The sequence below is a fragment of the Phyllostomus hastatus genome, unplaced genomic scaffold (genome assembly GCF_019186645.2).
Source record: "Phyllostomus hastatus isolate PE091 unplaced genomic scaffold, TTU_PhHast_1.1 phas_contig_58, whole genome shotgun sequence".
In the NCBI taxonomy this organism is placed as follows: domain Eukaryota; kingdom Metazoa; phylum Chordata; class Mammalia; order Chiroptera; family Phyllostomidae; genus Phyllostomus; species Phyllostomus hastatus.
This window is the reverse complement of record NW_025333916.1, coordinates 52,532,137-52,820,494: the sequence shown is the minus strand read 5'-3', so window position 1 is coordinate 52,820,494 and position 288,358 is coordinate 52,532,137. Positions and strand designations below refer to the sequence as shown.

The following is a 288,358-nucleotide window of genomic DNA, read 5'->3' as shown; positions in this document are numbered from 1 at the left end:
GCATATTCACAGGAATAAGGAGGTCTGGATGTGAGTCAAAATGCATAAAAGTTACATTGCTGTCAGGAAGGTGTTTTGAACCGATGGCTCGGTATATAAAAGGCAGAACCTGGAAAAGACGTAGGCGCGTGTTCAGAACTGGCACTGAAGCCATGAGCTTACACTTAAGCGCAGACTGAAAAACAATGCTAAATGCGATTGCACGTAATCTGAAGCACACGAAACTATTAACTAGCGGGTAAATATATGTAGGGAAGAGTGTTCATTGGCGATCATTCAGATAATGTCCTCAAGCTTTATTTTTTCCCTCAGAACTTCCAACTTGCACCTCCAAAGGCTTTAACCAGCATCTTTTGCTGCCACAATGGACTCACAAAATGTGAGGAAACAGACAAGGACTGAAAAAACCTGCCAGTTAATACACACACTAACTTGTGTTCAAGCTACCCTGGGTCTTCTGGCCCTTTCCATACTATAGGAAGGGCCTATAGGTGCTATAGGAAGGTGTGGTTGGGCTAGGAGGTCTGTAGGGCTTTGTCCTGTTACAGCTCTATAGTTCTAGGTTTAATACTGAAATTGATTAAGCAAAGAAAAAAAAAAAACCTCACAGACACATACAAGGGTATGGTGATTACCAGAGGGAAAGGGGGTTGGAGGAAGGTAGAAGACAGTGAAGAGAGGATTAGTGATGACGGAAGAAGACTTGACTTGGGGTGGTTAACATACAATACAATATGCAGATGATGTATTATAGAGATGCACACCTGGAACCTATATAATTTTATTAACCAGTGTCACCCGAATAAAGTCAATAAAAAACACAATGAGTTGTCAAAAAAAAGACTGACTTTGAAAGCACAGTCTAATCCACACTCACTCCTTCTCTCATGCTGATACACACTATGTCTCGGTCTGCAGAAGCCCAACTTCCTTCCTCTCAACTGTCTCCTTCCATAAACCTGGAATCACTCTTTTCCTCTTTCCTATCCGGAGAACTCCCAAGGTGCATTAGTGCTACTTAAAAAACAAAAAAACAAAAACAAAACGGTATCCGATCCATGGCTCTGCCTTGTAGACTTCCAGAAGTCTGCATTCAGGCCTTCTTTTCGCTACTCTAACATAGCACTGCCATAAAAATAGCAAATATCTTTAGCGTCTAGAAACGCGGGGCGCCGTATTTAAAAAAACCTATGTGCACAATATCCACACAATAATACTAATGGCCCTAAAATTGTCTCTATGTCAAATATGACAATCCGCATTTTTTTTCTTTTTTGGACAATCCACATTCTTAACCAAGTATCCCACCTACACAGCAGGCCTGTGCTGGAGATGCCGGAGAGGGCAGGAAGCCTGAACTAAGGTGCAGGTTAAGGATTCGGGGATCTGCAGTCAGATTGCGCACTGGCCGGAAGCAGAGTAAGCGCCCCATAAACGCCAGTGCCTATTCTTCCAAGTTCGCTTCCAACGTAGTGTTGGTGTTTCCCCCCATTCAATGCAACTCGCGCAAGTAAGCAATTTTGGTTCTCTCTGGCCTCCCAGGCCGAGGCTCCACCGCTGCCCGCTCACCTCCTGATGATCCTCCACCACCCACACCGGGAGCTCGGGGTAGCGCCGGAGGCGAGCGCGTTCTCCTGCGGAGTCGCTCATGCTGCGGAGCTCCGCCGTCTCTCAGTGAGCCAGAGACACTGGACGAAGACCCGCTAAGGACGGAGCACAGTCCCACCACCCGCCCCGAGTAGAACCGCGCGCTCACCCGGTTGCGGTTCCGGATTGGAGGACAAAGAGGGCAGGGGGCGGACTTCGGAGGGCCTAGTGAGGGTGATTGGCTTAAATGTCCATCGCTTTTGCTGACGCACCAATCACCGTACACAAGGAGCTGCAGCGAGTCCAGCAGCATCTCTCCCGGGGTCCTGTTCTTTCTCAGGTTTGCTTTTTAATTCCCTTCGTTTCCTGTTCCGGAGGCGCGGGAGGTGCTCCGGTTTTAGCGAGTGCAGAATAAGCCTGGCTTTGCTCCGACGTTGACCTCGCGGCCCGGGAGACTTTTTGTAGGTAAAAGGGCCACCTTGTGGGCGATCGAAGAGGGAGCATTTGTGAGTGTCTGGATTTAAACGGGGCTGGTGTCCGGGGTCGCGGCGATCTGGATGTTGGGCGCAGACAGCCCCTCCTGAAATCTGCAGCTAAGGGCAAAAAAAAAAGCGACCCTAGGCCCGGATCCCGTGAATTCTTAGACGTGACAAATGAAGACCTCTCATTCATTTGTGGAGCGCATGCGCTGATCCTGGCCTGGGGTCGCCTGCTTCTCCGAGGGGAGGTAGACCGTGAGCCCAGCGCTTGCCTGGTTGGGGCTCCCTGTGTGGCGGGAGATGCAAACAGGGGAACGCGCAGTTCAGCCCTAGAAAGCTTGATGGGCCTGCAGATTCCACTGGAGGGAAAGAGGATAGTCTTAAGAAAAGCGTGGTTATACTTTGCAACTCTTTCTACATAGACTGATGTTCCTGGACGTGTTTACTATTCCAAATAGTTTCCTCATTTTCCTTGCTTACACCAGCCTAGGAGTAGGCAGACGTGGAAAATGATTACTTTTCCAATTGCAGCGAATTCCTTGACTTTTGAATTAAAGTTTGCATTCACAACACAGCCTGACTATGCCTTTAGTAGGTCAGTTTCATAATCAGTGTCTTCAGATATTCTCTCTATAGACACATTCTTGAGGATCTCATAGTGAATGTTCGACTGGTACACAGTGAATGAGAGTGTTAGTGATTTCCAGCACATTCCTTTGTGTTACCCTAGACTCTGTGCATACCTCTTTTCTTGAGTTTATTGCCTTATATTATTTTTTGAAACATGTATTTGTGTGTAGGTTCTGAGCTCCTTGAGTCCTGCAGGCTATGTGTCTTACTCATCTTTGAGGCTGCAGGGCCTGTGACAGTGCCCCACATGTACTGGCTCCTTAAATGTTGTGTGAATCAGTGGAAAGTTCTTTTTGTCTGGTTTTGATAATGCAGATGTGTCGTGGGTATATGTGAAAGGGAAATGTACCGTAGCAGCACAGAAACATATACTGTTGGTGAGATAGTAAACATTTATTGATCACCTACTGTGTGCAGGATGCTCTGCCAGGGGCTGTGAAGGATTCAGAAATGACTATGGATCAACCCATGTCATCAAGGAGCTAATAATCTAGTGGAGGAGTTAGACATGTGAACACATGACTATATATGAGGCAGTCTTTGGTAAGTGCTGTGAAAGAAGTAAGTACAGACTAAGAGGGAAGTCTAGAGGGAATGGGATTGCTTCTAGTAAGGCTTCACAGAAGAGGTGGCGTTTGACGTAGTTGGATGGGTAAAAGTCAGTGGGAAAAGTCATAGGGCAGGAGATTTCAGAAGAGTGAGAGCACAGAACAAGCTGGGTGATAGTATTTGGCATAATAGGCAGCTGGGAAGATCGGGGGTGATAGGTGCTTTGTGGGGGAGATAATGGAAAGTAAGCCTGGAAGCAGCTGGGTTCAGATTGTAGAGACCCTGGATAACAAGCATGGAGTTTGAATTTGATTCTCTTGTCAGGGAGTGTGAGGTTAACCGTTTAGGCCTTAGATTTATCTTGAGGGCCTTGGACTGAAAAATAACCATTACTCAGATATAATTTGGTACCTGATATATATTAACCCCAGTGACTGATACAGCTAAATAACCTGAAATGATTTTCATGAGTCATTTGAAAACCTACTTTAAGCTTATTGATAAACTTTAGTTAGAAGGATATTAGGGAGATGCTTCTGCATGGAAGCTTTTTGCATTTAATAGTTATTTGCATTTTAAAAACGTGTTTCTATAGTTTAAGTATTTGGAAAGTCATGTTCACAATGTCCTTCTATGGGAAAAGTGGAGAATGAAAACCAAGGGTAAGTGTATATCTCTACAAGGGTACAGTTATGTTTGAATTTGAATGCCGGTCTCTGTGAAGGAGACTAGGGTATGGAGAGGGAGAGGAGAAGTGCTTATTTCCCCCCAGTCTTTTAGCAAATTAGAGATGGAATATGCTCAAATTTTCAGTCTTTTTAGCTGCTGATTGTTTAGAGTCGTCAAGACAAGTATTAAGGACATCTTGAAAGTTAGTTGTAAACTTTAATTCGGTTCAACGTTCTCTGAATTTTGTTATGCTAAATGCCTTGGAGAATGCAACATTAGTGTTAAGATAACTGCAGAAATATTTTCTAGCACTATCAGTTTAGGAAACATTTTTATGTGCATTTTATTTTTTCGGTCCTCTAGAGCTTATGTTCCCTGTGGAAGATGTGACATTGACCCAGGCGGCACGTCACGATGCAAGGCAATGCGTGGTGAGTGGCGTGGTAGTGATGGCAGGAGTTTTGGGAGGACAGAGAGAGAGGAGCAAACACTGGCACTGGGTTATGGGCTGCGGGAAGGCCTTAGATATGTGAAGAGAGGGGAAAATGTGTTCATTTGGATCAGTACATGGCTAGCAACTCAGACCAGAGCAGTGAATGAGACAACCCAGATCCCTGCTATGATGGAATTTGCAGTTCAGAGGTGCAGGCAGACATTAAAGGTGAAATTAGGTAAATAGTTGGTGAATTGGAATTCTTGTAGGAGCTGCCAAGAAGAAGCAGAGTGTGAGAACAGGAGACCTAAGGGGCTTGGGGGGGGGGCGGGTGTTGATAGTGATTGTAGCAAGACCCACGGGGTTTTATTGTGGGAGCCAGGCCAGAGGTGATGGTGTGGAGTGGGTGAACCCGAGTACTTATGAACCAAAAAACGATAGAAATTGCTCCAGGCGGGTATGGCTGTTGGTTGGAGGGTGGTCCTGGACACGGATAGGTCGTGGATTTGATTCCAGGTCGGGGCACATTCATAGGTTGAGGCTTTGCTCGTGGCACCTAGGAGAGGCAACCAGTCAGTGTTTCTCTCTCACACGGATGTCTCTCTCACTCTTTCTCTCCCTTCCCCTTTTTCTTAAAATCGTTAAGCATGTCCTCAGATGAGGATAAAAAAAATGACATGAGTTTTAAAATAAACTTTTAGTTAAAGTGGATAAAGAAGGAAAACCTTTTGCCCTGGCTGGAGTAGCTCAGTGGCGCGGGCTGCGAACCAAAGCATCACAGGTTTGATTCCCTGACAGGGCACAGGCCTGGGTTGCAGGCCACGGCCCCAGCAACCGCACATTGATGTTTCTCTCTCTCTCTCTCTCTCCCTCCTTTCCCTCTCTAAAAATAAATAAAATCTTTAAAAAAAATAAAAAAAAGAAGGAAAACCTTTTAGGTAATGCCCTGGTGTGTGACTTGAGGACCAATATGTGTCTGGTATTTTCGCCACGAGCATCTTCACTGTAGACATCTTGGCTGCAAGCATTTTTGTGGCGTAGCTAATTGGCCATAAGGCAATTTTGCTGTAAAAATAGATAAAGACAAATAAAAGAGGGCATTAAAAGGATATAAGGAAACACGATAAAATGAATAACAAAATTAAAACGACTTTATTGCAAAATACAAAATATTTGTATACATTGAAAATGTGTATAGATTCATGGAGGAAATACTATGCAAATGACTGATTTTATTTTGTGGATTGTAGCTAAGCCCTTGTCCTCATTCTGTGGGAAATGCAGGGCCCTCAGCCTCTCTTTCTCTTCCCATTGTTTCTGTCTCAAAGTGAGAAACCGCCTCTCGCCTCTCGGGCAAATCATTGTCATGTGGAAGAAATGCTAACTGTTTTAAGACCACCACCATCAGGTGTTGTGTATTGGTTTGTCATAATTTCAAATCCACTTGCTTATGGCCTAGTAAAGTTGTTTTGGTCTGAAGGTGAATTTGCTTCCATTGAGGAAGCTGTGCTAGGATGTTATTAAACTCTGCTGTTGTCCACAAGCACTTAGCTACCTACTGACAGGCGGTGCTGGGGACTTACCGGTGCGAACTTATGGAGGAGCGACCCTCACACAGAGGTGAACCCACATTTCTCATGGATCGAAGACAAGTGCTTGGTTAGGCACAATCTGCACGGTTGAAAGAGCTTCCTGAAGACCTTGAGGCGCTTGCTCCTGCCGTGGTCAGGTCTGCCTGACCCGCTTTGGACTGGCAGTGGTGTGACACTGTGCAGCGGTCCCAGGAAGAGAGGGGACATCTGTTCCTGCCTTGGGGAGGTCACTCCTCATGGGCAGCTGTGTGTAACGGCCACCTTGCCTGCCACTTACACACACCGGCAGCGAGGGACCTAAGGCAGCAGTTGATATGCAGCTTGTAGTTGGAAGGCCTGACTCTCCGGAGGACCAACTTGTAGAGAGGCACGCCTCTGCTAAATTAGGATTCCATTTATCGTTTTGATGGGAAAGTTGCCTTGAGGCCCATTAGTTGTGCAGTGAAACTGTTTGTGGCAAAGATGATAAAGGTGAAAGTACATAGACCCTAAATGGTATCCGTTGAAATCAGAAGTAAATAAAAAGGAGCAAATGCTATCATCTTGGAGGAGAAGACCATCAGTTCCTTCCTGGGCACATCAGGTTGGGTTTGCAGCCTGTGCTGAGTGGGAGAGAAGGTGGGACAGGAGGCGGCTGGTACAGCTGGAGAAACCTGGGGTGTGCGGACGGGTCGGCGTGGTGAGGTCAGGGTTTTGGGGAAGCTTAACGAGGACAGCAAATGGTTGAACAGTGGGGTGCTGAAGTCATCATTCTGGAGGGGGAGTGGCCTTAGGGAGTGACAGGGTCCACATGGTGACCATGGCAGTGGTTGGGTGGCTGAGACAGGGGGAGAGGAGTTTACTAGGTGAGGAGTGTCTGATATTACAGAGAATGCAGTGTCGGAGTGATGGGATATTCCAGTGGCCTAAAGGGTCTGCCAGTTGCTCTTGAAGCTACTCCGGCATGTGTGGACTCCTGTTTCCATAGTTCTCTTTTCTCTTTTTTTTCTCCAACAAAGTCATAGAATGTCGTTCCACCCAGGACGAGGGTGCCCTCGAGGGCGGGGAGGACACGGAGCCAGACCTTCAGCACCAACCTTCCGGCCCCAGAATCTGAGGCTGCTCCACCCCCAGCAGCCTCCTGTGCAGTATCAATACGAACCTCCGAGTGCTCCTTCCACCACGTTCTCGAACTCTCCAGCCCCCAATTTTCTGCCTCCGCGACCAGACTTTGTACCCTTCCCTCCCCCCATGCCCCCGTCAGCACAGGGGCCCCTGCCCCCCTGCCCAATCCGGCCCCCCTTCCCCAATCACCAGATGAGGCCGCCCTTCCCGGTACCTCCGTGTTTCCCTCCCATGCCGCCTCCGATGCCCTGTCCTAATAACCCTCCGGTCCCTGGAGCCCCTCCAGGACAAGGCACTTTCCCCTTCATGGTGCCCCCGCCTTCCATGCCCCACCCCCCGCCCCCTCCGGTCATGCCACAGCAGGTCAATTATCAGTACCCTCCCGGGTATTCGCACCACAACTTCCCACCCCCTAATTTCAACAGCTTCCAGAACAGCCCCAGCTCTTACCCGCCCAGCGCCAATAACAGCAGCAGTCCTCATTTTAGGCACCTCCCTCCATACCCGCTCCCGAAGGCTCCCAGTGAGAGAAGGTCCCCTGAAAGGCTGAAGCACTATGATGACCACAGGCATCGGGACCACAGTCACGGACACGGCGAGAGGCATCGGTCCCTGGATCGGCGGGAGCGAGGCCGCAGCCCCGACAGGAGGAGGCCCGACAGCCGCTACAGGTCGGATTACGACCGAGGGAGAACGCCGTCTCGCCACCGGAGCTACGAGCGGAGCAGGTAAAGCACGTGCATTTTTATAGGGAACTGCAGAGGCCCATACCCAGGCCGTCTCCGTTGGTCAGCAAACCAGACCAAACAGGCCCAGCAGTGCATTTCGGCTTATAAAGGGAGAGAACGCTTCTTTTGGGCTGTTGGAAAGAGGAAGAGCCAACTGACAAGTAAAGAAATTGATGTCAGAAAAAGCCACTTTTGAAAAGCATTCCAAAATTATCCATGTAGATTCATTTCAGTGGATGTAAGCTGATTACTCTGCATAATACAGTTGACCTTTTAATGACGATCCAATAACAGATCTTACATTTTTTTTTTTTTTTGCTTTATATGTATTTACGTTCAGTATCAGGTTACACAGCACTTGAATTCTTTGGGAATTGATGATTTGCGTATGCTGTCAATTAAGAATCAAAATAGTTAAGCAGAACTTGCTTTCTGATTTTTAGGATAAATGAAGTGTATTGTATATTGTTGCCTTCTTGCTCTGTTTGCTTGTAAAATAAAGTAGTATTAGTTACCCATTATCAAAATTATAGTTATCAAAGTAGCTTTAACCTGCTTTTGTTACACTAAAATAAATTCAAACTGAAGAAAATGGCATTTAAAACATACTGTTCCACTCGAGATTACATTTCTTTTTTTTTTTTTCCAAAAGACCAAATATCTGTATACACAAGAGACTAAGGTTTCAGCAGGTGTTCCTAAACTGGGATGCACAGATGGGCTCCTAGAAATGTTCTGGAGTTATACTCAAGACTTTCTGTGTATGTGTGTTTTTCTATAAGTAAATAGGGATCCTACATCAAATTTTCAAGAGGTGCTGTGAGTCTCTTGCCCCCAAAGTCTAAGAACCATTGGTTTAGGTGGAGAACTAAAAATGCAGGGGGAATGATCGTGCTAATGTTTACCTGTACCTTCAGTGAACTCTTCGTGTCCGTGCAGGTGTGAGGTTTTCCACTTGGCCAGCTGCCAGCAAGCAGTGCTTCCCTTTCTGCCCCCAAGGTGTTCCCTTCGTGGTCTGGTGGAAGTTCTGTGCTGCGAGGGCCTGAGCTCCGCCACCAGCTCACGCCATCGTGTGGGTTTGCGGAGAGCGGCTGTGGCTCCTGCAACAGTCCCTCCGTGGTCTCCAGGTTTTCCTCCTGGCTGTCTGTTCCATCCTGGTTGGACGTTCTGCCCGTGAATGGCGATGGCCATTCTCAGCCCCGAGGAGAGTATCGAGTGCTCAGGTGTGGAAGGAAACTGAGGTGTCGCTTCTCCCTGATGCCAGAGGGAGGCGGAAGGACACGTGTTTCCCGTGGAGATGACCGATTCCAGAGTCGTGGTCTTGAAAGTCTTTTCAGCACGAGTTCCTGTTCCTGGCCAATTTTGTCCTTAATTCTTCAGTGGTGGGCTAGTTAGCAGAGGTCTGGGATAGTGTGTTTCGTAGTTTTATGATAAAAATCTAAACTGGAAAGAGTTTGTTTCAGACCTGAGAGCGATTGTCAGTGCTGTCTCTCTGGGGAAACGTTTTGCTGCAAACTTCACTCTTCTAGATTGCATTTGTTTTTCTGCTTCGGGGGCTTAAGTTAGAGCTGAGTCATTAGGACTGTGCTCCAAAATCCCGAATTTTTCCATCCAGGCTTAACCTTGGAGTTAGGTGCTTATTTGGAGAAACTGAAATGTCTTATAAACTGAGGGTGTCCATAAGTGAGGGAATCGAGTGCCCGGAGAATTGCTGTTAATCCCCGTCACCCGAAACCGCAGCTGGGCTGCCAGGGAGGACCTGCGCGGGCAGCTGCTCCCCTTGCTAAACGGCCTTTATTTACGCTGGACATGTTTTCCTGATGTTGTGCTTGGGCCGTTTGCCCTGCGTCCGCCTCAGTGTCGCAGCCATGCTGTAATTGGCTCCTTTGGGTCTTAGGCAGGTGTCAGTCACCTGTCTTATGTGGATTGCTTCTGTGAAAGAAACGTGGGGCATGTGGAGGCCTAGTGTAACTTCTGGAAGTGTATTCGAGAAACCCAGAACTTCACACATGTATGCATTAGACTGTGTTGTCGATGCAAATTCTATAGCCTGTCCTCTGGCCACTTCTCCCCTTGCTTCTTGGGGTACGGGAGTCTGTCCTTTTTCGGCTTTCATTTTCCTTCTATTTCTTCCCCTTCAAAATGTGGTTGAATAATAATTACAAGATTGTGTTAGGGCAGACTGTTTCTAGAGGAAGTTTGTGAGGAACTGGATATAGGTTTTTGTTACCATGCACGAGGAAGGTTACTCTGGGAGGCGGGAGAAGAAACAGAACCGTGCTCCGCCCCCACCCTGGGTGGCGTGGTACAGAGCGGGGAGGGCCTCTCTTCCGTCACTGTCACCGTGTGGTGTGACGGCACCGCACGGCACGGGGGCGGGGGGAAGGGGGGGAATCCCGAGCCTGTCCTGTGGAGCTCAACACGCAGCCACGGGGGAGCTAGTATTTGGTACCGGAGGAAGATCTTAGTGCTCGCACACAAGGATTAGTCTTGGGAAAAGTAACCTAAACACTGTTTCTCTTGCTTTAAAGGGGCTGCTCATAATTGTGTTTCTAAGGTCATTTATGTCCAAATTGGTCTTTCAATTCATCCCCACTCAGAGCTGCTCTTGAATGCAAATTCTATTGCCTAGATGTTAAAAAATAAAAGTGAGGAATAGCCATTAACTAGAGTTTTTATGTGAAAACATAGGCAATTTAATTATTCTTTGTAGCAGTCCTGCCACTACGGATTACATCTTTATCATGTGGTACTACTCCCCAGTTGGGATGTATCTCTGAAAAGTAAACTAGTTTTAGATGTGAATCAGACAAACTCTGTAGACTCCCAGCCTCCGGCTGCTTTCTTCGGGACAGCTGTGTGCCTGCGGCTTCCATGAGTGTCGAAGTGTGTTGTTTAAAGGAGTCTTCCTTGAGGGGAGGGGGTGACTTTTATGTGTAAAACAATTTTTGCTTTTTATATCTAAGCAGTGATGAATCTCTATCAGTTTTGTCAGTTCTGATTTCAGTGTATTTACCTTTCTTCTATAGGTTTGGCTATAGGTTGGGGGATATTTTTGAGTCCAGACATTTTTATAGTCTTGCTGGACTTAGGCTAATGTAGCATTTTTTTTTTTTTCATTCTGAAATCAGGTGGTTATTTCCCTTAGATTTAGTTGTGATTCAAACACACTATAGAGTTCTGATTTTTGTTCCAGATATCATTGTGCTTATTAAATAAACTAAAATTATTATTATTGTTTTATTATTAAACTTTCCTGGTTTAATATTGGGAGGTTTTAAAATTCCTCATTCTACTTCTATACTAAATAAACTCAGGGTCTCCATGTAGAGTTCATTTCCAATGAAAGTAGCATTGACAGGTAAAATGACTTCCGGTCTCGTGGCAATTAGTGATGGCCAGAACTATAGCTCAGGCCCATATCCTGGAGGTTTAGAACTCTTTCATTATAGAACCTTGTTCTAATAGTTACTACTAAAGCTTTTATTTACCTTTATTTCATGGGTGAAGTTGAGAGTTTCCTAGAAATTAACAGGCAATAGAATACTTTAAAGTTTCCCCTGTAGGTTAAATAACCCAAGATGGGCTGGTTGGAAGGTCTCTGCAGAAGATGACGATACAATTCCCTGTGTTGCTTAGCATCAGGTGTGACTTCGTTCTTTACAGAAAAGAGCAAAAAATGTCTTAAGTTAGTGAACTTTTGTAAAAGAAAACTCCTTTATTCTCTAATAAGTGCAGGGTGAATAAAAACGTCCCATAGGTAGTAGTACCTGAAAAATCCTTAGGTAAGGCCGCTGTAGTTAGAAGATGAATTCAGTGAAGAGAGATGGTGTTTTTGAGTCTTTCTGTTGAAAACAGCTCTGTGTATTAATTCCTTTAAGAGAGCGGGAACGGGAGAGACACAGGCACCGGGACAGCCGAAGATCACCATCTCTGGAAAGGTCCTACACAAAAGAGTATAAGAGATCTGGAAGGTAAGCAAGGAGTTCACACGGAAAGCAGTCATAGGATTATCTCCCTGAACTCAGATTTTGTGCTTATGCAAAGTATCAGCCACGTCTTCAGAATACTTAAGAGTCTTCCAAAATGCCCTGTGACAAGCTAAAGCAGCCGCTCAGTTTTAAGTCTCTACTTTCAAGATGTATTGATTATGCACAAGGAAAATCTTGATAAATTTCCAGAAATTAGAAATTACATGGGCCACTTTTTCTGACGTCAATTGCTAATAATTCAAGGTTTTTTTTAAAAAAAAAAACCTTGGAAACTCATAATTATGATTTTAAATATACTTGTTTCAGAAAGAAAGTAAAACTACAGTCACACTGTATTTAGAAAGATGACATTGAAATTGTTATAAACCAAAACTTACAGAATGTAATCAATTCTGTGTTCTTATATAATGGTAATTAAGAACAGCATTTGGGGGTTGACAGATTTGGGGTCAATTCTTAGTTCTCTCAACGTTGTTATTGTATAAAGTTATCTAACCTTTTTAAGCTTCAGTATCTGTCTAAAATAAGGACACTTATAAACGCATTTAGTGGTGAGGGTTCATTGAAATAATACATGCAAAACACTAGGACTGGGTCTAAAGTGAATGCCAAATAAATGGTACACACACACACACACACACACATACACACACACACACTACCTGATTGTTTGGCTCTGGAAATTGGTAAAGGAAAGCAGAAAAAAGAATTTAAAGATAAAAGAGATCAATGAAATAGAAAACAGAACTATAGCACTGTAACAATATTTGTGAATAAATGCAAAACTTCTTTGAAAGGTCATACAACTTAAAAAGTGGCAAATCAAGAAAAGGAAAACACATTTTGTTAGGTAGGAGAAAGAATGTATCATAGTAGTGAAGGAGATTTAAAATTGACAGCACAGTGGCATAAGTATAGGTGTTTTCTTTAAGAAATTTAGAACCTTGGGCCCTGGCTGGTGTAGCTCAGTGGACTGAGTGTGGGCTGTGAACCAAAGGGTCGCTAGTTTGATTCCCAGTCGGGGCACATGCCTGGGTTGTGGGCCAGGTCCCTAGTGGAGGCTGCGTGAGAGGCAACCACACATTGATGTTTCTCTCCCTCTCTTTCTCCCTCCCTTCTCCTCTCTCTAAAAATAATAAGCCCTTAAAAAAATTTTTAAAAATTTAGAAACTTGGAAGTGAAAATAAAAATTATAGATTTCATATTAGAAGTAGAAAATTTTAATGGACCAATAACCATGGAAAGAAATGGAAGAAGTTGGATTTGTACCACCTCCTAAAAAGTTTTACACTCGTCCAGAACACTGGAGAAGATGGAGGGGAAGCTCAGCTCCTGCTGCGGTGTCAGGAAAACCCAGGGGCAAACCTGACCAATGAAAGAAGACTAAAAAACAGTCTCTGATGAATATGGATATGGAAATCTGAGTAGCAGAGGAGAAAGTTTCTATGTTAAAATAACAATTTATTCTGAGTTTGCATGGATAGATAGGTTAGTATTAAGAAATGTATAACTAATTTTTTATGTCAGAACTGATAGGATTTTCTCAGTTCCTGCCCATTAGCTATTTCATATAAAACCAGCATCAATTTATGAGTAGGAACTTCGGTAAACTAAGAATATAAGCAGATTCTTTAACATGATGGAGAACATTGTCTCATGAGGAACATGGTTGTCACCATCTCAAAACAACCAAATTGACTGTCGGAACCTTACAGGCTTTCCCATACAAGTTAGGAAAAAGGTGAGGCTCCTTTGCTTATCCTTGTCACCTAACATCGCATAACTTAATCAGCAAGCAAACGAAATACATTACATTGCAATACGGGCGTCCCAGGTATTGTGCTGGTGCAGGAGATACAGTTGTTAACAACGGCCCCCACTTTACAGGCATAAGAGAGTTAAGTGCTACGAGAAGTGCTTTTGCTGGAACAATTACATGTTGCTCTAGGAACACAGCAGTGAAAAAGGCAGCTGGGGAAGTTGTGGATAAATGGACATTTCATTGATACCCAGAGTGGGCACAGTTCGGGGGTGCATTAGGGAAGGAGGGAGGGAGGGGAAGAGAAAGGAGCATGTGTGGGGGAATGCTCTGTGAAGGTCAAGTCTGGAGGAAATGAGTGTAGAAAGCATTTGCAGTAATTTAGAAGGGAATGAGTGTGCCTAGACTGGGGCAGTGGCGGCAGGAACGGGAGTGGTGGAGGTGATGGAGACGTACTTGTGAGACAGAGTCAGCAGAGTCTTGGTGACGGGTCACGAAGGAAGGCAACGCAGCAGTTGCTCCCTGAGACCTGGTGGTCCCCATCGCACTGGGAAGGGCCAGAGGATGAGTTCAGACCGGGGCGTGTGGGGGTGCGACTCGGTGAGACAACCAGGTGGAACTGCAGGGTAGCACACTGGACACACAGGTGTAAAGGTCAGACCAGAGATCCCAGACGGCAAACCTGGACGCTGTGGTTAGGTGAGATGAACCGGGGAGAGTTTGTCCAGCGAGGAAGGACTCGCCGAGGAGGTGGTGAAGAGGGACGTACAGACGGAGAAAGCCGAGTCGCTGAGTTGGCGGAAGCCACTGAGGACCCACTGGGGGTCGACGGCTTTTAACGTGGAGTGTCGGGCGTCTCCTGGGTCTGGCGGTTCCTCGCCCAGTGCCCTGCAGCTGGTGGAGAGGGCCGACGTGGGCTCTGTGAGTGTAACCCAGCGGACGGGGAAAAAACATCCGAGGTGTAGGCACGGTGAAGGGGGACAGGTTATCACAGTTTCTAATGCAGCGTGTGGTCGAGAAACAGCCTCGGGTTTGGAGTTTGGACGTTGGAGTGTCTGAGACACCTGAGAAGAAGAGTCGCCCCGTCTTGAAAGGCCCCTCTCGGAGTGCGGGAGACAGGAACGCTGGCTGATGCGCCCGGCCCAGCGGTGGGCCCCGGGCTTCCGTCTTTCAGGGTGCCCGCCTGAAGGGGGAGTGAGGCTGCCTTCTGCCTGCGTTTCTTGGTGAAAATAAACACTTGGGGGGATTTTCACTACGTGTCAAAATGTCTGTGTCAACCGCATTAGTACCTCCCACTTACTAGCTTTGCGGTCTTGGATGAGTGACATGATTTCTAATTCTGTTCCCTCTGTAGGGGATCGCTCACGTCTGCCACAGCACAGGCTTGTAAGGAGTGCACACGAGTGTCAGGAAGGTGCTCAGCAGAGCACCAGGCTCATAGCACCGAAAACAGACCGAACCCCACCACTGGGAGCTCAGTTGCTGTTAGGAGCTAATGGTGCTGTCAGAACAGTTCAAGTGGGTCAGCTCAGGGACAGTGAGAATCGACCCACTGACGTGGACAGTTACAAGACAAACCCACTGGAATTAGTAGCCTTCCTCAATAAATCAGGAATACCTACTTAGAAAATGTAATGAAGAACAATGTAGGTTTACTATAGAAAATTTATATTGATTAAAATTAAATGTCTTAATAAGACTTAAAAGCTATACGGGTCCACGGGAAGAAAATACCAATGTCGCTGATGACAAAGAAGGTGATGGAGGGTGTGCCCCAGCCCCGTGGTGGGGGTGGGTGACAGTGTCGGACGAATACCAGCTTTCTTCAAGATCGTCTATGACTGCAATACAACCAGTTGAAGTGTAGGTTTTAGAACTTGTTGAGTCAAATTGTTTGGAGTAGAAGTGAGAAGAAGGAAGAAAAATGAAAGTGTAGCCTTAGGAGTTTTGAAATGTTCCGTGAACGCACAAGAAGTACGACAACCTGACGTGGGTGTAAGTAGATCCGCGGAGCAGAGCCCGAGCCACATTGAGGACACGTGACCCTCCCATGTGCTGTTGAGTCGTCTTCTCAGGTCAGAGGAGAAGCCGACGAGGGGGCAGTCGGCGGGCCATGTGGAAACAAACCCCGGAATTTCTGCCTTCTGTCTTGGAGAGAGAGGGAGAGAGATTTAGGGTTATAAGTAACTGAAGAAAATATAAAATATTTATTTGACCTTCACATGGGAAGGATTGTAAGCATAATGCTAAGGAGGAAACATGCATTTAAAAATATCTAGATTCTGCCACACAAAAGTCATGTGTCGCAATAAGCAGATAGAATTTAAATGGAAAACAAAGCTGAAAAAGGTTACGTTACATGTGACAGAAGAAGGGTGATTGTCAATAAAAAAAGTCTTTCACTCAATAAAAAGGACCGCAATCCTCATTTCACAAATACTGGCATACCACATGCCTGGGGGGTTCATAGAAGAAGTGAATGTGACGTGTAGTTTCAGTAGTGATAAAAATGGGCACGTTACCTTTGATTAGATCCTTTTCTCATCAGAATGGAGAGGCTGAAGGAGAGTCACGGCGACAGGGCGTGTGGAAATGGGAATCCGATAAGGCTTTGGTGGTGGTCTAACCTGACCCTGCCCATGTGTAGAGAAGCCTTGAGAAAAAGGACTCACACACCCTTTGTGTTTAATAGTCTGACAGGTGTGCAAAGAGCACAAGTTGTGTTCATGGCAGCATTGCTTACATTGGTAAAACAGTGGTGACAACCTCCATTTGATCAGATTTGTTAAACGATGGTGTGCGTGTGAAAGGGTGATGCGCATGTATTGAAGGGTCCAGGTTCGGGTGTACTGAAATAGAACGGTTTTCCTCATTTACCGTGAGTGAGGACAGCCGACAGAGTTTTGTTGGTTAAAGCTTGTGTGTATTTATGTGTATTCCTATATCTCCACGTTTTAATGCATTTGTGAAACACAGCGCTTACCTGTTTGTGGTGGCACAGGTGACTTTTGTGTTAATTTTGTCAATGCTTAATTTTTTTCGTACAGTGAATGAATATACATTTTACTTGGCAGTGATTTTTTTTCTTCTGGTAACAGTGATGCACATTGTAATATTTAGAAATAATGTCAATATATATACCCTTTCTAATCACCCATTCCTTCCCTCGATGCACACACGCCTACGCACTTACACCATCATAACACTGGAAGTTAGTGGTAGGGTTGGTGGAAAGAGTTAACTTGGGGCTCCGATCCAGACGTAAGCTCTCTCGGCTAACCATAGCAGTGTCAGTGGAGCTGCCGAGGCTGCCAGCCTAACTCGGGGAGAGCAGTCACTCTCCTGGGCTGGGTTCTCGAGGTCTCTACGGTCCCACCCAGATTTCTGGGGCTTAAATTAGTTAAAATCTACCCTGTAGGTTTCCCCTCCGAGCACATCCATAGGATGGGCCTTGGCAAATTTCAAACCTCAGAAATTCAAGGCGACGGAGTTGCTTTTATCCTTTTTAACCCAGTTAACACTAGTGTCTGTGGGGATCAGACTTACGCGAAGCAGGAGTGATGCCCACGCGTGGGGCTCCAGAGAGACGGTCAGGGGTGACCGTCTCACCCCTGCGACCGGCTCACTTTCAGGTTACGGTCCTCAGACTCAATTTATGTCCAAGCTGAGACCGTGTTTCGTGAAACCTTTTTTTTCCTGGCAGAGGAGGATACGCAGGACTCAAAACTAGTGTTCTCCCCGCGGAACTGTCTGTACATAGAGATTTCCAGGTGTTTTCCAAGTATGTTTCTCTTCTAGGAGTTACGGTTTGCCAGTTGTTCCCGAACCTGCTGGATGCGCACCAGAATTACCTGGGGAGAGTATTAAAAATACAGATTCTTGGGCCCCACCCCCGGAGACTGTGAATCAGTAAGTAGATCTGGGGTAGGGCCTGGGAATTTGTATTTTTAAACCAGTAACTTCAGGTGATTCTGATGCCACCAGACTGGTATTCAGGACTTGCTGGTGTACCAAAAGTAAATGTAGTTTGGCATGGCATTTTTATCTTAGGTGAAAAGTGAATGAGACAGGTGAAATAGCATAGTTTTACAAGAAAAGAACTTCTTTAATAATTAGCCTCCTTCGCCCCCTTTTGAAGTCGCTCCCCAAGCAGGGAGAAGAAGAGAGCTCGTTGGGAAGAAGACAAAGACAGGTGGAGCGACAGCCAGGGCTCTGGCAAGGAGAAGAGCTACACCTCCATCAAGGAGAAGGAGCTGGAGGAGGCGCTGCCCGACAGAAATGAGGAGGAGGAGGAGGAGCTGCTGAAGCCCGTGTGGATCCGCTGCACCCACTCGGAGAACTACTACTCCAGCGACCCCATGGATCAGGTGGTAGGTCCGCAGGGGATGCGCCGCAGGCCCGGCTTCCGAGCGTCGGCGCTCTTGGCGCTCTTGACGTGCTGTGCTGGTGACTCCCCGTGGTGGGGCCTGCCCGCTCTGCACTCGATGCCAGCAGAGCCCCTGCCCGGTGGTGACACCCAGAGCTGTCTGTGGACATGGTCAGTGTCTCCTGGGGGGGCCTCCCACCCGCATGAGAACTGCCGCTGTGGATGACAGCTGTTTCATGGGGGCGAGAGTGCAGTAGGTGAAACAAAGGGTCCTCCTCCTGCATTTCTGTGGCACTGCTTGACTCAATGCTGGGGGCTTCTCACTCGTAGAGAGCTGCTCCACGCAGTCTGTGGCGTGTGTGTGCACGTGTGCGTACGGGTGTGTGGGTGACCGGACGTAACCATGGGAAGTTTCCCGTGCCTGTTGGCTGGCTTGTGGAACGGCAGGTATGGTCACTCTTTATGGGCTCCTGAGAGATGCGGTGCACGTGCCGTGCAAGGTGGGCTCGGCCACCAGACCGCGCTGCCGTGGGGGGCTCCACGGCCTCCTCCGTGTGCTCACCTCCCTTTTCCTCTCTTCCATCTCCACTTGGTTTTCTGTCTCTTTTTTCTCTCTCTTCTCCCGAAGGTGTGATGCCTTCATTCCATTGTTTATCCGTGGAGGACAGACACACAGTAATGTTCATTGATTCAGTGGAAGAGTACAGGAGTGAATCCTGCAGACTCAGGACCCGGGAGGTGGCCGACCTTAGATTCAGTGCGTGGGGTCAGAGGAGAGAGCATGCTGTTGGTTGGAATTCTGTGGAAGTGGCTTTGTCTGGGACCGAACCCTTGCTTGTGGGGACTCCCTTGTCTTTGGAAAAAAGGGCTTGAGAACTCTCTCATGGTGGGGTGGTATTTTACTTGGTACATTAGAGCAGGGTTTTAAGTCATAGCCAGTGCGATACAGGGAAGGGAGAGCTCACATACCGAGCACTTTCACGGTGCCAGAACTTTACTCCATGCTTCTCATATTATCTGATTCAGTCCTCAGAGCATCCTGGGAGGGAAAGTATTTGTCACTGAGGAACGTTGCTGTAAACACAGTCATGCGCCACATAACGGCGTTCTGGTCAGTGACGGGCCGCAGGACGACGGTGGTCCCATATGGAGCTGCAGACTTTGTCATCTAGTGATTGTGTAGCCGTTGCGATGCCACAGCACCACGTGTCACTCTCGTGTTTGTGGTGGTGCCAGTGGTGTCAAGGGGTCGCCCTACAATTACGTACAGCAGGTGATGCTTGGTGATGGTAATAAAGGCCGTGTTTGTGGTTCGTGTGGCTACAACACGGTACACTGTATTATTGTTCTAGAGTACACCCTTTCTCTTTGCATGAAAAAGTGCTGCACAACAGTGTGCGGCTCACCCTGGCAGCCGCCTCCTGTGTCTCTAGTGCGTCATTTTCTCTCGTGCCTGACTGCGTGCTGCATCGTTTTGTAGATGACATGCCGTACGGGCGTGTTGCCCAGGGGCAGCGGGCTCTCCCGTGTAGCTGGGGCGGGTGATAGGCTGTGCCGTCCAGGTTTGTGCAAGTGTGTGCGACGATGTTCACACATAGCAAAGTTGTGCAACGCTGCATTTCTCCAGACAGCTGCCCATTGTCATCGTGCGGGGCATGACTGGAACAACCCTCGACTAGTCACGACTCCAGAGAGCCCGGTTTGGTTTTCTGAGCGAGGTGTCCAGAGGGAGGCCGTGGCACGTGCTCGTTTCGTGGTCAGTGGAGACAGGGCTCCGGTTTGGTGTCGGCTATCCCTGGAGCACCCACTGTGGTTGCAGGATGACCACTGCAGCCCCAGGCGTCCCGTCCGGACACACCGGATGCAGGGTGCAGAGGGCACTGTTGGGCGGGGCCTTCCTCTAGAACTTGGTCCCGAGGTCCCACAGGTCTTTCTTTCATCCCTTCTCCAGAACCGTGACTTCTCTCTTCTTCAGGGGTTCATCTTCTGTGGCTGCCGTAACAGATTTCCACAAACTGTGGCTTAAAACGACACACATTTATTACCTCACACTCGTGGAGGTCAGAAGTCACCCTTGGGTCTCATCGGCTATGTAAAGGTGTCAGCAGGGCTGTGTTCCTTTCGGGAGAGAATCTGTTTTCTTGCTCTTTCATGTTGTGGCAGAGTTCAGATTCTGGTGGCTGTAGGTTTGAAGTGCGTGTTCCCTTGCGGGCTGGCAGGGGAGGGCTGTTTCCAGCTTCTGGAGGCCGTGGACATCCGGGGACCCCTTCCTTCATCTCCCAGACCAGCAGCGGGGGTGGAGTTCTCCTTGTGCTTTGAGTATCTCGGCCTCCCCTTCTCTGGCGCCTCTGACTCCCCTTGGGAAGGTCTCGGCTATGAGAGGCTCGTTGTGTGTTGGGCCTACCCAGATTATCCAGAATAATCTCCCTGTCTCCAATTTTGTAACGTTGATCACGTGTGCAAACCCTTTTCGGCCATGCAAGGTGACATGTCCAGTTTCCGGGGACTGGAACGGGCAGCTGCTGGGGGTGGGGAGAGTGTGGCTCAGCCCACCTACCCTGAGGTCGGGACTTCTCTGCCCCCCGTCTGAAGAACGTCATGGTCCTATTAGCAGGGAAGAGGACAATGGCTGCCGTTGGTGTTATTCCTAAAACAAAACAACACAGTTGAAGATAGTGAGGCTCCAGAACTTTTATTTTTTTCTTAATTTTTGTGGGTGTGTTCCAGTTCCAACACAGAGGGAAGGCTGACGCCCCGGCAGCCCAGCCTTGGGCAGTGAGGGTTAGGAAGGCCAGTGCGGTCCTAGCACCTCTGGTGCAGCGGAGACGTGGGGCTGAGGGGAACCATGGTCCTCTCGGGCTGTACTGCGCATTTCACGGTTTAATGTTCTTATGTCCAACAGTGTGGACATTCAAGATGATTTTCAGCCTGGGAAGAGAGTAGGAGCGCATTGCAGAGCCCCATGTTTGTGGGTTATGGAGTGTGTGTGTGTGTGTGTGTACCCCTGTGTTTATGGGTGTGTGTGTATGTGTGTGTGTGTGTGTAGGGACATGTGGGTTATTTCTCTTCGACCCTTGGACTAGTGTGAAAGACAGACTGCTGGAGACTTTCAGTCGTGGGGAGTCTGTGCTTTCCAGGAGCACGTCGGGTGTTATGGGTTCTCAGTGGGTCTTGATGGTTGTTTGTCATATCAGAAAGGCCAGAGATAAACAGTTTTAATGGTTTTTGAATGTTGGCGAAGTGTACCTTCCTGAGGAAGGCATAGATTTGTGTTTGATTTAGAGCGTAATTACCAGCATTGGGCATTTTGTGTTTATGCGTTTGTTAAATCGAGGGTTGAAAATGACCCCTTGCTGTTACAAATCTTTGATTACTTCTGAGGTCCTATGTGTCTTCAGAAAGACTATTTTTAATGCAGTTTCTAATACTGACCCTTGACTTTTCAAAGGGAGATTCTACTGTGGTTGGCACCAGCAGGCTCCGCGACCTGTACGACAAGTTCGAGGAAGAGTTGGGGAGCCGGCAAGAGAAGGCCAAAGCCGCTAGACCGCCGTGGGAGCCGCCCAAGACGAAGCTGGATGAGGACTTAGGTGAGTCCGAAGTTACCAGAGCAAGACTCTGTGCTTTTACCATGGCTCGGTCCCGGGCTCTTGGGATGTGTCCTTGGGAGTCCCAAGTTGAGATTCCCATTTTCATTTTCTTTTCCTTAATTACGGTCTGCAGAATACATAATGATGGAACATTCTTCTTTTCGATGGTGATTTTTCTCAGTCGCGTTCGGCAGAATACAGAGGAAATCTTGTTTGCAAGGTGCACTGACCAGCAATTGTGTCCCTTGCAGAGTCATCCAGTCACAGAGGCAGAGGGACTGTACTGCAGCCTCCCGCCAAAAGTGGGCCCTGGTGCCCGTTGCTCGTGCCTCTGACGGGCAGGCGGCCACGGTCAGGGTGCCCCTGGGCTGATGAGGGAGTGCGGCTCCGTGTGAACGGTTCTGTCCGCTCACACAGACAGTTTCTGTAACTTTCTCCTGTTTTTCACGTGTCTGGGGTTTCGAGTAGATGCTGAGCTCTTTGGGGACGGACACGCCGTTCACCACTTTGTGTCCTTGGCCCCTAGCAGAGTGCTATGCAGAGAGGACACATTCCTTACACGTCTTCCTTTGTGTGCCGTGGCTCTCCTCTGCCCGCCTTCACCGAGTGTCTCACGCCGAGACGCAGTTAATCCATGGTGGGTAAAAACACCAACTGAACCAGTGGGCCTGGGTTCAAATCCCTGCTCCCCCACTTGAAATGTGACCTTGAGCAAGTGATTTACTCTCTCTGTGCCTCACTTTTGTCATCTGTAACAGAGGGAGACGGTGGTATCTGTCCCATACAGTACACTCGAGAATACAGCTGTGTAAGTGTGCAGTTTTGTTACTGTGCTATACGGCACTCATCTCTTGTAGGATTAATCTAAGTTCTAGGCCTGTTTTTTTTTTTTTTAAATTGTGCTAAAATACACACAACACAACATCATTTTTAAGTTTACAGCTCAGTAGTGTTAGGTACATTCACACTGTTGTATAATCTCCAGACTCTCTTTGTCCGGCTAACCTGAAACTCTGTTCCCATCCAACAGCAATCCCCACCCTTCCCTGCCCCCGCCCCTTGCCGCCAGTGCCGGGGTGGGGGGGGGGGGGGCTCACCGTCCGCTCGCTCTCTGTCCCTGCGAACCTGACCCCGGGATGTGCCACATGTCCGTGCAGTCACACGGCGTTTGTGTTTTTGGGCTGGCTCGCTCCCCGTAGCATCATTCTCGGTCTGTTTTTATCTGGTTACTTCCAAGTTGGAAAAAAAGATTTCCAACAGAAGTCTTTTATTGCTGCTGTTGAGAAAATAAATTTAAACCGAGTCATGCCGTCACCACCCTCCAGCCCCTTACTACCTGGCCTCGGCTCCAGCGCCCTGGGTTCCACTCCTCTCACCTTCTCCTCCCCCTTCTCCTCCTGAGCCCGGCCAACCACCACCCTGCCCGGCTCACCCTGGCCAGGGACTCATCGAGGACCTTTCTAGATAGGGCTGGGGGAGACATGGGACTTGCTCTTCGCTGCACCTTTTGAAATGTGAAATCCGGTACTACCGTGGTTTGCATTTTCACTGATATCATCATAAAGTCTTTCTCTGTAAAAATATTTTTTTTTTTAATTTATTTATTTTTAGAGAGGGGAGGGAGGGAGAAAGAGAGAGAGAAACATCAATGTGCAGTTGCTGGGGGCCATGGTCTGCAACCCAGGCATGTGCCCTGACTGGGAATTGAACCTGTGATGCTTTGGTTTGCAACCCGCGCTCAATCCACTGAGCTACACCAGCCAGGGCTGTAAAAATCTTTGTTTGCTTTGCCCGCTAGGTCGTGACTTAGCACCATGGGCCGCACTAGTTGTCATGGTATCGTGGAGCAGAGCGCTTGGGGCAGAGCAGGCACTCAAGTATCTGCTGAAAAAATAAACAATTGTCCTTCCGTGAGGAGGTGTGGGTCGTTTGGAAGTCGCTACATGTCAACATCTTGCGAATTTCTTCAACCTCTCTGAATTCATGTCTTTCTCTCACCTCTGCCAGAAAGTTCCAGCGAATCCGAGTGTGAGTCCGATGAGGACAGCACCTGTTCGAGCAGCTCAGACTCGGAGGTTTTCGACGTCATTGCAGAAATCAAGCGCAAGAAGGCCCACCCTGACCGACTGCACGACGAGCTGTGGTACAATGACCCGGGCCAGGTGCGTGTGTGTTCCGTGTCCTTGCTGTGACGGCTGCCAACCCACACGTCGCCTTCCCGCCTGCAGGCTCAGAGGGTGCTTTCGGCTGGCCCTGACCCTGAGTTGTACTCTCAGGGCCGTGCATCATTCCTCAGAGCCCATTTCTTTTCAGCTTCAGAGTTCAGCTCCGGAGTGTCAGCACCGGGGCAGCTGCCCCTTGAATCACTTTTGACGACGCCGGTAAATCCTGTGCTAGGGAACGGGATAATGGCCCTGCCCCATTAAACGTGCAGCCAGTGGAAGGAGACAGATGGCAGGGTGAGGGAGAGAGGGCTCACGGGCCTTTTTAAAACACCTCGTCTGGAAGGTGTCTCGTAGCAATGTGATAAACAATGTCTTCAGTCCTGGAAGACTTCCTGTTTATCAGTTGGTAATAGTCACAATTCCATGCAAGTTCTCTTCCTTGTTAGGCGTGTTTGAGCTCATGATGTCATAGCTGGACATATTTTTATTTCTACTTACTGTTTGGTTATGAAGCACTACATAATACAAAATAGTATCTTTATAAGAGATTGGTATTTTACCAATGTACAAAACAAACAATGATAGTGTCTAGTGCATATGAAGTTATTAAGCACAATCAAACATGCTCCTATAAAAAGATAACTTAAAATTTATATTTTGCAAATAGACTTACACCGTCCTATACTAATTTGAATGCTCTCCTCTGGCTCTTGTGAGGTGGCAGCTCCTAAATTTTCTCCTCCGTAGCATTAGTAAAGTTAGAATGCCTGACACAAATGTACTTTGTAGTCCCTTTTGCCCCTTGGATGTGAGCAGAAACGTTTGCAAATATCACTGCATTTTGAAACTCACTTTGATATTTCAATCATATAAATGATCTTTTAAACAGCTTTAGTGAGTTCTAATTCACATACCACGTATAGTTTACGCAGTAACTGTTAAAGTGTACGGTTCAGTGTTTTTTAGAACACTCGCAGGACTGTACCACCGCCATCACAATCTGACCGGAGCGTTCTTGTCCGTCCCGTGTCCACTCGTGCTCACCCCCTCACCCCCCAGCGTGGGCTCTGTCACCGACTGTCCTGCCTGTCCCTTGGTCTCTGTGGGCCCTCAGTCCTGTCTGAGCACTCCGTGGGGCCCCACCGCCGTGTTTCACTGCGTCTGCTTTCGTGTCCTCGGGACAGCTGGGCCCCGTGAAGGGCTGGTCTGCACGAGGGCCCAGACCCTGGTCACGGGCGGGAGTGGAGGGTGTCTGTCTGTCTGCCCGCCTGGAGGTCAGTGAGCACGGGGCGACCTTTCCACACTGTTCATCCCAGGCCGTGACCATCATGAGGAGTGTGCTGTGTCATGTCTCCGTTTGCCACCTGTTACTTTGGACAAAATCTTAAGCTGGTATTTTCTTTTAAGGCAGCCATGTTATTTCTCCGCTGTACCACCTGCAGCTTTAGATTTTCCCGAAAGGATAAAGAAAGTTACAGTTTTTCACTTCAACATTTCTTTTCAGAGTTTTATTGAGATGCTTTCATTGGACGCAATGAGTTACCCGTCTCTAGAACTTTAAAGAAATGTGTGTGTTTGTGTAAATATATGTTATGTTATAGGTATATGTATATAATATGTATACTTTGTTAATACAAAGAAAGTGAGAAATGGAATTCCATTTCCTCTCTCTCCAAACTGATGCTCCCGTCTCCTTTTTGATTCCGTACTGCCATTTATGTTGAATAAGGCCGTGAAACTGGCTTTAAGGCCCTTGAGGACTTTGGCTGCAGCTCTGCCTGCGTGGTCTAACTGCTCACACCCGTGGCGCACCCTCCTAGACGGCTCTGGTGTCCCTGGAGCTCGTCACGCAGAATCTCTTCCTTCTCGTTCTTGCCTCTGCTGGCGGCTCATGGAAAATAGCCGCCTTCTCTGCCTGTCCTTTTTGGCCGTTCAGGTATTTCCTCTCTTTGAAGCCAGTGGTATCTCCACCTGGGCTGACATTTTCCCATTTTCTGTGAAATCACTAAGCATGTTAGTTGTATGTTATTTCTCCTATCTAGAATAAATATTCCTTGAGTACATGCACCCTGAGCTATTTAAGATTCCCCTCCACGACCTGCCCCGCGCCACGCTTAGCAGTCATCTTTCCACCCAAGCGGCATTTAGGAATCACGCACTCATGGGATCATGTGGGCGGAGGTCAGGGCAGCACAATGGATTCGGGTCAAAAACCCGACACAGGCTTACCCGATTAGTGCTGGAAGTTTTTCTGGCTCTAGTGGGCGTTTTCTTCTTTCTGCTTCAGATACCTTCCGGTGTCTCTTTCGAAGACATGTAATCTGCCGATTACTTCCACAGCATTTTATGGGTTCACTCAGTATATAAAATACGCTTTTCTTTTGTGCAAGCATCGTTCTTCCCGAAGTAAGAAAGGGGAGAAATATACCGAACAGGGGCAGGAGAGGATGGCGGCAGAAGTGCGCCGACACCGACCTCTCCTGCTCGGCTGCACAAGCTGCCTGGGGATCTGGCGGGCTCACACCGCTTGCTTTTACTGGACAGTGTGGACAGTTGGCAGCTCTGTTGGTGTGGGGACATCCGTCTAATCTTCTGATGGCGATAGCATCTTCAGAGCTTCCGTACTCGTGACGTTAAAACCCACACAGTTTCCGGAGCATCGTTGAGCATGGCGTGGACTTGCCCCCCAATGAACTTGAATTCCCTTCTGTTTCTGACAGATGAACGACGGACCACTCTGCAAGTGCAGCGCAAAGGCCAGGCGCACAGGAATTAGACACAGCATTTACCCCGGAGAAGAGGTAACTGGTTTGGCTTATTGTGTTTGTAAGCTCTGAGCAGTCAGAAGTAGACAGATGCCGTTGCTATTCCCTCCTCCCCATGAAGTAATACCATTCAGAGAGTCATTTCCTGTTTCCTAGTAGTCCCCGTTACTGATCATTGGAGAAGGAAAGTGCTTGGGTTTGGATTTGGAGTGGGGGATGTTGTCAGGAAACCATACAAAATTCTGGGAGTTTCCTTATTTAAAGGAGGCATGGTGTCTTTGAGTTAGTTTTAGTTATGTTAAAACCATGTGTACTGTAATATTTTTTGTGTGTTTCTGTCGCAATTGGTTATGAACTAGCCCGGAGAAGTGATCTCAGCAGCCGCTGTGAGGTGCGTGTCCTCTCTCCCCCGGGGGACACGTGCTCTGCCGTCGTCTCTGCTGGTCTCGGTCAGTCCCTGGTCCCCACCGCGCGGAGTCTCACGTGGACGTGCCAGCTTGGCCCGGTCCTGCGTCGTCAGGACGCTCCGGTGTGTGTGACTGGTCCAGTCGAGTGTTTTTACGTGTTCGAGTTGTATATAACTACGCCCTTTCAGCTATTTCCTTTCATTTCCCCCCATTACCTTCTATTTCTACAAATTATCCTCATTGATCCCAGGATTGCCACTTTATGATTCGGCATTATATGTTTAAACATGGTGTATGTAAATGCTTAATTTCTATTCAAAACCTGTTTGAGGTCATTACAACGACTGGACTATAAAGACCGTGAGACAACGATGGACACTTTAAACTGCTTGCCTCGCTCTCACCTCGTTTGTCTTGGAAAGGTGGCAAGTGTGGCAAGGAACTGTGGGACAAGGCCTGCACCTCGTGGGTATCTGCACATGGGCCTCAGGCCGGGGTCTCTGAAAGCAGGTGCCGCAGTGCAGTTTGGGGTGTGGGGTGTTTAAGGGGCATCAGGCAGGAGTGTGGAGGCAGGACTGCACAGAACGAGCGGCTCCCCTGTGACGGGCCCATGAAGCCTGGCTTGTCAGAATTGCCTGCATTGAGCTGCGATGTCCTTCACACCCCCATTCCCCTCTGTCCCTAGAGGAGGCAGCCCCACGAGGGGCACGCTTTGCGGGAGGGGGCTCTGCAGCAGAGCCCGACCCTGAAGGAGCCGGTGGCTGCAGGCTCTCTGCTCACTGCCACCCCCACAGCTGGGCAGCGGGCTCTGAGAAGGGAGATCTGGGAGGACGGTGGTGCTGGCTGCGGACCTGCGGGCAGACCCATATGCACAGGGTGTGTTTACTCCTGTGAGAGTGAACTTGGGCCCTTGCGAGGTGGACGGGGCCTGTGTGGTCCCCTTCCTACGGGGCGGCAGGTCGGTCTCCTCAGGGAGTGAGTGTGCCACGTTGGGGGCCCGCACTGGTCGTGTAGGCGGCTGGGTGGACGTTCCGCGGTGGCGGTTAGCTAGCCTGGCCTTGTGAGTGTGTCCATGCCGTTGGGCTTATGTGAAGACCCCCGTCTGTGCCACTGTGGCCCCTTCGTTCCCGTGCCCATCCCGTCAACTCCGGTGGCTGATGACCGAGGCCGGCTGACGCCATCTGGTCGACTCGGTGGTTTGGAACCTCTTCTGTGGTGGGTGCTCTCCAGTGGACACCCACGTGTCCTGTAGAGGCGTGCTCACTCCCGTGTGTCCACTTGCGGGCCTCTGGCCCACGACCTTCTTATCCCTGATCTTCCCATCTTTTTCCTTTTAGGCCTCTGACCAGCTGGCATGGCCACGTGCTTCTGCCACGAGCCCATCTATATTCTAACCTCAGGCTACTTCTCTTTCCACACAAAGTGGATGACCAGGTACACCGCCTGACACTGCCCGTTGGGAGGATTGGCCCTCACCACCGTCCTCCAGAGCCGTCCGTGAATGAGGCTGCGGCACAGCCTGGTTTCAGCTTGCACCCCTTCCTGACGGAGCCGTTTGCAATCCAAGCCTGGGCTTTCCCTCCGCTTCAGTCCTCCCGCCCTGAGTCATCAGCGGGGGGAGGGGTGCTGGTGCGACAGCGGTGGCCCACCTGCTTGTGCAGCTTGGTTGTGCCCGCTGCTCCTGCGTGTGCTCGACTCTGGGTGTAGCACCTCCCATGCCATGATGGGTCATTTCCGGTCCCACCCAAACTTGTGCCTGGGTGGGGCTGACAGCCCAACTTGTGATGGGCAGTCCCAGCCGCATGTCTGTTTGCTGTCCCCAGGCCTGCCTGCCTTGTCCACCAGGGCCCAGTAGCACACCAGGGCTTGTTTGTCAGAGGCATGGAATTCCTCACTCTGGACGGCATGGCTTTGCTCCAGAACCCTGGAGGCCAGGATTGTGAGTCTCCCAGTGTGGCCACAGACTTCTCTCAGCATCTTGCCCATCAAACAGTTCACTGAACTGTGCGGCCCCCACGGCAGGGCTGCTGGCGTCACGGCTGAGAACCGCCGAGGCCTTCCTTGCCTGAGCCAGGCTCCAAGGTGGCAGCCCCTTGCACCTCTCTGTAAGTGGGCCAGAGCCGTATTCCCAGGTGGGGGTTATGCTGCCTCCCAAACCTGAAGAGTCCCGTTTGATGGAGGATGAATTAGTTTGTCTTTTCCTTTGGATGGTCTTCTTGGCACTCCCTAGACGGCTGACGCCTAACAATGGTGTGGCTGTGCCAGGCCCCTGACTCTCTGTATGGTTTACCTCGCCTTGCGGAGTGTGTGTTTGCCTAGGCTTTTAGCTTGATCACAGAAACGTCAGAGGTGCGGTGGAGCAGTATCATGTTCTGCAGTGTGTCCGGAAGGTCGAGAGCTTTTCAATGTGTTCTGACAGCAAGTGGGAGAGTTAATGGAAGCCGGTGGCAAAGCCACAGATGCCTGCTCCATGTGTACGAGAATCATTTCTGGTCCTTACTCTGACTGGGGAGGAAATGAATGCAGTCAGCAAATCAGATGTCGTGTATTTTGCACCTGTAAACTGCTCTAACTAAGCTAAAACACCTGGCATAGCAGGTGTCGTCGGAGCTTGTGGTAGTTTGTAGTCATCTTCCAGGGTCCATGTAGTTTCTTTAGAAGCCAGATTGGTGGATTAGACAGAGATGTGATGGGGACCATTACCACACGTGGTTCAGATCCTGAAGGGTGGCACTGACCATCCCTCCCTCCGTCCCTCCCCAGAACGATACTGCCTTTGATGCCCAAGTTGGGGCGGGGGCTGGTCATTTCTGTGGCTTCTGCTTGACCTTTCGCATTGTGATGGCTCTCAACCCACAGATCAGTGACCCAGGTTGGGATGGTACCACCAGCCAATTTCATTATTCCAATGATACATTTGGGGACCAGGGAAATGACTGCTTAGGTGGATTTGTGGACTGAGTGGACGTACTATGAGCCAGATCTTGATGAAGGTTTTGTTCACCACCATGGCCTCATGGTTTCCACTCTATACCAGAGGCACCAGGACGATGCATCCAGGCCCTGAGAATCAGCGTTGATTCAGATGCTGTGTGCGGCACTCCTTGCCTGTCTGGACTTCCTCTTCCCCGGCGTACTGTTACCTCGGGAGAGAGCCATGGGCCCCGGGGGAAGGACAGGGTTGTCACGAGCATTTTTGCTTGTAGTGGTGTTGCAAGGCTTCCTGGGAGCTGGCTACCTCTTCAGACAAGGAATCCCGACTTTTTGGAGCAACCTACCTCCAGCCACTTGGCTGTCACTCTTGATTTCTTCTGTTGGTACAAACTAAGTAGTAGTCGTTCAGCTGCCCGTTTATTTTGTGCCCAAGGACACCGCGTTCTGTTGACACACCCAGGACTCTGTGTGTCAGACTTCCCAGGGTGCCACTTATTCATTCATTCATTTATCTATTTACTTATTTACTTTTATTGCTATTGTTGTTCAAGCACAGTTTTCTGCCTTTCCCCCCCACCCAGCCCAACCCTCCCAGCTCTCCCCACCTCCCTCCCATTTCCACCCCCACACCCTGTTGTTGTCCATGTGTCCTTTACACTTGTTCCTGCGAACCCTTCACCCCTTTCCCCTGAAATTCCCTCCCTTCTCCCCTCTGGCCACTTTGATCTTGCTGGTTGTAAAGATTGTGTGACCTGGCTTCTAACGGCCCCATCATCTCTGGCCTCTCTGGGCTCAGAGTCCTGTCATACCGGCTGCTGTCAGCAAGCTGTGCTCTGTGACAGCCTGTCTCCCAGCCAGCCCTGGCTGCAGAGAAAGCCGCTGGTCTTCCTAGCGATGCTGGTGGCCCTGCGCCTGCACATGCCTTTTCGTCCTGGTAACTGCCCTGTCCTCTGGGCCTTCCCCTGGAGTTCGATTATTGGGTATATTTTTCAGTCACATATTACTGCCATTCCAATAATACACCCACTTCTTGAGTCTTAGAATTCCTTCCTCCTCTGTCTGTCATGACAATTTGGGTATTTTCACTTTACTCTGTGTGGGCCTTCCCATTTTCATGCTTTTAGCAGACATCCTAGCAGGGAGTTTCTGGCATTTCCTGGCATCCTCGACTCCTGAATGCTCCCAAGTCAGTCTCCCAGGTCTTCCTTAACCAACTTTATGTCCTGCCCCTTTTGGTCAAGCACTCTCAGCACCCGGTCCTGTGCAGACTCCTGCTGGTGGCACGTACTGGCTAGTTCTTACAGCTCCTTTGGGGTGTAAGCTCTTCTCCCAGCATCTCCCCAATGGGGTTATGCTGTGAGATGGCCCTAATTAAGGTCTGTTGGCGAGGAGGGGAGACTGACTGGGAATTGGGGTGGGGGTGAGGGATGTGGATGTTTTCAGCTGTCAGGCCTTGGCATGACAGACCTGCCTCTAAGGACCAGCCACTCCGAGGTAGATGAGCCCTGGGCTCGATCCTGTTCTGCGCTGACCTCTCACCGCCAAGGACAAGAGCTTCTCTGTGTGCCTCCAGCAGCCCCCTCTGGCTTTCACGTCTGGCTTTCAGTTGCCTTTCTCCTCCGCTGTTCATTCCGTAGAGCCTCACCTGGGGACTTGTTAGATTCCCGGTCTGTGCCGGCTGCTGATACAAACTCTGGAGGGGGGCATCGAGCCGTGTGGGATTTAGCCAGCCCTTCAGGTGATGGGAAGGCACACTAAGGTTTGGGGAACATGGTGGAGTGCAGGCAGTGCTTAGCCGTCGCCGTCCACTACTTATTAGCCCATCGTCCTTACCACCGCCACCACTCTCTCACGGTCTTACACGCCTGCCCCCACTGGTGGAGCCTCCCGGTTCACCGTCTTTAAAGTTTCAGTGGGTGTGCCAGCTGGTGCCAAGGGCTGTGTGCCTCACTTACCCCCACGATGGGGTCCTTACTGCCAGTCGGGTGGTACGTGATGTATCTCCAAACTTCCCTCCCCCTTCTCCTGCTTTCTTGGATCGCTGTTGGTACCAACAGTCCCACGTTGGATGTTCCAGAAGCAGATGCTAAGATGGAGTTTGGGGCACGTGTTTCTTTAGCATCTTCACCTGTGAAAGGAAGAGGGTGGAAGCAGGATTGGATGAAGGGATTGATCGAACTACGAGTCAGCCCCAACAAAGCCCCAGCAACCGAGGGATGAGCAGTGCCCCTTGAATGAATGGGGTGCAGTGGCCGGGCCTTCCCACCTCTGCCCGCCCGGAGACTCAGCTGTCCGCCGTCTCCTCAGTGGGCGGCAAGGCCCCCTTGCCAGCGGCGGACACGTGCCTCTGTCTGTCCCAGCGTGCCCGTGATTCCACCGGCGCTTCCTTCGCTCCCGCTCCGTTTTCCTGACTCAAGTGCCATGCTGATTCCCTTCCACCGCCTCTCCTGCTTCCTTCTCTTTTTACTCCTGTCCCTTCTCTTTTTACTCGGCACGTTCAGTCTTTTCACTGTTCCTCCCACCCCCATTGAAACCCGCTGCTCATCCTTCTGAACTGATTTTTCCTGCCTTTTTTTTTTTCAGTGTGTTGGGATTTTAGCCAAAGCTTAATTATTGTGTTATTTTACAAAAAAAAAAAAGGAAGATAGGCATATAATTTTAGACTTAGGAAGGTTTTTATGTTGTCCAAACCTATTGCACACAAAGAAATGAATTCAATACTGGGGACCAGCCAGCCCTTTTTATTTATCTGGTTAGTAGTAAAGTGAACGCTGTTCTTTCCTACCAGCCTGTGCAGGAACACCCAGAGATCTCTGTTGCCAGATGTGGAGCTAGGAAACACAGTCTATTTTTAAATAAAAACACTTTGCTGATTTACTTCTGATCGCACTTGTGTTTCCCCCCCAGGCCATCAAGCCCTGCCGCCCCATGACCAACAACGCGGGCAGGCTCTTCCACTACCGGATCACCGTCTCCCCGCCCACCAACTTCTTAGTGAGTCCTGGTTCCTGACAAAATTTCATGTGTTTTAAAATGTACATAGACTGAGTGTGTGAGAATAGGTTAAAATATAAATGGACTAAGTAGTGATTCCGTTCTTAAGTGTTCTTTCTTCTAAATATCCTGTTTCATGTCGATAAAGTTGGCCTTTATCACAATGACCTTTGCTTTCTTTCTGTACCACTTTTGCTGCCTTTTTCATTCAGTTTGTTGGTACCACATAAGAGCCAGAATTGTGGAGCTGTGGAGTTGGAAGAATGCATGGAACGCATTTGCATCTCTTAAAAATCAGCAGATAGCTTCTACATTATCTAGTGACCCAAATGAGAAAGTTTATTGTATTTATGACAGGAGTAATAATACTTAATGTTTGTTGGCTGTGGTATTGGGCACCATTCTAAGCATTTGCTAAGTATGTGACATGTATTAACTTACTTGTCACAACAAAATGATGAAGCAGATACTGTCTGCCCTGTACAGTCGGGACAGTGGTCCATATTTTACGGGTGAGCATGAGTCGCTTGCTCCAGATTACACAGGCAGTAAGTGGCAGCGCTCGGGTTTGAACCTCAGCAGCCCGACACCATCGCACACGGCTATGGCCGTGCCACTGGGCTGTATCACCTCTCACAGTGCAGAGTGGATTCGTTCTGGTTACGTGGACTGTGAAGAGATTTCAGTATCAAAATTGGATCTAATTTATGTACCTTAAAATTTACCCATTTCAAGTGTATATTTTATGTTTAGTCTTTTCATAGAATTGTGAGGCCATCATCACAGTCTAATTTTAGAGCATTTTCATCATCCCCAAAAGAAACCCCGTGCTCAGGAGCAGTCAGTTCTTGCTCAGTCCCCACCTTCGGTTGCCTCGAAGATGCTTTCTGTCTATTTGCCTATTCGAGATATTTCACATAAATGGGATCATGGAATACGTGATCTTTTTTGGCTTTGGATTTCACTTAGCATGTTTTCAATATTCATCCATATTGCAACATGCAATGCCATTCTCTTTTATGGCCAAATGATATTTCATTTTGTGGACATACCATGTTTTATTTATCCATTCATCAGTTGGGGAACATTTTGGTGGACTCCACTTTTTGTCTATTATGAAAAATGCTGTGTGAACATCTGTGGACAAATTCTTGTGTGGATGTGTATTTTCTTTTTTTTTTTTTAAGATTTTATTTATTTATTTTTAGAGAGGGAAGGGAGGGAGAAAGAGAAAGAGAGAGAAACATCAATGTGCGGTTGCTGGGGGTCATGGCCTGCAACCCAGGTATGTACCCTGACTGGGAATTGAACCTGCGACACTTTGGTTTGCAGCCCGCGCTCAATCCACTGAGCTATGCCAGCCAGGGCCTATGTATTTTCGTTTGCCTTGGGTGCACACCTAGGACTGGAGTTGCTGGGTCATTTGGTAACTCTATGTTAACACTTCAAGGAACTACCAAACTGTCTACCAGAGTGGTTGTTTATTGATTATTCCATTAGAAGTTCTTTTTATTATATTTAATTTAGACCATCTTTGCTGAATTATTCAAATAGAAAATAACAGCAACATTGACAAAACAAATAATGTACATTTGGATATTCTTTAGTCCTCTTCCTACCAAGTTCTTCGTGTGTGTGTGTGTGTGTGTGTGTAAAATGTCTAAAAGAATGATGTTCAATACCTATGTGAAAAACGTATCTTTGAGGTTATCAGCCTTCATAATTAGTTCCACACTGAGGATTAAAAATGGTGGGTTATAAGAATGGCACAAAGAAGAGTCTCTCAGGCACACATCAGCATTTGTGTGTTTTAATTACAGATTCAGTTTTTAGATAATTAAAATCTTGGGCATTCTGCAGGGAGATTTGTCATGGTGTTTTGAGGGTTGGCTTCCCCTCAGAGGGCAGAGGGCTGTGGAGTGGGGCTGTGAGGTGGAGCCCCTGGCACCCGAGGCTGGGCAGAGCCTTCCAGGTTGTCAGTCTTGACCGTCCTGGTGCCGAGTCTGTTTTCCTCTTCGAGCTCTGAATCAGGTGTGCTATTACCTTGTTCCAATTAGGACCTCTGCTAGTTCAGACCCACAGCTCCATAAGAACAGGACTGGTAGTATTGTGGGGTTAAATAAAACAAGTTCCTAGAAAACGAAGCCACATCGCATTTGTCTTTTTTCTTTACAGCATCTGTAATAAACATTCTCGATCGTCTCAGTGTATAAATATTACTCAAGCCAGAGAATGCCACCGAAAATGGAACTTTTGTGTACAATTCTCCCTGGTGTTTGGAAAAACATTAACTGAGTTTGTGGAGCGCTTACATCTTTCCTGGTGGTTGCGTTGTGTCCTGATGCATTTCCACACGTGCAAATCACGGCATTATTTCACTCAGGCTTTGTGTTTCTGTTTGCTTTCAGACCGACCGGCCAACTGTTATCGAGTATGATGATCACGAGTATATCTTTGAGGGATTTTCTATGTTTGCACATGCCCCCCTGACCAATGTAAGTACGTGCTCATTGGCTGGCGCTCTCTGTCCCCGTACCCCTTCCTTCCCTGCCCTCCCTCCAAATAAATTTCTTTCCATCTGACTTCTAAGTAACATTTACTTTGCGTCCCTCTGCGTGAGCTGCAGGAAGTCTGTGGCAGCGTGTGTCAGGTGGCAGTGTGATGTGTGCTAATGAGTCACAGGTTTGGTCCACATTAAATGGTGCGAGTAAACGTGTCAGAATAACCTTTGGAGAGTGTGAAAGATTGAAAAAGAAGGATAAACTGTGGAGTAACGTGTCAGAGCTATTTTGGGCTGGGTGCCCTTCAAAAGAAAGTTGGAAAGTTTTAAGGAGACGCTACTCTTTAGTCTCTGAGCAATAGGAAAAGAAGTGGCGCTGGTTTAGGACATCAGGAGCCTGAATTAAGTTCATACAGTTTTCTGCTCTTGAATCCCAGGAATGTGTCTGCTCTAAGAGGCTTTGCCTGACATACATACAGATCTGGGATGTTTTTACACAGGTATCAAGGCTGCTCTGTTAGTAATCAAGTTCTGTATCTATGAGTCAAAATCGTGGGCTCACGATTTTGAAGTCTTGGGAACCGTCTTCCTTATCCCATGCTCCAGTTGGACATGGAGTGGATTTGCTGGCGGCTCAGCCAGAGAGTGCAGAAGCATACTTCACCCAGCCTAGATGTCATTATAAAACTTAATGAATTATAGCTGTGGCGCAGCCACATTGAAATAGAATGCTTTTAATTCTTTCTGGTTTGGCTACGATAAATCACACATGCGGTTTGAGAAGCTATTTTAGTTCCGTTAACTTAAAACTTGAAATTCTGTTCCTTTGGAGAGTAAAGATTCAAGTCTTTGCCAAATCTTGTTCCTTTCTCTCATTCTCTTTTTCTTTATAAGTGGACATGATTCCACAGTGGTGAGGCTAGTTTAAAACAAATTGTTTTTTTTTTAATGAGATTGTTTTTATTCTACAGCATATTTTATCCTAGACAGTATGGTTCGAGAAGATATTAGACCATAAATGTAAAAATAACACATACCCCATTTACCTTGAGGGTGGACCATAATGGAGAAGGGGGTATAATATCAGACTATTCTCTTGAGGTCTCATTGATACATAACATGGTATTAGTTTCAGGGGCACAGCGCAGTGATTTGGTGTTTGTATTTATTGTGAAATGATCAAAGCGGTAAGTCCAGTTAGGTCCAATTAGCATTTGTCACTTTGCATAGTTACAGAATTTTATATATCACTGTTGTTGTTGTTTTTAAGATTTTATTTATTTGTTTTTAGAGAGAAGGAAAGGGAAAGAGGGAGAGAGGGAGAGAAACATCAGTGTGTGGTTGCCTCTCTTGCGCCCCCTACTGGGGAACTGGCCTACAACCCAGGCATGTGCCCTGATGGGGAATTGAAGCAGCCACCCTTTGCTTTGCAGGCCCGCTGTTAATCCACTGAGCTGCAGCAGCTAGGGTGGACTCATTTTAAACAATCTATATGAAAAGGCACTAAGAGGTTTTTGAATTTTGTGGGTTTTGTTGTCTTTATTTAATGACTCAATGAGGCACTCAGACCCTTTGTTACACCAAGTCTAGCCTTGGAGGAGGCCAGGCATTTAGAAGTCCGTCAGTGTGACTTCCCCTCCGTGAGGCGTTTCTCTCCTTTCTCCTCCCTCAGAGGATTTGCAGCTACAACGAATTTAGTGACCATGAAAATATTTAAAGTATCTGTCTGATTTTTTTAATGCTCTAAAAGTAGTCTAGATCTTATGTGAACTCTCAGGATCACCTTATTCAAAGCAGGAGGGCAGTTTGGCTTCAGACACATGAGTGCATTCCACTCACTATCTGTATGATTTGACTTTCCAGTCTTTATGAGGCTTGCTTTCTCTTAGAGGTATTAGTTTCAGCACTAGGCTTTAAAAAAAAAAACAACTTTGGGTGACATATGAAAAGTGTTTACCATCCAGGGCTTGGCGTACAATACATATCACACTTCTCATTTTGGGAAAGATGTCAGGCAGGCCTGGATTTGCATCTTTCTTCTAATTCTTTGTGGTTTTTTTTGTTTTGTTTTTTTTTTTAAACTAATTCTTAATATTTATGTGACCTAGGACAAGTGATTCTTTGAGTGTTATTTCAATAAAATCTCTCAGCTTTGGCACTGAGAGGCCATTAATGCTAAATTAATTGCATTTGTTACTGTTATTATAAGATAAAATATAGGACTGAAAAATTCCTGGCTTCAGCATATATTTTATATAAAAATATTCCAGTTCTCCAAATTTGAGAACTTAACTCTGTAATGAGAAGATAAGCCCCATCATTTATGTTGGAGATGTTGATAAAATAAATCGAGTTTTAAGCGGAGTGTTGTACAGTTCATGGGGATTAGATCCATCAAAGGCCTCTTGAATTGGAAATAGCCTCCCAAGAAAAGGAATTATTAAATCACTTTGCTGATCTGAGTCATTTTCTTGCTAGAGAGAGCGCATCAGCAAGAACGGCATGCAAATGGTTGTGACGTTAGAATCTCCACCAAATCCAGTTCTGACAAGTTCTCTTAAGGTCTGCTGGGATCGAAGTGGATTGAAAGCCTTCTTGGCCAAGTGTGGAGCGTTGTGGGAGAATTTAATCCTTTTATGTAGTACATACACTATTACTTATAATACCTGATAGTACTAAGGTCTTTGACAACATGACTGAAATTATAAAGGTATATGTATTAGATGTGCGATACTTGATCCTATCCTCAAAAAATGCCCCATGGTCATTTCCCTCCCACCTTCATTGGCTTCCCATCTCCACTGGCCCCTGCCTGGATTTGGTCACTCAGTGCCTGGAAGTAGTAGAGTTAGAATGCAGAAGTTTAGGGAGGGTGGTGTGCTTGGTGTGATGAAAAAGGAGTTAGTACCAGTCAGCACCCAAAGATGTTTTAGGAAATGATGGTAGGTGTTTGTAGTACTTGATTAGCGAATGAAGCTTCCAGTCAACCGAGCTCCCGGTATGTAGGAAAATGACAGGTTCTCTTTGCGTCTTAGAGAGAGATGAGAGTTCAAATGGAAAAGGAGATCCCGCCTTTCCAGTGTGTGTGTCTGAGGGGGGCCCTGGTGGTGTGGCGGAGAGTTCAAAGGAAATAAAGTATGTGTACGGGGAGAGGTCGAAAGAAGAGTCCCCCAAGGTGGTTTTTGTTGAATTGGTCTGGGGAAAGGATCGTACTTGCACGTGTCACCCATGAGAGTTGCTTTTGCGCATGGTAGAAGGAGTCAAGTTCACACTTTTGCTCTTTCTCTGCCTGCCTCTTTCATCTTCCTGAGAGCTCCGGTCCTTTTCTGCCCTGCGCATATTCTGATCCCCACCAAAGTGATATTTATGTCTGTGACATACGGTTCTGTGCTTCACACTCAAACTCACACTGCCTGTTGGGCACACTCACCTTAATATCCCCTGAGGTGCCTCATCCTGCACCTGTTCGACACGGAACTCACCAGTGTTCCCACATACTGCGTCTGAGCACTCAGGGACACCCTGTGAATTTCTTTGTATTAATGTCATTGTGATGCGTCTGGTCACTTAGGACGAAAACCTAGAAATTTTTCCCTATTCTTTCTTCTCTTTCACTTCCATATCGGATCGGTCACTGTGTATTTCAGTAACATCTGTTATGTTTAGAAAATTTCCCCTCCTTCCAGTCTTCTCTTCATTTGGCGTCTGGACTGTTTCATTAGCTCCTAGTCTGAGCTGGTTCCCTGCCTGGCTCTGCTCTAAACCATCCCCACACTGTTGACATAGCAGCTCATCCAGAATGTAAACTGTGAGAGCCTCTCACTTAGAGTGCGTGAATGACTTCTCATTGCCATAGGATAAGCCCTGGGTCCTTAACATTGTTTATAAAATTTGCCTGACATAGTTTATACTCTCCTGTCAAGCATCACCTTGCTTCTCTCTCTACGTACTTTTCTCCTGAACAGCTAAATCACTTGTAATTCTCCCAGCTCTCTTTTGTCTGTTGTGCTAGAAATTAAATATCTGCTCTTCCCCAGCTTAATTTTTCTGGATGATCTAGAAAATCACTCCCCATCTTTGAAGACTCAACTCAAATGTTACCTTCTTTGTTTCTTTTGAACATTCTAATCTCTGTTTGCATATTTGTGTTTTAATTGTACTTCTAAGTTACGTTGTATTATATTCTGTTGACAGTTTCTTACAAGCCTTTCTTCCTCCTTTAGATCCTTTTTAAAGAAGGTAGGAGCTGTGACTTATATTAGAGTAACTATGAGCCTAACATGGTTGTTAACAAAGAGTAGGTATTTAAAAAATATGAGTAATGCCCAAATTTGTAGCTCTCAAATCATTTTTAAATATAGAAATAAAAAGAACTTAAAAATGATAGCAGCCTTAGCATGTTGCTTCAGTTGATTTGAAATTGATACCACAAGAAGGTAGCATATGGTTTCTTATTAAAATTAATTATGAGTTTTACTTAAATTAGCCATTATCCTTAAAAAGAATGAAAAACACCTGATAACTAAGTTTGAGCTCTGAGAAAAAGATTTCCAGTAGATGGCATTAGAAGACTATTTTTGTTTTTCTTACCATTCCTTTGGTAGAATTAAAATTTGTTTCTTTCTGATTGCTATGGTTTGTAAAAATGATTACATTTATATAAAATCATCTTACGGACAGATTGAATGGCCAGAAAACCCTGCTTAACACCTCTCCAGGGCTCCTGAGTCTATTATTTTTCCCTAGCTAGTCAGCCAAGCTGCTGCAGTAAACTCATACCCCCTTTCTGCTTCCTCCCTTCATTCAAAAATATACTTATGGAAAACCTATTATGTCTAGACACTAAGTTAGTGTCTGATGATATAATGGTGAAACAGGACCGATTCGGATTTATTTAACATGACCCTTTCTTCATTTCCCATGGACCTCGTGTATATATGTACACACACACACACACACACACACACACACACACACACACACACACACACACACACACACCAGCTACTGGTTACCCAGCCAGTGGCTTAGACTGGGGTTCAGAGCAAGATTTTCAGCTCACCAGCTGGCAGTTACCTTAGGCAAGTGCCTTGGCTTCCTCCTCTGTACGAGGGGGATAGTAGATGCACCAGCCTCACAGGGACGGTTCCGTGAGTGACAGCGTGCGAAGCATCAGAACAGTGCCCGGCTCAGTAAATGCTACCCATGATCACTTTCATTACGCATCATTGTTATCCCTGCCATGGTTGCCTCTGCTCCAGGGCCAGCTAGGCAGCATGACTTGCGTGCACATCAGTGACTTTGGAATTCGTATGTGTTGTCAGCCCGCTACCCCTGATCTGCCCGAAGAGCCGAAGTTCTGAACACGTTCGAAAAGCCAAGAAAAAGAAGCACTTAAGTGCGGTTTTATTAATTCTTTAGAGGCGATTTGTTTGGTTTTAATGGGTCCTTGTCATGTTTGTGTTGCTCATACAGTTCGTTAAGCACCAGCATTATGCAGGTTTCCTGTAGAGGCCGGGCCAGCTGGGTTCCTGCCATTAAAGCCAGCAGTCGTGGCCAAGCTTCGCGGGCAGCACTGTTAGCAGCGTAGATGAAGGGCGGCCCTCTCCTTTGGCTGATGGCCTCCGGGTCAGGTGGGAGACACGGGTGTTCCGGGAGTCTGCAGGACGGTGTGGCGGGACTGAACCTCTCCTTATCGTTGCAGATCCCACTGTGTAAAGTAATCCGATTCAACATAGACTACACGATTCATTTCATCGAAGAGATGATGCCCGAGGTAAGGCAGGTCATTCAACAGCTTCGCCCTTTTGTGTATCCCACACTTACACTTTTAAAGCACTGAACTTGGCCAGCTCTGGCTTTTGGCCCTAGGAATGCCCCTAAAGTATGGTGTTCCCTGTTGAAAGGGTCAGTGAGATACACAGGGTTAAAATTCGGGACATTTTTCAACTCTGGAGCCCTTGTTTTGCATCTGCTGATAGTGACTTTGCATTGCTTCCAGCTCGTTCTGGATAGGGGACGGGTTTTGATTACTGGCAGTTAGCAGAGGAAATTAGAACAGTGAAACCGAATCTGATAGCTGTTGGAATAATCTTATTCATTATCTCCAATGACAAGATCAATGCTCGGTTCATTTTTCTTCCCATATATTTACATATTTTTCCTAATTGTTTTTCATTGCGGATGCTCAGCAGCAGATTTATCTAAATATATGCGAGAGGTTTAAAATTCCAGAGCAAGATTAATGTGAATCTCAGGATGATTCATTGCCTGATCTTGAATTTAGTGATGTCAACAAATCACACGGAGAAATAACAACTAGACAGCAAACAAGCTTGTGCACTTAACCTTGTGTTGGAGTTGGGGTCGATTTCCCGAGCTCCCGGCTCTTCCCGCGAACCTCGTTTAACGGTGTAGCTCGGTCACGGGCAGCCGAGCACCAGGGGGAGTTGATAAGCACGATACACGTGCTCAGCCCGCACCTGTTTCATTCAGAGCAAGCCCCAGTGATTCTGCCTGTCTTTCAAAAAGACTTAAAGAGAGAGGGCCCCCCCTTCATTCTCTAGCTTAAAAGGGCTTTTTGCTTCCTTTTGATTTTTAAGGTCATAAGCCTTCCTTTGCTCTCGTAAAGGTGTATGACTCTGGAGTTATCGTACTCAGGGTGATTTATGAACCTGAGCAAGCAAATAGGAGGAAGAATTATGATACACATCTTACTTGCATATATATCATCTGTTAAGCTTGTTTACTGGGGAAATTTTGGTACAGAGTTTTGTAGTTTTTCGTAGCCCATTATTTGCCTTCGTTAAGAACTTGACCTTTGTCATCCCGAAAGGTTTATGGTCGCTGTCTCGGTGAGTCCGGGTGGGTGTGGGGGGTGCCAGCGTGCAGGGCCAGGTGAGGGGCGGACCTGTCAGAGCCTGTGGGCCCGTGTGTGTGTGTGTGTGTGTGTGTGTGTGTGTGTGTGAGAGAGAGATTCGAATTAACAAGAAGTTCCCATGGAGATTCTGATTTTATAATTGGGTTAGAAAAATGTGACATAAAGAAGACTTTAATTTTTAAATTTCACCTCATTTTACTGACCTGTTGGGAAAGCCCAGGTTCCCATTTTCTTGGGGATCCTCATGCCACTGTCACCTACTTCATCTGAGTCTCAAGCCAGTGAGCTGTGATTCATAGGACGGTGGGCAGACTTTTAAGGAAAGGACATGGTTTTCGTATAGTTTCCATAGACACTTTTGAAGACACTTGACTGGAACCAGTTGAACCTTTAGTTCATGTTGAGGTATATATTCGCCGTTCTATAGTAATTTAATTTTGGTTTATTTTTCAGAATTTTTGTGTGAAGGGACTTGAACTATTTTCATTATTCCTATTCCGAGATATTTTGGAATTGTACGACTGGAATCTTAAAGGTAAATAATAGGATTTAAAGAAAAGTGCAATGCTTCTAGAACAGTGCGCTGTGGAGGGGGCAGGGACATAGTTGAAATTTGTATTATTTTTTGAAATACCCAAGGAAAAGCGTGACATGAGTAGGTTCTTGAGGATCTTTTCCCCCCTGTGCACTGTCTCATGAGTACCGCGCACTAACCGATTGTGCCAGCGGAGCGCCAGGATCTTTCTCAACACGGGCTGACAGTGCCCATTGCCTCCGATGGCCCGTGCCCAGCACTGAGCTGATGTGCACAGAGGTGGTGTCAGTTATGATGAGTGATTACCGCAATCTGTGTACATCTCATTAGTTTATATTTTAAATCGGAGCTTTGCTGTAATAAACTTCCAAGATAATAGTTTATTAGAACAGAACTTTGGTTCGCCCTAAAAACACAGTTCATGCACTGGGAGCTACATTAATTCAAAACTTGGTGCTTGGATGTTAGACAATAGTTTACTCTTTTGGAGGTGTTTCTGTTCCAGCAGACATTTACTTACTTGTTTTCAAACAGTGTATTGACGAATGGCTTTTCAAGACAAGTTTTGAATAGTATTTCTCTCTTTTCCGCCCCCCAACCCTCAAGTTGTATTTGATTAAAATGGGGAGGAATTAAAACAAGCATGTTGTATCAGGCAGTAGTTCAGTTATAACAAAAATCTTTTTATTTTTGAATTTCTAAAAATAGTTTTGCGCTGTACACCGCGCAGCACCTGTCCTTGGGGCTCCCGCCCTCCTCCTCCTCTGGGCGGTGCCCTCACTGCTGACTTCTCCCAGTGTTTCGGCAGCTGCCACGTGACTGACTTACCTGTTAGGAAGAGGGGTGGGTTTTTCAGTGCCCCCTCTTCTGGTGGCATGTGCTCGTCGTTATCATGAGTCTCAGGGACTAGGTCGCGGTGTTTGTTTTCCAAGGCTGTTTTATTTACTTTCTTCTTTCCCTTTCACTTCTGTGCTTTAGGTCCTTTGTTTGAAGACAGCCCTCCCTGCTGCCCCAGATTTCATTTCATGCCGCGTTTTGTAAGGTTTCTTCCAGGTAAATCTTCTGGCTTGTTCGTGCCCCGTTGAGATAGTGTGCCCGGAAATTAGCCTGCCCTTCCCCTTTCAGTCTTTAGGGACCACTTTCCCACCACAGACACCGGTGATTCTCTGCTTCTCAGGTCCGGCACGTAACAGTGTAGAGTTACACGCTCTGATTATGGTCCTGCGCAGTTTGTGGTAGCCCCAAAGTATATGAGTGGCGGGAGAGTTGATTGATACATTTTGAAATTCCACTTGATAAAATATCTCACAAGCATTAAAATTAATATGGAAAAATGCATGTAGCTTCAAAATGCATAGAGTTCATTGGAAAACAATGATTACAAAGTTTTATGTACAATATGACTATAACTATGCTAAAAATTACTACAGTAATTCTCGTATTAAGGTAATGGTATTGGACTTGTTTTTATCTCTTTTTTGACATTTACTTTTATTAATTTTACAGTGATAAAACAAGAAATCATTTTCTCACTACATGAAAAAAATAGAAGTAACTATATGACATGTTTTAAGTGATATTTTAACTGTTTCTGTATGTTTTTTTCAAGAGTGTCACTGTGAGATATGGCATTATATTTAGTGTTTTTAAAATAGTTGGGTTTATAATGAAATCTTCGGTGTTGTTTTGTTTGCAAAGTCTTCGCCGCACTAATGAATTCACCCCGAGGCTCCCATTCTGATTCCTCGTTCGCCGCTGTTGCCACTGGTGCCCTTCTGTACGTCCAGCCTCTCGTGCCCTCGGTTGCTTTGCTTTTTTACTTGCATCTTCCCTTTTCTCCCTGCGTAGTCGCCTTTCTTTGCTTTCTTGCTTCGGCCCTGTGTTCTGACTTCTGTCTCTCGGCTCCGGTGGGCTCTGCGCCTTCTGCTAACCCCCATCCTCCATGGAAATGTCAGTTCAGCCGCTCGCCTTTTCTCCTCCCATATGTGGGCCACTCAGAGATGCCGGAGCAAAAATTTGGCTGCTGCGATAAATCCGTGATTTGTAATTTCGGCTGTTGAGCTTTAGGCTCATCTCTGCGTATCAGCAGTTTCAGAAATTTTGCCGAGTGCTCACGCTCCCCTCCTCACACTTGCTGCCCCTTCCCCCCCTGGATCAGGAAGCCTGCCTCCCCCAGGCCCTAGAACTCCCCTGAGAGCCTGTCAGACTCCGGTCCACTCACAGCAGGCTTCGCTGGGGTACCCCTGCCCCACTGACCCCATCCCCACCCTGCTGCTGCTCCTGCTGCTGTCAAAGCCGACCTCCAGAAGACCATATCCAGGGGCACGCTTAGTGTGAGCCTCATGTGGTACCGGGCCGCTGGCCTGGTCTGCCAGCTGAGCTCTCCGTACTTTCCTGCCTAAGGAAGCTCTGCTTCCTCCTCCAGAAGCACCCAGCTCTGATGCATCATCCCTCTGTGGCTTTTGTTTCTCGTCCATTCAGTCTGCCTTAGATTTTCCTCGGGGTTTTGCCCTTCCTTCAGTCCCCTCACGTGGTCACAAAGACTTATTTTTATTTTAGAATAGTGTTACTCACATTTTTAGCATTATTGTTAATGTTTATTTTGTTTGGCAAATGTATTCAAAAGCCTTTCCCCTTTATACATCTGGTTTTATTTTATTGAGAAGTCCTTTTTTTCTTTTCAAGTGAATACATTTTATAATGGCGCTGTAGCAGTGAACTTACCATAAAGTGGCGGCGTTAGAATGAGTTTCTTGAAAAGCCTTTTCTTTCAGTATCTGTCTGCCTCTATGAATTTTATGACCAAGCAAATCCGCAAGAGAAAGTAGACAGTCTTAGAATCATCACAAAGAAAAATCTTATGTCAGATACTTACTTTGTGGGATTTTTACTCTCACAAAATGTTTTTCATACTGTGTAGGGGTAACATGTTGTCATTAAAAAAAAGGTCTGTTGATTTATTTTTTAAACATGATATACTTTGAAAATATACATACTAAAGAAACCTTGAAGATTTCATATGGATACCCAACTGACCAGGCACCGTTCATGGAAATGACCATGTTTTCTTCACAGAATTGAGGTGATACCTCAGCCCTTACCTGGGTTGACTTGGGTGTGTGTGCGCACGTGTATGTGACACACAGTGCACAGGTGTGTCGAGTAAAAAGTGAACACCCTTTCTCGGTGTGTGAAAATGAGTAGGTGCTCTCAGAGGTTTGATTTGTATTTGTTGTAACCTGTATGGGAAGAATTAATGCTCTTGTCTATCAGCGGGCTAATTAATACTCAATACGTCACATCACTTGTATTTATAGAGAGGCATCCCCTCTATAAATACACTGCCTCGTTCTTTAGAACCTAGGTAGAATTCCATAGTATGAACAGACATTAACTTTTTTTTTTAAATTATACAAAACTTCTTTTTTTTTAAAAGATTTTATTTATTTATTTTTAGAGAGGGAAGGGAGAAAAAAAGAGAGAGAGAAACAACAATGTGCGGTTGCTGGGGGTTCTGGCCTGCAACCCAGGAATGTACCCTGGCTAGGAATTGAACCTGGGACATTTTGGTTCCCAGCCCGCGCTCAATCCACTGAGCTACGCCAGCCAGGGCCCAGACATTAACTTTTGATGATTTCTCTAGTGAAGAATATTCTGGAGATCTCCGTTGTTCCCCGTTATAAAAATACTTCAGGACTCATCTTACACATCTATTCTTCAGCATCTGTGTCATTGTTTCTCTAAGGTGGAGCCCCAGCTGTGAAATTATTCGTTACAACAATATGCACATTTTAAATTTGAAAAGATACTGGCCCAGTTCCCTCCAAAGAGGACATAGTTTGTAGTTGTAACCAGCATGTTTAGCAGTGCACGTTTTCTGTACATCTGCCAGCACTGAGTGTTGCTCGTCCTCTGTAGTTTCGTCTGATAGGTGGAAGCAAGTTCGCTGTCGGCGCCGGCGCCAGCGTCTCACTCGCGCTCAAGGGAAGAGTGCGTGGCTGGCGTGTGTTTCAGGCACTTGTTCACGGTGCTCCGTCCTCACTCGCTTTTCGTTGGCTCCAGTTTATCATCTCCGGTTGAAAGTCTGTCAAGCATCATACTTTTTTCAGTTCCCCAGTTAACTCATCTTCAAGATAGCTGCCTCAGAGACTTTATACAGATGTATTCAAAATTAAGCTTATGGTTTAAACTAAGTATCATTCAATGAAGGTCGGTTTGCTAGTAGTGAAACCAGAGAACCACCAGTTTATTGAGATTTTAAGAATGTTTTCCTTTTTTTCCCTATCCCCGCATCTCCCTTTAGTATAGTCAGACCGTTGACGTGAACTCTCCTGGAGCCAGTTTAAAGTTTATTTTGGCTGGAGCTGGGGCTGGAGCACAGTGTAATTCAGGTTGGGAAGGCTGCATCAGCGGGGAAACCTGCTCATTGCTTGTGCCGTTGCTGTTGTAGAGCTTTGGAATCCTGAGTCGGTTTTGCAGATCGGTTGTTGGAAGTGGCCCCATTCTGAAGAAGTAGTTCTTAGTGTGGCTGACAGGGGGCAGGAGGGTGGGGGAGTATCAGAATTCCCAGGGAGGCAAGTGTGGCTTAAAAAAACATTAATTGAGATGGCATCTTAATGTGACTTTATATTTGGAAAGTTTAGGAAATACCTGTTGTTAATTCAAGTTTTCAAACATGAAGATTAGTAAAGGCATCTTACTCAGAGTACACAGGAGACATAGTAATGCAGTTACTCCGTTATTCTCAGTGTAGGGAAAGAGGAAGGCGTGTTTGTATTTCTTAAAATAGAGTGGTAGGCTGCCGAGAAATACTTGTATAACCAGCCATGTTCTTAACACAAAGTCCCTAACAAATTGCCCTCCCCGCAAATAACCATATAAATAATCCAGCAATATAAATGGAGAGGACTGGGTCTCTAAGAAACAGTTTATAAAGTCTGTCAGTTCGTTAATGACTGTCCAGATTCATTCCCTGAAACACAAACTCCAGTTCTTCCCGAATAATGAGCTGTTGTCATGGTCCGGCCCCAGCGCTGGCGCAGCTCCTGCTAACCTCAGCGCGCCCACTCTGACTTCTCATTTATATCATGTCCTATTTATCTCAGCCAACGAGATCAAAATTGCTTCTTAGCCCGCGGTGACACAGTCCCATAAATCCCCAACATAAACATGTAGCAAAGCAGACAAACCAAAAGAGCCAATTCATTAACATTAGTAAATTCATGGCCGTCTGTGAGCGAGTGGCTCTGTTATTTATCTGCTCTAGAAAGTCATTCCACGGATATTTATGAGTGTCTTTTCGTGGAGCTGGGGTTCTGCTGGGACTCTCTGGTCTTGTCCACTTTTCCTTGTATTTCCATAGGGATCGCACCCCATCGCTGAACCAGAGGCAGCAGCCCAGTCCCCCTCCTCAGGCTGTCTGCCCTGGGTTTCTGCTTGTTCACGGTGCTAAATATCTACCTTGTTGGGTTTTAGGTGCTATTTTAAATATTTAGCAGATTTCAACATGGATTTACACTTTCTCCTTCAGTATTCCCAACTTTGCACCTGCTGTGTGTGTGTGTGTGTGTGTGCGCGCACGTGTGCATGTTTATTTGAAGTATTCCCGTTCCTCTGCTGCCTCAGAACTCCTCCCACGTTGGCAGCTCTGTGCCCAGGCTCCGTGGAAGTGTTCCCACAGGCGCCGTTGGCCTTGTGTCTTTATCTTGCGAGTATTCTCCTGAATCGGGCAATGCCCTGGGTTTGTAGGCTTATGTATGTTCTTCTGACAGCTCTTTTGTTTTTTTCAGTCTTTTTGCTTTAAATTCAATGCCCCTACTGTTGGAACTTCCAACAGTGCTTCACTTTTGTTGGAAGTTCCACGAGGTCAGCCGTCTGTAACTGCTTTGTGGCGAGGATCTGGTGCTGTTTTTCGGGTACTTGGAGTTGCATCTGTTTGCTCCATCCGCTGTGCACCACCCAACCTCTCCAAGTAAAACTTCAAAACTTCTTTCTGATCCTTACAGGAAAACAACCCTCTGCTCCTTCTTATGGTATCCAGGACTCCTGGCATACCCTTATTGGTCCGAAGTACTCTTTAGGAATCTTACCAAATAGGAGATTATGAGCCAAATGCTATTTTACTCTTTCTTTTCTTGGTGGTTCCTAGTCTCAAGGCTCTGTAGGTTTCCCTTATCCCTGCTGTTCTGACTGTGTACATGTGCAGTGCAAGTCGACATATTCCAGTGGTGATCTCCTCCTCGGGCACCAGGGCCTCGCTGCACTGCAACGAGTACTAGAGGGTCTAGTGCATGGACAGTGGAGTTCTCTTGTTCACTTGCTTGCTTCAGGGCCCCTGGAAGCAGAGATTACTGTGGGCCCACACCGACAAGAGGCCTTATGACCAACAGGCACTAGGTTTGCTGGGCCCCTTTGCAAAGAGGGGGACCTCACTGAGGAAGACATGTCACGTGGAGTCATATTGAAATGTCTTGAGACAAACTTTGATATATAAATAGGTCATCAATCATGGAAGTTTGTTAATCAAAGTGGTTCCTGGGTCTAAGGCAGATGTTTTGTAATGAGGCATAAAAATTTCACTGCTTGTGAACAATTATCTGAGTCAGTAGACAGAACAGGTCCTCGTGTGAGGTGATTGTATTTTGCGTTTTAGTGACTCCTTGGTTAAGAGAACTCTATTTGCAGAATGCTTTCTGCAAAGATCCCTCTGGGAACGGTGATTAATCATTATTACTCTACGTGCATCATGAGGGCCTAGACCTATGGCTTTGTCTGTGCTTTTCCCCCACGACTGTGGTATGGCCCACACATAGTGGTCCATAATGTTGGAAACATGCTCCCACCTGAGAATGGAATCCAGAGCTCTTGCTGTGCTCTGTAAAGCTTTGCACGAACGGACCGTCTTGCTGACCGTCCCTCACACTGTCCTCATGTCATGCCATCCACACTGGCCTCTTTGCACTTCCTGGAACATGTGAGTCTCTCTCCACCTGTGGACTTGCGCTGTGAACCCAGACAGTTTTCTCCCGGATTGCTGCACAGTGGGCTTCTCTGCTGCTTTCAGTCCTTGCTCACATGGCTCCTCGTCACAGACACCTTCCTCGACCACGCCTTATGCATAGCTGCGGGCCCTGGCCCACTTCGGTCTCCTTCGCGGTCCTCACCGAGGCCTGATCTGTTGTGTAGTTGTGTGTTCCCTTTCTCCCCTCTGCAATATAAGGGGCTATGCCTGTTCAGATCGCCACTGTGTTTCCGGCGTCTAGGAGAGTGCCTGCTACGTAGTGGGGGCTCAGTAAATATTTGCTGAATGAATAAACGAGTATTCAGATCAACGAATGAATGTATGCCTACACATACAGTAGCTCTGTAGCAGCAATGCCATCTAGATTCAGAGTAGCAGCCAAGATAAAAAAAACCACACAAATCAAAAAGAAATCTTGATCTTTACTCTCTTCTTTCTCCCATGTGTAGGCCTTCCCAAGTTCTTAGCCCATAGCAACTTGTATTAAAGTCTTTCAACCTTTTCCATGCTCCGGTACTCCAAATTCCTTGCCTGTCGCTAACTCCTCCAGTGCCAACGGGGCACTCTCATTTGTGCCCACCCATCCCCGCCATCTCGGTTCCCTCATTTCTTGTGAAGCGTTTGGCCCTATACTGCTGCTGCTAGCGTATGTCGTGACCTGGGGAGGACATTGCCCTCTAAACCTTCAGGGCTGTTGTCTTTCCTCCGGGTGGGCCTGAGCAAAGAAAGGGGACGTGAGGTGGCTGCACGTGTTGGTCCAGAGAGGAGGCAGGAGGCTGTGTACCCGAAATTAATGCCCGCATTAAATGAGTCTTTGGTTCGTCAAGCACCAGATTAATTGGCTTTTCCCAAGGTACTGTAATTACGTCCTTTGTTGTTTCTGTCTTCCGTACTTCGTGGTATGTGCTCTGTAAGCCTCAGAACACTTGGTATTTTCCCATGTACTAACTCCAGAATCATCTCCATGATATTAGCGCAGGCCCTGTACGTCTATTCATCATGGCAGGTGCAGCACATTAGCACCAGAAATTTAGACCATAACACAGTAATCGTTTATTGAAAACATCCGTAAATATCCCCAACGCTTAGAATTTCTTTAAGACAATAACATCTCTTCTAAAGAGCTTTCATCTGTTACCCTAGAAAGAATGATAAAATATTTAAGTTTTGTATTTTACAAACTGTGGTTCTGCAAGCCGGTGGTTTTAAATTTATTTAGGTAGTCACCTTTTCTTATATTCATACCTCACAAATGGACCCTTTCATCGTTTATAATGTTGCTCTTACCGTTTTCTAAATGAGATGGTTTATGAGCACCGTTCATCAGCGAAACAAACGGCTTTTGGGTTGTTTGGCACCTGGCGGAACAATGTAAATTCTACATCACCTTCACAGAAATGTTCTGTTTTCCCTGCCGTCTTGCTTTTCCTCACTCGCCGGATTGGCTGTTCATTGGGCAGCCTTACTTTCCAACCCCTCTCTGCACTCCCCGCCAGATGGAGGAAAGGAAGTGCTGTCCATGCACCAGATCCTCCTGTACTTGCTGCGCTGCAGCAAGGCCCTGGTGCCCGAGGAGGAGATCGCCAACATGCTGCAGTGGGAGGAGCTGGAGTGGCAGAAGTACGCGGAGGAGTGCAAGGGCATGATCGTCACCAACCCCGGCACGGTACGTCCTGGTGCTCACACCCTCAGACACGGAGCCCCTCTTCCCAGATCCGAGTGTTTCAGAAAAACAGTAACTGCTTTTCAAAGGTTATGTACTCGTTGCGTCTTATCCTTGAGCAATTTTTAAAGTATTTAGCAAGTACGGAAAATATTGCAATGTAGGCATATTTGGTAGTGAGTCCGTCTTAATAAATTTATTCTGCTCATGATGGAGAACTTTGAAGTTTTTAGATATGTTCAGGTCTGATTTCTCTCTAGGTATAAAAGTAATCTATCTTCACTGTAGAAAATTAGGAAAGTCGAAGAGCAGCCCAAAGAAGGCAATAAAAATGATCCATATTTCCATTCTGCAAAGATGATACTGTTCAGTTTTGTGATCTCTTTAGGACAGACATATTTCAAATTGTTTTGGCATCATACTATGAAGAATTATTATATTAAATATTAAATATTTAGACCTTTTCCCTCTCATCCTTGTCTAGAAACCACCACAAATATCATTTTCCCATAATCTTAAAATTCTTTAGGAGTGTAGTGAGAAAAAGGAAAAAGGCCCCTAAGTTATCAAAGTAGCTCCTTCTTGTCGGGTGCCCAGGTTGCTCCCAGACCTTTGCTATGACAACTGTTTCATTGCATTTGCATATGTGTGTATATGTGTGTATATGCTTGTATCTTCGAATATTTGTCCATCTGACTCCTTCTGATGAAGTCCTGTAAGTGAAATTAGTAGTGTGAATATATGCACATATTAAGGTTTCTGGTTCATGTGTCAAATACCTTCCAGAAGGGCCGTGAAATCCGCTCTCTGACCAGGGGAACATGCGAGTGCCCATTTCTTCATATTGGTTATACCCTTTTAACAAAAAAAACTTTGTCAGTTTGATGAGGAAAAATATTACTTAGTTCAGTTTTGTATTTATTTTGGTTTCGAGCAAAAATTGATGTTTAAAATGTTTATTGACCTTTTATGCTTTCTTTTGATAATGGTCTATTAATATCCTTTGTCTAATTTTCTTATGTGGTATTTGTCCTTTTGTCCTTTTTCATTCATCTGTTTATTGATCCTTTGCCATAATTATCACATACATTTCGCATTTCTTTTTACTTATTATTTTGTTTTAAAATTAGCTTCTAATGTTGTTTAAATAAAGATATAAAAATTAAGAGAGAGAATTAAAAGATAACTAGTTTTATAAAGAAGATGCTGTTTTATAATTGAAATTATTGTTTTCAAAATATGTTATTGTTTCATAAAATAGTTATATATTGGCATCTTACCAGGATAAGGTTTTCCAGAAATGGAGAATTAAAATGTTTCCATGTAAAGAAACAGAATAATCTATTTATACAAAGCTGTTGTTTTAAAAAGGCTGCCAAATTGTTTAATAGCCACAATTCATAAAAATAAAAGCTCTGGACCAACTTTTTGTAGCATGACAATAACATCTGCACCAGCAGAATGTTGCTGTTTGCAAACCCAGCTTTCCAGTTCGTGCTGATTGTTTTAAACAAATCTTGAAAATGGAAGTGTTTAATAAAAATGTTTTAAAATATAAAACTTATTTAAAACTGAAAAGTCCTAGTTTTTACTGTTATATTTTAAGCCACATAAGTCATTGTTCAAGTAACTTTAAAAGAAGTACACAAGTCATAGCACTATGAGAGCATGACTGTGAATTTAATTTTTCTTCTTTAGACAGTCGCATAAATTTACATTTCTCCTGTCAGGTTTATAGCTGGGTCAGGAGATGGGTTGAGGTGATGGTAGACATTATCTCTTCATCTTGGTAGGTCTGCTTCAAGCGTCCCATGATTTACAGTGGACACTTTGGGAACACTCTTACCCTGGACCTTCCTTCCATGGCGTGGTTAAAATTTCCTGAAATCCTAGAATCAGTTGGAGAGCTTTTAAAAATATAACAATGCCATGATCATCCCCACCCCATATACTCCAGGGAGGCCCAAGGATCTGTAGTTAAAAAAAAAAGAAAAAATCCCCTGGTGCTTCTCATTCATTCATTGGTTGTTATTGAGCCAATGGCATAGAGGACATTTACTCCACGACCATGATCATCATTCAGCTCATCGCTGAGGGACAGCTCTGTGAGCCGGTACTAGTAAAGTGTGTGGGTTGTATGTGGCGCTCGTCCGGGTCCGGTCTCACAGCATGTCCATACAGGAGGGGTCTGTGATGAATCTGTGGGCCAGTCCGTAAAAAGCCAGCCAGGAAAGCCCATCATGAGATCTTTAAGGAACCGAGAAGTTGTGTGTTACTGGCATGTTTAAGTGTACATGCCTGGCATGGTGTGTGGCTAGTTTCAAGATACTGAGGAAACCAGGTTAGTCTGGATGGAAGGTTTGTGTTGGAAAGTAATCGGGAATAAATTAAGAAAGGTAAACTTGGATGCCAGGCTTTGGGACACGTCAAAGTTCATTCTTTTTTAGTATTTACCTAAAATTTTGATTACAGGAGGACAGGATCCTGAAAACCCAGTATCATTCAAATATCTTTCATTATTCTGAGAATAAGGCAGAGTGTGCATGGCACCACCTTTCATCCTCTGCAGTACTTGCTTTGGAAGATCACTCAACAGCAAGAATATGGGGGAATTTATTAAATTTTCAAGCCCTATGGTCACATTAATTACTTGATTGCTATAGAACTTAAAAGAATTAATCTCCCTCTCTTGGCACTTTGCATCTGCCAGAGAGTACTTTGGTCATTAGTAAGAAGGATTTCTATTCTTCTGCCAGGATGGAATGACAAATATTGTAGAGTGTGGCCCAATTCTAGAACTTAACTTCATTCCCTCCCCAACCTGTATAAATTTAGAAATGCTATAGATATTTTAAATCACCATTTCCTTGTTGATACCATAGCATGGTGTTTAAAGTCATGGAAATGTGAATAATTCGCCAGCATTTTTCAGTTACGTGTTTACTCTTTTGAAAAGGAATCCAGCTGCTTTGATGCACAAAGTACTGGAAACGATCCTTAGGCCTGGATAACGCATTGTTACTGTGCGTAAGCGTTTATTCAATTTTATATTAGGTTACCTGTGACTGAGATCTTCTCTAGTTATCAGTTTTGAGACCTGGGGTCAACTTTTGAAGATACTAGTGAAATTTTGCTTAAATAACATTTAAATATTCTTTAAAAACTTAAATAGAAGTTGTTTTTAAACTACTCTGGATAAGTTTACGCAGACCCATTCATATTGTCACCTACTTGGATTTGTCAGGTGGTACCTGGGGTGCAGTTGTGGATCCGGTAACCAGCTGGTCCCAGCTGCTGGGCTTTCCCGCTTTTAGTATTGCAACCCCTCTGTCCTGGACAATCCAGGCCACCAACCAGACTCCAGTTACTGGTCATTGCTGTGCGACAGAATGAAGCTTATTGGCCTCCGTGAGGATCAATTCTGTCGCCTTTGGCTCCAAAGCAGCTGAGCCAAAGATCCCACAGTCTCCCAGTAAGAATTTACTTTCTTACTAGGGACTGTCCAGAGTATCCTTAAGCAAGAAGGTTGCTAAAACACTCTCTCCATGATTTTACCTTTTTTTTACAAATTTAAGTTTTCAGGATGAAAGGTATTTTACAAATGGTTCCTTATATTTTAGTAACTCAAGAAGGAACACACTGTTCAGTTTTTCCTTTATTAGACTTGAAATCAACCCCATGAGACTCTCTATTACAATTAACAATGGCCTACATGGACATAATAAGAGAAGCTTAACCATTTGGCCTTGTATTACCATACCATACCTTCTAATTTAAAGACGCGGAATGGGAAGAATACATAAGGTACACAGAGAACTAACGGGAAACAGTTCCGTAGAGGCGTATCTGTCTGTGCATGCATCCTTGCTAGAAGTGAGCTATCAATCCGAAACGTGAATGAAGGCAGAGGAAGCCAGCACATCTCTTCTCCGTGATGTGAATCCTTCCCCTTGTGCCTTTGGAGAGGTTAAGGAAAAGTTATATCTGACTAGGTGTCCTTTTAAAAGTTTAATTTTTTAAAGGTTTCTGTGTGGACTGCAGAAAAGGACAAGATCATTGTTCATTACGCCAAATGGCACAGACTCATTTACAGGGATGACATTATAGTTTTTATCTAGTGTAACTGCTATGATTAAAGGGTTTAAATGACATTTTCCCTTTGGGGATGAGGCTTTCCTAGAAAAAAATCCGATTAATTTCTTTCCTGCTTAGGTTAAAGTCAATACTTAAAGACTTCTTCTGGGAATAAACGGCTTTGATTTTTCTCTGTAGAAACCAAGCTCTGTCCGCATCGATCAACTGGATCGTGAACAGTTCAACCCCGATGTGATCACTTTTCCAATTATCGTTCACTTTGGGATACGCCCTGCACAGTTGAGTTATGCAGGAGACCCACAGTAAGATATTTCTCGGTGTTTGTCTTAGCCAATTTCACCTTCTACTAACAGCTGAATCAGCAGAGGAATACCCTTGAGTAGATGTTTTCCTTTCTGAAAAGTTAACGAGTCACGTTTCCAAATTGCGGTTACCAAATGAAACAAGTTTTGGTAGCACCCCGAAGAATTATTTCCTCTACATATGTGACTGTAGGAAGTTATTATTCAATAGATTATCGTTGGCAATCATGGTCAACAAGAGTCCTGTATGTTTTTGATCTTTAAGGAGCGTTTCGTTTATTTGTCATTATAACGCTTATTATTATTTCTATTTTTCCAGTGCCCTCTAGAGGAAAGTAGCACCATGTGGTTCCTAGCACTGCTGAATTTATTCAGAGTTCTGTTTTTTGGAGCATCTTAAAAAGAGCTCAAGACCCCCCCACGCAGAGTGAAGGGTTGTGTTGGAAGGAGGAGCCATGACTTCTGACTTCCAGAGTTGGTGTTTCTTTCCACACTGGGGTTTTTCTGACTGGCACGTTAGTGTCTTTGGGGAGAAGAGGAGGCTGTGTGGGATTGGACATAGCACCATTATCTTCTTCAGGAGTGTCTGAATTTCCTACCTTGTTAAACAAACATTTTCCTGGCTGAACTTTTTTTTAAAGGATTCCTAGTGGGAGAAAAGGGCATGGGGTATTTTCAGTTCATAAATACAACTCTGGCTAATATATTAGAAGAGGCTAAAGGGTTTTGTTCTTTTTTTCCCCCCTTTGGATAAAAGTATGAAGCAGTGACCCAGGCACTGTGTAAGTACTCCTTTCTTTCCTCCATTCTCTAAGAAATTGTTATCAAAAAGGAAAGACCCAGCTGAGGGCGAGAAAGGAGCCGTTTCAATGACAGAAGCAGTTTCAAGATGACAAAAAAAAATTCCTTTGAAAGTGCCTCCTTGTCAGAAAAGTGTTAGTAGAATGTGATTAGGCTCTTGTGGACTCTGAAGGCGGGAATGGGGATCGATAAAGGGCCCCACATTCTCCTCCTTCCCGGGACGCCTGCACAGTCTCCTTTGGACTGACCCGGGGTCTCGCACACTCGGCTCCCGGTGTGCTTGCCCGTGTCACGGCATATCCGTATCGGTGTGCACCGTCCGTCTCGTTTCCTCCCCAGGGGAAGAGGGGACGCAGCCAGGCAGCCGAGGCACTGGCACAGATGGGGTGTTCTTTTGTGGTATTCTCCAGCTGGCGCTTTCAGTGCGGGCAGTTCGGGGACTGCCAGTATCCTTATTAAGAAAGGGGTCTTCCTCTCAGCAAGCATCGGGAAGCCCACATTTAAATAGAATGTGTTACTTTCAAAGAGATTAGACGAGAGATGGCACATGTTTCTATTGGTTTTGTATCTCTCCTTTGGAATTCTTTCCAGAGACATTCACCCATATAGTGACACCTCATTTTCAACCCAAATGAGCAATGCTCAGCTTAGTAACTAAGTTCCAAACGACCCCTGGTCATCCTGACCTTCAACACCCCCAAACCATATTCTACCTTAGAATGAAGGAAGGCGTGCTGCCGCTGTGATATTAAAGATAATGCAATTTGTGATGGAACAGGCCTATTAAAACAACTGGCTTTATTGCGCTTCCGATTTGCCTTCTCTTTGTTTACCATGTCTCTGTCCTTTTCCTTAGGTACCAGAAACTCTGGAAGAGTTATGTGAAACTTCGCCACCTCCTAGCAAATAGTCCCAAGGTCAAACAGACGGACAAACAGAAGCTAGCACAGAGGGAGGTGGGTGTTAAGCCCTGTTTTTCTGTGATCAGTGATGAGGCACTTCAGGTTTATTTCAAGATTGTTGCGTGGTTGCCGTGCTTCTAGAGTAAGATAGAAAATACTTTCAAAATATCGTCCTTTACTCCCTTCCTCACGTTAGCATGCCGAGTGATTTTTTTATCTTATTTATATCTAAGGAACCATTTTTTTGTCCTAAAAAGGATAGTTTCTTTTCCTCTTCTTCTTGATCGTTTCTTAATGGATTGCTATCATTGGGAATAAATATATCTTTTATAGAAATTAAAGTTTAAAACTTAGTGGATCAGCTTTTTATCATTAATTAGACTGCACATAATACAACTTTGGGTCTTATGCAGATTTCTTGGTCTTAAGGTTGTAAAAGATTGTCTTCTATACATCTATCAGTTTAGTCAGGTCAACTTATTTTGTAGGATTTTATGTTCTACAGTCCACATTTCTCTATTCATGGGTAGTATTATCCCTATATTCTAGGATCACTTATGTTTTAGTTATCATTTTAAGAGTAAATGAATTTGGTATCAGAATAGATTTTTGTCCCAATGAGGTTTTATTCTGCTCGGTGGTATAAGAGCAAGGCTTTGAAGCTGGGAAAATGTTTGAATTCTGGCTTTGTCACTCACTGTGACTTGAGCCAGTTGGCCTCATTGCGAAGGAGGGAGGTAGGGCTGAGAGAAGCTGACCACAGTATGCCCCTCTTGGTGCACCCAGGGGAAAAGGCTGCCATGTGGACTTGTGAAATATTCCATTCCACTTGCCTCTGATTGGCGGTTCGGATGGTGGTGGTGACTCCTTTGTTATTGCACGTTCCAATGAGATTGTTGTTGAATAAGCATACACATTTAAAAGCATTCTTATGATTAATTATTTGAAAGTCAGCAAAAGGAGACTCAGCTCCTGATTACGTCTTACAGAAGTTTTGGATTATTGTCTTTATTTAATAAAATGTCCCCTGGCCTGTTTCTGTAATGAGCTCGCAAATTTGAAAACAACTTTTAAAATTATGTGGATTGCAGGTTAATTTACTGATTACCTTCCTTAGACGTAAATGCTTGACATGAGGCTCAATATAATTATAATTTTTACATGCTGATTTCAAAACCCAAACACTGCACATTGTGGGGTTTTGTTTATTTATTTATTTTTATCAGTGAAAGGATATTTTTTTAAAAGATTTTATTTATTTATTTTTAGAGAGGGAAGGGAGGGAGAAAGAGAGAGAGAGAGAAACATCGATGTGCGGTTGCTGGGGGCCGTGGCCTGCAACCCAGGCATGTGCCCTGACCGGGAATCGAACCTGTGATGCTTTGGTTTGTAGCCCGAGCTCAATCCACTGAGCTACGCCAGCCAGGGCTGAAAGGGCATTTTTAATTTGGACTTGCCAGAATGGTAGATTTTGTTTAGATTTTTTTCTTATCTAGTTACCCAAGGCTTTGAACATTCTGGCCTTCCTTTCAAGTAAATTATTGTAATTTGGCGTGAAGAGGTTCGAATAGCTGAATGTACGAGTGATAGCGAATGAATCTGGCTTATTTTCTAATGCTTGACGTGTGGCTTACTATTGCTTTACGACCACCAGGCTGCTCATTGTAACGGGTTCTTTTCCAGGAAGCACTCCAGAAAATACGGCAGAAGAACACGATGAGGCGAGAAGTGACGGTGGAGCTGAGCAGCCAGGGCTTCTGGAAGACTGGCATCCGCTCTGACGTCTGTCAGGTAATGCCAACGCTCCTGCGAACACAGTCATGCGTGCACCTCTCCTTCAGCAGCCTCCGGCCCTGCCATGTTCCTGCTTGGAGAGGTTGCTACGGAACATATCATCTTGTAGCTGAATGGGACGCCAAACATACATTGTTTTGTGTCATTTGGGTTTCGTTTTTGTTGCTAGTTTTGGTATTGTCTTGTTTGGTTCCGTGGGCGTGTGCACCCAGGTGCACAGTGGGAGGGTGCGGGAGATGCCCCCGCCCGGCTGCAGCCCATGTGGAGGTGCTCGGCAAAGAGGCGCCCCAGCAGCTCTGCAGGCAGAGTCCTGAGGCTGCGTGCGCAGACTCTACGGCCCGAGACTCAAGCCCACGCTGCAGGGAACCGAAGGCATTAACTAATAGAGTTCAGTGTAAATTTTATGTTTGAGCCAAATGGTAGTGCTTGTTCATTAGAGGAACTCTGTGGAGGAACATGTCAGGTGTATATGCCGACTCACTAATAAGTGTTAAGCATTTTTGTTTTCCCTGGGGGTGGAATTTATACCAGATCAGAGATCCCCAAAACCCAGCGTGTTCTTTGACTCTTCACCTTCTTTTTTGTTATGATTAGTATTGGTTGCACTTCGTGGGAATTACAGTAAAGGTTGGGGTCAGGTAATATAATTTGCTGTGTTGAGCGTTTTGAAGAATTCTTTCCGGGCTTCCACTTATCTGTTCTGATGGTAGCATGCATTGTAATAAGTTCAGACACTCTTAGGTATTCATTTCATCATAATGAGTTTTTAAGAAAAAAATCAATGTTGGCATTTAATTATTATATTGAACAGTGGGATTTAATCCAATAATTAAAGGTATTGCCGTGTAATTCATTTACCATGTGATGTCCAAAGCTAAATAGTTGTGTTTTAAGATGAACTGCTATTGATGCAGTGCTGCTACATAGTTTGAGAATGGTCATCTGCAGTGGTACCCAGCTGCATCCCCCGAGTCTTCAGTTATTTTGCCAGTTGACCAATTTTCTTCCTCTAAGTACTTTCAGAAGTGAGTATCTTATTCTGTCGATTCGGAGGGCCGCTTGAAGCTGTATCACCCGATTTTCCTTTTTGCTAGTGTTTGTCTGAATCCAACATTACGTCATCCTAAGGTAGATGCCGTAAAAACAATGAGCAGAATGTTGAACAGTCTGCTTAAAATGTGGTGACCTCAGTGACAAGCCCAGGTGACTGTTTAAGGGGACCCTAAGATTGTGGAGCCCTGAGAATGGCCTGGACCTGCGTGGCCTTCTCGTAGGGCGATTTTCTAACTGGAGTTTTTGGTTAAAACCAAAGTTTTGTTTTATAAGAAAACCCTGTGGGGGCCTAATTTGTTTCTTCCACTGGACGGAATTTAAACAAAAAGCTATTAAGACCTTTTGTCCCGTTCTCTTGGTAAAACAAGCCAGGGTGCCAAGTGAACGCTCTGTTCCGCTGCAGTTTTGTGTCCTGCAGCTGCATCACAGACGTCCTAGTCTAGTTCCTCAGCGAGACTCGAAGTGGCTCGAGGACTAGGTTGTCTTCTCCGTATGTGTGTTATGCATTTTGAGGTTGATAGGCAGAAGCACTCAATTACTTTCTTTGACTAACAGGCCAGAGAAAATGGACGCTGATCAAAACTCACGCAAAGGTGAACACTTCTTGATCTGATAGTAGTTCCTCCCTCTGTAGGACTCTCATTCTCCCAAGACAACTGTGTCTGTTTAGAAGCTATGCTGACTGTCAGCCAATTCAGTGCCGACAGGAATTTCCAATTTATTTGTCTGTGGTGAAGAAGGAAACTTGATTCAGTGCAAAACAGCTCAGCTGTGATATGTAGCTGTGAAAACAGCGTGGTGCAAGGCAGCGCCCCCCCCCAAGCAGGCCCCTCTCCACTAGCTCTGCTCCACTCCTCCAGGATCTGCCGCGCTCCTCGCCACTCTGCTAGGTGCTGTGCAGGTCTGCTCTGCTGCGCTTTGGGCTGCTCAGCTCTGCGCCAGTCTGCTCTGGCAGACACCTCCGGTGTTTCCGCTCAGCCAGGGAGACGTGGTCTTTACTCTTATGTGGAAAGGGCAAGTGTGCTCTCAGAGCCACAGGGTAGCTGGCTTCTGTGGAAAGAAATTCCTGCCCCTGGGCCCTGATTAGTCTGTTTTCATGCAAATGAGGGCTCCAAATCCTTGCAGTTTGTGTGGTCTAAAAGTCACTGTCCTGATTGGTCAGAGTGGAGCCTAGTTGGTGGGAGCGTGCAGCTCTGATTAGATGTGGAAAGCCTCAGTCCTAGTGGTTGAAATAGGATTCCAGGAAGTGTCTTACACGGGCTGGCCCTGGTGGCAGAAGCACATTGCAGGCAGGCAGGCAGTGCAGGGCAGAGGCAAGCATTTCAGGGCAGACCTCTCCCTGAGTGCAGCTGGTGTTAGAGGCCCCTGTGCAGAAATGGCTGCTAGGCTCCTTTTAAAAAAAGAAAAAAATTTGAGCCTACCTAGCCACCAGGATCCTGTCTTAGTAGGTGTCCTCTTTCTCAGGGTTCACGTAACATTCTCCAATGCTCCTAATGGAATTCTTTTTTAAGATTTGAGTAAAATTATCCTCGCATATAAATGACTTGATAAAGAGTGTAAATTGCTGACCATGAGTTCATAGACTGAATACAGGAATTGTTTTACGGTTTCTTTTTTTTTTTTTTAAGTCTGCATATAAATGAATGAAAGTGTGAGGCAGCCAGCTACCTGAGAAGTTGATAAAAGAAGAAGAGAAAGAAATCTGAGCACAATGGCGGTGATAGGGAGGTGGGGGCGGGGATGTAGACTATTAAAGACAACAATGAAACTATCAAGTCCATGTGCTTGGGTGAAATAGTTCCTTATATACCCAAACCAAATCACCCTGGAGACATTCTGTAGCCCGAAACCTTAGGTGAACAGATGAAGTGTCAGTTTATTTATCTTGACATATTGAATATTACTTCGCCATCTGTGAATATTCTGGGAGTTGTGAATGTAAACTGTTACCTACATTGAGCTTAAAACATCAACATATAGAAATGCCACCCTAGGAGAATTGGAGGTGTTACTCAGCAACTCATTCACCACATAGGAGCAACCCAGTTCAAATTTAAATGCAAAAACTCAAAGTAAGGTAAACATGACTTAGGGGAGAATGGCCAGGGTGAATTAACTTTAATTGACTTTTGGCTCAAAGTGAGTATTTTTGCAGTGCATATTTTTATGTTTACTTATTTATATCATTTTAAAATTTATGTTTATTTATACTCTTCCTTGTTCCAGAAAGGCGGTAGTTCTTAAATATGGGAGTAAATACCATGCTTATGCAAGCAGTGAGCTCCATGGTGAAAATTATTAAATTTTCTAGTCTTGTCTTTGCCATGTACTTGATTCCCTGATGCTTCTTCTCACTTAGCTCTCTGCTAGGCGGTCCTCTTGTGCTCACCCAGTGAACTGGGTTCTGCAGCCCCGTCTCCAGTTTGGGTCACACTGCCAGCGAATACATGTTGGTGATCTTTCGGTTCTTCTGCACGTAGAGTCCTCAGGAGCCCTGCTACCCTCCCTGTCTTTTCTCTCTCACACACACGACGAGACCACGTGGGTCTTCATCCTCACACACTCTTATTTAGGCGTTCATGGGGGTGCTTTGTCATCTAGTTTTATGTATATATCGTTCATGAGTCTGGTTTGCTACTCTAGTTGCCCTATTTTGATGGGAGAATTTGAATAGATTTAAAACTACACACTGCCATTTCCTCACAGTCTTCCAGGGGAACTTTTTAAAAATGAAAGCAGTTGCCAGGCATGAATTAGAGGAGGACAAAAAGATGCTCAGTGATTGCATGCATTTCAGCAGTGCAGAGATTGGTAATTTTAAAAACCGAGCTAGCGATTATAACCGTCTTGTAGATAATAGTAAGACTCGGTTGTCTGGGATACAAGATGGACATGGGTTATATTGACCTTCCCATGATGTCAGGGCAAGTGTAGAGGAAGTGGCAAAGGGACTCAAAGCTGTTTCACGTGGGTAAGGGTTCCAGGAAGTAAGACTTAGGTCAGGCAAGAGAAGATGCGGGACCTTGCCATTTTTTAATTTTTAATTTCGTCTCCAGTGGTAGAACTAGATTCCGAGGAATCAGGACACAGATTTGGGCTTAACGTTATAATAATTTTCTAGTAATCAGAGTACTCTAAAGACGGTGTCGTTTTCTTGACGGGTGGTGGCTTCTTTCTCACTGAAGGTACTAAACATAAACAACGCGCCAGTCTGAGTTCATCTTCAGGAAGATAGTGGCGTTGTGCCGTCTCCACGACCTGCACACCTCGGGTTGCAGCGTCAGCTCTCGTGCGCTCCGTGCAGTTCAGATGCCTGCACAACCGCATTGTTTGGCCACACAATTCCATAGTCTTGTCTTGTTGTTGTTTTTTTTTTTAAATACAGCATTTATAAAAACAAAGTGGACAAACTGCCAATACTTCCAATCATCATGCCATATCTGTGGAAAGCCCTTGAGGTAAAAAATAGTGTCTCCATCTTTTTCTCTGTACAGCTCTGGTGAGCTTTGCACATGGAGGGACTCAGGATGTATTTATTGAACTGAATGGGAAGGAAGGACGTTCTCTTGATAGAAATTCTGTTTGGGAGAACTAATCTTTTTAAGTTAATAATACAAGAAACTGATTTCTATAGTTTCAAGCAAACCCATTTTGCATGTATTTTTAAACAATGCCAGCTTAAAATACTTTGAAGACTAAAAAGATACAAAGCATATGTCAGTCATCCTGTGGGCTGTGCCCATCCTCCAGCTTCTGATGAACAAGAATGACTCCTTTATTCTCTTGATTTCTAGGGAAACGTTATTAAAGAAAAGAAAAAGATATGCCTTTCATGAAATTATCTCCCAATGAGGAATCTATAGCGAAATGAAAAGTGATTGAAACAAAAAAGTACAAGTTCCATGTTCTTAGGTGCCTTCCCTGTATTGGTGGTTTTATAAAAGTCACCCTTGAAACGTTAGAGCGTTAAGTGTGAAAACTGGGCAAGCCTTTGAAGGTCGTCTGGCTGGGGCCTTGCCTAAAGGATGGTGATGGGCGTCAGGGGGTTGTGAGCACATCGACACAGCGTGCAGCTTTTGCATGTGTGTGCGCAGGGGCATTTCGAGGGGAGAGAGTTACATCCCTTAGATTCTCAAGAGCTTAACCATGACTGCATTTCAGAATTGATGAATCCTAAGCCATTCCCTTTTGAATTCAAGACAGACGAGGAGGACAGAACTTCTACTTGCCTGAGGGCTGCTGGGGCTTGTAAGCAGTTTTTTGTGTTTGCTTATTTAATCCTTTGAACTGTCCCTGAAAGTAGCTACACTGATTTTCCCGGTGTTACAGGTGAGGAAACTGAGACTGAGAAGTGAAATAACGCGCCCCATGTCCAACAGTCTGTGGGTGACAGAGCAGGAGTCAGACCCGGGCATTCTGGTCCCTAAACAGCTAAGGCCCGCTCCCCCTTGTAGATGACTTGTCGGGACTCCCTGCAGCTGCACACTGTGGGAATCCCATGACATGGGATTTGTGATGCGAAAATGCTTCTTGTTGCATTTTTAAAGTTTTTATAGAGTTAAAAATGTTCAATTTTTTTTTCTTAGCATGCAATGATGCTACCCGTCTTGACTCATCATATTCGCTACCACCAATGCCTGATGCACCTAGACAAGTTGATAGGATATACTTTCCAGGATCGTTGTCTGTTACAGGTAAGAATCACTCCCCTGCACACGCATGATAACCAGACAGGGTAGTTCATCAGGCAGGTTTCACAGGGAGCATCGAGCTCTCTATTCCGGGAGACGATGCGATGTTCAGAAACATCTCTCCTCCATTCTGGTTGCCACTTTCAGATTCTTTTTCTCACTTTGCTTTTTAGACTGTCCCTAAAGAAATAAACTAAGCACAAATTTGCCTACCAGACCTGAGCTCCTTCTGGTGGTTTTTCCTTCTTTATGTCTCTTCTTTTCAGGTCTTGAGTACTCTCACTTTCCTCTGAAAGTTGTGGATTTTTAGATTTAGTTTTAGAAGAGGGCTTGCCCCAGAACTCTGGAAATGTGACATGGAAGGAGATAAGATGGAAAGACCACCGACTGGCTAGACAGATCTCTTTCCTGTTTCATTGGGGATGATATAAAGGTGGCGCTTCTGTGCTGGGTTTTTAAGACTGAACTTGATTTCACTGAAATTGTAGCTGGCCATGACTCACCCGAGTCATCACTTGAATTTTGGAATGAATCCTGACCATGCCAGGAATTCTCTGTCTAACTGTGGCATTCGGCAGCCCAAATACGGAGATAGAAAAGTTCATCACATGCACATGCGGAAGAAGGGTACGTGGCTTCTACTCTTGGGTTTTGGCCTGTGCTCTCAGTTGCAAAGGAAGTCTCCACTAGGCCTGGCTCCCTGGTGGCTGCTCCACCCTCTCGTTCTTTAGTGCTTCTTGACCCGTAAATAATAACATCCACTTTGAGGAGAGCATTGTAATAAGGGTGGATGAGTTTCTGGAAAAATGTCTTTCTCCTATCCAGTGCTTTAAGTCACTAAGTTTGTTAAACTTGTATGCATGCAGATATAAAACTTTAAACAATCAAATTGGAGTGAGCTAGATAAGTTTCTTTCTACATGTTATATCATGGCCTGGAATGCTTCTAACAGTATTTACTTGTGTATTTCTTTCTAAAATAGGAATTAACACCCTAATAAATATTATGTCACGCCTTGGCCAAGATGACCCAACTCCCTCAAGGTAAAGTAGATTTTTTAATAACAGCTTTATTGCAATATAATTCACATAGCGTACAATTCACCCATTGAAAGTGTACAATTCACCCATTGAAAGTGTACAATTCAGTAGTTTTCTCTGTGTTCACAATGTGGCGGGTGCCACCGCGATCACTCCCTAGTTTTAGAGCATTTCATCACCCTTAAGAGAAACACTGTGCTTGTTAATAGTCACTCCCTGTTTCCCTGAGGCCACTCAGCCCACCCAGCCTGCCCAGCCCACCCAGCCCCGGGCAGCCACTACTGTCAGTCTTTATGGATTTGTCTCTCTCCTGAGAGACAGATTTTGTGTCAGCAGTACCATATTGTATGCTGTGATCCTTTGTGACTGGATTATTGTATTTAGCATAACAACTTCAGGATTTAGCCATTTTACAGAATGTATCAGTACTTCCTTTCTTTTTACTATTCCAGGGTATGGTTACACCACATTTTATTTAATCACTTACCAGTCAGTGGCATTTGTGTCGTTTCTCCTTTTCAGTTAAGATGACTGGTGTTGTTATGAATATTTAGGTGTAGATTTGTGTGTGGACATGCATTTTGATTTTTCTTGGTTGTATGTCTAGGGGTGAAAGTATTGGGTCATACGCCAGCTCTCTTTACCCTTTTAGGGAACTGCCAGAGTCTTTGCCCAAACGGCTGTCCCATTTTATATTCCCAGCAGCAGTTCTGGTTCTTCACGTCTTCCCAGCACTTGTTATTACCTGTCCCTTTGATGCCAGCCGTCCCGTTGGGTCGGAACTGTTACCGCATTGTGGTTTTGTTGGGATTCCCCTGATGGCTGATCACATTGAACATCTTTTTCATGTGTTTGTTAGCCATTTGTATGATCTTTTCTGGAGAAATACTTGTTTAGATATTTCCCCTGTTTTTAATTAGTGTTTTTATTATTGAGTTATAATCGTGTTATATGTTCTAGATACAAGTCCCTCATGAGATACATAATTTGCACAATTTTTCTCATTCTGTGGATCATTTTTTCACACTCTTAATGACGTCCCTTAAAGCACAAACATCCAATTTTCTGTTTCTTTTGTTGTTTGTGCTTTTGGCGTCATGTCTAAAAAACCTCCCCAAATCTAAAGTCACAGTTGGGATTTTGATAGGGATTGTGTTGCATCTGTAGGTCAATTTGTGAACAATTACCATCTTATTATTGAATCTTCTGATCCTTGAACATTGGGTGTCTTTATTTATTTGTCTTTGTAAATTTCTTTCAAAAATGTTTTACAGTTTTCAGAGAATACATTTTGTATGCCTTTTGCTAAATTTACTCCTAGGTATTTTATTCTTTTTTGATGCTGCCATAAGTGGAATTGCTTTCTTAAGTTCATTTTTAGATTGTTCATTGCCTGTGTGTTAGAAATACAGTTGATTTTTCTATACTGAGCTTGTATCGTGCAACTTTGGTGAGCTTGTTTGTTAGCTCTAATAGGCTTTCCGTGTATTTCTTAGGGTATTCTATGTCTATGATCATATCACCTGCAAATAGAGATAATTTACTTTTCCTTTTCAGTCTGGATGACTTTTGTTCTGTTTTCTTAACCTTGTTGCCGGGCTAGAGCCTCTGGTACAATATTAAATAGAAGTAGTGAGAGCAGATACTTTTCTTTTTCCTGACCTCAGGGGGCAAGCATCCAGTCTTTTGTTGTTGAGAGTGATATTTGCTTTGGGTTTTTCTTAGATGCTCTTTTATTAGGTTGAAGAAGTTCCCTTCTCTTCTTAGTTCGATTAATGTTTTTATTATGCAAGTGTGTTGAATTTTGTCAGATGCTTTTTTTGCATTTATTGAGATGATCATGTGGGGTTCCCCCCCATTTTTTCTACTCACATGGTGTATTGGTTAATTCATTTTGGGGTTTTAAACCCATCTTTCTTTCCTGGGGTATATCCTACTTCATCACGGTATGTAGTACTCTTTACATGCTATGAATTTAGTTTGTTGGTGTGGAGGATTCTTGTGTCTGTGTTCATAAGAGATACAATTCCATAGTTTTCATTTCCTGTGATGCTTTTGTCTGCTTTCATAGAATACTGGCCTAATGTAATGGGTTAAGAAGTTTATGTTAGCTTTCCTTATTTTATTTCTTGATTTTAAAAGATACTTTTATATATTAATATTCTTATTTTGGGTGGCCTTGAGCCCCTGAAGAACCCGGGAAGGAACTGTGCAGACCTGTGTGAGTTCGTTAACACCCTGGGCAATGAATGGCCTGAGAGCAGATGCCTGGTGGTGGAGGAGGCCAGGTTTAGATGATCCTTGTCTCCTCCGCCCCAGCTGCAGTTGTTAGTGTGTGAATCACATCTTCCGTCACATTTTCAGACCTCACAGTTTATGTTTTCTTTTGTTGCATTGCAAGGAGATGGCTTGCTTACTGTGGCTAAAGGAATGATATCTGAGCAACTGCTCTTTTTGAAGCTTCCATGGACCACCAACAGAGAATAAACAGTTTCTTTTGCCCTTTGACTTCTGGCCTTTGGTGCTTCTATGGAGAGTCTCTTGCTATGTCTCTGATCTTTCTGCAGATAAAGAGTTGACTCAAATTTCTGTTCAGGAAGAGCCTCCTGGGTCTGCTGCTGCTCCCAGGTTGCTATCTCGCGTTGCCCAGCAGGGCACAGCCCGGGAGCCAGCTGCACTTCAGAAGCTTCATACAAATGTAATTTACAGACACTTATCCAGTGCTTTCTGAGTTGGAGGCAGTTTGTAGGTATTTTAGGTGATCCAAAGGCCAGTAAGACAAAGCTCCTCTCACCAGGAGGCCTGACTACCTGTAGTCCCTAAGTGTGCTGTAAACATAAATAACTTTGTGTAAGAGAAACTCTGTTAAGTGTGCCAGTGGAGGTCAAGAACAAATATACTCACAAGACTGCTGTGGGGCTAAGGATAGCTCTGGTTGGTGGCTGCTTGGGATCATAGGTCAGTATTATACTGTGCACTTGAATAATTGAGTTCACTTGCAACGATTTGCCCTCTCCCCTGTTTGTTTCTTAGTTTGCTCTTAGAAAATGGGACACAGTAGTCTCTGTTCTTCGGAAGTGTTTGCATACCTCTGAAGCAGGCACCGTCAAAGGGCGAGTGTCAGTGCTGTGTCTCCTCCCAAGCGAGCTTGCTCAGCCTTTCAGACTTTAGAAAGGGAGAGATGGAGCGACCTAGTCAGTAGGGGAAATTTCGCTCTGGCACTGGTGGCAGTGGAAAGGTGGTCGAGCCAAGGGGCCAGGGCAGAGGGCTGAGAGGAGGGGCTCTCCCTGAAAACCACGCCTCCCACCCCACCCATCCTGCAGCACAGTCAGTGACGGCCTCTGGCAGTTCCCTTCACACTGCAGCTGTCATCTTGCTGTTTGCAGAGCCTCGAGTCCAGTTCTGAGTGGTAACCTGCTTGGAAGCTTTCGGTAAAGTCTTACTCACCTGCTGAATAAGTTGGAACCTCCCCACCTGCCAGTCCCAACACCCGTGACTTAGCCCCAGGCCACTTTTGTAGGCACATCTTTCCCTACTTGCAGCTCACCGCACACCGGTGAGGTGTGGAGTACTTACCACGCTGTCGGGCGTACTGCCTTCCTTTCCCGAAGGGCAGCAGTCCTTCCTGCACAGCTGCCTGGGGCACGCCCACAACCCTGTGACTTCCCGTCCACACCCCGCAGGCCCCTGTTTCATGTGCAGATTCCGTTCTCCCCTGTGTTAGCATCACGTGGTGGGCCGATTTTTCTACTGTAAGCATTTGAATGTCTGTGGTCTTATTCTTTTAGTTTTTTCTTTTTTAATTTTCTTTCCTTTCGCAACCAGTGTCTTTCAAAGAGCAGGGCCTTAGTAAGTAAGTATTAAAGGAAAGAATGCCATTCTTTATATTGCTTTCATCCGAGGTTATTTACTTGGTGGCTAGCAACTGGGGAACCGGGGCATTAGAAAGGGTTGTGGTGCACTGACCTGTGTGGCTCAGCTGGTCGGGCGTCGTCACACAAACTGAAGGGCTGCTGGTTTGGTTCCTGGTCAGGGCACGTGTCTGGGTTGTAAGCTTGGTTCACCGGTCGGGGTGCAGGTGGATGAACGATGTTTCTCTATTGTTTCTATCCCTCTCTTCTTCCCTTTCCCTCTTAATAATAATGATATAATAATAATAGTAAAAATAAAAAGTAAAAAGTGGTCAGAGCCAGAGCTATCAGGAGAGGTTTAAATGGCTGGTTAGTATTTTACTTAATCTGATTAGGGATCAGCTAGGATTTACAAAAAGTCACAAAGGCTTAAAATTAATAGATAAAATCCTGTCTACCTATCAAAACTACAAAATAATGAACTTTTATGGCAGCATCATTTTAAGTGACTACGCCACCCATAATTTTAGAAAGTTTTACTGCTCAACCACCTAAATCTCAGCTGTATTCAGCTCCTGCAAATTGCCAGTGAGATGTTACCACAGAAAGGGTCCCTGAAAGATTAGGCACTTGGTGGTACTTAAGTAATACGTCTATTATCAGAAACCTGACAATGGAAAAGCGAGAGAATCAAGTGGCCTTGGCTCGTTTTGTGTTGATTGGTGGCATCATCGCTGGACAGACCGTGTAAGAACCTGTTGGGCCAACAGAGAGACACCTACGGACTATTTATTAGTGTCTGTGCTTAAGGAAATTGTAATTGCCAAGTGTATTTTAAGTCAGTTATACACAAATACTTTGCATTAAAAACACAGTAACAACATGCATTGAATATGTGTGAATTCCACTGAGTGGATTTACTGATACACTTTACTGACGCTTCAGGTTAAATCCCAAAGGTTCTTACCCAGGGTCCCACGGCCCCAGTGGGTCTCGGATCTAGCAGCCCAGTGACACCTCCCCCCACCCCCCCAACTCACCGCCCCCGCACTGGCCAGGGAGATAGACCAAATGAATAGCAGGGACTCCTGCGCTGGGCGGAAGGTTCGACTGAGCCTGGAGGCCTCTGCTAGCACTGCTCCCCCAGTCACCGCTGGGGCTCAGCAGGCGGAGTGAGCAAGGCTGTCCCTGCTGTCCACTCCAGCAGTTGCCCCTGGACTGTGCCCAAATCCAAGATGGTCTCCGTGAAGTAAATGACATCTTACAGCAATTACTGTTACAGGGAGACTCTTTGTTGTGTTTGGTAAAGTGCTTTGCATTCCTCACACCAAATGTACCATATAAATGTTACAGTTCATCTCGATTTCACAATGCCTCTGTTGATTCAGTTCTCAGAAACAAATGGAGTGTTTACTTGCTCTGTAGACATCTCATCTTCGAGCTCCAGCTCGCTAGTATTTATAATGGGGATGATTAAAGAAAGTATAAACAATGGGATAAGGAACAAAAGATTTGCTACCGTTTTAAGGCCTGATGCGTGTTTTCTTTATTTCGTTCTTTTTCTTTTAAGTAAACTTTAAGATTGTGAATTCTTCACCATAGTCACAAATTTTTCTTTCTTTAAGTAAACTTTTAGATTATGAATTCTTCACCATAGCCACAAATTTTTCTTTCTTTTTTTAAGTAAACTTTTAGATTATGAATTCTTCAACATAGCCATAAATTTTTCTTTGTCCCCATCCCCCCACTTCCCATTATTGGCTTGCCAGAATGTGTTTTTCATATAATAAGTGCCATAAATTGACATGGGGGTTCGGAATCACTTCTTTGGGGCTCACATCTTTCCAGTTTTTTCCTGTCACATTAATGTTTTTCTTAAACTTCCAAAATGTGGAGGACTGGTAGGGTAGAAGACTAAACTCACTGATGAGATATGTGAAATAATATAAAAGGGAACTCAGCATGCCAAGTGGATGATATGGTAGCCAAGAATCATGTAATTGACAAATGTTTAAAAATGTCCTACGTACACTGAAACTGTAGGGAGCCTTTAAGTATGGAAGCTGGACTGGCACATGTGAAACAGACGACACTGGAAGATAGCCACGTCACGTTGTCATAGACGGAGGTGTGGTGAGCCAGCAGCCCCGAGCGCCCCGGTGGTTAGGGCGGCCCCCCAGCCAACCTGTCCTGGAGCAGGATTCAGGAGTGGGGGGGAGGGGGGGAGCGGGGTCAGGGGCGCCTGCCAGGGAGAAGGGGCTGCGTGTGTCTGGTACGGTGCCCGTGTCGGCCAGTGTAGGTTCTCAATCTCTGTTGAAAGCAGATAAAAATGATGTGCTAGATAAAGAATGGCCTGCAACACCAAAAGCTTTAGACTTGGTAGTCAGCTCCTGAATTTGTTGAGACCGTGAGGGTCCGTGTCGGAGCCACTTAAGGAAGGCCCTGGAGTCTGGAAGGCTGCTCAGGCCCAGGCTGGTCCCTTGCCTTCTCCGCTGGGGTCCTAGGGGCTCGCTGTGCCCTCTTTTCCTCCCCATTGTCATTGCTATTCTTTGTGGTTTCCTCTTGTTGTAAAGCCCCGGACTCCCTATTTTCTCTTTCTGTAGCTAGCCCTGAAACAAGCACTCGGAATTCTTCTTATTCATGGCTTTACATAACCAATTAGTTCCCAGCCTACTCTGGTCAAATCAGGTCTGTGTCTACCACTTGAAGAGACTGCCCACCAGTGGCCTCAGCTATTTCTTCTCATCATGCTTGTTTCTTTCTTGAAACGTGTTCTCCTTGGCTGGAGGATGACACTGGCCTCCTTTCCCTCCCACCTGCCTGGCCAGTCCTTCTCCTTTGCTGGTTTCCCTTCTGTTTGACCTCAACTGTGACAGCCCGTGGCTTGTAACCTGCTTCCAATTAGCAACAGGAATTTTAAGGTATTTTGGAGATGCTTAGTAGAAACTAAGAAGCCACCCACTTTGTCTGCAGCCATCACCATTAAGATCTCTCGAGCTATCAAGGCAGGGATATTTCACAGGCACCCAGCACTTCCCCCTAAAGTCGCCGTTATGTAAACCTAACACACCTTTCTACACACCTTCCCGGTGATCGTTACTGACCTGCACACCCGCTCTGAAAGGGGGAGCCTGGTGTCAAGGATCCAGTTGACATCAGTGGCAAGCATTCAGTCACCCCTGTATGGGCCATAGAAGGACCACGGATGACCTGATTTTTCTGTTGCGATGATCAGTGTTCAGTTCTCTCACTAGAATGCATTCTCCTTTCTCTCATCTACCTGGCAGCAGTGCAGAAAGATTCACAACTGTTAGGGTGCTATTGCCTCACTTGAAATCGGGTTCCCAGGGAAGGGAGCCCCTAGGTTGGAAAGCTGGGGACCCCATGGTGTGAGGGAACGTCCCCTCACTTTCCCACTAGGCTAAGATGGCAGTCAGAGCGAGGTGTTTTCATTGCTGAAAGAGCTAACCCTCCTGTGTTCTTTCTTTGAGGAGGGAGGGAGGGAATGTTAATGCATGCTATTTTAAGGGATCTTAAAAATTTTCCTATAGGATTAATCACAATGAACGGTTGGAGTTCCTGGGTGATGCTGTTGTTGAATTCCTCACCAGGTAAGGGGGCTTCTCTGCCCTTCCCCATTAATTGCATTTTATGGGTTACATACTTAATACATTGCCTTCTTTGTAATTAGCCAAATAAGCCATTGAAACATCTTGTATTTTGTGCCCGCTGTGGAGCTTAAAGGCACGTGCCTGTGGCTCTGGCCCTGATAACTTACACTCACTGTTGCTGTAATGAGCAAGATTACAAGATGAAAGGCTGGTGTCTCTGTCCTGTCAAGTTTATGTTCAAGTTGCTACAGCCACAAGAGATCAGCTAGCCTGGTCTAGATGCTTCAGAGCTTCTATTCAATTTGTAAAGAAAGGGATGATATTTCAAAATGTCATTTCATTTTCTAGGATTTGTCTTTGATCCCTTTCTCACTCTTCCTGATCTCTAGGGAAGTAAAGCTTACAAGTAATTTTAATGACGAGATTTTGGTGTGTGTGTGTGTGTGTATGCTTTCTCCCTAGAAGGGTTTTAGGGTCCTTCATTTGGAAGCCGGGAAGGAAAGTGTGTTTTGTTTTTTCACACTCACATACTTTCTCTTTTAAAGGGAGATAACACACACTTTTCTTGGAACTGTCTTGAGCTATTTTTATTCTCTTTGGGTCACTTCTTTTTCCAAAAAAGGACACACTGAGCCAAAGGGGCGGCTCTCCAAGCCTGTCTGGGGGGAGAGGGGGCACGACAGGACTCCACGGACTCAGTGGCTCTCCTGGTGTGAGCCCGAGGAGACCCCCGCTGCTGCTGTGGCCCAGACTGGCATTCCCAGTGTTGGGGCCTTCTTCCCTGTCCCCACACTTTCCTAGTCGGCCCTTCAGGCTCGTTCTCATGGCGCTGCCGGCCACAGGTGCCTCTCTGTGTTACGATCCCGGCCCTGTCTGTCCCCGTGAAGAATGCGGGGCCACTGCTGCCCTGTTCGGGGCTTCCCAGGCTCCTCTCCAGGGGCCGCTCGAAGTCCAGTCCTAGAAAAGTGTTCATTTCCAGACGCAGCTTGATTCTGACAGGTTTGCTCTGAGCAGTGTGTGACAGATTGCTCAGACTTCAGAGAAACCTTTCAACAGAAATACATGTGGAAATAGGAGCGAATGGCGCCGCTTGGGCTTTGGCACGTTCCGCCGCACTGTGCTTTCTGTGTAATGCCCAGACGTTTTCAGTCAGACATTTCAGTGTCGTTCAGCCCAGCTGTACCGTTGTTGCATGGGTCCTTGGTGCCCGGCCCGTGTCTGTGACTCAGAGCCACAGGCCCAACGTTGTGACACGTATTTACTGACGTGCTTTTTCTGCAGCGTCCACTTGTACTATTTGTTTCCGAGTCTGGAAGAAGGAGGACTAGCGACTTACCGCACCGCCATTGTCCAGAACCAGCACCTGGCCATGCTAGCGAAGGTACGTCCGGCACCCGGCGCACTTGCAGTGGACCCGACGCCCTCTTCTTCAGTCCGCGCACAGCTCGCATTTGAATAAGGGGCTCTTTAGCTCGTGTGTGTTAAGGGTTTAATATTTTACAGACCAGGAAAGATTTTTTTCTAAGGGTTTTAAGGATTCAGTCTTACTAGTTCCGTTACCTTTGTGAGTTTCCCCAGCAGCTAATGAACTCCATGGTGAGGTAACTTAATAAGAGAAGGAAAAATCTGACAGATGTGCATAAACAGTTATGCATTTGGGGGGAAGGAACATGAGAGCAGAACCCAAAAATGGAGTTTCTTTTGTATTTTCCTTTGTGTAATGTTTCTGTATTGCACGTTTTTAATTTATTTTAACAAGCAGAATTTAACAAGATTTGAATGGAATACTCCAGGCCATTTGTATTCAGAGGGGATACTTTACAGATCTTTGAGAATCCCCCCAAATTACAGATCTCATTAATTAAGATTTAGGGTTTAAGCTGTCCAGCTGGCCACACTGACTTGGCTGAGGGACTAACAGAACCTTTGGCTGGATTCAGACTCGTGGTGGGCACCTCACTTACATGAGCTCATTTGATGTACCTGTCTCTGGCGGTGTCTTACAGTGAGTCATGGCAGAGTGAACACGGGCACTTGCCTTGGCCCTTGGGATTCGGTCCGCACCCCTCCCTCCTCTTACAGACTGGGGGCCAAGGCAGGTCGTTGTCTCTCCTCCGGGCCTCTGCTTTCTCATCTGTACAATGGAGACGGCGTTAGCATCTGCCACGCAGAGTCACTGTGAGGACTCTAGGACGTTATCATTTGGTTATCATTTGAGTTAATGACTTGGTTTATAAAGGGCTTGGCACAACGCCTGTTCGTCCCAGTAATCCCCCAAACATGTGAATGAGTTAGAAGGAATTAGCTGCTTTCATTGCTGCTACCACTGTTCTCACTATAAATCATTACATTGTATAGGCCTGTGGATGTATTCAACAACAGGGTGAACCATGGCTTAAATCCCCCAACCCTGATGATCCACTGAAAAAGATTTTGCAAATTTTCCTTGATTTGTGTCTTAAGTAATTTTTATTGTTTTTTTTTTAGAAATTTTGTTAATAACTGTTGGAATTTGATAGAAATCACTATGTAAAACCTACTCTATGACTGACTCCTTAATTTGATCTTGCCAAGGCATTAATTACATTTAGAATGGGGTTAACTTTATCCTGTGGTTTTTGTGTTAGCAAGAGTGCATTGTTGTATTTTATGTAGCAGCAGCGGTGGCGGCAGCATCGCTACAGTGGTAGGCTTTGACCCAGCTTCGGTGGCATTTGAGAATGGAAATAATGATGCCTTAATGAAAAGCCATGGGCAACAGATATGCCAACTTGGTTTTAGCAGCCTCACAGTGAATAAAATTCTTCAACTCTGAAACTGCTTCAGTGTTCAGTTGATTAAATTGTCAGGCTGCTTCCCGGTAGTCCACATAAATGTCCACTGGAAATACTTGTTAATAAATAGATTTTCAACCCCCCACCCCCACCATTTTCTTTCTAGTTTCAGATATAACGGAATTGCATAATTATTTTCCAGAAAGTTTTAGGGAGGATATTTACAAAGTGTGGGAGATCGCTATAGCATGGACCAGAGGTGTAACGTAACACATGAGTTATGAGGGGAGTTATGAGGGGAGCTTTACAAAGCCATGAGTTACGGTGGGGGGTGGTTCTCCCTTCAGGGGTTTCTGTATGACCTTCCTTGACACAACATCCAGCATTCCCATCGTACTCCGCACCTGTCTGCTCCAGCAGGAGGCCATGGTGGTCATGCTCTGCTTCTGTCTGGGCCAGTGGTTCCTAACCATTTGGGAGGCGAGAACTTGATGGAGGGCTGCTGTCCCCTTGGAGAATGTTGGGAAAACTTGAAGTTAACTCTTTAGGCAAATGAACATGTTAACACATGCATAATTGAACATCACTCTCGTTTTTAAAAGTTTCCCCAATGCCTACATGAAAAAAATAAGGATATGGAGCAGGGATTATGAGGTATTGGAAGATTCATAGTGCTCCAAAATAGTTGTTTATAATATAAAATATGGCTTGTAGTCTACTCTTAAGCAGGGCTGTGGAGCTAGCACACAACTGGATTTTCCCAGTGGCGGTGTGAAACAGATGAAACTTACATACTCTAAACTCCTGACTTGGGGATCAGTTTTTAAGAGGTGTTTTCTGCTGTTGCATTGTGGTAGCCGAAACTCTCATTTGATTATATTTTATGCTTATGCATTCCTAGCAATACAAGGTACTGATAGCATATATGTCTGGTTTTTATTGTCTCTGCCTTTTCCCAATATAAATGGATATGGATATTTTTAGCATGTATACTGAGATATACAAAATCTGAGTATGTTTTATCTGAGACTCATATTGTCCTAGATTGCTCATTGGCTTGTGTCTTATTCCATATTACGTGGCGTGTTATTGCCTAGTATCTTCTGAATTGAATAGCGTGGTAATGGAAACAGCATTAGTGCATGCTTGTGCAATGTTGCATCTCCTTTTATGGAAAGAATTATGATTTCTATTAATTTGATCTCAGGAGTTTTATTTAAAAAGTACATTCTCTGTCTAGTTCTAGAAGGACTTGAATTGATTTGTATATTATAATACAGTAGGATAAGAAATAAGTAGGTACCGAACTCAAAGTAAAGGAAAATATGGATAAGACGGTAAAATGAAGCCAGAGGTAAGGTTAGTATACATGGACGTATTCATAAGTGCTACACAATTTCTAGGTCTGGGCCACAAATTTGGCTGTAAACTTTTCTGAGGCCAAATAAGAAAGGAAACATAATTCATTCCAAACAGTATTCCCAGAGCCCTTGAAATAAATCCATCCTGGTGAGATCTCACCGAGCCTTCAAAAAGGTGAGTGTGGAGAAGGGGACAAAGTACAAAGATGCAGGGACCCCCCCCCCCAATCCTTACTGAATTCAAAAGAAAGGATTTAGAGATATAAGGCATTTTGAAGTCTTCTGAGGGCCCCCACTTACTCTCCCACATACAAGTCTCTTCTGTACGGCGCCAACATTATCAGCACTGCAGAACTCTGGGGTCCAACAGGTTAACTTTGGGTTGGGTCTGTGTCTCCCTGGACGTACTGGGAGAGGCGAAGGCTCATGGTCCTTTAGCAAGGTCTTATTCCAGCCCGGGCCACTACTTGGTCTGAACTTGGAATAGACTTCATGGAAGCCTGATTGGGGAAGGGTCAGGGTTTGTCAGAGCTGAACCATATGTAAGTGTTCCTGATGAGTAGTAGACTAAACTTTCTTAATAATATGTACTGACATGGCTAGTGGATTTGTAACCATAACTCTTAACCCTTAGGAGTTACAGAGTTATTACAGTTAGGATTTTGTCAACTACTTTCTTTTTATCATTTTGAATTTTCTAGAAACTTGAACTGGATCGATTTATGCTCTATGCCCATGGACCTGACCTTTGTAGAGAATCAGATCTTCGCCATGCAATGGCCAATTGTTTCGAAGCATTAATAGGTAATTTCTTTTTTTTATATAATATCTTTTCTTGCACGTCTGAAATGTCTGGAGAGCACATAGAATTCAGGGTGGGGACTTGGGACAGGATGACTGGTCCCTAAAGCACGTAAGGTCCCTAGGAAAAGACCGGCCTCATTGCACGCAGCGTTTGCAGTCCCTCCAGGGCAGAGTCCCACTTCCTCGTCTCAGTCCCGGGGCCTGACGCCGCTGGACGTCGTGGACACGCTCAGACCTCTGTGCTGAGTGGAGTTGAAGTGAATTAACATGGAAATGGATCACTTTCCAGATTTCATTCTGAATCACATCCATACATAAACATTAACTGGGTTGTTGGTGAGGCCCTGATACTGTTTTTGATCGCATTTTAAACAATCTACAAGATTTTTTGATTTAAACATCTTGAAAACATGGCATTTTTTTAAACCTCGGGGCTCGAGTCTATATAGCTATTATTTATTCTCCTGAAGCAAGACTGATGCAGATACTTTCCTTCCTCAGTGTTTTTGCCGTTGGTACAGGAAAGTCACGAACATCAATTAGCTGGTGACTGCAAGTGCGCTTTACAATGAAATGTTACAGTAGATTGACAATCCTTTGATTTTTTTTTTGGGTGAATGATTGAGTACATTTTACTTTTCAAAGGCCTTTGTACTTCCTTATCAGTTTTGCCCTCTTCCTTTGAACATGAGTATAAAAGCTTCCCATTATAGTTTGATGCTGATGACAGTGGCAAGGGGATGTTTAATAATGATCCAGTCTGTTCACAGCTATGTCTTTTTCCCCCACAAATATGTTGTATTTTCAGCATTTGTCACATGGAATTACTGCTCTCGGCACACATCATCTTTTTGACAGTCAGGGTTGCAGTTGGCTGCAGAGCTGGGCAGACATGATTCCGTTCCCTCTTGCATCATTTCTCAGCTTTGTGTCTTCACCAAGTTACTGAATCTCTTTGAGCTCCAGTTTCCTCATCGAGGACATGGAGGGTGTATTACTTAGCACCCAGAGTCGTTGGAAGGATGGTATTATGCAGTCCTGCAGCATCCAGTGCAGAGCAAAGGTGCATTTACCTTACCCCGGGTCACTACTATGAGCCTAAGTCCTGTAATTCCGCTTTAACGCCCATGCACTGAGGCTCCCAGGAAGTGAAGAATGTGGAAATGCTTTGCACGTGCCCAAGGCAGAAGTGCCCCCAAACCGACCACTTCAAAATCTGTTCTTGATTTTGAATACCAAACAGTTATTTGGATGCTTACTCTTTAATGATCTGGAGATTTTTTTTTTCAGCAGGTTAAAAACATGCTGTATTATTCTGGCAAATCTGGTTTTCATACACTGTACTCTTCCAGTGAGGGGCAGCCGAGAGCGAGGTGGAGTCTGACCCTGATTTACAATCCACTGTTACAATAAGCAGAGATGGTCCCAGGTCTTCAAAGACATTGGCTTCCGTCCTGTTCAGTTTGCTTGGCGGCAGAATCCCTGAGATCCCAGCCCGGTCCTCACTGCCCCTCCGTCATCTCTTTGAGATCAGAGACCCAGCCCAGGGTCTGGCCTACTGCTGCTGCTGCTGTTCTTACTGCAAATATCGACAGATAATACCTGTATTTGGTCACTGAAAGCTCTAGTGATTCAGTGCCTTAATATTTTCCATGAAAATGGCCTTTCTGAAGACAGATATAAAAATATGGTTTCAAGAATATATGATTACCCTGTTCCAGAGTTATTTGATATGCAATTAAAATGTTACTGTAGTACTTACTGGCTGTGACTAATGGCAAATGTGTGTACAGTGCTTAACTATTTAAAACATTTTAAATAATTGTTTCAAACTAAAGGTAAAGTTGGTCCTGATTTTTATTTGCAGAAACCTTCATTGATCTGAACTCAGGTTTTATCTGTGGTCTTAACCACAGACTATAAATATAGGAAATAAAACATGACATTTCTGTCAAGTACTTATGCACAGTGAGGTTTATACCCATTCCTTATATGATAGTTCATATTTGTCCTCTTTTACTTACAATATTAGATTAGATTTTAGTCAATTGGATTTCATATTTCAGTCTTATTTATACTACAAAACAATACAAAAGAGGACAAACGCTACCTTCAAACAATTGCTTCTGATCTGGTCAGTAATTTCTGTGAGTGGGTTCTGGCTTGTCTTTGTGTTACTGGGATGTGATTTTCTCTGAATATTAACACAGCCTCCCTTTGGGCATGCTCTTCCTCTCGTGTAGGAGCGGTGTACTTGGAGGGAAGCCTGGAGGAAGCCAAACAGTTATTTGGACGCTTGCTCTTTAACGACCCGGTATTTATCACGACTCCTTTGGTTCTCGGTTACACGCCGTCACAGACAGTTTCCTATCAGTTAGTCCTTGTGCCGTAGAGAGAGAGAGTGCAGGAGAAGCAAGTACACCCGAAACAGCTCCGCTGGCTCTGCTGCAGATGGGGGAGGTCTGTGGCCATGCGCAGGAGGAGCCTGTCTCCCGTGGCCTTCCCTCCCGGCTACTCGTAAATGGGATGCGAATACAAATAGAATAGGACTTTGCCTGATTTTGAAGTGTCTCGGAGTTAATTATGATTTTCCTGTTTTGTCGTCGTGGGGAACCTACCCCATGCAGGCTTAGTGGAAGCGCTAGCCTTTTGGCTTCTCTGTTTAGGATTTGTTTTTATGTAAATTAAGCAGACTAGATAAATGTATGTTTAAGAAAGTTCATAGGGAGCTTCTGGTAGGGTCATGAATAAAGAGTATGGAAGTGTTTTTTTTTTTTAAAAAAGCAAATTATAGTTTAAGAAAAAATGATAGATTCCGAAATAGTTTCTGTTGTTACTAAAGTATTAAGCTATGAATATTGCTCGAGCTACCCTTTTAATCCTGCATGTAATAGAGCACACTGGATGCTTTTTGTACCAAAACAAGTCAATTGGACATTTAAAGGGAGAGGCAGCTCTGTATTCCAAATTGAAATGTCATTATAATTGAATGAAATAGCCCTCCCGGAACAATAAAGAACACGGAAGCCAGTGCTCTAAGCTTCGGTGCGGCCTTCAGCTTAAGTGGCTGTCAGATGTTATTACTGTATTACTTAGGGGAGCTCAAAAACAAGAGTCAACAGTTTTGAGATACAGGACCTGGAGGATATTCGTACCTGGGGGTGTGGTGTTTTAGAAGTCTGTTTTCACAGATATGTGATGGTTCTGTGTGTTTGAATGGTCCTCCTGACGGGACGTTGTCCGCAGAAGCTCCTGTCCCCAGAAGCTCCTGTCCCCAGATTTGTCCTGCGCCCGTGAACACGCGTGCGTCTCGACTGACATCCGCAGCAGACGGCGGCGTGGGTTTTACGTCCTTTTCTCACATCTGAAAATATCTTTATTCTCGCCTGAGTTCTCCTTGGTTGGCAGTGTCAGCAACCTCTTTATTTCGTTTCCTCCTTGCAGCCTCGCCTCTGCGCGCCCCGACACCTTAGCTTTGTCCCCTCCCCTGCCTGCTCGCTGCCTTTGCCCCGTCTTGTCTGCCCTCCCCGTCTGCCCCGCTCCTCCCGCTCTCCTGCGCTAAATACAGCCTCACACCTTGTGTGCTTAATTGCATCAGTTTTTGTTTAGATCCTTTTCTCTCTCTAAACTGCTCCTCTCCCACTCGTCTACTTAGCAAGTTTGTCTTCTATTTCCAGTACCGAGTGCAATGCTGGCATGCGCAGTGTTTAATAAACACTCGTTAAAGGAATGAAATGAATAAGTGACTGAAGGAGAAAGCAGAGCCTGAACACCGTCTGACGGACGGCAGGGCTGAGGCTCAGCAGTCATTCCAGCGTGCCCCCCGGGGAAGTGAGGCGGGGCTTAGCGGGGGACGGTCTTCTTCCCACTCCCGCGTGTTCCCCTGTGCACGCCCGGACACCCTGACTCATCTGACATCTGCACGTTGGTTTACTTACATCTATTAGTCGTAGCAGGGCAGAGACGTTGGTGAACCTTTGTACTTTTTTTTTCCCCAGTGATGGTACTGTGAAAGTCTAATCAGCCCAGCACAGCCAGGGACAGACCTGTAAGCCAACAGAGAATCACTGACTCCACGCAGGGCGGGCAGGCACTCCTCAGAGGGAAGGGGTGTTCTCGCCGAGCCTGGGCTGGTGCGGGCTGGTGCTGGCTGACGCTGCCGGGGCCAGGGATCTGTTCTGACTTGGTTGCCTTGTCTCAGGCCGGATTACAAACAGCCAGGGATTAATTTGGGATTGGGCACTGTCAGGAGCTGAGGGCAGTTCAGCAGCTGAGTGCCGCCAGTGATCTTTATTTAAGGTGGAAGACAAGGTGAAGCCAGTCAGAGGGTGGCGCTGGCAGGAAGGCAGTAGCCTCCAAAGGGGGGTCGTCTGGCATTTTACAGCTGCTGCCCGACCTTGAGGGAACCCTGGTTTCCCAGTGACCTTGCAGCCGGCTTTATCTGTGTTGTCCTCCCAGCCCTGTAATAGCAGGGACATTTTCTCTTTCTCAGCCTGAACTGGCTTTTACTCTTTCAGCCCCAGAGAGCCTGTGTCGGTTCTGTGTTTTCCGGTGTGTGTATCCATCTCGGCGTGCCCAGTCCTTTCAGGGCTGAGGTTTCCATTGCATCACCCCAGCGGCACTCTTAGGAAGAGAGGCGGCAGTGACCGTGAACACTTTCCTGTTCTCGCACTCCCCATCCTTTTCTTGTTTTTACATATCTGTCCCTGTGTCTAGAAACTGGAAAAAGTGTCTTCAAATTGCTGCTGGGCAGGTTCATATAGGTGTTTCATAAACACTCATCACTTCACCTCAAAACGTACTTCTTTATTTTTATGATCTAAACCAGAATCCTTAGGATTTTTTTTTTTTATCCTTAATCCTTTTCTCCCTGCCTCCTCTCAGCGGCGAACTCCCGTCAGTCCTGTTCCTGGCACCTCTCGAGCTGGTTCGCCCTGGCTCTCCCGCTGCCGGTGGCCGTCCCCGCCACTCCAGTCGGTCACCCCTGCGGCATGTCGCACTGTCTTCTTTCTGATGCACAGATTTGATTATGGGCTTTCTGGCCCTAAAATCTTTGATTTCTTTACTGCCTGCCAAAGGCCGCACCGCACACCACCCAGCACGGCATTTAATAGTGTTCATAATTCGACTCCCACTTATTTTTCCCATCTCCTTTCTTAGTACTCCCTCTGTGCCGTTCTAGGAATTACCTTTTTATTTAATTTAAAAAAAATTTAAAGAGCAGTTTTATGTCCCAGTAAAACTGAGAGGAAGGCACCACATTTGCCATCTAGTCTCTGCCCCCACACATGCATGGCCTCCCCCATTTTTTCACGATCCCCGACCGTGGGTGGTACATCCGTTAGAGTCCGAGAACACTGACCCGCACAGTCCCGCACACCCCTCAGTCCACGTCAGGGTTGGCTTGTGGGGTGGCGCATCCTGTGGACTCGGACAAACGTGTAACAACACAGCCCTAAAGTCCTCTGTGCTCTGCCACTTACCCTTCCGTGCCTGTATGCTTTCAGCCTTATTTGTGCATTTATGGTGCCGTGTCTTCAGTTCTCTCGCTCTGCTATTTCCTTAATTCCTCGTGTGCTTCTGACTACATCCGAAGAGTCAGCCTCTCTTAAAGCTCTGCCTGACACCCCCAGCCAGCATTTTCCTAGCACTTAGTGTATGTCACTATTACAGAACTTATCAGAGTTTATTGAATTGCACTCACTCACTTTTATTCTTCTCCACGAGGCTTCTCTGAGGACAGGGATAGTGTCTATTCATCTTAGTAAGCTAATACATAACAGGTGTTCAATAAAAATACACATGAACAAATGTCCCACGAGGCAGTGAGCATTTTCCATAAGAGCAAACTGAAGGTAGAGGCTTTGCCTAGAAACGAATACAGGGTAGAACAGTCTAGATGCTTTCTAGGAATTTTCCTCCGACCCCGAGGTGCAGTGAGACCTTCTCTCCACGCGCAGGGCAGACTGAGGAGGTGGGCGCAGGTGAAGGAGTCTCCCTGTGAGTCATGCGTTAAGCTCTTACACCAAGGCGGGTGGCAGCAGGCGTCACAGGAGAGGCCGCAGTGTTTGTGAGTGTAAAACACACAGGAGAAAGGTGGATCACGAAGCCCCTGAACATTTTGAGCTTTGGAGATTGGAGTTGATTGGCAGAGATAGCTGTTTACTGTTAGTATCCTCAGTATTAGTGGCAGTATTTTCTGTGTGCCAGCACCGGGTTTCGCGTTTTGAGTTCCTGCTCATCAGAGGATGCTTTGCAGTAGGTGCTGTGGTTATCTTTTGTCACGCTCGAGGAAAGGGAGGCTCCGAGAGGGTGAGTGACTGCCACCACCGAGGAGTCAGGATCATACCCAGGCTGCCTGACTCTGGAGCCCGAGGTCTTCCCTGACACCATCCTCCCTGGTTTAAGGAAAGGCGAAAAGTTACTATTTGGTCACTTGGGTGCGAAGTAAAAGATGCTCCTTAAGGCATGAAGAGTTAGGACTTGCGGCTTGAACGAGAGGCCCAGGCCCATGCTGCGGCAGAGGTGAGCAAGCCCTCCACATGGAGGGCGGAGCTCAAGTAGTGGGAGCGGGGAGCTCCCCGGAGGGGCAGGTGGTGAAGAGGTCAGGAGAGGGGCTGAAGTCTGCTGGGTGTGCCTTTGGGTGCAGGAGGAAGAAGAAGTACTGCGAGAGCAAGAGAAAGTCGCAAGAAGGGAGTGATGTTCAGTGTCATTCATGCCACAGAGAATTGAAGGGAAAGGTTATTTGGTTGGTTAAGAGAAGTCCTTTAAAATGCCTGAAAAGAACAGCTTGCTACTTGAGCACTTTTAAAATATTAGCCAGTAAAAACACCACCTAAGTGTATTTTATTAAGATGCAAGTTACACAAAAGTGGCGGGTGTTTCCTTTTCCTTCATTACTGTGTCACCAGTGATCGTGAATTTTTCTATGCTTCTCCCTACCCCCACATTTAAAGAAGCATTTTTCTTCTTTAAGAAGAAACTCTTGTTATTTGTTTCAAAAACTTAGCATCAAGGCCAGAAAGTAGATTCTGTTGGAGGCTCCCTAGAGTCTAAAACTGAGGGAAAAACCCTCTAATCCTCAGGAAGTTCCCATTGGAACTGCCTTTAGATTTCACTCAGTGGATAAAATAATGCAGTGGGCTTCTCCGTAAAATTCACTCATTCCCATTTTTTAAGTAAACATTTGTAGTGACTCCTAGTAAACAGTACGGGCTTACTGATCTGAGAGTTTAGGGACTAGGTACTAGGGATGTTTTTCACTCCACTTGAAACAGCTCACGATAATGAATGAGTACCTGAAATAAAGGACATTTGAGATGAGTTTTAATTACAAAAGGCACAGCTGATGCACATTTCCAGGGAACGGCAAAGTAAAAAATATGATTAAAGTAGCAACTCGATCCAGTGTATTAGGTTAAGCAAATGTGTAACTTAGTTTTAAAAGGCGTCTTTGACTCCTGGGGCCGGAGGTGGCTCCTGTCCTCCCCAGCTTAATAGGCTAATTAGAGTCACTGTAGGCAGTTTGAGTGGTGAGTACACTTTAAAAAAAAATTAGTTTGCTAGCACTATTGAATTTGCAATAAGTGGAGTCAGCATCCGAAATAGTTCAGTATTTCACATAATGGCATTTTATTTAGCACTCTAGAGCGTGTTAAATGGCTCCCTTGAGCATTAAAGGCACCACTCCATTTTCCAGGACCTGCGCGAAGTCTGGCTCAATTACCCTCTCCACCCACTGCAGGTGAGTGTGGCCTTGGGCTGCAGCGCCGCTGTAGCTCCTGGCGTTCGTGCTGCTTCAGTTTGCCTTTTCTCCCCTCCTGCTTTTATCCTTAGATTCCCTTCAGTGGCCTTGGGACTGTTAGCTGGGTGTCTGAACGGGGAAAGTTTGGAACAAGTAGTGAAAGGGTCCCACACGCTGATGCATTTCTGTGGTCTGGGATGGGGCGGGACTGGGACCATCTTCCTTACACCGCAGAAGACCTGGCTGTGTGGTTGCAGTGTGGTCCCCCCTCTTCTCCCAGAAAGTGGTGTTCAAAGCTCGTGTTGGCTCTAGCATATCCGCCTGCCTGCTCTCAGGGAAACTGTGGGAGCAGGTCTGGGCTCGCTACAAGGTGGAGTGGATAGCGAATTAGCACTGCTAAATGGTAACTGATTTGGGCCTTGGAAACTGAAGGCTTTGACTCAGATTGCATAAAACGTATTATGCATTAAAACTTCAGTGCAGTGTGATAACTTTTCACTCAAGATTTTAGATTTAAAGAGGTTTACACGTGGTGACATCCTGTTCCCCAGTTGGTTTAAAAATTCTTACTGTTCTTTGCTTTTATTTCTATTTTACCTTGGAGATACACATACATGTGCATATATGTGTATATATGTATGTACTTATATATACATATTGTTATATACATATGTATGCTATATATAATCAGAATAATCACTAGTGACTGAACTCTCTCATCAGAGGCCTTACAGTAATAAATGGCATTAATTCATCGTACTTTAGAAATATTTTATTAATATAAAATTACCCACAGTTGTTGGAGATGATTATTCCAATGACTCTTTTTATATTTGTTCCCTGCCAGTTGTTAAAGGCCCATTAGTATGTTGAGCACCTGCCTAATGATACAATACTCTCCTTTGTAAGCTGGATCCAGTTGCATTGATGCTCATTTGCCAAAATAGGTTGGTCCCTAGCAGACATGCGTAGTGGTCAAGTTGCTGTAATGCAGTGGTTCTGGAGGGCAGCCCCCAGACCTGCAGCATCTGCGTCACCAGGGGACTCACCAGGAAGGCCAGTCCCTGGTCCTTACTCCAGACGTACGGAGTCAGACACTCGGGGGCTAGGGCCCGGCCCTGCGCATGTACCAAGCCCCGCAAGGGTTCCGACGAACACTGAAGTTCGAGAACCGCTGTATTGCTAGAGATACAAGTTCTCCACCAGCAGCTCTTCAGCTCTCCTCCTCCTCGGAGAGCTAGTGTACTTGGGGTTTTGAACAATCTGTGTACAGTACTTGGCCTTGAAATTTGATAGAAGATTGGAAAATATTACTTGAAGCTTCCTTAAATATTAGGTTTGTTTGCCATTCTGAGGGATGAGAAAGAAGCTTCCATGTTTTATTGGCCTTTCAGAAATTGCCGCCCGTGGGAGAGGGAATTTACAAAACACTGTCCTAGAATTGATAATTGCTCTTGTAACCAAGAACTGTACACGATTTTTATTTATTTCCCTTTTCCCCTAGCTACAAGAGCCAAACACGGATCGACAACTCATTGAGACTTCTCCGGTTCTGCAGAAACTCACTGAGTTTGAAGAAGCAATCGGAGTGATGTTCACTCATGTTCGGCTTCTGGCAAGAGCATTCACGCTGCGAACTGTGGGGTTTAACCACCTGACCCTGTGAGTTAGAAGTACCCACGCAGTCCCATGGTGACCCTTCCGACAGGCAGGCCCGCATCTTTGCTGTGTGCCCTTCAAGGGAGTTGGGATTTCAGACGTATTCCTAGGAAATCGTGAGATGGGTGACAGGCAGGCGCTGGCACAGACCAGGGGCTACGCTCCAGTCCATTTATTTTTGGCATCATTGTCATGCATCTGATTTCTTCACAAAGTGTAAGAAAAGTGTAGGAAGGAAACACTTTCTGTGAAGGGACAGATATTAAACATTCTGGGCTGTATGGGCCCCGTGGTCTCTGCCGCAGTGACTTGATTCTGCCACCGCAGCACGAAAGGAGCCGTAGAAGCAGCGTGAATGCACGGACGCGTCTGGGCCCCGGGTAAACTTCGTTTGCAGAGGCGGGCCCTCCGGCCCCCCGCTCTAGATGAGCGATTTGCAGATGAGGCACCACAACAATGAAGAAAATAACCAGAATGTCACTTCTCTGCATGCAGTATTTTATTCAGTTTTTGCCTTCCTTTCCTGAAATCAGATATTCACAACTCTCTCTAAATGGTAAACATTAAAGAATCTCCTCTTAGTTTTTTTTTAGTGTTCTTAAGCTAGATTGCGGATTTGATTAATGTAGTATATAGAGGTTCATAGGGGAAAATGCAAGTTAACAAATAATAATACAAGTATAAACTCTGTTTTGAGCACTCACAACTACTTTTGCCCACCCTGTATTTCAATAAAGAAGTAAGGATTTAGCAAAGAAAATTCTTGGGCCTTTTTGCTTTGTTTTGTCTGTGCGGAGACGGCTGTGTGAGACCGGCATCTGCACTGCACTCCTTCTTCCAGTTGACACTCCCGGCCTCTGACCAGGTGCTGCATGCCAGACTCTACTGGGCAGTGTTTGGTCCTGAGATTGGTGCTCTGTTTTTGAAACTCAACATGGTCTTAGGGATTATATTTAGTTTTGTGCTTTAAAGCAAGATGAACAAGTACATTGCCTTTTCAAATAACATCTTTTTAAAACTTCTGTGTTTTTTTTTTTTTAAATCTATACATACTTACTGATCACTTTATGCGGGTGTTTTTTTATCCAGAGGCCACAACCAGAGGATGGAATTCCTCGGGGACTCCATAATGCAGCTGGTGGCTACGGAGTATTTGTTCATTCACTTCCCAGACCACCACGAAGGCCACTTAACCGTGAGTTTGGGAGTGTGTTGAATCGTTCCCTCTGTAAGATTGCTGTATGATAGAGAGCAGGAGTTAGAAGAGCTTATTTATGTGACTGATGACTTAGTTCTTGGTGACTCTAGCATGCACGTCATGCAATTATATTCATTTAATTATCAAGTTACGTACAAAGCGGTGTATAGTAAGAACTCTCATTTAATGATTGCTTACTCTGTGCAAGACACTGAGCTTGGGGGCGGAGAGCAAATGTTAGTTGATACCTAGTCCACGCATAAGGAGAAGTTTAGAATGTAAGCAAATAACTACCAATTCTACCTATCTATCTACCTGCCTACCTGTGTGTCTATAGTACGTATGTCTGTACACATGCATGTACAGTATAAAAAGTATAAGGAAGCAGCATAAATATTATAAAGAGGCATAGATGAACTGTTCACTTGTGCTGTTTGGGAAAAGATAAGGTTTCTTTTGGGTATGGAGTTTTAAGAAAACTTCACAGATACGATGGTGTTTGAGCCTTTAAAGATGGGTAGTGTTTGGCCATCGGAAGCCGTGAGGAGAAGGTTCTGTGCGAAGGCACCCCACACGTTGGGAGCACCCAAACAAGGGCACAGCGGGGAGAGTCAGCAGACAGAGAGACACGGGGGACTCAGGAGTTCGTAGACCGCAGTGGAGATGAAGGGGACTTACAAGGTTTGATGTATGGACAAAGCGAAACAGCCCCCTCTTTCACTTTCATCTCATTTTATAAAGCTTTACTAGGCTTTTTTATTTGCTGTGTGTTTTTACTCTGTGAAACTGATCAGTAACATAACTGGAGTGGTGAACATAACGCATCTGGAAGCCAGTCGTGATGATCTCTCAAGACACAGGGAATAATCTGAGTCGTCCCTCTAGTACCAGGCATTCAGAAAGCAAGTACTTTATTAAGCAAAAGAAAAATAGAGTAGCTCCACATTATCTGCAGTTTCGCTTTCTGCAGTCTCAATGACCTGGGATCAACCATGGTCTGAAAAGATGAAGGGAAAATTCCAATGAACAGTTCACAAGTTTCAAATTGTGTCCAGTTGTGAGTAGTGCGAGGAAACCTTGTGCTGTTCCACGCTGGCCCGGGACTCAAACCGCCCCGGGACTCGAACCTCCCCGTTGTCTGACGTATTCCTGCCGTGTGTGCTACCTGCCTGCCAGTCACGTAGTAGATCAGCTGTTGTGGTATCTCAGGGCGTGTGTTTGGCCACCCTTATTTTACTTAGCCATGGCCCCAGAGCACCAGAGTGGTGTTGCCGGCAATTTGGGAGCCCCGCAGAGAGGCCATAAAGTGCTTTCTTTAAGTGGGACGGTGAGTACAATACGATAAGATATTCTGAGAGCGGGAGAGAGAGAACACATTCATATGACTTTTATGACAGTATACTGTAGTTTTTCTATTTTGTTAATTATGGTTGTTAATCTTCTACTGTGCCTAATTTGTAAGTTAAGCTTTATCATAGATACGTATATAGAGGGAAAACGTAATATATGTATATAGGCTTTGGGACTTTTTGCAATTTGCAGTCTCCCCTCGGAAGAGAGAGGACTGCTCTGGTAGCACACTGTAATACAGTTGATTAGTGCGGACTTTCTTTTTCATTATGCTTAAAGCAAACACTCAGTCTTTTTTACTTTGCATTCCTACAAGTTTTATGCACGTTTTGCTTTGAACAGAATTGGATCTTATCTCCGCAACTGTGAACCCTGGAAACAGTTGATATGAGATACAAATATTAGAATTGGAAACTATGGTGATTTGGCTATGTTTAAATGTAATTTTTCCGCAGAATTTCTAAGCCCAACAAAATATGGTCCTTTCTTTCACTCACTCAGTGAATATTAATTCTGCCTCTGCCATAACCCACATATCATTATATGGGAAATCAGCGGTGCTCTTATTTTAAATTTAATTTAAAATTAATAGTTTGATGACCATTTAAAATTAACTGCTTTTGGATGGAAAAGAAAGTGTTCTCGTCTTGAATTAATATTAAATTCTTAAGAACATGTAAGCATTTACCAGAAACAGACTAGTGTTTGGAATCTTGCTCTGTGTTAGGGAATCAGTGAACGCTCCTTCAGTGTCTTCCATCAGGGGATAGACTTCATGGCTGTCAGAGGATCTGGTGGTCTGAGAAATGGCCAAACGAAGCCAAACGGCTTGAAGTAGTTACTCATTTTATGGCTGTATAGAAGGCACTGTTGAAAATGTGTGACGTGAATACACACATTTGCCCTGACTGGTGTGGCTCAGTGGGTTCAGTGTCGTCCTGTGGACTGAAGAGTCGCTGGTTCATTCCCGGTCAGAGCACGTGCCTGCGTTGTGGGCCAGGTCCCCGGTTGGAGGCATGTGAGAGGCAGCCAATTGATGTTTCTCTCTCTCATTGATGTTTCTGTCTTTCTTCTTCCATTCTCCTTTCTCTAAAAATAAATAAAATCTTACTAAAAAACTCTCTTCTAGTTGCTCATTCTGAAAACCTTGGGGTCATCCTTAACCCTTCTCTTTCTCTCGTACCAAACCTCCCAAACATTTGTGTATCCTGTTGATTGAACCTTAAAAGTTTGGCTGGAACGCGACTACTTTTCACCAGGGTATACTGTTATCTTCCCCTAACTTACAGCTGAGCCTTACAGCTGGTTCTCCCCTGCCCCGCCCCCCCAACCTCCCCCGCCCCCCCAACCTCCCCTCCTCAGTCTTGCCTCCTTGGGAAGCCTTTACCGTGCGGCCTTTGCACACACTGTGGCCAGGTCGCTCACCCCCTTCAGGTCTCTGTTCCAGTGTTGTCAACGAGACCTTCTTTAACCTGCCCCACTTAAAGAGCAACCTCTGCCCCTGTCCGCAGGCCCTTGACCGAGCTTAGAGCCGCATCTCCATTGTGTCCTTGTACTTGTTTACTATCTGTTTTCTCTCGCCAGAGTGTAAACCCCATGGAGGGCGAGGGTTTTTGTCTGTTTCCTTCATGCCTGACCTCTCGCGTCCCTGGAAATACCAGTGCTCAGCAGATATGCTTCGGATGAGTGGAGAGTGGCTGCGTCCCAGTCTAATGCCCTTCAGCTGTCCTCTGGACGGCGACTACAAAGCAAGCAGGGCCCTGAGTGGCCTGGCCCGCCCGCCCGCCCGGCCTCACAGCACGTACTCTTCACTCGGCACCTCTGCACTGGGAGCCTCCTCCTGCCGTCGGGCTTTCCCCGTGCCGTTCTCCTGCCCCGAGTCCCTTCTGCTCCCGGCCCTTGCTCTCCGTAGTCCGGTCTCTCCTACTGTTTTGTCCAATGTCACTTCTGAAGTGACTTCTGGGCGCAAGGGCCCCTTTTCCCCAGTGGCCCCCAGTCAGACTCCCACGCCCTTTTCCTTCCCTGCACTTGTTTCAGTTTGCCTGTCCCACCACCCTAGAAGTTCTGGGTGAGCCTATTTTTATTTGTTGCTGTATGCCCAGTGGCGCCTGGCATGTGCTCGGCTCCCTATACGGATCTGGTAAATATGCAAATGAACACAAGTTTGGCAGTCGGCTCAGTCACGAGGAGGAGGAAGTGGCAGTGGCACTGGAGGGAAGTGGCCACTGTTTCGTGTGTCGGGAGAGAAGCTGACAGCTTATTGGTGAATGTCTAAAGATTAAAATTGGTATAAAAATGGTGGGGGTGGGGGTTGTTCAGTGCAGTTGCCTTTGTCAGAGGATGGTGGCAAACCACTCACTGCTGGGACTGCAGAGCGCATGACCCCAGTGGCCCACACTGGGGGGTGCCGTGGGTCTCGAGCCGCGGGCTCTGCCGTGACTAAGGACAGGCGAGATGATGAAGTCGTGGTTTTCAGGTTTTGAGTGCCGACGGGGAAAAACACAGTGTTTTACAAGCTGGATGTTCAAAAAGGCCTACTTGGGAAGGAGTGTCAGGCTTGCATAATTCTAGGATGACCAAACTTGAATTGGAATGTAGAGGGAAGAGGTTCCATCCCACAGACTGAAGTTACTATTTTTGGGGGTAGAACCTGCCCAGCTGCGTCAGGGGGAGCAGTAAGAGGGCCTCAGAGTATTGACTCAGACCAGAGTGCCTGTCTTGCTGCCTTTTCAGGTTTTACCCTTTTCAGTTTGAACTCTCCTTCTTCTCTCCTCAACTTTACTGCAAGCTACTGTACTGACAACCATTGCTAAACCCATGCCTACTATGCGCAAGACACTGTACTCAACAGTGGCGTGCACCAGCAAGATGAGCTCGTGGAAATTTTTCTTTTTGGTGGGAGGACTTGGGATAATGGAAAGCAAGGATTAAACATAAAGCATTTGAAACCCAGTGACCCAATCCAGGGAGCCACCTCCAGGGAGCGCTGGGCATGAATCACCCAGACAGAGAGGGCAGACTCTGCGGCCTCCTGGTCGGAAAGCTCTCTGTCACCGGGATAATTTGGCTTTTGCATTCTGCCTGCTGGCGTTTGTGTACCTTTTCCTTAGTTATCATGGGGAATGGAGACCATCTGGCTACCAGTCTTGGTATAATAGGTCTGCAATGGTACATCGCTGTCACTTTCAGTAATATATTCTGCCTGTCCCCCATGCTCTGGAGTTCGAGTCCTCCGAGCAGCCGTCACAGTTTGCTCCTGCCGCACTAGGGGGCCCCCTCCCGTCGCGCACGCCCTGCTGCTGTGGTCTCTCCTCTTTAGACTCGAGAATGGAGAGGGTGGTTGAAGGAAGAATGCCAATATGGTTTGTAATGTGTTTTGAACCAATAAACCTTTTCCTCATTAAAATTTAAGTTTAAACTAATTATGAGACTGCTGTGCTGAGATAATAAAAAACATCCCGAATTCTCAAAAACAGAGTTTGCGATTTGCGATATTTATTTGGGTCCCTGCCATGGCGTCGGGAACTCAGGCAGTGTTTTCCTCGGCTTTCCAGAGGAGCCCAAGTACAGCTCTCTTCCCTTTCGCTGGTGATTTCCAGTGAATTTGGTGGCGGGGGTGGGGGGTTGGGTGTTAAAAGGAGAGGCGGCCTGGCATTGGGTAAAAATGGAGAGCTTTAAAGACAGTGAGGGGCGTTCTGCATTGAAGACAAATGCAGAGGGATTCCGAGGACTGCCTGTGGCTTCCCTTCTGCCACAGGAGAGGAGGCAGGTCCTGCCTGGTGACGCCGCCGCTGCGGCCGACAAGGGCGGTGGACATCTCCGGAGTGTTTCTTGCGTGCCGGTCACTATGCTGAGATCATATGTTCGTCCAGTCCGATTCCTACTATCCCCCGTGTGCTGGAGGCTCCTTTCTCCGTCTTACAGCTGCAGAAACTGACACGCGGAGGGATTCGGTAACTTCCGCGGGGTCGCTTAGCCAGGAAGTGGGGCCACAGTGTGGACCCAGGCAGCTCGGCGCCGAGTCTTGAGCTTTTTACTACGTAACTGACATGAGCCAGTGTTTGCAAAACAGTCTAATAACTCTCTCATGCCCCGTTGGGTGCTTAATGTTTGTTTTCTAGGCTTCTACTAAAAAAATAAAAGGCAGATATTTATGGCATCAACATCTGCAGGCTTTCCAACCTCATGTCTTGCTCCATTCGAATTCATCCACCAAAATGATCTCTCTCTGAAATCAAAAACCACTTTGTCATTGCTCCCTTTCGGCACCTTTTGGGACTCCTCCCGAGCAGGAGAGTGCAGACTCCTTTACCTCACCTGCAAGACCCTCTCCGCCCAGAGGCTGGCCAGCCCCCCATGCCTCAGCGCTTCTCTGCTGGGCTCCAGTTTCTGCTCCACCTCCACGGACCAGCCACTGGCTGTGTCATAGTTCCCTGCTCTTGCCAGAGCTGTTCCTGCTCCCTGGAAAACCCGTTTCCTCTGCTTCAGTTCCTTCAGGCTGCTGTGACACAGTGCCACTGACCGGGTGGCTTATGAACAGCAGTTTATTGTTACAGTTCTGGAGGCTGGAAGTCCAAGATCACAGTGCCAGCACGTCAGGTGAGGGTCCTCTTTCGAGTGCAGGCTTTTCATTGTACCCTAATGTGGTGAAAGGGGCTAGAGATCTCTCTGGGGCTGCTTTTTTTTTTTCTTCTAATCCTCACCTGAGGAGATTTTTTTCATTTAAGAGACAGAGAGAGAGAGAGAGAGAGAAACATCGATGTGAGAAACATTGATTGGTTGCCTTCTTGTACATGCCCCAACGGGGGATCAAACCTGCAACCTGGGGGTGTGCCCACATCGGGGAATAAACCTGTGACACGTTATGGTCTTCAGGACAATGTTCCAACCAACTGAGCCACGCCTGCTGGGGTTGGGGCCTCTTTCATAAGGTCAGTGATCCCATTCATGAGGGCTGCACCCTCATGACCTAGCCTCCCCCCAAAGGCCCCGTGTCCTAATACCGTCATCTTCAAGGGTTAGGTTTTTAACATACGCATTTTGTGGGACACAAACATTCAGACTGTAGCACCCACCCTTCTCCCACTGGCAGACTCATTCTTTTTTAGTTTTGACTCGATATCACCCAGAATCCTCCAGCATGAATTTTTTTTTAATGCACATGTCCAGGTTATATCCCCAGAGATTCTAATTCCTTAGACTTTGGAAGAGGCCTGCATACTCTATCTCAGGAGTCCCCAGTGGTTCTGATGTAACAGCTGGGTCCGTGAGCCTCCTCCGAAACCTTTGTGCTCGGCTCGGGCCGGGTCCCCCGGGAGGCCTGTGGAAGGCTGGGTGGAGAGGCGCACCTGCATGCACAGTGGCCCGTGCTGTCCCCACAGCCGCCACGGTGTGTCGCAGTGGCCAGTTTGTGAGTTGATTCCCTCGGAGATTAGCAGCCCCCAGAGGGCAGCAGTGGGTTGTTGATTGTCTTGGGATCTTTGGCTCCCAGCCCAGGGCCTGCACAGAACCAGCCTGCACAGAACCGGCCTCCACGACCGTCACAGGGGAACTGCCACAGCCTCTGGCGTCTGCCTCCTGATCCCCTGGCAGTCCCACTGGCTGGCCGACAGCATGATTCATTCTGCAGCAGCGTTCAGCAAAGGCCAAAGATGGAAGTTGTCATTTGAAAAATTGTCATTTGGACTTTTTTGTTTAGGTAAAGAGCAAGGTCTTACCTCTTTTCAACCCTTCTTCTAAGTTTGCACTGACTCAAAAAATATGGGTGATTTGTAGCTTCCTTCTCCCCGCCCCTGACTTTTGGGTCAGGCTCTGAGTTTTGGCAAGAATGTAAAGATCTCACTTTCTCCTGGCCATCCTGCTACTTGAAGACCTGTCTGGGCATTTTTAAATGAAACTGGAAGCATTTCTGTTCCCACCTTCACTGCTTTCTTCCTTCCCCTTCAGACAGCGTTTCTGCACATCCCTGAGTGAGGAGCCCTCGCGCTGGAAGGGGGCAGCCGGGGCTGTGGCCGGTGACACAGTCCAGTTTGTGTGTGCTTACGTGCACCTCTGGCTTGTTGATTCCGAGGCACGAAACCTCCACATACGCCGCCTGAAGTAGAGTTCTCTCCTCTCACCCAGAGCACGTATTGAGAGAGAACCTCCCTTACTCAGCAGAGCCGTATCCTCCAAATAGCCCCCCTGTTCCCTCATGGCCTCTGCTGAGAGCCCGGCCCCTCCCATGAAAAATCCAGACCGGAAAAGGTCTCTCCATTCCAGCTCAATTATTCTGTAATTACAAGGTAATAGGCTGGTGGGCTCCCTTTTGGTTGGGGTCTTCTGTTAAGGTTATATGCTAGGTGTTTTTAATTTCGAGCTTCTCTGTGGACATTAATTTTAATGAAACACTGTACTGAAGGAAAGATAGAGTCGGGGGGAATCGGAGGGGGAAGGGAACACGACAAGCAAAGAAGAACAGTGTGTAACTCAGCAGCAAGCAGGGCTTATGAAGATCAAGTTGTAATTCCGCTTCATGAGTCATCGTCAGACAAATTAAGAACATATTGTTTCTTATTTATCTGTTGTCAAGGATGCAATCTCAAGCATCGAGAATAAATCTTGATTTTCATAAGCTTCGTTGACACCGTGGAGCCACAGAGCATAAAACTCGCAGCTAATAAACAAAGCGGGACGTGGAAGGGCAGGGAATGAGGCCAGCCCCCACGCAGCTGCTGCCGGCACCTCGGCCTCAGCGCCGCAGATGCCCCTCTGCAGTGCGGGGCTGCGGTGGGTGGACGAGGCATCGGTTCTGTCTGTCATAGGAAAAGTCACAGTTGTCGGTGCATCATCCCCCCACATCTTAAGGGTTTGGGGGCCGGTGTTTTCAGCTCCTGTTTGGCGAGTTCGCATCTCTGTGTCTGCCCCTCCCGCCATGCGCTTCCCTCCCCACTTCCTCTAGTCCCCTGGTTAGCAAGTGGCAAGTGTTAAGTTCCTCAGCCAAGTGCACTCTGGGGCACCTCTTCCATGGCTGGGTTGCTGCTTTCATGCCCTGCTTAGTGTTGCTACTTGGATAGTTCTTGGAGGACTCTTAGGTAACTGAAATCCCTAGGAGAAATTTTTGTTTCGAATTTCTGAATTTTAAGTATGAAAATTACATTTTAATTTGATTAACGATAAGGCATTTAGGTTTGAAAAACTGTAACCCAGGATATGTCGTAGAAATCTTTACAATAATAAAAGTGGAAAATGTAGTAAGTAATTTAAGTATTTTAGGTAATACTTGCTAAAACATCACTTCCCCAAATCTTACAGTATCACAATTAGCATTAGTGCTGTGAAACTTGAAGCTTACTTTAGACCTTTAAAAGATGCTTTTTTGAAACAAATGTGCACTGGTAGAAAGCAGATCGAGTGTGCTGGGTGGGAGGGGGGTTGTGTTAGTTGATTGCAGAGGGCCACGGGGAACTGGTCTGGGGTGCAGGAAGCGTAGAACGTTGTCAAAACTCATCTCACTGTACTTCAATGAGCGTACTTTATTGTATATGTTACACTTCAGTAAAGTTGATTTTTAAAAATTTTAATGCTCCTTCATTTGATAACATTAAACTTAATGGGAGCTATGACCTTTAAAATAGTACAGCATCTCCTGCAACGCTAGTCATTAAAGTCACAACTAAGTGATCAATTTAAATGTCAGTTAGGCAACATCCAGGAGCAGAGTAAGTTATTGAAGCGAAGCTAGAAGCGCATGGCCACTGCCGCCTGGGGTTAGTGGTTGCGGGTGGGTGTGATCACTTCCCTTGGTGTTCTGGTCAGTGAGATGGTCTCGGGCTGGCTGGTCCCAACACCAGAAGCAAGAAAGATGCTAAATGTATCTAAATGTATCTCGGTTCCTTTTGGCCAGTTGTTGCGAAGCTCTCTGGTGAATAACAGAACTCAGGCCAAGGTGGCGGAGGAGCTGGGCATGCAGGAGTACGCCATCACCAACGACAAAACCAAGAGGCCCGTGGCCCTTCGCACCAAGACACTGGCAGACCTTTTGGAATGTGAGTCCTGCAGCATGAAGCTGTTCTCCTAACCAGCACATGCAGAGTTTAACTCAAAGGGTCCAGCATCTATCCTTCTTTTTCTCATTATTACTGTGTTCTGACGAAAGAAAACACTTTTTTATTTTAATTTGTATTTATGCTTTCCTGCAAAGCTTATGTGGAGGAGACTAATATGGAATTGAGACATGTGTATAATGCATTGCGTGCGCAGTCTGCGTTCAGTGGGGCCAGCCCCGCCACACCCCTCCACCCCGACGCCCAGTCCTTCAGCCCCTTTGTACCCATAGCAGAGCATGAAGATTGGTGGCAGTGAATCATAGCTTGTTTTGCTCTCCCAGCACCTCCCCGCCCGCCCCAGCCCTGGAGCCTTTATATCGGGACAGAGAAGAAAGAAGGAAAATTCACTCACTAAACAGTAAAGCTATTAACCATTGCCTTGAACGAACTTGAAGCCCTGTGGGCAGACATTGTCATCTTTTACACTTTCTGATGTGGTCTGTTCACATTATGAATAATCCTGTTATAGCTAAGTAAAGGGTTATACACATAATTTTATTGTTTCTGATACTGCTTTATAATAAATGGGCCATCCCCTAGGCCTTGGGACTTTTCAATGTTAGAGTATTTTCGACAGTTGGAGTCATGTACAGATATTAAGGTCTACCATCAAAAGCAGCTCATTTACAAAGTGCAAAGGCTTTGCACTTTTGGGGGCTGACTAGACCCCAAAAAACTTCTTTGTCAATTAAAGAAAAGTAACTTAAAGATTAAAATTATTTAAAAATTAAGTTTAGTGATCATTCTTACTGGCATTTTTTTTTTTCAGTTCAATGAAAGCTATTTTTATTTCTTCTTTTAAAACGTCACCGTTTGTTTACATGGTTATGGTACCTTTTAATGCTTTGAGTTCATCATTTATCGATGGGACATTAGATATGTTGTTATCATCATCAGGCCCAGGATCGTATTTTCTGTGTTTGGGCAGATCGGATCTGTGAATCGTCTCGTTTCTGTGCATGAAGTGTAACACAGACCCTTGTCCGTGGTGACCTCAGGGCTGGTGTGAGGACGGCGGGCCCCAGGATGTGCTCCTTCTCGTGTCTTGTCTGATCTTCACGTTTTGTTTTCACTTCCTTGACCTTAACGTGGCTGTGTTCCCCGATACCATTCTTCCCCTGCTGTACCAGAACATTCCATCTGCCATTTCCACTGACTTAGCCAAGCGGAATGTGGTCTTTGTGCTCTGTGACTTTGCATCTTAATCACGCATCTCTATTGCTGCTTCTAATAGTGGTGGTGAAGAATAGTTGTTGCTTAAAGAAAGGTGCAGTGGTAATGCTAAAAAAGGCAGAGGGCCTGGAAGTTGAAAACCTTGTTAAAATGTTTGTTAACCGTCCAGGTCTCATTCTTTGTGGTAAGTGGCAGTGTGTTGTGGTTAATTTTTACATGTTCTCTTTTCCAGCATTTATTGCAGCACTCTACATTGACAAGGATTTGGAATACGTTCATACTTTCATGAATGTTTGTTTCTTTCCACGATTAAAAGTAAGCTCCTATAAAATTTAAATTGGTTGCGTGCTTTATGCTTGGTGATGTCAGAACCCGTTACTAAATGCTTTTTGGGGACTTGCTACAGGAGTTCATTTTGAATCAGGATTGGAACGACCCCAAATCCCAGCTTCAGCAGTGTTGCCTGACACTGAGGACAGAAGGGAAAGAGCCGGACATCCCTCTGTACAAGTGAGTGTGCGCTGCCCGCAGCCGTGGGAGCCAGTGGGAGCCAGTGGGAGCCGGGAGTCATGCTCTGGTGGCCCGGAGGGCAGATGAATCCCGTGGGGTGGGCGGGGCCAGGGCCCAGGATTGAGACTTCTTAACCCCGACTCGGCCCAGCACGAACGCCTTCGGCCGCTCAGTCCTTTAGCTTTGAGTAGACGGGTCACAGTTGATTTATCTAAGCTTTTTCCCATCCCTAAAATGGTGTTTCAACTACCCCCTCTGAGGAAGACATACTAAGATTAGGAGACCAAGATAAGCACAGTTCGGATGAAATAGTTTTTATATGAATTTAAAAAAAATATTTCATTTATTTTCAGAGAGAGGGAGAGGGAGGGAGAAAGAGAGGAAGAGACAGATTGCTGTGAGAGAGAAACATCGATCAGTTGCCTCTCACACGCCCCCAGCCGGGGACCCTGGCTGGGAATGGAACTGGCAGCCTTTTGCTTTGTGGGACGATCCCCAACCCCCTGAGCCACACTGGTCGGGCTGTACACACTTCTGTGTTGTTATTTCTCGTGGCCTCCAGTCCGTGCCTCCAGTCTGGAAGACTGTGTCTGCTTAATCTGCAGCAGGATTTGGGTGCCTCTCTCCACCCCTTCCAAGCCCCGCAGGCCTCCCCTGCTGCTCGACAGACACGCCCTCTTAGAGGCGGTCACTGTAAGAAGTGGGGTGGCTCTTCTCTGCTGCTGTGTTATTCAAATATTTGGAACTTTTCCCCCCTTAGAGCGTGTATCAAAAGCTGCCGAGTACTTTTGAATATCTTTAGTGACAAACCTTTATTCTCTGAGCGGTAGCCAGAAATTCAAAAGGAATGCAGGTCACACCACACATAACCCCAGCTGTGATGAAAACAGGAGGTTGGACTCTGAAGTGGAGTAATTATATTGAGGCACTCGTACGTTCATTCAGAAGGTAGTTTCAAAGAGGAATTACAGAAAGGAAGAATTGTCAAAATAGGTGGGTGGCCTCCCAAGGCACCGTCTGGATGCGTGTTTCTGAGGATGTTTCAAGTCCGGAGTCAGCACCGGTTTGGCCCTGGTCTGACGCCCCGGGACAGCAGGCACGCCCCCCATTGGTGTCGGTGTCCCACACACCCCTCCTCTCCGGGGGCTCCCTCCGCCTTCAGACCCTCCGGGAAAAGCCCTGCAGTGGCCACAGGGAATTTTAGCTCCTTTTGTCTGTTTTTATTTAATAGTCACCTCAGGGTCCATAGGGTTTTCCACTGAAAGAAAAACCGAGGCCCAGAGAAACTTGTGTCAGCGCACAATGATCTGAATTGTCCCAAGAAGCTGTCCCCGCTAAACGATGTTTCCTTTATAGGGGAAAAACTTCAAATATTTAGAAATAGTACCTTAATATGTGCCTAATAGGCGTAATGGATATTCCTGTATTACATGAAAGGCTCAAAGTCTTTCCTCATCAAGGTGATAATTAAGGTTCAGTAAATAAAATGGGGACGATATATTCCTCGTGGCGCGGCATGGTCGCCGTGGTGAGTGCTGCCTTACTGAAGCCACGCGCCTAATCCAACGGAGGGTGGAGGGCGTGGGCCCGGAGGAAATGACGGCCCCTCATCAGTCCCCCAGCGAAAGTGCAGATGGGCTTGTTCTCTGTCACCAAGATGAAGGGGCTGTTCTACATAGTTTTTCAAGATTGCCGTGTTCCTTCCATTATCTCGTTGGCTACTTTTAATTTCCCTTTTCCACGAAGTTATCAGTTTCCCCGCGTTTGAGATCTGCACTTTGTTGCTAAAACCCGGAGCACCTGGAGTTTTGTTTTTCCGCAGTGTGCTCAATATTTATGCGTGCCTGGAATGATCTCAGATGTCTCAGAAATTAAATGCATTTTCTGATCTTTCAGATAAGATCGCAGACATCAGAAAGAATCCATAAATGGTGTGAAACCATTCAGACAGACGTGGCTTGGGGTGTATTACCCAGATATGTATTGTTTTTGACTGTGATTAGCACAGAAAAACAGTGAACAGACCGAAATGGTTAAGTTTTCAGTGATAAATGTGCGCTCATCTTATGATACTTGGAGTATGCACGCTTTGAAATTGCTTAAAAATATTTTACACTTGACTGTTAGCCTTCAGATACTATTTATAATGTATACTATTTATTCTTTGGGAAAAATACATATAGATTGTGTGTTGAATTTTTAAAATTTCCTATTTCAAAAGCTCTCTGTATTTGTGAGGTTTAGCAAATATAAAACTCACTCCTTTAATTTGCTTGTTATCCTCACCTTCCTCTCTCTAAGCAACATGTACGTGGTTTTTCTTGGCGTTGCATATTAGCAATAACAATTAAATAGCACTGTACTGCAATTAATCTTTCCTTTCCCTTCAGGACTCTGCAGACGGTGGGGCCCTCCCATGCGCGAACCTACACTGTGGCTGTTTACTTCAAGGGGGAGAGAATAGGCTGTGGGAAAGGACCAAGGTATGAGAAGAGCAGCCTTTTAATTTCTTCAGGGGAACATCCTGTGTATCTGTGAAATCCCTACTCGGTATTTTGAAAGTCTGCAGTCTGTCTCTTTTAAATTGGGGCATAGAATGTTTGGAGGTGATAAAGTGAATCCCAAGGATTAATGGCCCCACCACACCCAGCCCCAAACTTGAAAGTCCCCCTTGCACAGTGGGAATGCCACGGCCTAACGGGCTTTGGCTGCCTTGAGAAACCACATGGCTGGGTGCACAGGTAAGGTCTGTCCTGTTTGGGTTGCCCAATGGAGAACCCGACATTGCTGCAAGCATTTAGTTATTTATTTATGTGTTTATCTCCTCACTCAAGGAGCTTGTAGAGAGAGGGGGGAGGGAAAAAGAGAGAGAGGGAGAGAAACATCGATCCGTTGCCTCTTGCACATTCCCCATCTGGGGACCGAACCTGCAGCTTAGGTACATGCCCTGACCAGGAATCGAACCCGCAGCCTTTCGGTTTGTGGGATGACACTCCAGCCAACTGAGGCATACCGGCTGGGGCGCTGCAAGCATTTTTAAGAAAAACATCCTGGTTGACACAGGCATTAGACATTTGATCTCTTAGTGCTACTCACACTTTGTGGAAATGCCAGTGTCTGCAGGTGAAGAGAATTACGTGTTATCACCTTTCTTTGGACCCTCTCTATATGTTAAACTGAGAGATGATTAGAAGTTTGTCTATACATGTATTTTTTACTCTGTGCTTGTTTAAGCTTTACATGGAGGCTGTTCAAATTTAAGTAGGAAATACTTCAAACATAATATAAATGGGAGGCATTGTATTGCAGTGTCAAAAGTGTGGAACAAATAAATAACTTAGGCGTTGTGCAAAGAAATGACATTTCTGCACGCCCTGTGCGTGTTCCTGTCTGTGCAGTTCAGCGTGAGACAGGAGGTGTGATCAGATAGAAGTTTACGTAACAGACGTGGAAATCAGCCTGAGTTCTTTGTAGCCATATTGTTTGTTTCTGGAAAAACTCTTTGAATGCAAGTGTGCCTTACCTGTATTCTGTTTAATAGTATTCAGCAAGCAGAAATGGGAGCGGCAATGGATGCACTTGAAAAATGTAAGCCTATCTCTTTTCCTATAATTATATGTTCATAATGTAATGAGTGTTTTATGGAAGGAAATGGGAAAATAGAAAAATGGTAAGTACTGATAAAATGTGATCTTTTTTCTTCATAATTAACCTTCACAAAGAGTGTGGTAGAATGTGAGAGATGTACCAAAAGGCCCTATAATTTTTTTAAAAGTGCCCCTGAATGCCTTTTGATGTTTATTTTCCTTTTTTGCATAGAGTCTCACTCTCAGCCCAGGTAACCCATGCAAACAACCCAATGCATTTCTTTCATATGTTGCTAAAATCTTGTACATGCAGAGGTTTTTTTCTTCGTTATTTTTGGCCATTGTTTTGTTAAAATGGGATGATATTTACATACTTCTTTTCTTGCTCACTTTCAGCTACCTTGCAGGTCATAGTAGCTTCAATTCATTCTTTTTTTTTTTTAAGGATTTAATTTTTTTTTTAAGAGCAAAGGGAAGGGAAGGAGAGAGGGCAAGCAACTTCAATGGGTGGTTGTCTCTTGAATGGCCCCTACTGGGGACCTGGTCCACAACCCAGGCATGTGCCCTGACTGGGAATCGAACCTATGACCATTTACTTTGCAGGCCTGTATTCAATCCACTGAGCTACACCGGCCAAGCAATTCATTTCTTTCTTTTCTTTTTTTAAAGATTTTATTTATTTATTTTTAGAGAGGGAAGGGAGGGAGAAAGAGAGAGAGAAAAACATCAATATGCGGTTGCTGGGGGCTGTGGCCTGCGACCCAGGCATGTGCCCTGACTGGGAATTGAACCTGCGACACTTTGGTTCGCAGCCTGAGCTCAATCCACTGAGCTATGCCAGCCAGGTAACATTTTTTTCTTAATGGCTGCATTAAAATTCATGCCGTAAATGTGCTGTAGTTTATTCAGTTTTTTTTTCTTTTGTAATTGGTGGGCACTTTATTTCTGGTTTTTTATCACTGTCAACAATAAATATCTATCTTATTGGTGCTTTCAGTTCAGTGGGAGAGAGTCCCAAGAGTGGGCTGGCTGGGTTGAAGAAACTTGAATTACACGATTGACCGTGTAGGGAACTGCATAATTTTTGGTAAATTGAAGGTATAAAATGTGCAAGAAGTTTTTCTTCTGAGATCGGTTGTGCTGCATAGCAGAACCTGTGGGCACAGCATGACAAAGCAATCCAGTTGTGCTTCGAGTACCAGCTAAACGTGGGAGAGCGCGACATGGGGGAAGCCGAAAGTGGAGAGGCCCGGGATGGGATTCTCGGCGTGGGGGAGGTTCCAGGAAGGGCAAGAGACCTCAGAGCCGTGTGGAAATCAGCCGACCATAGCTTCCTGCATGGTTCTGTGGGCAGAACCGGGGTGGCCAGTGTCAGTGGGCTCTTCCCTGAGTGTTTGCAGTGGAGTCCTTTGGGAAACTTTTTCACCTATTATACACAAATGCACAATCACATATTGAAATGAAAGTGAGATTCCATTTCCTGCTGTAAGGTTATTAAAGGTTATTCGTAGAGGGTTTTTTGTTTGCTTTCACTAGTGAAACAGCCCTGGAGAGAGGCCTCTCTCGAGCCCAGCCCCACACGCACGCTGCTGGTAGGAGGGAGTTGTTTCATCAGCCGGGCAGCAGCCTGCCCGTGCATGTCGGGTCCCTCCCGAAATCCACACCCTCGGACCCAGAACTTTTATTTCTAGGAGTCAGACCGAAGGGAGTAATTGTGCTACGATCGTTGTGACAACCGGATTTATGATGGCCATATGCACATCAAACTGGTGTTTAACAGTGGGGAAATGTTCAAATAAATTCTGGTGTGTCCCGGGGTGGGCAGACGTTTTCCGTGAAGGCCCAGACCGTGAGCAGCTGGGCTTCGCCGGCCGTGCGTGCGGCCGTCGCGCGTGCCACGCGGCCGTAGCCCGCAGGCGGGGACGGTGTGCGCACGGGCAGTGCCTGTGGCCCAGGACGGCTCATTGACCGAAGCAGGTGGAGGGCTGTATTTGGTCTGCGGACAATAGTTTGCCAACCCTTCCTTTATTCAAATGTTTTAATATTTTACAGCCATTAAAATAATACGGGGTGGGGCAAAGGTAAGTTTATAGTGACGCGAAACACAGATTTTATTCTTGTATTATTATTTATTGTATCATTTTTCCATACAAACGACTGTAAGCCTACTTTTACGTGTGTGTGTGTGTCTGTGTAATACATGTGTACACATTGACAGTGCGTATGTGTGTGTGGAGTGTAACCGGGCCTCCTAGGAAGAGCGGTATGAGGATAGATTCTGAAAGTTTATCAGTGATTAGATCCGAGCGGTGGGATGTAAAATGTAGATCAAGTTTTACAACAGAAGTTGCTGAGGAAGCAAGGTTTATTGTAGGAAATTGCTCTGCAGCTAACTTTTTGGGATGTGTTTGATTTATAGCTTTACATTTACTTCTCCTGTTTGAACCCTGTGTTTTATACAGTATGAAAGAAACCAGGGTAATATTGGGGGAATAGGATTTTATTACCGTTTTATTTCTAAAACACAGATGCCATTGTTTTCCTCTTTTGTTTAAAATCAGTCACTGATGCCCAGATATTCCAGACCTTCCTGATTCACCACCTGCCCGCCAGATACTTTTACTACCCCCCTGTCCCTGTCCCTTCTCTCATCTGGGGTGAGGATGGGGTGCTGCGTAAAAGGGGGGACTTGGGAATACGGTACATATTTTATCCACTTTTATTATGCTTCAACCTTAACCAAAAAGAAGGTTGCCTTCCCCCAGGCATGCTACACCTCCCACATCTCTGAGTCTTCATGTGTTTAAATATTAAGCAGTACCTCTTGCACCTGACAGTCCCTCACCCACCGGCTTGGCAGGACAGCGTCCTTCTTCCTCTGTGAGCGGATAACTTTTATTGCTCTCAGCCGTGCTTGCCTCCTGTTGTGATGTCTGTTGCCAAAGTATGTGTTTGCTGACTGAGAGTGTAAAATGACTACTTCTCATTCCATACTTGATGTCTTACTCCATTGCTACCCTCCTTCTAAACTACAGATGAATAGTAAAATTTTAAAACCTTTAATCATGATTTCTACTTTGTCAGTACTCTAGTGCAGGGGCAAATATCAAAGTAAATCTAGCCTCAACATGCCACTGAGTGATGTGTTTCCTTTAGCGGAATAAAAGTGCTTTCCTCGAGCTGCTGCTGCTGCTGCTGCTGCCGCCGCTGCTAGAGCTTTGGGCTTCTCATGGTAAAAACAGAGTGAGCAGGAACAGGGACTTAGCAGGCAGCCTCCTTTTGTGCATCTCATCTTTCTTTGCTCTTCTCAGAAACTTTAATTCTTGGTCAATGATGGTGTGACAATATCATTATTTGTTTGAAGCTTTTGGTTTCAGCTTTGCAAAAGTACACAATTCCATTTTTCTCTATCCTTCACTGTCTTCCTGAGAATCACTTCTTGCTAAGAGAACTGTGTTGAAACGCCTACCTGGAATCATTCTGAAGCCGCATGTCTGTGTTTTAACATTTCCGTATGCCTTGGTGCCTTTTATACTCAAGGTCAGACTGTGCATTACCACCTAGAGTCGGGTGCTGGTCCAGACTTCCAGTGTGTTTCTGAATGATAAAGCAATCAGGGGAGAAAATGTACAATGTTTTGTTTTTTTTTTCTCTTGCCTTACAAAATGCAGCTGTCTGTATTCCGTGTGAATCCGTGTTTGTGTGTGTGTCTGTGTAGTCTGCATCACTTCGCAGCAGTGGCTACCCTTTACTAAGTGTCCACTCTGTCTCCTCGTGTCAGATAACTTTCCCCAGATGGCCCATCAGAAGCGGTTCATTGAACGAAAATACAGACAAGAGTTAAAAGAAATGAGGTGGGAGAGAGAACATCAAGAGAAAGAGCCAGATGAGACTGAAGACATAAAGAAGTAAAGGACGCAGAAGTGGTGGCGTGTTCACTCGCTCAGTGACTGTGACTGTCGCCCATCGGGACCTCGCCCGGTTCTCCTGAGACCGTGCACGGCGGGTGCCTTTGGAAGTAACCCCGCGGCCAGCGCGCTCCTGTCGTCCCGCGGACCTTACGTTCTGTTGTTAGCTGGGTCACCCTTAGTACCAGGTGTTTGATTGCTATTTAATGGAACACTTTAGTGGAGCTGCATCTTCCTTTTTATTTTTTCTTTAAAACAATAAAATTTTAAAAAGTTTATTGTATGTGGAATAGAGCCTGTTTTTCCATCTCTGTCTGAGATTATTACTCCAGACTTTTCAGCCAACAAGTGAAAAATTCACTTTATCAGATATTTGGACTATTCTCTACCAACATACAGACTTTTTGCAATCTCTGCATTGTTAACCAGATTTTTTAGCTTTCTTTTGGATGTTTACCAAGTCCTCTGCTGCAGATATTGAACTTAACCTTCCCTAAGCAGTGAATCCTTTGTGGATGGAGTCCCTGCAGCGTGTCACTGGCTAACGGCAGGGCAGGTGTGGATCTTTGAATCACGTCTCTGAGCAATTAGGTCGGAGTCAAACCATGGTTCCAAGCCAGACAACACCTCACAGCAGGCGCTCTGCCCCCAGGGCCAGGAGGCCCTTTCAGAAGTTCAGGGTGGACGTCAGGGAAGTCTCAGAACCTCCTGAAATTGGGTGTGTGTATTTGGGTTTGGGAGGGGGTGTGGAGCTGCGGGAGGTTCCGAGATTTCATATGCTCAGAGTGGTCCCAACAACAACTAGCATTACATGAAAAGACGTGGCAGTTTTTAAAAAACATTTTTTTAAACTGAATGTCACTGGTAAACTTTTTTTAATGTGCTTTTGTTATTTTAGCAAATGTAGGGTGAGTACCTACTATGTTTCAGGCAGTGTTCTAGGCTCAGGCTGCAGGAGTGAGCAGAACACATGTGCACACACACATACCAGACCACAGCACTGAACAGAACACATGCACACACACGTACACACTAGACCACAGCCGTGAACAGAACACACATACATGTGCACGCACACACAGTAGACCACAGCAGTGAACAGAACACATGTACACACACAGTAGACCACAGCAGTGAATAGAACACATGTGCACACATAGTAGACCACAGCAGTGAACAGAACACACACACCAGACCACAGCACTGAACAGAACACACACACATATGTACACACACACCAGAGGGAAGAGTGAGGGAAGACCTCTCTAGGGTTTTTAATTTGTTGATCGTGAAAATGGAAGAAGGTGTGTGTAAGGAAAGCTTGTCCTAGTGCCCCCCTGCCCCCCACAGACAGCAGTGCTGGAAGGGAAAGAACACTGGATTCATCCTGTTCTTGATTCATTGTGTTCTTGAGAATGTTTTGAGCAAAAGTGCAAAAGCAAGGGACATTTCTGAACTGCTTTTTAAAGCTCGTTCACTGCTCTCGCACGTGCACCCAAACAGTGCCAACACCCGCGTGTCGGCTCAGGACTGTTTACTGGACTCTGGTGTTTCCTGTCTTTAGTGTTCGGCCCTTGTAAGGTTTTCTCTCCGTGTTCATGGCTCGTGAACCCAGGAGAAGTGGAGTCCACAGGACACCAGAGTCCCTGTTGCACTGAGACCCGACATGCACGCCATTAGGGCAGAGTAGCCCTGCTGGCCATACAGGGTCATTGTGAAGCCGGCACCGAGTTCGGTCACTCGCCACCCAGACAACGCAGCGGGCCACCTCAGCCGCAGTTTCCACCCGCCTCTCACCCAAGCCTGCCCCCCTACCCCAGGCTCTCACCGTCTCCGAGGGAAGGGTGGGAGTCAGCAGGTCCAGCCTCCTGTGGGGTGACGTCAGCCCACCTGGCTGCTGTCTGTGTCCCTCAGGACAAAAGGCCTTTCTTCGGGTCCAACATATACTACCTTATTTTCAAACCACAATATCATGACACCCAACAAAATGATCAAAAACTCCTTCATAATTTCTAATAATCAGTCCATTCAAATAGACAGCTAGTTTGTCCAAGTAATGCTTTTGGGCTTTATGATTCTTGAGTCTCTTCATGTCTGGAACATTTCTCCATGCCCCCTTTTTTCTCATTAGTTGAACAGTCCACTCAGCTGTTTCATAGATTTCCCACATTCCAGAAGGGATGCATTGCTTTCTTGGGGCGTCTTTTACTTTTTCCCTTTATCCTCTGTATTAGATCTGAAAGCTGCCCTTTAATTTAGGTTCAGAATTTGTGGCAAATGTATATTTCAGGGTTTTCTCCTCACCGATATTTCAGGGGCTCCAGCTCTCAGCTTTGGGGGGATGGTTGTGATGGCTCATTGTATGTGTCGACTTGGCTAGGCAAGGGATGCTGTGTTAAGTAGCTACGTCTGTGGCCATTTGTTATGCAGCTATAGAAAAATACATTTCTGCTCTCTTTCCAAACGATCTCTTCATGTTACTGTTCCATTTAAAATATTTCACGGGTTCCCCGTTGCCTGTAGGATAAAGCCCAAACTCCTTGTCGCAGCATGAAATTCCCGCACCACCAGACCTCTGCCCCTTCTGCTGGCTCCCACGCCCCACCTCACAGAACAGGTGGCAGATATTTAAGCACATTCTACTTTCTCTCAGTCCAGGAATTTGCACGGCCCGAAATAGGCCACCTGCTTACTAATGATCTCTTACTCATATCTGGGGCCTCAGCTACAGGAAGCGCTTCCTTGGACCGAAGCTTTGGTTAAATGGACATTCTCGGGCTCTCTCCTGAATCACATTTGACTCACTGTACTGTTACTTTCCCTTGACTCACCTATCTTCCCCCACCAGACTGCAAGCCCCCGGCCAGCAGGACCGTCACTAATCCACCTTGCACCACGGGCTCTGCGTGTGCCGTCCATCACTACAAATAGTCAGACTGCCCCTTGCCATCCTTCCACAAGGTTAACGACCTTAAAGCAGAACAGCTTGCTCCTAGAACCCTTCCTGCAGGAATTTGGAGGCTACTCTGAAGAGAATGACCCATTGGAAGCCAGAGCATGTGTACTGTCTCTGACCTGCACTTGGACTTGGTCCAGAACAAGATGCTAGAACAGGACCTCTCCCTGGTAGGGAGCCCCCAGAAATGGACAAGCAGATATTAGCTTCAGGAGCTTCACTCCCGAGGGTGAGATGGAGACACAGAAGCCCGAGGAGAGGCTTGGTCATCAGTGACGTCACCAGTGGGTGGCCTAGGAAGAGCTTTAGTCACTTGCCCCCATAATCTCCTGCAGCAACTCCAATGCTCCTTGCAATGGACACGTGACCTTTACTCAATTTCATATATTGTTTGACATAAACACAGCTGTGATTTGCCATCCCCAACTGGATTGCTGCTTCTGTGTAGAAATTCGGGACTTGCCCTTAGCTAGTAAGGACAGAACATGGTTTTCTCACAATGGATTCTCCATTGTTGTGTTGTGCTGTGCAGTCCCAGAGACACCCCCGGCCACAGAGACGCCCGTGGTGAAGGAACATGGCCGTCGTCCCATCACCCGTATAGCTGCTTCTCCAAGTTTGCTTTCATTTCTGCTAGAATATTTGTCAGGTTAAGAAAGAAGTTTTAAATGAAGTTTAAGGGAGGGGAAAAACCCAAAATGGCCAGTTAATCGTTTGCATGCTGAACACTAGCCCATCGCGATTGGAAACTCTCAGATAAAACAACTCATAATGAAAATGCAGCAAGGCCCTTAACTGCAGTGATTCTGAAGCTCACCTCTATTATTAAAATAATAGGGGTCTCAAATGGGGCTGCAGAGAACAGCGGCTGCCCCTGACTAGAATTCAACCAGAAAGATCAAGAGAGAGCCCTAATTGCCTTTCTTCTCTGATCAAACAATTGACTTAATTCTCCAGGCCTACACACCGAAATGTGTTTGAGGAGATTCAAATAGGTTACTATAGAGGATTAAGGTTTTTCTCTGCAGATTATACTTTTATGCCCTGTAGTTCATTGCTTGAAGTGTTAAGTAGCTTTGTCAAAATAAGCAGGGCTGGGAGGATTTTTAGAAACTTACAAATCACACACTCTTGCTGAGGAACAAGAGGGAGGTCTGTTTTTCCCCCTCTCGCTCTTTCTTTTAAAAAAAAAGTTAATGGTTGAGGCTTGGAAGTGGGGAGAAATTAACCATATTAAAGATTAGCTGGAAATTTTAAGAGCTATCTCAGATAAGAGAAATAAAAGTGTGGGGGTTTATTGTGTTTCGCCTCTTAAAAATTGTTTCACAAAATGATGCAGCTGAAGAAGCCACATAAAGAGAAGGGATTTTCCTGTGGATGCTTAGCTGCCTGAGGAGAAGCAGGTCCGGGGGGGCGGCAAATCAGACCCTTGAGGCGTCTCTGTAGTGCTGTGCTAATCAGGGTTATTTTACTCTCCGAGATTTCATTTCTGTTTAAAGGGGCTGGTGGCAAAATAAGCTTTCATTTTCTTACAATACCGTATTCCCAGGAAAGGGCACTTGTCGGAAAGTCTTCAGTGACATTCTGTCCTTGGTGCCACAGGTGGCTCTGTTGTCTGCGCAGGCCCCCCAGGGACACGTCCCTCCTTAATCACAGAGTGAATGCTCCGTGCATTTACCCAGGTCTCTGCGCTGAGCTGTGGTGATTTGTACACCGCCCGCTGCTGCTTCCGTTCCCCTGGGCCCATCGCTCTTAGCGAAGCTGCAGGAAGTAGCTCCATCGAGGTTGCCACATTGCGCAACACACCTAGCAGATGTGCACTGCAGACTCAACCAGTCTCGGGCACTGGCTGGACAACCTCGGTGTGCAAACATCCCCTGGAAACGGAGCCATTGTGTTGTCTCTGTGGCCTGACATAGGCACAGTTGCTCCTGAGGTCGCCCCTCCGGTTTTCCCAGGGCTCGACTCCACGCAGATGCCAGGAAACATGAGTCCTCCTGCTTTGACCTCCCTCCTCCTCTGGCGTGGGCCTGGCTCCATTTTCCTCAGCCACCTGTCTGCCTCCCACGTGCAACAAATCCACAGACACAGCAGCTGCTGCCGGCACCTCCAATCAGCAGCAGTGGTGCCCCGCCCCACTATGCTCCCCAGAGCTCTGAGGGCTGGGACGGCTCACGTAGGCCATTTGTGACCTCCCCGAGGGGGGGACTTGCTGGTAGACTCAAGGCAGAGTTAAGCAGTGAGCGTGGGGATGTGAGGTTGGCCCAGGCAAAGCTAAATTGCACAGGAAGAGAGAGAAACCCAAGGCCTAAAGGGAAGGCGAGGGAGCAAGGCTGAAGTGGCCCCCAGTTCTCAGAGGGTGGGAGCCACTGGGGTGGTGAGGGAGGGAGATGGGCAGCTGAGCAGAGGAGGGACAGGGAGAGGGTGGGAGGGGGGCGGGGAACGGAGAAAAGTCCAGTGCAGCTTCGGGGGCATGAAGTGCTGCGTGGCCGGCCTCTCAAACTCCCTTCTGTCTCCCTCGAGTGAGGTGCGTACAGCACCCATTGCTCAGCAATGCGAGAAAGCAACAGAATACACGGTGTTGAGTCCAAGGCCCGGACTGTCCAAGGGGCAGAAAACGAGACCACGCAGGGCCTCACACATTGCCACGGGGTCTGGGAGCCTGGTTTTTCCACCCCTTCGCTGTTGCCATCGCTTCTCCTTCCTTTTGGGCCCTCACCCTGACCGAGTCCTACAAGGACCCCTCTGCCCTTCCCGCCCCCAAGTTCCAGCTTTCTGTGTGTGTGGAGCGTCTCAGAGGCTCGCACACCTTCAGTCTCTGGGTGGCATGGCAGCGTTCACATTGCTGAGGTCCTCTGAGTGCTTGGGTTTAAGTGCAGAACGAGCGCTCCAATCCAGGGCTCAGCAAACTTTCTGTGTAAAGGGCCGGATAGGACGTAGTTCAGACTTTGTGGGCCAGCAAACAACACTGAGAATAGTATGCAGGTTCTTATAGAACAAGAGAGAACACACATTTTCACAAACACTTTTATTGGTAAGATTTGAAGTTTTACAAGACACTGACATTTGGATTTTGTACAGTTTTCACATGCCACAAAATATTTTTCTTTTGATCTTTTTCATTCATTTAAAATGGTAAAAAGCCATTCTTAGCTTGTGGGATCTGGAGTAACAGGGGCTGGGCTGGATTGGGCCCACCGGCTCTAGTCTGCCGCCCCCTGTTGGAGGCTGAATGAAAAACAAGGAAGCCGTGCTCCACTCTATTCTTCTCTTACCTCTGCAGACTTGATCGTGATGATCTGGGTAAAAACGCTAGTCATCAAAAGCTCAGCTCCAGAATCAATGCCTGGGATCCAGGACAGGTGGGCAAAATGACAGAGTCACAGAATGTTTTACTCTTCTTCCAGATGCTTAATCTGGGGGACCAAATGCCTTTGTCGTTAATGCTGGCATGTACCCTTCATCTGAAGCCTGTACCCAGGACCACGGTGGTGACCTTACATTTTTATGGCAACAAACTGTGTTTTCAAAGTGTTGTAACATACAATATCTCATTAGATCTTCTTAATAGCCAGAGAGATTGGAAGGGTAATTATTATCCTCGTTTTGGGATCGAAGAGAACGTAAACAAGATCAAGGCTCAAAGCAGCAGTGGTGCTGTCTAAGGTCAGGCGTCTGGCGTGGATAGAGACAGGGCCTAGGTGTTGCCAGGAGCGGGCGACAGAGCAGCAAAGATAGAACCGGAGCTACAGTTGGGAGGAGGGACAGCCAGCAGAGAAAGTAAAATAATCCCACCACCGTGAAAAGAGCTGGTTCATGTATGCAGATGAAAGACACCCCCTCTTTGAATATTCCCAGAAATATTTAGCTTTGTTTATTGTAACCCAAAACATATCTTTAGGTGAAAGGCTCCAAATGCTGAATAAATCCAAAAGATAAAAAGATAAGATAAAAAGATTCAAGGTAATCTGTGTACTTCCAAAAATAGTCCCAGGATGCTTCTAAGGCCAGCACCCAGAATGTGTGCTTTGCTGGCCCCATCCACGTGAAGGTCTTAAAGCAGGAGGCAAAGAGAATGTTAAGAAAATCCCAGAATGCGGGTTGACCCTAAAAGAGACTGTGAATGGGGACACAGAGGCGGAGACAGTGACCCTTCCTCCCCGATCCAAGTAAGATCACAGAGGCCTGCAACTTCAAAGAGCCGCGGCAGGGTAGTGGCCGGGCCAGCCAACTGCCTGCTTCTAGCTGGCTTCCTTCTGGGGAGAGGTCACAGAAGCAGGGACAGCCTGCTGCTGCTGTCTGCTTCTATCACGGCCACATGGTGACATCACACAAGCCCAGAGTCCTTTGAACACTGCCCTCAGGAAGTGTCACTTGGTGACAGAACCGATGCACGAAAGGGTTGTGGCTAAGAGCGAGAGAGCTCTGGAGTCACACTAACCTGAGCTCGCATCCCCCGTCCTCCCCTTACCAGCCTTGGCCCCGGGGAGCCAGCCTTCACGTAGCTCATGGGTTGTAAAGGAGGACAATACAGCAGCGGTAGCACCGGCTTGTGGGAGCCCTAAGTAGTGAGATACTGCCTGTGCAATGCCTGGCACGTAGCAGGGGCACAGTGAATGTGCGTTGCTGTGATGGGTGTTATTTATCAAGCCCAGCAGCAGACCTGAGATGGCCAGTGACTCTGGAAAGACAGCTCTGTGGCGGAAGAAAAGCGTTGGGCTGGGACTCAGAAGCCTGGGGTTGCACGTCAAGTTCTGACCCTTGGGGAGAGGTTAAGGACTCTGAGGAAAGCCACTCTTGTGGCCTGAGTCATCTCAACTCAAAAATGGAGACATAACATCTATTTCACAAAGTCATTGGGAGGATTAAGGAAGGCGATGTGGGATTGCTGGATATATCATATTATTATACCAGCCACATAAATGCTCATAGCAGCATCTCTGGACACAGCAATATATACATATTTATACATACACCACATCTCATTTGAGAAAGCATTTGAGGCATTCTTCAAACCTCAAGCAAAGCTCAGTAAATGAAAAGAATCCACCCACATAAATGAAAAGAACACATAAAATCATGGACTGTAAATATGATTCAAAAATGAAGGCCCGGGAATAGGTAAAAATAGGAACAAGAGATCCAGGAGAAATAAACATTCAAAATTGTGGGTCAGAAGATTCTGTCTGCTATTCAAACTGAATATCTAATTTACCCCTTAGTTTTCTTGAGAGTCAAAGGGAAAACAGGGAGATGTGATTTTTCTTCCTATTGAAAACAATATGCATTTCTATCTTTCCTTCTCTTCTCCTCTCCTTCCTCCCTCCCGCCTCCCTCCATTCTTCAAGACAAACATTAGTTTGCAATCCTTACTATAGCCTGGCCAAGGTAAGCAAATGAAGAAACCAAGGCTCTGAGAGGTTGCTTAGCTCGCCTGAGATCACACCGCTAATAGAAGGCAAGGCTGGGATTCAAATTCAAGTCCAAAGACACCAAAGCCCCTGAGTAAAACTGTTCAGCAGAAGCCTTCCTGACCTGCAGCAGCAGCCAGGGGTTTCCTGGAGAGTTAGCTGGGGGACTGCCTTGGTGCCCCGACTCTGCCCTGAGTGTGGTTCAGCAGAAAATCACATTTCCAAGACAAAAGAAGTAAACCCTCTCATTGGCTCCGTGCTGGGCAAGTAGAGCCAGCCTTCATGGAGGGCATCTTCTGGACCCTGGGGAAAGAAAGGCCGTTGGCTGACCTTGGGCTTATAGATGTATGTAGCAGAGAGCACTTGCCGGGGTGTCCTTCCCAGCCGGCAGTTGCCGAAGGCCCCACAGAATGGCACAGAAAGACTCCTGCAATGAGAAAGGACGCTGAAGTCAGCACCGGGTGGGGCAAGAACAGTGGCGAGCACATGGCCCAGCTGCGATGGGACGAGGCAAGAAGCGGGGAAAACAAAGTGATTCCCAAAAAGTCCCGCCCAGCTGAACGTTTTCTTCAGGCCCAGTGACTGATGCCACCACTCCACTGTCCGACGATTCCCACTCCTCCTAACTAAGCGAGGTTCAAGTTTACTGTGTAGGGTGTAGTTCCCACTGGTCTACTTAACAGACCCATAAAGTCCCGAGTTCGGAGCTCCTCCAGGGAGGAGCCTCCCCAGCATGGCAGCCTGCAGTAAGTGACACCTGTGGTTCCAGCGAGGTGTATGCCTCTTCAGGTGGCCACAGGTTGTGTTCGCCTGGACTCCACAGCGCATTTCCCAGTAGGTTCAGAAGAAGGGCACCAGTGACCCGGAATGTCTTCACTATCACGGCGTCTTCAGGCGGTGCTCCTGCAGCGAGTGTGGCATCTGGTCTCACAAGGCTTTTCCCCTAGTGTCTCTCGGTCAAAGCCAAGGGCCTGACACCCACAGGACAGCTCAGGGAAGGCGGTTCTGCAGAGGCTAAGGCCGCTTGGTTCAGTTCTGTGCCTCTTGCCGTCGAGTTTGACCAGAGGACGGACTTTATGTGGCACTGGGTCACGTGTATCTTATCTTCAAGGTCACTGTCCATCAACATCCCTTTTGTAAACCTGAGGTTTGGGTGAAAATCAGACAGCTGACAGTTGGGTGCTGTAATTTGGACAGTATGCCAGCTGAGGTAGAACAGTGTCCTTTGGTAATCATGAATAACAGATGGAATTTGATACTAGGCTACGAAATGTGAGCGGGCAACCTGCACTCTCCACCTGGATTGACAGCCACGGGACGCTGTGTGGAGGCCATAGGCGGACAACCAGTGTTCTTCTTAGGGAGCGGTGCTGGGGCTTTTCTGGGGCTCGAAGCGATCATTAATTAGGTCCTGAAAATTATACACCGTGGAACGTGGGAAGAAGCCGTGAGCCTGTAAAATGCTGGAGCGGTCCATGGCTCCCCTCGGTGACTGTATAAAAAAACCCGGGTAATGTGCCCCCAGATAACACCGTTTGGATCAAAGTGAAACTCTGGTGAAACTGCCAGGACGTATTAATTGAAAGATGGGCTTGTTTCGGTTTCTAAATAGATGTATGTGTTTTACGAGGTAATTGGATATGAACCGATTACATCTGAGGAGACGCCTGCCAAAAATGATTTCAGTCGGGCTCTGTAATTAATTAACCGGAGGTCCTCCCGATCAAAAGGGTTTGCTGGTTGTAGCGAATGTAATTTGGAGGAACTTGGGCCATAAATCCCTGTCTGTGGGGGTTATTCAACTTTAGTGGGGTATTTTAAAGAAGGCCCAAGCTGGAATCCTTGCCTCTAGTTTGAATGACAAGTATTCCCGGATGGGACCCGGGAAGAAAGACGAAATATAAGAGATGACTAAGACAAGAAAAAAAAATGCGAGGGGACGTTTCCCAGGCCCAGCATCACCCTGGGGAACTGGGGTGCCCAGGTGCGTCCTTAGCCACGCAGCTGAGCAGGATCTAGTGCCCGGAGGAAGGTTGTCATGGACACACATTGCATTCCTGTCCTGTTCGTTGGTACATTTCTGCTCAGTCAAGATACCCGTAGCAGAACTAGTAACGCAAGAGTCTTTTCAAGGAAAGGCCTCAGGGAGATGATGGCTTTCGTCCGGTCCCTGTCCGTTGTCAATAAACCAAAGGTCGTCCTTGTGCTTTGGGGTGCTGCTGGGTTACCCTGGGACTGTGGAACCCCACCTACCTGCTGCACATCGTCAACTCTCCCACTCAGAAGGGACTATTGAAAAGCCTCACTGAAGAAACTCCGCCCCACGCACAGCGCTGCGTTTACGTCCCCGGTGCTGCCCTCAGATCTGGCGGCTCCCCGGGACCAGGCTCCATCCACTGCCGCCGCCCCCGAGTCTGGTTTCCGGTGAGGAGCAGTGTGCAGTGGAGGGGGGAGGGGGGAGGCGGGGGGGAGGGGCGGGGGCGGAGAATGGCTCCGTAGTAGCCAGGCAGGGTCAGAGCTAGGGATGTGTGAAGTGCAGAGTCATAATAATAAAACAATTCTGGACATGGAGCCATATTTTATATAAGAATCAAATACCGTGTATTCATGACAACTCTGAATCAAGAACTGGCAAAAAAAAATGCTGTTTTCTAGGGCATAAATTAATGTGTCAAAATTGATCATAAAATATAAGGGTAAAATCAAATAATATTTTAGCAGGGAGTAGATTTTACCATAAAAAATTAAAAAAAAAACCCACGTTGGTTTAACAGCAGCTACCTTCCATAGGATGTAGCAGGAAGTCGGCAGGTATCTGGCAAACTCTGGGTCACAGAAGGTCAGCACGGTTTGCACACGAGACTTAGAAGAAACCGCTGGCGGGAGGGTTTCCATCCAAGAGGACCTGCCTGGCAGCGAGCCAGGAAGCCCAGGACACAGCACGCTGGGAGGGATGCGTCAGCGCAATGAGGGGCCTGCGCAGGGAAGCTCGGGCGTGGGAGCCCACGGCACTGCGGGGCAGCCTGGGGATGTCCAGGCCGCTCTGAGGGTATGCTGGGGGGAACCTAGCTGCATAAATATCTAAAGCCCAAGCATGTGCCTTTTGAACAGTTTGGGGGCACCGAGCCAATGAAAGGAGAGAAGAGCAGGCAGACTAAGGTCTTGGGGGAGACACGTGAGGTAGATTGGGATCGCACCATAGTAGCCTCGGTTTTTGTTCAGCGGCTAAGGAGTAGAAAGAAGGGGGTGACGACCCTCTTTAGTTCTCTCTGTTCTTGAATCTTTGGAAATATACAATTTGTTTCTGAAAGATCTTCAGTGAAATACATTTTAAATAATAAGAGTGAAAAATATCTTTGACCTTTCCTGTGGGAATGCTGCGTAGTGGTATGAGCCTGACAAAATGGGTTCAGGCCCTGACTTTGCCTTTTACTAGCTCTGTGACTCCAGGCAAGTTTTACATAATTTTTTTTTGAAATGAAAAAAAACAAAAACAAAAACAAAACACAGACCATTTTGAAACCATGCTAGTTGTTTCTAGCATGATTTCACTTACATTTTCGAAACCAGGGAGCTAGTTGCGGGCAGGAAACAGATGGTTGGGAGGAGCCATAAGGACTTCCCAGGGGTCATGAATGCCAGAGGCTGGGGGTAAGGCAGGGGTGGGGGATAGGAGGCAGGAGGTAGGGTCTGGGCTGTGGAAGAAAGGCCCTAGAGTGGGTGAGTGGGAGGAATGTCAGGGCCAGGGGTGCTTGGCCAGGACAGTCTTCTCGAGAGCACAGTGTCTTCCAGAGGACGGAGAAGGGCCTGGGGAGGGCCCCTGGGGAATGCCCTCCCACTGTCTGTAAGTGCCCGATAGCTGTCTGAGCTATTGCTTTATAAGGCAAAGTTCTGGTTTTCAAGGAGCTGACAATGTAGCTGGTGGTATATTCACTCAACAGAGGGTTGAGTAAAAACCCTAATAAGTGACATTCCGAGTGAATGGGAGTTCTAATGAGGGAGAGCTGACCAATGAGATGGAGTGATGGGAGGGGCAACATGTGGAAACTGGACTCTGAGCTGAATCTTGAAGCGACGGGCAGGCTTTGGCGAACTAGGGGTGGGGGGCAGGTAGGAAGAATGCACTATGGTAGAGTTGAGGGAGGCATGTTATAAGGGGCTGTCCGTGATGAAACTTCTATGAGGGAGACAAGTGAAAAATGCTTGGAGGGTAGCAAGGAGGCCACGTGGTGTAGCCCAAGAACAAGGAGGGGAGATGGTCAATACACAGAGGACCAGAGCTTCTGTAGGCCAGGCCACTGGCAGCCCCGCACTGCATTCCCGGCATAGAGGACTGCACCAGAGCAAGACAGAGCCTACAAAATTAACACTTAAAAAGCAATCTTAGAAGCCTAGCAAATGGGCCCCGACTGGTGTGGCTCAGTGGATTGAGTGCTGGCCTATGAACCAAAAAGGCTGCCAGTTTGATTCCTAGTCAGGGCACATGCCTGGGTTGTGGGCCAGGTCACCAGTGGGGGTGGGTGAGAGGCAGTCACACATTGATGTTTCTCTCCTTCTCATTCTCCCTCCCTCCCCCTTTCTGAAAATAAATAAAATCTTTTTTTTATAAAAGAAGCCTAGCAAATGAAATTTGACCATCTCTGTTAAGAAAGGAGTTTTACGCAAATGATTTCTTGTCAGGTCTTGTTGGTAACAGCATGGCATGGGGAGATGCCAGTGTCAGAAGGCTTGGGTAGATATTCAGTTAGATGAATAAATAAAAGATCTTATTCAATACTCAGTCAATCTGATTCTTCTCTTTTCATGCCCACCAAGTATCCTTTTGATCATACCTTAGCATTTCCCTTAGATTTGCCTGCAGAGAGAGATGATCACTGTCATAGATATTTTAAGTGTTCTAGTCTCTACAACACGGATTTCTTATTGTAAAATAATTAATGGGCTCCTGGGCTTCCCACTCACGAGTGTGGCTCATGGGAAAGGTCTGCCTTTGGCGTCTGCGGCTGACCACCAGACGCTGCTTGGGGGTCCGTTTGCGGGCGGGCACAAAGTCGTCCCGTGTAAGGTTTCTTGAGGACAGACTTGCCACAGACTTGGAGAAAGTGCTGTGTGGAGCGTGGTTCCAGGGGGTCTCGAATGCTGCTGTGACGAGGACTGAGTTCATTCCGCAGGTGTTTGGGCGTGGTTCCACAGCCGGTGCCTGCGGAGCCCTTGCTGTGGGAAAGGCTCTGCGGAGGAGGCGAGCTTTCACAGGCGTTCTCTGCAGAACCTCCAACGTGGCCCGGAAGGTGGCTGCTCACAAAACTGCTGATGACAAGCATGGAGATAAAGGTAGACAATAGACTTCTGGGAGGAGCTGGCATTCAACCTGGGCCTAAAAGAAGGAGGATAACTTTTAACTGGCAGAACTAGGAGAAAGGGCATTTTAGGATGTGGGAGCAACATAAGGGGTTAAAAAAATGGCCCTTGTGCCCAAGGAGGGGTGATGAGGATGAAAGAAGAAAGGCTGGCCAGAGCAGAGACGACCTTGGTCGTCAGTGGGCTGTCTTACGGTGGTTTGTGTGTACCCAGGCAAGTGATGCAAGCAGACTTTGTATCTCTTAAGAAAAAAGTTTGCTTGGTGGGGTGAAAGTGGAAGCAAATGTACTTGAACAACAATTAAAAAAAAGAAAAAAGAGGATGATGAAAATGGGTTAAAAAGACATTTGGGAGGAGGAAAATATAAATTACAAGACTCTGTCACATATTGGGTGAAAGGCAAGGACCAGCCTGCAGTGGAGGTGCGAAAGGAAGGGGGTGAAGATGGGAAGGGCAGAGCAGGTGCCAGGGCAGAGCTCTTCCCACAGCGGCTGCCCCCCGCCCCACGGGGGACTCCCGCAGGTCCTACTGCAGGGCATGCACAGAGCTCAAAAGTTGCGTGTCGGATTTCATGGGTGTGCAAGTGTGATTTAACCTGGGAGAGGTCTCAGTGAGCCCACATCTCCCCACGAGTGAATGTCAAGATGGTGTGACACTTTTAAGAAGATTGTTAGAGGAATTACCCGTAGGAGAAAAAGGGGAGGGACTTGGGAGAGGCTGGGAGAGGGGGAAGGAAGGAGGGAAGTTTTGGTGGAAGCCTTTTAGAATCCCGTGTCATCTAAGGAAGGTTCGGCAGAGCCATCGGGGGAATTCTCCCTCCAAGCTGCTAATCACATGAGTTCCGAGGCTCCCAGGAGTGCCGTGCCTCGGTATTCTTGCTGTGTTTAGTGTTTGTGTGGGAGCAGCCTGTCAGAAGCGTAGCCAGGGCAAAAATGCAATTCTATTTTTAAGCACAACAGCTGGAGCCCCCGGTCAAAGGCACTTCCCGCAGCTGGAGGTCCGAGAGGCTCACTCTCAAGCCACCTGCAGGGCACGCGGCAACTACTGGATCCCTGCACGGGTTCGTGACCCAAATAGGGTTAAAACGTTACCTTCGTAGAAACTTTGGAAGTAAAACCAACAACATATGTAAGCAATTTTCTGCATGCCTAGGAAAAGGGAGGTGCCGTTGTCTGATGGCACAGGATGGCATAGGACGCACAGGATGAGGCGCAGCACGGGAAACTGTGCCTTGTTCCCGCCGTGCTGTGTTTCAGCTGCTGGCAGGAGAGCCCATGAAACACCCACCACGCAAGCTGAGAGCTCGGGGTGGGTGGGGGGTGGCCGTTGGAGCTGCATCTCTCCGACAGGGAGTGTCCGCAGAGAAATGAGGGGACAGTGGCAACAATAGAAATGAATGTCCCCTCAGGAAGAGTGTAGGTTGAGCGGAGCAGAGGGTGAAATGGCTGTTTCCGGCGGAAGCACTGGGCTTAACAGTCCAGGTACGTTGTGGAGAGATGCCAGGGTAAGAGTGACAAGGAGTGGTGCAAACAGGAAGGAGGGAATGGCTAAAGCACTTATACACTTGTGTTCTCAGAGCAGCGAGGACAGGGTCTTGGAAATAGGGGGTCTGTCAAAAAGGCCGAGTGCTTGCTGAATACCGAGTCGGGAGAGGCCCAGAAAACAGAGCCCCATACTGGAAGAAGAAAAGACTGGTGACACAGGCTTCATCTTCCCGTTTCATGACCCTGTGTTCGGGATCTCCCTGCACTTTCATGAAGAACTGTTTTCAGGGTTCAGTTCCTCCTCAACTCCAAATGCGGGGGTGCGAGGGTGGGGGTGACGTTGGGGGCCCAGGATGGAGCCTGGAGGAATCAGGGTGTGTCTCAAAGCCATGAACAGCACTCTCGATGTGTGTCTGAGGCATGCTCCCTCGTTCTGTAGCTTGAGGAGTTGTCACCCTAGCCCCACAACACCAAAGCCAAACAATACCTGATACGTGTTATGTTAAATATTTTAGGCCTCACGTGTATTTGCTTTTGAAAGCTTAGCCTAGCAGTTTTTTTAATATATAGATGATTGGCATCATGCTTTATTGAATTCACTTTGGAAAACAAATTTCCTAGGGTAGAGTTATTTTTTCCTGTGTAATTGTGGGACTGGAAACTCGTACTACTGTCTGATAGTTCAGAAATGCTTCTCACCGCCTATTTTTAAAAATTTTGTTTGTTAGTTTATTTTGTTCACTGAATTCCACACATAAGTGGAATCATATGGTACTTGTCTTTCTCCAACTGGCTTATTTCGCTCAGCATAATGCTCTCCAGGTCCACCCACGCTGCTATACAAGGTAAGATTTCCTTCTTGGTACCAATGATTGATCTATGTTGTTTGATGACCAAGCCTTTAATTCCTATAAAGTGTAAGTGTATAGAGGGTTGATTCGAGAGTTGTCCATTAGAACAGCATGTCTTGTCTGTTGCAAAATGGTAGTGTTGATTTTTATCACTAGGTTCCTCGATGCCCTTTCTGTAAGGATCTACGTGACGCATCTACATTGTTTCAGGAATATGTTCTTTCTGGTGTGAAATTTATAGTTTTAACTTATTAGAAAAAGCAAACTTTGTAATATAATGTATTTCCCTTTCCCCCTTATTACCAGGGCATTACTCAATACTTACTTATAATAATGGGTTAATCTTGGTCCTGGTAAGATGAGTGCCTGATTTTAATATATACTTGCTGAATTACTGAACAAATGGATTAGTTGCTTAGGACCTCAGTTCTATTTCTGATATAAATGTCATTATTTTACATTGCGTTACAGCTTATAAATTACTTTGGATTATCTCAGAAGTAGACTGAGAATTAATCTTGAATTCAATCTATAAAGCAAAGAAGCACACTGCACCTACTAAAAAATAAAATAGACAATGAGTTTCTTTGATTTTTCATGTCTTAATATAATAATGTAATTCATAAGAGCACCATTAATGTTGGTTTCATGTTTAAGGTAGGTCAAGGGGAAAAGTCACCACTTCACCGTTTTTTTAGTTCAAGGAGATAAGATCGCTGGAGGAGCGTGGTTTTTAAGTCAGATTTTATAGAATGTACTAACATTGTGACCTTGGAGAGCTACAGAGCTTTGAATCTCGGTCCCTTTGTCCATAAAACTGAAGGAACGACACCAGGTATCCTAGGGTGGCACAAGAGTTAAATGAGATAAAATACAATGTGACAGAGTTAAGTGTGCAGGGGGATTCCGATCCCTCCTCCCTCTTCCGTGAGCGGCACTGCCACCAGAAATTCAATTATGGAAAAAGAAAGGCAATCAAGGAACACTCGATTTCCTTGGCTTTTCTAAATCAAGATCATATTTATGAGTTACATTTTAGCATGCTTACTGGTGAAAACAAAAACAATAAGCACAAGAAGCAGGTACATTGTTCATTGTTGTGTTCTCACGACTGGAAGAGGTCTGTGAGCATTTTCCGTGTGCCGTTCACGACCCGGTGTTCCCGAGTCCGCTGGGGAAGCCCGTCAACGTCTCAGTCGGCTTCTGGTATTGACATTCCTGTGGAGGGCTGATATCTTCTATAGGATTATTACTTATCATGACTGGAGTTCAATAGATAAATTAAAAACCGCCAGACCTCAGCCCTGGAAGTGACTCACTTCTCAAGTAACACTCTCCCTTCGCTTCAAGATTGGCTGAGAGATGCCCTGAGTCAGAGATGCTCACTGTCAGAGGGGCCTCTGGACCGCTCCCAGCAGAGTTTGCGGGCTGTCTGCTAGAAGTGCACAGGCATTTGGCTGAGTGCTTTCTGGAGCTTGTCTTGCAAATTCCTGTAATTTGCACCAGGTCACTTGTTATCCATTTTAGCTGACTGCACAGTTTGAATCACGGGTGTGAAAAGGCAACCGAAGCAATAGTTAGCAGAGACCTTCCAGGAATGTGCTGCTGTCATCCTGGCCGTGTGTAGGCAGGTCATGAACTACAACAAGCTCTTCACTGTGCAGAAAACACACGTGTACGCACACACACACACACACACACACACACAGAACATTGGTTTAAGGACAATTGGTCACTGTGAAAACTGCCTCACAATGAGAATGTGAGAAAAAAAAAGAAAGAAAGAAAAAGAAATCTAAGCCTGAGTGGAAAATACACCACTTAATTGAAAGCAAACATTTTCGAAGACTCTAATGGGTCTCCAGCCTTGTTTCTGGATATTTTTGGTGTTCTTTTCAGACTGATTAGAACTTAAATAGTTCAGTGTTGTTCTCTATCTATGCTACACTGCAAATTCAGATACTTTCTAGTTTAGCATTTCACTAATAGTCTGTTATTTTCCGCCTCAGTTGCTTCGTGACAATCTCAGGCAGAACTTCCTCCCATGTGGTCTTCTCTCTTTTCGATGGGTCTTATTATCCATTAAGGAGCAATGAGATAAATAGGTGTCATCAAGCGACTGCAGGGGAATAAGTATACAGCACAGCCTTGCAAATAAGTAGTTGCTCTCATACCTGGAGAGCTTAAAATATGTCCACACTGGAAACATTTCAAAAGGCCAGCTTAAAAAGGAACACAAAACTTAGTATTGCATCTCTACCGTTCTCAGAGAAGTTTGTTTAAAACTGTACTTACCATGAATAGATGTGGGTGTTTATAGAACCAAGACATGAACATGAAGCGGTTTTCCCATCGGGCATGTTTCACACATGGTAGGAAGCGCAGAAGTGACCAGAAGTGCTAGGGTTCTGCGGGGGGAAGCCGGCCACGGGGCTCAGAGCCTTCACTGCGGTGGTTGACACCAGAGGTGCTGCAGCCAGGGCTGCTGCTGCCAGCAGGGGCAACGGTCACTCCCTGGACTTTCCTTGCAGGGAGAAGGATCGGGAAGTCTCACTGGGTCCTAGCCCTCTGGGACAGGAGCAATCAGCCTGTGGCTCACTGTGCAGTGTTGAGGATGAGGCAGGAGGCAGGCTGCCAGCTGGGGTCTCCACATCCATGTTGTTGCTAGGTGCTGTATTAGAGCAGGCGATAAAATGATTCTCCCACAATTCCAGACCCCACCCTTTGCTTCTGTGTCCTTGGAGTTCTGCCTCATAGTCCGTGGCTTTCTCTGACCTCTGCACCCCACACAGTGTCAGCCTCCAGCCCTGGACCCCTCCCTCGCTAAACTGGTGAGAAGGAGGTGGGAAGTTTGAACACTGTACAAATTATAGTTCCGGAAACTGAAAAATCCTTGTTTAAAAAAATCTCTTAGATCTCTGCTATCCATCTGAATATCATGGGAATTCAAATTCAGAGACTGGTTTCTCCTAAAATCAGGCCCAAAATTCATGTTGCCGTAATAACGTTGCTAATGAAAGAGTTTGCATGAGACCCACTGGTCAAACTCTGTTTCAGTCACGGGGGCTGCACTTGGGTGCTCCATAGATTACTTCAAGTCTATCCCTCCGCTGCAGATTCAGGTGTTGTTTTATAGACAGGCATGACATTCTTTAGCTGGATTAAGAATGAATGAAGTACGGTATGACTGATAGACTACGTGAGACCAGTTTGAAGATCATGGTCATCAGTGTACACAACCAGTGTTTTCTTTCTTAAGTTCAATCTTTAGCGCAAAACTTTTTCAAATGCTGTGCATACCCACAGTATAAAGACAGATGGCATCAAACTCCCCATGCCCCAGGCAAAAAAAAATGATATATTCAAGCTTTGGGAGCTTCAATACATTGAATCCCAAACCTCAGATTGATGTTACTAGTCAGTGTGTGACGTGACTTTGTTGGAATGGTATGATGCCGGGGTGTACTCTAAAGCATGGGCTTCAGTTTTGAGATGGCAGGTTGAGCACACGTTTGCCTTTTGACAGTTCCCCAAAACCATCACAGGGAAAAGGGAATAGAAGTGGTTCACCTACAGTGAGAAGATCAGGATAAAGGCAAGGAGGGGAGGGTCGCCAGTGGATAAGACAGTTCAGTGAATTGCTGGGAGACAGAAAGAGAATGGAACTGTGTCATAGGAAGGAAGCCCAGAAGCTGCAAGTGGCAGCCAAGAAGCTTGGAGAAACTCGATTTTACATCCAACTGTGGGATAAAGTGTGAGTGAAGGGCACTAATCAGGGAGAATCTTAAGGAACAGCTGCACAGATGGGTCCCACAGTATAGCAAGAAGCCTAAGACTTATCTGTAAACCAGACCAACCAACCAACTAACCAACCAGCTAACTAACCAACCGACTCTTCAATCCATCAACCCACCAACTGAGCATCCACCAATCAGCAAACCGAGAGGGATGTTTTCAAAAACAGATAGGAGCTCTGAAAAAAAGTCAAGGTCCCAGCTGCATGTTGGTCCCTAGAGTAGCCCCTCTTCCTTCTGCCCACGGGAGGCCTGCAGCTCACCAGGGGCTGACCCTTCACTCTTCTCAAGCAAAGTTGTCATCTCACATGCCTCATGCAGGTGAGCAGACTCTCCAGTCAAAATTTCCTCAGAAAAGGGGAGGGCCCTTTGGGGTACAGATCTGCTTACAGATACTGGAGGGAGGCCACACCAGCTACTGTGGTTTCTTCTCTTAAATATGAGTGGACTTTATCAGTCCTAGGACAAAATAAGAAGAATTATCCGTCATAGGACAAAAATCAGCCACTTGCCTGCCAATGTGGCTCAGTTGGTTGGAGAGTCAACTTGTAAATGAAGGGTTGTGGGTTTGATTCCCAGTCAGGGTACATATCTGGGTTGTGGGTTTAATCCCCAATCCAGGCACGTATGTGGGAGGTAAAAACAATCAATGCTTCTCTTTCACATCAACATCTCTCTCTCCCTTCCTCTCTACCTAAAAGGCAATGAAAAAATGTCCTTGGATGAGGATAAGAAATAAAAAAAAAAAGCCACATGGGAAAGAAAGATGCATCAGCTAAGATGCCTTCAACTGCAAATAACAGAAAATCCAACTATTGGGCGGGCCACAAAGTTTGTTTAGTTTTTTTTTTTTTCATAAAACAAAAGCACATTTTTCATTTTCACCAATGACTTTATTGATTTGGATATTTTGAGTATGTCGGCTATCTCCTGTGCGGTATAATGTTGATCGTTCTCCAGTTAATGTCTCGATTTGATCACTAGCAACTTCAACTGGTCCCTGATCATGAAGCATAGTCCAGTGAGAAATCTCCAGCACAAAACTTCACAAACCGCTTCTGACATGTTCAGTCCATCACAGCACCTTCCCCATACACTGCACAGATATTTTTTGTGTGTTTCAGTTGTGCTTTTACCCTTCTTGTAATTATAAAGCATAATATATTGAAAATGTTTTATACTTCCTTCCATCTTTAATATTAAAATGATTACACAAAAATTCACCAATTTTGATAAGTTGTTTTTAATGCACACTGATATGACAGCTGCCACAATACAATCTAGCAAAATTGTTTTTGAATGAATTTAAGGACAGTTAAGTACCACTAGATCCATCTTACAGAAAAAAAAACCCCAAACGAACTTTTTGGCCAACCCACTAAAATGGATTTGCGCAAAGAGGACTTTTTTTTTTTCATATAAACAAAAGTCTGGAGAAGGGAGGGTTCTTAAATGGAGTAGCTCAGCAATGTCATCAAGGAGTTTGGGTTTTCATCTTTCTGTTTGACTCTCCTCAGCATGTTAATACTGATTTTTTACCTTATGGTTATGGATGGCAGCAGGTATTACATGAATAAGACTGCTTTTCAAATTTTTATTTTTATTTTTTACCACATGCCACTTACTATTAGTGAGAGCACCTGCCCCATAGATGTCCTAGGAGACTTTCTCTAGGGTCCTGTTGGATCTCATCAATTGGGTCTTGTGCCTGGGCCTGTAGCATCACTAGAGATGGGAACCAGACTATTGTGATTGTCCTAGACCAGGGTTTTGCAACCTTGGCACTATTGACTTTTGGATCAGATAATTCTTTGTCACGGGGAGGGGGCTGTCCTGTGCACCACAGAATGTTTAGCAGCGTCCCTGGCCTCTGCCCAGTGGATTCTAGCAGCACTGACATCCTGTTGTGACAACCCAAAACGTTTTCAGACATTGCCAAATATCCCTTGGGCGGGGGGGCGGGTAAGATCACTCCTGCTTGAGAACCACCACTGTATAGTAACTTTTAGACCCCTGATTTTGCACCAGTAGGAAATGGACTGTAAAGTGAAGCGTCATTCTGGAGGGGCATCCTCTCAATCAGTTTCAAGTAGTCCACGAAAGACAATGAACAGTCAACAGCAAGTTTCCTGGGGAGCAGAACCAGGGGCAGAAGGCGCGGCATACCAGGGCAGAGCCCCGGGGCCGGCCTTGCCGCACTGGCATGTGGTGAGTGCAGTGCAGCTGTGACCTCCGCACGCTTCCTCTCCTGCCGTTTCCCCAGCGGGTGATATTAGTCCTGTTTTGGCTCGTTGGTTTTATGTTTGGTTTTTCAGTTACTCTGTTTCAGCCTACTGTATATCAGATGTATTGTTCCTTAGCTCATCTGGCCCCTAGGAGAACTAGTCTACCCAGCAGAGGATAACCTCTTTGATTGTGGACTTCAAGCTTGATGCAGCAGCTGAATGAGATTCTGTGAGTGTCCCCCTTGGGGAAGGGTTGAGTGCATTCTGCTAGTGTACATGGATATCGAGGAGTCAAAGGGAGGGCTTTGGCAGTCACTATACACTGAATTACTGAACATCTATTTCCAGCTCCCTCCTCTGTTCCCCGTCTTGACCGTAGAGGTTATAAATGTACACACTCATGCACATGGCCAGTGGTAGCCACATGACACAATGTTGCCCGTAAGACAAACAGATCTTAAGGAGGGGACTGCTCTGAGAAACCCTCCGCTTCATTCTTAAAGGAAACACGCAGCTGCCCTTTCTCCCCTTTTCCGCAGATGCAATTCCTGGCTCTACAGTCATCCTGCAGCCACGGGACAACAAACCCACATACTCCAGGGATAGCCACGGGAAAATAGATTCTAGGTCTTTTTTCATCACCTCATTCCTCACCGTACCCGTCCTGGATTGCCTGTCTCTGGACTTAACAATAATTGAGTAATTTGTAATTCAGGTATTTGAGTTATTATAGGTCAGGCAGTGTTTCGTTTGAAACTGAACAGCAACTGATCAATAACATAAAGGTGGCAGAGGGAGGAGGAACATGGGACGAAGGATAGGGATGCTAAATGCCTCCCCCACACACAGTGGACTGAGATCGCGGCTTCCGCATTTGCAGCTGGTCTCCAGGGATAGCTGGCAGTTCCTCTTCTACCCTCACCTTTTTTTTTTCTAACCCCCAGATCTTCCCCCTACTAAATATGCTCTATTAGGCTGAGAAATTCTGGGTTTGTTGCCTAGAGGAGGGCTGACCTAGCCATACACATCAATCAATTCTCCGCTTTTGAGATTCTAAGTATGCTTTTGAAATTCATTGTCTTGAAATTCAAAGACTTCATTTGCAAGAGCCAGCTTTTGGGGGGAGAATATGTCATTGAATTCCAAAAGCTTGGTTTTGAACTTTCAAAGAAAAAATCTCTGAAGAACTCAGGGCATGAAAGTGGGTTCCCCTGAAGAGAGGAAAGAGGTTGGAGGCTTAGAGAGAGAGTTAGAGGGACACGCAGTACTAGGGAGCGTGCGTGTGCTCTGCCCGCCGCCCTCTACCCCAGGGCTGGGGGTGGGAGAAGGTGGGAAAGCATGAGAGCAGAAGAGTGGAGAGAGGCCGTGCGCTCCTCTCTGCATTCAACTCTCGGAAGGCAGCACGTGCCCAGGGAGTCTCAGAATGGGTGAGAAGGCTGGTGGGTCTGAAGACAGCGCTTACCGGACATGGGTGATACAACCGTGTGGGGCAGGAACCAGAGATCACCGTGGTGCCCTGACCAGCTTATTGGGTGTCCTCGGAGGTGTGGATGGCCAATCACCAGGAGGCGCCAAGGAGGACAGAGGTCAGCCACAGATAGAAGCCTGTTTATCCCCTGTCCCCAACACCACACAGCTCCCTGGAAATGACCTGCCACCCTGGGAAGAAGGGGTGGGAATGGAGGCATGAACTATGAGTTTATAGGATTTAAATGTAAAATGACGGAGTTTGCCCAACTGACAATGATAAAGTTTTGGCCAGCTTGTGGATAAGGTCTTCAGTTACAGAAAATAAAGGACGATAATCCTTTTTATGCTCAAAAACATGGCCTGAGAAAATTGAACCTGCTGCATAAGAAACTGTGGCATAAGTATATAATTTAAAGTAATTAAAAATAAACAAGCAAAGAAATAAAAATGATGATACATCAAATACTATAAGGAAGAGGAGGTGGGAGAGGAGAGAATGGCTATAGAAGTTCATTAAACCCTCATTTTTCATTTCTGGAAGACAATAGACTAAATATAAAATTTGATACATTCAGAAATCTCATATTCATATTATTTAGTATTTTGAAGGTAGGAAGTATAAGAATTAAAGAGCAGTTAAGAGGTTGTTGCTTGGGAGAGGTACTGGATGTAGGTAGGAGACTGTTTCTTTTCATCCTAAATTGCTCTTTATTATTTGATTTTATTTTGATATACTGGTGCTGCTTTGGTATAAACTAAACTAGAAAGAGAATTGTTGGGAACCGCCCTGACTGGTATCAGAGGCTGAAACCCCCACCTAGCTAAGGCTAAGGGAACGCCCTTGGAATTGTAAGCCAGCAAGGAGACAAAAGCTTATCTCCCTGGCAGGAATGCTGCTTCTGCTGCTGAACCCCAAAAAGCTTGGTCGGTTAGCCAAAGACGGGTAAGATTCCCCATGGGGGGAACAACCCAAGCCAGGCACGATCACTTTGGGAGGCCCCCCAAAAGAAGGACTTGGGGGGCTGCAGCAAAAGGGGGGTGATGGACCCTCACTCCTCGGCTTTGACAAAGTCTGAGTTCTCAGCGTCCGGAAGAAAATCTCCTTATCTCTCGGTGGCCTTAGTTCCCGTGCTCCACCTAAGCCTGAAACAATGACGGGGAAGTACAGCTCGGTACTGGGAAGTGCGGATTTCCGGGGTGATCAGGCCTAAGAAAGAACATGTAAATTACTGTGAAACCTTCTTTGTTTGGAATGCTCTCAGTTGAATGAGAAGGGTCTTAGGAGGAAGCTAGTTTGTTCCTCAGCCTTACAGCTCTTTGACCCCCAACTCAATAGACGGGCAGAGTTCTTTGTTTTCTATAGTTCCTTACTTCCCCTGGTGAGTGCTGTACTTTACCTGAATTATTATGTAGAATGAGCCTAATAAAAGCAGGTATGGACGGTAAATCAGCGCGCTCCCCACTAGGGGGGGTGGCCATTCTGTCCCTACTTCCCCACAGAAACTAGTTTGTCTCTGTGCATGTTATTATTTCTCGCGTGTTTATTGTCGAGCCATCCACAGCGTTCCGTGGTCACTGCTGGCCGGTGACCCACGCGCAACAGAGAATCATCATGAGTCTCTTGTGTGTCTGAGCCATGTGCTGCAGCCACATTCGCTCACAGAATATGCATACTAAGGATAAAGTGCTCCAAGTGTCCTAAGAATATTGGAGCACCATGCACTAGAGGGGGGCTTTGCAGAGTTCTGCAAGGATTCTGGGACTTTATGGACAACTGTGGCAACCAACAGACCAATAGGAAATGGGAATGGTGGGGCAGGAGACAGACCAGAGGATATGCAGCTTAGATAGGGAGACTTTTCAAACGAGATATTGTGGGAAAGAGTGTATGAAAGGGTGTGTCATAGCAGTTGAGGTTGTGGGATGATAAATGCAGCATTTGGATGGTCTTCTGTGAATGCGCCAGGAGTTCACACACACACACACACACAGACACACACACGTTGAGTTTAGCTTGCATTCGAGCCCACTAATCATCTTTTTCCCCCACTTAGCCCTCGAGTCTCCAGAGCCCAATTAGAGGCCCTGGAAGTAGCAGTCTGTGACACCCTCCTGTCTCCCTACCTTGCCCATGTCCTCCCCTAGGCAGAGGCTGACTGACAGTGGGTAGGGGGCTCATGACTGAAATCGGTGGTCGTTTGCCCGGGACCCTGAGGGTGTCTAGGAAACAGCCCAGCAAGTCTTTGTGATGTTGTCAAGCACATGACCCCTGTGCAATGACACCGAGGCCACTTTCTTTGTTTTGTTTTCAGTCTGCATGACCTTTGTACTGACTCTGGCCAACAGCCTTCATTATCTTCCTGGGCTGATGGAGCTGCAAGGGCAGAGAGACCTTCCGGGGCAGGTGAATTAGGGATATGGATTTGCATCCTCTAATTGCTTCTTGAGGCAACACATGCAAAACAACATTTTCAGCGAGTTACCAAGTTCACTCTCAGAGAGTCTGCAGAGGCAATTAAGGGTTGTATATATTCTTGATCCCAAATCAATTCAAGTTGGTTTATGACTAGTAACAGCAATCAGTGGGATTAGCTCAAATATTCAGGCTGATCAATTTCCTGAAATTGTTTCAGGAACTCTTGAAAAATCAGAGAATGCTCTGAGATTTATTTTTTAAAATTGACTCCAACCCACAACACCAAGGTTATAATCATGCTGTTTCACAACTATGTTATCGTTCCACCAAAGGAAATGTCTACTCATGCATCCACAGAGAGGTGAACAGGAGCTTCCGACCTCTAATGGTGCAATTTTGCTTTCCCACAACAGTGTCCAGGAAGCTGGGGCGACGTAGATGGCTTTTGCTAGAATGCAATACCTGAAAACAGGGCTTTGCTTGTTAGCCATTCATCTGGCCAACTGGGAGAGGACTGATCACAGCTGACAATTCAGAAAGAGTTTTAATCAAAGTCAAGTTCCAGACACATATTTTATTTCTATACCAGGGTGATACCCTTGAAATTCAACACGAGCATTTCTGAGGCCTTGATAGGCAGGAGTTGGAAAACCCAGCATCTAAAAACTGCCAGCAGGTGTCGGCTTTGGTAGAGACCTCAGAACTGCTTCCTGATGAAGGTGGTTCTTTTGTTCGGGATGAACCGCCTGAATGGGCTGCTTGGTCAGCTACACGCAAACACACCTAACCCCCTTCTAGTAGCGTGCATTCTTCCCCGAAACCCCTGCCTTTCAGTGGAAGCTGTTCCAAGAAAAATGTTCATTAGTTGTAATGAACTTTGTCCTTATCCAAGGCTCTGAGTTATCTCAGAGTGAGAAATATATCAATTGGATAATGAAAACAAGATTAAATAGTTAATAAACAATAACTGTAAAATATATAGAACTTGCACATAAAAAATGTAATGTAATGAAGGTTTGTTACTCCTTTCTCTGCACTATTTTCTTTACCAGTTTTTCAGTTATGTTAGGCCTCATGATTATCTTGCACTCAAACTACATTTGAAAACAAATGGAAGCACAGGCAAATAAATATCTTCTAGGAAAAATAAAGGCCAAACAGTGGAGCACTTCGAAAGACATGGAACTGGGCAAGGTACAACAGTGTGAGGGTTAGTGGAAGGGCCACCTTTTCATTTTTCTTGCTCAGTATAGGTACGCAAAGCAAAACATCCAAACGTGCAGGCAATTCAGTTTGTTTCAGACGGCATTTTCTAAGTAGAAGCTGTTGGCCGGAGAATTGGTGTGTCTTTGCCTGAAAATATAATTTCAGAATATCACTTCTTATAGCTCATTTGTTCAGTATGTTTTGGGATACAGAAGTCATCACACTGACAAGAAGGAGTGGTAGGCAGAACAATGGCCCCGAACAAAAGTGCCATGTGCTAATCCCCAAACCTGTGCATCTGTCCATTTACGTGGCAGGAGAGACTTTGCAGATGGGGTGGAGTTAAGAACCTTCAGATGAGAGGATCATTCTGGATTATCAGGGCGGGTCCAGAGTAATCACAAGGGTCCTTGTAGGCCAGAGGCAGGGGGGATGGGGAGAGCCCAGTGAGGATGGAAGCAGAGGTCAGAGTGATGCAGGGAAGAAACCACTGGACCAGGAGGCAGAGGGATGGTCTCGAGAAGCCGCAACAGCCAGGAGAATGGATTCTTCCCTAGAGTCCCCGAAGGAACTTAGTCCTGGTGTTCCATCTGAGACTTCTCACCTTGAGGATCATTAGACCAAACATCTGTGCTGTTTTAAGCCACTAAGTTTGTGGTAATTTGTTACAGGGGCAACAGGAAGTGAAAACAAGTCATTACTTTTGGAAGGATCACTGCAGAGTAGTGTGATTTTTAGGAGCCAGATGACGGACTTGACCCGAGAGCCGTTCTGAGAGGGAAGGCTGTCAGGCCTACCCCTCATTCTCTGCAGTCTTCCCTTGGCCTGACGTCAGCATCCGCCACTTGGTTCTGGAATTCACTGAATGCTGCATTTTATTTTTAATTGTGGTATAATTGACATGTAACCTTGATTTCGTTTTAAGTGTACAGCATAATAATTTCCTATGTGCGTACATTGCAAAATGATTGCCACAAGTTTATTTAACATCCAGAAATTATTTTTTCTTGTGATGAGAACTTTTGAGATTGACTCTTTCAGCAGCTTTCAAATGCACAATACAGTATTGTTTACTATAAGAATTTTTGCATTTTTATTTATTTTTTTATCCTCACCTGAGAGCAGGCTTATTGATTTTAGAGATGGGAGAGGGAGGGAGAGAGAGAGGAAGAGAAACCTTGATGTGAGAGAGCAACATCAGTTGGTTGCCTCTTGCCTGTGCCCCAACTGGGGACCGACCTGCAACCTGGGCATGCACCCCAACCGGAAATCTAACCTGTGACCTTTTTCTGTCTGTGGGATGATGCCCCACCCAACTGAGCAACACTGCCTGGGGCAACTATAAGAATTTACTGACTTCACTGAAAAGTATAAAATTAGGCTTGGCTCCAAGGACTGTCTTACTCAGAAGTTCAATATACTACATTGTTCCACAGTTGTTTGAGTTGTCCCCTCCTATGTGTGCCAGATTTATCTTTAGGCTGGCTCCTCTCATGTTAGCAAAGTGACTTCTACAATTCCAGATCTGATACCCTCGTGACCATTGGAGAAGGAAAGAATTTGCCTCTTGGAGTTTCTTTGGAAGATAAGGAAGACTTCTATTCTCAAAGCCCCAGCAAATACCTCTTATGCTTCATGGGCCTTCACTGGATCATATCTTCCTCCTTAAACAAAACATCAAGACTTAGGAAAGGGGCAAAGAGACAAGGTGAGGTAGTGGATTGGTTTATGTTCCCCATGAAAACAGACGAGGAATAAACTCCACCCAAATCACATGGCTGAGAATAGGAAAGAAGAAACTGTCCATCTAATGGAAGATTTGGGTGCTGTTGGAGAGAAGAAGTGAATGAGTACATGTTCACCATACTACAGTAGCATAAATGCAGTGAGATATGCACAAGGCACCATGGTGCAATATTGTCAAAAAAGGGAAAGACTCAGCCTTTTGTCAGGGTTGTAGAGATAAGAAAACATCACATTGAGGAGTTGTGGTTTGCCCATGTCCTACTTATCCTTAAAAGGTCTGTCTTAGAGAGGGAAGAAGACGCCCTTGGAAGCAGGAACATAGCAGCAAAAGCAAGGAGGCAGGAAGCTGTACAGTGGCATCTTGGTGACACTAATTAATGTAGCATGATTGCAACACAAAATGTTGGAGGACAGAGCCGCAAAGGGAAGTTGGAATCTTATTGTGAAGGACTTTTCTTGATTTCCAGCGGGAGTCATATTTAATTTAGGAACCGGTGGGAAGCCATTGACACGTTTTGAATAGGGGAAAGATATAACCACATATGCCTGTTGGAAATGTTAATCTGCCAGCAGTGAACTGCATGAGTCACAGCAGAGAGAGACACAGCTCAGGGAGACCAGCTAGGCAGCTGCCATACTATTATTCCCTTGAAAAGCAAAGAAGTAGGGTGGTAGCTTAGAAGTGGAAGGAGATGATGGGCGTGAGAGACTACGGATGGTAGACTCCTCGTGGCTTGCTAATAAATTAGTTGTAAAGGGTTAATGGAGGGAGATCAGGGCTGACATAGAGCTGTGATAGCCACAAGCTCCACAAGTAAGGAGCAGTGAAAACGGCTCACCCCTGGGGCAGGTGATCTTTATAAAGTTGCATGGAAAGCAAAGGGGCCCCTCATCTACGATTCACCTCTTTTATGAGCAAAAGTAGTTAGCTATGACCTCTTTTTCACTGTGTCAGTTCATTAGCTCTTAACATCTCAGAGTCATAACCCAGGGGCAGGATTGTGAGCCTTCCAAAGTGTTGGGGGCTGAGCAGGTTAGAATGACATCCACTTTCCCCTAAGTAGGTTCATAATGGAAACTGCAGAGACAGGTAGATGGAGATCGAAATATTGTCTTCTGTGCTGATGCAACCGTAGGAGAACGAGGCTCACTGTGAGGGTCAGATGGATTTACTTACATTGCCCTCTGGGAATTAAGACAACTCACTGATTCATAGTCAGTTCTTGGGATGCAGATTTTTTTTCTTGCAGGGACAGAGGTTTTAGATGAAAACTTACACTGCAGCCTAGAAGAATGGCCCTTTCTCTGTGGGTAGGCAGGTCCTGGAGAGAAGAGGGACCTACTGGCCCATTTCTTTCATTTACCAACAGGTCTTCCCTCTCCCCGCCCGGGAGGGCAGAGATGGGCTTCAGGTTTTGCTTCTCGTTGAGAACGAGGACTCAGCCATGAGCTCCTGCAGAACTTGTCACCCCCTCCCTCAGAGCCTGGGGTCTCTGATTCGCTGTGCTCTCTGAACTCTTTCTCTCTCTCCATGGCTCTGGCAAGACACAGTAGTAGAGGAAGCGAGCTGGGCAGATTCCCTGGTTGCTCACAGAAGGAGCTGGAACTATTTTCATTTATGACTTGTGGTGATGCTGGGGTTTTAGAAGTTCGCTGTTGCGGCAATGTGGGGAATGGCATGTGGCGGAGAGGCCATTTAGGAAGATTGAGCTGGCCTCCAGGGGGGTTGTCGGTGAGGGGATGTGTTGAAGCCGTGACAATGCGCTGGAGTGGGGAGACAAATTTTCAGCGATTCCAGAGAGAAAATCACAAGACAGCAGGTGGACAGAAAGAAAGAAAAAACTAGATAACCCCAGGTGACCACTTTGGGCCCATGGCTGGACAAGGATGTCTTTCCTCCAAGAAAGGAACTGTAGAAAGACGAGCCCATGGAAGGGGCAGGTGAGATTCCACTGTGTGGCATTTAGTGGTACATGGCATTTCCAAATGAGGATGACCAGAGGTGACCTCACCTCTCTGCAAAGTGCAGGACAAAATTAATCTTGAGATCCGCTGGGGTGGGAGTACGGAGACACTTCTTTCTTGCTCCTCACATTTTCATAGAGGGGAAGGAATTACCTCCCCTTTCCCCCACCGCCACACCCAGAGGAAAAAGGACAGGAACAACATTCCTGACCCCTCTCCACCCTCTTACTCCTGACACAGAATCCTCTTTCTTTCCAAATGGCTCTGGGGGCTCTTGCTTTCAGATTTGCCTCCCGCCCAGAGGGCGCTTCCCCGGCTCCCTGCCTGGAATGTTCCCAGGAAAGGCCTACTGTTCGGATTTCTGTGCGAGCCCTGTTGACTGCTGATCGAAAGCCGTGTTCTCAAATCAGTTTTATCCAAAATACGGCTGACATCTCTCTGGATCTTGTCTCTGATGTACTGGTTGGTTTGGCACTCTGGAGGGAAGTGTGTTAGTTTGCCACAGACTGGGTGGCCTAAACAACAGAAATTTATTTTTCTCACAGTCCAGAGGCGGGAAATCCAAGATCGAGGCGGCAACAGGACTGGTTTCTTCTGCGGCCTCTCTCCTTCACTTGCAGAGGGTTGTCTTCGCCCTGTGTCTTCACACGGTCTGCTCTCTGTAGCTGCCCGTGTTCAAATCTCCTCTTTTTAAAAGGATATCAGTCATCCTGGGTTAGGGCCCACTGCTTCGTTTTAATTTAATCACCCCTTTAAGGGCTCTATCTCTAAACACATTCTGAGGTACCGTGGGTTATGGCTTCCACATACAAGTTTTGGGGGTCACAATTCAGCTTGTAACAGAGAGAATGGTACTTACTGATGCTCTAAAACTCTATCAACAGCCCCTGTCCTGTCTTTCTTCTTCAATTTATTCTCATATACAATGTTGAGACAGATTTTCTCCTCACTCTGTTTATTTCAATGCCAAGAACCAGGAAAATTTTAATCAGGGCACTGCTTGGTTTCATTAAAGAAAAAGCAGGGCAGTGATGCTCAAAGGCTGGATCCCAGTAGGGGCAGGGTTGCCAGGCTATGCATCACCCGGATCTGGAGAGCTTTCAAGACAGGGCCTGGTGAGAACCTGGCCTCCTGAATGGCATGACGTCTGTAAATCTTGCTTCAGAAACCGTGGGGAGCCATGAGCGCATCATTTCTCCGACCCTATGGAATGCACAAGTTACCACAATATCTGAGGTCAACAGTGTGCGTATATTTACGTCCAGAACTAATTATAAGGTCATAATCCAGGCCTATGATTCTTCATTAGTATCATTGTCTGATATTTCTCCCACCAAGTTTGAGCTTGAATAGTTTTCTCAGGGGAAATCATGCATCTGGAGTGATGGGCGATTTTATGGAACTCTGTTAATATCCAGTACGGCTGCAGATGGTCATTCAGAACTTTGTCTCGGGGACATAACCCCGTTAGGTGTTTCCACGCAGTGAAAGGGAGAAATGGCAGATCTGAGGTGATGAAGCACTTTTCTTGATCAGGGTGATTATATTAGGATGCTCAGCTTGGATATATTGATTTGTCTTTGAGAGCGCTTTGTGCCACATAAATCTCAGAGAAATATTCTTTAAGGAGCTGCCCCAGAAGGCCACGGCTTCCCTCTTCAGCAAAGAGAAGCAAAGCTAGGGAGTCATTTGTCAACGTTTCCAACAGAATGGTTCATTTATGAACTGACACTGGATGGTTTCCTCTTCTGACATTCATGGGATTTTAAAACAAAGATGCATTTTATGATTAACCTCAGCGTATAGAAGCGAAGAGCTATATTTGTCTCTTTTGACTTCAGCTACCTGAATTTTTAAAAAATCACCTTCAAGGAGAAGCATATTTATTATACCTCGAAAATTCCATTTACATGCACCATTGTTCAGAGCAATTTCTTTTTCCCTACGTTTAATAGCCAAGTGGCCATGTGTTTTGGAGAGGCACTCATGCTTTGGAAGACTTGGCCACCAATGGAAGAGAACATTCTCGAGAGCTCTCCCCCCGCCCCGCACTGTCTTAGTTCATGGAAAGCAGGCCTTAAAAATTATAATTGAATTACAAATATTGATTAAGGTTTCTTACTCTGTATTCTGGAACACACAACCTCAATTTTCTAATTTGTAAGAGCTATAGTGAAAGAACATTTTCTCTCTTTTGAATTGATTGACCTTGAGGAAGTATTGAATTAACATTTCCTTTTTTCCCTTGTAAAATAAGTATTGTGATGGTCATGTTACTAAGTCGGCAGTGTTGGAGGAAGATGGGGGCGGGGGGGGGGGACAGTTTAGCACATCACTTACTTAGGGGCATGGGTTTGGAGCCAGTTGAGTGGTTAATCTGTTCCTTGCTGCTTGGACGGTGCTGGCAGTGTGACTTAATCCCCGAGCCCTCAGATTCCTTATCTACGAAGGAAGCAGAGTACTTGCCCCTCCCTCGTGGTGTTATTTGTAAAGGAAATGAAATAACCTACAAACCTGGTGCCTAGCATGCCATGATCGTCATCGTCCTGATGAAAATAACAATGACTGTTGCCTAATTTCACTATTTTACTTCCTTTAATATTACCAAGACTCAGACTCAAAGGGCAATATGGATCAAAGCCAGAATCCTATCATTTGGAATATATCTTTTGAATATTTATATTCATATCTATATATACCCTACATATGCACAGACATATACTCGGACACATACAGAGACATTTATAGAGAAATATAAAAATACATCTATTTATAGTCAGTTAAAATTTCACAGAAGTTTTAAATAACAGCTTGAAATGTATTTACCAAGATTTTATAACTATACTTCCATTTCTAATGAAAAGCCATTTTCTAAATAAAAAAATATTTAGTCACAAGTACAAAATTGGAATAAGATTTAATAATCTCCCTTAGGAACTTATTTTAAGGTTTAAACTGCCCTTTTATGAACACTGCATTAACTCTTAAATCCTTCTTATAATGTCCTCATATTTAAGCTTCAGTGGAGAGAGAAGCTCACCATTCTCTCATTTATTTAAAAATATTTCTGGATTTAAAAAAAACCCCAGAAGCCTCTGCTTGAAGATGGCAGAGTTAAGATAATTGTGTTAAGCTCCACTGTCTACCATCGACTGAAAGCAACACGAATTCTAACAAAAGAGACCATCTTTAATGAAACCAGGAGGCAGGCACAACCCCAAACTATGAAGAATTGCTTCTAAATATAGAGACATTTGGCCCCGATTCCAGGAGGATGCCAGGAGGGGATTCATACTTGACAGTCTACGCACACGCTACTGAGTTTTCCACTGGTGGGCGGGACAGCGCAGGAGGGCTTCACCAGTTCTCCCTTGCCAGAACCATGGGTGCCGTACCCCACACTGAAGAACTGCAGACCAGAGGGTACTGGAAGGAGAAAAGTCTAGTAGCTTTTAAGGAAGCATCCTGGAGGCATATAGTTAGAATAACAGTACCATTAATAACAATGTCAACAGGAACAATGGCCAATATTTATTGAGTGCATGCTATGTGCTAGGCACTACTTTAAATGGTTTTCATGTGCCAACCCAGGTCACCCTCACAGTAGCCCTAGGATGAGGGTACTATTATTATCCCAATTCTACTGGTCCGCTGCAGACCCTGTGCTCTGAACCTCCATGCCCTCCTGCACTTCCGTGGTGTGCATGGAGTCGGCTTTGTTCAGTGGCTCGGTGTCAGCTGAAGACACTGAGTGAGTGATAGTCCACGGCAAGTCACCATGCAGAGAACGGTGGGGCTTCACTGTGAGCCACAGAAACCTCTGCTCCCTTCCAGAAGGAATGTGGGTCATCGGGAGGAGACGTGTGCTTGGAGCAAAGGCACAGCAGAGCTGAGGTCGTCTGAGACAACAACTCGGAGACTTGGCTCCTGTGATCTTGGCTCTCTCCGTCTTTCCTCGACCAAGGGGCTGTCGAGCAAAAGCTGAGCAAGGTGAAACTGCCCTCGTTTAAAAAGGAGCCATCATTGCAAAGAAACTAGCACAGACTAGTGTTTGTAAGTATTTGTAGTGTTTGTAGTGTTTGTAGTATTTGAAAGACAGAAAAACAGAAAAAAATAGGTGGGCTGAGTGGAGAAAAAAAGCATTAAGGAAGGCAAGTGGATAATTCATGTCAAAAGATGAATGACATCATGAAGTGAAAAAATTTCAAACACTTTTGCACACAGATAAGAACAGAATTTATGAGCTCTCCATAATTTTCAGAGGTTAAAAAGGAAAACTCACAGCCATAAGAGAAGACTCAGCCCTGGCTAGATAGCTCACTTGGTTACAGTGTGGTCTCAATATGCTAAGGTTGTGGGTTTGATTCCCAGTCAAGCACATACAAGAAGAAACCAAGGAATGCATAAGCAAGTAGAACAGCAAATTGATCTCTCTCTTTCTCCCTATCTCCCTCTTTTCCTTCTTCTCTCTCTCTCAAATCAATCAATACATTTTTTTAAAGAAAACTCAGTTCCATGGATTGAAGGTGCAAACCATGTCCTTATGTCTTAGGACAGTTAAAATGTGAAGTTGCTGGACATAAAGAATCAAGAACCTGACATGGACCTAGCAGTTAGAATAGCACCTATTACACAGTAGACATTCAACTAATACTTTTGGAAGTAGCAATAAAACCTAGCCAGAAAATAAAGTTATTTACTTACATCAATGCTAAACCAAGTTAGCATTAAATTTCACAGCAACAGTACTAAAAAATGTCAAGGCAATTACTATAAAGTCTTTAGGGAAAGAAAGTGTATCCCAAGACTTTTATATTCAGTTATGTCATTCAAGTATATAGGAAACAAACATTATTTTGACACAAACACAAAATCAGAAAATATAACATTTCAGCTTCTGTTGGCAAAAATATCTACTTGATTATGAAATCTACCCGAGAAATAAGAGATAAATAAAAGTAAAGAGTTCAGGTATAGAAAATTGAGAATATTGATGTGAGGACTGAGACTACTTAAATACAGTACCAAGACTAAACACCTGGGAAGGAAGACATTAGAAGAGAATGTAAAGGTTATGAATGGTAACAACACGGAAATGATGACTTCACTACAAAACTGAGGAGGTCGGAAGGAAGTGGAGATGGGAGGCCATGTTCATTTCTTTTCCTCTTATTTCATTATGGAGCTTCAGAAATTCTAAAAAATGCTGATAATTCAAATTATGAAGGTCTGAGTGTATTATTTTAATGCATAAAGATCATAAAGATGACACCAGAATAATTTTAAACAGCAATCTAATCAACCAAATCTGTATATGGAGGGGTATTTACATTTGGAAGGAGAGATTCATATGATAATTTCCTCATCTTCCTCAGAGGAAGTTTGTAGATACTGTCTAAGGTTGATGAGTATATTTGTAAAGTTGTCTGAATATATTTTTCAAAGGTATATAAAAGCCAAACACTAAAAATTTATTATAAACATAAAACAACACAACAACAAAATAGATAAATTCTGATCCCATAGAAAAATAGAGGACAATGGAAGTATTAAACACATAAACTACAGAACTGAGACCAAAGATATGATCAGATTAATAAATGTTAGTGGAGCAAACAATCTGTTGAGAGAGAGAAAAAAAACTCCTCATGCCTAGTATTGTCTTAAAACACAATTCTAGGAGATGAAGTGGACAAGAGACACATCTGAAATAAAGTACCTCAGCAAGGTTGAAAATTAAAGGTGGGTGAAACCCTCCACTCCCAAACCGAGCCGGCAACAAAGCAAGGCAAATGCAAAAGAAGAGAAAGCAAGGATTGAAATAGTATCATCCAAGATTAATAACAATGACAGCTCCGAGAAGTGAGCTGGCGAAGGAGACACGGAATGTTGTATGAATCATCAACGAGGCTGTGATTGTCCCCAGACACAATGAAAAGTGTACAAGTAGAGATGGCACGTGTTCAGTGCTCAGTGTCGAGCCTGAATGCAGCGCAGAAGTCCTCAAGACATACTAGCTATTCTATTATTATTATTTTTTTGAGCCTTGCTTTTGTTTCATTTGGTCTAGTGTCTCAGAAATTCCATTTCTATATAAATTCCATTTGTCTATATTGTTGCTGTCTTCTGGGGCCAAATGCTTTATGTATACATGTATATGTATATTATATGCACACACATATATTATATACATATACATATAGTTTTTAGTATAGTCAGACCGCTACTTCAGGCACAGGCTGTGGAGTTGGGCCTTTCCTGTTCCTTCCGCCCACCCTGTCCTTCAGCCTGGCTGCCCTCCGATTCCCTGTTGGGTAGTATGGCCCATGCTCTGGGGCTCCCAGCACCGTTGCGTCCAGATGACTCTGGTCCCTGTGACATATTTCCTGCCTGCTCTGTGGCCCATTCTTTCCTTCAGCACCTGGCCTTCAAATGTGGAGGATGTTTCTGGGATTTCCCCCAGACTTCCTCTCCTTCTTTGTTTGGTTCCGTACCTACTGCATCTCTTTGAAGTTAAGTCATGTGGAGGAACTTAGCCTAGTGTTCACATGAAAGTTTCACTATTTTCAAAGCATTGTGTCATTTTAACAAGTGTCCAGGAGGAAGTTAGACACCTTTGTATTTGACCTAGATTTCCATTTTCCATTTTCTCTGGACTCGCTGGATTCTTATATTCCTGGCACTTATTGTCCTGGGTTCATATCCTTGCATCACTTTCTCTTTTTGGACCTTCTCTTTGGAGACCCTTTGACTTCTTTTGACTCTCTGATTTTGGCTTTTTATTCAACTCTCTACTCTAGATTTAAAATTCCTCATTATACTACCATGATCTTAGAGGAGAATCCTTCATTCCGTTCTTGTAAGATGTGTAGGCAGGTTTTTAAAATGGCTCCCATGACCTTTGTCCTTTTTTACAAAACCCCCCGAAAAACCCTATAATTTTTTTTCTTAAAATATTGTGTATTTATTCTTACATTTAAACTTCAGTCTCCTTCAAAGTACTCTACATTTGATGCAATACACCTATCGAGACAGGTGCAAAACTGTTTTTGAACTCATCAGATTTTGATGCCTTTTAGTGCTTTTGCTGTTTTTTGTTTCACCTCTTCCACATCAGCAAAACATTTCCCTTTGAGGACTTTTTTCATCCAGGGAAATTAAAAAAAAGTTGCTTTGGGCAAGATCAGGTGGGCATGGGGGTCATACTGTTTTTGATCAAAAACTGCTGAACACTCAGTGCGGTGTGGGCAGATGTGCTTGGAAATCACCCATCATGAAATGGGCAAATGCACTGAAAGAATCTCCGAAAGAAATTCAGTGAAGCCAAATGCAGCCTCTCACAGCAATGCCAGCTGGTACACTGATACAGATGGGCTCCTAGAACACTCACCTAGTGGGGGGAGCCTGTACTACAAGGGGCCTGCCCTCCAGAAGATAATTCCATTTTGGGGGGTCCTCCTCATATTACTCTCATGGTTGTGTTTTGTTATATGGCAAATGGGAGATTATCTGAATGTGCCTCATTACATGAGCCCTTTAAGAGCAGAATTTTCTCTGGCTGGTGGCAGGAGAGGAAGTCAGGGAGATTCAGAGCAAGAGGATTTAGTACCCCATTGCCCGCTTTGAAGATGGAAGGGGCCACGTGTCAGCCTTTGGCTGACAGCCAGCAAGTCATCGGGACTTCAGTCCTACAGCTGCAAGGAACTGGGTTCTGCCCACGTCTGGAATGAATGAGGAAGCAGACTCTTCCCCAGACCCTCTGTAAAAATGCCAACCCAGCTGACACCTGGCTTCAGTCTTGTGAGACCCTGAGCAGAGGAGGTAGACATGCCATGCCAGACTCTGACCTTCGGAACTCTCAGCTAGCGAGTGGGTGTTGTTGGAAGTCACCAAGGCTGTAATAATTTTTTATACCACAATGGAAAACTAATACATAAACATGGCTCACTAGCTTAATGTTCCAGAGAAATACCTGATGATAGATTCTGGACGGGAAGAGGCTCGGAACTATAACAACACTTTTGCAAGAGCGACTAAACCAAACTAGAATGTTAACTCTTTCCCCCACACCTGCCCATCGCCCTTGCCGTCACAGGAAGAGCTGGTACCCACCCCAGCCTCCCCTTGTCCCTCTTCCTTACCCACACGTTCTGTCACATGGCCACCCAAAATCTCTCCTGGTTTTTGTTCTCACCGAGTGGTCTTATTTACAAAAGTGTGTTGCTTATTAAGTTAGTATAATAGCCTCCTAACTTAGGGCTTTACTCAGTTCTCTACATTGCTCTTGTTCTGAAGTGTCTGAATTCCTAGTTGTATTATGTCACTCTTCTGTCTCAACTCCTTCAAGGACATCCTCTAAACTCCAGCAGAAAATTGGCATCGTATTTCCAGCTTGAAGTTCCTCCAACCTTTATCATTGGCTCTAGTCATACCAAATTACTTGCCTTTGCTACAATGAGGAATATTTTTTCACCACTGCCAATTCCATCTGGAAAATTGCTATTCATCCTTAAAACTGAATTCAAACAATGTGCCTTCCAGAAATGTTTTATGAGTTAGATACGGACGCTCCTCCCACAAGTTCCTCTTCATACTTAGATAGTTGGGTGCCTTAGTAGGGGCTTTCTTCCCATCATCACTGATGGATCCTGACAACCACTTGCCCAACAGGCAGAGACTGTAGACTTAAGACCGGGGTCATGCAAGAGTGCATCAGACAGGGTCAAGTCCAGGTTCAAGTACATAACTCAATCTTTATTGTTGTCTTAGAGTGTGACCGGCTTTGGAGCAGAGATGGGGCAATTTTCATGGGAAACTCAGAATTGTCTGGGAGAAATGGTTAATCACTCCTCCATCTCTTCTCACTGGGCTTTGAGTTTCTGGAAAACTTGGGGTTTACAGGCTTGGCCTGATGAACGTCTAATTGTAGGGAAGGACCCTACTGTATGTACTGTATTCAAAAAACCAATTTGTTTTTCCAACCACCTAATAAACACTTTTGCAGACATTCATATCTGACTCAAAATGGATATTAAAATGATATTAAATCAATTTTTTAAAATTCAGTGTTTTATATACTGTATGTTTATTCATATCTTTTTACCATACTTGGTTTTACAGAAATAACATGCATTCTCAAAGGATGATGAACTCTGATAATTAAGTATGCTCCTTAATTGCAAATTATTTTGATACTTGAGAAAAATATTTGAAGCAGATCTGTTGGTAACATAATTTCATCTAATCAAATGAATACTATGAATGTTATAATAAAAACATTGCTCTGTCAACAAATTTTAGGTGTATTGTTTTCCTCCAAATTTGAAAGTTATCTAAAAAAATACAAAGACTTTCTCCATAGGAACTAAGAAGTTAATAATAAAAACTCATATCTAGTGGTTATACATATTAAGTATCTTATACCAAAAATGCTTGGATATTTAATTTTTATAATGATTTTCCCTCTAATTTTATGAAAAAAATGAATAATTCATATGATAAAGAAAAAACACTGGTAATTGGAACTATTATTCTAGTTTTAAAATGTTACTACAATGGGAAAAATCCTCTTTGTAAACTGTTTTTCTTTCCTCATACCATGCAGAATAATGGGAGGCAAAAGCCTTTGAAATACTTAGAAGCATGTTCAATGTCTCCAATTCTGTAAATGGAAAGGTAGCCTATTAATTTTTCCTTGGGAGTTTATTAACTCAAGCCACACAACAGTCAGAAAACCATCCGTTACAGGTAAAATAGCTGGAGGAACCCAGTAGTTTTTTCTTCTGACTGGTGAGAGTATTTACAACCCTTTTAAATGAGCAACGCGGAGCCATACTCTGCGTGAATGTAACAACTCTTCCGGGATAAATACGAATCTGGCTCTCCTTTTGTCTCCAACGTGGCTTTGCAAAGAACACCGTCTGGCATAGGAGCTCGACAAGCACTTTTAGAAACAGTCAATAAAAGCGGAGGCGGAGACAAAGGGAAGTCAGTACGCGACTGTGCTGGACGCAGGGCCCACGTTAACTGTCTGGGGTGGTGGTGACAGAGCAAACTTTGCAAGAACAGTTTTTACATGGGAAAAGTTACCCGTTTCACCTAAATCATTATCTTTATTTCAACCAGTGAACTAAAACTTCTTTCCTGGCCCGCAGCTCCTGGTGCTATGCTCAGTTCTCTCTCCTTGTGAGACCCTCACCCCAACGGTGCACCGGTAGGCGTCAGTAGCCTAATTCAGAAAACGATGTTGTCTTTTTACAAAGAGCCAAAAATTCAGAAAGCCATCTTAATCCAAACTCTTAAAAAAAACCCCTAGCTTTGGAAATTAAAAAGCAGCTGGATGAGACTTCTTCTCATTGGTTTTGACTGGGGAGCATTTTCCCGTGGCCCCACTGTTCTCCCGGACACAGCGCTTGCTCAGCGCGTTATCCCGTATTCAGAGGGGATGAGCGTTGCCTTTCCATGTGTGTGCGCAGGGCACCTGTCCCCCAGGTATTCAGCCTCTTTTCTCCTGATTAGGAAGCACGGCGGCAATATTCAGCACTAAAAAAAAATTAATGTCTGTTCCTGAGTCACCATCTAATATTGTACCCAGGGATTTCAAGGTCAATGTGTGTGATAGCTCAACACTGACAATCTTGACTATGTGGGATCATTGCAAGCATGAAAAAGATGCTTTATGCACTTGCTCTCTGGAAGTGAATGTGAAAGCATGTAAAATTTAAGGTACAAAAGCTTAGGAAAATATTACAGCTGTCACACTCAATTACTTTTAGACACAGCTTGACATTCCTGAAGAATAAATATTAAAGAGTAACTCTTTTTCAAAGATATGAAAATTCACTGGTTCTGGTATTCAATAAATATTCATTTGGAACCTACTGGGCACGCTGATGGATAGCAAAGATGTACACCTTATCATATTGCCCACGCGTGTTTCATTTCCTAGAGGGCTTTACCAACAAAGCAGCAATAAAGAGGACTGATTATCACAAATGGTGTTGAAAGTTATTCTTTATGTACAGTAGTAACATGACCAGGCAAACCTTTAATGACCTCGTCTCCCCAAAGATACATTATATATTACTCACCAACAATCAAGGAGAATTTTAGGAAGACTCTTCTATGGACCTAGAAGTGGACCTAGACTGGATTTGATTGAGAACAGATAACCCGAGAACTAATGGTTTAGAAAATTTCCAAGTGTAATGAGGTCAGCCTGACCTGATTTTAAAGGTCATGGTTCCTGAGAAACTCACACAGGTGCAAAGCAAAAAGTGTCAATGAAATACCACACTGGGATCCCATGGTCAGAAGGGGGATTTTGTACGTAGGGAGCTACACATTCTTTAAGGGCCTCGTGGATAGCCTTTGAGACTAAGGGAGCAAGAATAATCCAATGTTTTACTGGAGAACCATTAAAACCATTAGTTAAGAAAACCATTTAAAAGCTTTTTCTATGAAGAAACATGATCTTTCAGATTGTGAGCTGGATTGTCAAGAGGCTGAAATTTTAACACTTTTGAATTATGTCACGGTATTGTTCTATAAAGTACAGTATTACTATTTCCCCTAAATTTTCTATGTAGCTTACAAGTTTGATATAAAGGTGCATAGCTTACATCACATTACATCTTTTAGTATTGTATAAAAAGGGGATAAAAAGGGGATGACTCAAACTTTAATCCCATCAGGCTAGAGATCAGAGCTACTACAGATTCATGGTCTTGAACACCAACTTGGACCTTAATGATACGTGGAGGAGACTGGAGGAATTCTCTCGGAGAAAACTGATGGGCCCAAGACAAAAGATGCCAACATTTGAGTGCTCCAGTGAAACCATCAGTTCCTTCAGTCGCCCCATGGCGAGGCCCATTAGCTGACACATAGAGCTTCTTATTGGCTTTTCAGGACCTCGCCGTGAAGTATGAACTGGTGGCGAATGAGCAGCAGATATCTGAGGAAGACTTCTGATGTGGCAAAGACCAAAGCCGAAAGAGAAAAGAAATTTAGAAAAAAATAGAGAGTGGAAGAAACTGTTTTTGCAAAATTATTCATGACATCAGAGAGATGGAGAGTTTCTGAGGCAACAGTGCAAGCAAAAGAAGATGGGTAGAGATTACCTTACATAGTGGAGAGAAATTTAAGAATCATGTCGGGAAATCTGTGGCTGAATTATGACAGGTATATAGGAAGCTAAGCAAGTTTTTTTTGAAAAAAAACTCAAGCCATTATTAATTTCAGGAAAAAAGAGCTGAGTAAGAAAGGAGGCAGAATTACAGGTGCAGCTATGAGCAATATTTACATGGGTAACAGTGTTAGCTCTCAGTTACCAATTGTGCTGTGCCTACATTGGAAGGATGAGGGAGAGATGTGCGTGTGTGTGTGTGTGTGTGCATGTGTGCACATGTGTGCACGCACATGTGTGCTTGTATGTTGGCAGCGTTGCAGCACACCTGAATCCTTACTCTCCACAGCAGGGAGTCAACAGATAATGCTCAAAACTGTAAACCCAAGAAATAGCAGTATTAAGTCGAACCACCTGAAACTATTGGTATTAACCAATTTTTACCCACCACGATGACAATTTCTAAAGATTCAACCTCATATAAGCCTTATTTAGAAATACAGAAGTAACTACTGGAAGAACTATCTGGAAGAGTTGAAGGGGATTACCTCTGGGTGAGTGAATCGGGATGGGATGGCAAGCTTTTGCTGTAAGCTTTACAGAAGTATTTGGCATGTTAGATAATATACATATATTAATGGATAGAAGAATGAATAAATGATTATTTCCAAATCACCCAAGTGAAAAGGCCCAGCTGTGCTCTGAGGGGTGATGGATCTGACTGTGCTCACCTTTTCTCCTTTAAGGGTCTTTACCTTTTAAAAAATGACTATTAGGAGAGCTTTTTCTGAAAAGACAAAAATAGTCTGTTCTAATAGCTCATTTAGGACTCTAGTTGGAAATTCAGTTGTGTCTTCTTCCAATTAAGCTAATTAAAGTGGAACTCTGATTGGGCCCTGGGAGAGGAGGAGTTCCCTCACTGAGACTCATAGAACAGCAGCTGACTTTCAAATGAGACAAACAGAAACAAATGCTTAGGAAGACAGGCGAGTCAATTCTACCGGGGTTTTAATTATTTACTTATTGACTGACAAATGCAGGGAAAGTAGCCAGAAAAGTTCTGAAAAAGAGGTGGGAGAGTGGAGAGCTTCACCTGAGGTTTTAAATAAATGTGTATGAACTCCTTGTATCTTAATTGGAAACTCCCAACATTTTCTAGGGAGAGCGCCTGCTTTAATCCCCTTATTGTTTGGCAGACAAGCCTATGCTTTGCAAACAACAGGTAAAGAAAAGTTGGAAGGCATGTGTAAAAATATTAGAACTTTCATCCCTCTTGGTCCCTTCCAGAACCTTCTTTGCTAGTCTAACTGATCTGTCCACAGCTCTGCAAGCATGCCTTTCCCATTGTTACTTCAATAACTTGGCTTCTGTCTCAAACTCTGGTGTGTGTAAAAATCACTAGGAAACTTTCTATAAATGCAGGTTCCCAAATCCCACTCTTATGTTCTCGGTGATGTCTTTTAATTCATTATGCATAATATACATCAGTACCTATTTGCTCTCAGATAAGCTACAGCCAAAAAAAGCCCACATTTTTTTTTAAAAAGGCTTCAAAATACAGAAGGAAAACTGCAAAAATAAAATTAATAAAAGCCTAAGGGCTCATATAACAATGTTACGGAAACCAGCAAACTACAGCTTGATTTATGTAATCAGGTCTAGTGTGGGTACATTTTAATCTGCTTAGCGCACTGAAGGGTGAGCCTGCAGAGACTGGATGCCCACGACCTGTGGGGTCCATAGAACAGCCCTGATTCCTTGAGTGGGGTCCAGGGATTTGCATTTCAGAGAAGAACCCTGGGACTTTGCTATAGAGTCTCAGGCTCCTGCAGAGGCCCAGCTCAAGTCTTAATGCCAAAATCATCCTGCTCCTTGACCTTTGCTCACTTGAGAGCTAGCATCTAAATCTTGGTGTCATTCTGCCAAATTCTTGTCAGGCAGGTTATATTTCTTTGGATCCAAAGGGAACTGAACACTCTGGAGTTAATATATTTATTTTTTCAATGCAATTTTTTGTTAAATTTATATTCAACATTGATTTAAATTTTTGTAACTTTACAAGATTTTTCATATAAACATATTCACAAATCAGAAAACATTTTATCACAATCTTCCTGATTTACAATAAAGAAAAAATATATTTTACTCATAAAATAGGAAAGTTCTCAACACATAAGAGAGGTTCAGAGGTCAAAGACTGGCTCTGTTTAATATATCTTAATATATCTATTTAAAAGATTTTAATGCTATAAATGAATACTTGCTATAATGCTTGACATAGTAAAGCATAAGAAAATGCTGTTATAAATTAGCATTAAATTTGAAACAGTGACATTCTGAAGTACCTTTCAGCTCTTTCTGAATCTCTGCAAAAGCCGTAAGTCAGGAAAAAATCAGGCGTCTTTCTTAAGCTTTTGATCCTGACATTCTGAGAATGAGAAATAATGACAATAACATAGAAAACTTCAGATCAATAACCTTCAGCCTTCCCATTTTGTGATGGCCGAGAGGATAGACAGGAAGGGTTAAGAGAATTAGTATATATTTTTCTGGAATCCATCTACTCTTCTGACTCCCTCAGCAGGCCAGCTGAGCCTAAGCTCTGCCTCCACCCATCCTTCCTTCAAACCCTAACTCCTCATGTCGCCCTAGCCCCTTGCAGCCTAGCTGCGACACCAGTGGAAGGTTGTGGGAAGAAACCCTAAATGAGTTGAGTTTCTGTTGCTCATGGGAACCAAGGCGCAAAACAGAAATTGAGTTCAGTTATACGTTTAGTTTGTTCACAAAGATGTGTAGCTATTGCTCTGCCATAGCACCTAACTGGGCCCAGGTGGGTTTTCCGGGGCTGTTGCTGACACCCCATTATTGCGTGGGTCCCTGGATTCTGTGGGTGTTCGTGGCCAGAGCAGGTCTCCTTTCTTCCTCCTGCTTTAGTCATGGAGCTGAGCTGCCTGAGGGGCCCCAGGAAGTTCTGGTTCCTTTCCTCTCCCTCTCCTGGTAGGGGCCACTGTCCCCCTCTGAAGGTCTTACCACAGTTTGATCTGTGAAATATCAACATTGTCAAGATGAGTATTGTATACTCAGAGCTTTTGCAGTCTTGGGGGGTGTTTCCTATTTCTTGGAAAATATTTTTCCTGGGGAACACTGCTCCAGTTTTATAATACGAATCACTTGGGTAATTAGGGTTAATAGGCGGAATTTTGCTTTTCAGATTCTTTTTTCTCCCCCACAGAACATTTGGTCTGATTTTATAGGGAGGAATGTCTTTGAGGCTGCAGCCAGCAGCAGGGTCCAAATTCCTCTGAATTTGTATTTAAAAAAAAACCCCTAGAATCCTTTTTTCCTCCCAATATTTCTCTCAAATGGATGAGAGTGGAGCGTGCGTATAAAGGGGGAGATATGGGGCTCATTGGCTAGACTGAGTTAAAAGAAGTGAGTTTAATTCCAATTCCTGTGATAGGACCTGAGGACAAATGACCCCACTTTGTCTGTGAAATGGGAATGACACAGCCTATTGCACGGGGCTTTTGTGAGGGTTATATTAAGTCATATCTATGATAGTTATTTCAAAAAGTGCTGTGTGAAAGTAAGGCATTATTATCAGACAGCTAAGCAAAGTTAGAGGCTTTAATAAAACCCATCCTTCACTTGCTACGAGGAGACATTTTCTTACCATATTTGCCATTGAAAGTTGAGTTTTTGTGACGAGATGGCTCAGAAAGCAATAAAGATGATCAAATATGTAAAGGGACACATTTTACAAAAGGGATAAGTATGTTATAGACAGAAGCAGGAGACAATCTACTTCTTTTAAAGAGCCGTATCTATTTATAGCATACTTGGAAAAGTACTGAATTTGGGACTATGAGACCTAACAAAAGGGATCTGAAGAATCAGCGTGTCCTTCAGTGTAAAATGTGTCATCAGGCAAACAAAGATTAATAACAGTGGTGGTCCCGGAGGGAAGGGCGTGCACCGAGCAGCGCATGTGCCTGGAGTTTCACCCCGGCGTTCCCATCCCCGTGAGCCATGCCTGGCCCCCAGGAGGCTCTCCCGTCACTTCTGCAGAATGAATGTAATGAATGTAATGAATATAGAGAGGTTCAGGCGTGTCACTGAAGAGAGATACATCAATCAAGCTGATGTTATACCTGGATTGTCCAAACAAAGAGATACATGCTTGTTGATTCAGATTTATGAAATAAAGGTGTGAGCTAATTACAGTGGCAGACTGAGCCACTGTAATGCTTAGCTTCCTCAGTTATTACAAATTTTTGGCAGTCTTAGGGTCAGAATGCTCTTCTCAGATATCAGTTGTGAGTAGTCAGCCAAACGTCAAATGAAAGAAAACAAATCTCAGTGGAAAATGTACTCTCTTAGGGTTGGGAAGGCAAATAGGTCAGCGTTGTTCTGTTGTTGATGGCTGCTGTGGCATTCCTGCTGGGGATTCTAAGGATACATCCAGGGGATCTGTGAGTCAATCGATTGGAAATATTTACTATGGGCGCTGGAGTCAGTGATGGTACAAACAGCTCTTAAATGGGTTTTCAACTTGAAGGTTGAATTTGTAAGTGACTTCCCACCTGTTCTTCTGATAACAGCCTCTTGATCATTGTGGAATATGGCTTATTATGGTGACTCAAATTGGGGGGAATTGGGAAAGGTATTGCAAGATTGACAGAGACTGAAGCTCTATCACATGTGTTGGTGTATGTGCATCTCACAGCCTCTGCCAGTTACTTTGAGCCCTGTGACCGAGTTCTGGCCCATGAGACGTGAGGAGAAGTTGTATAAACCACAGATAGGCCCTGTGCCTTAGAAATAGCTCTTGTGACCCTCCAGCAAACTCGTCCATGCCGCCACCTTACACCTTGGAGCATTGTGCTCCAAATGGCAAACTACAAGAGCAAGTACGGCCCACGACCACCCTGAACTTCGTGAGATCGACACACAAACTTTATGGAGATTTTGGATTTTGTCTGTTGCAGGGTGAATGACTCTAATACATACTAATAATTATTATGGGAAGTGGTTTGCTATGGTGGATTTTGCCTTTCTAAATGTTTGCAAAAATCTGCTTCCCAACCTGCATCTCTGAGACAGCACGTTGCACTTTTGGTCTACGTCACCATTAGGTCAGGGAACTTTCCTAGGTCCAGCGGACTCTGTTTGCCCTGGGGTGGTGCAGAGCTGGGGCGGGGAGGGGGAGGGCTCGGTCCCAGTGCACCGTGTCTACTGTTCAATGGACTTATCCTTCAAAAAGTGTATTTCTAATAGCATCGTTCCTTTCCATGGATTTCTGTACCTGACCAAGTTAACTTTTTGCTTTAAACCAAATATCAAAAAACAAAAATTAAAATAAAACAATGTCAAAAACCAGCTGCTGTGGCATGGGTGGGCCTCTGTGTTCTGGTGCTACTGACTTTTCCTGGCCGAGACCCCTTCAGGGACCTCCACTGAGGTCAATGGCATTGTGTAAACATGCCTCTGTTTCCTATCTTTCCCTGGGTATTCTTTTTGATTTCTTATCTTTCTTTATCTGAACCCTACTAATTCCTAACCTTCCTACACACTGCCTCCACGGGGGCAGGAACAATCTCTCCTTTCCATGGGCACTTGCATCTGTAGCTGCCTGAAGACATTGCCATGCCCCCTTCTGGCGGGCACTGTCATTATGTACTGATGAGATTTATGGCAGCTCCTCCTCCTAGACCGAGTGCTTCTGGCCGGAGGGCAGATACAGCTACTGGCTTACTGTCCAGTGTTCTGCAGCATGCAGCAGAGTGTCTATGATACACTGAACAAATGAATGAATAAGTGAAATCCTCCTTTGCAAAGCTCTGAATTCTCCCTGTTTAAAAATGATGACATAGCCTCCGTAAAAATAGGAGACAGGTTAAAAAAGAACAAATGTGTAAAAAATTATAGCTCCGAATATACTAAAAACATTTTATTTACTCATGGTCTCAGGATGCTGGAAGGATTTTATCATTTCCCCTGGTCCGGTTCTTGTTTTTCCTTTTTCCTTTTTTAAATTGAAGGTCCACAGATGATTGTTTTTTATGGGAGTGAAGTAAAGGATGGAGATTTTAGATGGACAAAAATATAGAACTTTAAAAAAAATCTAATGCAATTACCATGAGGATAAACAGCTTTCTTCTCAACAGAGTGATTCCATAAATAACAGCAGAATTCTTGGTGTCCCACCAGTCAGAGGCTGCATGGCAGTGCCAATACTATATATATTTCTGGCTGGAAGAAACTATGGTTTGACAAGTTAATTATTATATAACAAGTTGGCTCTTTTAAAAAAAGCTATCTGGGAGGTTAAAACAACAGATTCGGAAAGATAAAGTGTGCATCCACATGTACATTTTCAAAACTCCGATTACACACAGTAGTTTGAGAGAAGTGGAAAAAAACAAGTTAGAAAAAAACAGTTTATTAAGTAATATCATATAAATAACTTGTTACAAAAATTGATTTGCAAAAGGCATATTTACTCTTTGTGAGAAATCACTTTTTAAATTGCATTCTTTTCAAATTTATACGTCTAAGAAAACAAAGGGAAATAAAAGAAGCCATTTCAGGGAGCGTGGATTTGCCGTTCGGACTCCAACAAAAGGCCCGGCCACGGTGAGCTAAAAGCTTAATTGTCTCAACCTGTCTCTTCTAATACAGAAAACTTTCTCGTACAACCTGTGAAGTTGGACAGTCTCCCTAACTAGAAACGTTGATGAAAGCTGAGTAGTGATGCTTCCCACCAGGTGTGCTCCTTGCCTAAGACCCAAGCAATCTTGCAAAAACGAAATGCACTGAGCACTGTAGCCAGTAAATCTTCCAGGGTGGCGTCAGCTTCCATTTGTACTTGGGAGTATTTTGAATTAGAAACAATCAATACCTGAAAGCTTTGATTTTGGGGGTTGAAAATCACAAATCACAGTAGGAGAATGGCCTCAGCTTGATAGTACTGAAGACGCGTGTAGCATTTCCTATAAGGCCTATTCTTATGCAGTTTGCTTTCAAAGCAATGAAAATAATCACAAACAAAACAGTACGAGGGATCTGAAGCATTCCTAGGTTTCTCCCGAGCTGATCAGTTTCACGTTTGCTGCACAGCATTCCCCCTGGATGCCTAGTAACCCTATACATTTGGCTCCTTAATAAACACTAAACTGATAGATCATAGAAAACTAAAAGCTTATAGAAGGTGCCTCCAGACATATTTACAGGAATAGCGCAGTCTCGCAAGAAAGACCAAGATCTCATTATAGTGGAATACTTTTTTCACAATGTGGGGCCCATGCCTCATTTGTCAAATTAACCCCATTTGAGGGGACATTTGAGTTTGTGGTCTATGGGTTTTCAAAAAAAATAGAATTAAGTAACTTGTAAAAGCTCTTCTGAAATTAATCTAATAACCCGGTGTCTCTTCAGCTAAGTGCCTCGGCCCTGTCTGAAATACGGTGGGTAATCGGCTCTGTTTCCATTTGACCTCCTTTTGGCACTTTCATCTGCTGGCTCTGGCGGGCTAATGTTCCCCCCAAATTAAACAATGAAAATGCATCATAAATAAGATATTATAAAATGGGGAGTAGATTAAAGATTGTCTCAGCAATGCTTAAATTAAATTGACGATGCAGAGACCATAAACTTGTGGCTTTAAAAATGAGCTATTTCTTTATTAACTTTTAACAAGTGTATGAGTCAATGTATTTCTTTTCTAAGAGGGTATTGCTCTGCACGTTAAATATGGCCGGGGTCTGATATATTTTAGTGGAAAATTATCCCTTTAGAAAATTATTCCATAAAGATGCCAGAGGGAGATTGAAATGCTGCAACTGTAATAGCGCTGAACTTCTAAGGAGACCATACAGGAATCCTGTGTTCTCTGGGAAAGAAAGCTGCTTGTCGGACTTAGGAAATGTTCATCTTCCCAGAGATCCACACATACAGTCTTAATCTTTCCACTCTCACAATCTGATAAAAGAAGGCTGACTTGTAGGGCTAATGTAAACGCAGTGGACTGCTTAGATTTTCAACCCCCTGTCACAATTCAAAGAAGATTTCATTTAGATAAAAACCTAAAAAACAAAATGACACTAAAATGATCCCTTTCAGAGGACCTTTCAAAATAGCGGGGATCATGACTTCTTAGTGTTCTTCCAGAGTAATTGTACTACTTCAGAATCAGAGACTAGAAAACAGTAATTTATTTGGTGGTGAATGTCCTGGGGAAAATCCATTTAGCTGTACCTGATTTAAATATTTAGTTTGTTGTCAGGATTCATCTCTGTTCTTTTCTTTCAACTGCATAGTCTTTTCATCCTCAAGTATACAAAACTGAGGAATGCTCAATCATGGTTTATACATTATTATCTCCAGTAAAATATGCGTTTCTTGCAAACATTTGACATAAGGTATTATTCAAATTAGGATATCTAAAATGTATATACTTGACAATGAAAAGAATGGAAACATTCTCAAATTGATTTGGATCCATCAAATTTGGATACAGATTCAACTTTTTAGAACTTTTTGCACACCTTTTTGGGAGCTGGACATGAAAACTCCACCAAAAATTTCTATACTGAGTTAAAATGGAATAGAAAATGGAGTTAATCTGTACCTGAAAACGGAGTCAATCTGTATTTGACCCTTCCTTTATGAACCTGAACCTTAACGCTAAGTAAAGCTCTGTAAAAAATAAAAAAGAAGAAAAGAGAACGAAACCCCCCACCTTCACTGTGCCCACAGCCCCCTCTTACGTTTCTCTGGAACCAGCGGTTCTTCTTCTCCCCCATTTGATTTAGTTTTTTATTTGGGGACAAACAGTTTCTAGGCCTTTCAGCAGAAAGTGGCCGTTTATGCACAATGGCGTAATGTTTGTACAGTTTCGGCTTGCTCCAGGGGACATCTTTGTGGTTCAGAGAAACTCTCCTCTTTGAGTAGAGGGGGCAAAAAACTCAGAAAGGCCTCCAGGTTCTTGAAACAACCCATAAAAACAATCTGCTAATATGTACTGAATGTTAGTTTCTCAGTGACAAAAGCAAATATTAAAATTTCACCTCTTCCCACTTTCCATATTTCTCATCACTAACCAGTAATATCAGGACAGAGACAATGTGAAAAGTGAGCTGAAAACCCATTTTCTTCAGTCATTATTCGCGTTGACCCTGGTTCTTGATCTGATATGTTGGTGGGAAGGAAGTTAGACCCAGGCGGAATGGAACTGTGATTCTTATTGTTTCCATGATGTTAAAGAGTCTTAATTATAGGAAAATATTACTGAACCTTGATGCTTACAGGACCCTGCTGCTAAATAATCAGCTCCAGTCTCAAATGATCCAGTGCCTTAGAGCTTGACGTCATCATCAGGTTTTGTGGTAAGAGATTAAACAGTTATTTCAATATTTAGTCGTATTAACCTGGGCTTGGTACATTGCATCATTTTCAGGACGGGACAAAATATCCTGCCAATTACATCTCAGATATCCCACTACAGCACTACTTAGTTGCACTACGAGGAGAGAGTAACCCTTACCCTTAACTATTGGAAGTTGCTAGTGTCAACCCTCAGCCATTCCAATTAGTGCCAAAAAGTTCAAAAGAAAGATTTCTGATGATAGCCTTTTTTGAAAGGACTTTCTTGATTCAATTTGTTATATGACATGAAACATAAGGATGGAGAACTCTTCAATTTTACAGTAAGTCATGTGATTAAGGTGCTCTTCTATTGCTATAAAGAACTACTTCTTATTCATTAACTTTACTAAGCTATCTTTTTTCAGTACTTACCTGTGACTACGACATGTATTGATTCATTACAGTAAAGCCCTCCTGTAGTATTTTGTTTGCACTCCTGTGTGTGTGTGTGTGTGTGTGTGTGTGCATGGTTTGTGTGTGAAGAACTAGCAAAGAAAACCATAAGAGCAGGAAATAACCCAAGCATGAAATACTTGATAGTATCTAGGAAGTACTTTACAAAATAGGAAAACATTCAGGAAACACAAGGAATAATGTGGTTGTAAAGTTTTCCACTCTCAATGGGTAATCTGAAACACTACATTTCTCTTATTTTAAAGGTGCCCTGTTCAGTTCTTGGGTAATATGCTTATTTAAAACCTAACGAGATGACAGTGTGTTTCCAAATAGAAATTATGTGCTGATAGGACATTGTCCCCAAATGGATATGACACTAAGATTATCTGTAGAAAATTAACATTAATTGAAAATAAATCTCTAAGACTAATAATTGAAGTCAGCATATTCTTAAGTACATATATACAGAGCCTACTTTTTTAAAGTTTTCAAAATAATTATATTTTCATTACAGTACTTGGGAAATTTCTGATGACTGCACGTGAAGATTCTGATGGTAAAAAGCATTCGAACAGCCGTATGAAATCAATGATTTGAACCTGCCAAAGGAATAGTGCAGTTCAGTTGGGTCTTCCGGATAATAACTCTGATGCTAATTGCATAATTAGGGAAATAATAGATTGGGTGGATTGTACATTACTTTTCTGTCATAGTTTGAGACCATTACTTTATCATTAGTTCAAAGACAGAGATAGCAGGGTTGCTATGGAAACAAAGTGAAAAACAATGAAAACATATTAATGCTTTTGAAAGTCAACTAGCATTTAAATGCCAATCTTAAACACTCTTGGTGTAGGGAATCCAAGTTTTCCCTTTGTAAGCGTCTTTCAAGCATGTCATATGTAGATTTTCACTGTGGTTTCAATGTCCATCCATGCCTATCACGTTATATAAATATATAAATGTTTCTGTATGTGAAGGACAGGGTGTCAGGTTCAAGTGTGGCTGGCTCTTACCACCCCATTAAACTCCGAGAGCGGGATTGAGGTTTTATTTCATCTGCCTTTACTAATGCAACTTAATTTAGTAAGAAGTATCTGAAGAATATGAATTATTGTACTTCACACTGCTACTTTCAAGTATATATTAGAATAATACTGACAACAACTACAGACAAGGAGTTAAAATTTATCTCAGAAAAGTTCTTTCAAGAACTTTTAAACAGTTAGACTTATTTGTAATTAACCTACTGATAGTTGAAATCATTTCAAGTGATTTGTGGTACATTTGGTGGCCCAGACTTTAAAATATGCTAAGTATTTCCTTTGTTAACATTATTAGCTATTTTCCCTTTTCCTTTATATGGTATAAGGGCGAACTTTTGTATGTGTCATAAATAAAAAATTATGAGTGAGTGGGAAGGAATGAGGTCTTATAATTATTACTTTTTTTGGTTGTTGTTTTTGAATGTTGCTGTTTAGTTTGCTTCTGTCCCTACAGAGGAACTAGAATCTTAAAACATTGGTGGACTTCATGCTTTGAATAGTCATTGGTGCCAGAAAAAGTTCTTGAAGAACAAACAGGATGGGCAAATGTCATTTAAAAATCTTTGTGACAGAAGTACACACCCATATAGCTGATACACCAGGAACAACTTCGCGGTCGTTCCTCCCTCCTTCCTTTGACTAAAACTGTATTTTATCATTCGAGAACAATCCCTCCTCCCATCAGCAGGTGAGAGGGAGGTCGAGTCGGAGCGGTCGGCCACCTGATGGAGTGCAGTGGAAAAAGCCAGGCCAGGGGAACCCAGCGGGTCCCACACACCGGCCCCACGAGAGCTAGGGAACCTCTCCCTGCTCTCCGTCCTCGCCTCCAGCACGTGCCTGTGGGCTGACATGGCTAACTGGATGCACTAAAAAATAAACATGTGCCTCTTGGGAGCTCAAAAAAGTGTACTAGAAAACAGTCTCTAACATTGGATCCACACGACTGCAGCCACTGGCTTTGCGGGACGGGCAGAACAGAGAACCAACCCTTCACGGAGCAGTGGATAAATAGAAAGCAACAGCCACTTCACACAGTTCAGTGCCGTCTTGTAAAAGGAGAAAGGCAACGTATTAGGAGTCCTTGTCACTGTCCGCCCCTCCGTACATATCGGCGAGCTTCTTGAACCGAGGCCCCCAGTCACTAAGGTAATCGTAGTCCTGGTCTCCCTCCGTGGTCACCGACTCCAGCGAGCTCAGGGAGTCGGCCACCGAGCCGGTGCCCTCGTAGGCGTAGGTGGCCAAGGAGTCGTAGGGCGGGGCCGTGGGGTCCGCGTCGTTCTCCTTCAACCTTTGGTTAATGAAGTCTCGGACGTCCGTGTTGTCTCGAGCTGCTGGAGTCCGTCGGGGGAGGAAAAGGGCTTCGGGCACAATGTCCCTGCGCAACTTGCTGTCCTCTATGGCTTCGGGATTCCTCAGGGTGCCGATATCAAAGGCCTGGGTGTCCTCCTCGCCACCGCCCTCGTCGTTGTAACTGACAATATTGTCTCTGATGTCCTCTTTGGAAATGATCAAAGGCTCTTTCTTCCGCTGCCGCCGCAGAGCTGCAAACAACACCACCGTCACTGGAGGCAGAAACAAGACAGAAAGGGAAGCGGAGGTTAATTTGCCACCCAATTAATGCCGGGAAGACTGCGCTGGGCTCCAACTGCAAGTTTTAAAAGTCCTCGAGGAAAGTGCAGACTCAACTTTTATTTCTTTAAGGGTGCAGTTGCCTTCATGCATGATCAAACCGGGACCCAAAAGAAATAGGGTAAATATTTGAAAGAAGGCAGCAATTTAAGTAGAGGATGAAACACTGTCATATTTTGTCAGTAGTTCCTTTTTGCTTTGAAAGAACAAACTAGTTTCAAGGTAAGGAAAAAGATAAAATACAGCTCAGCCAGAGTGCGAGTACTGCCATAAGAGTGCAAATTATGCTGAACACCTAAAACGCTCCGAAACTGCTTAAAAGCACAAGGCTGGCACCTTCCAAATGTGTTGGAGGTTTGCATAACTCCACATCTAAAATAACTTTTGCACTATGCCTTCCTTTCTGTTTTCCTGAGAAAAGTGTAAAATTAGTTTCGAACCCGAAGTGGAGATGCGAATATTTGCATACCCTCCCCAGATAGGAGGAAATATTGCAGATCGTACCTGGAGAGACCCAGATACAATCCATAAAGCCATCTTGGACTTCGAGAGCAGCCCAGAAAAGGGGTCAGGTCGTAATACACATGCCAGATTATTTCTGCTCAAGCTAAACAAAATACACACATTTTCAGTGGGAACTAGGAAAAGGAAAAATCTTTCAAAGGTTCATAAGTTTGTTGTATGGGTGTTCATTCTTTTGATTTTTCCTCTGAACTCAAATTAGAGACAAACCAAGAATTGTGTTTAAATAGCTCCTGATATTTCTTCACAGCTGGCTGGCTAGAACATAGCTGGCTACCTGCAGAGAGACACATCTACAAACAGACATATAGGTGGGAAATAAAAACATAGCAACAGCTTAGAGAGAAAACCGCTATCCAGGGCAGAAAATGCATTGTTAAAATGGGTTTGTCTGGGGGAGTTTATTATAGGAAGTACCAGTAACGTCTCTTTCTTCGCTCATCCATAATGTGGTCACATGTTTTTTTGAGCCATGAAAATTGAATTATCACAATAAGAATCATAAAATAATGGCTTTTGGTGGATATGTGTACCAACCTATATAACAAGGGGTACATGCATAGTCTTGTGTCTATATATTAACATTTTAGATGTTAATAATATTACTAATTGGTTATCTATTGGGAGAGTTCTATGTGTCAAGCACTGGGCTAAGAGCTTTACATACTGATCTCATTTAATTATCACAATAGCACTACAAAACAGGTACCATTATTTTACATAGAGGAAATTGAGGGTTAGAGATGTCACATGTACAAGCAACTGAAATCCAACCCAGCAGACGGACAAGCCCACACTCCACCCCGCTTTCACACCTGTTCGGATTATAGGCCATTTTTCAAGGATATGCAATTTTGTCTTTCTCTAATGTGTGGTTGTGTTATTGTTTGCATTCTCCTTTGCTGCCAGAGAATATTCTGATGCCTCATTTGTCACATCCATTCAGGCGATTCATTCATTCGTTCATTTGGTAAGTATTTATGTAGTGCCTACTCTGTGCCAACCACAGTTCTAGGCACTATCAACTGAAAAGCTGACTGAGACCTCCGCCCTAATAAGGTGGGCAGGTGGTGGTGGAAGATGGAGACAGAAGATAAACAATGACACAATAAACAAGGAAATTATTAGAAGGTGATAAGTAGGGCAGAGTCAGGAGTGTGGGGGTGCTTCTATGCATGTTTGAGGGGCTGTATATGTTTTTGGGGGGATAGACTGCATCTTTGAGAAAGTGACATTTCAGCAAAGGTATGAGGAGTCATCCAAGGAGCTCTCTGGTGAAGGGAACAGGGCTAGAAGGTCCTGCAGAGTGCCAGGACAGTGCCAGGGGCATTTGAGGAACAGCCAGGAGACCCTGTGGCTGGTCCAGGAGCCCAACAGGAGAGCATAGGGAAGGGCCGCCTCGTGTGGGGTGGTGAGTGCTTCTCAGCCTTCGCTTTACTCTGGGGTCCGGGTGAGTGAAAATCGCAGGCCTTCGGGCAGAGGGAGGGCCACAGTATTCCTTTTTATTCTGCTTTGCAGTGCGATCAGTGACCTGGATTTGCAAACAGAATGTTGCAATAAGAACAGCTTTGGGATTAGAGAATAGAATCAAGCTAACTTACTCTCAACGAATTACACTCTGATGCACATGGGTGTGTTCCCTTATTTAAGGCAGGTGTTTATCACTTCCTAATTCTTTCCCCAGCTCAAGTTACCTATATCTATTATTTTAGTCCTATTCGCACCTCAAAGTGCAGTTGTGCAGCTGAGGGCACATTGTCCTTAAAAGGCTTTTACTCATTGCCTACTTCTATAGCTACCACTGCCTGTATCTTTTCTTACTAGCCCAGTGCACATCTGAACCAAACTTCTCGATAGCGTAACTGTCTGGAAGGGAGGCTTTCCCAAGCTACCTTCTCAAAACTGAACCGTGAGATCTAAGCACAGGGGACAAAAAGGTTCTGAGAAAGTAGGTCACCGGGGAGGTGCCCTTCGAGGTCACAGAGCCTCCCCCTTTCCCTCCTCCCTTGGGACCAGAGGACAGCAGTGAAATTATTTCAGAGGAGGAGATCCTTGGAAGAATTTGTGCTCCAATCCCATCATAAAACTAGAAAGTAGCAAGCCATTTGAGATCAGGCTTACGTAAAGGATTTTTGACCTTCCTAAGTTGGTTTCCTTCTCTGAAGAGAGAAGCAGTAACACGATGCCCATTGTTGTTGTCAGGAATGAGTTAATTCCTGTGGATGTTTTGCAGGCTCTAAAAGTAGCCCAGAGACAGGGGGGTGTGGTGGTTGTTTTACTGTTGTTTTATTTTTGGAAATATTTGTGTTTTCTTTTTGGAAATAAAACAACAGGTGCCACCGTGTCCACTTCTTGACCTCAGATTCCCTCCTATATAAATACGGCTTTCCTTCTCTTGCAAACTCTTAGGTTTGCCTGCACTTTCTTCACCTGTCCCCTCTTCAGTTCTGGCTCTCTTTCAGCCTGGAAGGTGCCCTGCACGCTGTCAGCTCACAAAGAAAGTAGAGTGCAGTGTGGGAGCACCAAGGCTCGGGGAGAGAAGACCTGAGTTTGGGAGTTAATTCTATCACCTGCTCACTGTGTGACGTGGCTATGTGACTGTGCATCTTGGAGCCTCGGTTTTCATATTTACGATTCATGTAAATATACAATGGGTGGTGCTGAGGAGTAAGTGAGAAAAACATTTGTAAAGCATCTTGCTCAGCATATAGCTCATGATGTGAGCCTAGTTAAAGGTTAAATCCCATTTTTCTCCTTTCTTATTAGGTACAGAATTCCGAAGAGATTAGACAGGATGTGGGAGGCCCTGAGACAAATTAGGAGTAACGAGGAGAGAACAAATTCAGTGGAGGAAAGGGTGAAAAGGGAGGATACAGGGAGCGGGTGAGGAGGAAGTAAAGGGGGAGGAAGCTGTGGGCGGATGATGAGTGAAAGGAAGAACCACCTCTAGGAGATGCGAGTCCACGGAACTCCACCTGAGTATAGCCCTGCCCGTCCAGCCCTTCTAAAAACAGCCTTTTAAAATATATATATATATATAAAATATATTCATATCCTTGTCCTCCAAAACAATTTTTACAGACTCACCAATAGAAACACCAATTTGTCTTTTCATACTGTCAGTTTTTATTTATCCTCATATCTTAAAATACTTCCCCCAAAGATTAGATGACAGAGAGAATCACAGTTCTGTAGCTGAGTTTCCAGGTTTCTGTGATAATGAGCAAGGCTGGTCTGGAACGTGAAGCTCTTGAGCAGAGATCCCTAGGTATCTTCATTCTCTTCCTGGAGAAACGTGGGTCTTCCTTTACTCTTCTCAAAGTCACTATACTGTTATGTTTTTTTTTTAAGGAGTCCTCCCCACCCTGTAATCCAGGTTAACTCTAACTTCTTTCTTACTTTTCTTCTCCCATTGCGCAGGCAAGCTATACAAATCTTGCTTTTATCTTTGGAAGGGCTGCATTAGCTAACATTTGGTTTCTTAGTTCACAACAGTCAAGGGTCTGTAAGCATTTCGAGCTCAAACTGTGTGCCTAATTTGTTGGTTGGGGGTAAGACAGTTCATTTGAATCATTGTTAGACCTCGATTTTTGCTTTTATTACATTCAATATTTTAGGTCCCAGATATATTGCCTCGGTCACAGAAGTTCTTTATCACCAAGAGTCTGAGAAATAGTAGACATTAGGTTTGGCAATTATAGAGCAATGCTAAGAAGGTGGTCATTTCAGTGGGTTTAAGTTCTCTGGGTCTGAGAAAATTTAATTGCTTTTTGTTTTTCTGTGTGAGGCAGGCAAAGTCATCATGCTCCCCTTCCCAGGTTCCCATTGACTCTTTATGTCTATCACCTTCATTAACACACCAGTCGTGACCGAAGAGGAAGAGTTAACTGCATGACAAATACTTGACGACAAGTTTTAAAAGTACAATATCTACAATATAGGTATTTCGCTACAAAATTTAATATCTCCCAAATGTTTTTCAGTCCCAGGTTTTTAAAAACATTTTATTGCAGACACTGTTACAGATGTCCCCATTGCCCACCCCCTCCTTTAGCTGGCCTCCACCCAGCCGCTGCCCCCCTTCCCTCCGGCCATCACCACCCTGATTTTTAAACTTTACCTTTACAGAAAGGGCCTTCATCAGATACTCCATGCAGGGTGATGTTCACGCTTTAAAATTTAACAATGTTTGTTAGGTTAACTATTAACCAACAAATGGAGTGAGAAGGGCGTATTCATGTTGCCCTTACATCCCCCTGAGGTTCATTCCCAGTCTAACAGGCAAGAGATTCTTTTGGTGCAGTGGGTCCCCGGGTAGGTGAAAACATGGGCACATTTCACAGCTTCTCATTCTCCAAAGCCACATTCAAGCAAACACTAGTTCATGGTCGGACAACACAGATTCTCAGCATACAACTCTACTCACCTAGATCGGGCTGTATGCCTTAATGGGGGAGGCGGATAAATCTAGAGTGTCACAGTGACAGGGTGTGCCCCTCAGCCTGGGGAGATAGGAGGCGGGGAGAAGCAGTTTACCTAGTAGGGTCACGATGCACAGAAGGATGGCAATCAGAGCCCCCGTGCTCAGTCCCGTGGGGTGGACGAGGGCCTCCGCATGGCAGGACTGCATGTTCCCGTGGTGGTCACATGCACAGACCCGGACAGTCACTGTCCCAGTGCTGCTTTGGACTGGGTAGTCGTTGTCTGAAATGACCACAGGCAGGAGATAGGTGCTCATCTCGTGTCTACTGTAGCCGTTTTTCCGAGTTAAGATTCCTGCTGTGTTGTCTGGAATGGGAAAGCAAAGTGGTGAATGCACGTGGGTAACGCGTCATGTATTGGAGCAATTGGGAGGGGCTGGACGGATACAGGTAGAAATAGCCAGACCGAGGAGGTCAGTTGCGCTCATTTACCTTTGTTGTCCCGAATGGTAAAGTTTGAGCTGCTGGCTGCTTCTGGGGCCAAGGAGAAGGAGAACTGGTGCCCACTGTAAGGGTCGTCCTTGTCAACAGCTCGGAGGGTCTGAATCAACTACAACCCAAATCGTAAAGCTGTCACAAAGTATGGCTAACTCAATGTGTTTCTTACAGCTCTGCAGTGAATTGCTCGGCTAAATAATTTCTAATTTTAGTTTAAAAAACGACAGCCTCACCATGGAGGGATAGCTCAGTATTAAAGTGTCTTCCCGAGACACCAAGGCTGTGGGTTCCATCCCTGCTCGAGGCACGTACAAGCGTCAACCAGTGAATGCATCAGTAAGTGGAGCAACTGGTGGATGGTTCTCTCCCTCTCCCTTGTTTCTGCTCTCTCTCCAAATATCGATCAATAAAAATATTTAAATGAAAACCTCTAAAAAGTTTACAATGACTCCTAGAGTGATACAAAGCTGTAAAACATCACAATGATCTGTGAACACCGCAGTTTAAGGACATGGAGGCACTCGTTGGCCAGCCTGGCTAGAAATGCAGTCTGGCCACAGATAAAAGCCATCAACTTGCAGAAAGGCTAAAAAGAATATTTGGATATATAACACATAACTTCAGCCTCCCACTTTCACATGTATTTTAAAAGTGTACTTCCATTTTGACAAACTGTAACATAATTTTTATATCACTGTCAGAAAAGACCTATTTTAGATGGGGACATGTGTAAAACATTCATGAATTTGCTTTGCTTGTACAGATGGGCATGCAAGAGAGTGGAATTATGGGTTACAGGCATTTGTAGATTATGTTCTAGTTATTACTTTGCAGTATATGTGGTAATTAAAACTCTCTGCTTACCAATAAAGATATTTTTCCAATAAAGCTGTGACTAATCTATTTTAATGAAAACTTAAGACTGATTTGAAATCAGCATCAGACTGAGACTGATGAACTTCCAGTTCTTAGAAGCTGTTTATTGTCTTATGCAAGTTAAATATTTATCTTGGTTCTTATTTACAGTATTAATTTTGTTAACGTTCAGTTCCTAGATAATTCAAAATGGGCCCTTAGTTCGGTTTATCATCTGAATTACTAGAGGATATAAATTAGTCTGACTAAATTAGTTTACTTTTGTAGGAAACTCACCTGATCTGCTTTTGCTTTCTCGCAGACGAAGGTTTCATAGAATTCTGCAAACTCTGGGGCGTTGTCATTGACGTCCAGAACCTTGATGTACAGAGGAACTCGGCTGCTCTGCTTCGGGTTATCTGCAAAACGCCAGATGCAAAGAACAGACACATTTATGTTGGTCCCCAGTCCCCTTCAGACAGCAGCCACTCACTCCTTCTTTCTCACTCGGATGCAGGTTCCCCGAGGCCACTGTGAGTACCAGAGGGTGTTAAGTACCAACATAGTCACAAAAAAGTAGAATCAGATTGTTCGGTGCTTCTGGTCGGTTAGGTACACCTGACGGAAAGACCGAGGAGACACAGCTCTATGTGTTGGTGTAGTGCAACTGTATAATGAACACCAGAGTATAAAGAAAAGCTATTTTGCAAAGGTACTCTAGAGCTGGATTTTCAAGGAAGCCAAGGCAGGTGGGGAAAAGGTGGACAAAGGAAGAAGGGGTGGTGGAGATGAATGACTGTTACTGGTCTCCGTTCTTTTAGTGTGAGTGCTGAATAAGAGCTAGACCTTGTGCTGAACACTTGGCTACCTTATCTTATTTAATCCTTGCAAACTTCTGAGATCATGCCTCCATGGTACAGGTAAGGAAACTGAGGCACAGAGAAGTGAAGTGATTTGTCCAGCGATAGTAAGGTGTGGAGCCTTGGGTGTCTGTGACTCCAATGCCCAGGCTGTTCATCTATAATGATAGAGCAGAATCCAGGTTTGAAGACCTGAGGCAAAGAGAGCAATTGGGTTGTCTTCTATGACAATCTCCAGGGTAGTGTGACAGAAAGATTCCAGGTCCAGGAATCAGGAGTTGGGGCCTCTCACCTCAGCTCACTTCATTTGCTTTATTCATATATCAATTTGTTCATTCTCTTGATAAATATATAGTGAGCATCTAATATCTAACTTGCGCCAGCCACTATTTGGGGTGCTGGAACACATGGGGAACACGGCAAAGATCCTGCTTCCTGAAGCTCTACTCTAGTGTGGGTAGCAAACTGTAAACACATAAATATATCATGTATCAGATGGTAAACACTATTGGAAAAGTTAAACAGGGGAAAGGAACTGGAGAGGGATGGACGTGCCACGTTGAATGCGATGACCAGGGACGGCTTCTCTGATGAGACACCGTTTGCACAGACAGGAATGAAGAAAGGGTTAAACCACGTGACTATCTCTGGCTCTGCAGATAGAGGAGATGGCGGGTGCAAAGGCTCTGGAGTGGGAGTCGCCTGGACTTAAGTTCTTGGTTTCTGGTACAACCACGGTAGTTAAGAAGGGCGACTTTTAAGGTGCTCTGCATCTGAAATTTTGCTCACACTATTCTTCCAAATTTGGAGCTGCTGAAGTTGAAGTGTTAAAAGGTCTTCATTACTAGTGATTTCAAGTATATCATAGAAACCTTAAATCTTAAAAACAGAAAATTTTAGGCACAAAGCTTAAAAATGTGTATGAAATGACTACTTCAGTGAAGAAAGCCCCGATGTTACAGAAAATGGTACTTTTTGGTGGGAAATGATTTTATAATTTCACAGCTTCGAGTATGTTCTATCACTGGTATCCACTTAGTGCATCCACATGGGAACTTCTGAAGAGCAAATTCCTATGTAACAAATCTATAATGAAGAGTTGTCATTGCTGTCAAAACCCAGGGCTTCGTTTTGCCCATATTGGTTATTTATTATTACTCAATGTCTTTTGGCCACTCAAAAGCCTCATGAGTTATACTGACAAAGAATACAACTGTCATATACCATTTGATGTGGAATGTTTCACACTAGATACTCAGTTGAGCTAAACATTTGAAAATAAATTTTTTTACTTTTAAAATAAAAAACAAAAAATCAAAAGATGTGCCATAATTTAGAAGCCTATTTTTAAACATTTAAACAATATTTTAAAGATCATTTTTCTTTCGTGCACTTAGATCTATGCATGGTGTTTACATTGCACAGTTTTCACCGCATATAATCATTTTATTTGCAGCATTCCTTTGGCACTGTTTTTCTCTGCCTTAAATTTTGTGGGGACTGCCATAAAATTCATTCTAAACATTTTATTGATTACTTGGTGGTTTGTGTTGCTCATTTTGGGTGCACCATGGAAAAGTTAAAATTTATATCTCTTAATGCTGTAACAATTTTGGAATAGCAATTCCATAGAAAGACACAGGATGAATACCCAAAAGATTTCTAAACTATGCCTACATTTAAGAATATATTTGAACCCCCATGCCCACATACACAATGTCTAATGGTGAGCCCATTTTTTTCCAGCTGCTTCTGTAACATTCTGATTTATGCACTTTTGGGGTCTAATCCAACATATACTAATTCAATCCCAGTTGACACGGATCCCTTCCCATTTTGTTTCTAAGCTGCTGCACTTCTGCAGTGGCCTCTGCACTTGTGAATGAGCCAACACACATCTAGAAGAAACATTATTGCAAATAATTACGGGGCTTTTTCCCTCAATATGTGTTGAGCAAGGTCATCATGTTGAGCAAGGTCATCGATGCATGGGGATGAGTTTTAGGTGTGCATCCCTGGCCCTGGCTGGGACTCGCCCTCTGTGCCCCGGTGGCCCAGGTGCTAAGGGGCTGACTTACTGATTTCTGTCGCGATCACGGTGATGTTGTGCCACAGCAGCGCTTCTCGGTCAAGGAGCTTCGATGTAAAGATGGAGCCATTTCCGGAATTAATGTTGAATATCCTGTCCAAGTCTGTATGTCGATCGACAGAATACCTGCAAAGGCAGAATAGAATTTAAGAAGGTTTTCTTTTTTTTTTAAAGATTTTATTTATTTACTTTTAGAGAGGGAAGGGAGGGAGAAAGAGAGAGAGAGAGAAGCATCAATGTGCGGTTGCTGGGGGTCATGGCCTGCAACCCAGGTTTGTACCCTGACTGGGAATCGAACCTGCGACACTTTGGTTCGCAGCCCACGCTCAATCCACTGAGCTACAGCAGCCTGGGCTAAGAAGGTTTTCTTTGTATTTGCTATTCTCATATCCTAAAACTGTTCCAAGAATATCTGTTACTTGGAATTTTTTCTACCTGTAATGTATATTTGAATATCTGTCACTTAACATCAAGCAAAATATTCTAAGAAATTAGTTGTCGACAACTGAGGTCTTATCAGTAAAGCCCCAGACAAGTTGCCTGATTTTGAGTATCATCACTGAATTTTTTTATATGTAACTTAGACTAAGGAGGTATAGTGATTGTTATAATTTAACTCAAGCTTTTAGAACCTCAGAACTTTAATTTTAATGTGTGTGTATTTGTATGAATAACTAGGATTATTGACTATTTGTCTAATATTCATTTTATTTTAGAAGTTGCTACGTTGAAAGAAGCAAAAGATGGCTGGCATGGCTGAGGCTGGTGAGAACGGAGACGGGACAGGAGAAGAGCTTGGGGGGAGATCCACCGGCCGGGCTGGACCGTGGCAGGACGCGCTGGCTGCGGTAGGGAGCTGGGTGGGACTTGCGCTAAGAGCAGTCTGACTCTACCGGTGGATATGAAACAGGAGAGAGTCCCAACCGAAATCACGTTTCACAAAGATCCCTGGTTGAATCGAGGAGACTGGTTGGACAGTGCTGACACCAACTCATAGGCGTTTGTGAAGAACAGGATTTGGGGCAGGCTGTAAGTTCTAGTTTTGATATGTTGAGACTTAAAGTGCATAAAACATCCAGGAAGAGGTAGCTAGTCTGAAGATGAAGATCTGGACCGACAACCTCAATGGCCTATTCAATTGTCTAGAAAGCAAGTGTCCGGGGAAGGGAGAAAAATGCTGAGGACAGAATCACTTAAAGGACGAACAGGACAACAGAGATGACAGGGACCAGGACAGCGCCCAGACCAGAGGAGCCTGGTAAGTATTTAAGGAGCGTGTGGGGTCTGAGACACCGAAGAGCAGAGTCTTCAACACTGAAACTGGCGGAAGACTGGTAGATTTTGAGAACTATTATTCTCTTTGTAAATCGATTACTGGTTTTTGGAATGCCTGTGTAAGGGGAAAATGTACGTACACTGTTTTATGGAGGGAATGTTAAAGAGAAAACTCAGAAGGAAGTTGATATGTTAAGGCCCAAAACCGCCCATTTCAGTTGGATGCTCAACATTTATTTCATGGTAGGTGATTTAAAAACATTGACTCAGTAGAAATGCAATTTAAGTAAATGACCTAATTGGTCATACACATATAAAATTATTATGAAAATTTTAAGAAAAATAAACCCTCGTTACTAACTTGTAAGAGTGTTCAATGTCTGATATTATCTTTAAGTTATTTTATTTTAAAATATAACTAGTGAATTATAATAAACAATCCATTTTATCTTAATAAAATCTATTTTTTGTCATTTAGCAGGAGTCAAAATGAAACAGATATCCAATTGTTGTGGGCGATGGGAGTCTGATTTTAAGGCGAATGAATGAAGACCCAATGGATGTGCATTTATCAAGTTGGGTTAGACTTTTTGTTCCAGTTTACATAAACCTCATATTTTATTATCAAAGGGATGAAAGCAGATGACACAGCGATTGTTTTTTCCTTTTATGTCACGAATCCACATTCATTAAGCATTTAGGCGGCAGCATTGAACTTGCCCGATCACCTTTCTTCATTTTTAGTCTGGGAATGATAAATATTTACAGCACACAATTAATTACCAGAGAGAAAAATCTCAATATTCATAAACTTTGTACCAAATGAATAACGATCTACAAATATATTTTTTCCTCGTGAAAAACGTCAACCTTAGGACCCGCTGCTAACTGACTTTACAGGCTGGTGCAGCTGTGTGCGGCACCGTTCTTGCCCTCTGTTTCTGTTCCTCTCGCCATCGTTTGCAGTTTTACAAGGGATCGTGTTATCCCATCCAGCCTTGGAATAAAGGGTGAAGTAGGGTAAGAAACTTTTAGTTGAAGGCAGCTTTTGATGTTAAAGAAAAAAATAGCCATTTTAAAGAAAAAAGCCATTTTTTCTTTAAAAATACATACCAAAAATGTGTATTTTTTTCCTTGAATTGGGAGATTTAAATATTAATAGAAAGCCTAAAATGTCTATATTGTTTCAGAAAGATGTTTGCATGCAAGACTTACTTATTTGTTGTTTTTCTTTCCCAAATGTTTCCAATTTATATCCAGGCTATTTACTGTCCGATCACATTAATGGTAATCATAACTAATAAGGAACAAGGTAATCAATCCTGCTTTGATTGTAGCTGATTGTTCTGCTAGGTAGCTCTTTCTTTCTTTCTAAAACTTTATTGTATTCTTGACTCAATAATTTGACTTCGAATTCATCTTCAAGTCAGGGAGATTTGTGGGTTAGGAAGGAAGTGTGTTTACATGTAACTTTCTGTGATATGTATTCATAGTGACATTTTATAAGATTCTTTCATGGAAATCAAACGTTAGATGTGATAGTTATTGGATGAAAATTATCTTATGTTATAGAAAAATTAAAGTATGTACCTGCTTAATGAAATATCAGTGTTAGGGGGAAGAATCCTCTAGCATTAATTATGTACTTAACATACTGTCTAGCACCTAGTTATTCAATAGGTATACCTTGAATAACCAAAAACTATGTATGGATGTGCCTTTCTAATATAGGAATCAATTTCATCCTATAAAAGGAATCACTGGAATATGTACTTATATACCAATATGTCTATGTGTATTTCTATCTTTAAACCTATATTTATACATCAAATCCACATATACCAATGGAGGCTGGCAGAAAAAACTTCATAATTAGCTATTAGCCAACCCAGTTTGAGAAACAACTTATTTTCACAAAACATAATGTAATGCAGTGGGTAAAAATGATATTTGGTATAAGAAGCAAAGTAGACATAAAAATGCAGCCTAAATTTCCAGAAGATTTTATCTCTTTCAATTAAAAATGTGTTGGCCAATCAAAGAGGTCATCAGATGTTTGTATTTGTAAACTTCCAGCATTAACACTTTTACATTGGTCCTGACGTTGACTTGCTACGATATTTTCCTCGCACAGTTAGAACAAATTCCAAATGAGAGAATGGTCATAAGAGCACTTACTATCATTGGTGTCATGCAAGTGAAGGCCCTCATTCATTTTCCTTGTTAGTAACACTCATGTGTTTGGGGAAACACTCAGTGTGTGGAGCTCCCACGGGGCTGCTTTGGGTCGGCCCTAGTCCAGTTCGAGGAGTCTGGATATTCCCGTGCAATGCCAACACAACAGAGTCTATTTTCCCAAGGATTTACAATTATTCTCAGCATGTAAGGCAGGCTTTTTTTCATGTTTTAGATACGGGACTTGCCCTAGGGTTCATTCGAAGGAAGAGCTCAATGGCTAGAAAGTTAGAAAACTACCGCGTTAGAGCCTCCCGTTCTCATCTGCCGCAGTGTTCTTCAATGCACAGCCACTGTGATCCCTTGGGAAGGCAGTTTCGGGTTAGGTGATGCTTCTGCCCAAAGCTCTCCAGTGGCTTCTTACCTCCATCGGAATAAAACCCAGGCTTTACAACGGCCTGAGACCCCAATAGGAACAGGGTCACCAGCCATCAAACCTTCCCGTAGCCTCGTACCTTACCTGCCACACCCGCCTTGCTCACACTCTTCTGCCTCCATATGCCTCCTTGTTACTGCTTCTGCATGCCAAGCAGTCAGACCTTTATCCTGGCTTTTCCCTCTCCTTGGAATTTTCTCCCCCCAGATCTCAGCACGGTTCACCGCTACATCTCATTCAAATATTTACTCAAAGTATATCCTACCAAGGCCAAGCCTGACCACACTATCTAAAGTAGTTCCCCATATACCTGTTATTTCCTTAGTGTCTTATTTTACTGCTCACAATTTATCTTTACTGGACATATTACAATATTTATAGGTTGCTTATTTTTATCTGCCCCAATGAGAATGAAAGCTCCATGAGACCAGGGCTTGGTATTGTTCTCTGTTGTTTCCCCAATGCCTTGAACGTGGCTAGCATGCAGCAGGTGCCCGATTAGGATATATCTGTGGACCCACTGGCAAGAGTTCCTCTAGCTTTTTGGCCTGCTTGCTTGCTTCATGGGGAATCAATTACACCATGATGTTCTGGTGTAGCACTTTTCTCATCTATGAGAAAACTAAGCCTCTGGCTAAAGTCTGGAGGCTGGTTTACTTCCATGCTTTCCCGATAAGATGCCAGATAGAATCCCGAAGCAGCTGCGTCTCCAAGAGCAAGGAGGCTTGTCTTGCAACATGATTTACAACTAAGGCGCGAGGAAGGTACAGGGAATACAGAGCTTGCTTACATAGTATAAATTGGATTCAGCTCTGTTGACTTCCCCAGGATTTCACAGACATGTATCATGAAACGATTCCCAGTTTTATCCACATCTGCAAAAGAAAGACATTACGCATCCAAATGGAGCATAATTCCGCTTCTCGGCGTCACACGCTAGGCCTTCTACACTTGAAAAACAGACTGCCACATGCTTTCTTCAAGCCACTCTTAATCAAATTCACAACCTTAAAAAAAAAAACCAAGACCAAAACCTGGGCCACTCAGGGGCATGTCCTTGTCTGTCTTCTATGTTGTTAAAGTTTATGTCACCAGCAAACATAATATATATGTCGAGCGAATAGGTAAAAGTTGCTGTTCAGAGTAGTTTTTCAGAAAGACGCAACTGTAGAATTGGATAAAAAGGATTCCTCTTTTCCAACTTGCAGACGGATATCTGAATACAAATCAGTGGAAACGTATGGAAGAGACGTGTTGCAGAAGTCTACTTACTTGATAGGATTCCTGGCAGCATCCGGGTCTTGGGCTGTGACCGAGCCTATTGTTGTGTTTATCTGAGCATCTTCTCTTATCTGTAGGACGTAGGCCAGTTTGCTGAAGACGGGGGGCTCATCTACATCTTCCACCACAATCTTCACTGTGGCTGAGTCCTTGAATGGCCCCAGGGGGAGAAAGCGTTGTTCAACATGAGGGTTGGAGGCTTCCACTTTGAGGGTATACACTTTCTTCTTTTCAAAGTCCAAGAGCTTGGAAGGGGGGGGGAGAGGGAGAAGTGACATATTTAAAGCAGCCAAGACATAGACTATTTTTAGTGCAAAGCACTGCTAGTTGAAGAGGATTGAGTGCTTAGAGACAGCACCACACAGTGTGATGTAGGGTGAAGGTATGGGAGTTCAGGGGGGGCACGCTCCCGAGGAAGGTATGGGCCGTAGCTGGGCCTGCTGTTGCTTGGAAAGTGATGCAGGGGTGCTGGGTGTGATGGTCAGGAAAGGGAACCTGGGAGCAGGAGTATGTGAAACATCCTTTAAAACAAATCCTTCCATGTGACTCGAGGGAGCCATACCAGGGGCAGGTTGGCAAATACATGGTCGATTGGTCTAGGTCAGATGCTGTCACAGCTGGCTTTAACTGAACACCAAATGAGTGTTTAAAATTTGCCAATATCTGGGCCCCACCCTGGATCATTAAGCCAAAATGCCTGGGGGAGGGGCAAATAGGAATCTATACTTTTAAACACCTCCCCAAGTGATTCTGACGTGCAGCCAGAATTGAGAACTATAGGTTTGTATCATGATTCCTCATTCCTCATTCAGAAAAAAGAGATTTAAAATGGTGTTTTTTTTTGCATAAGGTGATAAAATATTCCAAGTGTTATCTTGATAAGGGCATTGGGCTAATTACTTGCCAAAGAAAGTAATGATCGTTGTTGTCAGAGGTCTTTAGGAAAAGTATCTTTGCTTCTGGAGACATAGTGAACCCACATGCTTATTGCTGACTTTGAGTTTTAGATAATAATATGACAAGGCTCACTAGAAACACAATTAATCAAGACGTTAGTGAATGTGATTTAGTCGGCTTGGCAAAATTTCAGTTTGAATCTGATAAGGCACCAGAAAAATTAAAAAGGTTAATGCACACTAATGGGCTCCCTAATTACATTATAGTGTAAAACATTGGTCTGAGTGTCACTTAAACATGTTTTATTGTGTTTCCAGTTATTAAGACCTGTAATTCAAAGCTTAAGAGGAAAACATTGTCTTGTTATGTACGTTTCTCTATATGTACATATACCAGCAAATCTATACCACCCGGTGTGTTAAAGGAGAGAGAAAATATTGATAAAGGTAAAATATTAATATTGTAAATATTAATAATAAAATAATATTTATCATGGCTCTGAAGCAAACAGTTTAGTGGGCTTAAATGTTGGCCACACTTCTGTAGAGCGCTCGGCGGTACTAGACAATTTGGAGGATGAATGGTGGATAAGTTTGTAAGGGACAAATAGGAATTCAGAATGTAAAGGATTTATTATTGTGTTCCAGAAAGTAGCTAAAGAGCTCGTAGGAAATCCGTGCTAATTTATTTTTGTGGTCTTTATATCATCTCTCTAATTAAGGTCCTTGTTATCCTTGTGTGTCTTACTCTTTTTCTTCAAAGCATGTACCAACATTCATGGTTACACATGTTCATTTGTTTATTTGCTTCCTTGTGTCTTGTCTTCCTACATTAGAAGTTCCAGGAAAACAAAGACCATCCTGTTGAATCAACCATTAAACCTCCAGTAACTAGAATGGTGTCTGGCACTGTTTTGTCATTTAACTTATACTTATTTTATGTAATTTATGTATATCATTTGTTTATATTAGTGTAATTAGACTTGATGCTTTAAAAAACTAATTAGTACACAAGAATCTAGAGGAGTGGTCACGTGAGATGTAATTGCTCCCGGTTACCTAGGGAGCAGAGAAATGTAAAGGCATTCATTTGTATGGTATATGACCAATGGCATTACCTTTTATAAAAAAATATTTTGTTTGTTTATTTTTAGAGAGCAGGGAAGGGAGAGAGAAGGAGAGGGAGCGAAACATCAGTGTGTGGTTGCCTCTCACGTGCCCCCTACTGAGGACCTGGCCCGCAGCCCAGGCCTGTGCCCTGACTGGGAATCAAGCCGGTGACCCGCTGGATCGCAGGCCAGCACTCAATCCACTGAGCCATCCTGGCCAGGGCAGCATTACCTTTTTGACAGTTATAATCCCTTCCTGGGTTTCCTGGTCAGTGATGACGTCAAACATGTCCAGCCCCTCTCCTTCTGTGATGCTGTACTCAATCGCGGCATTTTCTCCCACGTCGGCATCGCTGGCTTTGATGCTGCCAACTGGCGTGCCCGGGGGAGAAGATTCAGGGGTTGTAAACTGGTAGGTACCTATTAATCACCAGAAAGACAGAAGTCAAACACAGACCAAGTACACTCTATCATCACAGAAACAAAACCCATTTTCTAGCAGTTCTCTCAGACATCACCATGGATGCAGGCAGATTCATGCTTTCTTTAAAATAATTAGTGGTGCCCTATTCTCCTTTCATCTGCACTTTCGTGATGGTTAAGGATATTTCTTTTATCTCATACCTGTCTCTTTGCAAAGTGGTGAACACTTTTCTTGCCCTGTAAATAGGCTTTCAAGTTTATGGTGTGACTGTGCGAAAGACTGAATTGTTAGGGGTGGGCGCAGGTTTCCAAGTCTCCTGTTAATGCAATCTAGCAGAAAGAATGGAAAAGAATTTAACCTGAACTGTGACTTTAAGCCAATTACTAGGTATTATTTTAAAAGAGTTCTTTCTGTCATTGCTAATAATAACAGAAGGTGAAAATAAATTACAGCAATTTAGAGAATGCACCCTCGCAGCCACTCACTCAAACGTGGAGCTGGGCTGGTCGCAGTCAGGAGGATGGGAAAGACGCCGAGAGACAAAGCTCTTAAATTTTGTTATTGGATTATTTTTTTCTTTTAAGTTTTATTACTAGTTTTTTAAAAAGGTTTTATTTATTTATTTTTAGAGAGGGAAGGGAGGGAGAAAGAGAGAGAAACATCAATGAGCGGTTGCTGGAGGTCATGGCCTGCAACCCAGGCATGTACCCTGACTGGGAATCGAACCTGCGACACTTTGGTTCGCAGCCCGCGCTCAATCCACTGAGCTACGCCAACCAGGGCCTATTATTAGTTTTCATACGTAGATTTTCCCATTCTTGAATTTACATTCCTAATTTAAAAACCTATATTTCATAGAGAGATGCTTTGCTTAGGTCCTCATGTTGCAAAACTGGTGTCAGGCGACTACATGTGAGTGTCAGTGTAGATCGTAGAGGCCAGCATGTATGAAGGGCCAAAAGAAAAGAAAAAAAAGTAAAACACACTTAACTCTTCTCTCACCAATACATTTTGCCAACGATTCATGCAAATTCATTTGGAAAAAAAATTTGAACTATGACACCACTAGAGTATTGTCCTTCAATCATACTAATCCAGTGAATGCTGGGCGCATCCTTGGTAAAATGATAACCGGGCACATTTTTCTCTGGTGTATTCAACTTCCACTTGGGGTGCCTCTTACCCCTCTCTCTGCTCTCCCCTCCCTGGCCTTCCTACATTATCTGCTGACGATCGAGGGCTGTCCAGGCAGGGAGCAGAGTCAGGTGAGGTGCCTTCGGATCTAGGTGCCCTCAACCCTTTTGTTGTCCTTCCTCACGACATTTCCGCAGGGAAAAGGGGGTTTTGGGGGCGGGTGTTGGTGCTCCTGGTATTTTTAGTTTAGGCCTCTGGGAGATCTTTTAAGGCTCCTGAAGCCTTTGTCCTACTTATTAGATCAAAAATTAGTTACTCTGTTTTTGCATTAGTTAACGGATTAGTTAAAAAATAAAGAAAATAGAATGATTTCCTGTTGATCCATGTGTATCTTCATTATAAAAGGAGCCCAGAGTAGTTGACTGGCTTTAAAAATATGCCATGATCGAGTATGTGGGTTTTCTATTTAATAATGGGCAGCTGTTTTCTCCTGGAAGACAGGATTTGGGTCATTTTCTTAGGAGATCATGGTCAGAAAGGAATTTTGTCCCTGGAAGCAAAACTACATTCAAACCAGTGCCCACCTGAGGTGCTCTGCGGGAAAGGGTCTAGAGCACTGCTTGAGGCAAAGTGGGCATTTATGGGTGTGTGTTCGCTCTTCTTCCTTCCTACGTAATCGTGAGAGTTGAGGATTTTGGAGATGGCTTTCAGGTTCCCAATTAAGCATAATGTAGAAAACTATTTATGAGTACAAATAGATTAAGTACATAGTGATTTGCACAAATGTATTTTTAGAAACAGTAAAATGATAAATCTTCCTCTTACAAAGCTTCGTGAGGATTTAAAAGAGATTACATGGTTGATTAAATTCACAAAATATAAAGTCAAATGCTTCCTAACGAATAGCAGTCTGCTCGTACACATATGTTCTGCATAAGCAAATTTATGTTTGTGGTTTTCTTTTTAATAAGAGAAAATAAAACCATGATGTTGCTTTTACAATGACAGCTATATCAGAAATCGCTCCGCTAATTACCCATTCAGGAACATGAATGTTCACATCTACGGAGTGAAAGTGTTGTCAACTCATTCTTAACAACAGTGCCGGTTCTCACTAAGTTCATTAATTTTGACAATTGATAGCAATAATCGAAAATAAACGCCACCGTTCAACTTAGAGTTTTGCAAAAGTGCACCGAGGAAAGCCGTCAATGACATGCTCCTACTCTGGGGGAAGCGCGGCGGGTTGTCGTTGACGTCCGTCAGCGTGATGTTCACGGTGGTGGTCCCTGACAGCCCTCCCATCTGGCCGCCCATGTCCTTGGCTTGGATCACCACTTGGTACTGCTCCCTGTTTTCTCGGTCCATGTTGATCAATGCTGTCTTGATGATACCTATGGACAGGAAATTCAGAAGTGGAAAGGACTCTATTAAAAATGTTTTATGGGATCATTTGTGCAAACACAGACTGTCACCCACCACGTGCATAACGCTACACTGATGTCATGGGTGACATGAAAATGATTCTAGGTAACCTTTATACTGAAAGAAATGAAAAGCAAATGGGGAGATAGAGATTCAGAGGAGGCTGGGTTAAATATATCATTAAGATTAAAAAAGAAAGCACCTATGATACAAGGAGAATAAGTCAAATCCTACAGTAGAGACTGTTAAGTAGCATAAATATTAAATGCTATAAGATGACACAGAAAAAATGTAACCTGGCATGGAGCACAGCAGTATACTACTGAAGCTGCTTGATCTATTTAGGTATATTCTGAGGAACTTGTTACGAAAGCCACGCACATGACCTGACTCAGGTTTCACTTTACGGCTGGCTAATTGCTCAGCAAGGATGCCCACCATAATGAATGTTCTGGGGATTTTTATAAACCACAAAACTATGGTTTAAAAAAACCCACAGCATCAGTTCTTTCAAAATCATCATCTTATACGATCCAAGAGAATTTAAGTTTTCCTAAAGCTGATGTGAACATTAGTTCAACTGGTCCCAGCAGGGACCAACATTCTCAAGTTAGGTGAAGTTTACCTCTGTTGTTAGGAAGTTATAAAATAATGAGGTGGAAGAACTTCTGAAAGTTTGCCTAATCTCTAGGTAGGCTTTATGCTTACATAACAACATTCTTTTAAAAATCACCGGAGAAGGCTTTATAGCCCTTTCTTGTAGCACATTCCAGTGCCGAACCACTATGAAGCTGAAAATACCTTTTTCTGAAAAATTTTTTAACGAGAATACCTCAGACAAAAGGTCAGTTTTTTTCTTATGGTCCTGGCTTCAGTGAAAGTGTAGCTGCTTTCTGTTCTCTAAATAACCGTGTTTATTGAAATACCTTAGCCTTTTGTTCTCTAAGTTGAATAATTCTCAGTTTTTCATCCTCATTGTTTTTAAATTCAACATTTTTCTTTCTCCTTGGGCTACTTTCCAAGTTTATTGCCCCTTTTAACACATCAATTTCCAAGCAAACATAGTCACCTAAGAAGGTTTTGGTTTCTACTAAGAAGAATGGATGCTTGAAAAATGTTTAAAAGGAACTCGACTCCTATTATGATAATACACATAAGTGTAGAATTTAATAGACAGTACAAATGATATTTACTAAAATAATTCATCATAAGATAGTATGCTGTTTTGTGGAGAAAGGGCAGAAAAATGGGATGCTGAAAAAAAGGATTCGATTAAGGCAATCCACTTTATTAGAACTGGTTCAGTCTGGATAGCATAGACGATGGGTGATGACAGACAGTGCCCGATCTTAGTGGCTTCATACGACTCAAGTTCACTGTTCGCTCATGCTGTGGCCAGGCTGGCAGGACACTATACTCATCACAACACTCCAAGTTCTGGACTGCAGATGTATCTCAGCATTGGCTCCCCCCCAGGACCACTGGGGCACAGGGGAGGGAATATGGTGGGTTGTACACCAGGTCTGAAAGTTCCACTTGGCAATAACTCACATCACTGCCACACTTCATTGACCCAGATAAGTCGTATGGCTACATGTAGCTTCAGAGCATGGTAGAGAAATGCAAACCTATCAAATAGCTAGAAAAAGAAGAATTGGAAATAGTTGTCAACAGCCAAAGTGGCTATAAGAAGGGATTGGTCTTTTAGCTTTCTCCCTTAAGTTGGAAGGAAAAAATAAAGCAATGTATACTTTTTCTGAATATATCATATATAAAAATGGTAAAAGATCCATTGTAAAACTTCTTGATTAAAATGATCTATATCACTGGTATTTAGCAGGCAAATCTAAAAAAAATTCAATCACATTGATTGTTTTTATGAAAAAGCATGCTAGCTCAGCTGAACATGCCAGTTACAGACTATGAAAAGAAGACCAAAAAGGAATTCCAACCTGTTTCTGATTCAACCGAAAAGTAGGGCTGCCCCTGCAGGATGCTGTAGACGACCTTAGCGCTGTTCCCGTACGTCGGATCGTCAGCGTCGGTTGCATTGACTTGGACAACAAATGTGCCTGCAAGGACGGAACGTGAATTGAGAATATATTAAGGGCCCATTACAGATCTTAGATAAGCACACATAAAGAGAAAGCATGATTTCATTTTTGGATGAAACTGTCACGGCATGGGAGTGGGGAACTTCAACGTTATGCTAGGTTGAAGAGCCTTGGACTGTCGCTCTGAAGGAACGTGAACACCATTTATAAATACCGCAAGGATTAGGTGAAAGGGAACCGTGGGAGGGATCATGATGTTGGGTGGAACTGACTTCCATCTTCTCTACGGGTGGGATGTCATTGGAGTCTTGCTGTGGTGCTTCTTTTAAGTTATCCAAGCCCAAGTCAATCTGAATCCCGCATTACTTTGTCCCGAGGGATTAGTTTAGGGGTTGTCCAATCAGGGTCCCACTCATGATTTTTGCTGGACATGCTATGTCATAGGTGCTCCTTCTCCTGGACTGTAATGTGCTGAGGAGGAGCCTGCAAACGCAGCAGCTACTTAGTGACCTTGGAGTTGGCAGCCTGAGAACAAAGCTGAATAGGACAGGGTGTTAAGGAGGAAATAGCTAGAATCCCAATCAAACCATATCTAAAGCCCATTTCATTTCTGGACTTAAGTAGTGTGACTAATAAGCCTTTTTATTATTTGAACTAGTTTGAACTGGGTTTTTTTTTGTTACAGGCAAACAAAAGCATCCTTAGTGATCAATCTACCTGATAATTCTAAGAGATTGAAAGTCCTTGCACCTTAAAAAGGGGCAGTTTGGGATTAAATAAAGAATGAATTGAAATATAGAGGATATACATCTGGAACCTATAATACCAAAAAATGATTGCAATTAAATATATAAAGAAAACGATCATGTTTTATATCAGTACTCTTATTTTATAGACCTAAGTCACCTAACAACCTTTGAACTACCCTACCCTCCCATAAAATTCCATGCAAATTTTTAGGTATATTGCTTGCATGTATATTTCACTGCAGAGAAGTTCCATAGATTTTATCTAATTTTCAAAGGGGTCTGTGACTTCCCAAAAGGGTAAGATCCTCTGATTAAGATCATTTTATGGCTGACTTTTGGTATGCTTATGAAATAAATAGTAAGCATACTGCCAAGGTTTTCCTGTCTATGAACAGGGCAGGGAAGTTACATTCAGAGAATGCTAGGATTTTTACATTGCTGTTGTAATCTCTAACCCATACACTTATTGAACAAATATCAATATGCTGCACCATGTTAAGGTGGAATTAAGGAATTCCACCTTAATTAAGGAATTAAGGAATTCCACCTTAATTAAGGAATTAAGGAATTACATGTTAAGGTGGAATGCTCTGGAGGCAGCACATCAGTGCATGAATCCTTTCAATTTAGTGGGGGGGCTTGGGGAGAACGAGAGCATCACAGGACTTTAGAGTGAAAGCTAATAGTAGAAGTCAACAAACGTGTTCCTATTTCACATCAATACACGATTTAATCGCTTTTATGATATGATGGTCTGGAAGTTTTGAGCACCTGTTAGTTGCTAGATATTGTACTGGGGGCTCTGCTCTTGTTTTCTTCTTTTGTCTTCATGGTATCGCTTAGAAGTTGACATTTATTAGTTATTTTGTATAGATACGGAACTGGGGGATCAGAGCAATCACGTCATCTACCCGAAGCCACGCGGCTGCTTATTCGTAGAGATAAAACTTCAAACTCAGGTCTGTTTGACAGCAAAGTTCATTTATGCCACCCTGCTGTTGTTTCTCTGTGTAATTTCTTTAAGATGCCTTTATATTAGAATAACGACATACTAGTTTACGATAGTAACGAACACCAAGATAACCGTGCCTGTGTGCAAATCAGGGAAAGGCTCCCCTTTCTCAAAACATGTTTCTGTCAGCTACCCCCAAATACCTGCATGACATATTTAATTCTACAATGGCTTAAAAAGTCAATGGCACCCCCGATAGTTGCACGGTGACAACCTGCACGTCTGGTTACGTTGCCCTGGGTGGTGCTGATGACAAGACTATTACTTATTAATTCTTGCTGTCTTTTACCTCCCAGTGGAGAAATATTGTTCCTAACAAATCTTCCTCTTAAAAGAATTCTAATGCTCCTTTTCGTCTGGTGACGATCTGTGATTTTTTTAAACAAAACAAAGTAGCTTCAAGTAATGAGCAACAACGTCATGAGAAAAACTTACATATTTTATAATCATTTTCTTAGATTGAATATTTTCAAAGTCTTGGAACCGTGAACTGAAACAGCTCTGATATATGATTCAGAATTATGGAAACATTTTTTATTGTGTAATTTAGCCCTTCTGAACTTGACACTAAGTGAGAATTAAAATAACCCTTACGTGAGTAGTTGAATATTTGTCATTGTCATCCATGAAGTGGGTATCTCATATTACTTCAGTATCTCATATTACTGAATCAGTACCACATATTACTGAAGTGTAGTAATATGGCTAAGAGTGACGTCAGGGGAGCTCTTTTTCTTAGTTGAAATTCTGTTGACCTTCTCCCAGTCTAAGCAAATTAAGTGCCCACATATTAACTTTAAAATTGGTAGAGCTGCACACAAAATATTAATTTATCATATTTATGTCATGAAAGTCTCTTAATTTCCACCAGTTAGTAAAGGATATATATACTCCCTAGACATCCTCTGCATATTTTTAATGGATTAAAAAACAGTTTTCTTTGAGTTTCTTCTTCAACTATAGTCACTTATAGCAGCAGCCAAGCCTCTTCAGGCTGGACTGTCTGTCACTCTAGGCTCTCGTTTTCCCGGGGAGAGTCTGACTTGGAGCCTGATGCCCGTGAGGGCGAAGAGCAGTGGGGGAGGCTGCTGTTATCCCGCTCAAGACACAGAACAGGAATTTGGGACGGGAGAAGGAGATGAGATGGTGGCTCTTTCTTTTTCCTTCTCTCACACTGCCACTTTTCATACCCTCATGTTTAGAGGAACTGTCATTTTCTTAAAACCAATAATAAAATGAGACTAGAATAATATTAGGAAACTCGAGGTCCTTATAGAAAGGACCTAACTAGATGGAAATATGATGCTTTCAGAATGTGGCATGCATATTTAATCAACTGAGTAAAGTTCCCCCAGGGTCTTCATTGAGCTGATGCACTAGAGCAGAAACAGCACACAGGGTGGTGGTGGGGGGGGCACGCCTCACTCACCGACATCGGACATTTCGGGAACCGTGGCCGTGTACACCTCCTTGGTGAATATCGGCTCGTTGTCGTTGATGTCGTGGATCTTGATGATGAATTCAGACTCGGGTTCCACGGGTATCCCTGTCCTTCGGTTTACAGCTTGCGCTCGCAGGGAGTAAACAGGTTTTTTTTCCCTGTCCAGCCGCCTGGTGGCCTGTATATCCCCTGTGTTTTCATTGATAATGAAGAGATCTCCTGCCCCATCTCCTGAAAGGATATATTTAAGTGATCCATCTCCTCTATCCATGTCTGAATGTAACTAGTGTAGAAAAAAAAATTACAGAAAGTAAACGTCAAACATGTGATCCTAAACTGTTTATCTTCATTATGAATGCTTTCATTCAATCCTGTCTAAAGGGTGCGTTTTTTTTTCTTTCACTATTACTTAAATTTTAAAATACCATTCATTAATGAACATGTTTCCTTATAATCACAGAAATGTCCAGCATCGGAACAGAGCGTGGACAAAATTTAATCGTTATTTTGAAGGATGGAAACCTAAAAGCCAGAGCAATCACAAAATGCCCAAGGTCATATTGGACCGGCTGGAATGGAACTATTTTCACTGCAGCTTTTAGATTCTACTAACATGCTCTCCCTCACTTTATGTACACAGGCACACTCGAGAAGCAATATATTACTGAGAAAAGGATTTTGGTTTTTAAATCAGACAGACCTGAGTACATTCTGCCTCTATACTGAATTTAGGGAAGCTAGTAAATCTCTTTCAGTCTAATATGATAGAGATTATAATCTATTTTCTACATAGGTATGAAACTTATGTAGTTATTTATGAACCAGTGAATGCAATTCAACTCAAAGCATCTGAAAAACATCTTAAGGGCTACTATGGACTTTGCCTTGAAAGACACCTGATGAGATAATTTTCAAGGTCACTGGAAATAAGGATATTTCACGCTTAGATGTCAGTGTAACATGGGAAAGGACCTTCTAAAAAGTAGAGCCAGCCTCACACTGAATATTCTGCCTGAGAAACAAGTGGGTCCCTGCTCCTGAAGGAAAACCAGCAGGGGCTCTAGTGGGATTAGCCAGCGGTGCGGTGGGTGCGGGTAAAGGGCTGCATTGCCTGAATGGGAAGACGCCACCGAAGTGGGAGGGGACTATTGGCACATGGGAAGGAGCCCACGTGGCCTGTCCCAGGGACTATTTCCGAAGTGTTGACTTCCTGCTATTTCCCATGCTCCCTTTTCCCCGCTTCAGCGAAAGTTTAGGCAGCACCTCATAGGTCTTCAGGATCTCATAGGTTTTCTAATCTAACCCTTCTTACAAGTTTTTAACAAGTGCTTTTTACTGAGAAGAACTATTTTCAAACCCCACTTATAAACGTCAGCGGCATACAGACAAGTACTGTCAGTGGGGAGGCTGCTAATCTCTGTCCGATGTCAGCTCTGTCTGAACAGACAGTGACCACGTTGCCACCGTCACGGCAACAGTGGCAACAGGGAAACGAACTCTGTGCCCTCCCAGTTAACGCTGCATGGCGTGCTCAGAGTCGTGTCCAGAAACACACCAGAAAATAGAATTCCAGGGTGACAAAGGGATTTTTAAAAATAATGTAACCCTGCCTTCCTGAAAGTGTATCTATCATATGGAATATCATTTATACAAAATGCTGATGCAAAAGGATTCCGTGGCCCGAGACGTTTGGGAAATACTTCATAGTCTGCCTCTTTCTTGGAGGCATCCAGTGCCCATTAACTTATGAAAGACTGTGAGTGCCTACAGTTCCACATTGCACTTGACTTAATTCAGTTTAGCTCTTCTGGACTCTCTGATGTCAAGAACCCTCTCTGGGTGTGATCCGCATTGATATTTCCCAAAAAACACCATTTGGGAGACATGAGCTAACTGAATCCGTCAGCAGGGAGTCCAGAGAACTGAATTCCAGTTTGTGCAGTGTTTCCCAAATCACACGGCACACGTGAACGCGCCAGAGGACTAGCCATGCGGAGGCCTCACAGACGGTTTGCTGTGACCTCCGGGTTTTTAGAGACGGGAAGCTGTGCCCAAGGCCACCCAGCTAACACTGGTTAATAGCAGAGTTTGAGGGAGATAATTTTATTCATACAATTAGTAGCCTTGAAAGCAATTTGACAGAAATAATGGAAGATAAATGCAAACGGGGAGGAAATTACTTAGAAGTGAGACAAACGCAGTAAGAGACGTAGAGCAAGGGTACTCCATGATTTGCGTAATGCGATATGCTGAGGACACGTTGATACCATGATTGCACAGAAAGAGCCACTGGGGAAAGTTTAACTCTCTGCCGTCAAATTGGAATGACTGAAGAGAGCTCTTAAAAAGCCATTTCATTAACTCATGAGCAATGAAACCAATCTCACTGCCTGTTGCGTCCTGACTCCAGGGCAGCCACGGTTAGCATCTTGGCACCAGGCGGGGGCCCTGCAGCTGGAACCCGAAGTACAGGTCCGGCTCGTTCTTTTTCCTCCCCAAATGCAGGGTCACAGCAGCATCAACTAAGTGCCCTGTGCCAGGTTCCTGGTTGGTAAAACTCGGATAATAAGAGCTACAGGACAAGGCTGTGATGAGGATCTATGTAGAGCTTATATATAAATACTACAGTGATTGCTACCTAAACATGCGATAAAAACATGTGTGCTTTTATATGTTTTATAAATTACAAAGCTCCCTCCTCACTGAAAATACTGTTACTATTATTAACTCTTAATTCATAATGAGCGTGTTTTTGCTCCTTTTTTGACTTTGAGAACTTTGTTGTAAGGACTTTGAAAACCCAATCTTGCAAACACACGCTATCTCTAAGGTGAAATCTTGCTATGAAAAGCCAGTCTTCTTCTCCCAGGTGGCAATTGCTGTTTTATTTTCTCATGTGATTTATTATATTCTGTGTTCCACTAGATTGCAAACTCCCCTCGGCCCGTTCTTTCCTCGCTCTCCGTATGTAATTGTTGCACACTTAGTAGGTGAATCCCACATATGGCTACAAGATTTATTCAGGTAAAAGTAATCAGAAACTAATTTTTAGCTGTCAGGAGAGACCATTTCGATGACTTATAGAACAAACACCCTCGACGTTATGGGAGGGCGGCGGAGAGACCAACTAACTGGGTGAACAGGGATTGCTCTGCCGATCCCAATTCTGATTTATCAATATTTGAAAACTAGTGGGGAAAATGCACTTCTTCCCTCAGGCGATGTACGGTGATAACACCATTGAACCTCCCCCTGCTCCAAGTGCAGGGCGGTGGCTGAGGGAGAGCAGAGTAGTGGCAGCCTCCAGAAGCTTTCTTGAAGTTCTTCCCCTGTTTTCCTCCCCTTCCCTTGAACTGCACCTCCCCCACCCCCCACCCAGGGCCACTTCTTTTTTCTTTTCTTGGGGAGAAGAGGAGACAGAAGCCATCCGTGCTGGTGAAAGGCGTGGTGACAAGCAGACATTAGGGGTTTATTGAGCACTTTGATTTTAATTGGATTTTTCCTTTTGTGATGTCATTTATCACGGCCACTGTAAAAGGCAGACGTTAAACAACAACAAATGAAAGCTTGTAGGTTGCTGGAGGCATGTTTTTACTAATTTCAGTTTAATGTGCCGGTTCCATTAAGTTTAATCATCTGGTTCACTTTTAACGATTCACCATCAAGTAAAAATTACCAGCTTCCCTCAGAAAGTCACATCTCATCTGACTCCGGCAGGATTTTTACTACTGTACCTATGGCACTTTGTCCCAGAAGGAGCTCTTGGTCTTCGTTGGCTTTTCTGTTGATTTATTACTATTCTTTTTTAAGTGTAGCACTTCGACAAGTAAATACAGGGACCTGGGTTGTGGACATGGCTGGCATCTTCTTACCTGCTACTTGTGCCAGCTTTCAACTTGATTTTGACTCTAATTCAGAGGTAGAGCACTAATTGTACAGATTTCTAGTGGTTTATGAAACGTGCTATTGCTGCCCCATTCTGCTTGTTACTTGTCACTGGGTGACTGTGAGTCAGTAACCAAACTGAACCTTCCAATCTATGCTTAGGCAGAAAACAGAATCTACACAATAACTTACCTACAGGGCACACACAGGGAAGTACCCACAACATCCTGAAGGGGGCTTAGGGAAGGAATTAGGTGGTTTCTTTTCTTTTCTTTTTTTTTTGTAACAGTTATTTATTACCAAGTAATATCTACTGTACATAATTATATGCACTATACTTTTTAAAGTAGTTTTATTGATTACGCTATTACAGTTGTCCCAATTTTCCCCCTTTCATTCCCTTTCCACCCTGCCTCCCCAACCCTCCAGCATTCCACACCCCCTGCCCCGTTCATGTCCATGGGCTGTACATAGAAGTTCTTTGAGTCCTCTGTTTCCTATACCAGTTTTTATCTTTCCCTGTCTATTTTATGCCTGCTAATCATGCTTCTCCTTCCCTGTACCTTCTGTCCCCCATTCCTCCCTTCCCCCTCCCCACTCGGCTCCCTCTGTGTGATGTCTATTTCTCTGGTTCTGTTCCTGTTCTGGTTGCTTGCTTAGTTTTTCTTTTCATTGTTTTTCTTTTCTTTTAGGTCGTTTGTTAATAGTTGTGAGTTTGTTGTCATTTTATTGTTCATATTTTTGATCTTCCTTTTCTTAGATAAGTCCCTTTTAACATTTCATATAATAAGGGCTTGGTGATATTTTCTGAAATAACAAAAAATGGATTGTGGTTAATATGCTCATAGAGTGTAATGCAAGAGTAATCGTGGCCCTTTAAAAAAATGAAATGGTTTCCAATCTGAAATGTCAAAGGACCATCAGAGAACAGCTGTGGTGAAAAAATGTTCCTTGGCTGGGATTCAGGTGGGCAAACTGGAGTTACAGCAGAGAGAGTGAGAATAACTTTGTATTAAATAGCTTGAGTATTATTTTAAGTTAGGGAAATAAATCCATGATCAAGTTAGAGCACACTGAGGCTTAACTGAATTCAACATATATGTATATACATATTTGTGTGTATACATACATCTCTCTACATAATGCATGTATATGTAATGCTAATAAGTATACTTAATGTTGTGAAGGGCTTGTTGGGTAGAGTTTAAGTCTGGAAGGATTTCAACCTAGCTTGAACTCTATGGCCAGGATTACAAGTAGATTCTGTTTTAAAGATTTGGGGTTAGGTAAATAAAAATACCTTTTTTTAAAAAAATTATTTTTAGAGAGGGAAGGGAGGGAGAAAGAGAGAGAGAGAGAAACATCAATGTGCGGTTGCTGGGGGTCATGGCCTGCAACCCAGGCATGTACCCTGAATGGGAATTGAACCTGCAAAGCTTTGGTTCGCAGCCCTCACTCAATCCACTGAGCTACGCCAGCCAGGTAAAAATATCTTTTAATGAACTTTTATAGTATATATTTTCATATGCTATCTTTGATGTTAATGATTTAGCATGAATTAACTAATTAAAATCTGATGATTATTTTACAAATCAAAACACTGATGGCAGCATATTATTGTGGCAGGCTGCTGGAACAAGTCAAAAATGCAAATTCTCAGGCCCCACCCACCTGCGGAATCAGAAACTCGGTGGGTGCTGCCCAGTAGTCTGTGTTTTAAGAAACCCTCTGGGTGATTCTGATGAGTGCTCGAGTTTGAGAACCACGGCCTTAACCAGCACGGCCAACAGTGAAAATGAAGTTGGGCAAGGGGAAGAAATGAGTGTGTATTCATGCTACGCACTAAGTTGTGTGACCTTGGGGAACTTAGTTGACCTCTCTAAGTCTCAGTTCCCTCATCTACGTGAGAGGAATAGTAATGATACCAGTTTGCAGGTGCATTGCTCTAACAATTAGTAAAATATGTATGTAAAATGCTTAAAAGAAGGTCTAGTTTAGGGAAACACACTTCAATAAATTATTCTTGCATCAGCTTGAAATATTCAGAAGGTAGATTTTGAAGGTGGAAAGATTTGGATTTGAATTCTGACTTTCCCATTAATCAACTAAATTAATTAAATTGTCTTAGTTTTCATTCTGTCATCTATAAGATAGAACTCAGAATAGTTAACTTTGACAGCTACTCCTAGTTTATTTGTCCCATAAAAGTTGGTAATCTTGCCCTGGCTGGTGTGGCTCAGTGGATTGAACTCTGGCCTGTGAACCAAAGGGTCACCAGTTCGATTCCCAGTCAGGGCACATGCCTGGGTTGCGGGTCAGGTCCCCAGTAGAGGACGCGTGAGAGGCAACCACATATTGATGTTTCTCTCCCTCTCTTTCTCCCCACCTTCCTCTCTTTCTAAAAATAAATAAATAAATAAAATCTTTTTAAAAAGTTTGTAATCTTGAGGCCTATGTCTTAGGTCCTTGTCTTTCCTCATTTCACATAATCTCTTTATATGAAGTCATCTACCTATTTTCATGTGTTCAACTATTATCTATGTGCCATTGAAGCCCAAACCCACACACAACTTCAGGGCAGCCCATTTTCTCGAGATCCAGAGGCAAGGATACAACTGATTCCCAGGCAAGTCTCTTCGACATCTTCCTCTCAGTACCTCCCAACTGATCCCATTACGTTCTCTCCCAAACCTGGTCCCGTTACATGTCCCATCTCTGTAAAGGCCATCAGAGTCATCCTCGACCCTCCCCTCTGCCTCCATCACCACATTCAGTAGGCCACCAACTCCTGTCAATTCTGCCTCTTATCTCTTACTTGTCTCTGTCTGCACCGGTGTCACCTTGGTCTGAGCCATCACCATTGCTCATTCATCTATCGAACCGAGGCCCTCCAAACACACCCTCAGTTCTGCTTTTTTTCAATGTATTTTCCTTTCTGTAGCTAGACCAGTCCAGCAACAACAACGACAACAGTGACAACAGTCACAACACACTAAAGAAAGATGGCGCTCTCTTCTAATTAAATCCTTCAGTGTTTTCTCTTCACACTTGGGGTGAAGCCCCCATCCCCACTCCTGAACACGGCATCCCAAGTCCACCGCGGTCACCACCCCTCTCTTTACTCCCATCAGCCACCATTCTCTCCTTGCCGCCCTTTGGCCTTTGCACTCTGTGCACTGCCGTTCCTTGACGATACATCAGTCCCTTCTGTATCTGGGCCTCCCCGCATGTGGTCCCCTTGGCGTAAAGTCCTTTTGACCATCTTCACCTGGCCAGTCCAACTTCATGCAGCGGGTCTGTGTCATCTTTGACTCCTCAGGAAAGACTTCCCTAAACTGCTAGTTCAGGTTAGATTCTCCAGCTATGCACTCTCAGTTTATTCCCCACTTACCCATCAGTAAATTCTGTTTTTTTTCTAAATAACTTGTTTCCCAGCTGTTTTTTATGTTTCGATCAGCAAACAGCTGGATCACAAGCTTCACCAAGGAAGCTGCCTGGTTCCCTTCTGTATTGTCAGCACCTAACATACTGGCACATGATAGATCCTCAATAATTAATGATTGCCAACAATTAATGAATAAGTGTTGTAAAGATAAAAAGGGATAAAATAACAATTATCAATGAGGTTTCTGGCACACAGAAGGCAATCAATACATCTTAGCATCCTCCATTCCCTTTCTCACTTGATTTTAGGATAATTCTAAAATGTATCAAGACTATATGTTCCTGAAGCTGCCAGAAAATTTAGCAATTATTACCTAAAATTAGGCACATAGTCTAATCTAAGCAATCTGAGGGAGGAATACCAGTTATTGTCTCAGAATCAAAAAAAAGTTTTTAATAACCAATTAAACCTCATTACAATCATGTCACTTGTATTTGCTGAAAAGAGCAAAGAAGTTACAAGTGCACGGAGGACCCTGACCATTATAATTACACCGGGCACTGGGACAGAAGTCACCTGGTCAGGGCGAAGAAGTTGCAAGGTTTTACTGAACCGTATTTCAGGTACCATCTTGTTGTAGAAAGTAATGGGTAATGAATGGAAAATGCTCCATTTTATGGACACATTGTTCCACAATAAACGTGACTTAACTGTCAACCAAGATCATTTTAAAACACTTATTGGCCTGAAAAGCTACGTAAGGTGATGACTAAAAAACAATACCTGTCCTTTACAATTTAGGCTTATAACTGCTCATATGTGAAACCTATAGAATAAAAGCGGAAATTAGACAATTGAGTACTTGGGTTGGGTGTCAGGAATAATGAAAAAGGCAAATGAAAAGATGGAGGACAGCACAGAAGGAACTTGAAAGCTGGATGAAGTAGAGTCAGGGAATGTCCTGTCTGAGATGATTTAGGGAGACTTCTTGGAGATGTTTAGATTCACTAATGGGAGAAGAATGGCTGAGCAACCAGTGTGAGTGCATGGCGTGGTTTCAGTGCTCAGCGTGGGGGAAAATCAGAGGACACCTTGAGTGGGTGCCTGGGGTAATAGAAGCAAGAACGTCAGCTGAAAGAGAAACACTCTTTGCCTGGAGTCTCAGGATCCTGTATTTTCTCACACTGCACTCAGAGGTACAGGGGAGATGCGGCTTCCTTCTTTTTTTAAAATAGCTTATCCCTGAAGTTCTAATCCCATTGAGTATTAGGAACTCTAGATTAGCTTGAATATCAAGTCAATAATTCACTGCTATCCAATAAAGTCTGCCCGATTCAGTAATACAGCCTTTTAGGCAACTATTTTAAATAAATCCTAGTCTTTCTGGTTTCTCCCCTTCCCCCTGACCCAGTGTAAGATGGCGTCTGCACGTACGAACACGAGAGAGCCATGTGGCCTGAACCAGAGGGAAATTCGGGGGCTTTTGGAACCAAGAGTAGTCCTTGTCCTGTCCCCTGGCCTGAAGGTCTCTAGGCAAGATCTCTAGTCCATCACTTTCCTCGGTGGCGCCTGTGCTTTTGGCAGGTGGGACCGTGATTTCAGCTCCTCAGGGTCCCAGGTGACTACCTCTATCCTGCCTTCCCCACCGCCACCACAGAGGCCCTGGCTGTGCCTCCTTCATTGCACTTGGCACGTGGTTGTAGCTACAGAGTTGCTTTGTCCTCGGCAGGTACCACCTATAGGACCAGCCACCTCTTTCTTGCCCTGGAGAAGCTTTGGAGACTCCTGGGACCTAAACTGGGCCTCTCCCTCACTACATGATTGTCCCCAAAGGGAAAAGGGAAACACCACTCTGCTCTCACCTGTACCCACACACTGGCACCTGCTCCCTGGCTCCTTCCAAGGACCTTCAACACACAGTCTCGGGCAGTAAGAATGACTTCAGATACACACAGGACTGTATGTGTTCATGCATTTAATAGCCAGAACTGTGCAATCCCTCCCACGGCTTCGGAAATACACCCCACCCATGAGCTTCGGTGGGAGGAACAGCTGATTCCCACCCTGAGCTCTGAGAAGGCAGCTGGGCTGGAAGCCTGACCTGCAGCCCTGAGCCCGGCACCCGTAATTTCTGGTGGTGACATGTGTAAATGACGTTAGTCAGTTTTATTCTAGTTCGCTAGGCCCATGTTTTGATGCATCAGATGGGCTCTAAAAGGATCTGGAAAACCTCTTTCTCTGGCAAAGCCTAGGCTGGGGCTGTCTCCATACCCTATGACTTCTTTCTGTTTACACCATGTTGCCTCTTGTAATGGCCTGAAAATATTATTTTCTTCTGTACAACATAAATAACTTGGTGGATTTTATAACAGTGGAAATATTTTATCATTAAAGTGTTCTTTTATATTATTCATCATTTAGCAATTGGTCTGGCTGGGATTTGGAAAAATAATAATAGCAGACATTTATTAAGACCATACTATGGGTTAGAGCATATGTTGAATTTATCACAGGGATTATATAATTTTATACTCATCATGAATCTCTTCCTACCCCCCTTTAACTGATGAAGAAACTAAGGCAAAATGAAAGTTAAGTAACTTCTCAGCACCGTACACCCAACAGGAGCAGAATTGGAGTTCGGGCGGCTGGACATCATGGTCTACTCTGTTAACCACAACAAATGTTTTCTCTGGATGTTTACATTCAGCTCAATGAAGAGTCATCAGAAGCTCAACCTGTACCAAACAGTATTTTAAATGCTGAGTTACAGACATCTAACAAAGGATTTTTCAACCTCTGCACCAGTGACATTTTGGGCTGGATGACTTTTGTAGTGGTACCAGACCTGTTTACTAGCATTCTTGGCCCCTGTTCACTAGACACCTGTAGCACCTTTTAAATTCTGACAACCCAAAATGACTGCATACATTGCCAAAGGTCCTCTGGTGGGACAGAACTGCCTCCACTGAGAACCACTGATGAACTTTCTATCTTTCTATCTATCTATCTATCTATCTATCTATCTATCTATCTATCTATCTATCAATCATCTATTTATCTATCATCTATCTGTCATTTCCTCCTCCCACCTCTTTTCTCATTGCGTACCTTGTAACTTTTAAAATTCATTCAAATAGTAACACAAAGGGGTCTGACTCTGCAGAGATAACACATGACCCACTCAATTCAATCTTTTATCTTTTGTTGGATTTAATAACCAACAAGAAAGACCTGGTGCAGAGGTCTTTCAGAGGTGAATTTTTGCAGAGGTGAATTTTTGACAAAGTGCTGAGATTGAAAAAATTTTGAATTTAAACTCAGGAGAAATTTATTAATTTCCTTGACATTTATCCTTTGCACTCAATACCTTGAATTTAACATCAAAAGTACCAAAGTAACTATTAAATGAACAAAACTGGAGTGCTATAGTAGTTATGGTAGGCAGGATAATGGCCCTCCCAATGATGTCCGTGTACTGCTTCCCAGAACCAGGGACTATGTTACCTTACATGGCAAACGGGACTGTACAGGTGTGATTAAGGTAAAGATTTCGAGGTCAGAAGACTATCCTGGATTATTCAGGTGAGCCCATATAATCACCAGGGTCCTTATCAGGGAAAGAGTCGGGGAGTCAGAGAAGCTGCTGGCTTGGAAGGTGGAGGAAGAAGCCACCAACCAAGGGATGCAGGCAGCCTCTATAAGCTCCAAAAGGCACAGAAAGGGGTCCTCCCTAGAGTTTCCACAGGGACACGCTGCAGGCACCTGGGTTTAGCCCTTTGAAACCTGTTTTAAACTTTCGACTTCTAAAATTGCAAGAGCATAAATTTGCGCTGCTATGAGCCATTAGGTTTGTGTGACTGGTTTCAATGGAAATAGAAAACTAACACAGTATTTCTTTATCTTTGGAATTCGACGTGAACTGAAACTATTCAAGAATCCAGTGAAAGAGGGAAGAAAACCAACCCTTGGTGACAGGTATGTATCAGGTACTGCGTAAAGGCTTCATGTATTACATCAACTAAGTCTCATAACAACTCCAGGAGAGACTCTGAGGTCAGGGAGGTGAAGTAACCTACTCAGAGTCAAGGGCAGAGCCAGGAAGGATACCAAGATCTGCCTGACTCCAAAGTCTATGCTCGTTCACATGAGCACACACGGCCAAACAACACTTCCCGTCACGATTACAAAAGCATTTGGCTTCACGGTATTTGTTGTATTAGGCCCCAGGCTCAGTTATTTATAAATTCTATTGGCATAAATGATATAAACTATAATAGATGTCACTGTTCATTTGGGATTTATCAATTAAACAAATGCCTTTTCGTTTATTCACTGCACGAAGTTAGTTCCCCCAAAAAGCATTGTTTAGCGCCTTGTGCTTGGCTCTGGAAGTCCAAGGTCTTCAGCAGACTGAGACATTAGTCTCAGCTTTGCTTAGTCTCACATTTTCATTTTCAAAATGCCAGTGGTAAATCAAGTTGAGAGCCAGTCAAAAATTGATTTAGAAAGGCATTGTAACTCACCAGTTTTAATCCCACTGCTTTTTGCCTTAGAGTGCAATCTCTGCAGCCATTGACAAATCTAAGGCCAAAGACACACAGGCTCCTCCCGCCCCCTCTCTTCCTCTCCCTCTGTCTCTGACACTACACTTTGAAAGAAAATATTAACAGATGAATGCAGACACTGGAGACATGATGCATCAAACAACAGAAACTTAAAAAAGTCATGTTTCTCACTAGCTAATGGATTTTGCCCAAAATGTGTTTTTCTTCAAAGGCGAAAATCATATTGCATTCAATAATCTTATGTTGCCTCTTACTTAGGATTTGGACAGTTAAAGCTACATCTTTATAAAACAAGTAGTTTCCTTGAGGGAGAGACTATTTCTTGTTCAAATTCATAACTCTCAAGCATCTCGTGTGTGCTCCGTAAATGATGATTAAATTGAATTCTGTAACCTACTCATACAGTCAAGGAAATAATGGTGAGCAATTCTAGGAGACAGATTATGAGCTCATTTATTAGTTTTTCTTGCTTGGAAACCAGTTTATAAATTCTTAAATACTTGGAACAACTCTTTTTTTTTTTAGTTGTTTTTTGGTTTACAGGAACTAACTGTGAACCACTCAGTGAAGTGTGTGCGATCCCAATGGCTACACCGGGCACGTGTCTCCCAGTGATGTCAGCGCCGTGAACTTGAGCGCTCCAGCTCCTGAGCATTTACAGTTATCTCATTGGCCCACCATGTCTGAAATACTCTCTGCTACTTTGACATCTTCCTGGTGTGGGAGAAGTGGAGGGTATCAGATCTAGCCACATCGGGAAAGCAGGACTCCAGCCCCAGCTGGCACTCTGCTGCCAATGGCTCTGGGGACCCTTAACCCCTCTGGGATCTGTCTCCAGAAGAGGAGGAGCGCTTACGCAGATCCCTGGAGGAACCCCTTGCACACGCGAGAGCGCCTCCTAACTGCAGGGACTGGTAAAACGCGCGCACATGTTATCAGTGCCCCTTAATAATCACATGGCACATTTTCTGCCATGAAACTCTGCTGGAAACAATCTGCTGCCAGGGGATGATTTTCCTTGTGTCTGGTTTTCTGTTCTGTGCCCCTCCGGCCTGCGCCCTCCCCTTCGTTAGAAGTTGTTTGATGGTCGGCTTCACGCGAAGATTCTGGCTGCCCCGTTATCATTTTAAAACTTAGCTAGGTGAGGCGCGCACTGTTGAGCAGGAGGTAGAACGGAATGAAGGACTGCCACTCGAGGTTGCCCAAGTCACCTAATTTTTTAAAATTTAATTTTAAAACTATATTTCCTTTTAAGAGGTAGGTGGAATGGTAATCACCAAGATTATAGCTGTAACACAGGGTAAGGAGCTCCCCTGTTTTAGTCTTTCAACATAGACACACAGTTGGGAGGATGGGGAGAACCCTCAAGACACAAATAGGGTAAGAGAGAAATTTCTGGTAACTCATTCTGCCTTACTTGATTTCTATTTTTTAATTAAAAAAACTTTTATTTGGAAATAATCTCAAACAGGGAAGATGCAAAAAAAAAGGCTTTACTTGATTTCTACAGGGGAAGCTCTCTTCCTAGAAGGTGTTTCCCCTCACTGGGAAATAAAAAAGATGAAACCCCAGGCTGTAGATTAAGTGAGGAAACAAGCCAGATCCTTATGCTTCCTGATGGAGGAAAAAGAAAACAACGAAAGTGTGCTGCGATTTTGCATAACTGTGTTTTAAAGCAGAATTTTTCTACGCATCTCCTCTTTCACGTTTCCTTTCTGAATTGTACTTATAAGTAGTAGAAAGAATTAAGATGAGATTATTCTCCAGAGATGATTATTTTTTCCCACGAGAACTAAAACTATGTTGATTGGAAGAATGTATAGCTGGTAAAAGAAAAAGAATTAGTCATTATACAGAATTGTTCTCTCTGTATTATCATCACATTTGTCTCTATAGTTGATGTTTCATGAATCATTGCAATCTGTGTCCTCAGGTCTTAAATGATTTCTCTTTTACCGGATTGTCTGTGCTATGTACCTTCTTAGGGATTTTAAGAAAAAGAAATTTGTGTTTTATTGGTTAACTCTGGCTTTTTCTCATTTTGTTTCAAACTTTCTTCTACCGAGACCCTAAATAATGTCTGATTCTCATTTGTAAAAGTCTCAAAGGCACCAACTTTTATGGTATGATATTATTCGCTATATATTTTCTTTTTATCTTTCTTGTTAGCTCATGCGCATACCCGTACAACTGTGCTGCCTGCAGTTTCTCCAGTTTGCACTAAGGAAGCTTGCGTTTTTTTCCTCCTGTATCATAAATATTTGTGTCACTTTGATGTGAAAATTTCAGAGGTAGTTTCCGTGGACTTTCATAATAAATTTGGTTTCTATGTTTACTATCTAATATATCCTTGAACTTTAAAGGCTAGATTTTCAGTTGTCAATGGCACAAATCGCCATCAATAATATCCATAGCAAAACATTCACATCAATAAACTGGGAGGCAGTTTTTAGATAGTACATCAGGTTTTCATCTTTTACTGTTCCCTCACTGCAGCTTAGTTAAGTAATATTTGGCTGTTCCCAGTGTGCACCGTCTGTGCTTAGGCACCTTGAAGGATAAGGAGTTGAGCAAGGTCTGTGGTCCAGAATCCTGCAGAGTCAACAAAGATATAAGCTTCAAAGGTACAAATTTAATATCTAAAGTACTAATTGAAAACCAGTGCTGGGATCCCATTTAAAACACTACTCAATTATTGAAGGTCAAAATTCAACCTTAAACAAAGAATTCATTAGTTTGTTCTAAAAAGTGAAGCATTTGGGGTGATTAAACTATTAAATCAAGAGTAGTTTTCCTATAATAAAACTTTGACTTAATAACATAAGGAGGGTGCAATATTATTCCTACTTAATTATGATAATTCCAACTTAAAATATTAGTATACCTGAAGTATCAACACTATAGTCCTTTTTTGAATTGCTGGATGTGTTAAACTTTTTAAGAAAACAATACCTAACCAGACTCCTAACATTTCCCAGCAATTTAAATCATATAAACTCCAGAAAGTGGTGTAAACTGATGTTTTTAAGTGAAATAAATGATAAATAGCCTTAACAGGAGGACTTAGAAAAGTTAAGTTCATCAAATAATGTGATGGTACTGTGCATTTTATTTTCTGTTTGGGATAATAAAGAAAACTTTATATTTTCATATATACTTAGCCTTCTGAATTGCAGTTGACTAACAATATTTGCAGATGCTTTAGCTGCTTTGACACCATCTTCCGACTTACAATACCTGACCTCCCTGAAGGAGGCAGGACATTAGCGGGATGCTGTGGGTACCTCTGGTTCTTCCTTGTCTTCCTCTTTTCTGTTCTCTCGAGGTGCACTTGATTGTGGGGCCCCTTTCTGCTTTGTACTGGTCTTTCTTTACCACCTGACTAGTGAGTATGATACGCCAGGTTCTGTTCTAAACACTTCCTGTGTATTAACTTATTTAATCCCCACCTCAATAACTGTATTACTCCCCTCATTTAGCGGCCAAAGAACTGGAGGGCAGAGAGGTTAAATAACATGCTCAACATACCCATGTAGTCGCAGGGTAGCTGGGACTCAACATAGGCAGGCTGCCTGTGCTATTAACTTTACACTCTCTGGTGAGTGATTGTTGAATGAATGAAAAGCATTTTCTCTCCAGATCTGTTTGGAAATGCCATAGCTGAGATAACTTCAATTGCCTTCTTAACTCCAATCTCTGCTCCCTCTAGTCAGCTTTAAACCCCTCATCCAGAGTGAGATTTCAAGCTTTTTGTTATGCCTTTATTACTGCCCTCAGGTCTTCTGAAATACACCAATTCACCTGCAATATTTATTCATACATTTCACACATGTATACATTTTAATCTTTTAAAATGTCTCTCTTTTCTTGTATACATGCATTCTTTGTGAATGGAAAACTGGAAGAGGCTATAAATACTTTTTCCGGTGAAATATTTTGGCGTGCTGCTTTTCTTCTTATTCCAGGTTGCATAATTTCAATTTTGATGCCTAACCTTTGATAATACTTGTTACTTGTACTTATTTATCAGTAATGGCAACAGAAAAAAACCCTCTTATTCTCTTCCTGGGAATTCTGTACTTTCCTTCAGCCCCTTCTTCTGTTCCCTATGGATAGGTTTGGAAGGAGTACTGATACGCTTAGCATGCTTGTTAGGATTATATTACATTGTCATCTTAATAACCGACTACATGAAAGCTTATGGGAAGGTGGAGATTGTTAGCAGCAGTGTACATCTACACAAAGAGAGATGCCTTTTTGACTTTCCACTGATACATTAAGACCTAAACATAAACTCTAAATTTGATGAAGGTTATCAAAGGCTACCCCTTCGAAGGTTACCCCTATCAAAAACCTGTTTATTTTTGGTAAAAGAAGGTAGAGCATTAGGAAGATATGTTTAATTTCGACTGGAGAGGTATTAACCTCTAACAGTTAAATTTATAATTCTGGGGTCAATATATACTTCCCGTGTCATATTTAAAATAACATCCTAATGATGTCATTCATATCAATGGAAATGAAAACAATTGTGGTTTAAGAACCTATTGTCATGGATTTTAATCTAATTTTTGAAATAAAATTCAGTCAAATGATAATTAAGGATTTTGACTATTTTAAAAGAAGTATAAACTAGATGTTGGCATTCTGTATATTTAGGCTTGCATCTCTGGTGGGCCCATAATACGGCAACAAATGAAGAACTCTGGTGTGGATCAAGCACCACATGGTTTAATAATGGTACAGACAAGTTGAGGCACCTGGTGAAGAAATACTTAAGGATGTCCGTGGGCTAGATTCTGGGGCATTTGTTACAATGAGTATGCAGACTCTCCATAACCTCCCAGCTACCTCTAACTCTGACTCGCAGAGCGTGGAGGTGGAATAGCTCAGTGGGAACAAAAAGAATCTGAACCCTTAGGTCTGTTTCCTTCACCTTCATCCCTGCAGCTTGTTGAACAAATTGGAGTACAAGCAGAGGGGTATGGGGTTCCACAGGTGTAGTGACTCGGGAGTGGGAGCGTTCTGGATCGGGCCCGTGTCGGCTTCGTGTGCTTCCCTCTGTGTGGCCCGGGCAGCTGCAAGTTGCCTTTGGGTTTATGACCGAGGTCAGACGTTCTCTTTTGCTCTTCACAGGAGCGACTGTGCAGAGAGGGGAGTTTCAGACTCAGAGAATTGCTGTTAAATGGGACATTGTCTTAGCGTCAAATAGCAAATTGAAGTTTTTGTCATTAAGCAAGTGAAATCAGGTGGCTGATAGTGGAAACAAAAGGAGGATTACTGCCGATATTGGCAGTTGGGAAGCTACTTCTTGAGACATTTTTAAAAAGTACATTCAGCAAGCAAGTGAAGGCACATTCTCTAAAATAGACTAACAGTTGAAATATAAAAATGTTAAATGGCTGAGCATGAAATTTAAATGATGAAGAAGAAAGATGTGCCCAAGGCACTTGTCCTGACGCAGGGAGAAAAGATTATTGCAGGTCACTGAACCAGAACAGAAGTTTACAGAAGGTTATCAAGAGAAATAAAAAGAAAAGGCACTTTTTCATCATGACCCAAAAGACCACCAAGTGCATATCTAATTTTAAAATACTCACATGTAACTATTTTGAATATCTCTGATGTATTCTGGAAATTAAAATCAAGAAAAAATAAAAGGAAGGGACAAAATATTCATGCAAACATATTTTTGTAGCTCTTTAAAAGTAGTATTGAAAAAAAATTTCTTTTTCTCTCTACTCCTGGGTTTCACACAGCAGGTTCTCAGTAGGTACGTGTGATACCGAGTTGAATCCAATCATTGAACACCAAAGCGTGTTTCATGTCTGTATTTTCATTTGTGCTCTGCGAGGCAGTGGGTGTGTGTGACGGGGGTGCAAAGGGACAGTTACAAGGTCAGACAGAGGCCAGCTGCCAGGCCCTGGCAGTGTGAGACATTGGGTTAAACTACTGACTGCTCTGAGCCCTGGTTTTCTCATCTATGAAACTGGGGTCTAACTAACATGCGGGCATCCAGGTTGCTGTGAGGGTCCAATGAGATAACACACCTGAGGCACCCGGCAGAGTGTCGGGAATGAAGCAACGCTCCACAAGTGTTAGTTATGATGATGCTTTAATCTGACGTGTTGTAGCTTGAAGTGGTGGACTACATGAGTCTCTGAAGCACCCATCAAATTAGCACCAGGAGGTCTCTACTCTTAAATTTATGCTCTTTTCAGAAATAAAAAATAGGAAATACAATAAAGGAATACTTTAATGACAGCGTCTTTTAAATAGTCTTTCAGAACATATAAAATATTGCTTTATATTTACTGATTTTGGGTCGTGAAATTACAGGCACAAATAATCGCTCATGTCTAATTTTAAAGGTGTATCTAGCTGACCACTTTTATTTTTATAGGCCATTAAAACATGACTGTCTAATTATCCTAAGAATAGTGGCTTCGTTGAATTGGATAAACGTTAACTTCAAAGACTCAAGAGAAAGCTATATTAGGAAGGCCTGTACATTAGCGTTTCACATAGGACCCAGATTTTCACGGTGTTTAAAAAGGCACAGTGTATCAGTTTGGGGGAGACCTCCACCAAAGAAAACCATCACCCACATCCAAAAAGCTAGCATCAGAAAACATCTGCAAAAATATACAAGTTTATCAAATTCCATACAAACAGATCTCCTGGTATGTTACTAAAATAGAAGCATCTTGAAAGCTTCTAAGGAAGATTAGTTTTGTGGATACATTGTGTGGAAGGAGCGGATGGGGAATGCTGTGAAGGTTAAAGTGGAGGCGACAGGAAATTAAGCTTTGTCAGGGTCTGTTTAATGACAATGTGTGAATCTGTTGCCTAAAATTGTGCATAGTTTTAAGGTTTTTCAATTGATTTATCTTTGTATTAATGCATGCCTGTGCTTTGGAAATCTAATCGATGTCTACCTATGTTCTTCTTTCTCATGTGACTTAATTTTACACAATATACCAATTCACCCTCAAGGAATTGCTACATTATGTAAAGTTGGGGGGAGGGCGTGGTGTTTTCTGAGAATACGCGATGCTCTCTTCTTGTTTTTCTATGAGCCAAAGATAACCTGAGTAGATTTTGTATAAGACCATATACACTTCCCTTTGGCCCTGGACGAGAAATAAGCACCTTTTCCTGTTTTCCGTGCTGGCACTAGTGATACTTTCACTCTCCTTAATGCTCTGTCCCGAAACCTCTGAGCCTCCTGCTCTCTCCCCTTTGGAAGCCCTTGCGACCTCCAATGTGCAGTGAGCTAGCACCTTGACGCAGTCCTTCCAACACCATCACCTTCGGGGAGCTCTGCTGTACCCACGCCCAGCTGGCCCTCTCCTTTATATTTCCATAATGCTTTAATCACTGAACTTGCCACATCTTGTTAAAATTATTGCCAAGAATAGTCTCTTAGGGCAGCGGTTCTCAAATTTTGCCATATATTGGAATCATAAATATTTAATTAAAAACCAACTAAATCAGAATCTCTGGGGAAGGGAGACCCAGGCAAGATATTTTTTAAAGCAACACTTCTCAAATTTTAATGTGCATACAGTCCACCTGGGGACTGTGTTGAGATGCAGCTTCTCAGGTGGGGCCCAGGGTTCTGCATGTCTTATAAGGTCCCAGGTGACACGGAGGGTGCTTATGCTAAATCGGCCAAAGGTTACCCTGAAATCTTCCTGTATTTTGGAAAATAACTATTCTTATTTGTATCTGTATATCTTAAGCTCACAGACTGTTACCCAATACAGGACCACTTCTTGCTACGCTGTTACCCTACCTGCCCCCTTCATATTAGGTGAGTCAAGGCGTTGAAATGTTCTCCTACATCAGAGTTTGGGGTGGTCAGTATTTCAGCTATTCACAGTAGGTGCGCTGCTCCCTATCTCCAAAGAGCCCATGTTTCTGTGTTGATCCGACCGGACAAGGGCGCAGGGCAAAGCTGACGAATATTAGGACAGGAAGCACAAGCAACGGCTCATGGCCGTTGCTTGTGCTTCGAGTTTTAAGTATGACCTTGTCCACTCAGTTTGTTGTCGCCCAGCCTCCAGACTCTGTCCTCTACTGCTTCTTGGATGCTCACACGACTCAGCCTTTCTTCTCTTTGGACACTCGGCAGCCCTTTGCTCCCCCACCGACTCTCACACTTTGCTCACTCCACCATCGTCACTGCCGTGGCTACTGACTGAGCCCAGAATAATTGGAACCAAAGGACACAAATACAAATACAAACAGATGCTTATAATGTGAAAGCTTTTTTCTTCTACTTTGTTTTTTTGCTTAACTGCATTACTTTTCCTCAGTTAACACTTCTATCTGTTACATGTACAGATGAGTCTTTTCAGTGTCAAGCCTCAAGAGGAGGCTCTAAGTAACTATTACTTAGTAGGGCTAAGGTTCAATTAGCCGTTGTAACCTTTGCACAGCAATCTGACTATAGTCTAATGAGATGAGATGCTGGGCACTGGGGGGCAGCAAGGAACCTGCTGTGGCACCAGGAAATAGTTTCAAGTTTCCAGGGAAATCATGCAACACTTGAGCCTAACTACACCTTAGGGTAGTTCACAGTTTCAGCAGTAGGTGGTGCTACATTCGATGACGTTATGTATTGATGAAGCTGGGATCCCCCCAGCCGTTGTGGCAGAAGGCAGGTCAGGGCAAAAATCAACGTGGGAAAGGAAATGGGGGCGCTGTTCAGTTCGAGAGGTTCTGCGGTGCTCAGTGGGCACACACCTTCCGTTAGTAAGTAACTGTGGTTATTTAAGAATGAAGTATTTTCTCCTCTTAACTGATATATATTTTTGTCAACAGTAGTTAATTTTTTTAGGACATAAATACTTATTAAATTGTTTGGACCTCACTGTTTCTTTTGACCTAAGGACGCTGTGAAAAAAATTGTTGAGACATTAAGAGCATGGTGAATGGAGATAGTTTCGGAACCTCTGCTGTAGCCTGGTCTTGAAAAACATTTTGCTTCCAAAAGTTTCCTGACACTCCAGATCTGGGTGATCTCATCAGGCATCTATCTGTTTTATTCCAAATCTATTAAAAGTGGACCATTTGCCACTGGAGGAACCCAAACCTTTTTTTCCCTTTTAAAAATTGTACTTATTTTTTGTCCGTTTTTATTTGTGGTACAAAACATATTCTAGTCTAATCCTTTTGTCTACTGGTAAAACATAATTCTAGGGGCAGATTGGGGAAATGCCCTATCAATAGTGAAAGAATACCGGTTACACACCCCTGATGTCGCACAGCTGGTGACTCTGACGACTTCAGTGGTTGTTCCTGACTCTTTTTCCGGCGACACTCTGTCTGGTGTGTAACTTCAGGGAGGTGGGGGCAGGCAGATGAACGGTAGGTGGGGAAATTTATCTCGCTGCCAATAAAATATCCAATCCCAACTGATCGGATTGAAGCTGTGCTCGTGAAGGGGTTTTTGCCTTTCTCCCCTACATTTTCCGCCCACTGAAAGTTCTCTCATCTAACTTTTGCAATGATATAAAAATCAGCATCCCACTGCAATGCATTACTCATAAACATAACAGTGTATACAGTGGATTTTTCACTGAGAACAGCAACTTCTTTACGCACCTACTATGTGCCAGCCACTAGCTCTCATCTCAGTTAAACTACATGGCAACTCTGTGATGCAGGCACAGCTGCGTGCGTTTTCTAGATGGAAAAACCTGCAGCCTGGAAAAGTTAATAACCGGCCCTGGGGCACACCACTAGTGCTAGGCAGCACCGAGATGCAGCCTCAGATCTGCCTGGGTCCACAGCTCACAAGCTTTCCCCTCGGCAATGTTCCCTCTCACGATTACAATCGCAAAAACGATTCCCAGGAGGTTTTATTCACTGCTGCTTCACTGTCCTGAAATAGCCTGCCTTTTTTTTTTTAAATGCGTGGTATTTTTGATGTACAATGACATCATCATTGGGGAAGCAAGAGCAGAAGAGAAAAAGAGGGGGTCTATTATTTAGACAAAGCACTTGAAAAAACTTCTGTGACAGTAGTAGTATTTGTATTCTAGAAAGTGCTTTAAAGATTATAAGATTACTATCATTTTTTTACAACCATTACCCTGTGAATGGGGTGCTATGCACATTTCACGAGGGACGCGGAGAGAAGCACACACGTGTGGACTTTCCTCCGCAGCCGCAGCAAACACAGGCGAGGCCCTGGGCGTTTGTCGATGCTCACCCCTCCACCGAACACTTTCTCTCCGGCTTCACTCCGTATCAATAATTCACTCCATGGGAACAATGCCTGATTGCCTCGGCCCAAGCCACGGAGGGCTTTCCTTCAGTTATAGCGGTAAATACTTAATGAGACTATTTGCACACGGTTATTCAGGGATATTGGATAACAGATTGAAGTGTGGCCGTGCAGCCCTCGGAATCTGAAAAATGTGTGCAATTTGCATCCCCTACCATTGAGGTTTAAAAATCAGAGCTGTGATCATAAACAAAGGCGCCTATCGTCTCTGTTGTGTTCATCCCCAGTTTGTTTATGTAGAGGATGTGGGACAATCATTTTGTTTATCAGCACCATATTATGAAACACAGAACCTGCAAAGCGCAAACCTGCATCCCTGGTTTGTTTTTACAGCTTTACGGTATGCAGATATTCTGCAACAAGACTGTAGCTGATGATAAAATGCCAGCGAAGCTCCCGATGACAGTATAACTGAGCTGTTTCCCTGACTCAGCTCCAGTAATCGCTGAGGGCAATCATAAGCGAGGCTTCCTCATACTACTGTCTGGAGTCAATAAAATGGTCAGATGATATTTGGAAATAGCACCTCTCCATAACCATTTGTCTCTTTTGTGAACCTTGCCACAGTTAAATCACAAGCTTTTGAAAGGCCTGGCTCTTGCCAATTATGTGAGATAAGACAACGCAGCAGCAGCTGTACGACAACCAGTCTAAGGCAGTGGTGGGTTTTGAGGACAAAGGGCCCCATTCGCTGCAGAACGGCTGGTGCCGCCAGCATCAGAGTTAAGGAAGAGTTAATTTGAACCTGGCCAAAGAACTAAAGCTCAGAGTGTTTGCTTTCAGAACGAGAAAAAGGAACCTTCTTTTTCTTAGAGCTTAATCGCTCTACTCCTGTTTTTAATACATCTTACTTCATAGAATAAGCTGGACCCGATTTTTCAAGCTAAAGTAAAAATTAAAGGATTTATGATAATCCTGTGTGGATGGTTGTGGGCGTCTCCCTTTCAGCTGGAGCATTTCTCTTTCTTTGTTGCTGGGCTAATATTTTCTCAGCTTCTTGAGACAGTCTTCTGACTGAAACTACTCAAGTGGGGGGAAAAGTCTTACCAGTAAGCAATAATTCCTACTGTATTGGGGAACAATTTATATCCTTTCTGTCTATTTATTAGAAGTAACTTCCTCAGGCTTTTAGAACCAGAACGTCAACGCGCCCAGTGGAATCCTACCTTGCCCACATACTGATAACCGGGTCCCGTGTATTCCTCCAGGAGAAAGAACTGATTCCACATCCAGCTCCTTTTCGAACGGTTCAGCTCATTTTTGCTGTTTCCAGAGAGTTCCAGGGCCCTTTTCTTTGCCGGGAAACCACTAGTCCTCTTAGATAACGGAGTTGAGAAAGTTGGGTCGGGCTGAGCAACCCAAAAGAGTAGCAAGAAGTATCGGTAAGTTCTCATTCTGATGACACGGTCCGGGCTCTGGGCAGTGGGGACTTCTCTCCTTGAAGCGTCTTCTCTTCACTGCACCGTATTCAGCCGCATTCCTCCTTTCTTCCTTAATGCTCTTTGCTTGGCTCTCAGAGGATATCTGGAAAGAATAATAACATATCAAGCATTTTTAGAGATGCTTAAAATTCAGTGTTAGAGCAAATAAGCTCTGGCAAAAGAGGACAGAAATTTGAATAGCAAAACAACAAAAATAAGTTGGCTATCAATTTTAAAATGGGGAAAACAATCTTTTTAGATATGCTAAATGGAAGGCATGGGCTGAATAGGAAGCTGCTGCTTCCCTTCCTTCTTTTCTAGCACTTAACAATCCCATTTTCAGTAATAGCATTGTTGTAGGTCAACACTCTTTTACCTCTGGGTATGTGGGCTGAGATCTGGTGAGAAGAAATGAGTGTGTGTTTCTGATTCTATCTGCATATTTATCCTCATGAACAAGTCTAAGGCAAAGCTTTTCAAAGACAGTTTCAATTCGGTTGAGAGTGGATACTATTGAAATTTCTCTAGAATGTATTGAGCGCCTGTGATGTGCCCACATAAGTCAAGGCAGAGCCTGTTCTGCCGGCTCTCGGCTTTGGAGATGAGCTGATAGAACAGCCTGGGTCAAATGAGGTTGGAAAGACCACACATCTTCTCTTCAGAATGCGTGTCAGCGTACTGAAGTCTCTAAGGTGGAGTTCCGTCATGGTGATGACAAGCCTGTATTGAATACGGTGTTTCCCGATCTTAACCAGGAAACTTGTTTTCCTCATATGACCCAATGAACACCACAGGATAGGCTAACAAGCTAAGTAAAGCATTTGAATTTAATAAAATATGAGAATCGAATGAGCTTTTTTCCCCCAAAACCTTTAGGAAACCCTCGGCTCTTATGTCTGAATTTTACTTGCATCATAAGGAACCAAGCATATACATTAACATTAGTCAAACAATTTCTATGTAATTTTCATAGGCATATCAAACATATCTTAATATCGCCCTGGCTGGTGTAGCTCAGTGGATTGAGTGCGGGCTGTGAACCAAAGCATCACAGGTTCGATTCCCAGTCAGGGTAATGCCTAGGTTGCAGGCCACAGCCCCCAGCAACCGCACATTGATGTTTCTCTCTCTCTCTTTCTCCCTCCTTTCTGTCTCTAAAAATAAATAAATGAAATCTTAAAACAAAAAAAAATTAAAAAACATATCTTAATATCACAATGCAGGATTTCAGAAAGTCAGCTGTTATACTCGTGGGTGGTCATTTTCCAGGACATATACTACTTTTTAAGAATACAACCTAGTATTTGAAAAAATCCTTGGGCCACAGTGTTTGGCAAAAGTATCACAAATTGGTTTACCATTTTACATAATTAAAATAATACCTGCCTATATATTCATCCTAAACTTTTCCACAGGTCTTGAAAAGAATCCAACAAGTTATTCTTTACCTCACTATTTGATCTAGGAATAATATTTCCTTAAATGATACTAACAAAAAGTTCAGTGCTTTGTAATATGGAACATAATAGTAATGAAACTGGTATATTCATCCTAAATTAATGCAGACAAATAAACATGTTTTAGGTAATCTGATCAGTCATTTCTTTCTCCGTCAGAAAGGATTTGTTTACTTGTCTCCTCTTATTGCACCAGGTAAATGTATAGGTGACCCGTTTTTTTCCCTCAGCAAAGCGTAATTACAGCCCTCCAACACATGGCTTAGTGAAACTTTCTGTTGGAATGTAAGTGAAATATTTCACAGTGTTCAGCATTTTAAACACTCCATTATTATGCATCTTCTTGACGGTTGGCTGGGAAGCTGAAGATTCCACAGGTGAGTAAATTAGTACTGTGACAATTAGTCCTGCTGGAAAAATGCCTGGGACCAGTATACTTGTCATTAGGTGGCCTTGGTACAGGTGTGGAATGACTGATGCTCAATTAGGTAACGACGCATCTTCTCTCTTCTCATGGCTGTGCATAAAGGGGACTGAGAGAGCATATGGAGAAAAGCCCTCCAAAGACACCCATTCATTTTTAGTAGTAGAGATTACACTGAGGTTGAGTCGGTGGAAATGACATTTTTCTTAATTTCCCTCATCCTCCATTATTCGCACGGACAAACCCCGCAGTGAAGAGCCGCTGGTCTGCTGCGGCACTCCGAGCACCGCCCCCCCCCCCTCCTGCCCCCAACCCCGCAGTGCGGGCTGGGAAGAGGGAGGCAGCCCAGAGGTGTCAGCCGTTTCAAAGGCAAACTCCTAAAGGCCATTTTAAAGAAAGATCTATCCCCGTGGGTGTTGTGTGCAAACTCTACAAGCTGTTGCCACTTGAATATTAAATATTAGTTCTTTTTAAAATCACACATACCAAAATGTCAAGTATTTCATAATATTTTTTGCTTAGCTGGTGATGAGCTTTTAAAGTGGTACAGATTTAAGCAGTGTTTCTAAGTCTAAGGATGTTAGAACCGACATTTTTCCACACTTACCTCTTTTTGTATCAACTTGGCAGGGTGGGCCCATGTTAAAAAAACTCCATATTCAAAATTACCAAAATTAGCACGGTCCACTCATATTTGGTGTTAGCTTTTTAGAGGGACATATTTCCCTGTGAAATTCTATAGTTAAAAAATACCCAACAAACTGAACTGTTGAATATGTAATTTTGCGATTCTCATTTAATTCTTAACAGGCAGGATTGCACAGTGGTTAAGATTACTGGTGCTGGGGCCAGGCTGCCTGGGTTTAAGTCCTCGCTCTGCCCATTAGTTTCCGTGAACTTGGGAAAATTGCTTAATCTCACAGCACCTTACTTTCTTCTGTAAGTGGGGATAATTAAATATAATAACTCCCTCATAGGGTTTTATAAGGATTACATAAGTCATTGTAGGCAAAGCACTTAGTAGGGTATTCATAAGTGTTAGCTATTATTATTACTATTGCTATCGTTACTATTATTTGCATTGCACATGTAGAATCCATCTGTGTCATAATGCAAAAAGCTGGAAAAGACAGCATAGTTCCCTCACAGGCTTAAATAGTTGTTGTTTTTCTCAAAAAGTGTTTCCGAGCAAGTCAAATTCTTTTGCAACAGCATGGATGGACCTGGAGAACATTATGCTAAGTGAAGTAAGCCAGTCAGAGAAAGACAAATACCCTATGATTTCACTCATATGTGGAATCTAATGAACAAACTGAACTAACAAGCAAAATGGAGACAGATTCATAGATGGAGAGCAGGCTCTGGGGGTGGGTAGAGAACAGAGGGATCGAGCAAAAAAGAAAAAGGACACATGGACACTGACAACAGTGTGGTGACTGCTGGGGGCACAGGGGGTGGGTGGAGATGGAGGCAGGTAATAAGGGGGATAAATGGTAATGGAAAAAAACAAATTAAAAAAACCCTAAGGAATGGAAGCACTTCAAGAAGTAGAATTAGTCCATTTGCTAATGTGTTCCCTGAGTGGACTGCCGTTGAGGATTTCACAGGAATACTGCAGAAACAGAGAAGGCAGGAGCTATGCCCACTGCCTGTGTGAAGAAGAATACGGGCAAAATGGAAAGTTCACTGGGGGGCGGGCTCATTTATAGCCTTTATGTGGGTTTCTCCTCCTTTCTGTTTTGCTATGTTAAGGTTTTAAAACCATCTTTATTTAAAACTGGCTTCCACTGTGTAATTTTGTCCTTGTAAAATGGTACTGGACACACATGTTGCAATTAACAGCCTGACATTATTCTAATGTTATATTGGGTAAGAATTTGATATCATTAAAATAAATAATATACATATTGTAGGTTTTACTTCATCTGGAAACATGGAATAAAAAACAAAAAAAGCACACCGTGAACATGATCTCAGATGAAAAGAAAACCAGGATGCTTCAGGTGCTGAATGGCCATAAGTCCAAAGTAAAGAAGACAACTTTGAGAAATATAGGGGAGCCATTGGCTTTTGAGCAGTCACAATACAGTAGAACATTGTGGCAAGTAGCAGTCAAATGGGCTAGCTCATTTTAAAGATGTCAAGAAGTAAACCAAAGGACAAGGATGCAAGGGAGTGTATAGACACCTAATTCTAAAATAGCAGGCATGGTCATTCAGTCAGGAAAGAACCAAACGTTTAAGTAGTGGAAGGAGAAAGAATGCAAAACAAAGTCGATATTGTACCTTTTTGCCCCCATCCCCTTATGGCATTAAAGAGCAAATCAGTTAGAAATAGCAAAAACACTATGAAAATAAATAAAACTCAAACTGCCTAAAGACATCCTAATGACAGTTTAGCATCAGGCTAAAAGATTACTTACCAGACCGTACCCCTACTTTGTATCTTCTTTTTGCTGGAAGCTGGGTTTTTTTAATTACTTTCAATTTCTTACAGGCTATTGTTTGTATTTTCTAAGATTTGATATGCAAAGGTGGTTAATCCAGAAAAATAGTTTAAATCTTTGCAGAAGCCTTGTTTTAGTGATGTGTAGAAAGTACTAGGATTCTTATGGGTAGCAGGCAAGGCCCCCATAGCATTGATAATTGCACACTTTGAGAAGTTACTTGCCTGTCTAGAGACAGCATGAGGGTTGGTCCCATACATGAATGGGTCAACAACAGTCAAGACTCAATTACAATAGGAGGGTCCACAAAACCCAAAAAAAGGATATTCCTAGAGCACCTGTTCAGGAGGTGGAAGAGACTGGGCCACTGGGTTTCACAGGACACTTACTACTTCCTACGAAGACTGGGAGTCATAGATGGATCTAATATATAGAAATAAGCACAAAGAGACAGCTAAAATGAGGAGACATAGAAACAAGCCCCAAATGAAAAAATAGAAGGGAACTCCAAAGAAAGAGTTAAATGAAATAGAGGCACGCAATTTATCAGACATAGGGTTGAAAATAATGGTTATAAGGATGCTCAAGAAACTTAGTAAGAACTATTGTACAATAGCATGAAAAGAACATAGAAATGAAAAAGGATCAGTTAGAAATAAAAAATAGCATATCTGACATTAAGAATACACTGAAAGGAATAAAATGCAGCTGGATGCAGCAGAGGATCATATCAACAATTTGGAAGACAAGGTAGGAAAAAAACACCAAATCAGAGGAGCAAAAAGCAAAAGAATGAGGATAGTTTAAGGGAACTTTGGGATGACATGAAATGTAAAAACATCTGCATCATAGGGGTACCAGAAAGAGAAGAATGTGAGTAATTGATAGAGAACCTACTTGAAGAAATAATGGCAGAAAAGTTCCTAACCTGGTGAAGGGAGAAGTCTTAGATGTTCGGGAAGCACAGAGAAGCACTTGTCAATCAAGACAAACCCAAAGAGACCCACATCAAGGCACATCATAATTAAAATGTCAAAGTTTAAAGACAAAGAGAGAGCCTTAAAGCCAGCAAGCAAGATACAGTTAGTTACCTACAAGAGAATTCCCATAAGACTGTCAGCTGATTTTTCAAGAGAGAAACTTCAGGCCAGAAGGTATTGGCATGACGTATTCAAAGTAATGAAAAGGAAGGAGCTGTGACCACGATTACTCTATATGGTAATGCTATCATTTAAAATTGAAAATGAAATAAAGAGCCTTTCAGACTCCCCAAAAAACAAACATACAAACAAAAAAAAACCCAAACAAAAAAACTAAAGGAGTTCATTATCAACAAATTCACCAAACCAGTACTGTAAAAAATATTAAAGAGTCTGCTTTAAGAAGGAGAAGGAGGAGAAGAAGAAGAAAAAGAAGACGAAAGAGAGGAACATAGGCATAAAGAAAAAATGGCAATAAATAAGTACCTATCAATAATAACTTTAAATGTAAATGGATTAAATGCTCCAATTAAAAGACCTATGGTAGCTGAATGGGTAAGAAAACATGACTCACAATATAAGTTGTCTGCAAAAGATCCACCTGAGAACAAAAGATTCACAGAGGCTGAAAGTAAAGGAATGAAAAAAATTTTCTATGCAAATGGAAATGGAAAGAGAGCTGGGGTAGCAATACTTATAACTGACAAAATAGACTTCAAAACAAAGGCTATAATAAGAGAGAAGGTCACTACATAACAGTAAAAGGATCAATCCAACAAGAGGATATAACCCTTATAAACATATACCCAATATATTGGGTATAAGAGGACCTAAATACTCATAATAAAGAAAATCCTGATGGACATTAAGGGAGAGATAGACAGCAATACAATCATATTAGGAGATTTTAACACCCCACTGTCATCAATAGATAAATTATCAGGACAAAACATTGACAAACAAACAGTGACCTTAAATGACACACTAGGTCACGTGGATTTAATTGATATTTACAGAATGTTTCATTCCAAAGCAGCAGAATATACATTCTTATCAAGTGCCCATGGAATGTTCTCAAAGACAGACCACATGTTAGGACGCAAAATAAACCTTAACAAATTCAAGAAGATTGAAATCATATCAAGTATCCTTGAGGATCACAATGGCATGAAACTGGAAATCAACTACAAAAATAAGACTCAAAAACATTCAAACACATGTAGGCTAAATAGTATGTTATGAAACAATGAATGGATTACCAATGAGATTAAGGAAGAAACAAAAAAATTACCTGGAAACAAATGAAAATGAACACACAGCAACCCCAAAATCTATGGGACACAGAGAAAGTAGTCCTGAGAGGGAAGTTCATAGCATATCAGGCCTACCTTAAGAAGTAAGAAAAATCTCAAATAAATAATCTAACCCTACACCTTAAAGGACTAGGAAAACAATAACAATGAAAGCCCAGAGTAATAGAAGGAAGGAAATAATCAAGATCAGGTCAGAAATAAATAACATGGAGGCAAACAAACAAACAAACAAAAACCCCACAAAAGATCAATGAAACCAAGAGCTGGTTCTTTGAAGAGATAAAATAAGCTTGATGATTCTTTACCCAAACTTATCATGAAAAAAAGAAAGAACCAAATAAATGGGAACAAGACAGGAATGTCCACTTTCATGACTCTTGTTCAACATAGGACTGGAAGTCTGAGCCACAGAAATCAGACAAGAAGAGAAAGTAAAAGGCATCCAAATTGGGAAGGAGTCATTTTTTATATAATGACTGTTACAGCCATTATTTATAGATGACATGATACTGTGTGTAAAAAATCCTAAAGACTACCAAAAACCTACTAGATCTAATGAATAAATTTGGCAAAGGAGCAGGATACAACATTAACACTCGGAAATCAGTGGTATTTTTATACACAAATAATGAACTATCAGAAAGAGAAACCAACAAAACAATTTCATTTGCTATTGCAACAAAAAAATAAGGTACCTAGGGATAAATTTAATCAAGGAGGTAAAAGTCTTGTACTCCAAAAACTATACACATTGAAAAAATTGAGGAAGGTACAAATCAGTGGAAGCATATACCGTGTTCATGGATTGGAAGAATTATGGACATTTGGGTTAAAATGTCCATGCTACCCAAAGCAATCTACAGGCTCAATGCAATTTCTATTAAAATACCAATGACATATTTCATATATCTAGAACAAATATTCCAGAAATTAATATAGAACCAGAAAAGACCCCAAATAGCCTCCGCAATCTGCAGACAGAAGAACAAAGTCAGAGGTATCACAATACTTGATATCAAACTATCCTGTAAGGCCATTGTAATCATGATAGCCTGGTTGTGTCATAAGAACAGGCATATACCTGGCTACTGTGGCTCAGTGGATTGAGCACCAGCCTGTGAACCAAAAGGTCATCAGTTTGGACCCCAGTCAGGACACATGCCTGGGTTTTGGGCCAGTTCCCCAGTTAGGGGTATGTAAGAGACAAATAATTGACATTTCTCTCCCTCTCTTTTCCTCTTCCTTCCCTTCTCTTTAAAAATAAATGAATAAAATATTTTCATTTTAAAAAAGGAACAGGCATATAGATCAATGAAACAGTTCACAGAGCCCAGAAATCAACCCATGACTTTATGGTCATTTAATGTTTGACCAGGGAGGCAATAGCATACAATGGAGGAAAGACAGTCTCTTCAATAAACGGTGTTGGGAGAATTGGACAAGTACATACACACACACAAAATGAAACCAGACCGCCAACTTATACCATACACAAGGATAAACTCAAAATGGATAAGACTTAAGTGTAAATCTTTTTAAGTGTAAGTCTTAAGTGTAAGTGTAAGTCTAAAAACCATAAAATCTTAGAAGAAAATATAGGCAGTAAAATTTCAGACACCTCTCGTAGCAATTTCTTTGTGGATATGTCTCCTTGAGTAAGAGAAATAAAGGAAAAAAAGAAACAAATGGGACTACATCAAATTGAAAAGCTTCTGTACAGCTAAAGAAACCATCAACAAGATGAAAAAGGAACCCACTGTATAGGAGAACATATTCGCCAATGATACATCTGATAAGGGGTTAATTTCTAAAATGTATAAAGAACTTACGCAACTTATACCAGGAAGACAAACAATCTAATTAAAAAATGGGCAAAGAACCAAATAGACTCTTCTCCAGAAAGAATATACAGATGGCCAATAGATATGTAAAAAATGCTCAACGTCACACGCTCTCTCCCTCCCGGGAGCACACACTCATTTTTTTATTCTCTATCCCTGTCCTTCCCCCGCCAACAGGCACACATCTCCTAAACCCCAAGGGACCCCATGAGGTCTGCAACCAGGGAGAAATGGGCGGCGGCGGCGGCAGCAGCAGCAGCTTGTCCCAGGCTAACCCCCCAATCCTGTCCCCAAGGCCTTCTTTATTCAGCATGATCTCACTAAATTAGAATATTTCTGAAAACATAAATAGCAAATCCATAATGATTTTCCCACTTTTATTCCTTCTACAGTGTTTACTACATAATGCATGTTGTATTATTTTAATACTAAAAAAGAGTTTATAGTGAAATCCAACTTTTATTTAATGCATTCCATTTAGGAGGAGCCTGGGCCGGATGAATTTACGTCCTGCCTATTTAGAATATGTTATAATTAATGCAGAAGCTGGACTGAAGTTTTCCTTTGATAAGCAAAACCTTTTTCCCTAGATTTTTGGAAAATAATAATGCAAATATATTTCACAGAGATAAATAAAATGAGAAGACAAACTACAACGCCTTCAAGTTACCTAAAGTACTTTGGAATCACCTTTTATTTGTAAATAATTAATATGCTAATTAGAAAACTCCCCTTTTGATTGAATTGCTTCTCTAGTGACGCATGTTTGACAACAGTCTGAATGACTCACTGCATTATATGGTTTTGAGATACTGATTCTATTATACTATTTACAGACAAACAAATAAGTAAATATTAGATTTAAAAGCTATAATTAGTTTAAAGTTGTAGAATTCAGACTTAGCATGCATTTGTTCTGATGTTCTTGATTAATTCTAATCAGCGCAATATTACTGTAGTGCTATCTGGGCTCAGAAATTAAACCAAGCACATGCATTCTTTGGTATGCAGAGCCTTAACTCTGGCATTGAAAGAACACTGAACGTTCAGTAAAGCAATGTTATTCATATAGTTTAACCATTTACCATAGGGAATGTTTTAAAATCTGTCATGAAATTATTTCTTCAAAAAATAATGTTGTGTGTAAGTACTATAGCATAGTATTTTGCAGGATGCTGCCTACAGAAAACATTTGTGAAAAAACTGTCTACACATAAGTCATTGCAAATCATTGGCATAATCCATTAGCGATGCTTTTAGCATATGTCTTGTGAGTCCTAAATTAAGCTTTGGTATTTTTTCTCATATTATCTCATTAGTGATATAGAAAACAGCTTGTTATTTACAGCCATTTAACATTTCTGTAGACCCTATTGGATTCCAACTCTGAGCCTGAAATCTCTCCAGTCCCACACTGTCTTTGGGCTCAATGCGGCGAGGATGGTATTTACTCTATTAAAACCTAGCGAATTAAAGAAACAAAATTGTGATATCGGGATGAATTAAACAGAGTGATGCCAAAAGGACACATCTATCTACAAGTAAGCCTTTAATAATGTATATGTTCCTATGAAAGAAGAACTTTACAGCCAATTAAGTTAGTTCAAGATCAATGTTCTGATCACCTATGAAAGGTTGTTTTGAATAGGTTGCCACCTGGTGTAAGTAAAAATAAGTCTCCAGAACACGGCTGATCTTCTAGAAGTGGTGACATAAGGATAGAATTAATTTACAATTTTTGGTAGAGATTTCCCATGAAGTCTTCATTTCTAAACCCCCATTTCATTTTCCTGTAAATGTCAAAGTCACTGTTGAGTAAAATTGGTTCTGTTCCGTGTGTGTAATGAACTCCACTGAAATGTGTCAAACAGCCTTGGCATCTCTCGTCACGTCGCATTTCCCTGGTGCCAATGAATCATTATGGCACCAGCCATCAAGTGAGGCCTGATTTTTTTGGTAAATGTTTATATTTGTGGATAATCTGTGAATCCGTTTGCAAACTGATGTACTTCCAAATGAAGCTATTCAACAGTATTACCCTCATTCTAAAATCATACTCGACACATCGCATTAATGAAGGAAGACAAAGTCAAATGTGTTACAGCACATAAAATGGTGTTTTATGTGTAGTTGAAGCTCAAGGAATATTTGTTGATTTGAAATACTCACTTCGGACAAAAAAAAAAAACAAACTCCAAAAACTTGAACCAGAAGATACAGACAAAGTTCTCCTTCCATACGAGGGGAAAAGTCTAAACTATTTTATCGGGAGACGAGATATCCTGTGAAGCACAGACTCTGGCCCTCTGTGAGTCAGGGATAGAAGCTCAATCCTGCCCAGTCCCAATCCTGGCTGGGCAAGTGGGGGACCGATGCATGGTTCATGGTTCAATTTCTTTATCTACAAAATGGGATGGCACTGATAGATAGTGCCTACCTCAGAGGTTGGCTGTGAGGACAAGGTGAATAGATTCATGTGAGGTGTTAGCTATTAAGTTGGCCACAACGCCCTGACCTGTCAAAAACTTGCTAGGAGACGACACACACGGGCCATTCCAAAGCCAGTTTGCCTCTTGTGCATTTCTTGTTTTGCCTAGTAGATCAAAAAACTGAAATCAGGTGCTAATTTTGCAAGATGGTTATGTGCCTCTTTCTGGATTAACTCAGAAGATCTGTCAAATTGGGATTCCTGGAGTGGAGGGAGCCCTTCCCTACTGGTCTTTTCGGCACTGCCCCCTCCCTTGTGTTTAACTGCCATCCGTTCCCATTCGCCACTTCACTGCTGTTTTCTTAAACTGCTTCCTTCATTCCTTTATCCACACTGTTTCGTTCTGGAGGGCCTCTGGGCTTGTGGCTGCTGTCTTTTCTCAAAAGATTTGCCCATGAAACCCAAAGAGAAGAGAAAGCATTTTATACATTAGCTATTCATGGCATGGATTTTAAACATTTCTGTAACAAGCTATACGTCTAAGTTGCAGGAATGTATGAAAGACTTGGTTTCATCTTACTCCCTGCTTGTGAGTTAGGCTCTCTGGCAGCTACATTAATTCTTTTGGACGCATAGCCATTTAAGACAAAGAAGCCTGAACAAGACTGCGAGATGTTAAAACCCACTGGCACATTAGTGTGAATGGTTTCTATGAGTTAATTCTTCCTGCAAGTGATCAATGGAAGGGCACCCTGAGAGACCTGGCTGGGGGCTATGGAACAGCAGGAGAGCAGGGCACCTTAGTGAGTATGAGTTCAAATAGATTGAACTTTATTAAATTGCAAAACGAATTACATGGTTAGATTTATCACCAAGTCACTGTGAAACTTGGCACACCACAGATGATTTTTAAAAGCTCATACTTGTGTAAATTCTTAGGAGGGGTAGAGCTATATTTACTTTTGCTGATATAATGTCTAAGCCTCTTATCAATGACATGAAGTCTAACTCGTAAATAATCATACTAGTTAAATTTGCTATGTTCCATGCCTGAACTACTAGGTACTAGCACTGTGCTAAGCACATCCCAAACGTGTTTTCACTGAATCCTCACGACTACCCTGGGAGGTGGATAGTATTCTTAAACTTTCTGCAGATGAGAAACTGAAGCTCAGAGAGGCAGCGTACTTGTCCCAGGTCATGAAATGAGTGTGTGATGAAGCCAGACGCTAGCCCTGACGTCAGACCCCAGAGTTCCCACTCTGAGCCCACTCCGAGGAGTCACAGGCCAGGCTGCTGCCCGCGGTAAGTGCTCACTATAGCCGAGATCTTAGAACCGAGTCCTCACAACTCCCTAAAATATAGCAACAATACAGGTCTCTGAGAAGTAAACATAGTTGTCACAGCGCATAAAAGCAAAACGAGAATAGCAAACGTTTGCTGTGTGCCAGGTGATGGGATAAATGCTCCGTAAACAGGAGAATCTCAAACAACAATCCCTGGAGACGCACGCCATCCTTCTCAGGTTCCGCTTCAGAGAGGAGAAGCGCAGGCTTCAGGGGCTGCACACTTGGCCCAAGGATGCGCAGCTAGTGGTCGGCAGAGCCTGGAGAAAAGCCAGCTCATCCAGAGGCTCCTTTTCAACCAGGACATTCACTACCTCATTTGTATTTCGCTCATGGAAACAGCATCTAGGCTTTATTTACTCTCGTTTCAGACAAAATTTGAACAAATTTATCATCAGGTTTCTAAATCCTCAGCAAATGAGAGGGATGAGGTAAGGCGAGCTGGAGGCTGGAGTACCGACATTCGTGGGAGGGGGTGGCTGGAAGGCGACGGGCGGGAGAACCAAGGACAGAATGGATCGAGTAGGGGCTGGCCTCCCAGAGTGGCGACGTGCTATGTTTCCACGCCAAGGACCGTGCCTGCACATAGTGACACCAGATAAACATTTGTAAAATAAGTGAGTGCGTGGATGAATGCATGAGCGACTGAATGTAAGACTGATTAAACCCATGAATTAATGATGATATGACTAACGACCGTAAGAGTGGACATATCAATACTGCACAGCTCTGGAGGAAATCCAGCACATGAATATTTATAATGACGGCCCTGCGTCATTAAGAAAAGGTCCTGTTCTTTTGAATGTTTGCTTTGAGAAGGCATGGATAAGTAGAATAAATGCAGGCAGAACGACTGTCGATGCTGTTACAGTGGCATTTAGAAGAGCTGGGTTGAGGTCTTCCTCTTTCTCGCTGCCCGTGTTATTTCAGGCGGGCTGCTCCACGTCTCTGGGCTTTAGTTTCTCGCGTGTGAAATCAGAGCTGGCGAGCTAAGTAAGGCCCAGGACCGAACCGCTCCGCGGTTGGAAGCACGGAGCCAGTTCGCCCGTTTGTGTCCCAGCATAAATACTTATTCGCCTCGAGAAGTTGGCAGGTGACCCGGCACTAGGGGCTTCCGTTTCCTTCTGTGGAGGCACCTGTTAAAAACAGCGCTCCTCTTTCTCTTCCAAGCACCCAGGGAATTAAGAAATAAAACAAAGGAGCATGAGATGGAAACCAAAACATCACCTTTATTACTAAAATAAAACACGCCAGGCTGGAAAGGTAGCTTGTTTTGAGAGTCCAGAGGGCTTGCTAAGTAAACCCCAGCATTAAGCAGACTCTCCCTGGAGTCGGGGTTACGTTTTATTTTGCTTTTACTTTTACAAATGCAGAAGTGGTTGCTACCTCAGGAGAGCAGGCCCCAGTTCTGCAGTTGGGAGCCACAGGGTGTGAGTTCTGCTTCCACCTCTGGCCAGCTCAGGTACAGAACACAGGTGTGAAGAAAGCGATTGGGAAGAATCTGCTTTAATCCCCATTAATTAAAAAAGATCATTAGAGATATCAATGATCCTGACAGCCAGTAAATCACTTATTAATGACCAACAATTCTTGCATTTAAAGCTTTGCTTTTTGGAGTTGTCTACAGTCTCACTAAAAGGAAGAAAGTATGAATAATTTAAGGATGGGGAGTTTGAAGCTTCTCTTAAAATATTTTTCACTTCAGTCAATCAATGCATGACAGACAAAATGAATTCTACCTCTCTTCACTGTTCCCAGGACACACACATGCACACACACAAAATATGACAAAATGGATAATGATCCAGTTGCACATTTGTCGGTAGTATTGAAAAGCTACAATGGCTATTCTCACCGAAAAGTACAGTGCTATTTACACAGATGTAACCCTTTCCACCAAGTTATGATGGGAAAAAAATATCAAAGCCCCAATTCTATTTGGATAGCTTCATTCATTCCATGTGTTCTATGTAACACTTTACTTGCAGAGAATTTACACCCTAAAATAGATGCTCTTATAATATCTTGGTATAATAATTTAGAAGAAATGTAACGGAGTAAATGTTATGTAATGACTCGGAGGGGTACGGCACCATTGAGAAGTTTATTCCCCGAGACCGACGAAGGCAGAAGGGGGCCCGTGAAGGTGGGGGCATCGTAACTAATTCAGCTGAAGTTAACGGACCATCGAATCAAACTCACACTGGACAGGGAGACAGTGTGCTTGAATGCGTTGCTGGATGTTTTATCTATTTTGGTTGCCTTCATTTAAAAACTCTAATTAGAACCTCTGTTTACTTGAGTCAAATTGCACATAAAATATCATGCAAAGCATTTTAAAAGGGAATTTTAATTATACCACTAAAGAAACGTCCTTGTTCAATGTTTACTAAATACTTACCAGAACAAGTTAATTAATACATGTTTAAACAAGTGAAAGAAGAGGAAGGGATGTGAAAAAAAGTCACATTCATCTTCCGTCAAGTTTTACTGCCGTTGTCAGAGAAGTTCAGTTTCTAACCAAGCAACGGCACTGTCACAGCTCACACGTGTAATTACGAACGACGGGGCACCGGAACACAGGGACGGCCTGCGGGAAGCTCATGCCCACGGGCAGTTGTTCAAAATAATTGTGCATTGTTCCTTCCTGTTCTACAGTCATCACATCAAGTGCTGCTCATTTATTAATCTACTCTGTGGTAGAAAATCAGAATGTTCAGATGCTACTTTTTAAATAGGCCAGCATTTGGCCTTTTGATTATTTAAAGCTACAGAAAAATACTTTTTTAGTAGAAAATTTCTATTATGTACAAAATGAGTCTTTTTAATCAGGATGTTCAGATGCTACTTTTAAAATAGGCCAGCATATGGCCTTTTGATTATTTAAAGCTACAGAATATACTTTTTAATAGAAAGAGTATTTCTATTATGTATATAATATGGAAAAAATGAAACATTTTGATGATAGTGAGCTTTTAGTTCTCATTTTAATATGCTACCAACTTTTCGGCCTGATTTGTCTTTTTAGAATCCTTATTTCCCCACCTATTCATGTAAACCCTAATTGCCTATGTTAGTAAAGATCGATAGTGGAAAGCAGTTGATAATCTGCTAGAAAGATGAAATGAAATAAATCTTTCTGGGATTTGCCCTGTTATCTCAGTAGCTTTATGAAAAAAAAATCAGAAGGGAAAGTATCCAAAATAGTTTTGCTATCCATTGGAGACAGAAAGTTGCAAATATTCCATCAATGATCACTGCCATTATTAACAAAATTATTCTGTTCATCATTCCTGTAGTTGTTTGTTCCTGTATTGCTGACACTGGTTGCCATATTTCTCAGATTCTCTGTGGAGCTACACACTGCAAGCCTGGAAAATGACAATGACTTAGGAGTAGGCTGCCCTTGGTTATCCTGTTTGAAATTCCATAGATGGGCATGGCCAGGCCAGCTGAGACAGTTGAGTTAAGCCTCTACTGGTTTGTTATCAAAATTGCATATGATGATATCTGATGGAAAACAGTTACCACATTATTGTATAAACAGGCAGTAAATATTAGCCAGTACTGCTTTTGGTATCATTGCTTACCAAGAGTGCATCTTACGCAGTGCACTGCTCTGTCTTTGGAATTGACCCAGAGACAATCAGTAGTCTTTGGGTCAGTAAACATTAGCAAAAAACATTAAGTCAAACTATTGTACAAGAAAGCCTATTTGAAAAACAATAAATGGAAAAGCCTTTGTCTTCTACATATTTTTTTTAAAAGAGGAGGACATGATACCTCCTGCAAAATGCATGTTTGTTATTTAAGCATGCCTTTGACTTGCTCTGTAATTTCAGCTGGCAGGGGAAAGAAAATTTCCTAAAGTACTTTTCCTAATAAAATAAGAACCTGAACTGCCAGTATGTTTGCATACCTACCAATTATGAAATGAGTTTCTCTGGATATTAAAACTAAGCCAAAATATAATTTAGTCCTATAAATTACGGTCAAAGACAGCTATAGTTCCATTTGGAGAATTAGGAATTGTTATTTGATTAGCAATTGACTAATAGATTTTTAAAAAATTTTATTGATTATGCTATTACAGTTGCTCTGATTTTCCCCCTTTGCACGCCTCCACCCAGCACCCCCCACTCCCTCAGGCAATCCCCCCACCATTGTTTACATCTATGGGTCATGCATATAAATTCTTTGGCTACTCTATTTCCTATACTGTACTTTACATTTCCATGGCTATTCTGTAACAATCTATTTGCACTTCTTAACCTCTTCATCTCTTCACCCATTCCCCCAAAGCCCCCTCCCATCTGGCAACTATCAAAACGTTCTCCATATCCATGATTCCATCTCTGTTGTTCTTGTTTGCTTAGTTTGTTTTTTAGATTCAATTGTTGATAGATGTGTATGTTTTGACATCTTATTGTTCATAGTTTTGATTTTCTTTTTCTTAAATAAGTCCCTTTAACATTTCATATAATAATGGTTTGGTGATGATGAACTCCTTTAGTTTTTTTCTTGTTTGGGAAGCTTTTTATCTGGCCTTCGATTCCAAATGGCAGTTTTGCTCGGTAGAGCAATCTTGGCTGTAGGTCCCTGCTTTTCATCACTTTGAATACTTCTTGCAAGTCCCTTCTTGCCTGCAGTTTCTTTTGAGAAGTCAGCTGACAGTCTTATGGGAACTCCCTTATAAGTAACTAACTTCTTTTCTCTTGCTGCTTTTAAAATTTTCTCTTTATCTTTAACCTTTGTCATCTCAATTATGATGTGTCTTGAAGTGGTCCTCTTTGCATCCATCTTGTTTGGTACTTTCTGTGCTTCCTGGACTTACATGTCTATTTCTTTCACCAAATTAAGGAAGGTTTCTTTCATTATTTTTTCAAATAGATTTCCAATTTCTTGCTCTTTCTCTTTTCCTTCTGGCACTCCTATGATGTGCATGTTGGACCTCTTGAAGTTGTCCCAGAGGCTGCTTATACTATCTTCATTTTTTTAATTCTTTTTTTCTTCTCATTTTCTGATTGGTTGTTTTTTTGCTTCCTTATGTTCCAAATCATTGATTTGATTCTCGGCTTTATCCACTGTACAGATGTTTCCTTGTAAATTGTTCTTTATTTCAATCAGTGTAACCTTTGTTTCTGACTGGATTTCTTTTTATGCTGTTGAGGTCCTCACTAAGTTCCTTGAGCATTTTTATAACCATTGTTTTCAACTTTGTATCTGATAGATTGCTTATCTCCATTTTGTTTAGCTTTTTCTGGAGTTTTGATCTGTTCCTTCATTTGGGCCATATTTCTTTGTCTTCTTATTTTGGCAGCCTCTCCAGTGTTTGTTTCTATGTATTAGGTAGAGCTGCTTTGACTCCATGTCTTGGTAATGTGGCCTAATGTAGTAGGTGTCCTGTAGGGTCCAGTGGCACAGCCTCCCATATCACTCAAGCTGAGTACTTGGGGTGCACATTTCATGTGCGCTGACTAAACCCTCCTCTTGTAGTTGAGCCTTGATTGCTATTGGCAGATCAATGGCAGGTATTTACCTAGGCCAGTCAGCTGCAAGGGTTGGCTGTGACCACTTATCACCAACCTCTGCCCTCTATGGAGGATTAGCTCTGCAGGGGCAGGGTAGTGGTGCTCCAACATGGTCTGAAGCTGTCCACTGGATGCGCTGGCCCTGGGGCTTCCCAGGTGGTGCAGGCCAAGTTCAGTCCTCACCTGTGTTTTGTCTGGGGCTCCCTGCCTGAGTTATAAAGCAATCTGAGGTGGCTGCTACTTGTGCTGTAGTTGGAGATTCCCAGGGGAAGCCAAGCAATGCATCTAGGCTGGCTGCTGCTAGTGCTGGGCCTGGGGCTCACTGAGGCCAGCTATTGCTTGTTTGAGAGGATTTAGGAAGTTGTGAAGCATGAGCCAAGACCAGCCATTCACATGGAAAAGTAGCTTGGAGTGGAGTGGAGTCTTGGGGATCTCCAAGGAGGGTCAAACAGTGTTAGCTGGGTTGATAGAGTCTCAGATATGGCACCAACTTGCCAACTGTGCGGGGGAGGAGGGTGGTTGGAAAAGGGACAATGGCCTCTGCTTGCCTTGATGCCAGACACTCCAGTTTATTCCTGTGTACTACTGCTACCCTGGTGCTGGAGCTCAGGGAATAATTCTGAGTAGGTGAGTCTGTGTGTGGGTTCTTTAAGAGGAACTGCTTGGGGTTCCAGAAGTTTCTTCTACCGATTCAATCCCCACTGGTTTTTGCAGCAAGAAGTTGTGGGGACTTATCTTCCTGGTACTAGAACCCTGGGCTAGGAGTCCTGGAATGAGCCTGAGACTCCTCGCTCCCCAGACACCCGTCCTGACTTTTATCTACCACACATGGGTGAGGGACCATCCCGTTCTGCATCTGGGCCACTCCAACCAGCCTGGATGGATGTGGTTTCTTTGATTTTGTAGTTGTCAGACTTCCATTCAACTCAATTTCTGATGGTTCTGAGTGATGATTGTTCTATATTTTAGTTATAATTTTGATGTGGTTGTGTGAAGAGGTGAGCTGTGTCTGCATGTGCTGCCATATTCAATTAATGGATTTTAATATAACTTTATTTTTTCCATCATACAGAACATTTCTGTAAAATTAGCATTTTTCCCCATATGAAGAAAAAATATATATGTACATATATATGCATATATATAAATGCCTTAAAATAACCTTTGAGAGTCAAGTGTTTCTGACATCCTGACTTGGGAAGATGCTGCACCTTTGTCACTGAGGTAGACCTTCTTTCAGATGACTGTAAATAAAAATCAGGTTCCACGGTTATAAATACTCCATTTCACATTTTCTTTAGCAACAGCAAAATTTTTCAATTAATGGAATCTCAGCCAACTACAAATAATGCCAGAAGTGCAATACTTGGTGCTCCAGGTCATGGGCAACCATTAATTAAGATGCAAAGGATCAGCATTAACGGCCCCAAATGCAGGTTTTTTTCCCCAGAAATTTTTTTTAAAAGGGTATGGACAGAAATATCTATTTAATGCAGACTCAGCTATATGGAAAAAGAGGGAATTGGGTACAATATTTATTTTGCTTGCTCTGGAATTTTTGATAAGGTTCTGAATTGTCATTTTCGAAAATGGAAATGAAAAGAATCTTACTTCAGGATTTTTATTTATAGAAAAAAATCATTTGCATTCCATGTTACCTTTATTTTAAGGGAACAGCAAATTAATGCTTTTCCATTGGAGAGACAGAGGAGAAGACTACGTTCTTTTTGAAATAATTAAAGCCACCAAATGTGAAATTTGTAACTATGACACATCCTATTTAAAAAATTTTCCCAAATTGCTGAGGCTAAGAGAAATTAATTATTTTTAAGGGACAATTCATAAGCTTTCATACTGTCTAGACTTTGGGGGCAGTGTCACTGTGTATGTGTGTTTTGTTTCTGGAATGCAGATATTTCTTCAGGTTGCTTTATGGTGACTGCATTCAAACAAGAAGAACTTAAAAAGATCAGTACAACTTGCTGGCCTCCAATTTATCACCCACCTATGTAAGATTTAATGGTTATGTTAACCCAGAGTCTCAAGAATAATTATAGTCTAAAAAAAGTCCTTAAAGTAAAGAGATGAAAAGAACTATATAAAAGCAAGGCTGTCATGAAACAGAAATCGCACAAGCAGGGAACTTTCATCATGTTGAGTCAGTACTTTAGCATGGATTTTTTAAAAAATTAAGGTGCCTAGGAAGTTGGAAGAACATAAAATATGTATGATTAGCAAGGAATACCTTGGACCAGAGTGGCTGGATATGTGTTGGAAAAGGACGAAGAGGTGTATATTTTTTTCTCTCAAGTCATTAACCAGTTTTCATTCGCAGAAAAGTTATTTCAAATACTTGCTTTGAAAGACTGCTTTGAGGTCTGCTTTTAATTTGAACAGTTAAATAGTATCATATTCATGCCAATACATCTTTTTCTTGTTTTAATATTGTTAGGGAGAAAGCCTCCTAGACCAAAATGAATCATGTAATTGCTTAAAAGGAGAAATATAACATACATAATTAATATAAACTTCTAAAACAATTTCCTCATGTTGGCTAGCTACCTTTGTTTATGTATGACAGACTTTTAGTTCTTAAGAAACGAAACTACACTGAACCGTATGGAAAAACCTCTAGAGCAAGATTTTAGCCAGTAACCCCCTCAGCCCTTTTCTGGCTACGTCTGTCTGCTCTGGTTATTTCTGCATGGGACGCAGGCCACTTGTACAGGCTCCTGAATTTGTTGATGCAACTAGAGTCCACCATACTCTAAATCTGAAAAACTCTTAAGAACAAGATAGGGGTCATCATGAAACTTGGGTCATAAATTCTGTAAGCGCTTTGAAATTTCCCGTATCTCGAAATGCTCCCACAAACGGAAAAATCCTTGTTTTCATGAGAAGTTTTTAAAAATAGAATGCATCGCCACTTCTCATAGCTCAACAGATTGCTGTGTGCCTGCATGGCAGTTCCCACTGCTTATAACTACAGAGAAAGGGCTCTGGCACTTGAGCCGTTTGACAAGACATGGTTATTGCATTTGCCCTCTGAGACATCAAGCCACCTGCCACAGCATCCCGGATGCTCTTTGTCCAAGACAGCCTTCTCCAGTCAGTGTAGGGCTGGGAAACCAATGTGCCTCTCGGTGGAAGTAGCTGGAACATTTTGGCTAAGAGAATGGGCTTTGGAATCAGCCAGGGATAGGTTGAAATTTTTATTTAGTTGTGTAACTTTGGACAGGTTCCATAAATGTTTAAAGTTTTAGCCTTTTTACCTTAAACTGAGGTTGATCATATTTGGATGTAAGGTCAGAATGAATGACAGGGTGTACAGAATACGAATTGGTGACTTTTCCATAATGGCTTTCCAGATACTATGACTACCTGATATTCAAGCTTTTCTGCAGTGCTGTCTCGAGTGAAGGACCCAATATGTGAAATTATTGAAGCCTTCAATTTTATTTTAAACACTTACACATATTTTGCATTCTATTCAATAATAAATCTGAATTGTTTTATGGCCAAAGTCACTTTTGCCCCTCAAACCTTTCTATAAGCCAGATGCCCCTGTGTTGCCCTCGCACTGCGGCCTCTGGCACCGTGTTGGGCAGGAAGGCAGCCAGCCAGGGGCTCGCTGGAGAAAGACCGGGCAACCGACTTCTGCAAACTCCATGTTCAAGTTCCTCTGGACGTGTGGGTGATGGGGGAGGCTCTCCTCACTGACCACCCCACTTCTTTCCAAACAGAAACACAGGCAGGGTGGAATTTTGCATTATCTTCCCCCATTAAGTTCTTCTTTTTCTATTGTAGAGGCTAGTTTATTATTATGTTTTTTTTTTTACATTTTTAGTTGATTTTGCTGAGAAATGGGGTGCAATGGGTAGGGATGGAGAACACATTTCTATTCCTTAGTGAAAAAATGAGATAAATAGTAAAGCATATGCCGCTCTACGGTGCCTCCCACACACCCCTATTCTGCAGTCCATTAGAAAGATATTAAGATAACCTTTGATTCAGGAGCGTTGTTCTGGAAATTGTGGCATATGCTCAACAGAGTTTGAATCTCACCCTATTAGTCTTGGGAAGCTTTTGCGTATGCTTGCAGACCGAGGAGGAAGATTAAAGACAGGCTTTGGAGGGCTGGTTATGCAGACAACTGGGTGCTTTGCTTAGGCTTAAAAACTTTTCTTGCAGGTAAAAATTCATGATGATAGTAAATCATTCTTCAGTAAGTAAATAGATCATCTAGCCATGATAGAAATAATACAAAGGATTGTTTGTATCGGTCTCAACCTTCTGTCACTGTGATAGGTTAAACCAACTACTCAATTTAAAAAGTAAAGCCCCATAGGGTCCCCTGCTCAGCATCAGCCCTTCTGATTCTGTGAGCAGGGGCATGCAGCTTGAGGAAGTCACGGAGGTAGGATGGTACTTGTTAATATTTCACTCTGGGAAAGAGCCATAAGGTAGATGGGAGAGAGGGGGGAAACGGGAAAGAGGGAGAGAGGAAGAATAAAGACAGTCTGGGATGGTCCATTTGTAACTATAACTGGGGAAAGGATCAAACTCAGAATGTAAATTTTCTCCCACTGTCTGGTGACATTTCATTCATCAGAAGTAATATTTACTTCTTCCCGGGGCCCATGCCGTGGTTGGCCTTCCTTAGTTCCTAGATGACCACCGTGTCCATGCAGCGGTGAGACTGTGCCGTACACATCAGTGATCAGAGCGAGGCTGACCCGGTGTGACTCCCCCTCCGCAGCCCGAGCCTGCTTCCTGCTAGAGCGGGATTCGGTTCTTCTGCTCACTCTCTCCCAGCCCCTAGCACCCACTTCATTAGCTTTACTTTCTGCCCCCGTGAATGTGAAGTTTTTAATGGGAGGAGGGGGAAGGGGAAGGTAATGGGGCAGGTCTTTATTCCTTCTTGGCCTGTCACATTGTTCAGGCTGCTGTTTCTGGTGGCTCGGGTATGAGACTAAAATGGACTTTGTTCTTCTGGGGCCCTTTGATGGGCCCCTCTTCTACGGTTCCCTTACCCCAGGCACACGTGGCTCTTTCCAGGGTGGCCTAAGGGGACTCCCTCCATAGCACCTGGACACTGACATTCTTTCCTCGGAGGTCACCTTGCTCCTCTGGGGCAGCCCTGCCCTGCAGAGCCCCGGGTGACCCCCTGCCATGTCTTTCCCATTGGGCCCATGCGTGTCCTCAGCAAACACTCACACGCCCATGCCCTGACAAACTCCGGCCATCCTATGAGGGAGGACGCCCCTGGCTCCGTCACCCGAATCGTGGTCGGCCCCGCTCGCAGACCCCATTCCACAGCCCCCTCGCCCCCTGCAGTGTGAGCCAGGAAGTAGCCCCTGTCTCCCTTCCCAATGGCAGGGAACCATCTCACAGCTCCATGCATGTCCCCTCAGTTCTGAAGTCTCCCTTGATTAGGCCTGGAAGCTAGCAGCCCCTCTTACAGAGGCGGGTGGGGACTCGGCCGGGACAGAGCCCTTCGGTACTCTCCTTTCAGAGTCCTCACTCGGACCCCTCCCGTCTGCATCTGGTGGGGTTGCCCGCCCGCCCTTCGCAAGTTGTGCACGTGGTGGGAGCAGAAGCCACGCCCTCGCTGCCCCCTTATCTTGGACACTCGGTTTCAGCGGAGTTAGGAAGAGTCTTCATCCTTCTTCCACCCAAACCTGGCTTAATTCAGGGAGGAAAAATAAGCAAAATCCCCATGATCACTAGAATTTAAAAAAATATGTATGAATACATCACCAACACTAAGTCACTGTGACGCATTTAACTTCTCTGGCAGGTAATCCAGCACTTGGTTTGATTTGACCATAAAAACAAGTCCGCACAAAATCAGTCTGAAACTGTCATAAAAAGAAACGAACTTTAAAACTGGATCCAATTCACATCATGAACTTTTCCTTTAAAACCGATAGTTATTGGCTTGGTGCCCACCCTGCCAGTGAAATCTGAAGCAAACATCTCCTTTGCGTGTGTTCATGCAATGCCTGTGATTACATCAAATGGAGGGTGGGTGAGACGCTGGTTTGCTTGAAAGATATGTAGCAGGGTCCCAGGTTTAAGCCTGAGCTGTGTGTGCCTCTGAGAATCCAGTGGGTCTAGATGTGCCCGGCAGCCTTTTGGGGTCCGCCTTGTCCTGGAGTCTGTGAGTGGGAGACACCGCGATGCCTCTCAGGACAAAAACCATCCTGCGGGGGTGGGGGAGGGAGGCAGAGTGTCAAGCAGACAAGCCAGAACCCACGATGGAGCCCTAGCCCTCACATGGGAAGGACGGTCCTGAGCACAGTAAGACGCTGGTGTTTGACTTTGTCTGCTTAGGGATTCAGGCTGAGTCCCATAGAGGATGGGGCTGTGAGTAGAAACAGAAAGAACTATTTTCACCCGAATCTTCAGAGACACTGAAGACTCAGATGACCTGAGTAGCTCCAAACCTCCTCCTCTCCCTGTGCCTCCCTGGCTGAAAAAGGCAGCCCCTCCTTTGTCTGTTGGTGTCTGACACAGTCTTGCTCGAAGACTGCCTGGTAACCCCAAACTGGGACAGTGACTTCGCAAGGGGACGCTAATTCTCCTGTCCCCACCTGGCCGACCCTCACTGCCTCCAGACTGCAGCGGGCCCCACAGGGCCAGTTACAACATCAGACCCAGGAGAAGAAGGTGCTCTCATGAAAAGAACTGCACGACTTTTGAAGAAAAGGTTTTAGAATGGGTTCTCAGGGTGTCATGCCAGGTAGGGAAGAACACAATCACAGGTTGGGCACGTGGCCAAGTGCCAAAGAGTCATTCTTTGGTGGGCTGGTGCTACCACTAAATGGGCTTCTGAGCTGTTGTTGTGACCGGAGACTGCCAGCTGGCGGAGGGAACGTGAAGCCTGTGACCTCAGGGGGCAAGGTAGACTCGGCGTGATGGCAGACACCCTGGCCGGAGTGGTGATCAAAGAAGGGTGACCTGCAGAAACCCTTGGTGGTGACGAATAGATCGCAGAGATCTTAGGACTGAAATAGATAATCTACTAAGATCCTCCTTGATCTGGAGAACCTGAAGGCTCCAGATTTGGCAAGCAGAGTCACTCCACATAGCAATCAGGCCACTGGGCAAATTCTAAGGCTTAAGGCAGTTCCTAGACCTACTCACTGCGAGTGAAGAAGAGGTTTGGAATCACTGAGATCTGACTCTTTTTGAACCCAGCCTTCTCCGGGGGGACTTGTAGCCATTTACCAGAGCTGCTGGATTTCTATAAGAGGTGGGAGAGACCCCAAATTCTTCACACTTTGATAGTGGCATATCTATGAGAGTCCACTCATAGGCATCACTTTTGGTTTACGTTGCCAGAGAGGGCGGATTGTCATTAACTTCCACTCCTCTCTGTCTATGACAATGCTTGCATTCCTGGAATCAGGGAGCCAATGTAGACATTCAGTTCCTGGGTTTATCTATTCCAACTTTGTCCTCAGTAGCTGAGCCGGGGTGGGCACGTGGGCACTGGCTCTGAGCTGAGGGGAACCCTGGGGCGCAGACACACTGTCTGCATGGGGCTATCTGGAAGTGCAAAGGAGTGCAGAATTGTGGGTCAAGGCTAATCCCCAGTAGGCCCAGTGGGTCCTTAGGTCTGGGGACACAGACTGTGGTTATTTTCTCAGTAAGGGTAGTAAAATTGAGTCACCCTGCATGTGGATTAGGATTTCCTTAATCCTAGGATTTGCTTGCCTGGGACATCTTCTCCAAAGCTTCAGAGCTTAAGCAGACAATGAGTTGGGTATCATGTAGATTCGGTACACTGTCTGCAAAATCCAAAGAAATTCTCAGTATTCTGTAGTGAGGACCAGGCAGCAACTTGGTTGCAGGTCAGTTCTGTCAGATCTCTTCCCTCCTGGATATGGATTCGCATTCCCTGCATGCCACGGTTCCGCGGCTCCTACCATCCGTGGACTTACATGGCAATGTGCACCGTCACAGCAATCCACGCAGCCTTGCTATGAATAAGAAACTTCTTTCACAGGGGAAAAAACAAGCAAAGCCCTGGGTGAACGACTATAGGATTTCTTCTTTTTACTATGTACCCTGTTCCCTCGAAGCAGCTGGACTTAAAGAAGAGTGGCTGGGCCTCCTGAAAACTCAGTTCTAACAACAGCGGGGAGACAGCACTGTGAGGCCAGGTTACCGTCCTACAGGAAGCTCTGGCGTAGTGTGTAAATGCACGGCGCGATTTCTCCATAAACAAAATTCCTGGGATGGGATGGTGGCTCTCTCGATTACATCTAAATTTCACTTGTAAATGTTTCATTTGCCAGTCGCGCAGATTTGAGCTTTGCTGATTTAAAAATCTTATGACACAGATGAAAACTTCCCCCACTAGAGGACATAACAGTCAGTCATTTAATTGCATGTTGAGACTGTCACCTGGATATTGGGCTCCTCATGCCATTGGGTCAGCAGGGAAAAAAATGTCCCTGGGCTGTGGGATTCATCCTGATTTTCAAGGGGGAAATAGGTTGCTGCTTTATAATAGGGGCTGAGAGGAGCCCAGGGCCCCTCCTGAGTGATGCCATGTAAGGTGGTAAAAGTGAATGGAACAGTGGAATAGCTCTGTGGCAGAGACTGCAATATATTCTCCAAAACCCATCTCCCTTTCCCCCTCTGGGCCCACGGCTCCGTTTTCTGGCCTGCCTGGTGGCTAGAGGAGAACATGTGACCACGGTCTGTCAATGGACTGTGAGGGCAGCATTACGGGCTACTCGCAGACTGAACCTCTGAAAACCTTCCATGCAGTCTTCTGCACTGTCTCTTCACAGAGGCGGGATGCTGAGACTTGCAGGGCTGCAGGGCAGGGCAGGGCTATCAGGCAGAAGGAGCTGCAATGTCAGAAGGCCACCATCATCTGGCCAAGGACATCTCTTTGGACTTCACTCAAAAGAGGAATAAATGTCTACTGGGTTAAACCACTGAAAAGTTCAGGTTTGTCTGTTATAGCAGCTAGCATTACCCCAACAAATTGCAAACCCCTTAAAAGTGTGATTTTCTCACGGGTCAATGGCACACTTCAGAAGACAGCCTGGTCACAGGCCTCCACACCTGTAATCTACCCAAGAGGGATGTTTTCTAGATGAGGGGAATCCAGACAGCAAGAGACGTGGATGAGGAGATCTAAACACAAAGGCTGGAAGGGGCTGAGCTGGAGTGGATCTCTTACCAGCAAACTGCGATCGGTGGACCCTTGTTGAATGCCTGAAAAGCTCACCCTTAATGCATATGTGAGACCTGGATGCAGCAGACAGTGTTGGTGGGCAAGGGACATCAGGACCAGTGAGAAAAGAGACGCTTGCTTTGTCCATCTTTCTCTTCTCTGCCCCCAGTGATGGGGACCTGGCAGGGAAAGAGCATGTCTCCAATCCAACCTCCTGGTGCCACAGCCTGACTGAGGCCGAGGAGCTGAGAGAGCTCTAGGTCAGACGTGACACTGGGACTTCTCCTTGGGCAGGGCTAGCTGGGACTACGAAAACAACAAGGCCACCTAACGTGATGGAATTTGCTAAAGATAAATCAGGTGGAAGAGCTTCGAGGCAGCATGACAGATGCGGCAATGGGAGAAAAAGAGAACCACTCATGAAACACAAAACTGTTAACTCTGTTACTCGGAGCCTGGAGGGACACGAGAGTCACACACGCTCTCTGCTTTTCCCTCTGGGGTGCCACGTGACTGTGGAGAATACTCAGAATGAGTCTTAGCATTGTGCTTTCTAATTGTGGGAGAAACCAGTTTCTATCAATGAATACAAGCTGCTGTGCTTCTTCTTTGTAGTTGGTGGGCTGTCTGAGAAGAGCAAAGTTTTCGTGAGGGAAGGAGGGAGGAGTTGTTGATGGAGCTACCACTCCTGGGATTATGAAGGTGATGGTGTTATGTATTCAGCGTTATACTTTCTGCTCTGAGAATGACCTGATGACCTGGCTGTGTCCTACCACACTTTGTGTCGAAGTGAAGGTCAGGGGGCCGCAGGCACAGACACTGGTGGAAATATCCCTCACTGCCCTCCATGTACCAATGCTTCTGGTCTTTTCTACCGGATCTCTTCTACCTTTCCCCCGCACTGCAGTGGCTTCTACCTTTCCCCAAAATTGAAGAAAGAAAGACACAACGTTAGCACTTCCTAACGCGTACCACAGGAATCTAGGTCCATGGGATGTTTATAGATGCTGAAGAAGAAAAGAAAATCTCTATGATCAAAAAACTTGGGCAAATCTGGAGCGAACAAAGGGGCAGAGTTTTTTCTGTACCACAGAACTTCTCAGAGCCTTTATTATGCTAACATGTGCAGTGGGGCTCATGGCAGAGGCCCGGGGAGCACAACTTCACAGACTTCTAAGGGCACGGACCCCCTTTTTACCCCGGATTGTCTTAGAGGACTGAGTGTTCATCGGTCCACACTTTGAGACCTGCTGGTCCAATTCATTTCACCCTCTGCAGAAGAATTCACAGGTAACGAATTGATGTGAATAAAGAGAGAAGGACAGTGAATTTTTTTTCATTTATCTAAAAGACTATTTGAAGAATTGTCTGTGTTAAAATTATGTGCCTTTTTCCCGGACTAGAGAGGGCAGACTGCCCCTTGATAGAGTGGAGGCTGCTGAAGCAGGGATGCACGTTTCATCCCAACGCCACCGAGCGGTGGCTTCCTCTGTGGCTCCTCTAACGAGTCACTTTTGTGTGAGTGTGTTTTAAAGTGAACACCAGGCCTCTGCCTGGTCAGGCTTTTCACCGTGGGGTCCACGTGCGCACCCCCTTTAAACTGCCCACGTGGGCAAGAGAAGCAGCATTCGCAGGGGCCACGTCTGTTATAATCAGGACAAACCTTTAGTTCACCGTGCTTGAAAACGTGAGTTTATTAACCTTTCATTTATACACATTTGTTCCATAGTCTCCTGGGAATGCTCTTTTATACAGATTTACCTATACATATACTTTTATACATATAAAGATTTCCCATCTTTATATTGATGACTTCTGAGGGGCTAAATTTTATTTTTAAAAAATTCTGAATAGAATGGAGAAATAATCTTCCACTGAAATAGTATGGATTAGTAATATGGATTTGGTAATCATCTAAAGTCCGTGCCCAATAACTAAATCAATTCTCATTAGTCACCAAACAAAATAAGTCTGAACTTGGAGTCAGGAAACTAGTGTCTATCTCTCTGTGTTCCAGTAAGTTCTGTGGCCGTGGGCAAGTTTTCTCACTACTCCAGGCCTCGGTTTATTCAACTGTAAAATAAAAGGGCTGGCGATGATATCCTCTAGGAAACTTTCAAGCTATAACATTCTATGATTCTCACTCTATTTTTTCCTCACATTTCCACTCTTAGCAGATTTAAATATGCATCTGTCATCGTGATGCCCTGCAGAAGAACTGTTACGATTTCTAGAGCCACACATCCACAGTATGTTGAAATAGATAAGGTAGGTAGAAATACACCCCATTATTTTATTTTATTTTTCTTTAGAGAGAGGGGAAGGGAGGGAGGAAGAGGGAGTGGAACACTGATCAACATTCTTATAGAGGAAAGAGACTGGAATTTTTTTGTCTCCAGCCTGGTCTGGAACCAGAGGTCAACAGTATGACCTCTGACCTGTCAAGACAATAAATAAATAGCTAGTGGGTAGCATCGATCAAATGACCTTTGCAAGCCCCCAGCCGGGGACCTGGTCCACAACCCAGGTATGTGCCCTGACCATGAAGTGAACTCGTGACCTTTGGGTTCACAGGCCACCACTCAATCCAATGAGCCATACCAGCCAGGGATACACTCCATTATTTTCTAAAATACGAACTGTACTTGTCCTTCTAGTCTTCAGTAAACATTATGTTTGGGCTTTTGGCTACTTAAGTGTGTCGTATTCCCCCCTAAATATGTATAGAAAAATAAATGGATGACCCAATACTCAGACTCTCTTTTAACTTCTGAATGTCCTACGATGCAATGAAGTACAAGATTAAGAAAACACTGACAGATAACATAGCACAGAGAAGAGGCAAAGTTTCCAGCCCGGTGCTGTCCGACTCAGTAGCCACTGCTTCCGTGTGTCCCCTGAGCGCTTGATACGCTGCTGGTGGAAATCGAGATGTGGGCAGAATGCATGCCAGACCTCACTACAAACCCCTGCCCCCCCCAACGTTATATGTCACTAGGAATTTAAAACATATTGATTGCGTGTTAAAATAATAATATTTTGAATTCGTTGGGTTAAACAAACTCATCCTGTTGATCATTACTTTTTACAGTGTGGCTATGAGAACATTTAAAGTGACGCGTGTGGCTCTCACTACGTCTCTGGTGGACAGCGCCGTCCCCAGGGATGCCGTCACGCTGACGGAGGTAAAGATGCTTCAGAGATCAGCACTGAATTCCGCTTCTCCCCATAGAAACACTAGTCAATATAAGTATTTCCAAACGTTCAACCAGGCTCTATTCCAAAATTTCATGCCACTATTCTCTCCATGAGAACGTTTTTTTTTTTTTTTACATTGAAACAATATTACGAAAGACGGATTAGTTGTCCTGCTCAGCTCTGGAGCTTATTGCACCTTTACTACAACTAAGGTATTGCGTATAAGCAATGAAAATACTAGGAAACAGTGCTATGAAATTGATCATTTTAAAAATTAAAATCAGATAAGGAGTCTTTTTGTTTGTTTGAATTATTGCCATGCTTGAGTTAATTCCGTTCAACAAGGAGATGGAAACCTGCAACAGGGCCCTTCAGATGATTGTGGTCTTGTTCAAAGGTTCAAGTCTTTTCTGTCTGCTATCACTTCAGAACTTACAGAACTTACAGTGTTACACTTCAAACACTTACAGGCATTACAGTGTTTATTTTCTTTAAGACATATGTGATTCTTTCACTACCTCCTTACTTATTGCCAGGAAATAAACAACGTGATTGCTTTGATCTGCAACAGTGAAAACAAAAGGGAGAGAGAGGAAGCCTTCTTCCCATCATTTCTGAGGGGACAACAAGAGCCCTTGATCTGAGAGGGGGGGTGTGGGGGGGTGGGGGGTGGAGAGTAGGACCGCTCTGGGCTGGGAGGCCGTGGGGACAGAGCGGGAGCAGAGGCCACTCCCACACACGGCCTTTCTCCGAAAGAGCACTTTGCCGGGGGCCTGTCCCAGCCCTCAGCTGGGGGGTTGGGCAACAACAATATCACCTTCCCATCTGGCTATTTTGGAGAACACTGAAAATGCATGGTACAGCCTGACTACTTTAAAGCCAGCTACCGCCATCTGACAGTTACATCCTAGACTGAAAAATCCTTACGTGTAAAAGTTAAGATAATTTTAAAAATCACCAATAGCTGATGAATTGCTCAATCGTGCCTGTGTAACGAAGCCCCCATGCAAAAAGGCAGTTTATCACTTACTAAGAACATCGAATACAGGAATATCTGAGTAAAGATTTAGATGGTCTTAATTTCAGGTTATACTTTTTCCCCTTTGAAGTTTGCACTGAGGGGAAGAGCCCAAGGAAAAGAAAAGACTTCGTGCCTGTTTGGCATCTTCTTTGGACCGGGCATGGAGAGAGGCGACTACAAATCTTCGGGATTTGTAACTATTACAATAGCCCTGTGGGGTGGATGTTGTCACCCTAGTGGCTGTAGAGGAAGCTGAGATCCAGGGTTTTCCAAGAAGGTGCGTTAGCTGCTCACAGTTTTGCATGGTGAGCAATATGAGATCGGAAATGGATTCACTATCTTCTGACTTAAAAATCAGTGTAAACTTGCTGATTATTTTGCTTTGTCTCCTGGAGAAAATATGAGGAAGAACATTGCATGGAAGTGAAGATTTGTGAGTGTGAAACATATTTCACACAGAGAGAAATATCAGCAAAAAAAAAATCAAATCTATTCTTTTACCTCTGTATCAGAAATGGAAAGTCAATTTTTAATTACATGGGTAAGGTTGACCAGGGGCTAACATATCAAACATGCTGAGTTCAGGGTTGGAGAATAAATTTGGAGAGAAACTCAATTTATTGCCATTTGGGAGGAATAAACATTCTTATAGAGGAAAGAGACTGGAATTTTTTTGCCTCCAGCCTGGTCTGGAACGAGAGGTCAACAGTGTGACCTATGACCTGTCAAGACAATAAATGTATAGCGAGTGGGTAGCATGGTCCCAAGTTTATCCCATATATTCTGGGGTGCTGATCGAGTGTGGGAAGTCAGGTGGGTGTCACCACCTGCTTGCACCTCCGTCCTTTTGGGGGCACAGATTGGCTCAGGTCATACGACATCTTTGAGAGGACACTGAGGGCTCCTTTGCCTTGTGATAACATAGACCCTGAACCAAGTGCCTGATTCACTCTTTTCTAAAAGACATGTCTCCGATTGCCGACTGTTTGTTAACCATTATTCCTTATGCTTACCTTACTCTGTTCAGCTGCCTTAAATCCCCTCTGGAACAAGGCAAGATTGAAATAAACAAATTGGGTCCATTCATTCTTAAACATGCTATCTTGCCAAACAGCTCTTTTCCTGCAGGTTTAAAAGTATGAGATGGCTAAACAGATACGTAGTCTTTAACATGCAAGTCCATGTGGATTTCCTTCCAAAATGAGATAAATTTTGCTCTTTACAATCTTATCAGCATGATTCCATAGTAATCCCAAGATTCAGAAATCACGCTGAATAAGGCACTAACTGTGATGAAGAAAGAGGGGGGAGAGGATGGTGCATCGGGACCAGCTTCTCCGTTCAGATGCTGGGCACAAATACTGACGTGAAGTCCCAGCAAGAGGGGCCAGGTTTCCAAATCCTTTTGATCAAAAGAAGTGCACAGCTAGCACTCTCAAGTTCAGACAGAGAACAGTAGGAGACAGGAAGAGGGGGAGGGGGTCCCTTCCAAGCAGAGCCTTCTTCTTGATCTCCCAAAGTGTCCCCACGGACTAAAAGCAACAAGGCTAGCCAAAGAAGTTGGAGGGGATTCGAGGGGATTCGATGACATTTGTGGCAATGAACCCTGCCACATTCTGAGCCTGGAAAGAGTTGTGAACCCCTGAAAACTAAATAGGTCAGAAGAAAATTGGCTTCTTTTTCCCTGCTTTACATCACCTTTATTCACAATGTGTTCACATCATTTCTTGATTAGGGGAGTATATTATGATACTTCAATGCGTCATTACAAACAAAACCAAAATAAAGTTGGGTGATGTGTTTCATTGAAAGACACCTGAATAGAGGTGGTTATTAGTAAACCATAAAGAACAATGAAGATAATTGATGTGAGTACTGTCATTATTTAGTGATGTCTTCAAATTTTCCCATTAATTTTACTGTGATTAAAGAAAATTACATTGAGCCAACTGAATATAGAAAAGAAAAATTGTTTGCCAAAGTATAAAATTGTTATTTATATTTAAACCATGAATAAAATGTGTGCTTCATAGTAAACTGTTACATATTTTTAAACATTTGCTTCTTATTAAAAATTCTAACAAAAGTTTTCTATAGTTCAAAACATGAATGACAAAAAGAATAAATTCTGATTGAAAGAATACAAAGACCAAAAAATAAGCAGTGTATAACAAATTTAAATGATAAAGTTATCTTAATTAATATCCTAGTATGTGAGTAAAGTATAGCTTCCTGCATGTCTTAGAGTATATTCAGTTCTTGGCCTTTCATGTTGGGTTAAAAAAACAGAGTGTATGTTTGGAAATGAGATTTTGTCTTTCATTTGTTTCTTGAAAATAAAAAATCATTTATTTGGTTTTAGTGCCGTAAACAAATTATTTGAGGCTGGTTTCTCTAAAATGAGGGGTTTTGGCCATCAGTCATGCGTAACATTTCCGTCTCCCCGTTTAGCCCAGTAGCGGCTCGCAGAGAGGCCGTCCCAGCGGCTGTTCGCACCGTCATCGCGGCAGACTGGAGACAGAGGGATGAGGGCGCGTAGGAGAAATCAAATAGAGGAGAACTCTAAATGCACTGGGATGGCGGACAGCAATAAAGCTGTCGACTTCGAAATGAAATCATAGCACAATATCCCCTTCAAATATACGGGCACAGAGAAGCCACTCAAATCACAAAGTTATTCTTTTGTTGTTATTGGCTCTGATATAATATTGGCTGAAAAGTGGACTTTTTCTAAGTTTCTCATAGAGCAAGAAAACAAGTCTTAGGTAGCTTTAAAGTCACCAAAAGGATATGCAACTATACAGTTATAAATATACATGAAGAGTTCATGTGAGTGGGTTCAGATCTGTATATACCTAAGTGTGTCTGTGCATGCACTATGTATATGTGTGAATATATGTATGCATGTACATACAGATACATGTATATTTGTATACTTGTATATATGTATATGAAGTATACACACACACACACAATTTGGGTTAATCGTTATTATAATAACATTGGTCCGAGAAAGAAGGCCTGAAGCCTAGAAAAGGAGGTATGTTTATCTGTATAAACTCTGACTACATGGCGGGGTGTGGGGGAGGGTTGCCACAGAGAAGTGAAGCAAAGAAGTGGAGAGGAAGGAATGCTGGTGTTCTGTGATTGGCAGCGACATATCTAAGTTGCCAGGGAACCCAGTGGTGGCCTGGAATGCGGTTCCCTGTCAACCGTCCCTTCCCGTCCAGATGTACAGGACTCTGAACGGCATTCATTAGAAAAATAGCATCTCAGCTCTTAGTAACCTTTTGGTGTCATTACTCTGTGGACACTTTCCCAGTTTTAATCTGTGATAGTTTTGCTAAATGTGAAGAGATGACTTAATGAGCGGACACACACACTCAGGATACGTGGTAAGACTTTGACGTCATGGAGCAATCCACTAAAATATACAGAAAGGGAGCCTTTTTGAATTTTATCCTGGTGTGTAGAAATGTTCACATTTACATATTTCCTTTCTTAGTATTATTTCTGCATAATATTTGCATGTGTTTAAAAACTTTAGCATGTCATAGGTTCTTGATACATCAGAAAAGACTAACATATTAAGGAAGAGTGAAAATACACCCTTAAATACAGTTATTAGGCTAGAGGTTTATACATTTCCAAGCTTTAAAGTATATTTTGTCAAAATAGTTATTAAGAACACTGAAATATTGACTATCACCATCATTCTCCATTCACTGAAAAACCATCAGAATTGAAAATGTAATCATTTAACCATCCGTTGAGAATTATTTTGATTTTCCTAGTATGCTGCACAGATTCCTTCCCTGTGGGCTCTGCCCTGTGGTGGACAGGTGGTGAGGTGTGTGGACAGGTAGGCGATACATTTGTGGATCATTGAGAAGGCCTGTGCAGACAAATGGGCATGCTAAATGGACATGGAGAGTCCATTACAGAGATTGGGGGTGGCTGTTTTATAGAAGGTCAAGGGGGACCGCTCTGGGATCATGACAAGCCACTTGTGGGAAGAACCGGTGGAAGTTCCTAGTGGAGAGACCAGCCAGAGCCTGGCCACGAGGAAGCAAACTCCCCATGGTCTTCACCGAGCAAGGCCAGGAGAATGGGGTGAAGTGGGAAGTGAGACACTTGAAACTGTAATGAGTAACAATAAGTAATAATGAAAAATAGGATAGCAAAGCTTGGTAATTAACATGTGTGTGGGTGCATGTATGCATGTGTATGCGTGTATACATGTCTTTGTATGCACATGTATGTATGTGTATATTCAGTTGTTCAATGCGTATCAAAATTATGGCATAGCAGACTTTGGATTGCCTAGGTTTGCCTACTTGTTCTTCCATGTTTTAGCTCTGTGACTTTTTAAAAAAGATTTTATTTATTTTATTTTTAGAGTGAGGGCAAGGGAGGGAGAAAGAGAGGAAGAGATTTGATGTGAGAAAGGGCCCCAACCAGGGACTGAACTTGCAACCCAGGCATGTGCCCTGATTGGGAATTGATCCAGCGGGCATTTCGCCTTGCGAAATGATGCCCAACCAACTGAGCCACACTGGTCAGAGCCAGCTCTGCGACCTTTGGAAGGTTATTTAACCTCTTAGAGCTCAGTTTCCTCATCTGTACAATGGGGATTATTGAAGTACCTACTTTGCAGGGATGTTCTGAGGATTAAATGAACTAATACTGTAGGGAAAACCCTTCGAAGAGTGCCTGGCATATAGTGTAATTGTTATATAAGTGTTCTTTTTGTAATTTGCTACACAACTAGTATTTTATCCAAATGAGGGGAAGACATTGTAATTCTTAACTCAAAATGACATTCTCACAGGCAAAACCAATAGTCAAAAAGTCTGACTCGGTATTTCTTCATTGGTCACTCATATTCATTTACTTGGAAAACTGGTTTAAACTTGCACTTATTTTTGGAGTGTTTCAGGCTTAAAGAGGAAATCTCTTTTGCGTCTCAGTTGGGACAATGAAGTGTTTCCGTCCTGGAGAGAAGGTGCAGCCCAAAAACGTTTTCTAGAGGTTAAGGGTGCATTAAACATGTGTCCACTTGAGGGAGCTCCAAGATCTCTCCAAAGTCCCCGTCTTCACGGTCATTCTGTCCGGGGACCGGGCGCCCACAGCACGGGGCTCCGGCTACATACATTGTGCAAGGAAAATGTAAAGCGTTCAGAGTTTAAGCCTGGAAAAAAGTGCCAGGTAGTGAAAATGGTAATATTTTACTGTTTTCCAGTTAGGCCTTTTAATTGAGGGGAACAGAAACACTTTTTCTGAGAAGTTCCAACAGCCCTGCTGGAAGCACAGGAATTAGCATAAGGTGAAATATTTATGGGAGCTTAACACTGTTTAAGACTCATTTTCTCCTTGCCTTGCAACAAGAAGTCAAATCAACCATTTCTAATTAAAGAGTTGGGAACACGGTAGTGTGAGGCCACCAGTGGAAGTTAAGTGGCAATGTCTAAGTTGGGAAGTGTGAAAAAGTCCTTGAGTGTAGAGGTCAAGGATGGGGAGATACGTAAGAATCCCCGTAGAGCAAGAGAAACAAACCGGGGATTTTAAAAGGAATAAAATTATGGTAGGCCTCCTACCACTGCTTCCTCCAGGAATATTTTTCCTCTTCGGAAATAGTTTTCCTCTCATTGCCCCTGCCTCTCAATGTCAGTAGTTCAGCTACAAAGGGTGCACACACACAATTTCAAAATGAACTGGGATCGCTTTAAATGTGATTCTGGCCCAAAGGAACAGCCATCCATTAAGGAAAGGAAAGAAATTCTCACAGCCTCATGAAGATACAATTCTGGAGACTCCAGGCCACTCCTCCTTATTTCCAAACCTCTGTATAGATACACAATGACTTGCTTAAAATATCAATTCCATGTAATATTTTAATTCTAATTGCATCATGAGTGAACTGCTAAAAATGAGTTTGAACATTTGGCCCTGAAATCACTACAGGCTGAGTCATCTAAAGATGAAAATGAGTCAGTGGAGATGGCTCCCCAGAAGAATGGAAAGTGTATTAGAATGCACTTCCAACAAATGAAAACTATAATTGAAATATAATCATGTGAGGGAAAGGAGATTAGAAAGAGCATATACTGCTTCCAGCATATTCTTGATATGCTTAGATATTAAATTTTGAAGTTTGATGGTCTTAATATGGCTTTAAGCACTCAGCACAAAGGTTCGTGTCAATCTTTTCATTTACACTTAATGAAATTTCCTACAATTGTTTATTAATTAACATACTATTTTTACTTGGCTGGCGTACTATACTTTTAAACTACGTTTGTATACCTCTCGAGTTTCCCTTTACTATTACCTTGACTTAGAGTAAAGTGAATGGATTTGTTGTGCTATGTGAGAACAGGACCAGGATTACGCTGCAAATCATTTTTAAAATCATTTTCTTTATCATCTCCCTTCTTCATGAAGCATTTGTTTCTTTTCTTGCTTTGCCTATAAATTTATTTTCTTGTTTTTCCTAAGTACATTACCTCAAGGTCTTAAACACCTTCTGTTGATGCCTTCAAGATGAAACAAGACAACAATATGTCTGTTGAGGAAGCCTAATGCTTCTGTATTCTCTGTTGAAAATAGATTGGAAGTGTATTTTAATGATGTTTACCGTAAAAAGTTTAATACATACTCACGAGACTGCTTCTCTGGCAGTGCGTGGATGCAGGCCAGGGTTTTGGAGCCTTTTCTCTGTCTCTGATGGCTACCAGACAACCCTGCTCACTGCCCGTTTCTACAACCTCCACCACCCGCGGTGCGTTCTCTGCATCTTCCTGGAGCAGTTATCAAAGGGACAGAGAGGACTTTCTCCCCGTGTATATGAAGCTGATCTTTTAATTTGCGACGTAGACCCTAAACCTTACCCTGAATGAGTACGTGGAGGGATACACAGGCCCAGGCTTCTCAACTGAGTACTGCTTCTGCACTGGGGTGTCAGGGCTTTCTGTGCAAAAGAGAAAGCAAATTCTTTTCTCTGGGTCGCGGGGGGTGTTCTGCAGTGAGGGGCGCTAGTGTTACTCTGACTTTGTTGAGGAGACATGGCCCCGTGGTGGTCGAGTTGCACTGGCAAATTAAACTCAAACGCAGTGTTCAAAGGATATGGAAGACGGAATTTAATTATGGAACAGATAACACTACTCAATACTAATTCATACCAGCCTTCAAGTCAAGGGCTTGTTAGTCACCAGCCAGAAGAATGGATAGCAAAGCACCTCACGTCACCAAGGGCAAAAGCATCAGGCCATAATCACATGGCACCTTAACGATAATCCCAGCTGGGAAGAACAAAAACAAATAGACACCTACAATAGCTCCCAAATTGGCACCAGCTGCCCAGTCAGAAGAGCCGAGCTGCCGTGACAACTTGTTACAAATGCCTAGGAGCTCCCGAGAGAAAATATTTTCCTGAGCCTCCAGTTCCTCATTTGTTTTGCTTTTCTGCAAAAATTTCACAACTATAATGAGCAATATGCCTCATTTCCTACACACCGATCCACTCTGTCAACCATTTCACTTCTAACCAGTATGACGACCAGAACTGGAGAGCAAGTGGGCTGTTATGTACAACAGAAACACGCAGGAGTTGGAGTCAAAGCACTTGCTTGGCCCCTTCTCCCTTCATCACTGAGTTAAGTCCCCTCACCATCTCAAGACTTAGTCTTTGGATACAGGGTGGGGCTCATGGGTTGTTGTGCAGAGGAAGGAAGATGACGTGGTTAGGGCAAGTTGGTAACCTTGGAAATGCCATACAACTGCGAGTTACCTGAGACTGGAGCTGCAGCCTCAGAATGGGAGGACTGGCCTTAGCTGGGTGCCTGCTAGAGGTCTGCATACGAGGTACTTTTGCATTTTCATGTCCTGTATCAGGTATGATTACCTCCATGTTACCGGTAAGGCAACACAGAGAGATGAAATAGGATGCCCAAGATCATACCTGGGATGGGAGTGCAGGTGTCTCTAATCCTGGGATCATACTTTTTTCTATTTGTCCAAGTTTGGAGTCAAGGGGAAAGCAACTCCTTCACATGATCCAACTCCCGAGCCTGGCACAGGGGACCTGTGGTGAGCGGATAATGGTTCTCTAGAGATGTCCACATTCCAACCCCTAGAAGCAGTGATGTGTTACCTCACGTGGCAGAGAAGATTTGCAGACGTGAGCAAGTTACGGGTCTGGAGAGAGGGAGGTTATCTGGGCGGGTCTAAATGTAATCACCGGTCTCCTTACAAGAGGGAGGCGGCGGGGTCAGAGAAGGGGATAGGATGGCGGCACGAGTCCGAGAGGAAGAGGTCTGAAGACGCTGCACTCTGGCCCTGACGGTGTGGAGAGGGGTCGTGAGCCAGGAGCGCAGCGCACCTTCGGGAGCTGGGAAAGGGAAGTGGGTGGAGCCTCCCCTGGAGTCTCCCAAAGGAACACAGTCCCACGGACACGGCGATTTTAGCCCAGTGAGACTTCTGACCTGTGAAACTGCAATATAAAAAGGTGTATTGTTTGAGCCACTACGCTGTGCTAATTTATTACAGCAGCAATAGGCAGCTTATACAGGGTCTTTTCTGGGGCTCCCCGGCTTTGCTTGTCCAGATGTGGGGTGGCTCAGCTGGAAGCCCTTACCTCAGGCGGGGGCTAAATCATGGGGGCCTGGCAGTTGACAGTCAGGGGGACTGTCGGAGAGGCGCAATGACATCTTGTGGCTGGGCTGGGTTCTATAGCTGCCTGGTCAGAAAAATAGAGCTGGGGTTGAAGGTCACAGAGATGTCAGCTCTGGAGGGAGCCTTGGCCTGTGAGGCTTAGCAGGAGGTGAAGGAACTAGGGTGCTGGGCTCTGACGCACCGCCAGGGAGCGGAGCCAGTGCACGTTCCAGAGCCTTGGGAAAGGGTCAGAAAAGTGTTTCTGTTCCAGACCACCTAGAACAGTGACCTCCCGAAATTGTAAAGCCTATAACCCCCTAATATGTATATTGATTTATTAGTTATATCCATGTACTTCTGCACTAACATTCAGTATATGGTATCGAACAAACAAAAAGGTACAGTAAATATACGTGATGAAAATAGTTAATATAGACGTTCAAATATTTCCTTCCCCAAGCCCCAAGTGATTATCCTCCCCATTCACCGGGAAGTGCAGAGCCTGAGGGAGGTTCGGGAAAAGGAGTGAGGTTTAAGAAAGGGGGGAAGTGGGACGGGGTGAGGAGAGACCTCCACTTGCTCTCTGTGTTTGCACGAGACCTACCCAGAAATCGTGAGCTTCAACGTTCGCGGAGGAGGCCTGCTTTAGGGGAAATGTGCCGGCAGGTAGCACGCTGTACCCAGGAGAAAGGGGTGCAGTTCCAAGGGGAGGAGTCCTTTTCAGGCTCCGGGATCATGAGGTCTGAAGAGGCGCACCATTTCCCTATGAAAGTCAGGCGATCACGTTTCTTCACATTTGATCCGGAGGAGCAGAGCATCCTGCAAACTCCTTAATTAGTTTTACTGAGCGATCTGACTGCAAAACACTATGAGGGGTGTGGGATTTCCACGTTCTCGTCTTTCTTCTTCAAAGGACTGATTTTCTACAACATATTTGCTATCCTGAACAGTTTCTGAAGATAAAGAAGATAATGAGTTTGTGGCCCTTGTCTGTGAAGCATTTCACCCTGTTCAAGAGGAGGAGAAACCGACAGGTTTCCTACCGCCAGCCACCCGGCAGGGAGGAGCCCGTCAGGGCGGAGGGAAGGCTGGGCGGAGGAGCAGGCCGGGACTAGGCGGTGGAGAAGCGCTCTGGTCACAGACCCCCCTGACTTGCTGTGTGCGCACAGTTAGGCTGCACGGCCTCTGTGTGCCTGATTTGAAGAGACGATCGCTCATAGTACACCCTAAATAAATGCTCTATTTGATGTGTTTGTAAGATAGCTGAATGGTTTTGTGTGTGCGGTGTGTGTGTGTGTGTGTTTGAAGTGAGAACTTTTTTCCCCTCAAACTCTCATATCCAATGCGCTACTCAATTACATCAAAGTTGAAAAGTATTAGACTTTATTGGAGGAAAAAAAAACCACTTTAGCACAGTAAAGGATTAGGGCAGAACTGAGTGAGGACTTAATTCTCTTGCTGATTATATCTGGGGGATGGTGAACAGAGTCAGTATTTGGGATGTGGCTCTTGGTCCATTCACTTCTGAGCTATGTAAATTTTGGAAAGTTATTAACATCTGTACTATCCAGATTCCTTAGGCACCATATGGAGGAAATCATACCTACTATGCAGTATTGCCGTGAATATCTGAACATTTAACATGGTTGGTATAATATGTGTCTAGAATCGACTTTCATATTGTGTGTATAGCAATAATAACATCATCAAGCCCCCAAAATACGGTACTTAGCATCCTCCTCGACTCTGAGGGATGATGTCAGCCTCCTATCTTTATTTTATGCAGTCTCTTCTATAAACACTAAGCCTCAAGTCATTTATGCATCAAAACAGAGCAGTTAGAGCAGAAATCAAACCATATAAAGACATGCTTACCAGAAAATCATTCACTGGACTGCTTGAAACAAAGTCTCACAGCCTCAGCACTACTGACTTTGGGGCCAGCTGACTCTTTCCTGTGGAGGCCGTCCGGTGCACTGCCGGGTGCTCAGCAGCACCCCTGGTCTCTGCCCCTCAGTTGCTGCAGCACCTCCCCATTGTAACAGCCCAAAAAGTCTCCAGACATTGCTAAATGTCCCCTGGGGGCTAAATCACCCCCAGATAAGAACCACTACCTTAAAATTATGAGTTAACCAATACAGAAAACTAGACTAAAACATCCACATGGAGGGATTACTTGTTATGTTCACAAAGACTAAAAGTATTAGGAGTGAAAAGCTTGACTCTGGAAACTTGGTATTTCATTCTACCTCTGGCTATCCATGTGACTTTAGGTAATTTTCTTAACCTTGCAAAATTTAAGTTCACCGATTTGTGAAATGGGCGTAATAATCTTACGTATCTAACAGGCCCTCATGAGCATTAAATGAGATAATGTCATTATGTTGGCCCACAGGAATAGTGAGAGTGTGTTGGTAATCGTTTTTCCATTATTGTTTCTCACCACTGCTGACACTACTATCATCATCACGGATAGATCCTTCCCTATGCAGCATTGCTCTCTTTCTAATAATAGACCATAGCTTAAACAATAATTATTTGGTGGCTTAGTTTGTTTGTGTGTGTGTGTTTTTTTTAGGTTCAGTTGTTGATAGTTGTGAGTCTGTTGTCATTTTACTGTTCATATTTTTTATCTTCTTTTTCTAAAATAAGTCCCTTTAACATTTCATATTATAAGGGCTTGGTGATGACCTTATAAGATATACATATATATAAGATATATATATGAAGTTGACCTTATCTGGGAAGCACTTTATCTGCCCTACCATTCTAAATGACAGCTTTGCTGGATAGAGTAATCTTGGATGTAGGTCCTTGCCTTTCACGACTTGGAATATTTTTTTCTAGCTCTTTCTTGCCAGCAAGATTTCTTATGAGAAATCAGCTGATAGTCTTATGGGAACTCCTTTGTAGGTAAGAGGAATTTTCTCCTTTTCTCTTGCTGCTTTTAAGATTCTCTCCTTTAATCACACAAATGGAGATCACATGGAGGGTTATTAGCAAGGAGGGGGAGGGAGGAGAATGGGGGAAAAGGTACAGGGAATAAGAAGCATAAAAAGTAGGTACAAAATGGACAGGGGAAGGTTAAGAATAGTGTAGGAAATGGAGAAGCCAAAAAACTTATATATATGACCCATGGACATGAACTAAAGGTAAGAATGCTGATGGGAGTGGGGGAGGCTGAAGGGGAGTAACAGGGAGTAAAAATGGGACAACTGTAATAGCATAATCAATAAAATATGCTTAGAAATAGAAAAGGTCATGGTGAGGGGCTGGGGTTCTGTAAGTAGAGAGATATTGAAAGAGGATAAAATACTAAAAAAAATTATTTGGGAAAACACATACTTAACTTCTTTATGGTAGTTCAAACTTCAGCCTTCTAAATGAAAGACTCACCAAAATACCTTTCTATTTTTGACTTATGCATTCATTAGTAATCATTATAATGGACACAGTTAAATAGGCATTTCACCCAGAGATGCTCACAGGAAACCCAATGCAACACATACCACCGAGACCAAAATGTAATATTAATGGAACTTAACGAAAGACAAATCATTCTAAAAAGAATAAAATAAGAACCTCATTAAACTATTTAAACAAAGTACTGGGTTTATTCAACTCTAAGTTCCACATTAGAGCGCACAAGTATGATTCCCAGAAGGAGGGGTAATGCTACAAAAATTCCAATTTTCTAAAATCCTAATTTTATTAGCAGCAAAAGAATTAATTATGGGGACAACAAATTCTTCAAAGATAAAGAAATACTTAGTCAGAGCAATGTGAGCAAAGCAGTTAAAGAAAGGGAGATGAAAATACATCAAGGAATCCTTAGAGCAGTTTTCATCTCCACTATGAATCTATGCCCAAGAATCTGCTTCGTTTTCAAAGGGCTTTGGAGCAACTCTAGGCCACTCAAAAGACAAAGATGGTATCAGTGAGCTTGCAGAAAAGTCAACTGGCAAAGAAAATGGCATATTTTTTCAAATACTGAGAGACACTATAGATTGAGGGGGTGAAGAGATTGCTAAAAAGCTAGGGCATGAGAGAGAGAGAGAGAGAGAGAGAGAGAGAGAGAGAGAGAGAGAGAGAAGTGCGGGGAGATGAAGGTGTTATAGAAGGGAAAAGGACTTCACCATCTCGAAAAACAAGGACTTTGAAAGATAATACAATCTCTCAAATATCTAATAATCACAGCATTAATCAGGATAATGCGTAAAATATTAAACAGAAGATGAACTAAATATATATTAGATTGGCTTAATTTTATTTTTGCCAGGTGCAGTTAATGAATACAGGATATCTAGAGTTATTATAGACTTTGATTTAGGTTATAAAACCATCATTAGCTAATTGTTCCACCTTAAGTAAGTTTCTTAATTTCTTTGAATCTCAATTTTCTCATCTGTACAATGAATCAAAATATTTATATCTTAAAAATATTGAGAGGATTAAGTGAGATAAAGTATACTAAAGGATTAGCATTGAACTTGGTACCCAAGAGGTGATTCTTATTGTACTGATGGAGTCATTGGAAGAAAACACTTTCATGTTAAGCCCAATTTAATGTACTCTTTTGGAAATTATTTTTAATTAAAAAACTTTTTGTAGCATTTTCTCAGGCAAAATAAATGCATAAAGCTTGACAGATATGTGTAACAAACAGAAGAAAGGACTTAGCATATTTATATCTAATTTGCTCTCTCTGATTTATGTGCAGGTCTAACTTTTATATCTACATGAATCACTTTTACAAGATTGCAGGATTATATTCTTAGAGCCAGGAAAAATTGGTTTTGAAGAATGCTCACTTGATTCAGAGTTTGGTTATTGTGTATCACATATTAAAAGCTATGTCTTTCAAACATTGAAACATCCCTAGAAGTAGCAAGTATTCCTATGCAAAAAAAAGATATTTTGAACATTTTAAGATTTATTTCTTTTGCGAGGAATTTTATATAAAATCTGGCTTGGGAAGTTTTACCTATTCTTAAAAATACAATGGGAAAGGTGTTTCATAGTTTCATGGAAAATGTTAGTAAGTAGCAGAAGGACAAACTGACATAGTGAAAGTTTACTGCCTGAGAGCAGGCATCCCTGATGACTTTGCATGCGGTTTCTCACGTAATCCACACAATGAACCCAGCACTTTTAATCCCTATTTTTATACCTGACAGAACTGAAGTTTAAAGAATTTGAGGAACTATCTGTTTCATAGGTAGGACTCATAACTAGTCATGGCCAAGTTGGAAGATTAATCATTTGTTGTACAATATTCTACAACCTAAGCTTTTCCGACATCATCACGTGACCTTTCCTTAACAGCCCTCCCCTAACACCTTAAACAAATGACATTCTTATTGAAAGCTAACTCACACCTTCCATAAATGAGATGGCATTTATTCTATTTTACAGGTGAACAAATGAGGAATGAAATGCATCAACTGCAAGATAGCTAGCACTCACCATGAGGTTTTATGAGTGTGCAAAGCTGGGTTTTCTGATTCTGTCCAGTTCCTTCCATGAGCCGCAGATGTTTTGATGGCTGCTATTTCTCAGGTGTGATTCATAAGAGGTTTCATAAAGATCAATAAAAATATATTCAACAAGGTAAAGTCTTTATTGGAAGTCTTTTCCACTTAATTCTATAACTTGGAGATGTTATGCACGAATTCTTTCAGAATAGAATTAAGGGTGATTTCAGATGACCTAAATACATGCAGGCGGAGTGCAAGGCCAATAATACGTTTCTGACTTTGGCTTAGATGGTCAACACTATTGGTATGTAAGGGAAAGAACTATTGATTCAGTCCATCCAATCAGAAGTGTTTACTTTGTCGAGGGTCCTGGCAGTGAGCTGGAGTGCTCGACTGGAGAGCGGAGAGTGACTGGGGACAAACGGAGTTGCTGCAGTCGACAAAGGACTTCGTCAATGTGCAGCCAGGCTGTGCTTGCATAATGAACAACCAGAACATCTATTAAATCAAATTCTGTTCAAGAGATTCAATTTGCATGACAAACTACATGGTTTCCATTGAAATGCCTCCCCCTTGCATACCCATGTCCAGGACAGGGTGAGAATTCAAGCAAGACAGCAAAAGATGTTAGCCAAAGGCTGAGTAAAATCCAGGAAGAAAAGAAAACAGCCAAAAGATTTTAAGGATGATCCCCCGTGAGAAAAGACCCCTTCAGTTCTTAAACTGGATCAAGCACGTTCCTCCCTCAGTCCTTAGCCGTGCTGCTCACCTCCTGGTACCCTCCACCCACCTGCATCTCCTACCCTCAGTTTTTCTCTAGGCTTCCTCCTTTTCATCCTTCAGGTTGGGGGCATAAATTCTCACTGCTTCAGAGAAGGCCTTTTGTGACTTCCCTATCAGAGTGTATGTTCCCCCTATCCAGCTCCGTCTACTTGGTAACACATATTATGGTTTTTAAGTGACATATTTGTTTATTTGCTTACCTTCTTTTCCTTCCTCTATCACACTGTAACCTTCTCAAGGACAGGGGCTATGTCTGTTTCATTGACCAATGTATACCTATCATCTAGCTCAGTACCTAGTGATCGTTTCATAGCAATGTTTTATAATGAAATGAATGGACAGATGAGAGAATAAATGAATGAAGAGAATTTGGTCACCCTCACTTTTATCAACTATATTAACACTATAAGATAGTACCACATCCAAGGATCATGATGGAAGGTGTTTATGAAGTTAAATTATTCTAAACACTTTGAAATGGATTGAATGTTATTTGTTGGAGTTGGTCCTGCTTCCTGAGTTCTCACATCAAAAATGATCAGTTTTTGCTTGGATTTTGGCAATATGGACAATGTCTCACGGTTTCAGTAAAAGAGAAAAGAAACTAGTTAGTAGTTAGAATGTTAATACTAGGTCCGCACCCTGAGAAGACCCTTGGGTGCTCTCTGATAGGGATGATTTGCCGCAGGAAATGTAAAGAATGGCTTTTAATTGTGGAAGTTTACACTATAAGAATAATGATCTTGCTCTGATTTAATCAGGTTTACTACACTAAACTATAGGATGAAGGAGAGATGGATTTAGGACATTTTTAGCATGTACCCAGTTTTCATATGTAAGACGTACATACCACAGTTGTATGTGGCAACTAACAGGAGAACTTCAACCTTTTCATGTGCAACTGGCTTCCCATTTCATTATGTGGATTCTAGGTGGAGCATGGCCTGCCAAACTAAACAGATTCTGAGTCTTGATAAATAGTGCTTAAGAAGTAATTTTAACATTAACGAAAATGCTATTTTACTAATTTGTTTATTCATTCACTCAATAAATACTTACTGAATCCTTACTGTGTCCCAGGCATTGCTCTAGGGACCTAACAGGGGACAAGATACAGCAGGTGTTTTCCCTGATGGAACTTGGAATCAGTCAGGGGAAACAAAAAATATGCAAGCACACAAGGGAGTCAAGATCACTTCGGGATGAGGAAGGCAGTGAAGTGAGGGGCTGCGTCGGATTATCTGCGTGAGCTACTTTGGGCTGAGACGTGAATGACGTGAAGGAGGCGGTTATATGTTGATCCTGGGAAGAGAGTTCCCGAGACAGAGAGCAGCGAGGGCAAGGGCGGTTGAGGGAGAAAGGATGCTCTGGAGTTGAAGGTGGAAGGTGTTTAGTGAGAAGAGGTTTGGTATGTTTGCTGCATTAGTCACAGTCCTCCAGAGAAACACACCCAACAGGGTGCCCCCTTATGCAACTCTCTCTCCCTCTCTCTCCTCTCTCTCTCTCCCCCCTCCCCTGCTTCTCTCTCTCTATTTATAGAAAGGAATTGGCTCATACTATTGCGGAGGCTTGGTGAGTCCAAAATGTGACAGGACAGACTTGTAGCCTGGACAGTTAGGAAAGGGTTGCAGATAAAGTTCAAAAATCACATGTGGGCTGAATTCCTTCTTGCTGGAGGCTGGAGAAGGAGGAGGAAGTGGTAGTCTTTGCTGGTAAGGCCTTCCACTGATTGGACAATGCCCACCTAAATTATGGTGTAATCTGCTTTACTCAAAATCCACTGATTTAAAAATTAATCTCATCCAAAAATCGCCTCCATAGAAACATCCAAAGTAATATTTCACTGACTGTGTGGGCACTGTGGCCCAGCCAAGTTGACACATGCAGTTAACCATTACATTTGGGAAATTAAAAAAAAAGTTAAAGGTGACTGCAGCGCAGTGCACCAGAAAAGCTGTGGTAGAAAGTGAGGACAGCGGGGGGGGGGGGGATGGGGACGACAGCAGAGGGAACCGCTGACGCTTTGGGAGCAGCGTCAAAGACACCTTCTGGTTCGAATTTTACAGATCGCTCTGGGTGTAGAGGCTGGATTTCACAGAAGCAGGAGAGAGAAATTAGGGAGGCACGGTGGGCAGTTTCTGCGGCAGTTTGGGCAAATGGAAAAGGTGGTTTGGACTTAGGTTCACCAGGTGGAAAAGGGAAAGAAAGCAGGAGGGTTCTGGGCAGATGTGGGGGGTGGAAATGACTGGACACTGAATGTGGGGCTCCCACCACGGGGGGCTGGTGCTCACCCACCCACACTGGAGTAAGGTGGGAGGGGTGGGAGGCACATAGGTAGGACTTTTCTATCAAAATAGATGGAAGTGGGTATAATTTCTTTAAAACCAGAAAACCCTGTGCTTTCTCACATCTGCAATTTATACCAGTAAAATAGGTTCTTTGTTAAATGGATGAAATTGCAGTGCATTTGGAATTACCTACCCGTGTTTTACTTTAATTAACTATAAATCTTTAAGACATGTGAGATAAACCTCTTTCAGGTACAGTTTTCCTACAGCTACAATTTTAAATACAACAATTGGGTATTGTGTACTTTTTTGTGTGAATTTCCATGCTTGCTTATAAAAAGCCTAATTGCATCATTGGATAATGTATTATAATTAAGCCTAAAATAGTAGTGATTACAAAAAGATATTGCAAATATCCTTCAAGTTAGTATTTCCACGATTATAAATGCTCTGCAATTGCAAGTGTGTTATGATATTATTTAATAACTTGATTGATAATTAATAAACATGAATTAAAATCAACTTAAAAACTTTAATGACAATAGAAAACACAAATCCCTCTCTACTTACTCAAACAAACTTCTAAATAAATGCCTAATTTCAGTCAACTTAAAACTGTCTTTAAGCTAAATATATTTTAAACGTTTTCTACTCTGAAAAACTGGTTTAAATTTTGAGGGGAGTGGTTAGATCTATCTAAATAGCAGAACAGGAAGCCATGTCCTAAATCTAGAGTTAATTAAAATATTAGCTAAATAAAGGCAAGGCCGGGCCTGGGAGTCAGATACTTTTACTTGCTGCTGGGAGCTTGATACCAGAGCCGGTGTACACCCTGGCTAAGCTGAGCAGTCACTCAGCTTCACTGGTTACCACATCACTCACTCTTCACTGGTTACCTGCCGCTACACATTCAGCCTTTTGAGGTTAAGGAGCGTGTCCTGCTGATCATAACATCCCAGACTGTGGTAGGGGGTCTGGGCCAGGCGCTCGGTCAGTAGTCCTGAAAGAACCGATTCACTCAGGACACTTGTGATTCTTCGGCTATTTATTTTGAAATACTGTAGATCCAGAGCTCTGGGTGGCGTAGCTCAGTGGAATGAGTGCAGGCTGCGAACAAAAATGTCGCAGGTTCGATTCCCAGCCAGGGTACATGCCTGGGTTGCAGACCATAACCCCCAGCAACCACACATCGATGTTTCTCTCTCTCTCTATCTCCCTCCCTTCCCTCTCTAAAAATAAATAAATAAAATCTTAAAAAAAAAGAAATACTGTAGATCCACATTGTCAAACTGTGGGTTGTGGCAATTAGTTGGTCATGAAGCTAATTTAGCAAATCTTACACAAATTTGAAAATAATTAAATGGAATTGAATACAGTAGACATGGATGGCTTTGCATGTACAAAGATTCTGTTTTGTTTTTTGGTGAACCTTTTCTTTAAGTTATAAGTATATATGAGTGTGTCCATTAGGTTGCAATGTAAAACGTATTTCTTACTGTGATTTTCAATTAAAAAGTTGAAATGTTGATCTAGGTTTTAAAGTTAAAATGGCCATTTTTGTTCACTGCAGTAGCTTCTTTTAAAATCATCATTTAAAAAAATAAAGGATAGAAATTTTTGAAAATTGCCAAATAACAAGAGACAGGGACTATATGGGAAAATTGAGGTCATTTTGACCATTTAACATACGTAACATACAATAGACGGACCTAATTCCACTTGGCAAGCATAGAGTGTGCACCTGTAAGTGTCCCCGACTAAGCAGTGTGAGCACTCTCTGGGCTCAGAGGGCATGAGAGCACCCAGCACAAGGGCCGTTCGGATCGAGCCATAGTCTACAACCAGGAAACAGTCACGGAGTTTGTTCTTCCTCTTCTCTGTGATTATGGCCACCTATTTCCAAACTTCATAACTCAGGCTCTTAGCACTACAGTTAAAAATAAACTAAAAGTCAATCAGCATTTGTGGGTTAGCTTAGGATTGTCACTTATTATGTGGCCCTGGCTGGTGTGGCTCAGTGGATTGAGCACCGGCCTGCAAAGCAAAGGGTCAGTGGTTTGATTCCCAGTCAGGTCACATGCCTGGGTTGCAGCCCAGGTCCCCAGTAGGGTGCATTCCGGGGGCAACCGCACATTGATGTTTCTCTCCCTCACTTTGTCTCGCCCTTCTCATCTGTCTAAAAATAAATAAATAAAATCTTTAAAAACATGTTGCTTATTATTTGGTATTCACAGACAATGGACTTACAAATGAATTTTTGGGATGAAGCCTGTTCTAGGTTGATGTGCTTGTACGATTTAAAAAAAAATTGTAGCAGGACTCACTGTATTGGAGCAGGAGTCGGGAGCCGCTTTCCCCACAGGACCAGAGAGGGAAGAGTTCCGGCTCTGTGGCCACACGTGGTCTCTGCTCCTGCTCCGCCGCTCCGCTGTGGTGGCGTGGGAGCTGCCACAGGGAGCACACAAGTGCTTTGTTCCAACACAATGTTATTCATTCAGGGGCACTGAGATTTAGATTTTGTGTAATTGTTATAAAATGCGATTCTTTTCCTGATTTTTTTAACCATGTAAAAATGAGAGAACCATTCTTAGCTTGCAGGCCGTAACAAAACCGGCAGTGGCCGGGCTTGGCCTGAGCCATAGGTTGCTCCCTTCTGCATTAGAGTGACCATGTAACTTCCCCCGCCCCCACCCCCAAGAGATTTCCAGTACTGGTTTTGTGCAATGGAATCAACAAAATTAACATTAGATTGCAAATAAACTTGTTAAGCTCAGGAATTGGTTCATCTATTTATTTTTTGGAAAAACCCCCAAATTTAAAAAAAAGTCAGATGTAACTTCTAAAAATGTATAGGATTTTGCATAAATGAATGATGTAAGTAATCTAGTGGGCTACCTGATAGAACTGGAAAAACACGTGAGATCCCTTTCACTCCTCTGATGTAGAGGGCCCAGGTTTTGAGAAAATCAAGAAGCCTGCCTCCTGCTTTGTCTCTGTGCTTCACTGTGCGGCCACTGTCGGGGTAAGCAGGTTTCGGGTCATCTGTTTCCTGGCTCCCACGGGGAGCTTTTTTCTCTATGGTCAGACCAGATGATCTAAGTCCGATTTTATGAAAGGGGCTGGCTGGTTTCCTTGTGTGTGTGTGGTGATGGGTGTCAGGCGGGGGTACACTTCGAGGATTCAGGAGTCACACTTTCACTTGCATACAATAATCAATAATAAAAATTATTAATCATAAACTAATAATACTAATTAAAATGGCCAAGATTTACTGCACACCTACTGGGAGCCAAGAACCGTGTGATGGCCCTGTACCTCACAATAACTCACAGGGGGAGGACACTGAGGGAACGTGGCTGTGATTTACTCAAGGGCACAGGACTGGTGGGGACCCGGATAGGGCTCTGACTCCTACATTTAATTACCTCCCTGAATCTGTACGTGGCACTGCTCTTTACTTTAGACATGGAAACCTCTAAATCACTGCGTTGGAATGAGAAATGAGTCTGCTGCACGCTATACATAGAATCTGTGGTTGCTCTAACTTTAGTAGAGTTATATCCTATTGGCTACATCTTCAAAGCATCAATTTGCTCCAATCGGCATTATTTCACACGGTAGAATGGAATTGACCCAAGCTATTTAGTTTTATGTTTTCTATTGCCTAAATATTGATGGTTCTCCCAAACATCATTTTCACTGCATTCTTAGAGGCATGTTTTTACTAACAAAATTAAATGTTTTAAATTATTTCAGGGATCCAGTATAGGAGCTACAATATATTGAAGTATGGGTTGAATAATATTCACCCACAAGAGTTATTATAGCTCAATAAATGTAGTATCTAATTCTGTGATACTGTACTAAAAGGATTTTAAAATTCATTAAATATTTTCCATAAAAAAGTAAACTATCATATGAAGCATCACTAGTTGATTGGTGCTTTCTAAAGTGCTTTTCTTGTAATTATAGTTAAAATACATTAAAGTTAATGATAGACATCATTCAAGAGAATATTCAGAGAGAGCTATAGTGGAAAAGAATTTCCAGTTCTCATTTTTGCCAATTTATCCCAAATTGGGTAAGCTATCTCCTCAGCAGCAGGACTATAATTTCAATTGTAGCAACTAGATAAAAAACAATTAAATTTAATCATTCATATGTGTGACTTGATCCATTTCTATTGGATTTCACGAATGAGTTAACATGAATTGTAATGCTTTTCACATCAAAATTTAAAACTTTTGAAGCCAGGCATTTTGAAAGTAGCAAGAGGAGAGTCACAGTAGAAAATGAATCAAAGTTGGCCGTTCATACGAGTGTCCAAAACTTTGCTAGGACATGCTCACATTTTTCATTAATTTCAGGTCAAGATTTATCTGCAATCAGCAAATAAAGGCTTAGAGAAATGAATTCCATTGTTTACTTTGGCTTCAAAAGTGTGGTTTTTCTCCCAAAGTGATTTCCTTTAGATACAACACAATTTCGCTCTGATCCTGAGCAGATGGGCCTACGCTAATATGAAATGGTGTCTTAGAAAGGTTATTTCTGTTTTCTGCAGGGAGCAGTCATCCTTTGACCTACATCCAATATGTGACACAGATCTGACTGTGCGACAAGCATTAGCCTCATCTGACATCCCTATTCGGAGGTCAGGGCTCAGGTCAGGACCATTACTCTTGGGCGTCAGAGCTAAACTTAATTAATGCCTTTTAAAAATATATGATGATATTTTGTTCTCTGTAGGATGTACGAAAATGGCCTGAGGAATTTAATTCTGAAAAAAGTCAAAAACAAGAATGGTTTCGTTGTTTGACATGTCCCTGTGACCTCTTCCTGAAATCATCAGCGCTGCTCAGTGCATTTGGCTTTTTCCCAGCTTGCTGTCCAGTTTTTTGTTTTTGTGTTTTGGTGAGTCCGTGTGTGCACCTTTCTAGCCCTCAGCCACAGTCAGGTGAGCCATGGTGGTCCTTTAAAGACAGTTGTCCCCACTTGTGCAGGCACGGGCTGGGGGGCAGGCAGGGTGGAGAGTTACAAAGAGGAGGGCTTGAACTCACAATTTCTAGGGTGCCAGTGGGCAGAGGAGGGAAGTCTTCTTGTGAGCGGGTGCTGAAATGTTTAGCAATCATTTTCCAATGAGAATTGGCAGTTGCCTGCCAGGACGAGATGTTATGTCAGCACAGGTTTCAGAGAACAAGGGAGGTTTCTGAAGGAAGTAATTGGCGAATCAGATAGGGCTGGGAAATGAAATGCACCGGGGAGGGCGAGAGGAAGAGGGCAAGGGGCTACTCAGCAGATAGCTTTAAAAGTAATTTTTAACCAACCGTATTTAAGAGGTTTTTAGAGAGCGCCCCACTTCCCGGAGGCATCTGCCAACTGCCAGCACAACAGGACAAGAGGAAACTACTTCCGTAAAAGGCCTTAAAAAAGGACTTTGAGAGGCAGTTAAAAAGACGCACCATCAGGGCCCGTGCACACCTGTTCAAGCGGCAGGTTACTGCTCAGGCCGGGCTCCTTTCACTTCCCAGTCTGCTGTTTTCCCTTCCCGCCCAGCCCACCACTTCCTCTCTGAGCTCTTCTCCCAAGAGCTGAGCAGCACCTCTGTTTCCTGCTGAGCTCGGCACAGGCTAGCGACACCAACACAGCAGCTGGCTCCCTGGTGTGTGGTCTGGAGATGTAGCTTTGATTTTAACTCTTTCATCCTTGCAGTAAAATGTCCACTGCCCCACCTCTGAATGTCTGTGATGTGTACCGTTTGGAAGATTTCCCAGTGGGCGTATTGCAGCCTTCATGATGTACTTTCATTGTTTCGGTGCTCATGTCCTTTCCTATCATCCATTATCCAGCCTGCGAAGAAGCTCGCATCTGTGTTTTCAGAGTTGAGGAAAAAGTGTCCCCTGCCAGTTCTTTTTGAGAATGTGCTTGGTGATATAATATTCTCAGTTGAAGGGAATGGGAATTACATTCATCGCTGTATCTGCTTTAATTAGCACATAGTAGGCAAACAATCAATATTTGTTGAAAATAAATACGAATGAACAAATGAATGTGTGAACATGAGTGGACTATCAGATGAGAGGTCATAGGGACTTGCAAAGGGAGGTTTTACAGGCACAGAGTTGGGGCTAGCAAAACAGCTTCACCCAGCTGGCATCCTTGATGTCTAGAACAGGAACTCATTTTGCCCCGATTTTTTACCTGTAAATACTTTATTGGGGAGTGTTTTTCCAGAGAGCACTATATTTCAGAGCAGCAAAGCCAGAAAGAAGGAGAACCAAAACATGAAAGTGTTATCAAGTTGGCCACCACTTCATGGGGTCACCCTAGAAACCGTCAGAAATGAATTCCAGGACTGCGTCTCCTGGGGAAGAAAGGAGAAAGATCTACCCACGGGCTGTCACTCACCACTTGTCAAAGTGCTAAACCACATACAACCCAGAAGTGCAGGATGCACTGTGTATTGTTTAGCATGGAACAGGGTCCTACGGCTTCTCACTCTGGGGCATCAACAGAGAAGCTCCAGAGCAGAAGACAAGGTGTGTGTGGCCCAGGACTGACCGTCACACTGCACCTGCAAGAATCGGGTCTGAGCCCATGCAGAACTGGTTGTCACAGCAGTGGCTGGGCTGAGAGACAGGCGAAGCCAAGGAGATCTGAAATGGTGCGTGAGCAGTATCTAATACAGTCCCTCAAACACTAAAACACTCCATGTAGCCATTGGTTGTTTTTAGAAGAACAAATAAAATCACTTAAATCTGAGTTCATAAGTTGAAAACTAGGATATTAGATATTGTGGTTAGGAATGTACATTGAGTGTACCATAGAGTTAAGAGAAATAGAGAATTAGACTTATCGGACTCTATGTGTGCTTAGGTGTCTATTTCTGGTCAATATACTGTTTTGGGGAAATCTTAATATTGGAAGGTTGCCAGGAAGGACCTATAGGTCTGATGTTTTCTCCACTCATGTTAGGGGAATGACTGTGCAAAGGAATTAGTCTGGGCTTGGTTCAGAGCTCCCTACACTGGGTTTCTGGGAAATCTAATGCTGGCCACAGAAGTGCCCCAACTGATAAACTGAGGGTGAACCAGAGCCCTGGAGCAGAAGCACGTCAGCTACGTTTATCCCAGTACGAATGGTACCGCACATGCACACCTGCCTTCCAGGTTCTACCATGGTGGACCTCAAACTTTTTGCTCGCACATCAATTAGAATAATACTGAAAAATCTATGTATTTCTTCCATTTGAAGTTAACACTAAAACATTTTATTCAAAACTTAAGGTGTTGAAAAGAATGTAATTTCTGGCCAATTAAATATAGGCATGGTACACAGACACAGACTGCAGTGTGGTGCTGACCCGTGGGAAGCAGGGCAGGGCTGGGCAAACGGGAGGAAAATGGTGACAACTGTAATAGTGTCAACTATTTTGGAGGGAGCTGTTCTACACGTAGCTGTAGATTTGATGTGTTGGAGCGGGGTGAGTTCAGGACCTCCTTATGTCACCGTTTTGACCTGGAAACTCATTTTCTGCATTTGATTAGGGAGGTCTCTGGGAGTGGAGCTGTTGTGTGTATGTGTGTGTGTGCACGTGTGGGCATTGTCATGGCGGCATCCTGCGGTTCTGGTACCATAGTTGCCATCTGTTGCTTTTCTCTCCAGTCACTGCCCAGGAACAAGGGCAGTCTGGCGAACAGGTTAGAATAAGACCCGCCACAGTCCACGACAGTGGAGTGCTGAACAGGATTCGCATCTACCATCTTCACTTCATTTTGGCTGCATCTAGTTCACACCTTTGCAAGTCCAAATGAGGAGACCAGCTTGGGTTGCAGATTTTCTGGGGAATAGCGCTGAAGAGGCTCTGAGGGAATTCTGAACGTAAGCCACATTTGCCACATTCACCGTGTCAGCCAAAACACGTTTCAGTGAGTAGAACTGTGGGCATATTGCCCCCAGTGCCATACTGCATTCGTGACATAAAAAGTGCCGTGCTTCATTCCAGTTAGTGAAATGAAAAAGGAAAGCTTGTAGTATGTGAAAAACACCCAGGTTCATTTAAAATTTGTAAGGAATCATGCTAACAACAGTAGCAGCAACAAAAACACCTAACGTTTTGGGGGTGGTTCCTGTGCTCAGCACTCTGCTGAATTTCTTTTCAGCATTATTTCCGTTACTTTTCAGAACACTTTTATGAAGTGGAAACTACCATTATCTTCACTTTATAGGAGGAAACTGCACTCAGACAAATGTCCAACAGGGTCATCTGTCCAACTGGAAAGTCACAGTCAACCTGGGACTCCTTTCGTCATGCAAAAGTAGGGCAGTGTAAGAACTCAATGACACCAGATGCACCCTTTCTTCAAAGCTTCATATACAACTCACCTAACTAAATATGGAACTTTTATGGTCATGGCTCCTTAATTCTGCCCCTAAATTGCTAGGCCAAATACCAGACATTTTTATAATAGTTACACATTTACAGGAAAGTGAACTTCTACTGTGGCAAAGTCACTCTGAGAGAATACAAATACGATTAGGACAAAAGTGTAGGATTTTAGACCTCATTACAGGGTGTTTCCAGATCATCTTGTTGTGTGGCAAACAGCAGATTCACATAAATGCATTTGTGAGAAAGTTACCCCAGAATCTCACTTGGCCTAAAACTACCCAGATAGCAGTGCCACCGCTCTACCGGGCTTTCATTTTTAAATTTTACAATTATTTCTCATGCTGTTTTGTCTCGGATTTAGATAAACATCTGCATTTCAGCTTATTTCCCTTTCAAATAAAACCTAATAGAAAAAAAAACTGTTCTTAAAGAAAAATTTAAGGTGCTTTTAGTAATGAAGAGAAAAGAAAATTGTTTGTGACGCTATTTTTAAACAACACTTCTTCAAGCTTTCTTAAAGCTCCAGTGGTTAAGACAGTGCTAAAGGCAAAAATGTTGCTTAAGGAAACACTTCAGAACATGCTAGAAAAGTTCAAGCCCATGCCAATGCCCCACAAGCAAGGAAAGGGCTCATGTGACATGGTGTCCTTTGAATCTTCTAAGGTTATTTTCTAAATGAGACTATGAGAACCAAATGAAATTATATTTCCCTTCCAGCTAGTTAAGCCTCAAATCCCTGGATGAAAAAAAAATGTTTTCCTTTTGGACAGTGATGTATTTCTCATCAGTCTATTCCCAAAACAAATACACCAGAAACCCCCTTCACACACAGAGTAAAATAAAAGATGGAAGCAGAGGTCGTCCACATGGTTCAGTATCGCTCTCGCTGCCATTGTGCGGGTGACCCTCCCTCGGCAGAACAGGTGAGCGCTGGTCTTGTTCCCTATTACCCTTGGTCCCTACGACCACAGGTTATGAAACTCAATCCCATTTGAATCTCTCACTTGCATGATTCTTAGATTTTCATTTACAACAATCTGGCTCTAAGAGACTAAACTGCAGTAGACAGTGTGGGTGGATGCTCGGCATCCCTTTCTCGCCTTTCTTCCTAATAGAACCCTTGTTTTGTTCAGGTGCCTTCCTTCCCCCAAACAGACACACACGCACGCACATACACACAAGCAAATCAGGGAAGCTGACCTCAAGAATGACTCTTTAGTCTGAAAAGTCAAGGAGCACATGGAATTTCTCAGCAGTTAATGGTGTATAAGAATGCTCGTATGGTCTGAGGTGGCTCGGTGAGTCTGAAGGGCACTGGCCTTCACCTTGACTGTGAGAGAGGTGATTCTCTCTGGTCTGCTGAAGAAGACGAGGGAGTGCGTAGCCCCACTTGCCACTGGCCACCATCCTAAAGGCTGAGGAGGAACACTGGTTAAACAACTTCGGTGCTGGAGTGGCCTGTGCTTTTCATCACACCACTCATTTGTGGGTCACTCGAGCCTGTGTTTCTATGGGCTTTCTTTTCTGTCCGATATAATTTTATTTATTCTTTAGTCCAGGTGGAAATGGGATTTTTTTTTCTCTTACCCACAGCTCACAGCATCCTAATACACACGCTGAAAACACGTAGTGAGAAAGAGTAGGAAGCCATCAGAGCTTTAGGATGCTGACCATGACCTACTAGAGCTTGCTTTTCTGACTGTCTTTCCTCAGTTAATAAGCTTACTTATTGGCTTCTCCTTTACCCCTACTAGCTTAATCACTCCTGAAAATCCTTTAATTCTCTACTTATTATTCTAAAGTTGGGGCTGTGAGGTGTGGGGGAGGACCGCCCCTATACAGTTAGATTACTTGCGTAACTGCGAGATGTTACTGATTGAAAGCGTTAATCAGAAGAACCGTGCAGAGGCAGAAAGACAATGCTGCGAGTCACGTTTCTAATATTTCTGAGCTCATAGCTTCCACTCCTTTTTCTTGGAAGTTACAATTTCCCATAGTGGTGAGATGAAATAGAGAAAATTTGCAGAATGTACTTTGGTCCCTATTTTAGTCTAAGAAGTCTGCTTATGTAAAACAAGCTCACTTCTATTGATCAGGTTTAACATTCTCTGTGTGTCTTTGACTTCAGGCTGAATGGATATCACATGAATAGGGGAAGTATAAAGAACGTCACCTAAACCTCTCCGCTTCATTCCACAACCTTACAGAGCATTTGGCATTCTCCGAGCTGGGTTGAACTGCATATTTCATTGCCAAACAATATTCATGAAGATCCTATTACAAGCACCGACTGCCACTTAAGGAATGAAACAAGACTACATAATCAGTAAAATTTAATTCAATCTATTTTCTACAGCCATGTTCAAGGTTATAACAATGGATGTAGAATCTGGTGTTAGACTTCCTATAGAACCTCAGGAAACAATTTCCAGGGTAGGAATTGAAGGGAAAGTGATTTTGATCATAAAATATGTACATAAGAGTGGGTAACAAACATACAGGGTGCATAATAAACCAAAAGATAGCCAAAGTTTATTATACTAGCCTATACCAAAGCGAGAAAATATACAGCTTCTGTTTTCAACCTTAACATATAAATAAAAACTGTAAATAATTCTATGCTGTGGGGAGGAGTGACCAAAGAAATGTCAACTTTCAGATGAAAAAATCCCAAATAAAAAATTCAAGTATTGTATTAGGAGACCCACTATAACCCACTATAACTGTATTAGGGTATAACCCACCCTATAAGATTATAGGGTCTGTAACCATATTCAGATATTTGGCCAAAGTAACCAAGGTCATCCTGAGGACAGCACCCTTCCACTTGGTGTACCTCTTTGGTCTGAGCCATCTAGGAGGATGGCACCAACTTTCTTAAGTGTATTCCCACAATGTGTTCAAAGGAAATCAGATTACAAGAGAAGAAAATTAAGATCCAGTATAAATAATGTAAAAGAATGTAAGTATAGTCCAGAATTTTAAAATGGACACTCTCTACTTGTTCTTTTAAAAAACATCTAAGGTGTCCTTGACATTTGTCAAAAACAGTGCTATATCTTGCCCTTGCCGGGTGGCTCAGTTGCTTGGAGCATCATCCTGTGCACCACAAAGGGGCGAGTTGGATTCCTCGTCAGGGCACATACCTAGGTTGTGGGTTTGATTCCCAGTTGGGATGCGTAGGGAAAGCAACCCCTCGATATTTCTTTCTCAGATTGATGTTTCTTTCTCTCTCTCCTTTTTCCTCTCTCTAAAATCAGTAAACACACCCTCAGGTGAAGATTAAAAACAAATAAACAAAAAACAGTGTTATGTTTTAACCTAGAGGCCTCATTTTCTAGATGCTTCCAGTGTGATGGGTGAGAACTAGACTTTTGGAAAGATGTATTTACAGTCATACTGTAAGTAAGTCTTACAGGTTCATGCAGTGAAAACTCTAGACCGAAAGCAGGATAGTTAGTGGAGGTCAGGGAGAGCTTCCTGGAGAAACACATTCTTGACCTCTTTAAGATCCAATAAAACATTTGGCCAAGTGAAGATGAGTTGGAACACAAGAGATAAGCAACCAGAACAGCTGAATATTAGTACCAAGGTTCAATGTCAACATTTTAACTTTAGATTTAGCAATGGTAGATGCTAATCAATTTCATGATGAAAAGGCTCAAGCCTGATAGAATTTCTATTTTTCATTGAATAAATTTCAGAAATGGCAGTTCCTAGCAGTCATAATTAATACTAAATACATATGGTAACTGACGTGACTTTAAAGCGTGGTGGTATCCATGGCGCTCAACACAATGCCTTGTACAAAAGTGTTCATTAAATGGGTATTGAATGGAAATCCTGCTGTCTAAATCCGAAATTTCAGCTAGTCTTCTTGCCTGAAAAGATTACTTGCTGAAATGTGTTTCCACTGATCAGTCTATGTAAAGCCGTATGCTGTATGGCAGACTCGTTGGGGAAATTGTAGTGGTTGGTGAAAGAAAAACTATGAAAATATTTTGGGGCATATTGACAAAAATAAAGCTCTTAATAAGCTTTTGGTAGTGAAGAGGGATATAGTGTTTTTTTTGTTGTTGTTTTTTTTTGCGCTGAGGCAGGAGATCAAAAGCCAACCCTAAAAAGGAATAGAGGCAATGCATATCACAGGGTAACCTGAAACTAAAGGCTAATTTCTATATGCCTGTAAGATGTAAGTATGGGGGTAAGGCTAAAATATAGGCAACTCTGAATATCCCATTTATTATATACAAAGCTAGTACAATGGGTCCATTATTAATAGAGTAGGCCTTCTAATGATGCTATCTTCCTTTACTTTATTTTCAAGTTCTGGCTTTGTGCTTAGAAAGTCCATTACTATCTAAAGATTGTAACATATTTATCTAATTGAGGAGAAAAGTTACCATTTATTTTTGTACTCATAAATCTTTAGTCCATTTGGGGTTTCTCTTCTGTAGAGTATAAGAAAAAATCTAACTATTTTGCCCAAACTGTAAGTCCATGTTTGCCTTGCCACCCATTGTCTGTCCAGCACTGGGCCCAGGAGGCCCTCAGTAAATATTACAGAATGAATTAATGAATGAATGATGAGTCAGAGCCTTCAGACGCTCTCCGGCCAGGTTCCCCTTGGGACCAACAGTAAGTGATTGCAAGATTGACTCAAATGAAAGCAAAGAGCCAGACCCGAAGCTGGAAGGCTTTTGTGAGGCTCTGGGCTATCGTTAATTGATCTCACTGGTTATGTGAATACACTGATCAATTCATTGAGGAATGAAAAGGAAAGATGTATTTTCTTCTTTTCCGTCTAATTATAGTTTTGAGTCCTGAGAAATGTACATATTGCATATATATAGTGTGTGTATATATGTATGCATATATATCCCACATCATTGACATTTTTTTGATTTGACATGCATTTGAATTTATCATCTATTTGAATATGTAAGTGTATGTGTGTATATATAAATGTGTGTATTTTTTATACATACATATATATGGTATATGATATATGTATGTATATATCATATGTATATGATAAAAGAAACAACAGCATGGGCTATCAAGACTGCCAGGATTTAATTTCAGCTCTGACAAGTACTAGCTGTGTGACCTTGGGAAAGTTGCTTAACTGTGCTGTCCCCCAGCTTTGTCTTTAAAAGTGGGGAGGTGGACAGCATTTACTTCAGAGCACTGTTTGTAAACAAATTCATGTCAATCACTTAGAATAGTGCCTGGAATATTTTAAGTGTTCTCTGTGCTAGCTTTTATTACTATCCTCTTCAGTTTTACCCATAATCTTTCTTATTTTTGCTCAAGGAACAGACTCAAAATATCTTGAAAAGAAATACAGGATTATTTAAATGAGAGGTTGAAACTCTCACTTAGCAAAAAAGCAATTTTTCTATTTATCATAAAGTAACATGTATAGATACTAAAAGTGTAAAAGAAAACAGCCTCAGAAAGGACAATATTTGAATTCTGAAAAATAAAATATACTGAAAGTGTAAACTCAGAAGCACATTCTCTTTCCAAACATAAATTAAGAATTGAAAAATCAAAACGACAGACTTCTGCTAATCTGCTTAGGAAGGCATAAATTGTTAATCAGGCTCCGGGCAACATTGTTTAATACCAAGTTTAATAAAAAGCCTGCCTGAAGGAAGAGGGGTCTGTGGCCGAGTTTGAAAGCGGGGCAGCCCCAGGTCCGTGCTCAGTCCTCCCGATGGCTCTCAGGACGCCACGGGTAAGGCTTCCTGTGAAATTGGCTCCTTCTGAAGGAGTCAGAATTACTAAAAATGATTAGCATGGGATAGAAAAGTTGTATGTTTCGCTGGTATGAATGAACTTGAAAAAGAAATACGTTGCAAAAAATATTTATTTAAGAGAGTCACTTGCACCCAGGGGGCACGTGTGGAGGCCCGCTCTGTGCTTGCGCTGTGGGGCCTCTACCTTAACACTGTGACCTTGAGATGGAGCCGTGACATTGTAAACCCATTTTCTCCCCATCCTGAATTTATCTACTTCAAAAACCATCGTATATCCGGTGAGCTTTTGCTGTGCGGGAAATCAAAGGAATTTTCCAGAAGCCTTCACATCATTTTTTTAGGAATATCTGTCAATGAGATAAAACCTAAATTGGAGAGTACATGATGAGCAAAGCATCTTCTGAGCAGGTGGAGCTGTGTGGCTGCTTCTTTGGGTTGTTGAGTTTAACGTGAAGCCCAAATGTCACCTCTTGCTTTAACGTCTTCAGAATATCATGGATGTTAGTGCATGTTTCTAATTACCAAGCAGGGCAAGTTTGGCTCTCACTTTCTGTGGCTGGTTTCTCTAACCAGCTAAGATGAAAAGATTGTCATACAGAGAAAAAAGATAAAAAGCAAGTCATACAAAAATTCATTTTGCCCTGGCTGGTGTAGCTCAGTGGATTGAGCACCGGCCTGTGAACCAAAGGGCTGCAGGTTCGATTCCCAGTCAGGGCCCATGCCTGGGTTGTGGGCCAGATCCTTGGTGGGGGGCACACCAGAGGCAACCACACATTGATGTTTCTCTTCCTCTTTCTCCCTCCCTCCATCCCCCTCTGTCTGAAATGAAGTAAATAAAAGCTTTGAAAATTTAATTTACTGACAAATGGGGAAACCAACATGTGCTGTGCTGATGTTTAGAACACCCAGGGTGCGGAGCAAGCTCCTTGTTTTTAGTGCCCAGTTAACCCAGCACGGGGTTTCATTGGTTTCTCCTCTCCTTGTCCGCTACATGGAAGTCTTTCACTACATCCCCTCAAACGTAGTCACCTGAGAACATTTTCCTCTCACGTAGCTTTCAGCTCCATACTTTAAATATGTTCACTGTCCTAGTTAGCATTCTCTTTGAAAAAGTGGTTATTCACGTCATCTCTAGATGTTTTGCAGTGTTCTTTCCTCTACTATGGTCATCTCTTGGATTTCATTGTTTTTTTTTTTTAGCACACAAAGTACCTACACAATTAAATTTAAGGGGGGGCATTTTTAAGAAAAGCAAACCATGGCACTAGTTGGAAAGCTATTGTGGAATGTGGCATCTGAGAATTAAAGGCAAACTTAACAAAGAAAGGAAAGTATCATGAGAAAAACATTTTAAATGTGGGACCTGATTTTGGCGTGCATGTCTGCACTTAAATTACAGGCAGTTTACCTATGGGTAAAGGTACATTGAATGTAAAAATTATTGCAGAGCTGGTACTTTCTGGGATGGGAGGTTTGGGACCGCCTCCTTCTGATGACATGAGTAAGCGAGTGACTCTTTCGCTCTGCTGTCTTAATTAAGATCCGCACCAAACATCTATTTTTTGATAAAAAGGGAGATACGAGTCAGAAAAGGAGAGACACTGTGGCACTGATGTTTTTATAAGGCCTCCCTCATAGAACCAGTTCTTTCTGAAACACTGACAAAACGTCAGCTAGATACTTTTCAACAAGTAGGTACTTTGAGAGTAAATGCTGGGATACTGTGGCTTGATGTAATTTAGGATCCAGCAGTAGTATAACAGGCCGGGTGGATTTTGTCATTCTCATTGGTGATTAGTTAGTCTGACCACATCATTTGGATCTCTGTGAAATTAAAACCTGTTGCTCAGAAGAGCTTAGAATATTGTACTTGAATGCGAAATTGGGCAGTTTCAAACATTTTATACAACGGATGATAGCAGATTAATGAAACTTTATTTTTTAATCCCGCGAAAAGGAAGTTTAAGCTTTGTAGCTAAAGATATAAGCTGATTTTCATGACTGAAATCTGTACAATATGCTAGAAGGCAACTGCTTGTTGAAGTTACAATGCATACCTTAAAAGACAAATTAACACTTTAAAAAATTTGTGCACAGTTACATAAAGTTCACTTTTAGGGGAAAAATGCCACTTTTACAATATATGTGGTTAAGTTGAGCTGAATTATCTTTAACTGATCAAATTATATATAAATGAATTAAAAACTTTTTGATTTTTACTCAATAATCCTCTATGTAACTAAGTGGGAAAATGCATCGTTTATGGCACATTGTGGCCTTGAGCTTGGCCAAGCACATCCTGAGAGGACCTGCTAATACAGGCAGAGATTGCAGTAGCATCACAAACATTAGTGTTACTGTATATAAGGTTTAACTGGGAGATCCAAACATACCTTTTGATCAAATGACTTTAGTTTGTCTTTTTTGGCTGTTTTTAATGTCATTATAATGAGCCTTTACTTTTCATTTGTCCAAATAAGAAGGAAGAGAATCAGGTCAATAATTTCTCATCATGAAGTTATTCATCATCTAACCCCAGTGGACCTCAGACTTTTGGATTTCATGGAACATTTTTTTTTTAAGCGGGGAGTTGACGTTGCGTTGTTTGCCAGATTTCAATTTTGCTAAGGGAAAAACAACATAGTCCACATCCTTTCACAAAAGAACTGACATTTTAACTCCAAAAAAGTGGGAAAGACACCATTTGAGTTCTTTACATTGAATAAATTGAGATTTATGAAACACTGAATAGGTTATTATTTCTCATGTCTGCCTATTCGCCAATAACTTCTTTGTTTTTTTCAAAGATGGTCACAGAGCTTGGCTAGCCTGAGTAATCACTGATTTAGATAAAGCTCACTCAAAACTGCCATCAACCATTACAAATAAAATAAAAACCTAAATTTTGTCATGTGTCCATAAGTACTGGTCACAATTTCAAAGGACAATTACAATTCTTCTTTGCAACAAGAGCTTTACAAAATGGTATGAATACATGAAATTCCTAAAGAAGCCAATATTTTTATTTTCTCCATAAGTTTCTATGTGCACTCTTACATAGCGTATTTATAAATAACAATATTGTAGATTTAAATTTCCTCTTTAATTTTTAATGTCAGAATTAAGTGGAGACGGTAAAAAAGCAATAACACTCAATAACTAGAAGTTAAGTTACAGATGAGAGAGACGGAGATAAAAGAACGGAACGTGTCTGTGGACAAGCCAGTTCATCTCTCGGGTCACCAGTTCTCTCAGATGTAAAGGTCGGGCACTGGGTTCAGTGATCCCCAAGCTCCTGTCTGTGCCTCCCATTCATTCTCTGATTATATTTCTAGTGTTCTGACTGGCCTCGAAGGCCAGGCTAACTACGTGGCTTTTTGAATGGTGACAATAGAAAGAATAGACTTTAATGAAAATGGCTCATCGATGTCAATCATACATAATACTGTATTACGAGGATGCCTGCCTGCCTCCCTGCCTCCCTCTTTCCTTCCTACCTGTTATTTATTTATTTCTTTGGTGACATTTTACTTGGTAAAGAAATAATTCAGAACAGATACTGAGCTATGATGGTAATGAAATAACAAAATTGTGCTTACGAAAGGAGAAGATAATTATTTTTACCCATCAGATAAAGATGGAAATAAATACAATTTCACTCAGCTCTACCCAGTCCCAAGTGCTGTGTACACTGTGACTAAGCTAATGCCTGAGAAAGCACTGCGGGCCGCAGAGGGTGCTGGGAGGTTGGGATGACCCCTGTCTATGAAATGAACAGCTGTCACTTTTAGCTACCTCCATGAAGTACCCCCTCCAACAACACGAGGCTCTCTCTGAAGGCAGGAGAAAATAATTTATTCTCTTATAAAAGTACTATTATGCTCAAGTGGCCCACAAAATCCTTTTTACTACAATTATAAACTCTACTGCATACTTGCAAATGGTTTTTCCAAAATGAATAACCTACCAACATTTTCTCAGCCTTAACATCTGCATTGCTCTGGTCAAAATAATCCAATCACTCCCATGCCCTCTGTTGCTTTGCATTTCTCAGAGAGAGTCACACTTTTGCTTCTAAGATATCACAAGTGTTAGTTAAGAGCACATTCATTAAGTGCTTGGCTGAAACAGAAATTCCCTGGAAATTCAAACAAAAAAACAAGAGCTAAATAGGGAGGATACACATATAACATTTTCCTTTGATATATTGAGTAATTGTTACTATACGGAATGACCATAAAATACTTAGAACAGCATGTTGGCATGTAGAAAAGCTCAGTAAAGCTTAACTTATTAGAATGTACTTTGTAATTATAATCATTATTATTGGGATATATAAACATTCTGAGCCCACTGGTCACTATTATTTTGTTATCAGGTGAGGTGGGCTGTCTTGCTAGTTCAGTCTGTCATCCTAATAAACTGCATATAGGATTCAAATGGGTGACGTATTTGGTCTGTATCGCTATTGTAGACTTTGGGTTGCAGGTGTCAAAAGGACACACAATGTATCCATTCAGTTTGCAGGACAATAAGGACAATAGAAGAAAAGGAGTTGATACTATTTGAAGTACTAATAACATCTGTTTCTTTGATTCTCATGAGAGTTCAGATCACCTTTTTAAAAAACACACTCTTCTGGTTATTTTATGGTGCGTGCAGGGTCATCATCTCTTTTAGATGGTCATTTTTTAAGGATAACTTTCAAATTTTCATTCTGTAGTAGAGAAGTGTAGTGTTTATAAACACACTAGTGATATAATTATGTTTATAAAGTTGTATTTAATATCAGCAGTATTTATAAAATAGAAAATGCAACCTGGGCAAAAATGGCAGCTTTGATTCTATTTCTATGCCTATGTTTCCCTCCTATTTAAAAATTCACCTCCTTATCTCCTTTTAGTTTGTTACTTGGACACCTCAATTTAAGTTTTTCCTGCTGTTTTCCATTCCTGCAGCTTATTAGGTCTCCTGAACATCTTTTGGGTGATCTACCAATTTGGGGAAGTAGTAGAAAGAGGAAATCACAGTGCTCTTTCCAGTGATAAAATAGGAAGATAAACGACACTCTCTGGGGGCTAGCTTAATGTTCCTCGCCTTCCTAACTTGCTCTCTTCTACGGGAGAGGACTGTAGGTTGTAGGGAAAGCTTGGGACCCATGCTGCCCATTTATGCTGCACATCAAGTTCAATAGTAACATTCTGGCTTTGATTCAACTCTTCCTCTTGCACATTTCAGCACATTGATCTGATTAATAGAGGAAATGAGCACCCAACACTGTTAGTGTAAAGATATTAAACAGGTAAAACAAGGTAAAATAATTTCTAAGAATCTGTGGGGATGGGGGCATAGTGCCCTCTGCATATGTGTCTGCTCTACATTATGGGTGTGTGTCCAGAGCGTTTATTCTTTGGTAAGTTTTCTTTGCTGGAAGAGTTACAATTTCCTGGATAGTTCAGTCTTGAACAGTTTAGAGTACTCACTATATCTGGCCTGCTCTGACCCATTCATTTTGGCTTAAAGGGCTTTACTCCACTTACTTTTGTAGTAAATGAAGGTGCATCACCTTTTCGAAAGGTTATTTGTACTCTTCCCCTCTTACCTTATCTTCTTCCTTTGTGAAAGATGAGGTTACGAAGACTATACGTTTGGCTCTCTAGTTAATTAGGGAGAACCTGAAGTTTCTCATGTGACCGCTTTGAAAAAGGGAGCAGTCCGAGGAACAGGAACTTTAAAAAATGTAGGCCAGTTAATCTTCATAAGAGGAAAGCTCAAACAAAAATATTACTGTTCGAGGGAAAGTGCCTCAACCTCTCATCTATCTTCAAAATAGAATAAAAATCCCAATGAAAAAAGCCAACCCAAGTCCTGGATTTCTATATTTCTTCTCTAATTCTGTCGGAACAGTGTGGGAACTGGGTGCTTCATGTGTTTTAATTTCTTTTCAGCAATGTCCCTATTAGCATGATGTTCTTGAGTCTTTGTATTTAAAAGCATCACTCAGAAAAAAATAAACCAGAGAAGGTTGGATTATCTACATTCTCACCTTTTTGTGAAGCAAATAAGGTACGCTCAGTAGACACTAGCTAGGCTGAAACACTATTAAAAAAATGTAGTTCAGACAGAGGATTGGCTCGTTATTTTTATGAGAGAGACCCTAATTCTGCTGGACCCCGAAGAATGGGCTGTTGTGACTAAGCAAGCAGCATAAGGCAGCTGGCTTCTGCGGATGTTATCTCATTTGGAACACATTTCAAACTTTAGAACAGATTTTTATATTGGAAGTTGAAACCTGCACGCTGTCAGCAGAAGAGGCTGATTCGGTCTCCTAGAACTTATCTTTAAGTTTCAGAGTTTTTTTAAGAAGTAGGTTACCTAACGTGCGTTGTGATACATCAAAGGGAGAAATAAAAAACACCTCCCAGAATGTGGGTGACGTATGCATCGGAACATCTTTTGGACTTTTAATAGATGCTTATTTGAATGGGGACTTCTCTCGATCGGAAGCCTCTAGCTCTTTATAACTTGTGAATGTTCGTGGATCTCTGAAAGGTTAATGAAATTTCTTTTTCTGAAAATATTTCTTAAGTGGTGGGGGTCATTTATGTGGAACTTTCTGAGTTATAACTATAACCCCATGATTGTTCGGGGGTAAATTTAAATAAAGGAAGTATAGTTGTGGCAAGATCAGAAGTAAGGAAAACCAGAGTGACGGTGGTGAGTTCCTTATTCATTGTCCATTGCTTTTATATGGAATCATGGAAAAGTTACTGAAAGTCTGGATACCCAGAAACCTGTGCCGACTGAATTCCTTCCATTAGAGGAACTAAACAAATGATACCAATGTAATGATGTGCACCTGGCTGGAATGTCAAGCTAGTATTTGGAGAATACGAACTTGTCTGTGAAGAAAAAGCTGTTGTGTGCTTGTTGCCTTAGAAAACAAAATCCATGATGCCACCAAACTACAGGGAGAAACGCATGGAGTGGCCCACTAGAGGTCCCTTCCAAAAAAAGTTTCTGCCATTCAAGAGTGAGTGGCCTCAGTACACGTTGGCATTCGTGGCTGCAGAGCAAGTGAAGGCCAGAAGGGGGGACCACACGTTTCAGTTTCACTTCCTTAGGAAAGCATATGGTTTCACTCAGAATATTTGCCATATTTTACCTTTTTATAGCCCTAGGTAGGATAGTCACTCAATTAGCTCCAATTAGGTATTCAGAACTTCTTGTTCCAACTTATTGATGCATCTGCAAGAATAAAGTGTCATTTGATGTCCTTGAACTGTAGTTGTGCTTTCTAGAAATTTTAGCTGTTGCATGTATCACAGAGCAGTGCTTTTCAAGACAGGTTTTTTTTTTTTTTAACATAGGAAGGAAGAGTGCCTCAGAGTAAGTTCTTACTTGCAAAGCTGATGGGAGTGGTGGGTGGAAGAGATAAAGTACATGTTTTCTGGTAGTAGGCAACTTGGTAGAAAATGACTTTGTTTCTATATATTATCTTTGCAGAGTTAGCATTAAGAAGTGTAATTGCAATAAATTGATGTAAAAGCCAGATAGCAAAGGGACTAAAAGTCCCTGTAGAGACACTAGTCTATCACTTATAATGGCAGTGAAAGATAATTGTAGACAAGTACAGTAGAACTAAACCATTGCTATTCTCCCTCAGAAATGTGCTGCTGCCTCCCAAGTTTTTCTGAAGAAATTGGTTACTTCCTCTACATGCCACGAAGCATCAAAATAGGTAGAAAAAGATCTGCCCTTTACTTCCTCCCAGTACCTGTTTAATTAGAACACAGCATAGAGCAAACGTGGGTGAGATACAATCCTGTGTGATTGTATTTTCCAGGAAATTGTTGGGCTGCCTTTAAGTTTCGGAGCTCTGCATTGAAAATCTGGCCTCTGGCATAAACTTTGCCCTCCTCCTTATGAGATAATGAAGACATCTTCTTGATCATATCCCCTTCCTTCACACAACTTGCTTTCCGGCTCTCTAAAATAGCCAATACCGAACCACGCAAGTGCCATGACACAAAGGATGATGCTCAAGCTAAACTGGAAGAGATCCCCCCCACCCCCCCACACCCCCGCCCCTGAGTACAATCCTAAAGGATTTCCTTTTTGGGTAAAGGCGTCAGCAAGAAAGGGAAGGAAATAAGCAACCCTCCTCCCCCCATTCGAATAAACATATTTTTTATTCATTCTCAGGAGAGTTGTGCATCAACTAGGTACATCCCCCATGTTCCTTTTCCAGCTCGGGGAGGAGAGTGCACCTGCTGGATAATGTACACCCAGAAAGCACATATTTGGCATGTGCACCCCTCCAGGGCAGCCATACATGTATGTGCACACCAGCCACTCCAGCAACGTTCTTGGAGGAAAAACCTCTTCTTTCCTACATTATGTGCTTCATTAAGTGAAAGTGAAGACTGGACAAGACACGGGCCTGATACACCTCTTTATGTAAATATCATAATTAAAATGAGAGAGAGAGAGAGAGAGAGAGAGAGAGAGAGAGAGAGAGAGAGAGAGAGAGAGAGAGATTGAGAGAGAGAGAGAGAGATGTGTGGCTCTTCCAGATGATTAAACTTCTTGGTTCTTCAGTGTTCCCAGTAGTTAACTCAGGTGAACAGCCCCTTGCCACTAACAGAGACCTGCATATAACTCCCCATAAAATATGGATTTTATTGCAGCAGTGACTACACTTCTGAGCACCATGCTGACCTCTCCAGCGTCTCCCATCTTAAAATCTCCGGTAACTCTTGGCAGAAGAATATCTAACTACAGAAGTAATCCCAGCTCTGCAACTGCTGCAGTACACACCATTGCAACGTCCCCTTTTATTAAATTTCTGGATTAATAAACCCGTGGAGGGCTCCACTTTTCCTGCATCGGACATCTAACAACGCCAGGCGCACTCGGTCTGCTCTTCGAGCAGTCCGGGGAGGCGTTAGACCCCCGATTTGTGCCTGGCCGGCCGTGAGAGCACGAGCGAGCCGCGTTTCCCACATGACTTAGCCCTGGACAGTGTGCTCCATTTTCGGAGTGCAATGTTGGACTTTCCTTGCAACCTAAGCATTTCTGTCCTATGCGAGCCGGCAGGCGTTGCCCCATATGAGCGAGCAAGCTAACAGTTTTCTTTAGCTCTTTCTCTGGGCCAGACCACCTCTTTAGCTTAAGTTTTCCTTGTGGAAAGCATTCAGGAGTTTTTAAGCTACCTGATTTTCTGCTTTACTCCAAAGCCAAGAAATGTTAACTCAGCCAAAGCAGTCCTGCATAGACACCCTTGCGATGTGGGCAGGTGGGAATAAATCAAGCCGCAAACGGCTCCGCGGGTCCTGCACGCACCAGCGCCCTTGGTAATTGACCAGCCAACTTTGCAAATGCCGGCGCTCCCTGGGAAGCCTCTGCCCGCGGAGAGAAAGGCGGCGTGTTCTTCCCCACGCCCGTTACAGGCGCCCCCACCCAGCCCCGGGCGGATCGGTCTTACCAGAAGGCAGATGAGCGGCGCTCAGGCTCCCCGGGAAGCGGCGCCCGTCCTGGGCAGCGGCAGCAGCGCCGCCTGCGCGACCGGACCCGCGCGCCCGCCCAGACCCGGGCCGCCGGGCTGAGCATCCCTCCCAACTCCGGGAGCGCGGCACCCACCCGGCGGAGAGGAGGGCTCTCTGATTGGCTTCCATCAAAGCTATAGAATTAAAAAACAGAAAAGGCAGGCACAACCACCACCGCTACCATCAGAGACCGAACCCACCTTTGCTCTCCTTGCTGTGCCCGGGGAGACCCCGCGACCCGCCCAGGCTGCTCCTGTCGCCGCCGCCGCCGCCGCCGCCGCTGCGCGCCCCGGCTCTGCGGTTCTCGCTGCAGCGGCGGAAACTGCAGCTCCTGGGATGGGAAGGTTACGGGCTCCGGAGAGCTGGCTCTTGTGGGCACACACTGATTTGCAAGTGAATGAAGTGGGAGGGCGCAAAGAGAGGAGGACTTTGTTAGCGAGGCCCAGTGCCTGCCCCCACCGCCCCCTCCCCTTGACAGAATGACTCCCTGTGTTTGAAGTCCTGAGCAATTCGCTGCCTGTAACACTCCCTCCCTCAGTCCAGGCTCCCCTTTCCTTTCCATTCTTATTTTTTTTTATGGGGAGGTGCGGGGGGGGGGGGGTTAAGACACACTCGGAACTTATGTGGCTGTTCTTTCCTTTTTGCTGTCAAAATGCACCCTGTGCTAATAGCAGGCAAAGGTCTGTTGTTCTTTTTTTTTACCGACCGAGCGGTTACAATTCCCAGGGACAGGACCTCCTCCGCTATCAATTGGCCGGCTTCGTGTTATAGCACGCAGAACATGCACACATGTACAACAAACCCGTCTCCTGGGATAACAGTACCGGTGGCTTTCCTTTACAACGTAAACGGGCGCTCTCCAGACGCAGGAACACGCAGGTTCAGACGTGTTTTTCCTTCTCTTAATGGGAAGACAGGTTTTTACAGAGTCCTGTGATCTTTGCTGCGCTCGCAAGTGAGTAACCCCAGGATGTTGTGGCAGGATGAAGCCATGCTTCCCTGGACTTGCGGAAGCGCGAGAAACCCAAGCCCTCCAGGCTCACCCTGACGTGCGGCTGATTCCATCTTTCTGAGTTACTACACGGATACCAAAGACTTCTAGAAAAGGGCTGAATAATGATATTCAAGGTCTACCGAACTGGTGTAGGATCTTTCAGGAAAGTTCCTGAAGTAAGATAACCTCCAAATTAAACTCTTTGGAACCCATAGGTTGAACGGTTGTATTTACACTCACACACACAAAAAGAAGGTAATTTCTCCTATTAGGGAACTCAGCTGCAAGAATCTTAAGCATGTCAAAAGATGATTAAATGAGAGTAATGGTTTTCTGCATAGGAGATGTAGACTTGACGGAGCCAGGCACTGTTGGATTAGGAAAATTAAATCTAATTACCACAGTGATTGCACCCGGGGTCAGCAACATCCCAAACCAGCTGTTCGTGTATGCTGCAAGTTCACCCGGAGATTTCCATCGCATGGTGCTCTAAAACAGAATCCAGGCTGCTCTGGCCTCTGAGCAGTTAAATTGGTTGGAGGTTGGTCTCCTTCCCAACTGAGCTTTTACTAGAAAATCTTTTGTTTCTCCAATAGAAGTTCAGGCATTTAAATAAAGCCCAAATCAAAGTGTTTCCTCCAGGCAGTCAGCGCTTCAAAGAAGTGTGCATGCAGTGGTTTTCGCACAGATGTTCCACACATGGAAGATGGAAAGACTCTGAGTTTCTTTCCTGAAACCATCTTCCCCTGATGAAGAATTGTCACCAACTTATGAAAAGAGGCTGGCCATTTTTTTTTCAGGCAGCTCTTGGAACTCTTGTGGGGACAGAGTATGCAGAGGAAAGCTGCTTTTCATTCATAGCCCATTCCTCAGATTATGGATTTCTTATACGTTTAATTGGAAATTCTAGCTTCTTATGTTTGTGTAGTCCTTTCCTACTCACAAAATACTTTCATGGACTGTTTTATTTAATTCTTCTTTCAACAAGTGGCGTGATTTCCCCCCATTAGGACAGAAGAAACACACTGGGGAGCTGATGGTGTAGCGTGACTAACATGTGTGCCCCCGTAAACCTGGTGAGCAGGAGAAGCAGAAATATCACTGGTAAACTGTGTGCAGATATAATTATATAATTATACGTATGCCAATAAAATGTCCCATTTTAAAGCAACGTTTACAGAAAAATATGTAAGATTGACTAATTTTTTTTTGATAAAAGTGGATGATAGTGAAGTTGATGTTCTACCCGTTGAACCAGTTAATATCTCACAAAGGAAATCTCTTAATTGTTTGCAATATACTATTCTTCAAACCCCATTAAGCTACATAGCAAAGGTGATTAAAACAACTACTTTTTGTTAAGAATGAATAAACAATTTCCTTCTAACCGTTCAAGTGGCAACATTAAATTACATAAAGGATAGCACTTTTTAAAAAAGTTTTGTCTTATCTAAACATTTTTTAAGGATTGCACTTTCATCCTAAAAAGTGTTTTGTGTCCTGGCTGGTGTAGCTCAGTGGATTGAGTGCGGGCTGCAAACCAAAGCATCGCAGGTTCGATTCTCAGTCAGGGCACATAGCTGGGTTGCAGGCCATGGCCCCCAGCAACCGCACATTGATGTTTCTCTCTCTCTCTCTTTGTCTTTCTTCCTCCCTTCCCTCTCTAAAAATAAATAAATAAAATCTTTTAAAAATTCAGAAATGTCCATTTCTGTATTTCTACAAGGTCATAGTTATGGGCTTTTTAAATAAAAAAAGTGTTTTGCATGATTTTTGAGGGTTTTTAGTAACATTTACCACAGTAATTATTAATTTTTATTTACACAATTGATGTAAATATCCAGAATTAGTTTACTCTCAGTTTGGAGATAAAGAACTGAGGTTACTAAGGTTAGATGATTACCTGGAGTTACATAAATACTGTTCCAGTTCATTCTTCGGCACACAAACCATGCTGTCAAGCAACAGAAGCTAATTAGTGACAGTTAACTAATAAGGGGTTCTAGCTGCTATCACCATGTAGGGTCTTCTTGCGAACCTCAAGAAAATTCTGCAGGGTCTCCGGAAAGGCCTGGAGGCAGACATCCAGAAGCCATTAGCGCTCTTCCTGCCACCTCCTTCCTTCTCCCGAATGGGCTTCTGTTTGGTTTGTCTGCCCACACACCTGCTTCCTCTGTCCCCCAGTCCATAGGGCAGAATAGCGCCGCCCGCAGTGCCAGAGCGTACCAGCGGGAAGGAGAGGCAGCTCTTTTTCCGCTATGTTGCCAATTTCTTGGAAAGTAGCTTCAGTGGGTCAAGTGTTCCCCTCCACCGTTTAGCTGGGGCGGGGGCGGGAACTGGGGCTGGGACAGGAGGAGGCGGCATGGTTACACACACGCACACTCTGGCTCGCCTAGGACCAAAATGAGGGTGACGGTCGGGGCATGTCCTTGTGACCCAAGAAGACATCTTGGAGAGTGTGCTATTCTCCATGTCCCGTTGTTTTGTTTAGCGATTTGGTAGAGCTGAAGCATCTCACCTGTATTTTAGGCTACTTCATTATTTTATATGCTTCAGTAAAAATTACTTGTACTTTTCTCCTTTTACAGCTTGCAAAGTTTCAGTTAAAAAAAAAAGAAACCTTCTTCATAGACCATTACTAGGGATATTAATTTTGATGAGGGATGTTTCAACTTCCACTAAATCTCTCTTCAGATGATTAAGAGGCTATCTTACCCTTATAATGGGGATGCATATAAATAAATAATTGCGAGTTCCCTGACTTTCTTCTCAATAATACACATCTGTATGCAATGATTATCTGATAAAAACATTTTCATGATCATCAACAATTATTCTTGATTAGAAGAAAAAAGTTCATTTTCAAAACCACGTGCTTCATTAAGAATCTTGGCATGGATGGTTTTGATTCAGCCCATCCAAGTCTTCCATCTGAAATTTACCCTAAATGTGTTGCTGCCAGAAAAAGTACAGATATTTACAGAGCTTATTACTTAGTTGTCACGGATGTGCACAAGTGATAAGTTCCACTGAGGAATGCAGGCCCATTCCCCACCTCTGTCATGTGTGTGTGTAATTTCACATGCACACACACACACACACCAGTGGTTAGGAGGGAAAAGAGATTTAACCTCTTTGGATATTATTGAACTGAAACAAAGGAGACAGGAAACCTCTATGGAATTCCCCTTTTGTGAGAGCCATGGACATCTCAATACAAGCTAAAATAAATTCACACACACTTCATGTGCTTATCCAGGTTCTCCAATCTTGGGAGAGGTTCCAATTTGGTATTTAAAAATGGGTTGGATCCCAGGATGCATTAAGACAATTCTCTCTGGATCATTATAGTTGACTCATCACTATAGGTAGAATACAGTAGCCAGGAGATTTCCAAGGGAGATAAATGCACAGCAGCAAAATGTTATTGACCTACACAGGGCATTTTAATGCTCTGGGCATTTCAGGGTAAGTAGAGTGGATTTCATTTTTTGTAAAATTCTTTTTCTGTCTTATTCACTGCTTTGTGGTGGAATCCTAATTTGCCTGATCAGACATGTACAACTCAAGTTTGGCCGACTGTACTATGTCAATGAAGAGACATGTCTATGTTTAGGAAAAACCAGCACATTGGGAGAATATGTAACATAACGGTATATTCTTTTAAATAACTGGTCTATATTTAAACCATAATAAACAGAAATAGTCTAGAATAAACAGAGAATCCTACACTTACATCCAGAGGGAAAAATATGTCCCTTCCTTCACTAACCCCTCTCCCAATTGTAGAAGCACTTGGATGGCAATAGAGGCGAACTAGAGTGGGAAAGACAATCTGATGGCATAGGGTCAGGCAGAAGTAACGCCACAGAGTGTGGTTGGTAGGGTATGTGACTGTCTCATACGAGATGGACAGTGATGTG

At 43.6% G+C, this 288,358-nt stretch overlaps 3 protein-coding genes across 13 annotated transcripts in view; 1 reads left to right on the top strand and 2 right to left on the bottom strand.

Annotated features, from left to right (window-relative positions):
- Positions 1-1,743, bottom strand: part of CUNH5orf22 (chromosome unknown C5orf22 homolog) — a 19,511-nt gene extending 17,768 nt beyond the window's left edge. Inside the window, exons 1-2 of the mRNA XM_045848414.1 lie at positions 1,570-1,743; positions 1-109 (exon numbers count right to left, since the gene is read on the bottom strand). The exon at positions 1-109 is cut by the window's left edge and continues 37 nt beyond it. Of these exons, the coding sequence (XP_045704370.1) occupies positions 1-109; positions 1,570-1,650 (190 nt within the window). The 5' untranslated portion in view covers positions 1,651-1,743. The remainder of the gene's footprint in view (positions 110-1,569) is intronic.
- A 140-nt stretch (positions 1,744-1,883) lies between these two features.
- On the top strand, positions 1,884-107,915 carry DROSHA (drosha ribonuclease III). Of its 10 annotated transcripts, none has more exons than XM_045848181.1 (35): positions 1,965-2,048; positions 3,114-3,239; positions 4,278-4,345; positions 6,938-7,771; positions 11,653-11,745; positions 17,321-17,431; positions 17,661-17,892; positions 21,337-21,478; positions 23,486-23,640; positions 26,364-26,444; positions 32,657-32,743; positions 35,152-35,238; positions 40,948-41,019; positions 42,577-42,658; positions 43,637-43,711; positions 51,176-51,345; positions 55,615-55,739; positions 57,397-57,496; positions 59,126-59,233; positions 64,876-64,983; positions 65,469-65,607; positions 65,963-66,023; positions 73,423-73,482; positions 74,764-74,863; positions 78,319-78,421; positions 80,665-80,735; positions 86,121-86,165; positions 87,670-87,827; positions 88,914-89,019; positions 98,258-98,399; positions 99,865-99,947; positions 100,039-100,142; positions 102,533-102,625; positions 103,684-103,730; positions 107,511-107,915. In XM_045848181.1, the coding sequence occupies exons 3-35, from the start codon at positions 4,329-4,331 to the stop codon at positions 107,639-107,641; spliced, it is 4,122 nt and encodes a 1,373-aa protein (XP_045704137.1). In that variant the 5' UTR covers positions 1,965-2,048; positions 3,114-3,239; positions 4,278-4,328; the 3' UTR covers positions 107,642-107,915. The 10 variants fall into 10 exon arrangements, with proteins under 10 accessions (XP_045704140.1, XP_045704136.1, XP_045704137.1 ...); XM_045848182.1 differs by having other exon boundaries at positions 1,965-2,052; XM_045848184.1 differs by lacking the exons at positions 1,965-2,048; positions 3,114-3,239 and adding an exon at positions 1,884-1,927.
- Positions 107,916-157,091: 49,176 nt separating this feature from the next.
- CDH6 (cadherin 6) lies at positions 157,092-283,816 on the bottom strand. Of its 2 annotated transcripts, none has more exons than XM_045847948.1 (12): positions 283,642-283,816; positions 211,101-211,458; positions 187,788-188,082; positions 184,496-184,615; positions 182,345-182,512; positions 179,793-179,980; positions 177,547-177,800; positions 172,378-172,514; positions 169,737-169,858; positions 168,579-168,696; positions 168,202-168,453; positions 157,092-163,076 (listed from the first exon to the last, which is right to left on the bottom strand). In XM_045847948.1, exons 2-12 carry the CDS (start codon positions 211,326-211,328, stop codon positions 162,586-162,588), a joined length of 2,373 nt encoding a protein of 790 aa, XP_045703904.1. In that variant the 5' UTR covers positions 211,329-211,458; positions 283,642-283,816; the 3' UTR covers positions 157,092-162,585. The 2 variants fall into 2 exon arrangements, with proteins under 2 accessions (XP_045703904.1, XP_045703905.1); XM_045847949.1 differs by lacking the exon at positions 283,642-283,816 and adding an exon at positions 283,381-283,488.
- Between the last annotated feature and the right edge of the window lie 4,542 nt (positions 283,817-288,358).

What these genes read in the sequence shown, in the direction of transcription:
- CDH6 (XM_045847948.1), bottom strand. Translation starts at nt 211,328, where the DNA reads ATGAGAACTTACCGATACTTCTTGCTACTCTTTTGGGTTGCTCAGCCC. An exon ending in GGATTATAACTGTCAAAAAG is followed by an intron (nt 177,801 to 179,792) that starts GTAATGCTGCCC and finishes CCCCCTTCCAAG; the next exon opens with CTCTTGGACTTTGAAAAGAA. An exon ending in GCTGCCAGGAATCCTATCAA is followed by an intron (nt 172,515 to 177,546) that starts GTAAGTAGACTT and finishes CTGCCTTTGCAG; the next exon opens with GTATTCTGTCGATCGACATA.
- DROSHA (XM_045848184.1), top strand. An exon ending in CATGCACATGCGGAAGAAGG is followed by an intron (nt 65,608 to 65,962) that starts GTACGTGGCTTC and finishes TTTCTAAAATAG; the next exon opens with GAATTAACACCCTAATAAAT. An exon ending in AATGGATGCACTTGAAAAAT is followed by an intron (nt 103,731 to 107,510) that starts GTAAGCCTATCT and finishes TCCTCGTGTCAG; the next exon opens with ATAACTTTCCCCAGATGGCC.